This window comes from Melozone crissalis, unplaced genomic scaffold (genome assembly GCF_028551555.1).
Source record: "Melozone crissalis strain CALT ecotype California unplaced genomic scaffold, PUWL_Pcris_2 ptg000079l_1, whole genome shotgun sequence".
NCBI lineage: Eukaryota > Metazoa > Chordata > Aves > Passeriformes > Passerellidae > Melozone > Melozone crissalis.
The window spans coordinates 4,800,283-5,071,811 of record NW_026535856.1 but is presented as its reverse complement, the minus strand read 5'-3'; the positions used below and the strand labels follow the sequence as shown (position 1 = coordinate 5,071,811).

General features: G+C 53.6%; 3 pseudogenes and 8 gene segments (V, D, J or C); 6 read left to right on the top strand and 5 right to left on the bottom strand.

The window, feature by feature from the left end:
• Positions 1-10,982: 10,982 nt before the first annotated feature.
• Positions 10,983-11,348, bottom strand: LOC128946315 (immunoglobulin heavy variable 3-48-like; the record flags this gene model as incomplete). The annotated part of the segment is given in 1 exon segment: positions 10,983-11,348. A coding segment is annotated over 1 exon segment (366 nt), but the record flags the coding sequence as incomplete, so codon positions are not given.
• A 47,050-nt stretch (positions 11,349-58,398) lies between these two features.
• Positions 58,399-58,716, bottom strand: LOC128946369 (immunoglobulin heavy variable 3-48-like; the record flags this gene model as incomplete). The annotated part of the segment is given in 1 exon segment: positions 58,399-58,716. A coding segment is annotated over 1 exon segment (318 nt), but the record flags the coding sequence as incomplete, so codon positions are not given.
• A 42,198-nt stretch (positions 58,717-100,914) lies between these two features.
• On the top strand, positions 100,915-120,680 carry LOC128946314 (Ig heavy chain V region 914-like). The segment is given in 4 exon segments: positions 100,915-101,000; positions 115,291-115,472; positions 116,663-116,842; positions 120,610-120,680. Coding segments are annotated over 4 exon segments (519 nt in total).
• A 13,880-nt stretch (positions 120,681-134,560) lies between these two features.
• Positions 134,561-134,926, bottom strand: LOC128946313 (Ig heavy chain V region 914-like; the record flags this gene model as incomplete). The annotated part of the segment is given in 1 exon segment: positions 134,561-134,926. A coding segment is annotated over 1 exon segment (366 nt), but the record flags the coding sequence as incomplete, so codon positions are not given.
• A 5,800-nt stretch (positions 134,927-140,726) lies between these two features.
• Positions 140,727-141,289, top strand: LOC128946312 (Ig heavy chain V region 6.96-like; the record flags this gene model as incomplete). The annotated part of the segment is given in 2 exon segments: positions 140,727-141,063; positions 141,234-141,289. Coding segments are annotated over 2 exon segments (393 nt in total), but the record flags the coding sequence as incomplete, so codon positions are not given.
• A 3,519-nt stretch (positions 141,290-144,808) lies between these two features.
• LOC128946311 (Ig heavy chain V-III region HPC76-like) lies at positions 144,809-194,445 on the top strand. The segment is given in 3 exon segments: positions 144,809-144,910; positions 193,882-194,229; positions 194,332-194,445. Coding segments are annotated over 3 exon segments (564 nt in total).
• A 10,749-nt stretch (positions 194,446-205,194) lies between these two features.
• LOC128946310 (immunoglobulin heavy variable 3-23-like) lies at positions 205,195-206,604 on the top strand (annotated as a pseudogene).
• A 3,605-nt stretch (positions 206,605-210,209) lies between these two features.
• Positions 210,210-212,826, top strand: LOC128946309 (immunoglobulin heavy variable 3-23-like; the record flags this gene model as incomplete). The annotated part of the segment is given in 2 exon segments: positions 210,210-210,528; positions 212,702-212,826. Coding segments are annotated over 2 exon segments (444 nt in total), but the record flags the coding sequence as incomplete, so codon positions are not given.
• Positions 212,827-215,705: 2,879 nt separating this feature from the next.
• On the bottom strand, positions 215,706-216,613 carry LOC128946308 (immunoglobulin heavy variable 3-64D-like; annotated as a pseudogene).
• Positions 216,614-217,584: 971 nt separating this feature from the next.
• Positions 217,585-222,184, top strand: LOC128946307 (immunoglobulin heavy variable 3-64D-like; annotated as a pseudogene).
• Positions 222,185-234,221: 12,037 nt separating this feature from the next.
• LOC128946306 (Ig heavy chain V region 6.96-like) lies at positions 234,222-235,227 on the bottom strand (the record flags this gene model as incomplete). The annotated part of the segment is given in 3 exon segments: positions 234,222-234,263; positions 234,599-234,650; positions 234,929-235,227. Coding segments are annotated over 3 exon segments (393 nt in total), but the record flags the coding sequence as incomplete, so codon positions are not given.
• Between the last annotated feature and the right edge of the window lie 36,302 nt (positions 235,228-271,529).

Sequence of the window (271,529 nt, the reverse complement as noted above, 5' to 3'; positions counted from 1 at the left end):
CCAGCACTGCCTACGCGCCATCGGTCAAGGGCTGGTTCATGATCTCCCAGGACAATGGGCAGAGCTCGGTGACACTGACCATGAACAACTTCAAGGACGAGGATTCCAGATCCTATTTCTGTGCCAAGGGTTTTGCTGGTTATGCTGCTGATAATGATGCCTGCTGTATTGACCCCATCCCCGTCACTGCATCCCCACCTGTCCCTGTTCCACAGACCCTTCCCCAGCTCCCAGCCCCTGACCCCGCCCGTGACCATTTCTCCATTTCCCTTTCCCCTCTTCGAACCCCAAACCTCAACCCCTGGCCGTTGATCTTCCCCCAAACTCTGCCCCAAAGGTCAGCACTGGGCCCAGGGCTGTGGACACGAATTCAGTCACCGAGTGCGGGGACCAGGGCTGGGAATGAGGGGAGGGTCTGGGGAATGAGGACATTTGAGGACACAGCCATGGTGGTGGTGCCAATCCCACAGGCATCAATATCATCGGCGTCGTCATCAGCACCCCTGGCACAGAAATAAAATCCAGAATCCTCGTCCTTGAGGTTGTCCATGGTCAGCGTCACAAAGCTCTGCCCGCTGTCCCTGGAGATGCTGAACCGGCCCTGCACCAACGGCGCGTACCAGGCGTGGGCACCGCTAGCGTCGATCAGCGCTAGCCATTCCAGCTCCTGCTCGGGCCTCTGGCGGGTCCAGGTGATGGAGTGAGCCCCGAAACTGAACCCGGCCCCTCGGCAGAGGAGGCACATGGACCCCGTGGGTGGCTGGAGGTACCCCCCGCACTCCAGCAGGGTCACGGCCGCCCGGAGCCCATCCCCAAACCTTCCCAGTTATTACCAAACTGCCCTGGTTTGCTCCCAAATTTCTACCAGAGATCTCCTGTATAATAAGTTGCCTCAAATCGTGCAATTCTCCCGTATCCACTTGTTAGTAATTGGAAACCTCCTCCTGATTCTTCTCCACTGATGGTGCAATTAAAAACTCATTAATGACTGCCAAAATCCCCCGGGACCCCACCCCAGCACAACACGGCCAATTCCTTGAATTCCCTCCGGCTCCTGGCCCTGCTGCTCCTGCTGCCCCTCCCAGGTGGGCCCCATCCCTTTTTCCAAAAGCCACACCCCTTTCCCCTTCTGGAGCAATCATATTTCTCATTTTTAATGATCTCCCCTTTGTCCCGCAGGGCTCCGGATGGCTGTGACCCTGCTGGAGTGCGGGGGGGAACCTCCAGCCCCCCGGGGGGTCCCTGACGTTTCTGTGCCGCGGTTCCGGGTTCGATTTCAGGAATGTTGACATGTACTGCATCCGCCAGAGACCAGGGCAAGGACTGGAAGGGCTTGTGGGGATTTGGAGTGGTGGCGGCGCCTTCTACGCGCCATCAGTCAGGGGACGCTTCACGGCGTCCAGGGACAATGGGCAGAGCTCAGTGACGCTGACCATGAACAACCTCAAGGACGAGGGTTCCGGATGCTATTTCTGTGCCATGGGCGCTGGTGGCACTGCTAGTGATAATGACGCCCACGGTTTTGGCCCCATATGCACAATTGTGTCCCCACTTTTCCCCATCTGCCCAATCCCCTTTGCCCAATCCCCAGCCCCTCACCCCATTCCGATCCCCGGGCCCCAACCCTGCCCTGGACCTGCCCCACATTCTCAGCTCCGCGCCCCACACCTCAGCTCGGGGGCCACTCAGGGCCATTTTGGCTCCTGGGCTGGCCCCGGACCCTCTGCCAGGACCGCTGGGCTGAACTCGCCCGACTCTGCCCAAATCTGCGCTGCTGGCCCTGAGCAGCCACCACTGACACAAATCCCCAATTCCAACCCAAATTGGGGCCCTGGGCCTCAAACCCCGACCTTCAGAGCAAAGTTTGGGGCACAGAGAGGAGATTTGGGGTCAGGAGTTGTGGTTTGGGGTCAGCAGGTGCGAATTGGGGCCGAGGCAGAGCAAGGTTGGGATCAATGGTCAAGGGCTGGGTGTGGGCTGGGGGTTTGGCGGAAGGGTCTGGGCAACTGGGACAGGGGGGATGAGGAGATGGGGGTGGGGTCAAAATGTTCAACACCAGAACCATCCAACCAACCCCGATAAGCACCATTGGCACAGAAATAGGATCCAGAATCCTCGTCCTTGAGGTTTTTCATGGTCAGAGTCACCGAGTTCTGCCCATTGTCCCTGGAGATCGTGAACCGGCCCTTCACCGATGGCGCGTAGTAGATGTAGGAACCATTGCTGTAGATGCCCGTGACCCATTCCAAACACTGCCCAGGTCTCTGGCGGACCCAGATAATCCCAAAACTGCGGAAACTCAACAAGGACCCTGGGCAGAGAAGGCGCAGGGACCCCCCGAGGGGCTGGAGGTCCCCCCCGCACTCCAGCAGGGTCATGGCCGCTTGGAGCCCTGTGGGACAGAGGGGAGATGGGGATGAGGCCAAAACTCAACCCTTGAGCCAAATCCTGACTCTTGGCCCCAAACTGGGACCCTTGGAGTTCATCATCCTCCTCCTTCTTCTCCTGCTGGACCTCCCAGGTGGGTCCCACCCACGTCTGGATCTCAACATGTGAACCTTGAGCCACAGCCAACCAGGTTTCCCATCCCCATCTCCCTGTTGTCCCGCAGGGCTCCGGGCGGCCATGACCCTGCTGGAGTGCGGGGGGACCTCCAGCCCCCCGGGGGGTCCCTGCGCCTCTTCTGCTGAGGGTCTGGGTTCAGTTTCAGGAGTTACACCATTCACTGGGTGCGCCAGACACTCGGGCAGGGACTGGAATACATGTCCAGCATAAACCCTAGTGGTGGCAGCAGCTACGCGCCATCGTTCAAGGGCTGGTTCAGGATCTCCAGGGACAACGGGCAGAGCTCGGTGACTCTGACCATGAACAACCTCAAGGACGAGGATTCCGCATCCTATTTCTGTGCCAAACATGCTGATAGTGGTTGTTGCAGTCTTGGTGCTTTTAGTGAAGATGACAGTTGTGGATCCAGTCCCGTCCCCATGTCCCGCTCTGTCCCCAAGCCCAGACTCTCCCTCCCCAAACCTCTGCCTTTGACCCTTTGTTCCAAATCTCCCCCATTTGCACCAACGGTCAGCACTGACCCCAAACCCTCCCCTGCTCCTGCCCCAGAACTCAACCATTGGCCCCAAATCTTCACCCCTGGCCTCCAGTTCAGGCCTCCTCCAATCAGGGCCCGGGGAGCTGGGGGAGATTTGGGTGAAATGGGCAAAACTGCGGGAAAGTCAAAAGTTGGGGCAAAGGTGCTGGACACTGGGGGAGAAGGTCAAGAATTGGGTCAAGGGTTGGGATTTGGGGCAGGATTTGGGGATTTTGGGACATTTGGGGAGCCAGGGATGGGGGTTTGGGGCCACCACCAGCATCGTCACCACGTCCAGAGCTCCCAGAGAGGATTCCAGCCCAGCCCCAATTAGCAGCCCCAGATACTGCGGCCGCTGAGGGAGAAGTGAAGCCCCAGGTGGAGCGAGGGAGGGAGGGAGGGAGGAGCAGACGCCGCGATTTAAGGGCTCCGCAGCCTCCCCCCACTTCCTCCCTGGCAGCTGCCGGGGCCCGGCCGGGGCAGGAAAGGAAACAGAAAATTCCTGGTTTTGGTCATTGTGAACATCTGTGTTTGGCAGAGGGCAGCTCAGCCTCGGGGCGCTGCGGCGGAGCGCCGGCTGCACAAAAAGCTTTGTGTGCAAAGGGCCCTGGAGCGATCCCTGTGCCACACTGGGGCGGAGGGGAAGGGCCAGACTGGGGAGGAATGGGGAAAATTGGGGGGAAACCAAAAATTGCGGCAACAGGGGAGGAGTTTGGAGGAAATGGTGAAGATTTGATAAAAAGGGCAGGAACCAGGGGGAAGGGTCAGAGAATTCTGTGATATCTGGGAACACAGAAGAAAGGACTCGGGACCACAGCCGCCATCAATACCATAAGCAGCACCACCACCACGACAACTACTACTGTAACATTTGGCACAGAAATAGGTGGCGGAATCCTTGTCCTTGAGGTTGTTCATGGTCAGCGTCACCGAGCTCTGCCCGTTGTCCCTGGAGATCCTGAACCGGACCTTGACAGAGGGCGCGTAGTCGGTGTAACCTCCAGTGTAGTAGATCCTTGTGACGTATTGCAACCCCTGCCCGGGTCTCTGGCGGATCCAGAACATGTCAACACTCCCGAAATCAAACCCGGACGCTCGGCAGAGGAGGCGCAGGGACCCCCCGGGGGGCTGGAGGTCCCCTCCGCACTCCAGCAGGGTCATGGCCGCCCAGAGCCCTGCAGGACAAAGGGGAGATGGGGATGAAGGAAAACATCACCCAAATTCTTGCATGCAGATCCTGATGTTTCCCAAAAATTGGGACCCTTGGACCTCACCATCTTCCTCCTGCAACTCCGGCCAGTCATTCCGGGTGGATCCCAAACCCTTTTTCTGGAATGGCAGCGCCAACTTTTACCGCACAGCCAATCCATCCCCTCATCCCCATCTCCCCTTTGTCCCGCAGGGCTCCGGGCGGCCGTGACCCTGCTGGAGTGCGGGGGGGAACTCCAGCCTCCCGGGGGTTCCCTGCACCTCTTCTGCCGAGGTTCCGGGTTCAGTTTCAGCAATTTTGCCATGAACTGGGTGCGCCAGAGCCACGGGCAGGGGCTGGAACTCGTGGCGTACATAAACATTGGTGGAGGCACTTACAACGCGCCATCGGTCAAGGGCCGGTTCACCATCTACCAGGACAACGGGCAGAGCTCGGTGACGTTAACCATGAACAACCTCAAGGTCAACGACTCCGGATCCTTTTTCTGTGCCAGGGCTGCTGATGGTTATGGTGCTGCTGCTAATAGTGACGCTGCCCAGGATGGTCTCAAGTTCTTGCCTTTCATCCCACTCCCATCATTGAGTCCCCAGAGTTCTGCTTTTCGTCCCAAACCTCACCCATTTACCCAGCCCTTGACCCTTTGTCTCCATTTGCCACAATGGTCAGCACTGACCCCAAACCCTGCCCTGCTCCTGCCCCAATACTCAACCATTGGCCCCAAACCTTCACCCCTGGGGTCCAGTTCAGGCCTGCTCCAACCAGGTCTTGGGAGCTGGGGGAGATTTGGGTGGAATGGGGAAAAACTGGGAGAAATTCGGGGGTTGGGGCAGCAGGGGCAGAGTTTGGCGTAAAATGGCCGAGATTTGATGAAAAGGGCTGAGATTTGGTGGAGAGATCAGAGGAATATGGGATATTTGGGAACAAAGTGGAGGGATTTTGGACCAAGACCAGAACCAGCAATAAATGCCACACCAACAGTACCATCACTATAGGCACAACCACCATCAACGCATTTGGCACAGAAATAGGATCCAGAATCCTCGTCCTTGAGGTTGTTCATGGTCAGCGTCACCGAGATCTGCCCGTTGTCCCTGGAGATCCTGAACCGGCCCTTGAACGATGGTGCATAGGCAATGCTGCCACCATTGTCCTTGATCCCTGCCACGAATTCCAGCCTCTTCCCGGGTCTCTGGCGCACCCAGAACATGGAGAATCTCCCGAAATTTAACCCGGACCCTCGGCAGAGGAGGCGCAGTGACCCCCCGGGGGGCTGGAGGTCCCCCCCACACTCCAGCAGGGTCACAGCCACCCGGAGCCCTGCGGGACAAAGGGGAGATGGGGATGAGAAACCTGATTGGTTGTAGGCCTGCAGTGGGTGCGGCCAGCTGGAAAAAGGGATGAGACCCACCTGGGAGGGTGACCAGGAGCAGGAGGAGAAGAAAAAATTATTACAGCCTGGGGCCAATAGCTGGGACTTTGGGGCCAAGGGTTGAGCTTTGGCCATCCCCATCTCTGTCTGGATGGGAGGGAGAAATGCGGCACGCGATATGAGTGATCAGCAAGTCTCAAATCTTTATTGGTAGACACGCATCTTTATATCAGTGTTAATGAGTCTCATGCATATTGCAAAGGCAAGCTCACCATTGGTCGGTTACTCATCAACCAACTGCGCCTCCTTCTGCATTCTTGTGGATATTTTATTGAAACTTCTCTTCGTATTCCTTCCAAAGATGCTCTCCCCTATCCTGCTGTGGCACCAAGGGCACAATGTCCTTGCCTGTCATTGGACATTGGCTGCTGGCTCCTGTACTTGTCCCCTTCAAGCTTAACCAGCGGCATTATGTCGACGTGACCTTAACAGCCAACCAGCTGTCCACAAAGCTCTCCACACTTCTCCCCTTTGTCCCACAGGGCTCTGGGCGGCCGTGACCCTTCTGGAGTGTGGGGGGGACCTCCAGCCCCCCGGGGGGTCCCTGCGCCTCCTCTGCCGAGGGTCTGGGTTCAGTTTTGGCAGTGTTGGGATGCACTGGGTCCGCCAGAGACCAGGGCAGGGGCGGGAATATATTGCGGGGTTCAGCAGCAGTGGTGGCAGCACGGACTCCGCGCCGTCGGTGCAGGGCCGGGTCACGATCTCCAGGGAAAATGGGCAGAGCTCGGTGACTCTGACCATGAACAACCTCAAGGACGAGGATTCCGGATCCTATTTCTGTGCCAGGGCTGCTGATGGTTATGGTGCTGCTGCTAATGGTTACGGTGTCCCTGATGGTGTGAAGCTCCTTCCTTTCTTCTGACTCCCACCATTGAAACCCCAGAGCTGTGATTTTCATACCAAACCTCACCCATTGACCCGGCCCTTGACCCTTTGTCCCCATTTGCCCCAATAACACCACAGACCCCAAACCCTCCCCTGCTCCTGCCCCAAAACACAACCATTGGCCCCGAACCTTCACCCCTGGCCTCCAATTCAGGCCTTGCTCTTCAAGAGTTCCCATTTCTGCCCGTGCCAGCTCAGCCAGGGAGATGGGGGAGATTTGGCTGAAATGCCCAAAACTGGGGGAAAGTCGACAGTTGGTGCAGCTGGTGCAGAGTTTGGGGAAAAATGGTGAAGATTTGAGGAGAAGATCTGTGATTTGGGGAAGGATCTGTGGGGATTGCAGACATTTGGTGACCACCATGGGGGTTGGGACCACTGCCAGGATTGTCACTAAAGGCAGCAACACCACCACCACAACTACTAGTAACTCATTTGGCACAGAAATAGAATCTGGAATTGTCGTCCTTGAGGTTGTTCACGGTCAGCTATTACAGCGACCTGATGAAGGTCTTCAGGGTGAGAGAAGTGGACGAGAATCTTGGTTCATGATCGGATGGCTGGATTTATTGATATATGATATATAATACATTATAACTATACTAAAAGGAATAAAGAGCGAAGTTGCAGAAGCTGCTAAGCTAAGAATAGCATAGGAAAGAAGAAAATAACAAAGTTCTGTGTCCAGCAGAAAGAAAGGACAAACTCTCCCGTGAGTGGTCAGCAAATCGAAACACTCACGGAGGACCAATCACAGATGCTTCTATTACATTCCACACCAGCAGATAATTATTGTTTACATTTTTCTTCTGGGGCCCCGGCATCCCAGAAAGGACAAATCCTAAAAGAAAGGATTTTATGAAAAAATCTCTGTGACAGGTCAGGAATGGGGTCAGGGGTTGGGGTTTGGGGGAAGGCTCTGGGGAATGGGGACAGGGGGGAAGGGGGGCAGGCAATGCCATGTAAAGTTTCAACAGCAGCAGGACCATCAATCCACCCACCATAAGCACATTTCGCACAGAAATAGGATCCGGAATCCTCGTCCTTGAGGTTGTTCATGGTCAGCCTCACTAAGCTCTGCCCGTTGTCCCTGGAGATCGTGATACGGTCATTGAACGCGGGTGGGTACCAGTTGTATCCATCACTGTCTATCGCTGTGACCCACTCCAGCCCCTGCCCGGGTCTCTGGCGAACCCAGCCGAGCCCGAATTTCCCAAAATCGAACCCGGACCCTCGGCAGAGGAGGCGCAGGGATTCCCCGGGGGGCTGGAGGTCCCCCCCGCACTCCAGCAGGGTCACGGCTGCCCGGAGCCCTGCGGGACAAAGGGGAGATGGGGATGGGGATAAAAAGCTACCCAAATATTGATTCTTCCATGCAGATCCTGATTCTGGCCACAAATTGGGACCCTTGGACCTCACCATCCTCCTCCTGCAGCACCTACCAATCCTCCCAGGTGGATCCCACATCCTTCTTCTGGCATGGCCGTGCCCACGTTGGGTCCACAGCCAATCCAGCTCCTCCTCCCCATCTCCCCTTTGTCCTGCAGGGCTCCGGGTGGCCGTGACCCTGCTGAAGTGCGGGGGGCACCTCCAGCCCCCCGGGGGCTCCCTGCACCTCCTCTGCCGAGGGTCCGGGTTCAGTTTCGGCAGCTCTGACATGCTCTGCATCCTCCAGAGACCCGGGCAGGGGCTGGAATGGCTCCCAGGCATCTACAGCAGTGGTTCCAGCACCACCTTCGTGCCGTCCGTCAAGGGCCCGTTCACGATCCCCACGGCCAACAGGCAGAGCTCCGTGACGCTGACCATGAACAACCTCAAGGACAAGGATTTCGGATCCTATTTCTGTGCCAAGGGTGCTGGTGCTGATGCTGGTGCTAATACTGCGTATGCTATTGGCTCCTCCCCCATGGTCGTGCCCCATTCCCCAGACCCTTCCCCCAAACCCCAACCCCTGACCCCATTCCTCACCCTCTGTCCAAGCCCTGCTCCGGCTCTGCCCCAAATGTCCCCTCTGGGCCACACTCAGTGCCCTCGTTTCTCAAATTGCATTCAGTTTTTCAAAATTTGGGGCCAAAGTTAAGGTCAGGAGTCAAAAATTCAAATTTTTGCCTGAAATTCCTTATGTGAGGCTAATGGGCCAGATTTCGGTCGGTGGCTGTGACTTGGTGCCCGCAGGGGAGATTTGGGGTAAAACTGGACAAGTCTGGGGGCAATGGTTGGGATTGAAGGGACGAGGCTGAGCTCAGGGTGAAACCGGTCCTGATTTGGGGCCAAGAGCTGAGATTTGGGGCTAGAGCAGGGCAAGGTTGGGACTAAGGCTCAGGAGTGAGGTCAGGGGTTGGAGGGAAGGGTCTGGGGCACGGGGACAGGAAGAAAATGATTAACAAAAGCAGCAGCACCCCAACCAGCATCAGATGTAAAAGCACATTGGCACAGAAATAGGATCCGGAATCCTCGTCCTTGAGGTTGTTCATGGTCAGCGTCACCGAGCTCTGCCCGTTGTCCCTGGAGATCGTGAACCGGCCCTTGACAGAATCCGCGTACCAGGTGCTGCCACCATCGTACCTTATCCCCGTGACCCATTGCAGCCCCTGCCCGGGTCTCTGACGAACCCAATCCATTTCAAAAGTCCTGAAACTGAACCCGGACCCTCAGCAGAGGAGGCGCAGGGATCCCCCGGTGGGCTGGAGGTGCCCCCCGCACTCCAGCAGGGTCACGGCCGCCTGAAGCCCTGCGGGACAAAGGGGAGATGATTAAAAATGAGAATTATGATTGGCCCAGAAGGGGGAAAGGGGTGTGGCTTGTGTAAAAAAGGGCGGAGCCCACCTGGGAGAGCCAGCAGGAGCAGCAGGACCTGGAGCCAGGGGGAGCTCAAAGCCAAGGCCGGGATGTGCCGGGGTAGGGGTCCCGGGGGGGTTTGGGCGTTGTTAACGTGGTATTACTTTTGAAATCAATGTGGAACCCTGAGGAGAAGGTGTCCAATTAATTAATGACAATATTGAGTTTCATTCCAGATTTTGAGGAACTTCAGGATACCCAAAGCCTCGGGTGGAGATTTGGGACCGAACCAGGGGAGTTATAAGTGAAATTGGTGAGGTTTTGGAGATGGGCTCTGGGAAGCTGTGACCCTGCTGGAGTGCGGGGGGGACCTCCAGCCCCCCGGGGTGTCCCTGCGCCTCCTCTGCCGAGGGTCTGGGTTAAGTTTCGGCAGTTTTGGGATGGGCTGGTATCGACAGGGGCCTGGACAGGGGCTGAAGTACATCGCAAGGATCAGTGACAGTGGAGGTTACACCATCGGTCAAGGGCCGGGTCACGATCTCCAGGGAAAACGGGCAGAGCTCGGTGACACTGACCATGAACAACCTCAAGGACGACGATTCCGCCACCTATGTCTGTGCCAAAGCTCCTGGTGGTGGTGGTGCTGCTCCTGCTGATTATATTGAGGGTGCTCGTGCTGTTCCCATCCCTGTGTCCCCCCCTGTCCCCGTTCCCCAGACCCTTTCCCCAAACCCCCAGCCCACACCCATCCCTTGACCATTGATCCCAACCTTGCTCTGCCTCGGCCCCAGTTCTCACCCACTGACCCAAAACCACAACTCCTGACCCCAAATCTCCTCTTTGTGCCCCAAAACTTGATTCTGAAAGTGGATACTTCTGGTCATGGGTTAAGATTTCAGTCAAGTGTGTGGCCAAGAGTGGAGAATTTGGGGTAGAGTCAGGACAGGGTTGGGAGATGGGGTCAGAAATGGCATCAGGGGCAGAGTTTGCGAGAAGGGTCTGGGGAACTGGTACAGGTGGGGACACAGCCATGGGGATGGGGTCAAAACCATCAACAGCACCTAGAGCATATTTTCCTTCTGGAGCTTTGCCACAGAAATAGCATCCAGAATCCTTGTCCTTGAGGTTGTTCATGGTCAGCGTCACCAAGCTCTGCCCATTGTACCTGGAGATCGCGACCCAGCCCTTGACTGTATCCCCGTAGTAGGTGTCTCCATCGTAGTCAATCCGCACAACCCCTTCCAGCACCTGCCCAGGCCCCTCGCGAACCCAAATAAAACTGGTTTGTCCCAAATCGAACCCGGACCCTCGGCAGAGGAGGCACAGGGACCCCCTGGGGGGCTGGAGGTGCCCCCCGCACTCCGGCAGGGTCACGGCTGCCTGGAGCCCTGCGGGACAAAGGGGAGATGGGGATGTGGCCAAAGCTCAACTCTTGACCTAAATCCTGACTCTTGGCCCCAAACTGGGACCCTTGGAGTTCATCATCCTCCTCTCACAGGCGTCCCACCACTTTTTCAAGTGTGCCATGCCAACGTGGGCCCTCTTGACCAATCAGGTTTCTGTTCCCCATGTCCCCTTAGACAGGGATGATGCCAAAACGCTCAGACAGGGGTGATGCCAAAACCGGCATGGTCAATATAAGCAGCAGCTGCACCAGCATAAGCAGATTTGGCACAGAAATAAACGGCGGAATCCTCGTCCTTGAGGTTGTTCATGGTCAGCGTCACCGAGCTCTGCCCATTGTCCCTGGAGATCCTGAACCGGCCCTTGACCGATGGCGCGTAGTAGGTGTAACCACCAGTGTTGCTGAAGTAGGCAAAGAATTCCAGCCCCTGCCCGGGTCTCTGGCCGATCCATTCCATGTCAAAACTGCCAAAACTGAACCCGGACCCTCGGCAGAGGACGCGCAGGGACCCCCCGGGGGGCTGGAGGTCCCCCCCGCACTCCAGCAGGGTCACGGCCGCCCGGAGCCCTGCGGGACAAAGGTGAGATGGGGATGAGGCCAAAGCTCAACCCTTGACCCAAATCCTGACTCTTGGCCCCAAATTTTGACACCTCTGCCACCACATCCTCATCCTGGCTGCCGTCTTACGTGGGTCCTGCCCCTTTTTTCTGCAAGCCATGCCCCTTTTCTCGTTCTGGACCAATCAGATTTGTCGTTTCCATCATCTGCCCGATGTCCCGCAGGGCTCTGGGCGGCCGTGACCTTGCTGGAGAGCGGGGGGGACCTCCAGCCCCCCGGGGGTTCCCTGCGCCTCCTCTGCCGAGGGTCCGGGTTCAGTTTCAGTGGTTTTAACATGAGCTGGTATCGGCAGAGACCCGGGCAGGGGCTGGAAGCAGTCGCAAGTGTCAGCAACGATGGTGGCCGCACCAGGTACGCGGATTCAGTCAAGGGCCGGGTCACAATCTCCAGGGACAACGGGCAGAGCTCGGTGACGCTGACCATGAACAACCACAAGGATGAGGATTCCGGATACTATTTCTGTGGCAGAAGTGTTGTTGGTAGTGCTGCAGGTATTGGTCACTTTCATGTTTCGGTTGCATTTGGCTGTGTTCCTGTTCCCTGGTCCCCACCTATCTCCATTCTCTGGACCCTTCCCCAAAACCCCAAGCCTGGACCCCATTGCTGTCCCCATGTCCTAATCTTGGAGTGGTTCGGCCTGAAATCCGCTCTCTGCACCTTACCACAAAGTTGACTCAAACCTTAACCCTTGGCTTGAAGTATCCACTTTTATAACAAGGTTTTGGGGCACAAAGAGGAGATTTGGGTCCGGAGTTGTGGTTTGGGGTCAGCGGGTGAGAATTGGGGCCGAGGCAGAGCAAGGTTGGGATCAATGGTCAAGGGCTGGGTGTGGGCTGGGGGTTTGGGTGAAGGGTCTGGGCAACGGAGACAGGGGGGGACACAGAGAGGGGGATGGGGACAGCAAGGCCATCGTCAATAGGATGAGCACTTTCAGCCCAAGCAGCACCAGCACTCTTTGCACAGACATAGGTGGCGGAATCCTCGTCCTTGAGGTTGTTCATGGTCAGCGTCACCGAGCTCTGCCCGTTCTCCCTGGAGATCCTGAACTGGCCCTTGACCGATGGATTTTAGAATGTGGTGCCACCAGTTTTGTAGATGCCTGCAACGTATTCCAAACCCTGCCCAGGTCTCTAGCAGATCCAGTACATTCCATAACTCCCAAAATTTAACCCGGACCCTCGGCACAGCAACGTCAGGGACCACCCGGGGGGCTGGTGGTACCCCCTGCCCTCCAGCAGGGTCACGGCTGCCCGGAGCCTTGCGGGACAGAGGGGAGATGGGGATGAGAGCAAAGCTCAGCATTGACCCAAGTCCTGACTCTGGGCCCCATATTGGGATTCTTGGAGTTCATCATCCTCCTCCCAGGAGTGTTCTACCCCTTTGTCCAGCTGGCCACGCCCACTTAAAAGCCCTACACCAATCAGACTTTCGATTTCAGTCATCTCCCTTTTGTCCCGCCGGGCTCCGGCCGGCTGTGACCCTGCTGGAGTGAGGGGCAGACCTCCAGCCCCCCGGGGGGTCCCTGCGCCTCCTCTGCCAACGGTCCGGGCTCAGTTTTGAACGAACCAGTCTGATGTGGACCCGCCAGAGACCTGGGCAGGGCCTGGAATACATTGCAGGGATTGACTATGATGGATACACCAGATACCCGTCATCGTTCAGCGGCCGAGTAGCATCTCCAGGGACAACGGGCAGAGTTGGTGACGCTGACCATGAACAACCACAAGGATGAGGATTCCAAATCCTATTTCTGCGCCAAAACTCCTGAGGGTTATAATGCTGTTGTTGCTGATCGTAGTGACTCTGTTGGTGCTGGTTATGGAGCATTTAGCCCTGCCCCCTTTGTTGCGTCCCTAATTGTCCACAAACCACAGACCCTCCCCCCAGATACCAGCCCTCGTCCCCGCTCTCGGTGACTGAATTCGTGTCCACAGCCCCGGCCCAGCGCTGACCTTTGGGGCAGAGTTTGGGGGAAGATCAATGGCCAAGGGTTGGGGTTTGGGGCCGGAGAGGGGAAAGGGAAATGGAGAAATGGTCATGGGCTGGGTCAGGGGCTGGGAGCTGGGCAAGGGTCTGGGGAATGGGGACAGGAGGGGGTGCAGTGATGAGGGTGAGACCAGGACTTCGCAGGTCCCCATGAGCAGCAGCACCAGGACCACCAGTATTGTAAGATTTCCCGCAGAAATAGACGGCGGAATCCTCGTCCTTGAGGTTGGTCATGGTCAGCGTCACTGAGCTCTGCCCGTTGTCCCTGGAGATCGTGAACCGGCCCTTGACTGATGGCGCGTACCAGGTGCTGCCACCATTGCTGGTGATACTTGCGAGCCATTCCAGTGCATTCTTTGGTGTCTGTCGATACCAGCCCATCCCAAAACTCCCAAAATCGAACCCGGACCCACGGCAGAGGAGGCGCAGGGACCCCCGGGGGGGCTGGAGGTGCCCCCCGCACGCCAGCAGGGTCACGGCCGCCCAGAGCCCTGCAGGACAAAGGGGAGATGGGGATGAGAAACCTGATTGGCTGAGGACCCAAAGTGGGTGTGGCCAGCTGGAGAAAGGGACGGGACCCACCTGGGAGGGTGACCAGGAGTAGGAGGAGAAAAACAAATTGTCACAACCTGAGGCCGATAGTTGGGACATTAGGGTCAAGGGTTGATCTTTGGCCTCATCCCCATCTCCCCTTTGTCCTGCAGGGCTCCTAGGGGCCGTGACCCTGCTGGAGTGCGGGGGAGATCTCCAGACCCCAGGGGGTCCCTGACGTTGCTGTGCCGAGGGTCCTGGTTAAGTTTCAGCAGTTCTGACCTGCTCTGGGTCTGACAGAGACCCAGGCAGGGGCTGGAGTTGCTCGCGGTGATCAGCACTGCTGCTTACCCCTACTATGCGCCGTGAGTGCAGGGGCGGTTCACGATCTCCAGGGACAACGGGCAGAGCTCGGTGATGCTGACCATGAACAACCTCAAGGATGAGGATTCTGCCATCTATTTCTGTGCGAAGTGTTATTTTGCTGGTTGTAATTACGAAGCTTATGGTATTGGTGCCGGTTTCAGGCCGGCCTTTGTTGTTGGGTCCCCAGATGTCCCCAACCCTCTGACCATTCTCCCAAACCTCACCCATTGACTCAGATCTTAACCCTTTGTCCTCATTTGCACCAATGGTCAGCACTGACCCCAAACCCTCCCCTGCTCCTGCCCCAAATGTCAACCATTGGCCCCAAACATTGACACCTGGCCTCCAGTTCAGGCCTCCTCCAATCAGGGCCCAGGGAGCTTGGGGAGATTTGGGTGAAATGGGCAAAACTGGGGGAAAGTGTAGGGTTGAGGCAGCAGGGGCGGAGTTTGGGGGAAACTCTTTAACACTTGAGGAGAAAAGCTGGGCTCTGGAGGAAGGATCACTGGGAGTGGAGACATCTGGTGACCATCCTAGGGCTGGGGCCGCTGCCGGAATTGTCACTAAAAGCAGCAATACTACCACCATAACTACTACTAGCGCATTTGGTGCAGAAATAAACGGTGGAATCCTCGTCCTTGAGGTTGTTCATGGTCAGCGTCACCGAGCTCTGCCCGGTGTCCCTGGAGATTCTGAACCGGCCCTTGACCGAAGGCGTGTAGTAGGTGCAACCACCAGTGTTGCTGATACTGGCGATGTATTCCAGCGTCTGCCCGGGTCTCTGGCGCATCCAGCCCATCCCAAAACTGCCAAAATAAAACGCAGATGCGCGGCACAGAAACGTCAGGGACCCCCCGGGGGGCTGCAGGTCCCCCCGCACTCCAGCAGGGTCACGGCCGCCCGGAGCCCTGCGGGACAAAGGCCGATGGGGATGGGGCCAAAGCTCAACCCTTGACCCAAATCCTGACTCTGGGCGCCAAACTGGGAACCATGGAGTTCATCATCCTCCACCCATGTGAGTCCTGCTCCATTTTTGAAGCATGCCATGTGAAGTTGGGCACTCTTGACCAATCCGGTTTCCCGTCCCCATCTCCCCTTTGTCCCGCAGGGCTCCGGGTGGGCGTTACCCTGCTGTGGGGGGGACCTCCAGCTCCCCGGGGCATCCCTGCGCCTCCTCTGCCGAGGGTCCGGGTTCAGTTTTGGCAGTTCCACCATGCTCTGCATCCGCCAGAGACCCCGACAGGCGCTGGAGTGGTTTACGGGGATCACCAGTGGTGGCACCACTGCCTATGCGCCGTCTGTCAAGGGCCGGTTCACGATCTCCAGGGACAACAGGCAGAGATCGGTGACGCTGACCATGAACAACCTCAAGTTTGAGGATTCCGGATCGTATTTCTGCGCCAAATCTGTGGAGGATGGTACTGGCTGGGAGACTGTTGCCTATCGTGTTGACCCCATGTCCTTTAGCAGAGTCCGCAGAGATTGCGAGACTTCCATGCAGGATTGAGACGTAACAGCTGGAACTGCTCAGCCATGATGGAACAGCAAAATGATCTCCTGTCTTCTGCCTCTCACACCAGAGCTTCTCTCTCTAACCCCATTGGTGACTTCTCCCTGACCCTCACTGTTGCACATGTTTGGATCCCCCTGTACCCTATAAAAGGGGCTGGTTTAGCCCATCTGACAGGAGAAGAGCTGTCACTTCAACACCTCACAGATCCCTCAATGAACCATGGCTGTGGAACCACCAGGACCTCTCCTGTCCGTCTGGTTCTGCCACAGCCAAAGGCGCCCCAGCGAATGAGCAAAGAGCTGGGATCCTGAGAGCTGAGAATCACGAAAGAGCTGAGATCCTGAGAGAGTTGATAATCACGAAAGAGCTGAAATCACTAAATAGCTGAAATCCTGAGGGAGCTGAGAATCACTAAAGAGCTGAAATCACTGAGCTTGCTGAGAAGGTGGCATCTCTGAGCTGATTGGGTTTTGGGGCACTCTGTCTCCAAGATTTATCGAGATTGGCCTGCAAGGCACGGGGATCAGCCCAAATCAGATATCTGGGTCTTATCAGGGTTGGGACAAGGGGACAGGAACAGGGTCAGGGCTTGGGGTTTGTGGGAAGGGCCAGGGGAATGGGGACAGGAGGGGAGCAAGGGCACGGGGTTGGGGACAAAATGATAAGCATCAGCAAAGGCCCAATTATCACCATAAGTGCGTTTGGCACAGAAATAAACAGCGGAATCCTCGTCCTTGAGGTTGTTCATGGTCAGCGTCACCGAGCTCTGCCCGTTGTCCCTGGAGATCGTTAACCGGCCCTTGACCGATGGCACGTACTCGGTGTAAGCACCATCGTACCTGATCCCCGCGACCCATTCCAGCCCCTGCCCGGGCCTCTGTCGAGCCCATTCCATTTCAAAACTGCCGAAACTTAACCCAGACCCTCGGCAGAGGAGGCGCAGGGAACCCCCGGGGGCCTGGAGGGCCCCCACGCACTCCAGCAGGGTCACGGCCGACCGGAGCCCTGAGGGACAAAGGAGTGATGGGGATGCGAAACCTGATTGGCTGAGGGTCTCAATGTGGATGTGTCAAACTGGAAAATCGGGCGGGACCCACCTTAGAGGGGCAGCCGGAGCAGGACAACTAGGATGGGGTGGTCCAAAGGGTCCAGTTTCAGGCCCAGAGTCAGGGTTTTGGTCAAGGGTTGAGCTTTGACCTCATCCCCATCTCCCCTTTGTCCCACAGGGCTCCGGGCGGCCGTGACCCTGCTGGAGTGCGGGGGGGACCTCCAGCCCCCCGGGGGGTCCCTGCGCCTCCTCTGCCGAGGGTCCGGGTTCAGTTTCGGAAGCTACGACATGTTCTCGGTGCGCCAGAGACCCAGGCAGGGCTTGGAATGGCTCGCGTGGATCAGGAACGATGGTGGCAACTCCGGCTACGCGGATTCAGTGAACGGCAGGGTCACGATCTCCAGGGACAACGGGCAGAGCTCGGTGACGCTGACCATGAACAATCTCAAGGAAGAGGATTCCGGATCCTATTTCTGCGCCAAATGTTACAGCAGTGGTTGTGGTCCTAATATTGCTGCTGGTTATGATGAAGATGCCAGTGGTGGCCCCTCCTCGATGCTGTGCCCACAAACATCCCAAAACCCCACATTCGACCCTCAAATCTTTAGTGTTGGCCACAAATCTTGACCCTTCTCCCCAATCTCCCGAATCATATTCTCACCTCACACATTTCCATGGCGCTTTCAGAATTTGAAATAATTCTCAAAGATTCATCCCCAAAACCCTACACTGTGTGCCCCAGATCTCAGTGGGGTTCACTTCTGACCATTGGCCCCAAACTCAGCTGGCTCTGCCCCAAATCTCGGCTCTTGGCACCAAACCTCAGCTCTTGGCTCCAAGGCTAAACCAAGGTTCTCAAACCTGGGTGGAAATGGTCGAGATTTGGGGAAAACGGGCCGATTTGGGTCTGTGGGGGTCAACACTGGGGTCAAGGGTAGGAGGGAAGGATCTGGGGAACGGGGATGGAGACAGGACCAAAATTAGAACCAGCAGCATGAGTCTCCCAACCCCAACCATCAGAGGCGCTTTTGGCACAGAAATAGGATCCGGAATCCTCGTCCTTGAGGTTGTTCATGGTTAGCGTCACCGAGCTCTGCCCGTTGTCCCTGGAGATCCTGAACTGGCCCTTGACCGATGGCGCGTATCTGGCGGTGGAACCATGACCGTTGATCCCCGCGACGTATTCCAGCCCCAGCCAGGGTCTCTGGCGCATCCAGAACATTGCAGATTTTGTGAAATTGAAGCCAGATGTTTGGCAGATGGGAGGGGAGATGGGGATGAGGGCATGGATTGCTTTTGGACCCAAAGTGGGCCTCGCCATGCCAGAATAAGGGTGTGGGATCCACCTGGGAGGGCCAGCAGGTGCTGCAGGAGGAGGATGGGGAGGTCCAAGGGTCCCAATTTGGGGCCAACATCAGGGTCTGCATGCAAGAATTAAAATTTGGGTTGGTTTTTTTTTCTCCCCTTTGTCCCGCAGGGCTCCGGGCGTCCGTGACCCTGCTGGAGTGCGGGGGGGACCTCCAGCCCCCCAGGGGGTCCCTGACGTTGCTGTGCCTCTCCTCTGGGTTTGATTTTGGCAGTTTTGATATGTGCTGGATGCGCCAGACACCATGGCAGACGCTGGAATAAATTGCCAGTATCAACATCAATGCTGGCAGCACCGACTACGTGCTGTCGGTGCAGGACCGGTTCACGATCTCCAGGGACAACGGGCAGAGCTCGGTGACGCTGACCATGAACAACCTCAAGGACGAGGATTCCGGATCCTATTTCTGTGCCAAACATGCTTAGAGTGGTTACACTTATGGTTCTGCTGCTTTTATTTACAATTCCGGCAGTGGTCCCGCCCTCCACGATGGTCACCAGATGTCTCCATTCCCAGTGATCCTTCCTCCAGAGCCCAACTTTTCTCTTCAAATGCTCAATATTTTCCCCTAAACTTGGCCCCTGCTGCCCCAACTCTCGGCTTTCTCACAATTTTGCCCATTTCATGCAAATATCTCCAGGTTTCCGAGGCCCTGATTGGAGGCGGCCTGACCTGGAGCCCAGGGGGGAAGGTTTGGGGCCAATGGTTGAGTTTTGGGGCAGGAGCAGAGGAGGGTTTGTGGTCAGTGCTGATCATTGGGGCAAAATGGGAACAAAGGGTGAAGATCTGATGTTTGGGGGGCGGGTCTCAGATTGGGGGCAGGGGGGGACACTGAGAGGGGGGTGGATCCACAACTGTCATCTTCACTGTAAGCACCAGGACTACAACAACCACTAGTAGCACGTTTGGCACAGAAATAGGATCCGGAATCCTCGTCCTTGAGGTTGTTCATGGTCAGGGTCACTGAGCTCTGCCCGTTGTCCCTGGAGATCGTGACCCGGCCCTTGACCGATAGCGCATAGCATGTGCTGCCACCAGTGCTGATCCCCGCGAGCCACTCCAGCCCCTGCCTGGGTCTCTGACGGACCCAGCTCATGGGCTGACACCCAAAATCGAACCCAGAGGTGCAGCAGTGCACAGTCAGGGCCGCCCCGGGGGGCTGGAGGTCCCCCTCGCACTCCAGCAGGGTCACGGCCACCCGGAGCCCTGCGGGACAAAGGGGAGATGGGGATAGGGCCAAAGCTCAACATTGACCCAAATCCTGACTCTTGGCCCCAAACTGTGAACCATGGACCATCCCATCCTGGTTGTTTTGCTCCTGCTGCCTCTCCCAGATGGGTCTCACACACTTTTTCTGGCATGGCCATGTTCACTTCGGGTCCGCAGCCAATCAGATTTCCCATCCCCATCTCCCTTTTGTCCCGCAGGGCTCCGGGCAGCCGTGACCCTACTGGAGTGCGGGGGGGACCTCCAGCCCCCCGGGGTTCCGTGCGCCTCCTCTGCCGAGGGTCTGGGTTCAGTTTTGGGAGTGTTGCAATGGGATGGATGCGCCAGAGGCCCGAGAAGGGGCTGGAATACATTGCCAGTATCAGCTACAATGGTCGTAGCACCGGCTACGCGCCATCAGTGCAGGGCCGGTTCACGATCTCCAGGGACAACGGGCAGAGCTCAGTGACGCTGACCATGAACAACCTCAAGGACGAGGATTCCGGATCCTATTTCTGTGCCAAGGGTGCTGCTGGCTGTGCTGGTTATACTGGTGCCTATTGTATTGACCCTGCACCCATTGCTATGTCCCCCCTGTCCCCGTTCCCCAGACCCTTCCCCCAGTCCCCAGCCCCTGACCCCATTCCTGTCCCCGTGTCCCAGCCCTGAACTGGCTCTTTCCCAAATCTCCCCCATTCTCCCCCAAACTCCCAACTCTCGGCCGCACCCCTTCACCCTTGTTGCCAATTTTCGTGCTGAATCCTCAAGATTTAATGCCCGCACCTTGGGTTTGGGGACAGGGTTGCAGATTTTGGGCTGCCCCAGAGGGATTCTCAGGCCGATGGTCACAAGTGTCAAGGGCTGAGGTTTTAGAGTAAGGGTCTGGGTTTGAGGACAGGGGGGAGTCCAAATGGGAGCAGGGCCAAAACCACCATGACCAACATCACCACAATCAATATCCTCACCAGCAGCAGGAGCACAACAATCATCCCAATTTTTGGCAAAGAAATAAAGAGCGGAATCCTCGACCTTGAGGTTGGTCATGGTCGGTGTCATCAGACTCTGCCCGTTGTCCCTGGTGATCATGAACCGGCTCTTGACCGAATCCGCGTACCAGGTGCTGCCACCACTGCGGATGTAGGCAACGAACTCCAGCCCCTGGCCGGGTCTCTGTCAGGCCCATTGTAGGGCAAGACTCCCGATACTGAATCCCGACCCTCGGCAGAGGAGACGCAGGGAACCCCCGGCTGGAAGTCCCCCCCGCACTCCAGCAGGGTCACGGACGCCCGGAGCCCTGCGGGACAAAGGGGAGATGGGGATGAGGGAACGAATCCACCCAAATGTTGATTCTTGCCTGCAGACCCTGATGTTGGCCCCAAATTGGGACCCTGGGACCTCCCCATCCTCCTCCTGCAGCTCCTGCTGGCCCTCCCAGGTGGATCCCAAACCCTTTTTCTGGCATGGCGGTGCCCACTTTGGGTCCATAACCAATGCGTCTCCTCATCCCCATCTACCCTTTGTCCCGCAGGGCTTCAGGTGGCCGTGACCTTGCTGGAGTGCGGGGGGGACCTCCAGCCCCCCGGGGGTTCCCTGCGCCTCCTCTGCCGAGGGTCCGGGTTCGATTTCAGGAGTTACCCATTGAGCTGGGTGCGCCAGAGACCTGGGCAGTGCCTGGAGTGGCTCGCAGGCATCTACAGCGATGGTTCCTACATCTCCTATGCGCCATCGGTCAAGGGTCGGTTCACGATCTCCAGGGACAACGGGCAGAGCTCGGTGATGCTGACCATGAACAACCTCAAGGACGAGGATTCTGCCACCTATTTCTGTGCCAAGGGTTTTGCTGTTTATGCTGGTGATAACGATGCCTGCTGTATTGACCTCTTCCCCATCACTGCGTCCGCCCTGTCCCAGTTCCCCAGACCCTTCCCAAGCTCCCAGCCCCTGACCCAGCCCATGACCATTTCTCCATTTCCCTTTCCCCTCTCCGGCCCCAAACCCCAACCCTTGGCCATTTATCTTCCCCCAAACTCTGCCCCAAAGATCAGCGCTGGGCCCTGGGCTGTGGACACGAATTCAGTCACCGAGAGTGGGGATGAGGCCAGGGATTGGGGAAGGGTCTGCGGTTTGGGGACATTTGGGGATACAAAAATAGGGGTGGAGTTAATAGCATTGGCATCATGGTCATCCCCATCCGCCCCAGCGGCTTTGGCACAGAAATAGGATCCGGAATCCTCGACCTGCAGGTCGATCATGGTCAGGGCTGTGAAGCTCTGCCCGTTGTCCCTGGAGTTCCGGACCCGGCCCTTGACCGACGGCGCGTAGTAGGTGTAACCCCTGGGGCTATGGATCCCTGCGACCCATTCGAGCCCCATCCCGGGGCTCTGGCGGATCCATTGCATGGAGTGACCCCCGAAACTGAACCCGGACCCTTGGCACAGTAACGTCAGGGACCCCCCAGGGGGCTGGAGTTCCCCCCCGCACTCCAGCAGGGTCACGGTAGCCCGGAGCCCTGCAGGACAAAGGGGAAATGGGGATGAGAAACCTGATTGGCTGAGGGCATGACTGGGTGGCAGTGTCAGCTGTAAAAAGGGAAGGGACTCACCTGGCAGGAGGATGATGAACTCCAAGGGTCCCAATCTGGGGCCCAGAGTCAGGATTTGGGTTAAGGGTTGAGCTTCAGCCTCATCCCCATCTCCCCTTTGTCCCGCAGGGCTCTGGGCAGCCGTGACCCTGCTGGAGTGCGGGGGGGAACTCCAGCCCCCCGGGGGGTCCCTGCGCCTTCTCTGCCGAGGGTCCGGGTTCAGTTTCGGCAGTTTTGGGATGGGCTGGTATCGACAGAGACCCGGGCAGGGGCTGGAGCACGTCGCTGGGATCACCAACAATGCTGGTTGGACTGGCTACGCGGATTCGGTCAAGGGCCGGTTCACGATCTCCAGGGACAACGGGCAGAGCTCGGTGACGCTGACCATGAACAACCTCAAGGACGAGGATCCCGCCACCTATTTCTGTCCCAAATGTGCTTGTGCTGGTAGTTGGGCTGCTGCTGGTTATCCTTTTTACCCCCTCCCCATCTCTTTGTCCCCACCTGTCCCCGTTCCCCAGACCCTTCCCCCAATCCCCAGCCCCTGACCCCATTCCTGTCCCCGTGTCCCAGCTCTGAGCTGGCTCTGCCCCAATCTCAGCTCTTGACCCCAAACCTCAGCTCCTGGCTACAAGTCTCAGCCAAGGTCACCAAACCTGGATGCAAATGCTGAAGATTTGGGAAAATGGGCCAGATTTGGGTCGGTGGGGGTCAGGGATGGGGTAATGGGTCGGACGGAAGGACCTGAACAATGGGGACAGGTGGGGACACAGGGATGGGCACGGGTCAATGAATTCAAGGGCACCAGCAGCAATGTTAGTGCTGGACTCCTTGGTGCAGAAACAGGATCTGGGATCCTCGTCCTTGAGCTTGTTCACAGTCAGGGACATGGAGCTCTGCCCGTTGTCCCTGGAGATCGTGACCCGGCCCCGCAGTGACGGCGCGTAGTCGGTGCCACCGTGGCTGTCGATGGCGGCCACCCACTGCAGCCCCTGCCCAGGGCTCTGGCAGATCCAGTGCAGATCAGAACCACTGAAATCGAACCCGGCCCCTCGGCAGAGGAGGCGCAGGGAGCCCCCGGGGGGCTGGAGTTCCCCCCCGCACTCCAGCAGGGTCACGGCCACCCGGAGCCCTACGGGACAAAGGGGAGATGATTAAAAATGAGAAATATGATTGCTCCAGAAGGGGAAAGGGGTGTGGCTGTTGGAAAAATGGGCGGGGCCCACCTGGGAGGGGCAGCAGCAGCTGCACGGCCAGGAGCTCCAGGGAACTCGAGACAGTGGCCATGTTGTGCTGGGGTTGGGGTCCCGGTGGATTTTGGCGGTCATTAATGAGTTTTTAATTGCACCATCAGTGGAGAAGAATCAGGAGGAGGTTTCCAATTACTAACAAGTGGATAGGGGAGAATTGTATGATTTGAGGCAACTTATTATACAGGACATCTCTGGTAGAGATTTGGGAGCAAACCAGGGGAGTTTGGCAATAACCGGGATGGTTTGGGGATGGGCTCCGGGCAGCCGTGACCCTGCTCGAGTGCAGGGGGCACCTCCAGCCCCCTGGGGGGTCCCTGCGCCTCCTCTGCCGAGGGTCCGGGTTCAGTTTTGAGGCTCACTCCATCACCTGGACCCGCCAGAGGCGCGGGCAGGTGCTGGAAAGGCTGGCGCTGATCGACGCTAGAGGTGCCCACGCCTGGTACGTGCCATCAGTGCAGGGCCGGTTCAGGATCTCCAGGGACAACGGGCAGAGCTCGGTGACGCTGACCATGAACAACCTCAAGGATGGGGGTTCCGGTTCCTATTTCTGCGGGAAAGCTGCCTATGATACTTCGGGTGCTGCTGCTGATGGTATTGACCCCATCCCCATGGCTGTGTCCCCACCTGTCCCGGTTCCCCAGACCGTTCTCCCAAACTCTGCCCTGACCCCATTTCTGATCCCATCTCCCAACCCTGTCCTGGCTCTGCCCCAAATTCTCCACTCTCGACCACAAAGTTTACCGAAATCTTAACCCATGACCAGAAGTATCCACTTTCTGAATCAATTTTGGGGCACAAAGAGGAGATTTGGGGTCAGGAGTTGTGGTTTGGTGTCAGCGGGTGAGAATTGGGGCCAAGGCAGAACAAGGCTGGGATCAATGGCCAAAGGCTGGGTGTGGGCTGGGGGTTTGGGGGAAGGGTCTGGGCAACGGGGACGGGGGGGGACACGAGGAGATGGGGACAGCACGAGCACCGTCAATATAATCAGCAGGAGCAGCACCACCACCACCAGGAGACACAGAAATAAACGGCGGAATCATCGTCCTTGAGGTTGTTCATGGTCAGTGTCACTGAACTCTGCCCGTTGTGCCTGGAGATCGTGACCCGGCCCTTGACCGATGGCACATACTCGGTGTAACCTCCACTGTCACTGATCCTTGCGACAAATTCCAGCCCCTGCCCGGGTCTCTGGCGCATCCAGCCCATCCCAAAACTCCCGAAATCGAACCTGGACCCTCGGCACAGCAACGTCAGTGGAGGTCCCCCCCGCACTCCAGCAGGGTCACGGCCGCTTGGAGCCCATCTCCAAATCTTCACCAATTTCACTCATAACTCCCCTCGTTCGGTCCCAAATCTCCAGCAGATTTTTTGGTTATCCTGAGGTTCCTCAAAAGCTGGAATTAAACAATCTCATTAATTAATTGGACACCTTCTCCTCAGGGTTCCACATTGATTTCAAACGCAATACCACGTTAAGAACCCCCAAACCCCCCTGGGACCCCAACTCCAGCAAATCTCGGCCTTGGCCTTGAGCTCCCTCCGGCTCCTGTCCCTGCTGCTACTGCTGCCCCTCCCAGGTGGGCTCCGCCCCTTTTTTCTGGAGCACGCACACCTTTTCCCCATCTAGACCAATCATATTTCTCATTTTTAATCATCTCCCCTTTGTCCCGAAGGGCTCCGGGTGGCCGTGACCCTGCTGGAGTGCGGGGGGGACCTCCAGCCCCCGGGGGGTCCCTGCCCCTCCTCTACCGAGGGTCCGGGTTCAGTTTCAGGAATGTGAACATGTACTGGATCCGCCAGAGACCCGGGCAGGGGCTGGAGTTCGTGGCAGAGATCAGCTACGATCTTTCCAGAACCCACTATGCACCATTGGTCAAGGGCCGGGTCACGATGTCCAGGGACAACGGGCAGAGCTCGGTGACGCTGACCATGAACAACCTCAAAGACGAGGATTCCGGATCCTATTTCTGCACAAAAACTGTCGGTGCTGGTTTGGGTGCTGCTGTTTGACCCCATCCCCATCACTGTATCCCCACCTGTCCCCGTTCCCCAGACCCTTCCCCAGCTCCCAGCCCCTGACCCACCCGTGACCATTTCTCCATTTCCCTTTCCCCTCTCCAGCCCCAAATCCCAACCCTTGGCCATTAACCTTCCCCCAAACTCTGCCCCAAAGGTCAGCGCTGGGCCCGGGGCTGGGGACAGGAATTCAGCCACCAAGAGCGGGGACGAGGGCTGGTATCTGGGGGGAGGGTCTGGGGTTTCAGGAAAATTAGGGATGCAACAAAGGGGGCGGGGCTAAATGCTCCATAACCAGCACCAGCAGCGTCACTACGATCATCAACAACAGCATTATAACTCTCAGGAGTTTTGGCACAGAAATAGGATCCGGAATCCTTGACCTTGAGGTTGTTCATGGTCAGCGTCACCGAGCTCTGCCCGTTGTCCCTGGAGATGCTGACTCAGCCGCTGAATGATGACGAGTATCTGGTGTCTCCATCATAGTCAATCCCTGCAATGTATTCCAGGCCCTGCCCAGGCCGCTGTCGGATCCACATCAGACTGGTTCGTCCGAAACTGAACCCGGACCCTCGGCAGAGGAGGCACAGGGACCCCCCGGGGGGCTGGAGGCGCCCCCCGCACTCCAACAGGGTCACGGCCGCCCGGAGCCCTGTGGGACAAAAGGGAGATGATGGAAATCGAAAGTCTGATTGGTGTAGGGCTTTTAAGTCGGCATGGCCATCTGAACAAAGGGGTAGAACACTCCTGGGAGGATGATGAACTCCAAGGATCCAAATATGGGGCCCAGAGTCAGGATTTGGGTCAATGTTGAGCTTTGCCCTCATCCCAATCTCCCCTCTGTCCCGCAGGGCTCCGGGCGGCCGTGAACCTGCTGGAGTGCGGGGGGGATTTCCAGCCCCCTGGGGGGTCCCTGATGTTGCTGTGCCGAGGGTCCGGGTTCGATTTTGGGAGTTATGGAATGTACTGGATCGACAGAGACCCGGGCAGGGTTTGGAATACGTTGCAGGCATCTACAACACTGGTGGCACCACCTACTACAATCCATTGTTCAAGGGCCGGTTCAGGATGTCCAGGGACAACGGGCAGAGCTCGGTGACACTGACCATGAACAACCTCAAGGACGAGGATTCTGCCACCTATTTCTGTGCCAAGAGTGCTGGTGCTGCTTGGGCTGAAAGTGCTCATCCTATTGACGATGGCCTTGCTGTCCCCATCCCCATCTGTGTGTCCCCCCTGTCCCCGTTTCCCAGACCCTTCCCCCAAACCCCCAGCCCACACCCAGCCCTTGACCATCGATCCCAACTTTGCTCTGCCTCAACCGCAATTCTTACCCGTTGACCCCAAACCACAACTCCTGACCCAAATCTCCACTTTGTGCCCCAAAACCTTGTTATAAAAGTGGATACTTCAAGCCAAGGGTTAAGGTTTGAGTCAACTTTGTGGTAAGGTGCCGAGAGCGGATTTCATGCCCAACTACTCCAAGATTAGGACATGGGGACAGGAATGGGGTCCAGGCTTGGGGTTTTGGTGAAGGGTCCAGAGAATGGAGATAGGTGGGGACCGGGGAACAGGAACATGGCCAAATGCAACCGAAACATGAGAGTGACCAATACCTGCAGCAGCACCCCAACCAGCACTACCAACAACACTTCTGCCACAGAAATAGGATGCGGAATCCTTGTCCTTGAGGTTGTTCATGGTCAGCGTCACCGATCTCTGCCCGTTGTCCCTGGAGATCCTGAACCGGCCCTTGACGGAATCCGCGTACTCGGTGCTGCCACCATCGTTGCTGACACTCGTGAGCCACTCCAGCCCCTTCCTGGTCTCTGGCGATACCTGCTCATGTGGAAACCACCAAAACTGAACCCGGACTCTCGGCACAGCAATGTCAGGGACCCCCCGGCGGGCTGGAGGTCCCCCCCGCACTCCAGCAGGGTCACGGCCACCCGGAGCCCGGCGGGACAAAGGGGAGATGGGCATGAGGCCAAAGCTCAACCCTTGACCCATATCCTGACCCTTGGCCCAAAACTGGGACCCTTGGAGTTCATCACTGTCATCCCAGGAGAGTCCTGCACCTTTGTCCATCTGGCCACGCCTGCTTTGAGTCCCTCGACCAATCAGGTTTCTCATCCCCTTCTCCCCTTTTTCCCGCAGGGCTCCGGGCGGCCGTCACCCTGCTGGAGTGTGGGGGGGACCGCCAGCCCCCCGGGGGGTCCCTGCGCCTCCTCTTCCGCACCTCTGGGTTTGATTTCGAAAAATTTGCAGTGCTGTGTATCCATCAGAGACCCGGGCAGGGGCTGGATATAGTGGCGCGGATCAGCAGACGAAGTGGAAGCATCTTTTACGCGGACTCGGTCAAGGGCCGGTTCACATTGACGAGCGACAACGGGCAGAGCTCGGTGACGCTGACCATGAACAACCTCAAGGACGAGGATTCCGGATCCTATTTCTGTGCCAAAACCAGTACTGATGGTTTTTGTAATGCTGCTGCTCATCTTGATCAAACTGATCTAATCACTGCGTCCCTTTCTGCATCCCCACGCCCCAGACCCTTCCCCCAAACCCCATTCCTGTCCCTCTGTCCCAGCCCTGCTCTGGCTCTGCCCCAAATGTCCCCTCTGAGCCACACTCTGTGCCCTTGTTTCCCAAATGTCCCCGAAATGTCTGGATTTCAGCCCAAAGTTAAGATCAGGGATCAAGAATTCAAATTTTAGCCCAAAATTCCCAATGTGAGTCCAGCCGGGCCAGATTTGGGTCTGTGGCTGACTCGGTGCCCGCAGGGCAGATTTGGGTTGAAACTGGACAAGTCTGGGGGCAGTGGTTGGGTTTGGAGGGACGAGGCTGAGCTCAGGGTAAAACCGGCCCTGATTTGGTTACAGGAGCTGAGATTTGGTGCCAAGAGCTGAGATTTGGGGCCAAGAGCTGAGATTTGGGGCCAGAGCAGGGCAGAGCTGGGACACGGGGACAGGAATGGGGTCAGGGATTTGCGTTTGGGGAAAGAATCTGGATAATGGGGACAAGTGGGGAAAAACCCATGTGGATGGGGACAAAAGGATTTGCAGCAAAAGCCCAAACCGCATATTTGGCACAGAAATAGGATCCAGAGTCCTCGTCCTTGAGGCTGTTCATGGTCAGCGTCACCGAGTTCTGCCCGTTGTCCCTGGAGATCCTGAACCGGCCCTGCACTGAATCTGTGTACCTGGTGCTGGAACCATCACTGTTGATGCTGGCGATGAATTCCAGCCCCTGCCCGGGTCTCTGGCGCACCCAGAACATTGCAAAACCCCCAAACTGAACTCGGACCCTCGGCACAGCAATGTCAGGGAACCCCTGGGGGCTGGAGGTGCCCCCCGCACTCCTGCAGGGTCACTGTCGGATTTTGGTGCTGTCTAGATGGTCTGGGAAAAGCCCAAAGATGGCCTTGGGCCCCCGGGGTTCGAAAGGACGAGAGGAAGCTTCAGATTTGTTCTCGGTCTCGGTGTTTATTAATTGCTTATCTAAAAGATTTTCTCTTGGCCTGACAGAGTTCTGCTCAGCAGTCAGCCATGGGCACACACTGAGAGCCCCTGGGGTGGCCACCTATCTTTATACCCGGAGTTACGTATACAATATTTATCATTTTTCTCCAATACCCTCTACCCTTATTAACCAGTGCACTTTTAGTAAAGACCAATCCCAAAGTGCCAACATCACCACAGAAAATGGAGGCCTAGAGGAAGAAGAAGAAGGAGAAGGGCACGCCCCAATTCCTCCATCTTACCTCTCTAGACCCCCCTGTACAGAAATTTTAAACCCTGTATCTCACACTCCAATTAACTTCTCCCTTCACCATTCACCCCGGTGAAATCCTCCTGTCCTCATACTGATGTCATCTCCCATGTGGGATCAAAGTCCAGCCACCAGACATTTCTGGCAACATTCCAGGACTCCCGAGCCCCCCAGTTCTGAGAGACTGAGATCCCACAGGTCACAGCCACCCGGAGCCCTGCGGGAAAAAGGGGAGATGGGGATGAGGCCAAAGCTCAACCCTTGACCCAAATCCAGACCCTTGGCCCCAAACTGGGACCCTGGGAGTTCATCATCCTCATCCCAGGTGGGTCCTGCCCCATTTTCCAGCAGGCCACACCAGCTTTAAGTCCCTCGACCAATCAGGTTTCCCATGCGCATCTTCCCTTTGTCCCGCAGGGCTCCGGGCCACCGTGACACTGTTGGAGTCGGGGGGGGACCTACAGCCCCCCGGGGGGTCCCTTATGTTGCTGTGCCAAGGGTCCTGGTTCAGTTTCGGAAGTTTTGGGATGGGCTGGTATCAACAGACACCAAGGAATGCACTGGAGTACGTTGCAGAGATCAACACTGGTGGCAGTGCCTGGTACGCGCCGTCGATCAAAGGACGTCTCACGATCTCCAGGGACCACGGGCAGAGCCCGGTGACGCTGACCATGAACAACCTCAAGGACGAGGATTCCGGATCCTATTTCTGTGCCAAATGTTACAGCAGTGGCTGTGGTAATGGCGCTTATGCTTATGGTGTTGATGGTGGTTGTGGTCCCAAGCCCTCTCCTCTCTCTTCCCAAATAACTCAGAATTCTCTGATCCTTCCCCAAAATCCCCACCCCAGTTTCTCAAATCTTGACCACTTTCCCCCAAACTCCACCGTCACTTCCCCAATTCCCAATTTCCCCCCAGTTTTCTCCAATTCTCCCCAATCTCCCCCAGTTCCCCTCCGTCCCAGTGTGGCACGGGGATATCTCCAGGGCCCTTTGAACACAAAGCTTTTTGTGCAGCTGGCGCTCTGCCGCAGCGCCCCGAGGTTTAGCTGCCCTCTGCAAAACACAGATTTTCACAGTGACCAAAACCAGGAACTTTCTGTTTCCTTTCCTGCCCCAGCCGGGCCCTGGCAGCTGCCGGGGAGGAAGTGGGGGGAGGCTGCGGAGCCCCAAAATCGCGGCGTCTTCTCCTCCCTCCCTCCCTCCCTTTGTCCCACCTGGGGCTTCACTTCTCCCTCAGCGGCCTCGGTGTCTGGTGCTGCTCCTTGGGGCTGGGCTGGAATCCTGTCTCTGGAGAAAACCCCCTTTTTTTTACCCAAATTACACATGAAATTGTGGGGAAATTAAATTGTTCAAATTGATCTCGAGTCGAGGGCTCCATGATCAGAGAAGCAGAGGGGTCCAAGGGTGGAGTCACCTGAAACGTTCCATCCGTGGAGGGCAGGGTCAGAATGGCAAAGAAGAGCTCAGGAGCCAAAATGGCCCTGAGTGGGCCCTGAGCTGAGGTGTGGGGCCAGGAGCTGAGAATGTGGGGCAGGGCCAGGGCAGGGTTGGGGCACGGGAACAGGAATGGGGTGAGGGGCTGGGGTTTCAGAAAGGGTCTGGGACAGGTGAGGGCAAGTGGTGACACAGCGATGGGTGCGGGCCCAATAGCATAGGCATCACTATCAGGAGCAGTAGCACCAGAACCCTTGGCACAGAAATGGGATCCGGAATCCTCATCCTTGAGGTTTTTCATGGTCATCGTCACCGAGCTCTGCCCGTTGTCCCTGGAGATCCTGAACCGGCCCTGCGCCAATGGCGCGTAGTCGGTGTAAGCGCCACTGCTGATCTCTGCAAGCCATTCCAGCCCCTGCCCGGGTCTGTGGCGCACCCAGTGCTTGCCAAAACCCCCAAAACAGAACCCGAACCATCGGCAGAGGAGGCGCAGGGACCCCCCGGGGGGCTAGAGGTCCCCCTCGCACTCCAGCACGGTCACGGCTGCCCGGAGCCCTGCGGGAAAAAGGGAAGATGGGGATGAGAAACCTGATTGGTCCAGGGCTTCAAAGTGGGTTTGGCCAGTTGGAAAAGAGTCGGGACCCACATTGGAGAAGGATGAGAAGGCCCAGGGGTCAGAATTTGGGGCCAACAATCAGAATTTCGGTCAAGGGTTGAGATTTGGCCCCATCCCCATCTCCCCTTTGTCCCGCAGGGCTCCGGGTGGCCATGACCCTGCTGGAGTGCGGGGGGCACCTCCAGCCCCCCGGGGGGTCCCTGCGCCTCCTCTGCCGAGGGGCCGGGTTCAGTTTCGGGAGCTACGACATGAACTGGATCCGCCAGAGACCCGGGCAGGTGCTGGATTTGCTCGCGGGGATCAACACTGTGGCAGCGACTACTACGCGCCATTGGTGCAGGGCCGGTTAACGATCTCCAGGGACAACGGGCAGAGCCGGTGGCGCTGACCATGAACAACCTCAAGGACGAGGATTCCAGATCCTATTTCTGTGCCAAACGTGCTTATGCTGGTTATGTGGGTCCTGGTGCTAATTTGGATGGCATCCATGGTGGATCCAAGCCCCAATCTCATTGTCCCCTCCTCTCCCCAGTCCCACGACCCTTCCCCTGGGTCTCAGCCCTTCACCGCATTCTTGACCCTTTGTCCCAGATCTCCCCCAGTTCCATGACACCAACCATGGAGCCAAAACCCTCAAACTGGTTCTGCCCCAAATCCAACTAAGTTTGCACCAAAATCGCCCGATTCTGCCCCAAAACCCCACTCAGCGCTCCCAGCCACACCTGCTGAAACGAATCCTCAACCTTTGTCCAAAAACCGGGACCATGGGCCTCAATCCCCGACATTCAGAGCAAAGGTTTGAGGCAGAAAGAGGAGATTTGGGGTCGGGAGTTGTGGTTTGGAGTCAGCGGGTGAGAATTGGGGCCGAGGCAGAGCAAGGTTGGGATCAATGGTCAAGGGCTGGGTGTGGGCTGGAGGTGTGGGGGAAGGGTCTGGGCAATGGGAACAGGGTGGGGACACGGAGATGGGGATGGGGACAGCAAGGCCATCGTCAATACGATGAGCACTTTCAGCCAACCAGCACCAGCACTCTTGGCATAGAAATAGGTGGCGGAATCCTCGTCCTTGAGGTTGTTCATGGTCAGCGTCACCGAGCTCTGCCCGTTGTCCCTGGAGATCGTGAACCGGCCCTTGACCGATGGATTGTAGTAGGTGGTGCCACCAGGGTTGTAGATCCCTGCGACGTATTCCAAACCCTGCCCGGGTCTCTGGCAGGTCCAGGACATTTCATAACTCCCAAAACTGAACCTGTGACCCTGCTGGAGTGCGGGGGGGACCTCCAGTCCCCCGGGGCCTCCCTGCGCCTCCTCTGCCGAGGGTCCGGGTTCAGTTTTGGGAATTTTGGAATGGATTGGGTTCGCCAGAGATCCAGGCAGGGGCTGGACTGGGTCGCGGTGTTCAGCTACACTGGTGGCAGCACCGGCTACGCGCCATCAGTCAAGGGCTGGTTCAGGATCTCCAGGGACAATGGGCAGAGCTCGGTGACGCTGACCATGAACAACCTCAAGGTCGAGGATTCCGGATCCTTTTTCTGTGCCAAAGCTGTTGGTGCTGCTTGGGCTGCTGCTGCTTATATTGACCTTGCTGGTGGTGGCAGCACCCTTGTCTGAGCCCCTCTTGTCCCCAAATCTCAGACCCTTTACCCAAATCTCAGCACTTGACCCCATTCTTGACCCATTTGCCGTGATCTCCCCCATTTCCACCCATGGTTGACCAAAGACTCCAACCCCCAAACTGATTCTGCCCCAAATCCTCCTGCTATGGCCCCAGAACTTGCCTGATTCTGCCCCAAATCCCCACTTTGGGCTCCCAGCCGCAGCCGCTTACCCAGTCTTCACCCGCTGCCCCCAAATCTCAGCCCTTTAGGAACTTTTGGGGAACGAGGGGGAGATTTGGGGCCGAGAGTTGAGTTTGGGGCCAGACCCAGGGCAGGGTTTGGGGCCAATGGGTAGCGTTGGGGCAAAGGCGGCGGGGCTGGGACAAAGGGTCAGGGGTGGGTCAGGGGGGTTTGGGGGAAGGGTGTGGGGACAGCTGGGGACAGGGATGGGGACAGGAACCCAAACACCAACCCAACCACCGGGAGTGAAACCAATGCCATGGGCAGCATTCCAGCCACCATAGGAATCCTTGGCACAGAAATAGGATCCGGAATCCTCGTCCCTAAGGTTGTTCATGGTCAGCATCACCGAGCTCTGCCCGTTGTCCCTGGAGATCCTGAACCGACCCTTGAGAGAATCTGCGTAGTGGGTGGCTCCAGAAGTGCTGATCTCTGCTACAACTCCAGCCCCTGCCCGGATCTCTGGTGCATCTAGCTCATCCCAAATTGTCTGAAACTGAACCCAGACCCTCGGCAGAGGAGGCGCAGGGACCCCCCGGGGTGCTGGAGGTACCCCCGCACTCCAGCAGGGTCACGCCTGTCTGGAGCCCTGCGGGACAAAGGGAAGATGGGGATGGGAAACCTGATTGGCTGAGGGCTTAAAAGTGGGTGTGTCAAACTGGAAAATGGGGTGGGACGTGGAAAGCTCAGCAGGAGCAGGACAATTAGGATGAGATTGTCCAAGGGTCACAGTTTGGGGCCAAGTGTCAGGACTCAGGTCAAGGGTTGAGCTTTGGCCTCATCCCCATCTCCCCTCTGTCCCGCAGGGCTCCGGGCGGCCGTGACACTGCTGGAGTGCGGGGGGTATCTCCAGCCCCCTGGGGGGTCCTTCCGCCTCCTCTGCCGAGGATCCTAGTGCAGTTTTGACAGTTTTGAAATGGAATGGATCGGCCAGAGACCCGGGCAGGGGCTGGAATTCGTTGCCTACATCAGCAACACTGCTGGTTACACCTACTATGCGCCATCGGTCCAGGGCCGGTTCAGGATCTCCAGGGACAACAGACAGAGCTCGGTGACGCTGACCATGAACAACGTCAAGGATGGGGATTCCCCCGTTTATTTCTGTGCCAAATCTGCTTATGCTGGTGCTGCTGGCGGTGCTACTGCTGCTTATATTGACCATGCCAGTTTTGGCATCACCCCTGTCTGAGCCCCCCCAGACCCCAAACCCACACACTTCCCCCCCAAACCTCAGCCCTTGACCCTTGCTCCCAAAATTTCCCCCATTTGCCCAATTGGTCAGCACTGACCCCAAACCCTTCCCATGTCCTGCCCCAAATCTGAACCATTGGCCCCAAACCTTCACCCCTGGGCTCCAGTTAAGGCCTGCTCCAATCAGGACCTGGGACTGGGTAGAGATTAGGGAGAAATGGGCAAAATTGGAGGAAAGTACAGAGTGTGGGCAACAATGGTAGAGTTTGGGTGAAAATGGTCGAGGTATTAGAAGGGCTGAAACTTGGGGGAAGCATCGCTGGGACTGGGGAAATTTCACGACCCTCATGGTCACTAGCAGAAGTGAAGGCAAAAACAGCAGCAGCATTACCACCAGCATAACCATTGTCACGTTTGGCACAGAAATAGGATCCGGAATCCTCGTCCTTGAGGCTGTTCATGGTCAGCGTCACCGAGCTCTGCCCGTTGTCCCGGGAGATCGTGATCCGGCTCTTGTATGATGGCGCGTAGTCGGTGGTGCCACCATTGTCACTGATCCCTGTGAGCCACTCCAACCTCTGCCTGCATCTCTGGCGGATCCACTGCATGCCGAAACTACCAAAACTGAACCCGGACCCTCGGCAGAGGAGGCGCAGGGACCCCCCGGGGGGCTGGAGGTCCCCCCCGCACTCCAGCAGGGTCACGGCTGCCCGAAGCCCTGCGGGACAAAGGGGAGATGATAGGGATGAGGCCAAAGCTAAACATTGACCCAAATCCTGGCTGTTGGCTTCAAATCGTGACAATCTGCTGTCATCCTGCTGCTTCTGGTGGCCCTTCCTATCGGGTCCCCCCATTTTTACCCGCAGGCCACACCCACTTTTAGGCCATCGACCAGTCAGGTTTCTCATCCGCATCTCCCCTTTATCCCGCAGGGCTCCGGGCGGCCGTGACCCTGCTGGAGTGCGGGGGGGAACTCCAGCCACCCGGGGGGGTCCCTGCACCTCCTCTGCCGAGGGTCCAGGTTCAGTTTCGGCAGTTTTGGGATTGGCTGGTATCGACAGACACCAAAGAATGCACTGGAATGGCTCGCAAGTATCACCAGCAATGGTGGCAGCACCTGGTACGCCCCGTCGGTCAAGGACTGGTTCAGGATCTCCAGGGACAACAGGCAGAGCTCGGTGACGCTGACCATGAACAACCTCAAGGACAAGGATTCCGCCATTTATTTCTTCGGGAAATCTTACAAAACTGGTGCTCCTGTTGCTGTTGCACATGGGGACCTGCAAAGTCCTGGTCTCACCCTCATCACTGCACCCCCAGCTGTCTACGTCCTGCGGACCCTTCCCAGGCTCCCAGCCCCTGACCCAGCCCATGACCATTTCTCATTTTCCCTTTCCCCTCTCCGGCCCCAAACCCCAACCCTTGGCCATTTATCTTCCCCCAAACTCTGCCCCAAAGGTCAGCGCTGGGCCCGGGGCTGGGGACACGAATTCAGTCACCGAGAGCGGGGACGAGGGCTGGGATTTGGGGGGAGGGTCTGCGGTTTGGGGACATTTGGGGACACAACAGTGGGGGTGGAGTCAATAGCATTGGCATCATGGTCATCTCCACCAGCCCCAGCAGCTTTGGCACAAAAATAGGATCCGGAATCCTCATCCTCCAGGTCGAACACGGTCAGGGCTGTGAAGCTCTGCCCGTTGTTCCTGGAGATCCTGACCTGGCTTTTCACCGACGGGGAGCAGTCAGTGAAACACCCAGAGCTGTAGATCCCCGTGAGCCATTGCAGCCCCTGCCCGGGGCTCTGCCAGATCCATTGCATGGAGTGACCCCCGAAACTGAACCCGGACCCTCGGCACAGCAACGTCAGGGAACCCCCGGGGGGCTGGAGGTCCGCCCCGCACTCCAGCAGAGTCACGGCCGCTCGGAGCCCTGCGAGAAAGAGGGGAGATGGAGATGAGAAATCTGATTGGTCGAGAGCCTTAATGTGGGTGTGGCCAGCTGGAAAAAAGTTCAGGACCCACCTGGCAGGAAGATCATAAACTCCAAGGGTCCCAATTTGGAGGCAAGGGTCAGGATTTGGGTCAAGGGTTGAGCTTTGGCCTCATCCCCATCTCCCCTTTGTCCCGCAGGGCTCCAAGGGGCCGTGACCCTGCTGGAGTGCGGGGGGGACCTCCAGCCCCCTGGGGTGTCCCTGCGCCTCCTCTGCCAAGGGTCTGGGTTTAGTTTTGGGAATTATGGCATGTACTAAGTGCACCAGAGAGCCAGGCAGGGGCTGGAATGGGTCGCGGGCATCAACAGCAATGGTGGATGGACCGGCTACACGGATTCTCTCAAGGGCCGGGTCCCGATCTCCAGGGACAACGGGCAGAGCTCGGTGACGCTGACCATGAACAACCTCAAGGACGACGATTCCGCCGTTTATTTCTGTGCCAAAAGTTAAACTAGTGGTTGTGGTAGTGGTGGTGCTGCTTATGGTGTTGATAGTGGTTGTGGTCCCAAGCCCTCTCCTCTCTGTTCCCAAATATCTCAGAATTCTCCGATCCTTCCCCAAAATCTCCACCCCTGTTTCTCAAATCATGACCATTTCCCCCTAAACTCCACCCCTGCTGCCACAGCTTTTAGTTTCCCCCAGTTTTTCCCATTTTTCCCAATCTCCCCAAGTTCCCCTCTGTCTCAGTGTGGAAGGGGATCGCTCAAGGGCCTTTTGCACACAAAGCTTTTTGTGCAGCCGGCGCTCTGCCGCAGCGCCCAGAGGCTGAGCTGCCCTTTGCCAAACACAGATGTTTACCATGACCAAAACCAGGAACTTTCTGTTTCCTTTCCTGCCCCGGCCGGGCCCCGGCAGCTGCCGGGGAGGAAGTGGGGGGAGGCTGCAGAGCCCCAAAATCGCGGCGTCTTCTCCTCCCTCCCTCCCTCCCTCGCTCCCACCTGGGGCTTCACTTCTCCCTCAGCGGCCTCGGTGTCTGGGGCTGCTCCTTGGGGCTGGGCTGGAATCCTCTCTGGGAGCAATGGATGTGGTGACGATGCTGGTGGTGGCCCCAAACGCCCATCCCTGGCTCCCCAAATGTCCCAAAATCCCCAAATCCTTCCCCAAATCCCAACCCTTGACCCCATTCTTGACCTTCTCCCCCAGTGTCCAGCACCTTTGCCCCAACTTTTGACTTTCCCGCAGTTTTGCCCATTTCACCCAAATCTCCCCCAGCTCCCCGGGCACTGATAGGAGGAGACCTGAACTGGAGGCCAGGGGTGAAGGTTTGGGGCCAATGGTTGAGTTTTGGGGGAGGAGCAAGGGAGGATTTGGGGTCAGTGCTGCCCATTGGGGCAAATGGGGGAGATTTGGCACAAAGGGTTAAGGTTGAGGTTCGGGGGAAGTGTCTGGGTTTGGGGACAGGTGGGTCTTGGAGATCCGCGTGGATCCATAACTGGTGTCTTCATCAGAAGCAGCAGCACTCCAATCATTATCATAGCCAGATTTGGCACAGAAATAGGATCCGGAATCCTCGTCCTTGAGGTTGTTCATGGCCAGCGTCACCGAGCTCGGCCGGTTGTCCCTGGAGATACTGAACTGGCCCTTGAACGATGGCGCGTAGAAGGTGTAAGCACCACTGCTCCAGATCCCTGCAACGTATTCCAGCCCCTGCCCAGGTCTCTGGCGGATCCAGTACATGGTAAAACTGCCAATACTGAACCCGGACCCTCGGCAGCGTAGGCGCAGGGACCCACCAGGGGGCTGGAGGTCCTCCCTGGACTCCAGCAGGGTCACGGCCGCCCGGAGCCCTGCGGGACAAAGGGGAGATGGGCATGAGAAACCTCATTGGCTGAGGGACTTAAAGCTGGTGTGGCCAGCTGGAAAAAGAGGCAGGATCCACCTGGGGGGAGGATGATGAACTCCCAGGGTCCGAATTTGGGGCCAAGAGTCAGGATTTGGGTCAAGGGTTGAGCTTTGCCCTCATCCTCATCTTCCCTTTGTCCTGCAGGGGTCCGGGCGGCCGTGACCCTGCAGGAGTGTGGGGGGGACCTCCAGCCCCCCAGGGGGTCCCTGACGTTGCTGTGCCGACGGTCCGGGTTCGATGTTAGCGCCATCACCATGTTCTGGGTCTGCCAGAGACCCGGGCAGGGGCTGGAGTGGGTCGGGAGCATCAGGACGGAGGGCTGGAGCTCCATGTACGTGCCTTCGGTGTAGGGCCGGGTCACGATCTCCAGGGACAACAGGCACAGCTCGGTGATGGTGACCGTGAACAACCTCAAGGACAGGGATTCCACCACCTATTTCTGTGCCAGGGCTGCTGATGGTTATGGTGCAGCTGCTCATGGTGATGATGCCCAGGATGGTCTCAAGCTTCTGCCGTTCATCCGACTCACATCATTGAGTCCCCAGAGCTGTGATTTTCATCCCAAACCTCACCCATTGACCCAGCCCTTGAGCCTTTGTCCCCATTTGCACCAATGGTCAGCACTGACCCCAAACCCTCCCCTGGTTCTGCCACAAAACTCAACGATTGGCCCCAAACCTTCACCCCTGGGCTCCAGTTCAGGCCTCCTCCAATCAGGGCCCGGGAGCTGGGGGAGATTTGAGTGAAATGGGCAAAATTGGGGAAACATCAGGAATTCGGACAGCAATAGTGGAGACTGGGGAATAAGTTAAAAAATGGGGTCAAGGTTTGGGATTCGGGAGAAGGATTTTGTGAAATTTTGGGGACTTGGGCTGCGGGCTTAGGGCGATGCTGAGGATTGTCACCATAAGCAACAGCAGCCCCATTCCAACCAACATCACTGCATCTGGCGCAGAAATAGGATCCGGAATCCTCGTCCTTGAGGTTGATCATGGTCAGCGTCACAGAGCTCTGCCCGTTGTCCCTGGAGATCATGACCCGGCCCCTGAACGACGGTGAGTAGTAGATGGTGCCACCACTGCTGTAGATGCCTGCGACATATTCCAAAACCTGCCTGGGTCTCTGGCAGATCCAGTACATGCCATAATCCCCAAAATTGAACCCGGACCCTCGGCACAGCAACGTCAGGGACCCCCCGGGGGGCTGGAGGTTCCCCCCGCACTCCAGCAGGTTCACGGCCGCCTGGAGCCCTGCGAGAAAAAGGGGATGAGAAACCTCATTGGCTGTGGGGTCAAAGCGGGCGTGGTCTGCTGGAAAATGGGATGTGACTCACCTGAGGAGGATGATGAACTCCAAGGGTCACAGTTTGGGGCCAAGTGTAAGGATTTGGGTCAAGGGTTGAGCTTTGGCCTCATCCCAATCTCCCCTTTGTCCCGCAGGGCTCCAGGCGGCCGTGACCCTGCTGGAGTTCAGGGGGGGCCTCCAGCCCCCCGGGGGGTCCCTTTGTCTCCTTTGCCGAGGGTCCGGGTGCAGTTTCGGCAGTTTTGGAATGAACTGTGTGCGCCACAGACTCGGGCAGGACCTGGAGTGGCTCGCAGGGATCAACACTTGTGGCAGCATCGCCTACGCGCCATCGGTACAGGGCCGGTTCAGGATCTCCAGGGACAACGGGCAGAGCTCTGTGACGCTGACCATGAACAACCTCAAGGACGAGGATTCCGGATCCTATTTCTGTGCCAAATGTTGCAGCAGTGGTTGTGGTAATGCTGCTTCTGCTTATGATGTTGGTGGTGGTTGTGGCATCACGCCCTCTCTACTCTAGTTTCAAATATCACAGAATTCTCTGATCCTTCCCCCAGACCTCAGCCCCTTTTATCAAATCTCCACCATTTTCCCCAAACTCCGCCCCTGCTTCCCCAACTCTGGACTTTCTCCACCAGTTTGTCCCATTTCACCCAAATCTCCCCCAGCTCCCAGGCCCTGATTGGAGGAGACCTGAACTGGAGGCGAGGGGTTAAGTTTTGGGGCCAATGGTTGAGTTTTGGGGAAGGAGCAGGGGAGGGTTTGGGGTCAGTGCTGACCATTGGGGCAAATGGGGACAAAGGATCCCTGCCTGGGTCAGTGGCTGAGGTTTGGGATGAAAATCGGTGCTTTGGGGTTAAAATGATGGGACCAGAGCAAATGCCAGGAGCTTGACGCCGTCACGGGCACCGTCACCATGACTAGCAGCAGCCCAACAAGCAGCACAAAAAGCTTTGGCACAGAAATAGGATCCGGAATCCTCCTCTTTGAGGTTGTTCATGGTCAGCGTCACCGAGCTCTGCCCGTTGTCCCTGGAGATCCTGAACCGGCCCTGCACCGATGGCGCATACCCGGTCCAACTACCATTGTAGCTGATACTCGCAACCCACTCCAGCCCCTGCCCGGGTCTCAGGCGCACCCTGTACATGTCGTAGCTCCTGAAACTGAACCCGGACCCTTGGCAGAGGAGGCGCAGGGACCCCTGGGGGGCTGGAGGTCCCCCCCGCACTCCAGCAGGGTCACGGCCACCCGGAGCCCTGAGGGATAAAGGATAGATGGGGATGAGGCCAAAGCTCAAACCTTCACGCCAAAACCCCAATTATTGGCCCCAGGTTGTGACAATTTTTTCATTCTCCTCCTGCTCCTGGTCACCCTCCCAGCTGGATCCCTTTTTCCAGCTGACCACACCCACTGCAGGCCCAGAGCCAATCAGGTTTCTCATCTCCATCTCCCCTTTGTCCCGCAGGGCTCTGGGCGGCCGTGACCCTGCTGGAGTGCGGGGGGGAACTCCAGCCCCCCGGGGGGTCCCTGACGTTGCTGTGCCGAGGGTCCGGGTTCAGTTTTGGGGATTATGGAATGTTCTGGATCTGCCAGAGACCCGGGCAGGGTTTGGAATATGTCGCCGGCATCTACAACACTGGTGGCAGCACTGAGTATATGCCATCGTTCAAGGGTCGGTTCACAATCTCCAGGGACAACGGGCAGATCTCGGTGACGCTGACCATGAACAACCTCAAGGACGACGATTCCGGATCATATTTCTGTGCCAAGGGTGCTGGTGCTACTGCTGCTGATAATGATGCCTATGGTATTGGCCCCGCATCCAGCGCTGTGTCATCACTTGCTCTCACGTGCCCCTTCCCCGTTCCCCCAATCCCCAGCCCCTGACCCCATTCCTGTCCCCATGCCCCAACCCTGCCCTGACTCTGCCCCACATTCTCAGCCTCTGGCCCCAAACCTCAGCTCGGGGCCCACTCGGGGCCATTTTGTCTCCTGAGCGCTCCTTGGCCATTCTGACCCGGCCCATCACCGATGGAACGTTCCAGGTGACTCCACCTTTTTACCCATCTTCTTCGCTCAGCATGGAACCCTCGACTCGAGATCAATTTGAAGAATTTAATTTCCCCAAAATTTCATGTGTTTTTTGGGTAAAAAAAAAGGAGATTTTCTCCAGAGAGAGGATTCCAGCCCAGCCCCAAGGAGCAGCCCCAGACACCGAGGCCGCTGAGGGAGAAGTGAAGCCCCAGGTGGGAGCGAGGGAGGGAGGGAGGAGAAGACGCCGCGATTTTGGGGCTCCGCAGCCTGCCCCCACTTCCTCCCTGGCAGCTGCCAGGGCCTGGCCGGGGCAGGAAAGGAAACAGAAAGTTCCTGGTTTTGGTCATGGTGAACATATGTGTTTGGCAGAGGGCAGCTCAGCCTCGGGGCACTGCGGCAGAGCGCCGGCTGCACAAAAAGCTTTGTGTGCAAAGGGCCCTGGAGCTATCCCCGTTCCACACTGGGACGGAGGGGAAGGGCCAGACTGGGGAGAAATGGGCAAAATTGGGGGAAAACTGGGAATTGGGGAAGTGATGGTGGAGTTTGGGGGGAAATGGTCAAGATTTGAGGAAGGGAGCCAGGATTTGGAGGAAGGATCTGTGGGATTGGAAACATTTGTTGACCATCATGGTCACTGCCAGGATTGATGGCAAAACCAGCGTCAATGGCATTGCCAGCAAAACCATTGCAAAGTTTGACACAGAAATAAACGGCGGAATCCTCGTCTTGAGGTTGTTCGTGGTCAGCGTCACCGAGCTCTGCCCGTTGTCCCTGGAGATCGTGAACCGGCCCTTGAATGACAGTGCGTATTTGGGAATGGCGCCATCACTGGTGACACTCACCACAAACTCCAGCCCCTGCCCGGGTCTCTGCCGCATCCAGCCCATCCCAAAACTGCCGAAACTGAACCCGGACCCTCGGCAGAGGAGGCGCAGGGACCCCCCAGGGGGGGTGGAGGTCCCCCCCGCACTCCAGCAGGGTCATGGCCGCCCGGAGCCCTGCGGGACAAAGGGGAGATGGGGATGGGAAACCTGATTGGTGAAGAGTGCCCAACTTCACATAGCATGCTTCAAAAATGGGGTAGGACCCACCTGGGAGGAGGATGATAAACGCCAAGGGTCCCAATTTGGGGCCCAGAGTCAGGATTTGGGTCAAGGGTTGAGCTTTGGCCTCATCCCCATCTCCCCTTTGTCCCGCAGGGCTCCGGGCGGCCGTGACCCTGCTGGAGTGCGGGGGGGACCTCCAGCCCCCCGGGGGGTCCCTTTGTCTCCTCTGCCGAGGGTCCGGGTTCAGTTTCGGGAGTTACCCCATGTACTGGGTCCGCCAGAGACCCGGGCAGGGGCTGGAGTGTCTCGCAAGTATCTACAGCAATGGTGGCACCACCTACTACGCACCATCGGTCAAGGGCCGGTTCACGATCTCCAGGGACAACAGGCAGAGCTCAGTGACGCCGACCATGAACAACCTCAAGGACGAGGATTCCGGATCCTATTTCTGTGCCAGGGGTGCTGATGATAATGGTGCTGTTAATGATGCCTATGGAATTGATGCCTCGCCATGGCCATGTCCCCCCCCGTCCCTATTTCCCACACCCTTCCCCCAGTCCCCAGCCCCTGACCCTATTCCTTTCCCCCTGTCCCAGCTCTGAACTGGCTCTCCCCCAATCTCAGCTCTTGGCCCCAAACCTCAGCTCGTGGCTCCAAGTCTCAGCCAAGTTCTCCAAACCTGGGTGAAAATGGTCGAGAGTTGGGGAAAATGGGCCAGACTTGGTCAGTGTCTGTGACTCAGATCCACCACCTAAATTATGGGGCAGAACGGGTCCAGTCTGGGGGCGATGATTGGGATTTCATGGACAAGGGTGAGCTCAGGGTGAAACCGGCCCTGATTTGGGGCCAGGAGCTGAGATCTGGGGCCAGAGCAGGGCAGAGCTGGGACAAAGGGTCAGGAATGTTGTCAGGGGTTGGAGGGAAGGGTCTGGGGAATGGGGACACGGACGAGGCTGAAAGGACAACCAGCAGCAACATTCCAACCACCAGTGCCTGGTTCTTTGACACAGAAATAAACGGCGGAATCCTCGTCTGTGAGGTTGCTCATGATCAGCGTCACCGAGCTCTGCCCGTTGTCCCTGGAGATCCTGACGCAATTCTTGAACGATGGCGCCAGGTTGGTGCTGGAGCCATCGCTCCTGATGCTCCGGACCCACTCCAGCCCCTGCCCGGGTCTCTGTCGGACCCATTGCATGGCAAACCTCCCGAAACTGAACCCGGACCCTCGGCAGAGGAGGCGCAGGGAGCCCCCGGGGGGCTGGAGGTCCCCCCCGCACTCCAGCATGGTCACGGCCGCCCGGAGCCCTGCGGGACAAAGGGGAGATTGGCATGAGAAACCTGATTGGCAGTGAGATCAAAGTGGGTGTGTTAAACTTGAAAATGGGGCGGGACCCACCTGGGAGGAGCAGCAGGAGCAGCAGGAGCAGGATGATGAACTCCAAGGGTCCCAATTTGGGGCCAAGAGTCAGGATTTGGGTCAAGGGTTGAGCTTTGGCCCCATCCCCATCTCCCCTTTGTCCCGCAGCGCTCCGGACGGCTGTGACCCTGCTGGAGTGGGGGGGGGACCTCCAGCCCCCCGGGGGGTGCCTGCACCTCCTCTTCCTGGGGTCCGGGTTCAGTTTCGGCAGTTTCAGTATGTTCTGGGTTCGTCAGAGACCCGGGCAGGGGCTGGAATTCATCACAGCGATCAAGAATGATGGATCTGTTACGGATATGAACGAGGCCAAACTTTCTCCAGAGAAAGAGGTTCTCGTTTATTAAAATAGCTACACGGAACGGAGTGCCCAGGATAAGCCCAGGCATCCACACAGCGAGCCAAAAACGAAACAGTGCGCTCACCCCAAGTGCACTGGGTTCTCCCAAACAACAAGTACCCCAAAAAAACCGAAGAACCCCGACCCAAACGAACTCCCCACGTTTATAGGCCCCCTCGGGTCCAGGATTGGTGCATTTTGGATCCTCATGATGATTGGTCCATTTCCAGGCTTCTCATTGGTCTTTACCGCCATTCATTCTGGACCAATCATTTCTGCAGGGCTTCGAATGATTGGTCAGATGTTTCATCCAATCTCTCTTCGACCTTGCCTTGCCCTATCAGACCCCTGTTTCACCAAACCCTGGACCCTTCTAGCACATTCTAATAAGCCCCTCCCCTTTAACATAATACAAATAATAGAACATAATAATTACAATATAATTGAACTATATCCTATTTTAAATTAAATTTTACCTATAACAACTGCCCCCTCTAAAACTTTGATCGGGCTTTAGCCCACATCAATCTCTTGACAGTTATTCAATTACTCTCTTGACCAGTCTTTTAATCAGTTTGTTAACATGTTTCCTCTTCAGTCATGTATAGTTGTCTCAATGTCTGGTAAATCTGTTTCATAAGCCACATGAATTACTTCTCCTTTAATTGATTTTCTTTCTGATCCATTTTTCTTTCATAGGGCATTCCCCCAACAAGCTCTGTTTAAAAATTCCCCATGTTTTTGAATTGCCAATACACTCTGCCGTCCTCTATACAGGTGGTTAACGATAAAAAGTTGATACAATTGGGGCTCGGATTCGAGTGTGTTCTTAGGACGGCTGTCCGAGACTCTCCTGCATACAGAGGATGATAGCACTTTTCACACGGTTGTATCTCCCCTTATTCATGCTGATAAGTAGGAGGATCAATAGAACTGGGGGTCCGGTACAGGCTAGTCTCCCATTCATGTCTCCTCTCCGTAGAGGATCAGTGACTCTTGTTGGTAAGAGTATATCCTGATCCGGTCTTGCCCCTCCTTTCTCTTCTCTTTCCTTACTAGTGCTGTTCTTACCAGTTACTGTTGCAGGAGTCTACTTCCCCTTTTGTATCAACGTGTTCTTTCTTTTAGAGCCAGATTGCTAGGTGCGTGGGAGAATGCTCTATTGCTTCTCAGATCACAGGATCAGTAATAGGGATCTCTTCCTTTTCTTGATCTTTCTTATCCCCATCTCTTACTTCATTTAACCTGAAGATCTTTTCAGAATCTTCTAGAGCAGCCCTCTTTGCAGTTACGTCTGCTAAGTTGTTCCCTTTTATTTCTCTAGTATCGCCTTTTTGATGTCCCTTTATATGTACCACTGCAATTTCTTTTGGTCTTTTCAAGGCTTCTAACACTGCCTTTATGAGGCCTTCATGAATTAGGGTTTTTCCCTTTGAGTTGACAAATCCTCTCTCTGCCCAGATCTTCCCAAAAGTATGTACTACCCCATAGGCATATTTAGAGTCAGTGAATATGGTACCACTTTGATCAAGCCATTTTAGCCCTTTTAATAATGCATATAGTTCACAGCATTGTGCAGACCAACTATTGGGAAGCTTTCCTTTTTCTATGACTGTCATCGTATGTCCATTTACAATAGCATACCCTGATACTCGCTTACCATCTACCACCCGTGATGAACCATCTATAAACAGCATATCTCCTTCAGGCAAAGGTAGTTCTAATAAATCTTCTCTAACTTTTAGCTGCAAATCTATGGTTTCAAGGCAGTGATGTTCCAATTCTTCTTTTGGTTCTCCATATAAAAATTGTGCAGGATTTTGGATCCTTGTTGTTGTCAATTCTATATTTTCACTTTTGTTTAATATCAATTCATATTTTAAAAGTCTGCTATCTGAAATCCATTGGCAGGCTTTCTTACTTAGTATACTTTTTATATCATGGGGAGTATACACCTTGATCTTGTTCCCTAGTGTTAACTTGTAACCTTCCTCCACAAGAGTCACAGTTCCAGCCACTGCCTGGAGACAAGTGGGCCAGCCTCTAACTACCGGATCCAGCAACTTGGAGAGATAAGCAATGGGTTTTCGCACCCCACACCATTCTTGTACAATAACTCCATAAGCTATTCCTTCTTCTACATTGACGAATAGTTCAAACAGTCTATTTAAATCTGGCAAACTTAGCACTGGAGCATTTGCCAATTTTTCTTTTAGGTCTTCTAACTTTTTCTCATCATTTTCATCCCAACTTATGGGCTCATTTTCAACTAATTTATCATATAGAAACTTAACTAATTTTGTGTGTCCATCTATCTATAATTTACAATACTCAATTAATCCTAGTAATTTTCTCACATCTGTTTTTGTTTTTGGTGCTGGCAATGATAGTATTCCCTGAATTCGGTCAGCATCTAATCTCTTATATCCTTTCCCAATTATATGGCCTAGATACTTTACTTCTGGTTCTACAAATTGTAACTTTCTTTTAGATACTTTTAACTCCTTTCCCCCTAGGAAGTTCAGTAAATTAACAGTTGTTGTTTGTACTTCTTCTTTCTGTTCCCCAGAAATTAATAGATCATCTACATACTGTAGGATTTGAGATCCTTCTTCAGGTATAAACTGTTTCATTAGTTCTTCCAGAGTTTGGCTGAATAGGTTTGGTGACTCTGTGAATCCCTGAGGCAACCCTGTCCATTGTAATTGTTGTTTTCTCCCGGTTTCCTCATCTTCTCATTCAAACGCAAACCATTTTCTACTTTCTTTCTCAAGTGGACAGGACCAAAAAGCATCTTTTAAATCTATAACACTAAACCATGCATGTCTTGATGGTACTTTGCTCAATAAATTATAGGGGTTGGCTACTACTGGATATTGAGTAACAGTTTGCTTATTTACTTCTCGTAAATCTTGGACTAATCGATATGTACCATCGGGTTTCTTTATGAGTAATATTGGGGTGTTATGTGGAGACATGCATGGTTCTAAAATTCCTTCTTTAATTAAGTCTTTAATCACAGGTGTTAATCCTCGTTTCTCTTCTACAGAAATTGGATATTGTTTAACTCTTATTGGGGGAATGTCAGGTTTTATTTTGATTTCTATGGGTGGAATTTCCAACAGTCCATGACCCCCTCCTTCTGCCCACACTCTCGGATCTATCTGTCTCTCATCTTCTTCTTTTAAAACCATCATTTTCACTACCATACGTTTACCTTCAGGGACTACCCCTATTCTTAACTGCAATTGTAAATCTCGGCCTAAGAGGTTAGAGTCTAATTCAGGCATATACAGCAGGTCAGCACAGCCTTCCCTGAAACTTCCTTTTATAGGTACTTCTTCAATAATGGATACTTCAAAAGGGTTATTCTCAGCACCTTTAACTTTACAGGTTTGGTTACTTAATTTGCATCCCTTGGGAGTCTTTGAAATACTTGAACGATCTGCTCCAGTATCCACTAAAAATTCCATTTCCTTGCTCTGAGGGCCTATTTCTAGGTTTACCAGGGGCTCCTTTTGATGTCCAATATCATCCCTCAGAGCGTAGGGCCCCTGACACCCCTAGTCCTCTCCTTCCAGCCTTCTCCCTAAGGTGTCTTGTTCCTGAGAAATAGCCTCATCCATCTTTCTTTTTCTACAGAAATTTCTGGTATGTCCTTTCTTACCACAATAAAAGCACATGACTTCTGCCCAAGGTGGTCTTTTTTCAGGCCAAGGGGACTTATTATTTCTGTCTGGCTCATACCTTCTACTTGGCTGATCTTTAAACCCACTTATTCTTGGACCTGTGTACTCGCTTTTTCTATCATCTGGTGACTCTCTATTCCCAAATCTAGCACTCTCTCTAGCCACTGCTACCATAATTTTTGCTTTTGTCTTGTTCTTCTCCTCATCCCTCCTTAGATATACATTTTGTGCCTCTCTTAATAACTCATTCATTCCTCTTTCATGCCAATCATCTAACTTTTCCAACTTCCTTCGTATATCCACCCAGGCCTTAGTTACAAATTGAATTTTAACTAAAGCTTGTCCTTCTGGACTATCTGGATCCACACTTGAGTACAACCGAAAGTTTCGTTTTAATCTTTCTAACCAGGCGCTTGGTGATTCATCTCGCTCCTGGTGACTATCAAATGCCAATGTTGCATTATTTGTTCTTGGGACTGCCTCTCTTATCCCTCTTACAATTAGTGTCCTATATTGTCTCATGCTTGCTCTTCCCTCTTCCTGGTTTGGATCCCAGTTAGGTGGGTTAACAGGCATTTTATCTTCTCCTCTAGGACCTCCTCTATTTTCTCTTTCCCAAATCCTCATACCTGCAGTACGAATCATTTGTATTTCTTCGGAAGAGAACAGTATATCTAGGATAGAATTTAATTCCTCCCATGTAAAGATGTTAGGCCCTAAAAATTGGTCTAATTGTTGGGAGATGCCTATTGGGTCTTCTAATAAAGTCTTAATTTCTTTCTTAAAATTTCTAACTTCAGAAGCGGTTAATGGGGCATTCACAAAACCAATACCACCTCTGCCCCCCCCCCCCCCCCCCCATAGGCACTTCTCTCAGAGGAAACAACTCTTCAGTTCTCTCACATTCACCTTGAATTTTCTTTGCTTGGAATCTTGTATTATACTGATGGCTTGCTACAAGCTCATCTGGTTCAATTAATTTCTTTTCCTCTATATCTTTACAACAACAGGCCTTTTTCACTCCCTGACCTTTTGTTTGCAAACTTTCCTCCTGCTTGTGACTCTCAGTATGTTGGGGTACAGGGGATAAATAAAAAGGAATGTTTTGTGATGTTCTAGGAATAAGAATAGGGGAAGAGGTACTTTGGGTTATGGGCTGAAATATGGGGGAAAAATAAAAAGGAGCATTTTGGAAAGTTTTGGGAGCCAAGATTGGAGTATGGACACTCTGAGTGGTACTAGAGACCAGTGTCTGGGTACTTGAGGAACTGGAGGGACTCTGCAAAACTGAAGGAGTACTAGAATGGGCAGGTTCTGGTATATTTGGGAAAGGAGATGATACAGAAGAGGGGATGCTGGGAGCAGGACAACTTGAATTAGAAGGTTGAGGTGATTTTAAAACTCCTGTGGGAGTAGATACTGAAATTGCATCCACCTCGTGAGATGGTACTGAGGGGTACAAGATTGGAGGGGGAGGAGGAAGGTGGTCTATAGGAGCAGTTGGTTGAGGAGGTAACGCGAGGTCATCTAAGGGATCAGAAGGGGGAGGTGGAGGAAGATGGTCTAAAGGATCCCACCTCCGTTCTGGTAGCTCAGTTTCTTCTTTTTCTTTTTCTCTGGATATTTTATATAATTTTATTTCCTCTTCCTGTTTGTCCCTTTCTAACCAACATTTAGCATATCTAATCTCTTCATCACAAGGTTCTATTCTGGTATTGACATATCTAATTAATGCTATACATAGCCATCTTTCTTTTGTCCCGTACTAAGGCCAATAAATAGGTCCTTCAGCAATACTCTCTTTAGGCCATATTTCTGTACAGTATCTTATCATTTTTCTCTTATCTAGATCCTTCATTCCCTCATTAGTATCCCAATTTATTAAAAGTTCACCCAAAGGACTACTAGGAGGTATTTTCTTAAAAACATCCTTCCCTTTTCTCTTTCTGCTGGCACTTTTCCCAGCACACTGTCCCATCTTTAACTAGCAATTGGTATCCAAATATAATTTTTTTTTTTTTCAATAAGGGATTTGTATTAGTTACAAATGAGGAAGAGAAAATAAATATTAATTATTGTGAAAAATGTAATAATAATGGTTACTTAAAAAAAATTCCTTATCATAAGAGACAAGACACTTTTAAGAAATATTTGATGCGGGAAATGAAATAAATATGGCGGCTTTAGTGGGAAACAAAACAAAAAGGTGGCCCAAAGAAATATTTAGTGTGGGAAACAAAATAAATATGGTGGTTTAACAAGGATTTTAGAATAATAATGTTAATTCAAATGAACACTTATAACCTAAGAAGAAATATAATGTCTATTATTTTAGTGGGAAAACTAAACAATAGTGATGGCTATTTCAAGAAATAACAACTTACAACCACCTGCTCAACTAAATATAAAATAGATGCAGCAAGCTACTTACTCTACACAAGTGGCCTCTGCACACCACACTCAACCACGTACAAATTGGCTTCAATGAGCCGCTTACTCAAAATGCCACTTCACACCAAACACAAAAATCAAAATGGCCTCTTCTCGGCCTACTGTATAGAAAACTCAAAATGGCCGCTTCTCGGCCTGCCTCACAACAAACTCAAAATGGCCGCTTCTCGGCCCGCCTCACAACAAACCCCAAATGGCCGCTTCTCGGCCCACCTCACAGCAAACTCAAAAATTCCTATGGAATGGTCGAAGGACTTTTGGCCTGCCCTCACCTCCGAACCTCATTCCTTAGGGGCCCCGACTCTTAACATACAAACAAAAAAAAGAAAAAAATTCTCCCTAACATGAGCCGGTTCTAACCTCCCCCTCAGCCCTAGTGACTGAAAGGGCCCTTCCACAGCCGGTGGCCCACCTCCCCCCTGTGGGTCACCGTCCCTGAGAAGTATTTTTCAGCCACCCCTACGACCCCCTTTAGCTGGGATCCTAGCTCAGGGTGAGCCTACTTCCCCTCTATGACCCCCTTTCCACTAGGGTCCTAGTTCGAGGGGACCCTACTCCCCTTGGGTTGGGCACCCTCCCCTTCCCCGGCCTCAGAAAAGGGGCACTTCCCTACACGGTGGCCACTTTATTCAGTGGTCTCCATATAGGAGTATTTTCTCCCACGCCCAAGGTCCTAGTTCCTCAGAGAGTAGACTCTCCCGGTCTATCCCTGAGGAACAGCCCTCTAGGTGGTTTGAGCTAGTGGTCGGAGCTCTACCCCTCACTGGGCAAGTCCGCCCCACTAACCCCCCTCGGGTACCCCTATGACCCCCCAATGGGATCCTAGTTCAGGGTACCGAGTATGTCCCCCTCTATGACCCCCCCCAATGGGATCCTAGTTCGAGGGGTACAACTCGGGCCAGTGGCTCAAACCACCCCTAGGAGCCTCCAATCACTGGAGGAACGGGAGCCTGAGGGGGTAAGGGTGGCTATAGGTGGGTACTCCCCGTCTCCCTTACTCCTGGGGGTCCATAGGGGTACACACACTCCACAACAACACTCACTTCCCTCCGTTACTGGGAGGACTGCACTCACTTCAGGGGTCTGTACTCACAGCCCCCGTCTCATTCACTCACACGCACTTCGCACCCCCTATTGCCTTCAACCCCACTCACGTTGCTCTGAGGCAACATGAGCCCCACTCCCTCTCGGAGGGCTCTCACCTTTTGGGTCGCTGTGTTCCTTGCAGCCTCGGGTATAGGTGCAAACCCTTCTGCAGTCTGATGTAGTCCAGTCTCTGGCAGCCAAAAAGGTGGCTGGACACGTCTCCCAGGTCCTGGGCTACCCCGGACTGTTTCGGGGCGTGGCCTATCCCGGAACGAGCCCCCCAAAAAGATGTTACGGATATGAACGAGGCCAAACTTTCTCCAGAGAAAGAGGTTCTCGTTTATTAAAATAGCTACAAGGAACGGAGTGCCCAGGATAAGCCCAGGCACCCACACAGCGAGCCAAAAACGAAACAGTGCGCTCACCCCAAGTGCACTGGGTTCTCCCAAACAACAAGTACCCCAAAAAAAACGAAGAACCCCGACCCAAACGAACTCCCCACACTTATAGGCCCCCTCAGGTCCAGGATTAGTGCATTTTGGATCCTCATGATGATTGGTCCAGTTCCAGTCTTCTCATTGGTCTTTACCGCCGTTCACTCTGGACCAATCGTTTCTGCAGGGCTTCGAATGATTGGTCAGATGTTTCATCCAATCTCTCTTCGACCGTGCCTTGCCCCATCAGACCCATGTTTCACCAAACCCTGGACCCTTCTAGCAAATTCTAATAAGCCCCTCCCCTTAAGCATAATACAAATAATAGAACATAATAATTACAATATAATTGAACTATATCCTATTTTAAATTAACTTTTACCTATAACAGATCCAGCTACGCCTACGCATAATCAGTGCAGGGTCGGTTCAGGATCTCCAGGGACAACGGGCACAACTCGGTGATGCTGACCATGAACAACCTCAAGGACGAGGATTCCGGTTCCTATTTCTGCGGGAAAGCTGCCTATGATACTTGGGGTGCTGCTGCTGATGGTTTTGACCCCATCCCCATAGCTGTGTCCCCACCTCTCCTGGTTTCCCAGACCCTTCTCCCAAACTCTGCCCCTGACCCCATTTCTGACCCCATCTCCCAACCCTGCCCTGGCTCTGCCCCAAATTCTCCACTCTCCACCACAAAGTTCACTGAAATCTTAACCCATGACCAGAAGTATCCACTTTGAGAATCAAGTTTTGGGGCACAAAGTGGAGATTTGGGGTCAGGAGTTGTGGTTTGGGGTCAGCGGGTGAGAACTGGGGCCGAGGCAGAGCAAGGTTGGGATCAATGGTCAAGGGCTGGGTGTGGGCTGGGGGTTTGGGGGAAGGGTCTGGGCAACGGGGATGGGGGGGACACGGAGATGGGGACATCATGAGCACCGTCAATATAATCAGCAGGAGCAGCACCACCACCACCAGGAGCTTTGACACAGAAATAGGTGGCGGAATCATTGACCTTGAGGCTGTTCGTGGTCAGCGTCACCGAGCTCTGCCCGTTGTCCCTGGAGATCCTGAACCAGCCCTTGACCGATGGCGTGTAGGCGGTGTAACCTCCACTGTCACTGATCCTTGTGATGTACTCCAGCCCATGTCCAGGCCCCCGTTGATACCAGCCCATCCCAAAACTCCCGAAACTGAACCCGGACCCTCGGCAGAGGAGGCGCAGGGACCCCTCAGGGGGCTGGAGGTCCCCCCCGCACTCCAGCAGGGTCACGGTCACCCAGACCGCATCCCCAGACCTTCACCGGTTTCACTCACAACTCCCCTGGTTTGGTCCCAAAACCCCACCAGAGTTTTTCATATCTCAACATGCCTCAAACCCTGCAATTAACCCCAATCCATTCTTTAATTACTTAGACACCTCATCCTGAGCATTCTGCATTGATTACACAGTTAATGCACTGTTAACGACCCCCAAAATCCCCGGGACCCCAACCCGGGCACATCCCGGCCACGGCCTCGAGTTCCCTCCAGCTCCTGTCCCTGCTGCTCCTGCTGGCCCTCTGAGGAGGGCTCCGCCCCTTTTTCCTGGAAGTCACTCCCCTTTTCCCCTTCTGGACCAATCAGGTTTCCCATCCCCATCTCCCCTTTGTCCCGCAGGGCTCTGGATGGGCGTGATCCTGCTGGAGTGCGGGGGGGGACCTCCAGCCCCCCGGAGGGTCCCTGCGCCTACTCTGCCGAGGGTCCGGGTTCAGTTTCAGCAGTGTCACCATGTACTGGGTGCGCCAGAGACCCGGGCAGGCGCTGGAGTTGCTCGCAGGGATCAGCGGCAGTGGTTCCAGCATCTACTACGCGCCGTCGGTCAAGGGTCGGTTCACAACCTCCAGGGACAACGGGCAGAGCTCGGTGACGCTGACCATGAACAACCTCAAGGGCGAGGATTGCGGATCCTATTTCTGTGCCAAGGGTGCTGATAGTGGTTACCAAAATCAGGCTGCTGCTTATCGTGTGGCCCTGTCCATGCCCCCGGTTCCCCTTCCATCCCCGTTCCCCAGACCCTTCCCCCAATCCCCAGCCCCTGACCCCATTCCTGTCCCCGTGTCCCAGCCCTGAACTGGCCCTTCCCCAAATCTCCCCCATTCTCCCCCAAATTCCCAACCCTCGGCCCCACCCCTTCACCCTTGGTGCCAATTTTTGTGCCAAACCCTCCGGATTCAGTGCCCCCAGCACGGGTTTGGGGCCAGGGGTGCAGATTTGGGGCTGCCCCAGAGGGATTTTCAGGCCCGCGGTCACAAGGGAAGGGAGCGGAAATCTGGGGTGAAAGGCTGAGATTTGGGGGATGGTTCTGGGCAAACGACCCCAGGGTGAGGGGAAGGGCGAGATTTGGGGGAAAAGGGCAAAATTGGGGGAAAAGTCCAGAGTTTGGTAAGCAGGGGTGGAGTTTGGGGAAAATGGTGAAGATGTGAGGAGAAGGGCTGCAATTTGGGGGAAGAATCTCTGGGATTGGAGAAATTTGGTGACCATCATGGTCGCTACCAGAAGTGAAGAAAAAAGAGCAGCAGCATTGCCAGCAGCATAACCATTGTCACGTTTGGCACAGAAATAAACAGCAGAATCCTCGTCCTTGAGGTTGGTCATGGTCAGCATCACCGAGCTCTGCCCGTTGTACCTGGAGATCCTGAACCGGCCCTTGACCGATGGCGCGTAGTAGGTTGTGCCACCATTGCTGTAGATGCTCGCGAGCCACTTCAGCCCCTGCCCGGGTCTCTGGCGGACCCAGTACATGGGGTAACTCCAGAAACTGAACCCGGACTCTCGGCAGAGGAGGCGCAGGGACCCCCCGGGGGGCTGGAGGTCCCCCCCGCACTCCAGCAGGGTCACGGCCACCCAGAGCCCTGCGGGACAAAGGGGAGATGGGGGAGCCAGGCCCAGCTGTGCCATTCTCATTCCCAGCACAGAGTCAGACACCATTCCCTCTCTCTCTCTGTCTCTCTCTCTCTCTCCCTCTCTCTCTCTGTCTCTCTCTTTCTGTCAAAGGATTTTTCCTGGAGCAGCACAGAGAGAAGATGAAGAGGAAACAATTCCCATCTCTCCTCGCTGCTCCTGCTGTTTCTGCGCATGTGGAAAGTGTCAGGGGGATTGTTTCCCTCCAGGGATTCATCATTTGGATCCTCCTGCAGATTGTTTTGTTTCCTTGGGCAATGGGCTCCAAGCCGTGACCTGGCTCGGTCACACTGTCACGGGGATTCTTTAGGGTTTTTTCGTGTCTTTTGTACGGAATTCTTTTAGTATCTCTTTAGTAAAGATGTAATATAGCATTAATGAGATATAATATAGTATTAATGAGATATAATATAGTATTAATGAGATGTGATATAGAATTAATGAGATATAATACAGCATTAATGAGATGTAATATAGTATTAATGAGATGTAATATACCATTAACGAGATGTAATATAGTATTAAAGAGATGTAATATGGTATTAATGAGATATAATATAGTATGAATGAGTTATAATATAGAATTAATGAGATATAATATAGTATTAATGAGATATAATATATTATTAATGAGATGTAATATAGTAATAATGAGATAAAATATTGTATTAATGTAATAAAATATAATATAAATATAATATAGTAGAGATTTAATAGAGCAATTGTTCAGCATTCCGCATAATGGAGTCAGATGCCGTTACCCTGCTGGAGTGCGGGGGGCACCTCCAGCCCCCCGGGGGGTCCCTGTGCCTCCTCTGCCGAGGGTCCGGGTTCAGTTTTGGAAGCTACGACATGTACTGGATCCGCCAGAGACCTGGGCAGGGGCTGGAGTGGGTTGCGAGCGTCAGCTACAATGGTGGTTGGGCCGGGTACGCGCCATTGTTCAAGGGTCGGTTCACGATCTCCAGGGACAACCGGCAGAGCTCGGTGTCGCTGACCATGAACAACCTCAAGGATGAGGATTCTGGATCCTATTTCTGTGCCAAACGCACTGGTGCTGGTGCTGCTCCTTATGCTGCTGGTGTTTGACGTTTCGGCCCCATTCCTGTGTCCCCTCCCATCCCCGTTCCCCAAACTCTTCCCCAAACCCCAATCCCTGACCCCATTCCTGTCCCCGTGTCCCGACCCTGCCCTGCTCTGGCCCCAAACCTCAGCTCCTGGCCCCACATCTCAGCTCCTGGCCCCAAATCAGGGCCGGTTTCACCCTGAGCTCAGCCTCGGCCCTCCAATCCCAACCATTGTCCCCAGACTTGTCCAGTATTACCCCAAATCTCCCCTGCAGGTACTGAGTCAAAGCCACTGACCCAAATCTGGCCCATTAACCACACATGAGGAATTTCAGGCCAAAATTTGAATTTTTGACTCCTGACCTTTACTTTGGCCCCGAATTTTGAAAAAATTAAATGCAATTTGAGGAACGAGGGCACTGAGTGTGGCCCAGAGGGGACATTTGGGGCAGAGCCAGAGCAGGGCTGGGACAGAGAGTGAGGAAATGGGGTCAGGGGTTGGGGTATGGGGGAAGGATCTGGGGAACGGGGACAGGTAGGGATGCAGAGATGGGGACGGGGCCAATAGCATAACCAGGATAAACATTTCCAGATGCAGTGGTTTTGGCACAGAAATATGTGGCGGAATCCTCGTCCTTGAGGTTGTTCATGGTCAGCGCCACCGAGCTCTGCCCGTTGTCCCTGGAGATCGTGACCCGGCCCTTGACCGACGGCGCGTAGTCGGTGTAAGCACCATCGTTCCTGATACCCGCGACCCACTCCAGCCCCTGTCCGGGTCTCTGGCGCAACCACTGCATGCCAAAACTGCCGAAACTGAACCCGGCCCCTCGGCAGAGAAGGCGCAGGGACCCCCCGGGGGGCTGGAGGTCCCCCACGCACTCCAGCAGGGTCACGACCACCCGGAGCCCTGCGGGACAAAGGGGAGATGGGGATGAGAAACCTGATTCGCTGTGGGCCTGCAGTGGGTGTGGCCAGCTGGAAAAAGGGATGAGACCCACCTGGGAGGGTGACCAGGAGCAGGAGGAGAAGGACAAATTGTCACAACCTGGGGCCGATAGCTGGGATTTTGGGGTCAAGGGTTGAGCTTTGGCCATCCCCATCTGTGTTGGGATGGGCGGGAGAAACGCGGCATGCGATATGATTGATCAGCAAGTCTCAAATCTTTATTGGTAGGCACGCATCTTTATATCGGTGTTAATGAGGCTCATGCATATTGCAAAGGCAAGCTCACCATTGGTCGGTTACTCATCAGCCAACTGCACCTCGTTCTGCATTCTTGTGGATATTTTATTGAAACTTCTCTTCGTATTTCTGCCAAAGATGTTTTCTCCTATCCTGCTGCTGCACCAAGGGCACAATGACCTTGCCTGTCAATGGACACTGGCTGCTGGCTCCTGTACTTGTAACCTTCAAGCTTGACCAGCGGCATTATGTCAACGTGACCTTTAACAGCCAACCAGCTGTCCACAAAGCTCTCCACATTTCTCCCCTTTGTCCTGCAGGGCTCCGGGCGGCCGTGACCCTGCTGGAGCGCGGGGGGGACCTCCAGCCCCCCGGGGGGATCCTGCACCTCCTCTGCCGAGGGTCCGGGTTCAGTTTCGGCAGTTTGTCCATGCTCTGGAGGTCGGAAGAAGGAGACCCAGACACCAGTTGGTTCATCCAAGTCCAATTTATTGATCGAATTCGGCGGGTTAAATATAGTTCTTAATAAGCTTCATACATATTGCAAAAGTTGAGCTCAGGATTGGTTAGTTACGTATCAACAACTACACCTACTTCTACATTCTTGTGCTTATTCTTCTGTTACATTCTGCAGATATTCAGGACTAATCTCACCTCCCTTTCCTCATGTTGCAGCAAGGCCATCCGGCATTCTTGCCTGTCAGCAGTCACTGAATCAGACACTGCTGATCTCCCTCTTTCTGCTTAACCAGTGGCATTATGTCAGTATGGCCTTTCTCACTAACCAACTCTTAATAAAATCCTCCACATCTGGATCCGCCAGAGACCCGGGCAGGGGCTGGAGTGGCTCGCAGGGATCAGTGACCATGGTGGCACCACCAAATACGCGCCATCGTCAAGGTCCGGTTCAGGATCTCCAGGGACAACGGGCAGAGCTCGGTGACGCTGACCATGAACAACCTCAAGGACGAGGATTCAGCTGTATCTTTCTGTGCCAAACTTGACAATGGTTATGCTGGTGGTAATGCTGCTGCTGTTTTTGCCTTCTCTTCTGGTAGTGACCATGACGGTCGTGAAATTTCTCCAGTCCCTGCGATTCTTCCCGCAAGTTTCAGCCCTTCTAAAAGCTCGACCATTTTCCCCCAAAATCTACCATTGTACCCCACCTCTGTGCTTTGTTCCAATTTGGCCCATTTCTCCCTAATCTCTACCCATTCCCAGGTCCCGATAGGAGGAAGCCTGACCTGGATCCCAGGGGTGAAGGTTTGGGGCCAATGGTTGAGTTTTGGGGCCGGAGCAGGGGAGGGTTTGGGGTCAGTGGTGACCATTGGTGCAAATGGGGACAAAGGGTAAATGGGTGAGGTTTGAGGGGGAAGAGTCTGGGTTTGGGGACTGGGGGGGCTCAGACAGGGGTGATGCCAAAACTGGCATGGTCAATAAAGGCAGCAGCAGCACCACCAGCAGCACCAGCATAAGCAGATTTGGCACAGAAATAGGTGGCGGAATCCTCGTCCTTGAGGTTGTTCATGGTCAGCGTCACCGAGCTCTGCCTGCTGTCCCTGGAGATCCTGAACCGGCCCTTGACCGATGGCGCGTAGTAGGTGTAACCACCAGTGTTGCTGATGTAGGCAATGAATTCCAGCCCCTGCCCGGGTCTCTGTCGAGCCCATTCCATGTCAAAACTCCCAAAACTGAACCCGGACCCTCGGCACAGCAACGTCAAGGACCCCCCGGGGAGCTGGAGGTCCCCCCCGCACTCCAGCAGGGTCATGGCCGCCCGGAGCCCTGCGGAACAAAGGGGAGATGGGGATGAAGGGATGCAAAAGTCAGGTGGAGCTGTCCAATTAATTTATGGATGGATTGCAACTAATTGTAGGGTTTAGGGAACATTTCCATACAGGAAATTTTTGTTGGACATTTGAGGGCAGGCAAAGGGAATTTGGGGTAAAACCAGTGAAGGTTTACGAATGTGGGAGCGGCCGTGACCCTGCTGGAGTGCAGGGGGGGGACCTCCAGCCCCCCAGGGGTTCCCTGCGCCTCCTCTGCCGAGGGTCAGGGTTCGATTTTGGCAGTTTTGGAATGTTCTGGATCCACCAGACACCTGGGCAGGGGCTGCAATGGGTTGCAGGGATTTACAGCACTGGTGCTTACACCGAGTACGCGTCATCGGTCAAGGGCCGGTTCAGGATCTCCAGGTACAAGGGGCAGAGCTCGGTGACGCTGACCATGATCAACCTCAAAGACGAGGATTCTGGATCCCATTTCTGTGCCAAGGCTGTTTGTGCTGGTTGGGGTAATGATGTCTCTGCTCTTGGCCTCAACCCCTTGAATGTGTCCTCTGCTGTCCCCAGTTCCCAGACCCTTCCCCCAAATCTCAGCCCTTCGCCCCATTCTTGACCCTTTCTCCCAGATCTCCCCCATTTCCACCACCACCAACCAGGAAGCAAAAACCCGTGAACTGGTTCTGCCCAAAATCCAACAAAATTGGCAAAAATACTCACTTGATTCTGCCCCAAATCCCCACTTAGCGCTCCCAGCCACAGCCACTGAAACGAGGCCTGAACCTTTGTCCCCAAACGGGACCCTGGGCCTCAAACTCCGGCATTCAGAGCAACGTTCTGGGGCACAAAGAGGAGATTTGGGGTCAGGAGTTGTGGTTTGGGGTCAGCGGGTGAGAATTTTGGGCCGAGGCAGAGCAAGGTTGGGATCAATGTTCAAGGGCTGGGTGTGGGCTGGGGGTGTGGGGGAAGGGTCTGGGAAACGGGGATGGGGGGGGACATGGAGATGGGGACACAGGCATCATCATCACCTTAATTAGCAACAGCACCACCATCACAAGTACCAGCAGATTTTCTGCAAAAATAAACTGCAGAATCGTCGTCCTTGAGGTTGTTCATGGTCAGCGTCACCGAGCTCTGCCCGGTGTCCCTGGAGATCGTGAACCAACCCTTGACCGATGTTGCGTAGTAGGTGTAGGCACTATTGTAGTAGATGCCTGCGACGTATTCCAAAGCCTGCCCGGGTCTCTGGTAGATCCAGTACATTCCATAATCCCCAAAACTGAACCCAGACCCTCGGCAGAGGAGGTGCAGGGACCCCCCGGGGGGCTGGAGGTACCCCCGCACTCCAGCAGGGTCACGGCCGCCCGGAGCCCTACGGGACAAAGGGGAGATGGGGATGAGGCGATGCAAAAGTCAGGCAGATGTGTCCAATAAATTAATGGGTGGATTTGGGCTAATTGCAGGGTTGAAGGCACATTACAATACTGGAAATCTCTGTTGGAGATTTAGGGCCAGACAAAGGGAGTTTGGGGCAAAACCGGTGAAGGTTTTGGGATGGGGGAGCGGTTGTGACCCTGCTGGAGTGCGGGGGGGACCTCCAGCCCCCCGGGGGGTCCCTGTGCCTCCTCTGCCGAGGGTCCGGGATCAATTTTGTGAATGTTGCAATGGGCTGGATGCACCAGAGACCCTGGCAGGGGCTGGAATATATTGCAGATATCAGTAATGGTGGTGGCAGCACCTACTACGCGCCATCAGTCAAGGGCCAATTCACGATCTCCAGGGACAATGGGCAGAGCTCGGTGACGCTGACCATGAACAACCTCAAGGACGAGGAATCCGGATCCTATTTCTGTGCCAAGGGTTCTGCTGGTTTTGCCGGTTTTAATGGTGCTTATTTTACTGACCTTGCACCAATTTCTATGTCCTCCCTTGTCCCCGTTCCCCAGACCATTCCCCAAAACCCCAACCCCTGACCCCATTCCTGTCTCCGTGTCCCCCCCTCTGAATGGGCTCTTCCCCAAATCTCCCCCATTTTCCTCAGAATTCCCAACTCTCGGCCCCACCCCTTCACCCTTGGTGCCGATTTTTGTGCCATATCCTCAGGATTCGGTGCCCCCAGTGCGGGTTTGGGGCCAGGGGTGCAGATTTGGGGCTGCCCCAGAGGGATTTTCAGGCCCGCGGTCACAAGGGAAGGGAGCGGAAATCTGGGGTGAAAGGCCGAGATTTGGGGGATGGTTCTGGTCAAACGGCCCCAGGGTGATGGGAAGGGCGAGATTTGGGAAAAATTGGCAAAACTGGGGGAAAAGTCCAGAGCTGGGTCAGCAGGGGTGGAGATCGGGGAAAATGGTAAAGATTTGAGAAGAAGGGCTGCGATGTGGGGGAAGGATCTCGGGGATTGGAGAAATTTGGTGACCATCATGGTCACCACCAGAAGTGAAGGCAAAAACAGTAGCGGCATTACAAGCAGCATAACCATTGTCACGTTTGGCACAGAAATAAACAGCGGAATCCTCGTCCTTGAGGTTGTTCATGGTCAGCGTCACCGAGCTCTGCCCGTTATCCCTGGAGATCCTGAACTGGCCCTTGACTGAATCTGCGTAGCCGGTGCTGCCACCAGTGTAGCTGATCCCCGCGAGCCACTCCAGCGCCTGCCTGGGTCTCTGGCGAAACCAGTGCATGGCGAAACTGCCAAAACTGAACCCGGACCCTCGGCAGAGAAGGTGCAGGGACCCCCCGGGGGGCTGGAGGTCCCCGCTGCACTCCAGCAGGCTCACGGCCGCCCGGAGCCCTGCGCGACAAAGGGGAGATGGGGATGGAGAAAGCTAAACCCTTGACCAAAATTTTGATTATTGGCCCAAAATTCTGACCCCTGGATCTTCTCATCCTTCTCCAAAGTGGGTCCCAACTCTTTTCCAACTGGCAACTTCCACTTTGAGGTCCTCAAGCAATCAGGTTTCCCATCCCCATCTCCCCTTTGTCCCGCAGGGCTCTGGGCGGCCGTGACCCTGCTGGAGTTCGGGGGGGATCTGCAGCCCCCTGGGGGCTCCCTGCTCCTCCTCTGCTGAGGGTCCGGGTTCAGTTTCGGGAGTTTCACCATGTACTGGGTGCGACAGAAACCCAGGCAGGTGCTGGAATACATTGGAGGGATAAAGAAAGACGGTTCCAGCACCAGCTACACACCATCGGTCAAGGGCCGGGTCATGATCTACAGGGACAATGGGCAGAGCTCGGTGATGCTGACCATGAACAACCTCAAGGACGAGGATTCCGGATCCTATTTCTGCGGGAAATCTGCTTATAACAATTGGGGTACTGGTGCTGATGTTGATGGTTTTGGTCCGGACCCCGTGGCCGTGTCCCGACCAGCTCCCAAATCCAAGAGCCTTCCCCAATACCCAAACACTTTTGCCCATTCCTGACTCTGTCCCAACCCTGGAGTTCTTCTTCCCCAAATTCTCCACTTCTTGCCACACAGTTTACCCATATCTCGACCCTTGGTCTGAAATTTCCCTTTTTAATACAAAGTTTTGGGTACAGAGTGGAGATTTGGGGTCAGGAGTTGTAGCTTGGGGTCAGCGGGTGAGAATTGGGGCTGAGGCAGAGCAAGGTTGGGATCAATGGTCAGGGGCTGGGTGTGGGCTGGGGGTTTGGAGGAAGGGTATGGGCAACGAGGAGTGGGGGGTACATGGGGATGGGGATGGCAGCGTCACTACGACCAGGATTATCAGCATAAACAGCATCAGATTTGGCACAGAAATAGGATCTGGAATCCTCGTCCTTGAGGTTGTTCATGGTCAGCGTCACCGAGCTCTCCCCGTTGTCCCTGGAGATCGTGAACCGGTCCTTGATGGAATCTGCGTACCAGGTTCTGCCACCACTGCTGGTGATGGTTCCGACCCACTCCAGCCCCTGCCCAGGTCTCTGGCAAATCCCGGCCATCCCAAAATTGCCAAAATCGAACCCGGACCCTCGGCACAGCAACGTCAGGGACCCCCCGGGGGGCTGGAGTTCCCCCCCGCACTCCAGCAGGGTCACCGCTGCCCGGAGTCCCACGGGACAAAGGCGCGATGGAGATGGGGGGATGCAAAAGTCAGGCAGAGCTGTCCAAGTAATTAATGGGTGAATTGGGGCTAATTGCACGGTTTAAGGCACTTTACCATTCAGGATACATCTGTTGGATATTTGGGGACAAACAAAGGGAATTTGGGGCAAAACCAGTGAAGGTTTGGGGATAGGGGAGCGGCCGTGACCCTGCTGGAGTGTGGGGGATACCTCCAGCCCCCCGGGGGGGTCCCTGACGTAGCTGTGCCGAGGGTCCAGGTTCAATTTTGGGAGTTTTGGGATGTTCTGGATCCATCAGAGACCCGGGCAGGGGCTGGAGTGGCTCGCCGGGATCTACATCAATGGTGCTTACACCGACTACGCGCCATCGGTCAAGGGCCGGGTCACGATCTCCAGGGACAACGGGCAGAGCTTGGTGACGCTGACCATGAACAACCTCAAGGACGAGGATTCTGGATCCTATTTCTGTGCCAAGGCTGCTGGTGCAAGGTGGGGTAATGTCTCTGCTCTTGGCTTCTTCTCCTTGACTGGATCCCCTCCTGTCCCCAGTCCCCAGACCCTTCCCCAAAATCTCAGTCCTTGACCCGATTCTTGACCCCTTGTCCCAGATCTCCCCCAGTTCCACAACACTAACCACGGAGCCAAGAGCCCCAAACTGGTTCTGCCCAAAACCCAATTAAGTTTGCACCAAAATCACCCGATTCTGCCCCAAAACCCCACTTTGTGCTCCCAGTCACAGCTGCTGACACAAATCCCCAATTCTGACCCAAATCGGGGCCCTGGGACTCAAACCCCGGCCTTCAGAGCAAAGTTTTGGGGCACAAAGAGGAGATTTGGGATCAGGAGTTGTGGTTTGGGGTCAACGGGTGAGAATTGGGGCCGAGGCAGAGCAAGGCTGGGATCAATGGTCAAGGGCTGGGTGTGGGCTGGGGGTTTAGGGGAAGGGTCTGGGGAACGGGGACTGGGGGGGATGAGGAGATGGGCACACAACCATCATCATCACCTTAATTAGAAACAGCACCGCCATCACCAGTACCAGCAGATTTTCCGCAAAAATAGACGGTGGAATCCTCGTCCTTGAGGTTGTTCATGGTCAGCGTCACCGAGCTCTGCCCGTTGTCCCTGGAGATCCTGAACCGGCCCTTGACCGATGGCGCGTAGTCGGTGTAAGCACCATCACTGTAGATACTCGCAACCCACTCCAGCCCCTTCCCGGGTCTCTGGCGGATCCAGTACATGGGGTAACTCCCGAAACTGAACCCGGACCCTCGACAGAGGAGGCGCAGGGACCCCCTGGGGGGCTAGAGGTCCCCCCCGCACTCCAGCAGGGTCACGGCCATTCCCACATGCCCAAACCTTCACTGGTTTTGCCGCAAATTCCCTTTCTCTTGCCCCAAATCTCCAACAGAGATTTCCAGTATTGTAAAGTTCCTTCAGCCCTGCAGTTAGCCCCGATCCACCCATTAATTACTTGGACAGCTCTGCCTGAGTTTTGCATCGCCTCATCCCCATCCCCCCTTTGTCCCGCAGGGCTCCAGGCGGCCGTGACCCTGCTGGAGTGTGGGGGGGACCTCCAGCCCCCTGGGGGTTCCCTGCACCTCCTCTGCCGAGGGTCTGGGTTTGATTTTGGAAAATTTGGGATGGGCTGGATGCACCAGAGACCTGGGCAGGGACTGGAACACATCGGAGGGATCCAAAGCGATGGCAGCACCTACTACGTTCCATCGTTCAGGGGCCGGGTCACTATCTCCAGTGACAACGGGCAGAGCTCGGTGACGCTGACCATGAACAACATCAAGGACGAGGATTCCGGATCCTATTTCTGCGCCAGATGCAGTGATGGTGGTTGGAATGGAGCTGCTGTTTCTTATGGTGACAATCATCAGCATCGCCCCAAGCCCGCAGCCCAAGTTCCCAAATTTTCCCAAAATCCTTCTCCCAATTCCCAACCCTTGACCCAATTCTTGACCTTACTCCCCACTCTCCACTATCGCTGCCCGAATTCCTGTTGTCTCCCCAATTTTGCCCATTTCACCCAAATCTCCCCCAGCTCCCCGGGCCGTGATTGGAGGAGGCCTGAACTGGTGGCCAGGGGTGAAGTTTTGGGGCCAATGGTTGAGTTTTGGGCAGGAGCAGGGGAGGGTTTGGGGTCAGTGCTGACCATTGGGGCAAATGGGGGAGATTTGGGACCAAGGGTCAATGGGTGAGGTTCGGGGCAAGGGTCTGGGATTGGGGACACGGGGGGCTCAGACAGGGGTGGTGCCACCCACGACGCTGTCAATATAAGCAGCAGCCGCACCACCACCAGCACCACTGTCTTTGGTACAGAAATAGGATCCGGAATCCTCGTCTTTGAGGTTGTTCATGGTCAGCGTCACCGAGCTCTGCCCTTTGGCCCTGGAGATCCTGAACCGGCCCTTGCCTGACGGTGCGTAGTAGGTGCTGGAACCAGAAGGGCTGCTGATCCCCGCGACGAATTCCAGCCCCTGCCCGGGTCTCTGGCGCACCCAGTACATGGTGACACTGCCGAAACTGAACCCGGACCCTCGGCAGAGGAGGCGCAGGGACCCCCCGGGGGGCTGGAGGTGTCCCCCGCACTCCAGCAGGGTCACGGCTGCCCGGAGCCCTGCGGGACAAAGGGGAGATGGAAATGAGAGACCTGAGTGTGTCGTAGGAAGGGGACCAGGACACCAGCTGGTTCATCACAGCTCCGGTTTATTGAAGAAAGCATCAAACACTTATACAGCAAATAATAAGCTTATGAATATTCTGTTAGCCAAGCAATCTTTTGGTTAAACTATACCATGAACTCTTCCTCATTCCTTTGGGGTTACATCTCTCTTTTCTCATGTCTCTTTCACTATTTGTTATCCTACTACAGCTAGGCCCAAGGACACACTATCTCACAGGTGCAAGATTTGGAATTAGCCACGGCTTTGTACTTTTCCATTCTCTAGTCTGCTAAATTTCCCAACACCAAACCACAACTCCTGACCCCAAATCTCCTCTTTGTGCCCCATAACTTGGCTCTGAAGGTCGGGGTTTGAGGCCCAGGGTCCCGATTTGGGGACAAAGGTTGAGGATTCGTGTCAGCGGCGGTGGCTGGGAGCACTAAGTGGGGATTTGGGGTAGAATTGGGTGAGTTTTGGGGCCAAAGCAGTTGGGTTTGGGGCACGACCACTTTGGGGGTTTTGGATCCATGGTTGGTGGTGTGGTTAATCGGGGAGATCTGGGACAAAGGGTCAGGAATGGGGTCACGGACTGAGATATGGGGGAAGGGTCTGGGGATTGGGGACAGGAGGGGATCCAGTCAAGGGCAAGAGGCCAAGAGCAGAGACATCATTACCCCACCTTGCACCAGCAGCCTTGGCACAGAAATAGGATCCGGAATCCTCGTCCTTGAGGTTGTTCATGGTCAGCGTCACCGAGCTCTGCCCGTTGTCCCTGGAGATCCTGAACCGGCCCTTGACCGATGGCGCATACTCGGTGTAACCACCACTGCTGATCCCTGCGAGCCACTCCAGCCCCTGCCTGGATCTCTGATGGATCCAGAACATTCCATAAACGTCAAAACTGAACCCGGACCCTCGGCAGAGGAGGCGCAGGGACCCCCCGGGGGGCTGGAGGTCCCCCCCGCACTCCAGCAGGGTCATGGCCTCTTCCTCGTCCCTAAACCTTCACTGATTTTGCCCCAAATTTCCTTTTGTCGGGCCCCAAATATCTAACAGAAATTTCCTGTATGGAAAAGTTCCCTAAACCCTGCAATTAGACCCAATCCATCCATTATAAATTGGACAGCTCTGCTGGACCTTTGCATCGCCCCATCCCCATCTCCCCTTTGTCCTGCAGGGCTCCAGGCGGCCGTGACCCTGCTGGAGTGCGGGGGGCACCTCCAGCCCCCGGGGGGTCCCTGCGCCTCCTCTGCCGAGGGTCCGGGTTCAGTTTCAGCAGTTTTCCCATGCAATGGATCCGCCCGAGACCCGGGCAGGGGCTGGAATACATTGCGGGGATCTGGAGCAGTGGTGCTTACATCTACTACTGTCCATCGGTCAAGGGCCGGTTTAGGATCTCCAGGGACAAAGGGCAGAGGTCGGTGATGCTGACCATGAAACACCTCAAGGATGAGAATTCCGGATCGTATTTCTGTGCCAGGGCTGCTGATGAAAATGGTGCTGTTAATGATGCCTATGGCATTGATGCCTCGCCATGGCCGTGTCCCCCCCTGTCCCCATTCCCCAGACTCTTCCCCAATCCCCAGCCCCTGACCCCATTCCTGTCCCCGTGTCCCAGCTCTGAGCTGGCTCTGCCCCACATTCTCAGCTCTTGGCCCCAATTCTCAGCTCCTGGCTCCAACGCTCAACCAAGGTCTCCAAACCTGGGTGCAAATGGCCGAGATTTGTGGAAAATAGGCCAGATTTGGGTCTGTGGGGGTCACCAATGGGGTCAAGGGTTGGAGGGAAGGATCGGGGGAACGGGGATGGGGGGGACACACAGGGATGGGGATGGGGTCCAACAGAAGCACCAGCAGCATAAGCACCCCAACCAGCAGAAGCATATTTGGCACAGAAATAGGATCCAGACCTGCTGGTGGTGACCCTGCTGGAGTGCGGGGGGCACCACCAGCCCCCCGGGGGGTCCCTGCGCCTCCTCTACCGAGGGTCCGGATTCAGTTTTTGGAATTTTGGGATGCAGTGGGTCCGCCAGAGAGCCGGGGAGGTGACGGAGTGGCTTGGGGGGATTAAGAGTGATGGTTCCAGCACCGGCTACGCACCCTCAGTCAAGGGCTGGGTCACGATCTCCAGGGAAAACTGGCAGAGCACAACAACCTCAAGGATGAGGATTCTGCTACCTATTTCTGTGCCAAATCTGCTAACGTTTGGTTTGATGCTGCTGGTTTTGTTTATGGTTTTGAACGTGCGGCCCCATGGCTGTGTCCCCCTCAGTCCCTGCTCCCCTGACCCTCCCCCCAAATCCCAGCCCTCGTCTCCCCTCTCGGTGACTGAATTCGTGTCCCTAGCCCCGGCCCCAGTGCTGACCTTTGGGGCAGAGTTTGGGGGAAGATCAATAGCCAAGGGTTGGGGTTTGGGGCCGGAGAGGGGAAAGGGAAATGGAGAAATGGTCACGGGCCAGGTCAGGGGCTGTGAGCTGGGCAGGGGTCTGGGAAACGGGGATAGGGGGGGACACGGCCATGGTGAGGCATTAATTCCATAGGCATCATTAACAGCACCATTAACATCAGCACCCCTGGCACAGAAATAGATGGCAGAATCCTCATCCTTGAGGTTGTTCATGGTCAGCATCACCGAGCTCTGCCCATTGTCCCTGGAGATCGTGAACTGGCCATTGACCGATGGACTGTAGTAGGTGTAAGCAGGACTGCTCCAGATCCCCGCAACGTATTCCAGCCCCTGCCCGGGTCTCTGGCAGATCCAGATCACGGGGCAACTCCAGAAATCGAAGCCGGACCCTCGGCAGAGGAGGCGCAGGGACCCCCCGGGGGGCTGGAGGTACCCCCCGCACTCCAGCAGGGTCACGGCCGCCCGGAGCCGTGAGAGATGGGGATGGGGCCAAAGCTCAACCCTTGACCCAAATCCTGACTATTGGCCCCAAATTGGGACCATTGGAGTTCGTCATCCTGCTCACAGGTGTGTCCCACCCCTTTTTCAAGTGTGCTATGCCTACTTGGGCACCCTTGACCAATCAGGTTTCTCATCCCCATCTCCCCTTTGTCCCACGGGTCTCCGGGCGGCCGTGACCCTGCTGGAGTGCGGGGGGACCTCCAGCCCCCCAGGGGGTCCCTGACGTTGCTGTGCCAAGGGTCCGGGTTTGATGTCGGTGGCATCACCATGTTCTGGGTCCGCCAGAGACCCGGGCAGGGGCTGGAATGGGTCACGAGCATCAGGAAGGAGGGCTGGAGCTCCATATACGCGCCGTCGCTGCAGGGCCGGGACACGATCTCCTGGGAAAAGAGGCAGAGCTCGGTGACGCGGACCATGAACAACCTCAAGGACGAGGCTTCCGGATCCTCTTTCTGTGCCAAATCTGCTGCTGCTGCTGCTGTTGGTGGTTATAATGTTGGTGCTATTGGCCGTCTAATGGCACGCGCCTGTCCCTGTTCCCCAGACCCTTCCCACCAAACCCCGACCACACTCCTGCCCTTTGTCTCAACTTTGCCCTGCTCTGAACCCACATCTCAGCTCCGGGCACCAAATCTCAGCTCCTGGCCCCAAATCTCAGCTCCTGGCCCCAAATCAGGGCCGGTTTCACCCTGAGCTCGGACTCGTCCCTTTAATCACAACCATTGCCCCCAGACTTGTCCAGTTTTACCCCAAATCTCCCCTGCAGGCACCGAGTCACAGCCACCAACCCAAATCTGGCCCATTAGCCACGCATCTGGAATTTCAGGCCAAAATTTGAATTTTTGACTCCTGACCTTAACTTTAGCCCCAAATTTTGAAAAATTAAATGTAATTTGAGGAACGAGGGTACTGAGTGTGGCCCAGAGGTGACACTTGGGGCAGAGCCAGAGCAGGGCTGGGACCGAGGGTGAGGAAATGGGGTCAGGGGCTGGGGTATGGGGGATGGGTCTGGGGAACGGGGACAGGTAGGGATGCAGAGATGGGGACGGGGCCAATAGCATAACCAGGATTAACATTTCCAGAAGCAGTGGTTTTTGGCACAGAAATAGGATCCGGAATCCTCGTCCTTGAGGTTGTTCATGGTCAGTGTCACCGAGCTCTGCCCATTGTCCCTGGAGATCGTGAACGGGCCCTTGACCGACGGCGCGTACCAGGTGCCACCTCTGCTGCTGAAACTTCCGACCCACTCCAGCCCCTTTCCAGGTCTCTGTCGAACCCAAACCATTTCAAAACTCCCAAAATTGAACCCGGACCCTCGACACAGCAACGTCAGGGACCCCCCGGGGGGCTGGAGGTCCCCCCAAGACTCCAGCAGGGTCACGGCCACCCGGAGCCCTGTGGGACAAAGGGGAGATGGGGATGGACAAAGCTCAACCCTTGACCCAAATCCTGACTCTTGACCCCAAATCGTTAAAATTTCTTGTCATCCTGCTACTCCTGCTGGACCTTCCTGGTGGGTCCCCCATTTTTCCATCAGGCAACACCCACTTTAAGGTTCTTGACAAATCAGGTTCCTCGTCCCCATCTCCCCTTTGTCCCGCAGGGCTCCGGGCGGCCGTGACCCTGCTGGAGTGCGGGGCGGACCTCCAGCCCCCCGAGGGGTCCCTGCGCCTCCTCTGCCGAGGGTCCGGTTTCAGTTTTGGGAATTTTAGGATGTTCTGGATCCGTCAGAGACCCGGGCAGGGTTTGGAATACGTCGCAGGCATCTACAGCAGTTGTGGCAGCACCAGATGTGCGCCATCGGTCAAGGGCCACTTCACGATCTCCAGGGACAACGGGCAGAGCTTGGTGACGCTGACCATGAACAACCTCAAGGATGAGGATTCCGGATCCTATTTCTGTGCCAAGGATGCTGATACTGATGCTGGTAATCCTTCTGATAGTGACAGTGCAACATCCATCCACGGGTACCCCCTGTCCCCGTTGTCCAGACCCTTCCTCCAAACCCCCAGCCCACACCCAGCCCTTGACCATTGATCCCAACCTTGCTCTGCCTCCGCCCCAATTCTCACCCACTGACACCAAACCACAACTCCTGACCCCAAATCTCATCTTTGTGCCCCAAAACTTGGCTCCAAAGCTGGCGGCCAAGATTTGGGTCAAAATTTCGGTCAACTTTGTTGCCAAGAGCAGAGATTTGGAGCAGCGCCAGTGCAGGGTTGAGACACGGGGTCAGGAATGGGGTCAGTGTCTGAGGTTTGGGAGAAGGGTCTGGGACTGTCGCTCTGGGCGGAACATGGGCATGGGTTCACCACCGCCAGGACCAGAACCCCAATTGCTGTAGGCACCCTTGGCAGAGAAACAGGATCCAGAATCCTCGTCCTTGAGGTTGTTCATGGTCAGCGTCCCCGAGCTCTGCCCGTTGTCCCTGGAGATCGTGAACCGGCCCTTGACCGATGGCGCGTACCAGGTGCTGCCACCATTGTTGATATTTGCAACGTACTCCAGTGCATTCCTTGGTGTCTGTCGATACCAGCCCATCCCAAATTGTCCAAAATCGAACCCGGACCCTCAGCAGAGGAGGCACAGGTAACCCCTGGGGGGCTGGAGGTTCCCCCCACACTCCAGCAGGGTCACGGCCGCTCCCGGAGACCTGCGGGACAAAGGGGAGATGGGGATGGGAAACCTGATTGGCTGCAGACCCAAAGTGAACATGGCCATGCCAGAAAAAGCGTGTGGGACGCAACTTGGAGAGGCAGCAGGAGCAAAACAACCAGGATGGGATGGTCCCTGGTTCACAGTTTAAAACCAAGGGTCAGGATTTGGGTCAAGGGTTGAGCCTTGGCCTCATCCCCATCTCCCCTTTGTCCCGCAGGGCTCCGGGCGGCCGTGACCCTGCTGGAGTGCAGGGGGGACCTCCAGCCCCCCGGGTTGTCCCTGCGCCTCCTCTGCCGAGGGTCTGGGTTCAGTTTTGGGAGTTTTGACATGTGCTGGATCCGCCGGAGACCCGGGCAGGGGCTGGAATGTGTTTGAAGTATCAGCAGTGGTGGTGGCAGCACCTTCTACGTGCCATCAGTGCAGGGCCGGTTCAGGATCTCCAGGGACAACGGGCAGAGCTCGGTGACGCTGACAATGAACAAACTTAAGGACGAGGATTCCGGATCCTATTTCTGTGCCAAAGCTGCCTATAATAATAGGGGTGCTGTTGCTGGTGTGGATGGTGTTCACCTCATCCCCATCCCTGTGTCCCCCCATCCCCATTCCCCAGCCCCTTCCCCAATCCCCAGCCCCTGACCCCATTTCTGTCCCCATGTCCCAGCTCTGAGCTGGTTCTGCTCCAAATCTCAGCTCTTGGCCCCAAACCTCAGCTCTGGGCTCCAAGGCTCAGCCAAGGTCCCCAAACCTTGGTGCAAATGGATGAGATTTGGGGGAAATGGGCCAGATTTGGGTCCATGGGAGTCAACAATGGGGTCAAGGGCTGGAGAGAAGGACCTGGGGAATGGGGAGAGTTGTGGAAGTGGTGATGGGACAGGGTCAAAACCAACAAAACCAGCACCAGAACTGGAACCAGCCTCTCTGGCACAGAAATAGGTGGCGGAATACTCGTCTTTGAGGTTGTTCATGGTCAGCGTCACCGAGCTCTGCCCATTGTCCCTGGAGATCGTGACCCGGCCCTTGAACGCAGACGGGTATCTGGTGTATCCATCGCTGTCAATGCCTGCGACAAATTCCAGCCCCTGCCTGGGTCTCTCGCACACTCAGCTGATCCCAAATTGTCCAAAATCGAACCCAGACCCTCCGCAGAGGAGGCGCAGGGACACCCCCGGGGTGCTGGAGGTCCCCCCTGCACTCCAGCATGGTCACAGCTGCCCGGAGCCCATCCCCAAATCTTTACCAATTTCCCTCATAACTCCACTGGTTTGGTCCGAAATCTCCATTAGATTTTTCTGGAATCCTGAGGTCCCTCAAACCCTACAAGTTAACTCAATATTCTCATTAATTAATTGCACACCTTGACCTGAGTGTTCCACATTGATTTCAAAACTAAAACCAGCATTAACCATCCCCAAACCTGGCACATCACGGCCACGGCCTCGAGCTCCCTCTGGCTCCTGGCCCTGCTGCTCCTGCTGCCCCTCCCAGATGGCCCCACCCCTTTTCCCCTTCTGAATCAATCAGGTTTCTGATCCCCTCCCCCCTTTTTCTCGCAGGGCTCCAGGTGGCCGTGACCCTGCTGGAGTGCGGGGGGGACCTTCAGCTCCCCGGAGGGTCCCTGCGCCTCCTCTGCCGAATGTCTGGGTTTTATTTTGGGAATTTTGCCATGAACTGGGTTCGACAGAGACCCGGGGAGGGGCTAGAATGGGTCGCCTACATCAGCAACTCTGGCGCTTACATCTACTACGCACCATCGGTCAAGGGCCGTTTCAGGATCTCCAGGGACAACGGGCAGAGCTCGGTGCTGCTGACCATGAACAACCTCAAGGACGAGGATTCCGGATCCTATTTCTGTGCCAAAAGTTGGGATGGTTGTTGTGGTCCTGCTGCTGGTAAAGACATTGATTGGGATGTTGTTGGTCATGGTGGTTATTTTCTGAGTCCTTTATTTTGAGCCTCCCAGTCCCCAAACCCGGACCCTCCCCCCGAACCTCAGCCCTTTACCCTTTGTCCCAAATCTCCCCCATTTACCCCAATGGTCAGCACTGACCCCAAACCCTCGCCTTCTCCTGCCCCAAAACTCAACCATTGGACCCAAACCTTCACCTCTGGGCTCCAGTTCAGGCCTCCTCCAATAAGGGCCTGGGAACTGGGGCAGATTTGGGTGAAATGGGCAAAACTCTGGGAAAATTGAATGTTGGGGCAATGATGGTGGACACTGGGGAGTAAGGTCAAGAATGGGGTGAAGGGTTGGGATTTGGGCAAGGATTTGGGGTTTTGGGACATTTGGGGAGCCAGGGATGGGGGTTTGGGGCCACCACCAGCATCGTCGCCATGTGCAGAGCTCTCAGAGAGGATTCCAGCCATGCCCCAAGGAGCAGCACCAGACACCGAGGCCGCTGAGGGAGAAGTGAAGCCCCAGGTGGGAGCGAGGGAGGGAGGGAGGGAGGGAGGAGAAGACGCCGCGATTTTGGGGCTCTGCAGCCTCCCCCCACTTCCTCCCCGGCAGCTGCCGGGGCCCGGCCGGGGCAGGAAAGGAAACAGAAAGTTCCTGGTTTTGGTCATGGTGAACATCTGTGTTTGGCAGAGGGCAGCTCAGCCTCTGGGCGCTGCGGCAGAGCGCCGGCTGCACAAAAAGCTTTGTGTGCAAATGGCCCTGGAGTGATCCCCATTCCACACTGGGACGGAGGGGAAGGGCCAGACTGGAGAGGAATGGGGAAAATTGGGGGAAATTGGGAATTGGGGAAGTGAGAGTGGAGTTTGGGGGAAAATATCTGAGATGTGAGAAAAAGAGCCAGGATTTTGGGGAAGGATCTCTGGGATTGTGAAAATTTTTAGACCATCATGGTCACTATCTGGATTGATTCCAGCATCAATAGCATTGCCAGCACAAGCGTTGCAAGTGTGACACAGATATAGATGGTGGAATCCTCGTCCTTGAGGTTGTTCATGGTCAGCGTCACCGAGCTCTGCCCGTTGTCCCTGGAGATCGTGAACCGACCCTTGAACGATGGCGTGTATCTGGGAGTGGCGCCATCACTGGTGACACTCGCCGCAAACTCCAACCCCTTCCTAGGTCTCTGGCGGATCCAGCCCATCCCAAAATTGCCGAAATGGAACCCGGACCCTCGGCAGAGGAGGCGCAGGGACCCCCCGAGGGGCTGGAGGTCCCCCCCGCACTCCAGCAGGGTCACGGCCGCCCGGAGCCCTGCGGGAAAAAAGGGGAGATGGGGATGGGAAACCTGATTGGTCGAGGGACTTAAAGCTGGTGTGGCCATCTGGAAAACGGAGCAGGACCCACCTGGAAGGAGGATGATGAACTCCAAGGGTCCCAGTTTGGGACCAAGGTTCAGTATTTGGGTCAAGGGTTGATCTTTGGCCTCATCCCCATCTTCCCTTTGTCCCGCAGGGCACCGGGCGGCTGTGACCCTGCTGGAGTGCAGGGGGGACCTCCAGACCCCCGGGGGATCCCTGCGCCTCCTCTGCCGAGGGTCCGGGTTTGATTTCGGCAATTTTGGGATGTTCTGGATCTGTCAGAGACCCGGGCCGGGTTTGGAATACGTCGCAGGCATCTACAGCAGTTGTGGCAGCACCTGTTATGCGCCATCAGTCAAGGGCTGGTTCAGGATCTCCAGGGACAACGGGCAGAGCTCGGTGACGCTGACCATGAACAACCTCAAGGACGAGGATTCCGGATCCTATTTCTGTGCCAAGGATGCTGATGCTGATGCTGGTAATCCTTCTGGTAGTGACAGTGCAATATCCATCCCCGTGTCCCCCCTTTTCCCCGTTGCCCAGACCCTTCCCCCAAACCCCCAGCCCACACCACGCCCTTGACCATTGATCCCAACCTTGCTCTGCCTCGGCCCCAATTCTCACCCGCTGACCCCAAAGCACAACTCCTGACCTCAAATCTCCTCTTTGTGCCCCAAAATTTTGCCCTGAAGGTCGGGGTTTGAGGCCCGGGGCCTAGATTTGGGTCAGAATTGGGGATTTGTGTCAGTGGTGGCTGCTCTGGGCCAGCAGCGCAGATTTGGGCAGAGTTGGGCGAGTTCAGCCCAGGGATCCTGGCAGAGGGGCTGGGGCCAGCCCAGGAGCCAAAATGGCCCCGAGTAGGCCCGGAGCTGAGATTTGGGGCCAGGAGCTGACAATGTAGGGCAGGGCCAGGGCGGGGTTGGGGCACGGGGACAGGAATGGGGTGAGGGGCTGGGATTTGGGGGAAGGGTCACTGTGAGGACAGGTGGTGAACATCATGGTGGTGGGAACACTGACGGTGCTGCTCCTAATAGCAGCAGCACTCTGAGAACCGTAAATACTACTGGCAAGTTTTGTGGAGAAATAAAAGGCGGAATCCTCATCCTTGAGGTTGTTCATGGTCAGCGTCACCGAGCTCTGCCCGTTGTCCCTGGAGATTGTGGCCTGGCCCTTGACTGATGGGGCGTATTCAGTGCTGCCACCATTGCTGCTGATGCTGGCAATGTATTCCAGTGTTCCCCCGGGTCTCTGACGCATCCAGATCATTCCAAAATTCCCGAAATCTAACCCAGATGCGCGGCACAGAAACGTCAGGAATCCCCCGGGGGGCTGGAGGTTCCCCCTGCACTCCAGCAGGGTCACGGCCGCCCCGAGCCCTGCGGGACAAAGGGGAGAAGGGGATGAGGCCAAAGCTCAACCCTTGACCCAAATCCTGATTATTGGCCCCAAACTGGGATCTTTAGAGTTCATCATCCACCCAGGAGGATTCTACCCCATTGTCGAGCAGGCCACACCCACTTGGGGGCCCTTGACCAATAAGAGTTTTGATTTCCATCATCTCCCCTTTGTCTCGCAGGGCTCCAGGTGGCCGTGACCCTGCTGGATTGTGGGGGGGACCTCCAGCCCCCCGGGGGTTCCCTGCGCCTCCTCTGTCGAGGGTCCGGGTTCAGTTTCGGATGAACCAGTCTGATGTGGATCCGCCAGCGGCCTGAGCAGGGCCTGGAATACATTGCAGGGATTGACTATGATGGAGACACCAGATACTCGTCATCGTTCAGCGGCCGAGTCAGCATCTCCAGGGACAATGGGCAGAGCTCGGTGACACTGACCATGAACAACCTCAAGGATGAGGATTCCGGATCCTATTTCTGTGCCAAAACTCCTGAGAGTTATAATACTGTTCTTGCTGATTGTAATGACGCTGCTGGTGCTGGTTATGGAGCATTTAGCCCCGCCCCCTTTTTTGTGTCCCTAATTGTCCCCAAACCCCAGACCCTCCCCTCAGATCCCAGCCCTCGTCCCCGCTCTCGGTGACTGAATTCGTGTCCCCAGCCTCGGGCCCAGCGCTGACCTTTGGGGCAGAGTTTGGGGGAAGATCAATGGCCAAGGGTTGGGGTTTGGGGCCGGAGAGGGGAAAGGGAAATGGAGAAACGGTCAGAGGCTGGGTCAGGGGCTGGGAGCTGGGCAAGGGGCTGGGGAATGGGGACAGGTGGGGATGCAGTGATGGGGATGGGGTCAAACTGCAGCACCCCAACCAGCACCGACTTTTTTTGTGCAGAAATAGGATCCGGAATCCTCGTCCTGGAGGTTGGTCATTGTCAGGGTTATGAAGCTCTGCCAGTTCTCCCTGGAGATCCTGAACTGGCCATTGACCGATGGCGCATAGCCAGTGCTGGAACCGTCTTTGTTGATTCCTGCGACCCATTGCAGCCCCTGCCCGGGTCTCTGGCGGATCCAAACCATTCCAGAATTGCCAAAGTTGAATCCAGAGGCTCGGCACCACAGGAGCAGAGCTCCACCGGGGGCTGGAGATCCGCCCCGCACTCCAGCAGGGTCACGGCCACCCGGAGCCCTGCGGGAGAAAGGGGAGATGGGGACGAGAAACCTGATTGGCTGTGGGCCTGCAGTGGGTATGGCCAGCTGGAAAAAGGGATGAGACCCACCTGGGAGGGTGACCAGGAGCAGGAGGAGAAGAACAAATTGTCACAACCTGCGGCCAACAGCTGGGACTTTGGGGTCAAGGGTTGAGCTTTGGCCATCCCCATCTCTGTTGGGATGGGCGGGAGAAATGCGGCACGCCATATGAGTGATCAGAAAGTCTCAAATCTTTATTGGTAGGCACGCATCGTTATATCGGTGTTAATGAGGCTCATGCATATTGCAAAGGCGGGCTCATCATTGGTCGGTTACTCATCAGCCAACTGCGCCTCCTTCTGCATTCTTGTGTATATTTTATTTAAACTACTCTTCGTATTTCAGCCAAAGAAGTTTTCTCCTATCCTCCTGCTCCACCAAGGGCACAATGTCCTTGCCTGTCATTGGACACTGACTGCTTGCTCCTGTACTTGTCCCCTTCAGGCTTGACCAGTGGCATTATGTCGACGTGACCTTTAACAGCCAACCAGCTGTCCACAAAGCTCTGCACACTTCTCCCCTTTTTCCCGCAGGGCTCCGGGGGGCCGTGACCCTGCTGGAGTTCGGGGGGACCGCCAGCCCCCCGGGGGGTCCCTGCGCCTCCTCTGCTGAGGGTCCGGGTTCGATTTTGGCAGTTTCTGGATAGGCTGGTTTCGACAGAGACCCGGACAGGGGCTGGAATACGTTGGTCAAGTCAACAAGACTGGTTTCAATTTTTACATCGCAAATTCAGTCCATGGTCGGTTCAGGATCTCCAGGGACAATGGGCAGAGCTCGGTGACGCTGACCATGAACAACCTCAAGGACGAGGATTCTGGATCCTATTTCTGTGCCAAAAGTTGGGATGGTTGTTGTGGTCCTGTATTGAAGTGAAGGGGAGAACGACCATCCTGGTAATGCATCGAACTCCAACTTTATTGATCAATCAATCACCTTAAATAACAGTGCTAACGAACGCCATGAATATTCTGTAACCCAGATTCGTGATAGGCTAACAAAGAAACTTCTAACCACTCCCTTTGTTTTAGAATACCTACAATTGTTTGTTAAAAACAGAAACCAAAACAGAAACCAGAAACTAAAACAGAAACCAGTGTTCCCAAAACTTCTACATCTGTTCTCAGGATGGCAGGCCTTCCCAGAGACGGTGTTCTGCTTGTTATGAGAAGATAGCCCGAGAACTCCATTGTTTATAGAATGATGCCTAAGAGAGTCTAATTGTTTATACAAATCAGAAGGCTGAGAGCTGTTAGAAACTGCTTTTACTTTTCCCCTATACTTTTCTCTCAATTGTATGTCTCATGGCCTTTTCTTTAAGTCATTCTTGTAAAACTCTCCAACATTTCCCCTGTTTTTTTCTTTGAGAGAAAAGAGGTTAGTTTGCCAGGTCTTCTCTACCATTCTACCAACCATCTTTTGGATACAACAAGGTAAGATAATGGTGAAGTTTTTCCTCATAGAAACTCTTGTGGAGGAGGCATTACCAGATGTCAAGAGACGTGCAGACCCCGCTCTGCCAGGGCTCAGCTGCACCAAAGGCCTGAGGATAAACAGGACACTCAGTGTCAGAAATGTGATCCTGCGGAGAAGGATCAGAACCAGTGCTCAGAGGTGAAATAATGATAACTTGCTTAAATAACAAGATCCACCCTGCGCTTGGGCTGGTATTCCATTCCAGGCTCTATCTCCGCAAATTAGAAATATTCCTGTGGGTAATTTCTTAGGTGTCATAATAGTAGAGCCTTTACACTGGTTATAAAGCTGTTTAGACACTATTTCCAGACTTAGAGATGAATCCAGAGTAGCCCATGTCTGTTTATGCTGACTCATCCTTTGGAAATTTAGAGTAATCACAGCTGAACTGCAATTATCTAATGCTTGATTGGGATCTCTTCTTATAGGGCCTACAACAGAATGTTGTGTTAAAGGCACCAGTTTTCTACATCTTATTGAGGCTATATATGATGTACTTTGAGCTTTAACCCCTTTTCAAAATACACTGTACCTCCCACTGATAATAAGCCAAGATTTTTGCTCATGAGATTTATAAAGGTCTGAAGCTGAAGCAGTGTTTAGCCCTGTCTCATTCCGTAGTGCCTGCTCCCAATTATGTTCCCAGATGTGCCTATAATTACAGGTGTGGCACCATAAATGAAAAAGTAACAACTGATCACAACCCCCACAACACAGTGCAACCCAAGCAGCACAATTTAGGCTGTGACATTCAAGACAGTCCTCTTTTGCCAGTCCTCGTATATGTAAAGATGATAATGATTCAATAATGTCAATCAGTTCTCTGGTCGTCCGGCAAGGGCGTGTTAAGGCCTTATCAGGCATTGCACAATAGGTGGTAATTGGACTAAGAAAAGAAAGCTGTTAGCTGTTTTCATTCATGCAACCTGGAGAGACGTAAACAAGCCTGAAAATGATCCTTTCTGTCCTTGAAGTTATCACATCCACCTTTTTTCATGAGCTTCCCAGAAATGTTCAAAGTCAGTTTTCAGTTTGTAATCCTTTAGTCATTTGGCTCAAATGGCATCAACTGGGAGATTCTCAGTCCTTTGTTAATTTGGAGTGGTGAAAAGATAGTATGCATTTAAGGCACTTAAAATATTTAACTTAACAGACTTATTTGCAAATCATGTAAAATCACTTAAATCTAATTCAAACTTAACAGAATCTAACTTAACTTACTTAATAATACTTAACAAAATTTAATTTTCTTTAAATCTCACACAACTCAAACCTATATATAATTTAAACTTAGCAGACCTCGAACCCAACCGAAAACAAGCTCAACAATTTTAACCTTAACATTTAATGGCACTTAATTGATAACTTAACTTAAACTACTTAATAGCAAATAAAACCTACTATAGAAATAAAATATAGCATTTGCTATAGCTTACTTACAGGCCTGATTCTAAAATATTAAGCTAAAATAACTTTCTTCACGTGTTTGCTATAGCATTTTTATACCAAAAACACACTCACAACATCTAACTCATACAATCAATCCAACACATCTCAACATTTTTAAACTTTTCAAAACACAGCTTTAAAGTCTAATGTTCCACCGGCCCAGCCATCCGGGCTTCTGATGTTCAAAGTCTCTGGCAATACAGGTGTTTCCAAGACAGCATAACCAGTGCCGAGCCAAATCGGCCGAAATTTGACTCTCGCATTCATTTACGCTGATCTGCTTTACAGTCTGTACTGGGGAGAACAAAAGATCTCTCTAACTTAGGTGAAAAACATCCTGACAGCAACAGTCCTTGGTGTCGCCTGTTTAGTTTCACTAATCTTTTAATTGCAATAGGAATCTTTTCTTTTGTTGACAAGAGTCACGATTATTACGGCTGTTAGATCTTTAACTGTAGCTCCTGCCGGCTACGGGGTGGAGGGAGAAGCGCTCCCGCTCGAAAAAGCACTCTGAAGTCGGAATCCGCTAAGGAGTGTGCAGGACGAAAACTATCAATGCACAGCATGATTGCTCCTCCATCACCTGCTCTCTGATGTCCAGTCACTGTTCCCAAGCAGTAACTGGCCGCCCGTGGACATCTGGCCCCCAGTTCACACATGAGGGCGATGCGGCTCCGGTCGCTCCCCCCGCGGCGCTCTTTGTTCACTTCCGGCGCGGCGCGGCTTGGTTTCTGCGGCGGCGGCTCCGCTCTCGGGGCGGCGCGGCTCGGCTCCTGCGGCGGCGGCTTTTGATCTTCCCGCCGCTGCCTCTGGTGCGCCCGTGCCAAGTTTGGAGTAGCACAGCACTGCAATTCTACCATAAATCACCGAATTCACACATTTCCGTTAATCCGTAAACCATATGGAAAATCCCTTTACCGTAACTATAAGTCCAAAGTCCTGTTGAATCCTTCTGCTAATTCATCTCTGCTTTGCGCTGCGGGTCACTCCCTTCGCGGCGGTTCAGCTTCGCCCGCGGTGGCTCCCTGTGGTGTCGGGTTGAAGGCAGGAAAAGGTACCGATGATGCAGCGATGACTTCTGATGGTGCTTGGCATTCCCGGCGCAAGCGGCCCGTGCCTTCGCAGCATTTCGTGCGGCCCTCTTTATTTGATGTTGCAAACGCAGCGGACGCTTGAAGGGGCGCAAGAGCGGCTAATACCTGACTCTGAGAGGACTTTGCCTGTTCTTGCAAGCCTACTGCTATCTGTTTAAGTGCATCTACCACAAAAGCCTGCTGGCCAGTGGGAATGAGAGCCATCCTTTCTAATGCTTCCTCGATAGTCCAATTTGCACCTAAGGTGTTAAGTATGTTTCTAGTAGCAGAATTACAATTTTGAAGGACACACTGCCTGAGTTGGACCTCGCGCAAATATTCTGGCACGCCTGCTTTCTTAATTGCAGCCGCAGCTCTACCAACAAAAGCATCAAATGCTTCCTCTCTGCCTTGCTTAATTCCTACAGACACTGGTATCTCTCCCGGTTCCTTTACCATATCTATCGCGAGTCTGACTAACCGCATTGCCTTCCGGCACTTTTCTTGACCTATTAAAGCTTGTGCATCAGTAAGAAGAAAAGGTCCCAGCCCCATAAGCTCATTAATAGTGATACCATGCAAGGGATCCCCCGGCTGTCTTTGAACTGCCACACACTCATTAGCTAAAGCTTGCCAGTGGGCGTTAAACAGCAATTGTTGATGTTGAGTAAAAATTAATTTAACTATCCCACGACAATCATTAACAAGAAGGATACTGGTGTCAAAAATATAATCGAGCATTTGCTTAGCTGGTTCACTCTTAAAGCCAAACTGACTAACAGTAGCTCGCAACTGAGATAACAATTCCCAGTCAAGAGCACTAATTGCGGCTTGAATTCCTCCACCAGCCTGAGGGTTAAAGACAACTGGACAAGCCAGTTCCCGAGCCGAACTTATCAGCTCCTGATCTCCCTTTTCAATTGCATCTTTGGCCAGGGCAGCCCACGCATCTCTTTCCCTTGCAATCGCCGCCGCCAAGCCGCTTTCCGACCCAGGGACCGGCTGATTGCTTGTCGGGAACGGAGTACACGTATCTGGCCCCAGCTGCTGAGACGCAGCAGGTACGGGAGAGTCAGAGGTGCTCTGTGTAGCCTGCGGCAAAGCAGACAACAAGGCACCCCGCGGAGCTTGGCTCGTTAGGGGGGGCTGCGAAGCGGGTAATAAAGCAGTCTGCGTAGCCTGGTTTGTAGGCTGGCTCGTAGCCGGGCTTGTAGCCTGGCCCGTTAAGGGGGGCTGCACGGCGGGCAGTGAGGCGGTCTGCGCCTGGCTCATAGTGTGACTCATAGCCTGGCTTTCCGAGAGAGGCGGTGAAGCAGGTAATAAAACTGTCCGCGTCGCGGGGCCAAGAGGAATTCCCACGTTCTTATCAAATTCCCTATCTTGATCGCATTCTTTGTTACGATCGTAAGCGGCAGTAGCCTGGTGAGCAGCCCTTTTTTCAGCTTGAATTTGCAAAAGCTCAGTGTTAACGACCCGCCATAATTTACCCCACTTCTTAGCAGTTTTATCATCATCTAACGTAGCCTGCCACAATAAATCACCAAATCTACGCCACTCCAACAATTCGTGAACTGTGTGAGGATTTATAAAGATCCCCCTTTCTAGGCCATAAACTAAAAGGCCTGGTAACTCTTTCTGTAAATCTATTCCCTTAATTTGCCGTTTTTGCAAAAGGGTAATAAAAAGTTCATATGCGGCTTGCCTTTCCATACCTATGTGCGCACGTTGCAGCTCTTCAAATCAAGGTCGCGGCCGCATGTCTCGGACGAGCCTATCTGTATAGTCGCTCGCAGCGCGGCGCGGGCCGGCGGGTTACCCTCCGCTTTGTCTTCCGCGCTTCTTCGCCGTTCCGGCTGCAGTTTCGATCTTACGGAACCCGAACCTGGCTTCACTTCGCGTGGCGTTCGCTTCCCCGTGGTGTTCGCTATCACGGTCGGAGGTCACCATATATTGAAGTGAAGGGGAGAACGACCATCCTGGTAATGCATCGAACTCCAACTTTATTGATCAATCAATCACCTTAAATAACAGTGCTAACGAACACCATGAATATTCTGTAACCCAGATTCGTGATAGGCTAACAAAGAAACTTCTAACCACTCCCTTTGTTTTAGAATACCTACAATTGTTTGTTAAAAACAGAAACCAAAACAGAAACCAGAAACTAAAACAGAAACCAGTGTTCCCAAAACTTCTACATCTGTTCTCAGGATGGCAGGCCTTCCCAGAGACGGTGTTCTGCTTATTATGGGAAGACAATCTGAGAACTCCATTGTTTATAGAATGATGCCTAAGAGAGTCTAATTGTTTATACAAATCAGAAGGCTGAGAGCTGTTAGAAACTGCTTTTACTTTTCCCCTATACTTTTCTCTCAATTGTATGTCTCATGGCCTTTTCTTTAAGTCATTCTTGAAAAACTCTCCAACAGTCCTGCTGCTGGTAAATACATTGATTGTGATGATGTTGGTCACGGTGGTTTTTTCTGAGTCCTCAATTTTGACTTCCTCTCCCAAAACCAGACTCTTCCCCTGAACCTCAGCCCTTGACCCTTTGTCCCAAATCTTTGTCCCCATTTGCCCCAATGGTCAGCACTGACCCCAAACCCTCCCCTGCTCCTGCCCCAAAACTCAACCATTGGCCCCAAACCTTCACCCCTGGCCTCCACTTCAGGCCTCCCCCAATCAGGGCCCAGGGAGCTGGGGGAGATTTGGGTGAAATGGGCAAAACCGGGGAGACAATCGAGACTAGGGGAAGGATGGGGCAAAGTTTGGGGGAAAATGGTGAAGATTTGACACAAAGGGCTGGGATGCCGGTAAGAGCAGGATTAGAGAAACCATAATCATTATTGCTACGTTTGGCACAGAAATAAACAGTGGAATCCTCGTCCTTGAGGTTGTTCATGGTCAGCGTCACTGAGCTTTGCCCATTGTCCCTGGAGATCGTGAACCGAGCATTGATTGACGGCGCATGGTGGATGATGCTAACACCATTGATACTTGTGAGGTATTCCAGTGTCTTCCCAGATTTCTGGGGAATCCAGAACATTCCATAATTTCCGAAATCGAACCTTGACCCTCGGCAGAGGAGGCGCAGGGACCCCCCGGGGGGCTGGAGGTCCCCCCCGCACTCCAGCAGGGTCACGGCCACCCGGAGCCCTGAGGGAAAAAGGGGAGATGGGGATGAGGCCAAAGCTCAACCCTTGAGCCAAATCCTGACTCTTGGCCCCAAACTGGGACCTTTGGACCACCCCATCCTAGTTGTCCTGCTCCTGCTGCCCCTCTCAGGTGGGTGCCGCCGCATTTTCCAGTTTGACACACCCACTTTGAGGCCCACAGCCAATCAGGTTTCCCATCCCCATCTCCCCTTTGTCCCCGAGGGCTCCGGGCGGCTCTGACCCTGCTGGAGTGCAGGGGAGACCTCCAGCCCCCCGGGGGGTCCCTGACGTTGCTCTGTCTAGGGTCCGGGTTCGATTTTGGGAATTATGGAATGTACTGGATCCGCCAGAGACCCGGGCAGGCACCTGAATTCATTGCTGGGATCAACGCTGATGGTGTCAACACGTCCTACGCACCGTCGGTAAAGGGCCGGGTCAGGATCTCCAGGGACAATGGGCAGAGCGTGGTGACGCTGACCATGAACAGCCTAAAGGACGAGGATTCCGGATCCTATTTCTGTGCCAAGCGTATTTCTGGTGGCAATGCTGACACTGCCAGTGCTTTTGGCCCTGTCCCCATTGCCGTGACCTCAGCTGTCCCCAGACCTCTCCCCTGTGGTCACACATGGCCAGCGTCACCGAGCTCAGCCCGCTGTCCCTGGCCGTGCTGTCCTGGTCCTTGACCGATGGAACATTCCAGGTGACTCCACCCTTGCAAACATCTGCTTCTCTCAGCATGGAGCCCTTGGCTCGAGATCAATTTCTACAATTTCTTCTCCCAAAAATTTCATGTGCTTTTGCTTAAAAAAGGGGGTTTATTCTCCAGAGCTCCCAGAGAGGATTCCAGCCCAGCCCCAAGGAGCAGCCCCAGACACCGAGGCTGCTGAGGAAGAAGTGAAGCCTCAGGTGGGAGCGAGGGAGGGAGGGAGGAGAAGACGCCGTGATTTTGGGGCTCTGTAGCCTCCCCTCACTTCCTCCCCGGCAGCTGCCAGGGCCCAGCCGGGGCCGGGAAGGAAACAGAAATTTCCTGGTTTTGGTCATTGTGAACATGTGTGTTTTGCAGAGGGCAGCTCAGCCTCGGGGCGCTGCGGCAGAGGAGGTGCAAGGGTCCCAATTCGGGGCCAAGGTTCAGGATTTGGGTCAAGGGTTGGGTTTTGGCCTCGTCCCCCTCTCCCCTTTGTCCCGCAGGGCTCCGGGCAGCTGTGACCCTGCTGGGGTGCAGGGGGGACCTCCAGCCCCCCGGGGGGTCCCTGCGCCTCCTCTGCCAAGGGTGTGGGTTCAGTTTTGGAAGCTACGACATGTTCTGGGTGGGCCAGAGATCCGGGCAGGTGCTGGAGTGGGTTGCGAGTATCAGCTACAATGGTGGTTGGACCGGGTGGGCGCCATCGTTCAAGGGTCGGTTCACGATCTCCAGGGACAACCGGCAGAGCTCGGTGACGCTGACCATGAACAACCTCAAGAACGAGGATTCTGGATCCTATTTCTGTGCCAAACGCACTGGTGCTGGTGCTGTTCCTTATGCTGCTGATGTTTGACGTTTCGGCCCCATCCCTGTGTCCCCTCCAGTCCCCGTTCCCCTAACTCTTCCCCAAAACCCCAGCCCCTGACCCAACTCCTGTCCCCGTGTCCCAACCCTGCCCAGCTCTGGCCCCAAATCTCAGCTCTTGGCCCCATATCTCAGCTCACAGCCCCAAATCTCAGCTTTTGGCCCCAAATCTCAGCTCCTGGCCCCAAATCTCAGCTCCTGGCCCCAAATCAGGGCTGGTTTCACCCTGAGCTCAGCCTCGTCCCTCCAATCCCAACCATTGCCCCCAGACTTATCCAGTTTCACCCCAAATCTCCCCTGCGGACGCAAGGTCACAGCCACCTACCCTCATCTACACCATTGGCCTCAGATCGGGAATTTTAAGCCAAATTTGAATTCTTGATCCCTGATCTTAACTTTGGGCCCAAATCCTGACATTTCGGTGATATTCGATGAAAGAGGGCACTGAGTGTGGCCCAGAGGGGACATGTGGGTTAGAGCCAGAGCAGGGCTGGGACAGAGGGTCAGGAATGGGGTCAGGGGTTGGGATTTGGGGAATGGTCTGGGAACGGGGATGCAGACAGGGGTCCAGTGATTGCATCAGTTTGATCAGGAGCAGCAGCAGCTGCACAACAAGTATCACCACTCCTTTTGGCAAAGAAATAGGATCCGGAATCCTCGTCCTTGAGGTTGTTCATGGTCAGCGTCAGAGAGCTCTGCCCATTTTCACTGGTCAATGTGAACCGGCCCTTGACTGAGTCCGCGTAACAGATGCTTCCACTTCTTCTGCTGATCCCCGCCACCCATTCCAGCCCCTGCCCGGGTCTCTGGTGGATCCACAGCATTGAGAATTTTTCAAAATCAAACCCAGAGGTGCGGCAGAGGAGGCGCAGGGATCCCTGGGGGGCTGGAGTTCTCCCCCGCACTCCAGCAGGGTCATGGCCGCCCAGAGCCCTGTGGAACAAAGGGGAGATGATGGAAACGACAAATCTGATTGGTCCAGAACAAGAAAAGGGGCATGGCTTGCAGAAAAAAGGGGCAGGACCCGCGTGAGATGGCAGCCAGGATGAGGATGTGGTGGCAGACGTGTCAAAATTTTGGGTCAAGAGTAAGGATTTGGGTGAAGGGTTGATCTTTGGCCTCATCCCCATCTCCCCTTTCTCCCGCAGGGCTCCGGGCGGCCGTGACCCTGCTGGAGTGCGGGGGGGACCTCCAGCTCCCAGAGGGGTCCCTGCGCCTCCTCTGCCGAGGGTCCGGGTTTGATTTTGGGAGTTTCTCCATGTTCTGGGTTTGCCAGAGCCCCAGGCATGGGCTGGAGTGGCTCGCAGGGATCAGCAGTGATGGTGCAAACACCTTCTATGCGCCATCGTTCAAGGGCCGGTTCACGATCTCCAGGGACAACGGGCAGAGCTCGGTGACGCTGACCATGAACCACCTCAAGGACGAGGATTCCGGATCCTATTTTTGCGCCAAATGTTCCAGCAGTGGCTGTGGTAATGGCGCTTATGCTTATGGTGTTGATGGTGGCTTTGTCCCAGGCCCTTTTTTCTGCGTTCCCAAGTATCACAAAATTATCTGATCCTTCCCCAAAATCCCAGGCTTTCTCCTGAAATCTCAGCCCTTTTCCCCCAAACTTTGCCCCTGCTGCCCAACTCTAGACTTTCCCCCAGTTTTGCCCATTTCCCCAAATCTCCCCCAGCTCCCCGGGCCCTGATTGGAGGAGGCCTGACCTGCAGGCCAGGGGTGAAGGTTTGGGGCCAATGGTTGAGTTTTGGGGCAGCAGGAGGGGAGGGTTTGGGGTCAGTGCTGACCATTGGGGCAAATGGGGGAGATTTGGGACCAAGGGTCAATGGGTGAGGTTTGGCGGAAGGGTCTGGGGACCCGAGGGGGGGGACATGGGGACGGGGGTGGATCCACAACTGGTGTCTCCAGCATATGCAGCTGCATTGCCCCAATTGCCAGCAGCCGCAGATTTGGCACAGAAATAGGATCCGGAATCCTCGTCCTTGAGGTTGTTCATGGTCAGCGTCACCAAGCTCTGCCCATTGTCCCTGGAGATCCTCACCTGGCCCCTGACTGATGGCGCATAGCCGGTGTCAGCACCATCGTTCCTGATCCCCGCGACCCACTCCTGCCCCTGCCCGGGTCTCTGTCGGGCCCATTGCATGGAAAAACTCCCAAAACTGAACCCGGACCCTTGGCAGAGGCGGCGCAGGGACCCCCCGGGGGGCTGGAGGTTCCCCCCCTGCACTCCAGCAGGGTCACGGCCACCCGGAGCCCTGCGGGAGAAAGGGGAGATGGGGATGAGACCAAAGCTCAAACCTTGACCCAAATCCTGACTATTGGCCCCAAACTGGTACCCTTGGAGTTCATCATCCTCATCCCAGGTGAGTCACATCCCATTTTCCAGCAGACCACACCCTCTTTGACTCCACAGCCAATGGGGTTTCTCATCCCCTTTTTCCCGCAGGGCTCCGGGCGGCCGTGACCCTGCTGCAGTCCGGGGGGAACCTCCAGCCCCCCGGGCGGTCCCTGACGTTGCTGTGCCGAGGGTCCGGGTTCAATTTTGGGGATTATGGAATTTACTGGATCCGCCAGAGACCCGGGCAGGGTTTGGATTATGTCGCAGGCATCTACAGCAGTGGTGGCACCATCTACTACTCACCATGGGTCAAGGGTCGGTTCACGATCTCCAGGGACTCCGAGCTGCTGAGCTCGGTGACGCTGACCATGAACAACCTCAAGGACGAGGATTCTGGATCCTATTTCTGTGGAAAGCTTCGTGCTCTGGTTGTGTTCCTAGTGCTGGTTATGTTGACGATGCACGTTAAGGCCTCCAGCTCCTGGTTCTGGCACCACTCCCATCATTGAGTCCCAAGAGTTTCGATTTTCGTCCCAAATGTCACCCATTGACCCAGCCCTTGACCCTTTGTCCCCATTTGCCCCAATGATCAGCACTGACCCCAAACCCTGCCCTGCTCCTGCCCCAAAACTCAAACATTGGCCCCAAACCTCAAACATTGGCCCCAAACCTTTACCCCTGAGCTCCAGGTCTGACCTTGCTTTCCAAGAGTTCCCATTTCTGCCTGTGCCAGCTCAGCCAATCAGGGCCCGAGGAGCTGGGGGCGATTTGAGGACAACGTGGAGATTTGGGGCAAAATTTGGTGCCAACTTACTTTGGTTTGGGGCAGAACCAGTAAGGGCTTTGTGGCTTCGTGGTTGGCGTTGCTGGAAATGGGGGAGATCTGGGGGAAAGGGTAAGGAATGGGGTCAAGGGCTGAGATTTGGGGAAGGGTCTGGGGACTGGGCACAAGAAGGGCTCAGAAATGTTGGTGCCACCACCGGCAGGGTCAATATCAGCAGCAGCATCAGCACCACCACCATAAGCAGATTTGGCACAGAAATAGGACCCGGAATCCTCGTCCTTGAGGTTGTTCATGGTCAGCGTCACCGAGCTCTGCCTGTTGTCCCTGGAGATCGTGAACCGGCCCTTGACCGATGGCGTGTACGCGGTGCTGCCACCACCATTACTGATATCTACAATGTATTCCAGCCCCTGCCAGGGACTCTGGCAGATCCAGAGGGTGTCAGAACTGCCGAAACTGAACCCGGCCCCTCGGCAGAGGAGGCGCAGGGACCCCTCGGGGGGCTGGAGGTCCCCCCCGCAATCCAGCAGGGTCACGGTAACTCCCCCATCCCCAAACCTTCACAGTTTTCTGGCCCCAAACTCCCTTTGTCTGGCCCCAAATCTGAAACAGAGATTTCCAGCATTGTAAAGTGCCTTCAACACTGCAATTAGCCACAATCCACCCACTAATTAATTGGACACCTCCACCTGACTTTTGCATCGCCCCATCCCCATCTCCCCTTTGTCCCGCAGGGCTCCGGGCGGCCGTGACCCTGCTGGAGTGCGGGGGACACCTCCAGCCCCCCAGGGGGTTCCTGTGCCTTCTCTGCTGAGGGTCCGGGTTTGATTTTGGGAAATTTGCCATGGGCTGGATCCGCCAGAGACCCGGGCAGGGGCTGGAATTCATCGCGGCGATCTGGGACAATGGTGGTTTTACTGGGAACGCGGATTCGGTGCAGGGCCGGTTCACGATCTCCAGGGACAGCGGGCAGAGCTCGGTGACGCTGACCATGAACAACCTCAAGGGCGAGGATTCCGGATCCTATTTCTGCGTGAAATCTGGTTTAACTAATGGAGGTTGGGGTAGTGCTGGAGCTTTTGTTGTTTTTGGCCCTGTCCCTGTCCCCATGTCCCCCCTGTCCCCATTCCCCAGATCCTCCCTCCAATCCCCAAGCCCTGACCCCATTCCTGTCCCTGTGTCCCAGCTCTCAACTGGTTCTGCCCCAATCTCAGCTCTTGGCCCCAAATCAGGGCCGGTTTCACGCTGAGCTCATCCTGGCCTCTCAAATCCCAACCATTGCCTAAAGACTGGACCCATTCTTTCCCAAAATATTCCTAGTGGATCTGAGTCACAGCCACAGACCCAAATCTGGCCCATTTTCCCAAATCTCGACCATTTACACCCACGTGTGGGGACCTTGGTTGAGGCTTGGAGCCAAGAGCTGAGGTTTGGGTCCAGGAGCTGAGAATTGGGGCAGAGCCAGTTCAGAGCTGGGACACGGGGACAGGAATGGGGTCAGGGACTGTGGTCTTGCGAAGGGTCTGGGAAACGGGGTCAGGTGGGGACACATGGATGGGGATGGGGTGAACACCATCCACACCTGCAGCTGCACCCTAATTATTATAGGCAACTTTGGCACAGAAATAGGATCCGGAATCCTTGCCCTTGAAGTTGTTCATGGTCAGCGTCAGCGAGCTTGGCCCATTGTCCCTGGAGATCGTGAACCGGCCCTGGATCGATGGTGTGTAGTAGATGGTGCCACCACCACTGCTGATACTTCCAACACATTCCAGCCCCTGCCTGGGTCTCTGGCGGATCCAGAACATGGTAAAACTGCCAAAACTGAACCCGGACCCTCGGCAGAGCAGGCGCAGGGAACCCCCGGGGGGCTGGAGGTCCCCCCCACACTCCAGCAGGGTCACGCTGGCCCGGAGCCCTGCGGGACAAAGGGGAGATGGGGATGAGGCCAAAGCTCAACATTGACCCAAATCCTGACCCTTGGCCACAAAGTGGGACCTGTGGAGTTCATCATCCTCCTCCCAGGTGGGTCCCAATCCTTTATCAAGCTTGACCCTCCCAGTTTTTGGCCCTCGACCAATCAGGTTTCTCATCCCCATCTCCCTATTGTCCCGCAGCACTCTGGGTGGCCGTGACCCTGCTGGAGTGCGGGGGGCGCCTCCAGCCCCCCCGGGGGGTCCCTGACATTGCTGTGCCGAGGGTCCGGGTTCAGTTTCGGTGATTATGGAATGTACTGGGTCCGTCAGAGACCCGGGCAGGGTTTGGAATACATCGCAGGAATCTACAGCAGTGGTGGCAGCACCAGGTACGCGCCATCGGTCAAGGGCCAGTTCAGGATCTCCAGGACAACGGGCAGAGCTCGGTGACGCTGACCATGAACAACCTCAAGGACGAGGATTCAGGATCCTATTTCTGTGCCAGATCTGATGCTGGTTATGCTGATAATCCCAGTCGTAGTGACGGTGCCATCCCCATCTCTGTGTCCCCGCCTGTCCCCATTCCCCAAACCCCCAGCCCACACCCAGCCCTTGACAATTGATCCCAACCTTGCTCTGCCTCAGCCCCAATTCTCACCCGCTGACCCCAAACCACAACTCCTGACCCCAAATCTCCTCTTTGTGCCCCAAAACTTTGCTCTGAAGGTCGGGGTTAGAGGCCCAGGGTCCCAATATGGGTCAGAATTGGGGATTTGCATCAGTGGTGGCTGCTCTGGGGCAGCAGCGCAGATTTGGGCAGAGTTGGGCGAGTTCAGCCCAGGGATCCTGGCAGAGGGTCCGGGTCCAGCCCAGGAGCCAAAATGGCCCGAGTGGGCCCTGAGCTGAGGTTTGGGGCCAGGAGCTGAGAATGTGGGGCAGGGCCAGGGCAGGGTTGGGGCCCGGGGACAGGAATGGGGTCAGGGGCTGGGGTTTGGGGAAGGGTCTGAGGAACGAGGACAGGGGTGGCATAGCGATAAGGGTGGGGTCAAAACCATCAGCAGCACCATTACCCCAACCAGCAGCAGCAGCTTTGGCACAGAAATAGGATCCGGAATCCTCATCCTTGAGGTTGTTCATGGTCAGCGTCACCGAGCTCTGCCCATGTTCCCTGGAGATCGTGAACCGGCCCCTGACTGAATCCATGTAGCTGGTGCGTCCACCAGTGTTGATCCCCACGACCCACTCCAGCCCCTGCCCGGGTCTCTGGCGGACCCAATCCATTTCAAAACTGCCAAAATTGAACCCGGACCCTCGGCAGAGGAGGCGCAGAGACCCCCCGGGGGGCTGGGGGTCCCCCCCGCACTCTAGCAGGGTCACAGCCGCCCGGAGCCCTGCGGGACAAAGGGGAGATGGGGATGAGTAGATGCAAACATCAGGCAGAGCTGTCCAATTAATTAATGGGTGGATGGGGCCTAATCGCAGAGTTGAAGGCACTTTAAAATACTGGAAAAAACTGTTGGAGGTTTGGGGCCAGACAAAGGGAGTTAGGGGCAGAAATGCAGTTAAAGTTTGGGGATGGGGGAGCGACCGTGACACTGGTGGAGTCCTGGGGGCCACCTCCAGCCCCCCGGGGGATCCCTGCGCCTCCTCTGCCGAGGGTCCGGGTTCAATTTTGGACAATTTGGGATGGGCTGGATGCACCAGAGACCCGGGCAGGGGCTGGAACACATTGGAGGGATCCAAAGCGAACGCAGCACCTACTACGTGCCATCGTTCAGGGGCCAGGTCACGATGTCCAGGGACAACAGGCAGAGCTCGGTGACGCTGACCATGAACAACCTCAAGGACAAGGATTCTGGATCCTATTTCTGCGCCAGATGCAGTGATGGTGGTTGGAATGCAGCTGTTGTTGCTTATGGTGACAATCCTCAGCATCGCCCCAAGGCCGCAGCCCGAGTTCCCAATATTTCCCAAATTACTTCTCCCAAATCCCAACCCTTGACCCCATTCTTGACCTCACTCCCCAGTTTCCACTATAGCTGTCCGAATTCCTGATGTTTCCCCAGTTTTGCCCATTTCACCCAAATCTCCCCCAGCTCCCCAGGCCCTGATTGGCTGAGCTGGCACAGGCAGAAATGGGAACTCTAGGAGAGCAAGGCCTGAACTGGAGACCAGGGGTTAAGGTTTGGGGCCAATGGTTGATTTTTGGGGCAGGAGCAGGGGAGGGTTTGGGGTCAGTGCTGACCATTGGGGTAAATGGGGGATATTTGGGACAAAGGGTCAAGGGCTGAGGTTTGGGGGACAATTTGAAGGAAGAGTCTGGGTTTGGGGACAGGTGAGGACACAGAGTTGGGGATGGATCCACCACGGCCATCGTTACTATAAGCAGCAGCACCACCACCATAACCACTACCAGCACGTTTGGCACAGAAATAGGATCTGGAATACTCGTCCTTGAGGTTGTTCATGGCCAGCATCACTGAGCTCTACCCATTGTCCCTGGAGATCCTGACCCGGCCCCTGAATGATGGCGCGTACCCGGTCCAACCAGCATTGTTGCTGATCCCCACGACCCATTCCAGCCCCTGCCGGGGTCTGTGTTGGACCCAGTTCATCCCATAACTGCCAAAACTGAACCTGGCCCCTCGGCAGAGGAGGCAGGGACCCTCCCGGGGGCTGGAGGTCCTCCCCGCACTCCAGCAGGTTCATGGCCGCACGGAGCCCATCCCCAAACTTTCACTCTGGTTGTTTGGTCCCCAGTCTCTACCAGAGATTTTCTGCATCATAACTTCCCTGAAATCTTGCAATTACCCCAAACCCATTCCTGAATCATTTGGAAACCTCCTTCTGATCCTTCTCCATTGATTGCACAACTATAAGCTCATGACCCCAAAACCCGCGAGACCCCAACCCCGGCACATCCCGGCCACGGCCTCGAGCTCCCTCCACCTCCTGGCCCTGCTGCTCCTGCTGCCCCTCCCAGGTGGTCCCACCCCTTTTATCTGGAAAACACGCACCTTTTACCCTTCTGGACCAATCAGATTCCTCATCCCCATCTCCCCTCTGTCCCACAGGGCTCCGGGCGGCCGTGACCCTGCTGGAGTGTGGGGGGGACATCCAGCCCCCCGGGGGGTCCCTGCGCCTCCTCTGCCGAGGGTCCGGGTTCAGTTTCGGGAGCTACGACATGTTCTGGGTGCGCCAGAGACCCGGGCAGGGGCTGGAGTGGCTCGCGTGGATCAGGAACGATGGTGGCAACTCTGGCTACGCGGATTCAGTCAAGGGCCGGGTCACGATCTCCAGGGACAACGGGCAGAGCTCGGTGACGCTGACCATGAACAACCTCAAGGAAAAGGATTCCGGATCCTATTTTTGCGCCAAATGTTACAGCAGTGGTTGTGGTCCTAATATTGATGCTGGTTATGATGACGATGCCAGTGGTGGCCCCTCCTCGATACTGTGCCCACAAACATCCCAAAACCCCACATTCTACCTCCAAATCTTTAGTGTTGGCCGCAAATCTTGACCGTTTTTCCCAATCTCCCCAATCATTGTCTCACCTCACACATTTCCATGGGGCTTTATGAATTTGAAATAATTCTCAAAGGTTCATCCCCAAAACCCTACCCTGTGTGCCCCAGATCTCAGCGGGGTTCACTTGTGACTATTGGCTCCAAACTCAGCTGGCTCTACCCCAAATCTCAGCTATTGGCGCCACACCTCAGCTCTTGGCTCCAAGGCTCAACCAAGGCTCTCAACCCTCAGTGCAAATGGTCAAGATTTGGGAAAAATGGTCCAGATTTGGGTCTGTGGGCATCAACAATGGGGTGAAGGGCAGGAGGGAAGGACCTGGTGAACGGGGATGGAGACAGGACCAAAATTAGAACCAGCAGCATGAGCCTCTCAACCCCAACCATCATAGGCGTTTTTGGCACAGCAATAGGATCCGGAATCCTCGTCCTTGAGGTTGTTCATGGTCAGCGTCACCGAGCTCTGCCCATTGTCCCTGGAGATCCTGACCCGGCCCTTGACCGACGGCACGTATCTGGGGGTGGAATCATCACCGTTGATCGCCGCAACGTACTCCAGCCGCAGCCCGGGTCTCTGGCGCATCCAGAACATTGCAGATTTTTTGAAATTTAAGCCAGAGGCGCGGCACAGAAAGTTCAGGGACCCCCCGGGGGTCTGGAGGTGCCCCCCGCACTCCAGCAGGGTCACGGCCGCCCGGAGCCCTGTGGGACAGAAGCGAGATGGGGATGAGGAACCTGATTGGCTGTGGGCATGAATGGGTGGCAGTGTCAGCTGGAAAAAGAGACGGGACCCACCTCGGAGGAGGATGATGAACGCCAAGGGTCCCAATTTGGGGCCCAGAATCAGGATTTGGGTCAGGAGTTGAGCTTTGGCCTCATCCGCATCTCCCCTTTGTCCCACAGGGCTCAGGGCAGCCGTGACCCTGCTGGAATGCGGGGGGGACCTCCAGCCCCCCGGGGGGTCCCTGCACCTCCTCTGCCGAGGGTCCGGGTAAAGTTTTGGTGGTTATGCCATGCACTGGATCTGCCAGAGACCCGGGCAGGGGCTGGAATGGCACGCGGGAATGAGCAGCGGTGCTGTTTCCTACACCGACTACGCGCCGTCAGTCAAGGGCCGGTTGAGGATATCCAGGGACAACGGGCAGAGCTCGGTGACGCTGACCGTGAACAACCTCAAGGACGAGGATTCCGGATCCTATTTCTGTGCAAATGCGGTGTGTTTGAGTGGTGCGGGTAGCCCTGCTGCTGCTTATATTGACCGTGTCGGTGGTGGCACCACCCCTGTCTGAGCCCCACTGTCCGCAATCCCAGACTGTTCCCCCCTAAACCTCAGCCCTTGTCCCTTTGTCCCAAATCTCCCCCATTTGCCCCAATGGTCAGCACTTACCCCAAACCCTCCCCTGCTCCTGCCCCACATGTCAACCATTGGCCCTAAACCTTCAAGCCTGGGATCCAGGTCAGGCCTTGCTCTCCAAGAATTCCCATTCCTGCCTGTGCCAGCTCAGCCAATCAGGGCCTGTTGAGATGGCAAAGATTTGGGTGAAATGGGCAAAATTGGGGGAAAGTCCAGAGTTGGGGCAGCAGGGGCAGAGTTTTGGGGGGAAATGGCTGAGATTTGAGGAACAGGACTGGGATTTTGGGGAAGGATCACTGGGGAATGCAAACTTTTGGTGACCATCATGGGGGGTGCCATTGCAGGAACTGTTGCCAAAACCATCAGCAGTGTTACCAGCATCACCATCGAAACGTCTGGCACAGAAATAAACAGCGGAATCCTCATCCTTGAGGTTGTTCATGGCTAGCGTCACCGAGCTCTGCCCGTTGTCCCTGGAGATCCTGAACCGGCCCTTGACCGAATCCGCGTAGTCGGTACTGCCACCTTGGCTGATCTGTGCAATGAATTCCAGCCCCTGCCCGGGTCTCTGTCGATTCCAGCCCATCCCAAAACTGCCAAAACTGAACCCGGACCCTCGGCAGAGGAGGCGCAGGGACCCCCCGGGGGGCTGGAGGTTCCCCCCCGCACTCCAGAATGGTCACGGCTGCCTGGAGCGCTGCAGGACAAAGGGGAGATGGGGATGAGGAGCCTGATTGAGCAAGCAGGGGAGAAGCGGCGTGGTTTTTGGAAAAAAGGTGTGGGGCTCACCTGGGAGGGGCAGCAGGATCAGCAGGGCCAGGAGCCGGAGGTAGCTCGTGGGTGTGGCCGGGATGTTCCTGAGTTTGGGTCCCGGGGCAAATTGGGGGTCGTTAACAGTGTATTAACTGTGTAATCAATGCAGAATGCTCAGGATGAGGTGTCTAAGTAATTAAAGAATGGATTGGTGTTAATTGCAGTTTTAAGGCATGTTGAGATATGGAAAACTCTGGTAGGGTTTTTGGACCAAACAAGGGGAGTTATGAGAGAAATTGGTGAAGGTTTGGGGATGGGCTCCGGGCGGCCGTGACCCTGCTGGAGTCCAGGGGGCACCTCCAGCCCCCCGGGGGGTCCCTGCGCCTCCTCTGCCGAGGGTCCGGGTTCAGTTTCGGGAGTTTTGGGATGGGCTGGATGAAGCAGAGACCCGGGCAGGGTCTGGAGTTTGTGGCGAGTATCACCAGTGTTGCTGCCACTCCCAGATACGTGCCGTCGATGCAGGGTCTGTTCAGGATCTCCAGGGACAACGGTCAGAGCTTGCTGACACTGACCATGAGCAACCTCAAGGACGAGGATTCCGCAGTTTATTTCCGCGTTAAACTTTGCAATGGTTATGCTGGCAATGCTTTTGAAGCTGGTTTCGGCATCAATCATGGCAGTGACCATGACGGTCATCAAACGTCTCCCATCCCAGAGATCCTTCCTGCAAATCCCCGCCCTTCTCCTCAAAACTTCACCATTTTCCCCCAAACTCTGCCCCTGCAGACCCAACTCCCCGTTTTCCCCCAATTTTGCCCATTTCTCCCAATTCTGGCCCTTCCCCTCCGTCCCAGTGCGGAACGGGAATCGTTCCAGGGCCCTTTGCACACAAAGCTTTTTGTGCAGCTGGCGCTCTGCCGCAGCGCCCAGAGGCTGAGCTACCCTCTGCCAAACACAGACCTTCACAATGACCAAAACCAGGAACTTTCTGTTTCCTTTCCTGCCCCGGCCGGGCCCCGGCAGCTGCCGGGGAGGAAGTGGGGGGAGGCTGCGGAGCCCCAAAATCGCGGCGTCTTCTCCTCCCTCCCTCCCCCCCACGCTCCCACTTGGGGCTTCACTTCTCCCTCAGCGGCCTTGGTGTCTGGGGCTGCTCCTTGGGGCTGGGCTGGAATCCTCTCTGGGAGCTCTGGACATGGCAACGACGCTGGTGGTGGCCCCAAACCCCCATCCCTGTCTCCCCAAATCTCCCAAAATCCCCAAATCCTGTCCAAAATCCTAACCCTTGACCCCATTCTTGACCTTCTCCCCCAGTGTCCACCACCTTTGCCCCAATTTCCAACTTTCCTCCAGTTTTGCCAATTCCACCCAATTCTCCGCCAGCTCCCTGGACCTGGTTGGAGCAGGCCTGAACTGGAGGCCAGGGGTTAAGATTTGGGGCCCATGGTTGAGTTTTGGGGCAGGAGCAGGGGGGGGTTTGGGGTCAGTGCTGACCATTGGTGCAAATTGGGGAGATTTGGGACTAAGGGTCAATGGGTGAGGTTTGGGGGAAGGGTCTGGGGACCCGAGACGGGGGGGACATGGGGACGGGGGTGGATCCACAACTGGTGTCTTCAGCATATGCAGCAGCATCGCCCCAATTGCCAGCAGCAGCAGATTTGGCACAGAAATAGGATCCGGAATCCTCTTCCTTGAGGTTGTTCATGGTCAGCACCACCGAGTTCTGCCCGTTTTCCCTGGAGATCGTGAACCTGCCCTTGACTGAATCCGCGTAGGCGGTGTCCCCACCATCATTCCTGATCCCCGCGACCCACTGCAGCCCCTTCCCGGGTCTCTGTCGGGCCCATTGCATGGAAAAACTCCCAAAATCGAACCCGGACCCTTGGCAGAGGAGGCGCAGGGACCCCCCTGGGGGCTGGAGGTGCCCCCCGCACTCCAGCAGGGTGACCGGCCACCCGGAGTCCTGCGGGACAAAGGGGAGATGGGGATGAGAAACATGATTGGCTGTGGACATGGAGTGGGTGTGGCCAGTTGGAAAAGAGTCGGGACCCACTTTGTAGAAGGATGAGAAGGTCCAGGGGTCAGAATTTGGGGCCAAGAGTCAGGATTTTCTTCAAGGGTTGAGCTTTGGCCTCATCCCCATCTCCCCTTTGTCCCGCAGAGTTCCGGGTGGCCGTGACCCTGCTGGAGTGCAGGGGGGACCTGCAGCCCCCCAGGGGATCCCTGCGCCTCTTCTGCCGAGGGTCCGGGTTCAGTTTCAGGAGCTACGACATGTACTGCATGCGCCAGAGACCCGGGCAGGGGCTGGAGTAGCTCGCAGGGATCAACACTGGTGGCAGCGCCTGGGACTCGCCATCGGTCAAGGGCCGGGTCATGATGTCCCGGGACAACGGGCAGAGCTCGGTGACGCTGACCATGACCAACCTCAAGGACGAGGATTCCAGATCCTATTTCTGTGGGAAATCTGCTTATAACAATTGGGGTACTGGTGCTGGTGTGGATGGTTTTGGTCCGGACCCCGTGGCCATGTCCCGACTCGCTCCCAAATCCCAGACCCTTCCCTAAAACCCAAACACTTTTGCCCATTCCTGGCTCTGTCCCAACCCTAAAGTGGTTCTTCGCCAAATTCTCCATACCTGGCAAGAAAGTTGACCCAAGTCTTAACCTTGGCCTTAAATCTCCACTTTTAATTCAACGTTTTGGGGCATAAAGAGGAGATTTGGGGTCAGGAGTTGTGGTTTGGGGTCAGCGGGTGAGAATTGGCCTGAGGCAGAGCAAGGTGGAGATCAATGGCCAAGGGCTGGGTGTGGGCTGGGGGTTTGGGGGAAGGGTCTGGGTAATGGGGACAGGGGAGAACACGGGGATGGGGGGCACAGTCAAATCTATAAACAACACCAGCAGGATCATACCAAACATTAACAGATTTGGCACAGAAATAGGTGGCAGAATCCTCGTCCTTGAGGTTGTTCATGGTCAGCGTCACCGAGCTCTGCCCATTGTCCCTGGAGATCCTGAACCGGCCCTTGACTGAGGGTGCGTAGCCGGTGCTGGAACCATCTTTCTTTATCCCCCCGAGCCACTCCAGCCCCTGCCCGGGTCTCTGGTGGACCCACTGCATCCCAAAATTCCCAAAACTGAACCCAGACCCTCGGCAGAGGAGGCGCAGGGACCCCATGGGGGGCTGGAGGTTCCCCCCGCACTCCAGCAGGGTCACGGCCGCCCGGAGCCCTGCGGGACAAAGGGGAGATGGGGATGAGAAACCTGATTGGTCGAAGGCCTCAAAGTGGGTGTGGCCAGTTTGGAAAAGGGTCGGGACCCACCTGGGAGGAGGATGATGAACTCCAAGGGTCCCAATTTAGGGCCAAGAGTCAGGATTTGGTTCAAGGGTTGAGGTTTGGCCTCATCCCCATCTCCCCTTTGTCCCGCAAGGCTCCGGGAGGCCGTGACCCTGCTGGAGTGCGGGGGGGACCTCCAGCCCCCCGGGGGGGTCCCCAACGTTACTGTGCCGAGGGTCCGGGTTTGATTTCGGGAGTTTTAACATGGGCTGGATGCGTCAAAGATCTGGGAAGGGGCTGGAATTCGTGGCAGGGATCAGCAACAACGGTTCCAGCATTGGCTACGCTCCATCGGTGCAGGGCCGGTTCAGGATCTCCAGGGACAACGGGCAGAGCTCGGTGAGGCTGACCATGAACAACCTCAAGGACGACGATTCCGGATCCTATTTCTGCGCCAAGGGTGTTTACAGTTGTTGTGCTGCTTCTGATGCTGATGTTGGTGATGTTGTTCTTGGCCCTGTTCCTGTCCCTGTGCCCCAGATCATTCCCTCCAAACCCTGACTCCACTCCTGAGCCTGCGTCCCAACCCTGCCCTGCTGTGGCCCTAAATCTCACCTCCTAGACCCAAATCTCCGCTCCTGGGCCCTCCGGATCCTGTTTATGCGGGAAATCTCCTGGTACCGAGGGCGCTTATGCTGCCAGTTATATTGAGAGTGCCGACCATGGCCCCATCCCCAACCAGCATTAGGAGCAGCACCGTAACCATCAGCATCCTTGGCACAGAAATAGGATCCGGAATCCTCGTCCTTGAGGTTGTTCATGGTCAGCGTCACCGAGCTCTGCCCGTTGTCCTTGAAGATCCTGAAGCGACCCTTGAACGATGGTGCGTAGTAGGTGGCACCATTGCTCCAGATCGCTGCGATCCACTCCAGCCCCTGCCCGGGTCTCTGGCCCATCCAGCCCATCCTAAAACTGCCGAAACTGAACCCGGACCCTCTGCAGAGGAGGCACAGGGACCCCCCGGGGGGCTGGAGGTCTCCCCGTACTCCAGCAGGGTCACAGCCGCTCTCCGATCCCCAACCCTTCCCCAGTTTTGTCCCAAATTCCCTTTGTCTGGACTCAAATATTCTACAGAGGTTTCCATTTTTGTACAGTACCTTAAACCCTGATTTTAGACCCAATCCACCCATTAATTAATTCGACAGCTCCACCTGGCTTTTGTATCGCCCCATCCCAATCTCCCCTTTGTCCCGCAGGGCTCCGGGCGGCCGTGACCCTGCTGGAGTGCGGGGGGGACCTCCAGCCTCCAGGGGGGTCCCTGATGTTGCTCTGCATTGGCTCTGGGTTCACTCTGGCCAATCACGACATGTTCTGGGTGCGCCAGAGACCCGGGCAGGGGCTGGAGTTGGTCGCCCACATCACCTACAATGGAGGCTACACCATCTACAGTCCGTCAGTGCAGGGTTGGTTCAGGATCTCTAGGGACAACGGGCAGAGCTGATGGCGCGTAGTAGGCACTGCCACTGCTGCTGATACTTGCGACTGGCTCCAGCCCCTGCCCGGGCCTCTGCCGAAACCAGCCCATCCCAAAACTGCCAAAATCAAACCCGGACCCTTGGCAGAGGAGGCGCAGAGCCCCTTCGGGGGGCTGGAGGTCCCCCCCGCACTCCAGCAGGGTCACGGCCGCCCGGAGCCCTGCGGGACAAAGGGGAGATGGGCACCAGGACCAGCTGTGCCATTCTCATTCCCAGCACAGAGTCAGACACCATTCCCTCTTTCTCTCTGTCTCTCTCTCTCTCCCTCTCTCTCTCTGTCTCTCTCTTTCTGTCACAGGATTTTTCCTGGAGCAGCACAGAGAGAAGATGAAGATGAAACAATTCCCATCTCTCCTCTCTGCTTCTGCTGTTTCTGCGCGTGTGGAAAGTGTCGGGGGATTGTTCCCCTCCAGGGATTCGTCATTTGGGTTCTGCTGGAGATTGTTTTGTTTCCTTGGCCAATGGGCTCGAAGCCATGACCTGGATCTGTCAGACTCTCACGGGGATTCTTTAGGATTTTTTCGTGTCTTTTGTACGGAATTCTTTAGTATCTCTTTAGTATAGATGTAATATAGCATTAATGAGATATAATATAGTATTAATGAGATATAATATAGTATTGATGAGATGTTATATAGAATAATGAGATATAATATAGCATTAATGAGATGTAATATAGTATTAATGGGATATAATATAGAATTAATGAGATATAATATAGTATTAATGAGATGTAATATACCATTAACGAGATGCAATATAGTATGAAAGAGATGTAATACAGTATTAACGAGATATAATATAGTATTAATGAGTTATAATATAGAATTAATCAGATAAAATATAATATTAATGAGATATAATATATTATTAATGAGATGTAATATAGTAATAATGAGATATAATATTGTATTAATGTAATAAAATATATTATTAATGTAAGATAGTAGAGATTTAATAGAGCAATTGTTCAGCATTCTGACTTATGGAGTCAGATGCCGTGACCCTGCTGGAGTGCGGGGGGGACCTCCAGCCCCCCGGGGGGTCCCTGCGCCTCCTCTGCCGAGGGTCCGGGTTCAGTTTTGGGAATTTTGGGATGCAGTGGGTCCACCAGACAGCCAGGCAGGTGACGGAGTGGCTCGGGGGGATTAAGAGCGATGGTTCCAGCACCGGCTACGCACCCTCAGTCAAGGGCCCGTTCACGATCTCCAGGGACAATGGGCAGAACTCGGTGACGCTGACCATGAACAACCTCAAGGACGAGGATTCTGGATCCTATTTCTGTGCCAAATCTGTTAATGTGTGGTATGATCCTGCTGGTGTTGTTTATAGATTTGACTGTGCCCCCCATCCCCGTGTCCCCCCCCGTCCCCGTTGCTCAGACCCTTCTCCCAAACCCCCAGCCCACACCCAGCCCTTGACCATTGATCCCAACCTTGCTCTGCCTCCGCCCCAATTCTCACCCGCTGACCCCAAACCACAGCTCCTGAGCCCAAATCTCCTCTTTGTGCCCCAAACTTTGAAATAAAAGTGGAGATTTAAGGCCAAGGTTAAGACTTGGGTCTACTTTCTTGCAAGCTATGGAGAATTTGGGGAAGAACCGCTCTAGGGTTGGGACAGAGTCAGGAATGGGCAAAAGTGTTTGGGTTTCAGGGAAGGGTCTGGGATTTGTGGACCGGTCGGGACACGGCCACAGGGTCCAGACCAAAACCATCCACACCAGCACCAGTACCCCAATTGTTATAGTCAGATTTCCCGCAGAAATAGGATCCAGAATCCTCGTCCTTGAGGTTGTTCATGGTCAGCGTCACCGAGCTCTGCCCATTGTCCCTGGAGATCGTGACCCGGCCCTTGACCGATGGCGAGTCCCAGGCGCTGCCCCCAGTCTTGATCCCTGCGAGCCACTCTAGCCCCTGCCCGGGTCTCTGGTGCATCCAGTTCATGTCGTAGCTCCTGAAACTGAAACCAGACGCTTGGCAGAGGAGGCACAGAGACCCCCAGGGGGGCTGGAGGTGCCCCCTGCACTCCAGCAGGCTCATGGTCGACCGGAGCCCTGCGGAACAAAGGGAAGATGGGGATGAGGCCAAAGCTCCACCCTTGACCCAAATCCTGACTCTTGGCCACAAATTCTGACCCCTGGACCTTCTCATCCTCCTACAAAGTAGGTCCCGACTCTTTTCCAACTGGCCACACCCACTTCATGCCCACAGCCATTCATGTTTCTCATCCCCATCTCCCCTTTGCCCCACAGGGCTCCGGGCGGCCGTGACCCTGCTGGAGTGCGGGGGGGACCCCCAGCCTCCCGGGGATTCCCTGATGTTGCGGTGCCGAGGGTCCAGGTTCAATTTTGGGAGTTTTGCAATGCAATGGGTGCGCCAGAGACCCAGGCAGGGGCTGGAATTCGTCGCCTACATCAGAAACACTGGTGGCACCATCTACTACGCGCCATCAGTCAAGGGCCGGTTCACGATCTCCAGGGACAACGGGCAGAGCTCGGTGACGCTGACCATGAACAACCTCAAGGACGAGGATTCCGGATCCTATTTCTGTGCCAAAACCACTGCTACTGGAAATGTTAATCCTGGTTATGCTATTGGCCCCGTCCCCATCTCTGCATCGCCCCCTGCCCCCGTTCCCCAGACCCTTCCCCAATCTCCAGTCCCTGACCCCATTTCCTCACTCTCTTCCCCAGCCCTGCTCTGGCTCTGCCCCACATGTCCCCTCTGAACCACACGCAGTGCCCTCGTTCCCCAAATGTCACCGAAATGTCTGGATTTGGGCCCAAAGTAAAGATCAGGGATCAAGAATTCAAATTTTAGCCCCAAATTCCTGATGATAGGCCAAGGGGCAGATTTGGGTCGGTGGCTTTGACTCGGTGCCTGCAGGGGAGATTTGGGGTAGAACTGGACAAGTCTGGGGGCAATGGTTGGGTTGGAGGGACGAGGCTGAGCTCAGGGTGAAACCGGCCCTGATTTGGGGCCAGGAGCTGAGATTTAGGGCCAGAGCAGGGACAAAGGAACAGGAGTGGGGTCAGAGGTTGGAGGGAAGGGTCTGGGGAACCGGGACACAGTTGGGGCTGAAACGACAAATATCAGCAACATAACCACTAGAACCAGTAGCATCGCGTTTGGGACAGAAATAGGATCCGGAATCCTCATCCTTGAAGTTGTCCATGGTCAGCGTCACCGAGCTCTGCCCGGTGTCCCTGGAGATCGTGACCCGGCCCTTGACGGAATCCGCGTACCTGGTGCTGCCACCATAACTGTTGATGCTGGCGATGAATTCCAGCCCCTGCCCGGGTCTCTGGCGCATCCAACCCATCCCAAAACTGCCGAAACTGAACCCGGACCCTCGGCAGAGGAGGCGCAGGGACCCCCCGGGGGGCTGGAGGTCCCCCCCGCACTCCAGCAGGGTCACGGCCGCCCGGAGCCCTGCGGGACAAAGGGGAGATGGGGATGGAGCCAAAGCTCAACCCTTGACCCAAATCCTGACTATTGGCCCCAAATGGGGATCTTTAGAGTTCATCATCCTCCCAGGAGGATTCTACCCCTTTGTCCAGCTGGCCACACCCACTTGGAGGCCCTTGACCAATCAGACTTTTGATTTCCATCATCTCCCTTTTGTCCCGCAGGGCTCCAGGTGGCCGTGACCCTGCTGGAGTGCGGGGGGCAACTCCAGCCCCCCATGGGGTCCCTGCGCCTCCTCTGCCGAGGGTCCGGGTTTGATTTTGGGAATTTTGGGATGGGCTGGATGAGGCAGTAGCCTGGGGAAGAACTGGAGTGGGTGGCAGGGATCAGCACCAGTGGCAGCACCATGTGCAGCCCATCAGTGCGGGGCCAATTCACGATCTCCAGGGACAACGGGCAGAACTCGGTGACGCTGACCATGAACAACCTCAAGGACGAGGATTCCGGATCCTATTTCTGTGCCAGATCTGCTGATGGCAGTTGGGGTAGCAGTGCTGGCCATGGTGACAATGACAACAGAGCAGCCCTACCCCCTTGTTGAAGTCTCCACCCGTCCCCAGCCCCTGACCAGTGATCCCAACCTTGCTCTGCCTTGACCCCAGTTCTCATCTACTGACCCCCAATCATACCTCCAGACTTCGAATCTCCTCTGTGTGCCCAAAACTTTATACTGAATGCGGATATTACAGGCCAAGGTTTAAGGTTTGGGTGAACTTTGTAGCCAAAATCAGGGTGAGAATTTTGGCCAGAGCCACTCCAGGATTGGGACACGGGGTCCGGGATTGGGGTTTGGGGATAGGGTGGGGACACAGAGATGAGATCAGGGTCAATATCATCAACACCAAACTCAGTAAGAGTACCCGAACTCCCAGAAGCTTTTTTGGCGCAGAAATAGGATCCGGAATCCTCGTCCTTGAGGTTGTTCATGGTTAGCGTCACGGAGCTCTGCCCGTTGTCCCTGGAGATCGTGACCCGGTCCTTGAACGATGGCGCGTAGAAGGTGCTGGAACCACCCTTATTGACCGCTCCAACCCATTCCAGCCCCTGCCCAGGTCTCTGGTGCGCCCAGCTCATGTCGAAACTCCCAAAACTGAACCTGGACGCTCGGCAGAGGAGGCGCAGGGACCCCCCGGGGGGCTGGAGGTCCCCCCCGCACTCCAGCAGGGTCACGGCTGCCCGGAGCCCTGCGGGACAAAGGGGAGATGGGGATGAGAAACCTGATTTGTTGAGGGACTCAAAGCTGGGGTGGCCAGCTGGAAAAAGGGGCAGGACCCACCTGGGTGCAAGATGATGATCTCCAAGTGTCCCAATTTCGGGGCCAAGAGTCAGAATTTGGGTCAAGGGTTGATCTTTGGCCTCATTCCGATCTCTCCTTTGTCCCGCAGGGCTCCGGGCGGCCGTGACCCTGCTGGAGTGCGGGGGGGAACCTCCAGCCTCCCGGAGGGTCCCTGTGCCTCCTCTGCCGAGGGTCCAGGTCCAGTTTCAGCAGTTTTGCCATGAACTGGGTCCGAGAGAGACCCGGGCAGGCACTGGAGGGGGTTGCGGGGATCTACAACACTGGTGCTTACACCGTCTACGCGCCATCGGTCAAGGGCCGGGTCACGATCTTCAGGGACAACGGGCAGAGCTCGTTCATGAACAACCTCAAGGACGAGGATTCCGCCACCTATTTCTGTGCCAAGGATGCTTATGATGCTGCTGGCAATGCTTCTGAAGATATTGAAGAGGGCAGTGGAAAATCCATCCCCATCTCACTGTCCCCTCCTGTCCCCAAAGCCCCAGACTCTTTCTCCAAATCTCAGCCCTTGACCCCATTCTTGACCGTTTGTCCAAAGTCTTCCCCATTTTCACCCATGGTGACCACAGACCCCAAACCCCGACTGGTTCTGCACCAAACCCAACTGAGTTGGTGCCAAGATTAAGCCACTTTCACCCCAAATCTTGACCCTTTGGAGATCTTTTGGGGAACGAGGGGGAGATTTGGGGCCGCGAGTTGAGTTTGGGGCCAGACCCAGGGGAGTGTTTAGGGCCAAAGGAGAGCGTTGGGGCAAAGGGGGCGGGGCTGGGACAAAGGGTCAGGGGTGGGTCAGGGGGGTTTTGGGAAGGGTCTGGGGACAGCTGGGGACAGGGACGGGGCCAGGACCCCAAACACCCACCCAACCACCCATAAAAACAGTAAGAGCAGTGCTAACACCAGAAGATTTGGTACAGAAATAGGTGGCGGAATCCTCGTCCTTGAGGTTGTCCTTCGTCCTTCCAAGGACGAAGATTCCCCATCCTATTTCTGTGCCAGGGCTTTTTGTGCTGGTTGTTGGGCTGTTACTAATCATGGTGACAATGCTTTTGATAGCGTCAAACTTCTCGGTTTTGCTCCTGTCCTATATTGGATCTCCAAATTTTAGATTTTCGTCCCAAACCTCACCTCTTGTCTCAGATCTTGACCCTTTGTCCCCATTTGCAAGAATGGTCAGCACTGACCCCAAACCCTCGCCTGTTTCTGCCCCAAAACTCAACCATTGGCCCCAAACCCCCCTGACCCACCCCTGACCCATTGTCCCAGCCCCGCCCCCTTTACCCCAATGCTGCCCATTGGCCCCAAACCCTGCCCTGGCTCTGGCCCCAAACTCAACTCTCGGCCCCGAATCTCCCACTTGTGCCCAAAAAGTTCCCAAAGGGCCGAGATTTGGGGACAGCGGGTGAGGTTTGGATCAGCGGCTGTGGCTGGGAGCCCAAAGTGGGGATTTGGGGCAGAATTGGGCGAGTTTTGGGGCCAAAGCAGGAGGGTTTGGGGCAGAACCAGTGAGGGTTTGGGGTCTTTGGTCACCATTGGTGGAAATGGGGGAGATCTGGGCAAATGAGTCAAGAATGAGGTCAAGGGCTGAGATTTGGGTAAAGGTTCTGAGATTTGGGGACAAGAGGGTCTCAGACGAGGGCGCTGCCTCCACCGGCACGGTCAATAAAGGCAGCAGCAGCCCAAGCAGCACCAGCATCTTTGGAACAGAAATAGGATCCGGAATCCTGGTCCTTGAGGTTGTTCATGGTCAGCGTCACCGAGCTCTGCCCGTTGTCCCTGGAGATCGTGAACCGACCTTTAACCGACGGGGCGTACAAGGTGCCGGAACCATCGCTCCTGATGTAGGTGACGTATTCAAGGCCCTGCCCGGGTCTCTGGCGGATCCATTGCATGGCAAAACTGCCGAAACTGAACCCGGACCCTTGGCAGAGGAGGCGCAGGGACCCCCCGGGAGCTGGAGGTCCCCCCCGCACTCCAGCAGAGTCACGGCCTCCCAGAGCCCTGCGGGACAAAGGGGAGATGGGGATGAGGCCAAAGCTCAACCCTTGACCCAAATCCTGACTCTTGGCCCCGAAATTGGGACCCATGGAGTTCATCATCCCCCTCCCAGGTGTGTCCTGCCCCTTTTCCCAGCTGGCCACATGCAGTATGAGACATTCAACCAATCAGGTTTCCCATCCCCATTTCCCCTTTGTCCCGCAGGGCTCCGGGCGGCCGTGACCCTGCTGGAGTGCGGGGGGGACCTCCAGCCCCCCGGGGGGTCCCTGCGCCTCCTCTGCCGAGGGTCTGGGTTCAGTTTTGGCAGTTTTGGGATGGGCTGGTATCGACAGACACCCGGGCAGGGCCTGGAACACATCGGAGGGATCCAAAGCGATGGCAGCACCTACTATGTGCCATCGTTCAGGGGCCAGGTCACGATCTCCAGGGACAACGGGCAGAGCTCGGTGACGCTGACCATGAACAACCTCAAGGACGAGGATTCCGGATCCTATTGCTGTGCCAAAAACGCGTATGATATTGGGGTTGGGAGGCTCATGCTGCTGGTTCTAATTTTTGTCCCGTCCCCATCCCTGTGTCCCTACCTGTCCCCATTTCCCTGGTCCTTCCCTCCAGCCCTTGACCCCATTGTTGCCCCCCACAGACACAAATCTGGCCCATTTTTCCCCAGTCTCGATCATTTGCACCCAGATTTGGGGACCTTGGTTGAGCCTTGGAGCCAAGAGTTGAGTTTTGGGTCCAGGAGCTGAGATTTGGGGCAGAACCAGCTGAGTTTGCGGCCCATGGTCACAAGTGAACCCCGCTGAGATCTGGGGCACAAAGGGCAGAGTTTTAGGCATGAACAGTTGAGTTTTGGGTCAAATGTCTAAAGCTGCAAGAGAAATGTTGGAGGTGAGGCAATGATGGTGGAGATTGGGGGAAAAATGTCAAGGTTTGGAGACAAGGGCAAAGATTTTATGGTAGAAAGCAGGAATTTTGGGATGTCTGTGAGACCAGTGTCAGGTGATGGGGCCATCACCGGCATTCTAAATATAATTAGCACCAGCACCACCAGTACCAGGAGATTTGGCACAGAAATAGGGGGCGGAATCCTCGTCCTTGAGGTTGTTCATGGTCAGCGTCACCGAGCTCTGCCTGTTGTCCCTGGAGATCCTGAACCGACCATTGACCGATGGCGCGTACCAGGTGCTGCCACCACCATTACTGATATCTGCAACGTACTCTAGCCCCTGCCCGGGCCTCTGTGAATACCAGCCAATGGAAAAACTGCCAAAACTGAATCCAGACCCTCGGCAGAGGAGGTGCAGGGACCCCCTGGGGGGCTGGAGGTCCCCCCCGCACTCCAGCAGGGTCACGGCCACCCGGAGCCCTGCGGGAGAAAGGGGAGATGGGGATGAGGCCAAAGCTCAACCCTTGACCCAAATCCTGACTCTTGGCCCCAAACTGTGACCCTTGGAGTTCATCATCCTCATCCCAGGTGAGTCACATCCCATTTTCCAGCAGACCACACCCGCTTTGATCCCACAGTCAATGAGGTTTCTCATCCCCTTTTTCCCGCTGGGCTCCGGGCGGCCGTGACCCTGCTGGAGTGCGGGGGGAACCTCCAGCCCCCCGGGGGGTCCCTGACGTTGCTGTGCCGAGGGTCCGGGTTCAATTTTGGGGATTATGGAATGTACTGGATCCGCCAGAGACCCGGGCAGGGTTTGGAATATGTTGCAGGGATCTACAGCAGTGGTGGCACCACCTACTACAATCCATCGGTCAAGGGCTGGTTCAGGATCTCCAGGAACAACGGGCAGAGCTCGGTGACGCTGACCATGAACAACCTCAAGGACGAGGATTCCGGATCCTATTTAGTGGGAAAGCTTCGTGCTCTGGTTGTGTTCCTAGTGCTGGTTATGTTGACAATGCACGTTATGGCCTCCATTTCCTGGTTCTGGCCCCACTCCTATCATTGAGTCCCAAGAGTTGTGATTTTCGTCCCAAATGTCACCCATTGACCCGGTCCGTTACCTTTTTTCCCCATTTGTACTAATGGTCAGCACTGAACCCAAACCCTGCCCTGCTCCTGCCCCAAAACTCAACCATTGGCCCCAAACCTTCACCCCTGAGCTCCATGTCTGACCTTGCTTTCCAAGATTTCCCATTTCTGCCTGTGCCAGCTCAGCCAATAAGGGCCTGAGGAGCTGGGGGCGATTTGAGGACAAGGTGGAGATTTGGGGCGAATTTTGTTGCCAACTTACTTTGGCTTGGGGCAGAACCAGTAAGGGCTTTGTGGCTTCGTGGTTGGCGTTGCTGGAAATGGGGGAGATCTGGGGGAAAGGGTCAGGAATGGGGTCAAGGGCTGAGATTTGTGGAAGAGTCTGGGGACTGGGGACAGGAAGGGCTCAGAAACGCTTGTGCCACCACCGGCAGGGTCAATATAAGGAGCAGCATCAGCACCACCAACATAAGCAGCTTTGGCACAGAAATAGGATCCGGAAGCCTCGTCCTTGAGGTTGTTCATGGTCAGCGTCACCGAGCTCTGCCCGTTGTCCCTGGAGATCATTACCCAGCCCTTGACCGACGGCCCTGTGCGCGGTGCTGCCACCACCATTAGTGATATCTGCAATGTATTCCAGCCCCTGCCCAGGATTCTGACGAAGGCAATCCATTTCAAAAGTCCTGAAACTGAACCCGGACGCTCGCCAGAGCAGGCGCAGGGACCCCCCGGGGGGCTGGAGGTCCCCCCCGCACTCCAGCAGGGTCACGGCCACTCCCCCATCCCCAAACCTTCACGGTGTTTTTGCCCCAAACTCCCTTTGTCTGGCCCCAAATCTGAAACAGAGATTTCCAGTATTGTAAAGTGCCTTCAACACTGCAATGAGCCACAATCCACCCATTAATTAATTGGACACCTCCACCTGACTTTTGCATCGCCCCATCCCCATATCCCCTTTGTCCCGCAGGGCTCCGCCGGGCAGCCGTGACCCTGCTGGAGTGTGGGGGGGAACTCCAGACCCCCGGGGGGTCCCTGCGCCTTCTCTGCTGAGGGTCCGGGTTTGATTTTGGGAAATTTGCCATGGGCTGGATGCGCCAGAGACCTGGGCAGGGGCTGGAATTCATTGCGGCGATCTGGGACAATGGTGGTTGGACTGGGTAGGCGGATTCGGTGCAGGGCCGGTTCACGATCTCCAGGGACAACGGGCAGAGCTCGGTGACACTGACCATGAACAACCTCAAGGACGAGGATTCCGGATTCTATTTCTGCATGAAATCTGGTTTAAATAATGGAGGTTGGGGTGGTGCTGGAGCTGTTGTCGTTTTTGGCCCTGTCACTGTCCCCATGTCCCCCCTGTCCCCATTCCCCAGTTTCTCCCTCCAATCCACAGCCCTGACACCATTCCTGTCCCCGTGTCCCAGCCCCGTGACCCTGCTGGAGTGCGGGGGGGACCTTCAGCCCCCCGGGGGGTCCCTGACATTGCTGTGCCGAGGGTCCGGGTTCAGTTTTGGGAGTTATGGAATGTACTGGATCCGCCAGAGACCTGGGCAGGGCTTGGAATACGTCGCAGGCATCTACAACACTGGTGGCACCACCTACTACAATCCATCGATCAAGGGCCGATTGAGGATCTTCAGGGACAACGGGCAGAGCTCAGTGACGCTGACCCTGAACAACCTCAAGGACGAGGATTCCGCCACCTATTTCTCTGCCAAGAGTGCTGGTGCTGGTTGGGCTGAAAGTGCTCATCGTATTGATGATGGCCTTGCTGTCCCCATCCCCATCCCCATCCCCGTGTCCCCCCCCTGTCCCCGTTGCCCAGATCCTTCCCCCAAACCCCCAGCCCACACCCAGCCCTTGACCATTGATCCCAACCTTGCTCTGCCTCCGCCCCAGTTCTCACCCGCTGACCCCAAACCACAACTCCTGACCCCAAATCTCCTCTTTCTGCCCCAAAACCTTGTTATAAAAGTGGATACTTCAAGCCAAGGGTTAAATTTTGGGTCAAATTTGTGGCAATGTGCAGAGAGCGGATTTCGGGCCAGTCCACTCCAAGACCTGGACATGGGGACAGGAATGGGGTCCAGGCTTGGAGTTTTGGGGGAGGGTCCAGAGAATGGAGATAGGTGGGGACCGGGGAACAGGAACACGGCCAAATGCAACCGAAACATGAGAGTGACCAATACCTGCAGCAGCATTCCAACCAGCAGTACCAACAACACTTCTGCCACAGAAATAGGATCTGTAATCCTCGTCCTTGAGGTTGTTCATGGTCAGCGTCACCGAGCTCTGCCCGTTGTCCCTGGAGATCGTGAACCGGCCCTTGACTGAATCCGCGTACCTGGTGCTGCCACCATCGTTGCTGATACTCGTGAGCCACTCCAGCCCCTGCCGGGGTCTCTGGCGATACCAGCTCATGTGGAAACTGCCGAAACTGAACCCGGACCCTCGGCACAGCAACGTCAGGGACCCCCCGGGGGGCTGGAGGTCCCTCCCGCACTCCAGCAAGGTCACAGCCGCCGGGAGCCCTGCGGGACAAAGGGGAGATGGGGATGAGAAACCTGATTGGTTCAGCGCCGAAAAGCGGGTGTGGCAAACTGGAAAAAGGGATGAAACGCACCTGGGAAGAGGATGATGACCTCCAAGGGTCTCAATTTGGGGCCACGAGTCAGGATTTGGGTCAAGGGTTGAGCTTTGGCCTCATCCCCATCTCCCCTCTGTCCCACAGGGCTCCGGGCGGCCGTGACCCTGCTGGAGTGCGAGGGGGACATCCAGCCCCCCGGGGGGTCCCTGCGCCACCTCTGCCGAGGGTCCAGGTTCCCTTTTGGCAGTTTCTCCATGTTCTGGCTGCGTCAGAGACCCGGGCAGGGGCTGGCATACATTGGAGGGATCGACCCTAGTAGTGGCACGCACTACGAGCCTCAGTGCAGGGCCGGTTCACGATCTCCAGGGACAATGGGCAGAGCTCGGTGACGCTGACCACGAACAACCTCAAGGTCGAGCATTCCGGATCCTATTTCTGTGCCAAATGTGCAAATAATGGTTGTTGTAGACCAGGTGCTTATAGTGAAGACGCCACTTGTGGATCCAGTCCCGTCCCCCTGTTCCCCCCTGTCCCCAATCTCAGATGATTCCCCCAAACCTCAGCCCATGACCCTTTGTCCCAAATCTCCCCCATTTGCCCCAATGGTCAGCACTGACCCCAAACCCTTCCCTGCTCCTGCCCCAAATCTCAACCATTGGCCCCAAACCTTCACCCCTGGCCTCCAGTTCAGGCTACCTCCAATCAGGGCCCAGGGAGCTGGGGGAGATTTGGGTGAAATGGACAAAACTGGGATAAGGTCAAAAGTTTTGGCAGAGTTGGTGGACACTGAGGGAGAAGGTCAAGAATGGGGTCAAGGGTTGGGATTTGGGCAAGGATTTGGGTATTTTGGGACATTTGGGGAAACAGGGATCGGGTTTTGGGGCCACCACCAGCATCCTCGCCATGTCCAGAGCTCCCAGAGAGGATTCCAGCCCAGCCCCAAGGAGCAGCACCAGACACCGAGGCCACTGAGGGAGAAGTGAAGCCCCACATGGGAGCGAGGGAGGGAGGGAGGGAGGGAGGGACGAGAAGACGCTGCGATTTTGGGGCTCCGCAGCCTCCCCCCACTTCCTCCCTGGCAGCTGCCGGCGCCCAGCCCGGGCGGGAAAGGAAACAGAAAGTTCCTGGTTTTGGTCATTGTGAAGGTCTGTGTTTTGCAGAGGGCAGCTAAACCTTTGGGCGCTGCGGCAGAGGAGGCCCAAGGGTCCCAATTCGGGGCCAAGGTTCAGGATTTGGGTCAAGGGTTGAGCTTTGCCCCATCCCCATCTCCCCTTCGTCCCGCAGGGCTCTGGGTGGCCATGTCCCTGCTGGAGTGCAGGGGGGCACCTCCAGCCCCCCGGGGGGTCCCTGTGCCTCCTCTGCCGAGGGTCCGGGTTAAGTTTTGGAAGCTACGACATGAACTGGATCCGCCAGAGACCCGGGCAGGGGCTGGAGTGGGTTGCGAGCGTCAGCTACAATGGTGGTTGGACCGGGTACGCGCCATTGTTCAAGGGTCGGTTCACGATCTCCAGGGACAACCGGCAGAGCTCGGTGACGCTGATCATGAACAACCTCAAGGATGAGGATTCTGGATCCTATTTCTGTGCCAAACGCACTGGTGCTGGTGCTGCTCCTTATGCTGCTGGTGTTTGACGTTTCGGCCCCATCCCTGTGTCCCCTCCCATCCCCGTTCCCCAGACTCTTCCCCAAACCCCAATCCCTGACCCCATTCCTGTCCCCGTGTCCCGACCCTGCCCTGCTCTGGCCCCAAACCTCAGCTCCTGGCCCCATGTCTCAGCTCCTGGCCCCACATCTCAGCTCCTGGCCCCAAATCACTGCCGGTTTCACCCTGAGCTCAGCCTCGGCCCTCCAATCCCAACCATTGCCCCCAGACTTGTCCAGTATTACCCCAAATCTCCCCTGCAGGCACCGAGCCACAGCCACTGACCCAAATCTGGCCCATTAGCCACACATCGGGAATTTCAGGCCAAAATTTGAATTTTTGACTCCTGACCTTAACTTTGGCCCCGAATTTTGAAAAATTAAATGTAATTTGAGGAACGAGGGCACTGAGTGTGGCCCAGAGGGGACATTTGGGGCAGAGCCAGAGCAGGGCTGGGACAGAGAGTGAGGAAATGGGGTCAGGGGTTGGGATATGGGGGAAGGATCTGGGGAACGGGGACAGGTAGGGATGCAGAGATGGGGACGGGGCCAATAGCATAACCAGGATAAACATTTCCAGATGCAGTGGTTTTGCCACAGAAATATGTGGCGGAATCCTCGTCCTTGAGGTTGTTCATGGTCAGCACCACCGAGCTCTGTCCGTTGTCCCTGGAGATCATGAACCGGCCCTTGACCGACGGTGCGTACGAGGTCCCACCTCTGCCGCTGATACTTCCGACCCACTCCAGCCCCTTTCCAGGTCTCTGTCGCACCCAATCCATTTCAAACTCCCGAAACAGAACCCAGACCTTCGGCACAGCAACGTCAGGGACCCCCCGGGGTCTGGAGGTCCCCCCTGCACTCCAGCAGGGTCACGGCCACCCGGAGCCCTGCGGGACAAAGGGGAGATAGGGATGAGGAACCTGATTGGCTGTGGGCATAAAGTGGGTGTGGCCAACTGGAGAAAGGGAGCTTGACCGACTTGGGAGGGCCAACAGGGCCAGGAGCTGGAGGGAGCTCGAGGCCGTGGCCAGGATGTGCCGGGTAGGGGGTCCCAGAGGGTTTTGGGGGTCGTTACCATGATGTTATTTCGGCAATTAATGCACCGGTTTCAGGACGAGCTGTCCAAGTAATTAATGAGTGGACTGGGGTTAATTGTAGGGTTTGCGGCAAACTCGATTATGGAAAATTGTGGCGTAGATTTGGGAGCAAACCAGGGGAGTCTGGTGAAAACCGGTGAAGGTTTGGAGATGGGGCAGCAGCCGTGACCCTGCTGGATTGCGGGGGGGAACTGCAGCCCCCCGGGGGTTCCCTGCGCCTCCTCTGCCAAGGGTCTGGATTCGATTTTGGTAAATTTGCAATGCTCTGGATCCGCCAGAGCCCCGGGCAGGGGCTGCAGTGGGTGGCCGCCATCGACAGCCACGGTGGCACCTACTACGCGCCGTCATTGCGGGGCCGGGTCGCGATCCCCAGGGACAACGGGCAGAGCTCCATGTCCCTGACCATGAACAACCTCAAGGACGAGGATTCCGGATCCTATTTCTGTGCCAAAGAGTCCAGCACTAACATTGCTGCTGGTGCCCTTGAATCTATTGACCCGTGCCCATCCCCAGGTCCCCACCTGTCCCGGTTCCCCAGGTCCTACCGTCCGACCCTTGACCCCATCCCTGACCCCCACCGACCCAAATCTGGCCCATTTTCCTAAATCTCGAGCACTTGCACCCAGGTTTGGGGACCTTGGCTGAGACTTGTAGCCAGGAGCTGAGGTTTGGGGTCAAGAGCTGAGAATGGGGAAGAGCCAGCTCAGAGCTGGGACACGGGGACAGGACTGGGGTCACGGGCTGGGGATTTGGGGAAGGGTCTGGGGAACAGGGACAGGGAGGGACAAAGAGATGGGGATGGGGTCAAAAGGATAACCAGCAGCAGCCCAACTACCAGCACCAGCACATTTGGCACAGAAATAGGTGGCGGAATCCTCGTCCTTGAGGTTGTTCATGGTCAGCGTCACCGAGCTCTGCCCGTTGTCCCTGGAGATCGTGAACCGGCCCTTGACCGAATCCGTGTAGCCAGTCCAACCAGCATTGTTGGTGATCCCAGCGACGTACTCCAGACCCTGCCCGGGTCTCTGTCAATACCAGCCCATCCCAAAACTGCCGAAACTGAACACAGACCCTCAGCAGAGGAGGCGCAGGGACCCCCCGGGGGGCTGGAGGTCCCCCCCGCACTCCAGCAGGGTCACGGATGCCCGGAGCCCTGCGGGAAAATGGGGAGATGATGGAAATAAGAAACCTGATTTGTCAAGGGCCCCTAAGTTGGTGTGGCCAGCTGGACAAAGGGGTGGAATCCACCAATGAGGAGGATGATGAACTCCAAGGGTCCCAGTTTGGGGCCAAGAGTCAGGATTTGGGTCAAGGGTTGAGCCTTGGCCTCATCCCCATCTCCCCTTTGTCCCGCAGGGCTCCGGGCGGCCGTGACCCTGCTGGAGTGCAGGGGGACCTCCAGCCCCCCGGGGGGTCCCTGACATTGCTGTGCCGAAGGTCCGGGTTCAGTTTTGGGAGTTATGGAATGTACTGGATCCGTCAGAGACCTGGGCAAGGCTTGGAATACGTCGCAGGCATATACAACACTGGTGGCACCACCTACTACAATCCATCAGTCAAGGGCCGGTTCACGATCTCCAGGGACAACGGGCAGAGCTCGGTGACGCTGACCATGAACAACCTCAAGGACGAGGATTCCGCCACCTATTTCTGTGCCAAGAGTGCTGGTGCTGGTTGGGCTGAAAGTGATCATGGTATTGACGATGGCCTTGCTGTCCCCATCTCCATCCCCGTGTCCCCCCCCTGTCCCCGTTGCCCAGATCCTTCACCCAAACCCCCAGCCCACACCCAGCCCTTCACCATTGATCCCAACCTTGCTCTGCCTCCGCCCCAGTTCTCACCCGCTGACCCCAAACCACAACTCCTGACCACAAATCTCCTCCTTCTGCTCCAAAACCTTGTTATAAAAGTGGATACTTCAAGCCAAGGGTTAAGTTTTGGTCAAATTTGTGGCAATGCGCAGGGAGCAGATTTCGGGCCGAACCACTCCAAGACTGGGACATGGGGACAGGAATGGGGTCCAGGCTTGGAGTTTTGGGGGAGGGTCCAGAGAATGGAGATAGGTGGGGACCAGGGAATAGGAACAGGGCCAAATGCAACCGAAACGTGAGAGTGACCAATACCTGCAGCAGCGTTCCAACCAGCACTACCAACAACACTTCTGCCGCAGAAATAGGATCCGGAATCCTCATCCTTGAGGGTTTTCATGGTCAGCGTCACCGAGCTCTGCCCGTTGTCCCTGGAGATCGTGAACCGGCCCTTGACTGAATCCGCGTACCTGGTGCTGCCACCATCGTTCCTGATACTCGTGAGCCACTCCAACCCCTGCCGGGGTCTCTGGCGATACCAGCTCATGTGGAAACCACTGAAACTGAACCCGGACCCTCGGCAAAGCAATGTCAGGGACCCCCCCAGGGGGCTGGAGGTCCCCCCCGCACTCCAGCAAGGTCACGGCCGCCCGGAGCCCCGCGGGACAAAGGGGAGATGGGGATGAGAAACCTGATTAATTCAGCGCCGAAAAGCGGGTGTGGCAAACTGGAAAAAGGGATGAAACGCACCTGGGAAGAGGATGATGAACTCCAAGGGTCCCAGTTTGGGGCCACGAGTCAGGATTTTAGTCAAGGGTTGAGCTTTGGCCTCATCCCCATCTCCCCTTTGTCCCGCAGGGCTCCGGGCGGCCGTGACCCTTCTGGAGTGTGGGGGGGACATCCAGCCCCCCGGGGGGTCCCTGCGCCTTCTCTGCCGAGGGTCCGGGTTCAGTTTCGGCAGTGTCTCCATGCACTGGGTGCGCCAGAGACCCGGGCAGGGTCTGGAGTGGCTCGCAGAGATCTACAGCAGTGGCAGCACCTACTATGCGGATTCAGTCAAGGGCCGGTTCACGATCTCCGGGGACAACGGGCAGAGCTCCGTGACGCTGACCGTGAACGACCTCAAGGACGAGGATTCTGGATCCTATTTCTGTGCCAAAAATATTGATAATAATTTTTGCAGTGCTGGTGCTCCTCTTGATCCATCTGATCCCATCATCGGGTCCCCATCCGTCCCCATTTCCCAGACTCTTCCTCCATTCCTGTCCCCCTGTCCCAGCTCTGAACTGGCTCTGCCCCAATCTCAGCTCTTGCCACCAAATCGCAGCTCTTGGCTCCCATGCTCAATGAAGGTCCCCAAACCTGGGTGCACATGGTCGAGATTTGGGGAAAATGGGCCTGATTTTGTTCCGTGGCTGTGACTCAGTTCCACCACTGCAATTTTGGGACAGAACGGGTCCAGTTGGGAAAAAATCATTGGGATTGGATGGACGAGGGTGAGCTCAGGGTGAAACCGGCCCTGATTTGGAGCCAGAGCTGAGATCAGGGCCAGAGCAGGGCATGCTTGGGACAAAGGGTCAGGAATGTGGTCAGAGGTTGGAGGGAAGCGTCTGGGGCAAGGGGACAAGGACGAAACTGAAAGGACAACCAGCAGCAGCATTCCAACCACCAGTGCGTGGTTCTTTGGCACAGAAATAGGTGGCAGAATCCTCGTCATTGAGGTTGTTCATGGTCAGCGTCACCGAGCTCTGCCCGTTGTCCCTGGAGAACCTGACGCGATCCTTGAACGATGGCGCGAGGTTGGTGCCGGAACCATCGCTCCTGATGCTCCGGACCCACTCCAGCCCCTGCCCGGGTCTCTGTCGGACACATTGCAGGGCAACACTTCCGAAACTGAACCTGGACCCTCGACAGAGGAGGCGCAGGGACCCCCGGGGGGCTGGAGGTCCCCCCCGCACTGCAGTAGGTTCATGGCCATTCCCACATGCCCAAACCTTCACTGGTTTTTTCCCCAAATTCCCTTTGTCTTGCCCCAAATCTCCCACAGATATTTCCAGTATTGTAAAGTTTCTTCAGCCCTGCAGTTAGCCCCGATCCACCCATTAATTACTTGGACAGCTCTGCCTGAGTTTTGCATCTCCTCATCCCCATCTCCCCTTTGTCCCGCAGGGCTCCGGGCGGCCGTGACCCTGCTGGAGTGCTTGGGGCACCTCCAGCCCCCCAGGGGGTTCCCTGCGCCTCCTCTGCCGCGGGTCCGGGTTCAGTTTTGGCAGTTTTGAGATGCAGTGGTTGCGCCAGAGACCTGGGCAGGGGCTGGAGTGGCTCGCGGGTATCAGGAACGATGGTGCTTACAACGACTAAGCGCCGTCGGTAAAGGGACGGTTCACGATCTCCAGGGACAACGGGTAGAGCTTGGTGACGCTGACCATGAACAACCTCAAGGATGAGGATTCCGGATCCTATTTCTGTGCCAAATGTCAAAGCACTGGCTGTGGTAATGGTGCTTATGCTTATGGTGTTGATGGTGGTTGTGGTCCCAAGCCCTTTTTTCTGTGTTCCCAAGTATCACAGAATTCTCTGATCCTTCCCCAAAATCCTGGCTCTTTTTCTCACATCTCAGATATTTTCCCCCAAACTCCACCGTCACTTCCCCAATTCCCAAATTTCCCCCAATTTTCCCCATTTCTCCCCAGTCTGGCCCTTCCCCTCTGTCCCAGTGCGGAACGGGGATCACTCCAGGGCCCTTTGCACACAAAGCTTTTTGTGCAGCCGGCGCTCTGCCGCAGCGCCCCGAGGCTGAGCTGCCCTCTGCCAAACAGAGATGTTCACCATGACCAAAACCAGAAACTTTCTGTTTCCTTTCCCGCCCCGGCCGGGCCCCGGCAGCTGCCGGGGAGGAAGTGGGGGGAGGCTGCGGAGCCCCAAAATCGCGGCGTCTTCTCCTCCCTCCCACCGTCGCTTGCTCCCACCTGGGGCTTTACTGCTCCCTCAGCGGCCTCGGTGTCTGGGGCTGCTCCTTGGGGCTGGGCTGGAATCCTCTCTGGAAGCTCTGGACATGGTGACAATGCTGGTGGTGGCACCAAGCCCCCATCCCTGTTTCCCCAAATGTTCCAAAATCCCCAAATCCTTCCCAAAATCCCAACCCTTGACCCCATTCTTGACCTTCCTCCGCAGTCTCCACCATCTTTGCCCCAACTTTCGACTTTCCCCCAATTTTGCCCATTTCACCCAAATCTCCCCCAGTTCCCATGCCCTGATTGGAGGAGGCCTGAACTGGTGGCCAGGGGTGAAGGTTTGGGGCCAATGGTTGAGTTTTGGGGCAGGAGCAGGGCAGGGTTTGGGGTCAGTGCTGACCATTGTGTCAAATTGGGGAGATTTGGGACAAAGGGTCAAGGGCTGAGGTTTGGGGGGAGGATCTGGGTTTGGGGACAGGGGGGGAACTCTAAGATGGGGACTCAGAAATAAACACTGTGACAACATCACCACAACCAATATCGTCACCAGCAGCAGGAACACAACAATCATCCCAATTTTTGGCACAGAAATAAACAGCAGAATCCGCGACCTTGAGTTTGGCCATGGTCAGCGTCATCAGACTCTGCCCGTTGTCCCTGGCGATCATGAACCGGCCCTTGACCGAATCCGTGTACCAGGTGCTGCCACCGCTGCGGATGTAGGCGACGAATTCCAGCCCCTGCCCGGGTCTCTGACGGACCCATTGTAGGGCAAAACTCCTGAAACTGAACCCAGACCGTCAGCAAAGCAACGTCAGGGACCCCCCGGGGAGCTGGAGGTCCCCCCCGCACTTCAGTAGGGTCACGGCCGCCCGGAGCCCATCCCCAAATCTTCACCAATTTCACTCATATCTTCACTGGTTTGGTCCCAAGTCTCCACCAGATTTTTCGGGTATCCTGAGGTCCCTCAAACCCGGCAAGTGAACTTAATATTCTCATTAATAGTTCGACACCTTTTCCTGAGTTTTCCACATTGATTTCAAAAGTAATAGCTTATTAACAACCCCCAAACCCCCTGGGACCCCAACCCACAAAGCCCCTGGGGACAACCCGGCCTTGGCCTCGAGCTCCCTCTGGCTCCTGTGTGGGGAGTGCAGGGGGGACCTCCAGCCCCCCGGGGGGTCCCTGCGCCTCCTCTGCCGAGGGTCCGGGTTCGATTTTGGGAATTTTGCCATGGCCTGGATCCGTCAGAAACCCGGGCTGGGGCTGGAACCAGTCGCAAGTATCAGCAAAGGTGGCAGCACCTACTACGCGCCATCGGTCAAGGGCCGGTTCAGGATCTCCAGGGACAACGGGCAGAGCTCGGTGACGCTGACCATGAACAACCTCAAGGACGAGGATTCCGGATCCTATTTCTGTGCCAAATTGTTATGGTTTAGGCCCGGCAAAGCCAGGGCCCCCATAAATATACCTTTTACCTGATATCTGCTGTGAGATGTGGCCAGGAAATAAGCAAAGCAGGCTCCAACTTAAACATAAAGAGAAGTTTATTAACTAAACTACACACACAATTACTAAACTACACACACACAGGGGAAAAAAACAAGGAGAATGAGAACTACACAGAAACACTTCCTTATCCTCCTCCCACCAAATTCCCAAACACATTTACATTTCCCAAAAATTATCCACACTCGGTCTGGCACCACCCTTTGGAAAAAAATCAAATCTTCAGCTCATAAGGGATAGACGGAGTCCTTCCTTGTGCCACGGACTTCTTGTCACAATCAGCAATTCGCCCGGTATCTTGCTATCTCGTGACATCTCCTTTCCATGCCGAGGTGCTCTCACCACCTGGCATGGGATGGGGCAGGGGCCTGCCTTCAGGGCCTTTTAAGAATGCCTCGTCTCGTTCCAAGCAGAGTACAGTCACAATCCTGGGACCTCTGTCCCCCCCCCATGTCTTCTATACCCCCTGGGGCCGAGGGGTCTCAAAACCAAACTCTCTTGACGCCGAGCCTCCGCTTCCCCCTGCAATACAGCCTCTGCCTCACCAGGAAACAGTCCATGGAAATACAACAAAAAAGAGTCCAGCAAAAACTGCCACTCCATCTTCCTCCATTCCGTCAACATCTCTCTTCTCCCTTTGCCAGACCCTCCTTACTGGCCTGATTTTCTTCCTTCATCTTCCACTCCTGTCCCTTTCCCAGGAAAGGCAATGTTCTGCGAAGCCTTCATTCCCCAAAGGGTTAAAAGTTCTCCCAGGCGGCCGGACTGCCCGCTGCCCAACCCCCCCCCTTTCTCCTCCCAGCCGTGCTGCCTGCCGGCACATGATATCAAGTTTCAAGATATACAGTTCGAGCACGGGGTGCATTCTCTGGGGGGGGAAATAAACTGGTCGCTCAAGGGTCTGCCACCCTTCCTCCGAACCCGGGCCTACCGTAGATGGGCCACGTGGCTTTCCCCTCCCCCAGCCCAGCCAGAAACTGGGCCGGGGGAGAGACTTCTTCACGCCGGAAATCTCAAGAGAGCTCCGAAGGCCAAGAGCCCTGCTTTTAACCCCTTGGGTTCGTAGTCTCAAGAGGCGGATCCAAATGTCCCACTGGTCAAACTAAGTGCCCATCTTAAATTCCAATTACCCATTGGTAATCACAGCAAAACAACATATCCCAGATGTCCCATTTCCGGTCAAACTACGACACAAATCTTCTGGTGTTATCACTGCTCTTACTGCTATTATTGTTGTTTGGTTTACTGTTTGCGGTTCTCACCCTGTCCCTGTCCCCAGCTGTCCCCAGACCCTTCCCCAAACCCCCCTGTCCCACCCCTGATGCTTTGTCCAAGCCCTGCCCCCTTTGCCCCAACGCTGCCCATTGGCCCAAAACCTTGCCCTGGGTCTGGCCCATAACTCAACTCTCGGCCCCAAATCTCCCCCTCGTGCCCCAAAAGCACCCAAAGGGTCGAGATTTGGGGGCAGCGGGTGAGGTTTGGGCCAGCGGCTGAGGCTGGGAGCCCAAAGTGGGGATTTGGGGCAGAATCGGGCAAGTTTTGGTGCCAAAGCAGGAGGGTTTGGGGTAGAACTAGTTTGAGGGTTTTGGGCCTTTGGTCACCATTAGTGGAAATGGGGGAGATCTGGGCAAAGGGTCAAGCATGATGTCAAGGGCTGAGATATGGGTAAAGGTTCTGAGATTTGGGGACAAGAGGGGCTCAGACGAGGGCGCTGCCACCACCGGCACGATCAATATACGTAGCAGCAGAAGCCCAACCAGCATCAGCAGCTTTGGCACAGAAATAGGATCCGGAATCCTCGTCCTTGAGGTTGTTCGTGGTCAGCGTCGCCGAGCTCTGCCCATTGTCACTGGAGATCGTGAACCAGACCTTGATCGATGGTGCGTACCAGGTGCCAGAACCATCGCTCCTGATACATGCAATGAATTCCAGCGCCTGCCCGGGTCTCTGGCGGATCCATTGCATGGCAAAACTGCCGAAACTGAACCCGGACCCTCGGCAGAGGAGGCGCAGGGACCCCCCGGGAGCTGGAGGTCCCCCCCGCACTCCAGCAGGGTCACGGCCTCCCGGAGCCCTGCGGGACAAAGGGGAGATGGGGATGAGGCCAAAGCTCAACCCTTGACCCAAATCCTGACTCTTGGCCCCAAACTGGGACCCTTGGAGTTCAGCATCCTCCTCCACAGTAGCTTCCGCCCCTTAATCTAGCAGGCCATGCCCACTTTAAAGCTCTCAACCAATCAGGTTTCTCATCCCCATCTCCCCTTTGTCCCGCAGGGCTCCGGGCGGCCGTGACCCTGCTGGAGTGCGGAGGGGACCTCCAGCCTCCTGGGGGGTCCCTGCGCCTCCTCTGCCAAGGGTCCGGGTTTGATTTTGGGGGTTTTGGCCTGCACTGGGTGCGCCAGAGACCCGGGCAGTGGCTGGAACGGCTTGCAGGGATCAGCAGCAATGCTGCTTACACTGACAACACAGTGTCGGTCAAGGGCCGGGTCACGATCTCCAGGGACACTGGGCAGAGCTCGGTGACGCTGACCATGAACAACCTTAAGGACGAGGATTCCGCCATCTTTTTCTGTGCCAAGGGTGCTGGTACTACTGCTGCTGATAATGATGCCTATGTTATTGTCCCCGTCCCCATCGCTGTGTCACCACTTGCCCTCATCTGTCCCAGACTCTTCCCCAAACCCCAACCCTTGACCCCATTCCTGTCCCCGTGCCCCAACCCTGCCCTGGCTCTGCCCCACATTCTCAACTCCTGGCCCCACACCGCAGCTCGGGGCCCACTCGGGGCCATTTTGGCTCCTGAGCTCTCATTGGCTATTCTGACCCTGCTCTTCACCGATGGAACGTTCCAGGTGACTCCACCCTTGGACCCAACTGCTTCTCTCAGCATGGAGCCCTTGGCTCGAGATCAATTTCAACTATTTCATCTCCACAAAATTTCATGTGTTTTCGGTTAAAAAAATGGGTTTTTTCTCCAGAGCTCGCAGAGAGGATTCTAGCCCAGCCCCAAGGAGCAGGACCAGACACCGAGGCCGCTGAGGGAGAAGTGAAGCCCCAGGTGGGAGCGAGGGAGGGAAGGGGGGGAGGGAGGGAGGGAGGCGAAGATGACCCGATTTTGGGGCTCCGCAGCCTCCCCCCACTTCCTCCCCGGCAACTGCTGGGGCCCAGCCGGGGCAGGAAAGGAAACAGAAAGTTCCTGGTTTTGGTCATTGTGAACATCTGTGTTTGGCAGGGGGCAGTTCAGCCTCGGGGCCCTGCAGCAGAGCGCCGGCTGCACAAAAAGCTTTGTGTGCAAAGGGCCCCGGAGCGATCCCCGTTCCGCACTGGAACGGAGGGGAAGGGCTTGATTGGGGTGAAATGGGCAAAATTGGGGGAAATTTGGGAACTGGGGAAGTGATGGTGGAGTTTGGAGGAAATGGTGAAGATTTGATAAAAAGAGCCAGGATTTTGGGGCAGGATCTCTGGGATTGGGGACATTTGGTGACCATCAAGGTCACTACCAGAAGCGACATCATAACCAGCATCAATAGCATTGCCAGTGTAACCATTGCAAAATTTGACACAGAAATAAACAGCGGAATCCTCGTCCTTCAGGTTGTTCATGGTCAGCGTCACCGAGCTCTGCCCGTTGTCCCTGGAGATCGTGACCCGGCCCTTGAATGACGGCGCGTATGTGGGAGTGGCGCCATCACTGGTGACACTTGCCACAAACTCCAAACACTGCCTGGGTTTCTGGCGCATCCAGCCCATCCCAAATTTCCCAAAATCAAGCCCAGAGCCTCGGCAGAGGAGGCGCAGGGACCCCCCGGAGGCCTGGAGGTGCCCCCCCGCACTGCAGCAGGGTCACGGCCGCCCGGAGCCCTGCGGGACAAAGGGGAGATGGGGTTGAGGGATCGAATCCACCCAAATGTTGATTCTTGCTTGCAGATTCTGATGTTGTCCAAAATTTTGGACCCTTGGACCTCCCCACCCTCCTCCTGCAACTCCTGCCAGTCATCCCAGGTGGATCCCACACCCTTCTTCTGGAATGGCAGTGCCCACTTTTACCGCACAGCCAATCTATGCCCTCATCCCCATCTCCCCTTTGTCCCGCAGGGCTCCAGGTGGCCGTGACCCTGCTGGAGTGCGGGGGGGACCTCCAGCCCCCCGGGGGGTCCCTGACGTTGCTGTGGCAAGGGTCCGGATTCAGTTCCGGCAGTTTTGGCATGCAGTGGATCTGCCAGAGACCCAGGCAGGGCTTGGAGTGGCTCGCAGGAATCAGTGACAATGGTGGCACCACCAACTATGCGCCATTGGTTGTAGAAGTCCATCCGAAAACCCTTCATTTTTTGCCTCACAATTGTCATGAGAACTACCGAAGGGTTAAAACTGCTGAGCCAGTTGGGAAAGAAAGTCTCCTGCTTATCTAGTGTGCTCACAAGTGATGTTTGCAGAACACGCCATGCTGTACTCGAAGGGGGCATGCTGCCCTTTTCTGGACAATTGAACTGGACTTTCTTCAAAACCCCTTATCTGGCTGGACTGAGCTTTGGGGTGGCTCCCCCCCCCGCTCCATGAGAAGACCCCTCTTGCCTGTCTTCAACCACCGTGACGGACCAACAGAGATGGGAATCCCCTCATCAAGGAACCAAGAACCCCTCTGGCACCCTATTGGCACCCCCATGGCACCCCCATGGCAACCTCCTTCCAGAGACTGGGACTGTATCCCCTCCCAACTCAGGGAGGGGGAAAAACCTAACGTACCTGTGAGCATTCGGCCATGAAAACAATGGACTTCTCCCCTCCATAGAAACCTAATTTCAGCTACCCTTCCCCCAACCAAGAACAGTATATATATTGGGGTTCGGTCAGACTGTCCTTTGAGTACTCCCCAAGACGTGTACCAGCGAGTTTCGGCGGCGGGACCCCGAAGACCTCACGTTTTGGTAGCTATACCCCATTCCCTGACCTTCTTTCCTTCCTTTTTTCCTTGTCTTACCCTTCTCTTCCCCAGATCCCTTAACCAAACGCATATTTAGCTGTGGTAATAATCAATAAAATGGCACCTTGTTGATTTGTTACGGCAGAACCCCTGTGCCTTTGTTGGTTATTTTTGCACCCAAAAATCATTCGTCACCCGTTCATTTCGGGCGGACCTTCACAGGGAGATTTGGCTGAAATGCCCAAAACTGGGGGAAAGTCGACAGTTGGTGCGGCTGGTGCAGACTTTGGGGGAAAATGGTGAAGATTTGAGGAGAAGATCTGTGATTTGGGGAAGGATCTGTGGGGATGGCAGACATTTGGTGACCACCATGGGGGGTGGGACCACTGCCAGAATTGTCACTAAAGGCAGCAACACCACCGCCAAAACTACTAGTAACTCATTTGGCACAGAAATCAGATCCGGAATCGTCGCCCTTGAGGTTGTTCACGGTCAGCTATTACAGTGACCTGATGAAGGTCTTCAGGGTGAGAGAAGTGGACGAGAATCTTGGTTCATGATCGGATGGCTGGATTTATTGATATATGATATATAATACATTATAACTATACTAAAAGCAATAAAGAGAGAAGTTGCAGAAGCTGCTAAGCTAAGAATAGCATAGGAAAGAAGAAAATAACAAAGTTCTGTGTCCTGCAGAAAGCAAGGACAAACTCTCCCATGAGTGGTCAGCAAATCAAAACACTCACAGAAGACCAATCACAGATGCTCCTATTACATTCCACACCACGAGATAATTATTGTTTACGTTTTTCTTCTGGGGCCCCAGCATCCCAGAAAGGACAAATCCTAAATGAAAGGATTTTATGAAAAAATCTCTGTGACAGGTCAGGAATGGGGTCAGGGGTTGCGGTTTGGGGGAAGGCTCTGGGGAATGGGGAGAGGGGGGGAAAGGCGGCAGGCAATGCCATCTAAAGGTTCAACAGCAGCAGGACCATCAATCCAACCACCATAAGCACATTTGGCACAGAAATAGGATCCGGAATCCTCGTCCTTGAGGTTGTTCATGGTCAGCGTCACTAAGCTCTGCCCATTGTCCCTGGAGATCGTGATCCGGCCTTTGAACGCGGGTGGGTACCAGTTGTATCCATCACTGTCTATCGCTGTGACCCACTCCAGCCCCTGCCTGGGTCTCTGGCGAACCCAGCCGAGCCCGAATTTCCCAAAACTGAACCCGGACCCTTGGCAGAGGAGGCGCAGGGAACCCCCAGGGGGCTGGAGGTCCCCCCGCACTCCAGCAGGGTCACGGCCGCCCGGAGCCCTGCGGGACAAAGGGGAGATGGGGATGGGGATAAAAAGCAACCCAAATATTGATTCTTGCATGCAGATCCTGATGCTGGCCACAAACTGGGACCCTTGGACCTCACCATCCTCCTCCTGCAGCACCTACCAATCCTCCCAGGTGGATCCCACACGCTTCTTCTGGCATGGCGGTGCCCACTTTGGGTCCACAGCCAATCCAGCTTTTCCTCCCCATCTCCCCTTTGTCCCGCAGGGCTCCGGGCGGCCGTGACCATGCTGGACTGCGGGGGGCACCTCCAGCCCCCCGGGGGGTCCCTGCGCCTCCTCTGTCGAGGGTCCGTGTTCAGTTTCGGCAGCTCTGACATGCTCTGCATCTGCCAGAGACCCGGGCAGGGGCTGGAATGGCTCGCAGGCATCTACAGCAGTGGTTCCAGCACCGCCTAAGCGCCATCGGTGCAGGGCCGGTTCAGGATCTCCAGGGACAACGGGCAGAGCTCGGTGACGCTGACCATGAACAACCTCAGGGACGAGGATTCCGCCACCTTTTTCTGTGCCAAGGGTGCTGGTGCTGGTGCTGGTGCTAATACTGCGTATGCTATTGGCTCCTCCCCAATGGTCGTGCCCCATTCCCCAGACCCTTCCCCCAAACCCCAACCCCTGACCCCATTCCTGACCCTCTGTCCCAGCCCTGCTCTGACTCTGCCCCAAATGTCCCCTCTGGGCCACACTCAGTGCCCTCGTTTCTCAAATTGCATTCAGTTTCTCAAAATTTGGGGCCAAAGTTAAGGTCAGGAGTCTAAAATTCAAATTTTGGCCCGAAATTCCTTATGTGAGGCTAATGGGCCAGATTTGGGTCAGTGGCTGTTACTTGGGGCCTGCAGGGGAGATTTGGGGTAAAATTGGACAAGTCTGGGGGCAGTGGTTGGTATTGGAGGGACGAGGCTGAGCTCAGGGTGAAACCGGCCGTGATTTGGGGCCAAGAGCTGAGATTTGGGGCTAGACCAGGGCAAGGTTGGGACAAAGGCTCAGGAGTGAGGTCAGGGGTTGGAGGGAAGGGTCTGGGGCATGGGGACAGGAAGAAAATGATAAACAAAAGCAGCAGCACCCCAACCAGTACCAGAAGTAAAAGCACATTTGGCACAGAAATAGGATCCGGAATCCTCGTCCTTGAGGTTGTTCATGGTCAGCGTCACCGAGCTCTGCCCGTTGTCCCTGGAGATCGTGAACCGGCCCTTGACAGAATCCATGTACCAGGTGCTGCCCCCATCATACCTTATCCCCGCGACCCATTCCAGCCCCTGCCTGGGTCTCTGACGAACACAATCCATTTCAAAACTCCTGAAGCTGAACCCGGACTCTCAGCAGAGGAGGCGCAGGGAACCCCCGGGGGGCTGGAGATCCCCCCCGCACTCCAGCAGGGTCACGGCCGCCCGGAGCCCTGCGGGACAAAGGGGAGATGATAAAAAATGAGAATTATGATTGGTCCAGAAGGGGGAAAGGGGCGTGGCTTGTGTAAAAAGGGGCAGAGCCCACCTGGGAGGGCCAGCAGGAGCAGCAGGACCTGGAGCCAGGGGGAGCTCGAAGCCAAGTCCGGGATGTGCCGGGGTTGGGGTCCCGGGGGGATTTGGGCGTTGTTAACGTGGTATTACTTTTGAAATCAATTTGGAACCCTGAGGAGAAGGTTTCCAATTAATTAAGGAGAATATTCAGTTTAATTCCAGGTTTTGAGGAACTTCAGGATACCCAAGACCTCTGGTGGAGATATGGGACCGAACCAGGGGAGTTATGAGTGAAATTGGTGAGGTTTTGGAGATGGGCTCCGGGCGGCCGTGACCCTGCTGGAGTGCGGGGGGGACCTCCAGCCCCCCGAGGGGTCCCTGTGCCTCCTCTGCCAAGGGTCTGGGTTCAGTTTCGGCAGTTTTGGGATGGGCTGGTATCGACAGGGGCCTGGACAAGGGCTGGAGTACGTCGCAAGGATCAGTGACAGTGGAGGTTACACCGAGTATGCGCCATCGGTCAAGGGCCGGGTCACGATCTCCAGGGACAACGGGCAGAGCTTGGTGACGCTGACCATGAACAACCTCAAGTTCGAGGATTCCGCCACTTATTTCTGTGTCAAAGCTCCTGGTGGTGGTGGTGCTGCTCTTGCTGATTATATTGATGGTGCTCGTGCTCTTCCCATCTCGGTGTCCCCCCCTGTCCCCGTTCCCCAGACCCTTCCCCCAAACCCCCAGCCCACACCCAGCCCTTGACCATTCATCCCAACCTTGCTCTGCTTCGGCCCCAATTCTCACCCGCTGACCCCAAACCACAACTCCTGACCCCAAATCTCCTCTTTGTGTCCCAAAACTTCATTCTGAAAGTGGATACTTCTGGTCATGGGTTAAGATTTCAGTCAAGTTTGTGGCCGAGAGTGGAGAATTTGGGGCAGAGCCAGGACAGGGTTGGGAGATAGGGTCAGAAATGGGGTCAGCGGCAGAGTTTGGGAGAAGGGTCTGGGGAACCTGGACAGGTGGGGACACAGCCATGGGAAAGGGGTCAAAACCATCAACAGCAGCGAGAGCATATTTCCCTTCTGGAGTTTTGCCAAAGAAATAGGATCCAGAATCCTCGTCCTTGAGGTTGTTCATGGTCAGCGTCACCGGGCTCTGCCCGTTGTCCCTGGAGATCGCGACCCAGCCCTTGACTGTATCCCCACAGTAGGTGTCCCCTTCGTAGTCAATCCGCGCAACCCCTTCCAGCGCCTGCCCAGGCCTCTGGTGAACCCAAATAAAACTGGTTTGTCCAAAATCAAACCCCGACCCTCGGCCGAGGAGGCACAGGGACCCCCCGGGGGGCTGGAGGTCCCCCCTGCACTCCAGCAGGGTCAAAGCTGCCCCGAGCCCTGCAGGACAAAGGGGAGATGGGGATGAGGCCAAAGCTCAACCCTTGACCCAAATCCTGACTCTTGGCCCCAAACTGGGACCCTTGGAGTTCATCATCCTCCTCTCACAGGCGTCCCACCACTTTTTCATGTGTGCCATGCCAACTTGGGTGCTCTTGACCAATCAGGTTTCTGTTCCCCATCTCCCCTTTGACAGGGATGATGCCAAAACGCTCAGACAGGGGTGATGCCAAAACCGGCATGGTCAATATAAGCAGCAGCTGCACCAGCATAAGCAGATTTGGCACAGAAATAAAGGGTGGAATCCTCGTCCTTGAGGTTGTTCATGGTCAGCGTCACCGAGCTCTGCCTGTTGTCCCTGGAGATCCTGAACCGGCCCTGCACCGATGGCGCGTAGTAGGTGTAACCACCAGTGTTGCTGAAGTAGGCAACGAATTCCAGCTGGTGCCCGGGTCTCTGGCCGATCCATTCCATGTCACAACTCCCAAAACTGAACCCGGACCCTCGGCAGAGGAGGCGCAGGGACTCCCCGGGGGGCTGGAGGTGCCTCCCGCACTCCAGCAGGGTCACGGGCGCCCGGAGCCCTGCGGGACAAAGGGGAGATGGGGATGAGGCCAAAGCTCAACCCTTGACCCAAATCCTGACTCTTGGCCCCAAATTTTGACACTTCTGGCACCACATCCTCATCCTGGCTGCCGTCTCACGTGGGTCCTGCTCCTTTTTTCTGCAAGCCATGTCCCTTTTCTCGTTCTGGACCAATCAGATTTGTCATTTCCATCATCTCCCGGTTGTCCTGCAGGGCTCTGGGCGGCCGTGACCCTGCTGGAGTGCGGGGGGGACCTCCAGCCCCCCGGGGGGTCCCTGCGCCTCCTCTGCCGAGGGTCCGGGTTCAGTTTCCGTGGTTTCCACATGAGCTGGTATCGCCAGAGACCCGGGCAGGGGCTGGAAGCAGTCGCAAGTATCAGCAAGTATGGTGGCAGTGCCAGTTTCTCGGATTCCGTCAAGGGCCGGTTCAGGATCTCCAGGGACAACGGGCAGAACTCGGTGACGCTGACCATTAACAACCTCAAGGACGAGGATTCCGGATACTATTTCTGTGGCAGAAGTGTTGTTGGTAGTGCTGGTTGGAATGCTGCAGCAGGTATTGGTCATTCTCATGTTTCGGTTGCATTTGGCTGTGTTCCTGTTCCCCGGTCCCCACCTATCTCCGTTCTCTGGACCCTTCCCCAAAACCCCAAGCCTGGACACCATTCCTGTCCCCATATCCTAATCTTGGAGTGGTTCGGCCTGAAATCCGCTCTCTGCACCTTACCAAAAAGTTGACTCAAACCTTAACCCTTGGCTTGAAGTATCCACTTTTATAACAAGGTTTTGGGGCACAAAGAGGAGATTTGGGTCAGGAGTTGTGGTTTGGGGTCAGCGGATAAGAATTGGGGCCGAGTCAGAGCAAGGTTGGGATCAATGGTCAAGGGCTGGGTGTGGGCTGGGGGTTTGGGGGAAGGCTCTGGGCAACGGAGACAGGGCGGACACAGAGATGGGGATGGGGACAGCAAGGCCATCGTCAACACGATGAGCACTTTCAGCCCAACCACCACGAGCACTCTTGGCACAGAAATAGGTGGCGGAATCCTCGTCCTTGAGGTTGTTCATGGTCAGCGTCACCGAGCTCTGCCCGTTGTCCCTGGAGATCCTGAACAGGCCCTTGACCGATGGATTGTAGAAGGTGGTGCCACCAGTGTTGCAGATGCATGCAACGTATTCCAAACCCTGCCAGGGTTTCTGGCGGATCCAGTACATTCCATAATCCCCAAAATTGAACCCGGACCCTCGGCACAGCAACGTCAGGGAACCCCCTGGGGGCTGGAGGTCCCTCCCGCACTCCAGCAGGTTCACGGCCGCCCGGAGCCCTGCGGGACAAATGGGAGATGGGGATGAGGACAAAGCTCAGCATTGACCCAAATCCTGACTCTGGGCCCCAAAGTGGGATTCTTGGAGTTCATCATCCACCTCCCAGCAGTGTTCTACCCCTTTGTCCAGCTGGCCACGCCCACTTAAAAGCCCTACACCAATCAGACTTTCGATTTCAGTCATCTCCCCTTTGTCCCACAGGGCTCCGGGCGGCCGTGACCCTGCTGCAGTTTGGGCAGACATCCAGCCTCCCGGGGGTTCCCTGCACCTCCTCTGCCGAGGGTCCGGGTTCAGTTTTGGACGAACAAGTCAGATGTGGATCCGACAGCAGCCTGGGCAGGGCCTGGAATACATTGCAGGGATTGACTATGATGGATACACCAGATACCCATTATCGTTCAGCGGCCGAGTCAGCATCTCCAGGGACAACGGGCAGAGCTCGGTGACGCTGACCATGAACCACAAGGACGAGGATTCCGGATCCTATTTCTGTGCCAAAACTCCTGAGGGTTATAATGCTGTTGTTGCTGATCTTAGTGATGCTGTTGGTGCTGGTTATGGAGCATTTAGCCCCCCCACTTTGTTGCGTCCCTAATTGTCCCCATACCCCAGACCCTCCCCCCAGATCCCAGCCCTCGTCCCCGCTCTCGGTGACTGAATTCGTGTCCCCAGCCCCGGCCCAGTGCTGACCTTTGGGGCAGAGTTTGGGGGAAGATCAACGGCCAAGGGTTGGGGTTTGGGGCCGGAGAGGGGAAAGGGAAATGGAGAAATGGTCATGGGCTGGGTGAGGGGCTGGGAGCTGGGGAAGGGTCTGGGGAATGGGGACAGGAGGGGATGCAGTGATGAGGATGAGACCAGGACTTCGCAGGTCCCCATGAGCAGCAGCACCAGGACCACCAGTATTGTAAGATTTCCCGCAGAAGTAGACGGCGGAATCCTCGTCCTTGAGGTTGTTCATGGTCAGCGTCACTGAGCTCTGCCCGTTGTCCCTGGAGATCATGAACCGGCCCTTGACCTAAGGCGCGTACCAGGTGCTGCCACCATTGCTGGTAATACTTGCGAGGCATTCCACTGCATACTTTGGCGTCTGTGGATACCAGCCCATCCCAAAACTCCCAAAATCGAACCCTTACCCTCGGCAGAGGAGGCGCAGGTACGCCCCGGGGGGCTGGAGGTCCCCCCCTGCACTCCAGCAGGGTCACGGCCACCCGGAGCCCTGCAGGACAAAGGGGAGATGGGGATGAGAAACCTGATTGGCTGAGGACCCAAAGTGGGTGTGGCCAGCTGGAGAAAGGGACGGGACCCATCTGGGAGGGTGAACAGGAGCAGGAGGAGAAAAACAAATTGTCACAACCTGGGGCGGATAGTTGGGACATTGGGGTCAAGGGCTTGATCTTTGGCCTCATCCCCATCTCCCCTTTGTCCTGCAGGGCTCCAGGTGGCCGTGACCCTGCTGGAGTGCGGGGGGGACCTCCAGCCCCCCGGGGGGTCCCTGACGTTGCTGTGCCGAGGGTCCGGGTTCAGTTTCGGCAGTTCTTACCTGCTCTGAGTCTGTCAGAGACCCAGGCAGGGGCTGGAGTGGCTCGCGGGGATCAGCAGTGCTGCTTATCCCTACTATGCGCCATGCGTGCAGGACCAGTTCACGATCTCCAGGGACAAGGGGCAGAGCTCGGTGACGCTGACCATGAACAACCTCAAGGATGAGGATTCTGCCATCTATTTCTGCGTGAAGTGTTATTTTGCTGGTTGTAATTACCAAGCTTATGGTATTGGTGCTGGTTTCAGGCCGGCCTTTGTTGTTGGGTTCCCAGATGTCCCCAACCCTCTGACCATTCTCCCAAACCTCACCCATTGACTCAGATCTTCACCCTTTGTCCCCATTTGCACCAATGGTCAGCACTGACCCCAAACCCTCCCCTGCTCCTGCCCCAAAACTCAACCATTGTCCCCAAACCTTCACCCCTGGCGTCCAGTTCAAGCCTCCTCCAATCAGGGCCCAGGGAGCTGGGGGAGATTTGGGTGTAAGGGGCAAAACTGGGGGAAAGTGTAGGGTTGAGGCAGCAGGGGCGGAGTTTGGGGGAAACTCTTTAACAACTGAGGAGAAAAGCTGGGCTCTGGAGGAAGGATCACTGGGAGTGGAGACATCTGGCGACCATCCTAGGGCTGGGGCCACTGCCGGAATTGTCACTAAAAGCAGCAACATGAGCACCATAACTACTAGTAGCACATTTGGTGCAGAAATAAACGGCGGAATCCTCGTCCTTGAGGTTGTTCATGGTCAGCGTCACCGAGCTCTGCCCGTTGTCCCTGGAGATCCTGAACCGGCCCTTGACCGACGGCGTGTAGTAGGTGCAACCACCAGTGTTGCTGATACTGGCGATGTATTCCAGCGTCTGCCCGGGTCTCTGGTGCATCCAGCCCATCCCAAAACTGCCAAAATCAAACCCAGATGCGCGGCACAGAAACGTCAGGGACCCCCCAGGGGGCTGCAGGTCCCCCCGCACTCCAGCAGGGTCACGGCCGCCCGGAGCCCTGCGGGACAAAGGGGAGATGGGGATGGGGCCAAAGCTCAACCCTTGACCCAAATCCTGACTCTGGGCCCCAAACTGGGAACCATGGAGTTCATCATCCTCCACCCATGTGAGTCCTGCTCCATTTTTGAAGCATGCCATGCGAAGTTGGGCACTCTTGACCAAGCAGGTTTCCCGTCCCCATCTCTCCTTTGTCCCGCAGGGCTCCGGGTGGCCGTGACCTGCTGGAGTGTGGGGGGGACCTCCAGCCCCCAGGGGCATCCCTGCGCCTCCTCTGCCGAGGGTCCGGGTTCAGTTTTGGCAGTTCCACCATGCTCTGGATCCGCCAGAGACCCCGACAGGCGCTGGAGTGGCTTACGGGGATCACCAGTGGTGGCACCACTGCCTATGCGCCGTCTGTCAAGGGCCGGTTCACGATCTCCAGGGACAACAGGCAGAGATCTGTGACACTGACCATGAACAACCTCAAGTTTGAGGATTCCGGTTCGTATTTCTGCGCCAAATCTGTTGAGGATGGTACTGGCTGGGAGACTGTTGCCTATCGTGTTGACCCCATGTCCTTTAGCAGAGTCCGCAGAGATTGCGAGACTTCCATGCAGGATTGAGACGTAACAGCTGGAACTGCTCAGCCATGATGGAACAGCAAAATGATCTCCTGTCTTCTGCCTCTCACACCAGAGCTTCTCTCTCTAACCCCATTGGTGACTTCTCCCTGACCCTCACTGTTGCACATGTTTGGATCCCCCTGTACCCTATAAAAGGGGCTGGTTTAGCCCATCTGACAGGAGAAGAGCTGTCACTTCAACACCTCACAGATCCCTCAATGAACCATGGCTGTGGAACCACCAGGACCTCTCCTGTCCGTCTGGTTCTGCCACAGCCAAAGGCGCCCCAGCGAATGAGCAAAGAGCTGGGATCCTGAGAGCTGAGAATCACGAAAGAGCTGAGATCCTGAGAGAGTTGATAATCACGAAAGAGCTGAAATCACTAAATAGCTGAAATCCTGAGGGAGCTGAGAATCACTAAAGAGCTGAAATCACTGAGCTTGCTGAGAAGGTGGCATCTCTGAGCTGATTGGGTTTTGGGGCACTCTGTCTCCAAGATTTATCGAGATTGGCCTGCAAGGCACGGGGATCAGCCCAAATCAGATATCTGGGTCTTATCAGGGTTGGGACAAGGGGACAGGAACAGGGTCAGGGCTTGGGGTTTGTGGGAAGGGCCAGGGGAATGGGGACAGGATGGGAGCAAGGGCACGGGGTCGGGGACAAAATGATAAGCATCAGCAAAGGCCCAATTATCACCATAAGTGCGTTTGGCACAGAAATAAACAGCGGAATCCTCGTCCTTGAGGTTGTTCATGGTCAGCGTCACCGAGCTCTGCCCGTTGTCCCTGGAGATCGTTAACCGGCCCTTGACCGATGGCACGTACTCGGTGTAAGCACCATCGTACCTGATCCCCGCGACCCATTCCAGCCCCTGCCCGGGCCTCTGTCGAGCCCATTCCATTTCAAAACTGCCGAAACTTAACCCAGACCCTCGGCAGAGGAGGCGCAGGGAACCCCCGTGGGCCTGGAGGGCCCCCACGCACTCCAGCAGGGTCACGGCCGACCGGAGCCCTGAGGGACAAAGGAGTGATGGGGATGCGAAACCTGATTGGCTGAGGGTCTCAATGTGGATGTGTCAAACTGGAAAATCGGGCGGGAACCTCCTTAGAGGGGCAGCCGGAGCAGGACAACTAGGATGGGGTGGTCCAAAGGGTCCAGTTTCGGGCCCAGAGTCAGGGTTTTGGTCAAGGGTTTAGCTTTGACCTCATCCCCATCTCCCCTTTGTCCCACAGGGCTCCGGGCGGCCGTGACCCTGCTGGAGTGCGGGGGGGACCTCCAGCCCCCCGGGGGGTCCCTGCGCCTCCTCTGCCGAGGGTCCGGGTTCAGTTTCGGAAGCTACGACATGTTCTCGGTGCGCCAGAGACCCAGGCAGGGCTTGGAATGGCTCGCGTGGATCAGGAACGATGGTGGCAACTCCGGCTACGCGGATTCAGTGAACGGCAGGGTCACGATCTCCAGGGACAACGGGCAGAGCTCGGTGACGCTGACCATGAACAATCTCAAGGAAGAGGATTCCGGATCCTATTTCTGCGCCAAATGTTACAGCATTTTTTGTGGTCCTTATATTGATGCTGGTTATGATGAAGATGCCAGTGGTGGCCCCTCCTCGATGCTGTGACCACAAACATCCCAAAACCCCACATTCGACCCTCAAATCTTTAGTGTTGGCCACAAATCTTGACCCTTCTCCCCAATCTCCCGAATCATATTCTCACCTCACACATTTCCATGGCGCTTTCAGAATTTGAAATAATTCTCAAAGATTCATCCCCAAAACCCTACACTGTGTGCCCCAGATCTCAGTGGGGTTCACTTCTGACCATTGGCCCCAAACTCAGCTGGCTCTGCCCCAAATCTCGGCTCTTGGCACCAAACCTCAGCTCTTGGCTCCAAGGCTAAACCAAGGTTCTCAAACCTGGGTGGAAATGGTCGAGATTTGGGGAAAACGGGCCGATTTGGGTCTGTGGGGGTCAACACTGGGGTCAAGGGTAGGAGGGAAGGATCTGGGGAACGGGGATGGAGACAGGACCAAAATTAGAACCAGCAGCATGAGTCTCCCAACCCCAACCATCAGAGGCGCTTTTGGCACAGAAATAGGATCCGGAATCCTCGTCCTTGAGGTTGTTCATGGTTAGCGTCACCGAGCTCTGCCCGTTGTCCCTGGAGATCCTGAACTGGCCCTTGACCGATGGCGCGTATCTGGCGGTGGAACCATGACCGTTGATCCCCGCGACGTATTCCAGCCCCAGCCAGGGTCTCTGGCGCATCCAGAACATTGCAGATTTTGTGAAATTGAAGCCAGATGTTTGGCAGATGGGAGGGGAGATGGGGATGAGGGCATGGATTGCTTTTGGACCCAAAGTGGGCCTCGCCATGCCAGAATAAGGGTGTGGGATCCACCTGGGAGGGCCAGCAGGTGCTGCAGGAGGAGGATGGGGAGGTCCAAGGGTCCCAATTTGGGGCCAACATCAGGGTCTGCATGCAAGAATTAAAATTTGGGTTGGTTTTTTTTTCTCCCCTTTGTCCCGCAGGGCTCCGGGCGTCCGTGACCCTGCTGGAGTGCGGGGGGGACCTCCAGCCCCCCAGGGGGTCCCTGACGTTGCTGTGCCTCTCCTCTGGGTTTGATTTTGGCAGTTTTGATATGTGCTGGATGCGCCAGACACCATGGCAGACGCTGGAATAAATTGCCAGTATCAACATCAATGCTGGCAGCACCGACTACGTGCTGTCGGTGCAGGACCGGTTCACGATCTCCAGGGACAACGGGCAGAGCTCGGTGACGCTGACCATGAACAACCTCAAGGACGAGGATTCCGGATCCTATTTCTGTGCCAAACATCCTTAGAGTGGTTACACTTATGGTTCTGCTGCTTTTATTGACAATTCCGGCAGTGGTCCCGCCCTCCACGATGGTCACCAGATGTCTCCATTCCCAGTGATCCTTCCTCCAGAGCCCAACTTTTCTCTTCAAATACTCAATATTTTCCCCTAAACTTGGCCCCTGCTGCCCCAACTCTCGGCTTTCTCACAATTTTGCCCATTTCATGCAAATATCTCCAGGTTTCCGAGGCCCTGATTGGAGGAGGCCTGACCTGGAGCCCAGGGGGGAAGGTTTGGGGCCAATGGTTGAGTTTTGGGGCAGGAGCAGAGGAGGGTTTGGGGTCAGTGCTGATCATTGGGGCAAAATGGGAACAAAGGGTGAAGATCTGATGTTTGGGGGGCGGGTCTCAGATTGGGGGCAGGGGGGGACACTGAGAGGGGGGTGGATCCACAACTGTCATCTTCACTGTAAGCACCAGGACTACAACAACCACTAGTAGCACGTTTGGCACAGAAATAGGATCCGGAATCCTCGTCCTTGAGGTTGTTCATGGTCACTGAGCTCTGCCCGTTGTCCCTGGAGATCGTGACCCGGCCCTTGACCGATAGCGCATAGCATGTGCTGCCACAAGTGCTGATCCCCGCGAGCCACTCCAGCCCCTGCCTGGGTCTCTGACGGACCCAGCTCCTGGGCTGACACCCAAAATCGAACCCAGAGGTGCAGCAGTGCACAGTCAGGGCCGCCCCGGGGGGCTGGAGGTCCCCCTCGCACTCCAGCAGGGTCACGGCCACCCGGAGCCCTGCGGGACAAAGGGGAGATGGGGATAGGGCCAAAGCTCAACATTGACCCAAATCCTGACTCTTGGCCCCAAACTGTGAACCATGGACCATCCCATCCTGGTTGTTTTGCTCCTGCTGCCTCTCCCAGATGGGTCTCACACACTTTTTCTGGCATGGCCATGTTCACTTCGGGTCCGCAGCCAATCAGATTTCCCATCCCCATCTCCCTTTTGTCCCGCAGGGCTCCGGGCAGCCGTGACCCTACTGGAGTGCGGGGGGGACCTCCAGCCCCCCGGGGTTCCGTGCGCCTCCTCTGCCGAGGGTCTGGGTTCAGTTTTGGGAGTGTTGCAATGGGATGGATGCGCCAGAGGCCCGAGAAGGGGCTGGAATACATTGCCAGTATCAGCTACAATGGTCGTAGCACCGGCTACGCGCCATCAGTGCAGGGCCGGTTCACGATCTCCAGGGACAACGGGCAGAGCTCAGTGACGCTGACCATGAACAACCTCAAGGACGAGGATTCCGGATCCTATTTCTGTGCCAAGGGTGCTGCTGGCTGTGCTGGTTATACTGGTGCCTATTGTATTGACCCTGCACCCATTGCTATGTCCCCCCTGTCCCCGTTCCCCAGACCCTTCCCCCAGTCCCCAGCCCCTGACCCCATTCCTGTCCCCGTGTCCCAGCCCTGAACTGGCTCTTTCCCAAATCTCCCCCATTCTCCCCCAAACTCCCAACTCTCGGCCCCACCCCTTCACCCTTGTTGCCAATTTTTGTGCTGAATCCTCAAGATTTAATGCCCGCACCTTGGGTTTGGGGACAGGGTTGCAGATTTTGGGCTGCCCCAGAGGGATTCTCAGGCCGATGGTCACAAGTGTCAAGGGCTGAGGTTTTGGAGTAAGGGTCTGGGTTTGAGGACAGGGGGGAGTCCAAATGGGAGCAGGGCCAAAACCACCATGACCAACATCACCACAATCAATATCCTCACCAGCAGCAGGAGCACAACAATCATCCCAATTTTTGGCACAGAAATAAAGAGCGGAATCCTCGACCTTGAGGTTGGTCATGGTCGGCGTCATCAGACTCTGCCCGTTGTCCCTGGCGATCATGAACCGGCCCTTGACCGAATCCGCGTACCAGGTGCTGCCACCACTGCGGATGTAGGCGACGAACTCCAGCCCCTGCCCGGGTCTCTGTCAGGCCCATTGTAGGGCAAGACTCCCGAAACTGAATCCCGAACCTCGGCAGAGGAGGCGCAGGGAACCCCCGGGGGGCTGGAGGTCCCCCCCGCACTCCAGCAGAGTCACGGACGCCTGGAGCCCTGCGGGACAAAGGGGAGATGGGGATGAGGGAACGAATCCACCCAAATGTTTATTCTTGCCTGCAGACCCTGATGTTGGCCCCAAATTGGGACCCTGGGACCTCCCCATCCTCCTCCTGCAGCTCCTGCTGGCCCTCCCAGGTGGATCCCACACCCTTTTCTGGCATGGCGGTGCCCACTTTGGGTCCATAACCAATGCGTCTCCTCATCCCCATCTCCCCTTTGTCCCGCAGGGCTTCAGGTGGCCATGACCCTGCTGGAGTGCGGGGGGGACCTCCAGCCCCCCAGGGGTTCCCTGCGCCTCCTCTGCCGAGGGTCCGGGTTCGATTTCAGGAGTTACCCATTGAGCTGGGTGCGCCAGAGACCCGGGCAGTGGCTGGAGTGGCTCGCAGGGATCTACAGCGATGGTTCCTACATCTCCTACGCGCCATCGGTCAAGGGTCGGTTCACGATCTCCAGGGACAACGGGCAGAGGTCGGTGATGCTGACCATGAAGAACCTCAAGGACGAGGACTCTGCCACCTATTTCTGTGCCAAGGGTTTTGCTGGTTATGCTGGTGATATCGATCCCTGCTGTACTGACCTCTTCCCCATCACTGCGTCCGCCCTGTCCCAGTTCCCCAGACCCTTCCCCAGCTCCCAGCCCCTGACCCAGCCCATGACCATTTCTCCATTTCCCTTTCCCCTCTCCGGCCCCAAACCCCAACCCTCTGCCGTTGATCTTCCCCCAAACTCTGCGCCAAAGATCAGCGCTGGGCCCTGGGCTGTGGACACAAATTCAGTCACCGAGAGTGGGGATGAGGCCAGGGATTAGGGAAGGGTCTGCAGTTTGGGGACATTTGGGGATACAAAAATAGGGGTGGAGTTAATAGCATTGGCATCATGGTCATCCCCATCCGCCCCAGCGGCTTTGGCACAGAAATAGGATCAGGAATCCTCGTCCTGCAGGTCGATCATGGTCAGGGCTGTGAAGCTCTGCCCGTCGTCCCTGGAGGTCCTGACCCGGCCCTTGACCGACGGCGCGTAGTAGGTGTAACCCCTGGGGCTGTGGATCCCTGCGCCCCATTCCAGCCCCTTCCCGGGGCTCTGGCGGATCCATTGCATGGAGTGACCCCCAAAACTGAACCCGGACCCTTGGCACAGCAACGTCAGGGACCCCTCGGGGGGCTGGAGTTCCCCCCCGCACTCCAGCAGGGTCACGGCAGCCCAGAGCCCTGCGGGACAAAGGGGAGATGGGGATGAGAAACCTGATTGGCTGAGGGCATGACTGGGTGGCAGTGTCAGATGTAAAAAGGGAAGGGACTCACCTGGGAGGAGGATGATGAACTCCAAGGGTCACAATCTGGGGCCCAGAGTCAGGATTTGGGTTAAGGGTTGAGCTTCGGCCTCATCCCCATCTCCCCTTTGTCCCGCAGGGCTCCGGGCAGCCGTGACCTTGCTGGAGTGCAGGGGGGAACCTCCAGCCCCCCGGGGGGTCCCTGCGCCTTCTCTGCCGAGGGTCCGGGTTCAGTTTCGGCAGTTTTGGGATGGGCTGGTATCGACAGAGACCCGGGCAGGGGCTGGAGCACGTCGCTGGGATCACCAACAATGCTGGTTGGACTGGCTACGCGGATTCGGTCAAGGGCCGGTTCACGATCTCCAGGGACAACGGGCAGAGCTCGGTGACGCTGACCATGAACAACCTCAAGGACGAGGATTCCGCCACCTATTTCTGTGCCAAATGTGCTTGTGCTGGTAGTTGGGCTGCTGCTGGTTATCCTTTTGACCCCCTCCCCATCTCTTTGCCCCCACCTGTCCCCGTTCCCCAGACCCTTCCCCCAAACCCCAGCCCCTGACCCCAGTCCTGTCCCCATGTCCCAGCTCTGAGCTGGCTCTGCCCCAATCTCAGCTCTTGACCCCAAACCTCAGCTCCTTGCTACAAGTCTCAGCCAAGGTCACCAAACCTGGGTGCAAATGCTGAAGATTTGGGAAAATGGGCCAGATTTGGGTCGGTGGGGGTCAGGGATGGGGTCATGGGTCGGACGGAAGGACCTGAACAATGGTGACAGGTGGGGACACATGGATGGGCACGGGTCAATGAATTCAAGGGCACCAGCAGCAATGTTAGTGCTGGACTCCTTGGTGCAGAAACAGGATCTGGGATCCTCGTCCTTGAGGTTGTTCACAGTCAGGGACATGGAGCTCTGCCCGTTGTCCCTGGAGATCGCGACCCGGCCCCGCAGTGACGGCGGGTAGTCGGTGCCACCGTGGCTGTCGATGGCGGCCACCCACGGCAGCCCCTGCCCGGGGCTCTGGCGGATCCAGTGCAGATCAGAACCACTGAAATCGAACCCGGCCCCTCGGCAGAGGAGGCGCAGGGAGCCCCCGGGGGGCTGGAGTTCCCCCCCGCACTCCAGCAGGGTCACGGCCGCCCGGAGCCCTGCGGGACAAAGGGGAGATGATTAAAAATGAGAAATATGATTGCTCCAGAAGGGGAAAGGGGTGTGGCTTTTGGAAAAATGGGCGGGGCCCACCTGGGAGGGGCAGCAGCAGCTGCACGGCCAGGAGCTCCAGGGAACTCGAGGCAGTGGCCATGTTGTGCTGGGGTTGGGGTCCCGGTGGATTTTGGCGGTCATTAATGAGTTTTTAATTGCACCATCAGTGGAGAAAAATCAGGAGGAGGTTTCCAATTACTAACAAGTGGATAGGGGAGAATTGTATGATTTGTGGCAACTTATAATACAGGACATCTCTGGTAGAGATTTGGGAGCAAACCAGGGGAGTTTGGCAATAACCGGGATGGTTTGGGGATGGGCTCCGGGTGGCCGTGACCCTGCTGGAGTGCAGGGGGCACCTCCAGCCCCCTGGGGGGTCCCTGTGCCTCCTCTGCCGAGGGTCCGGGTTCAGTTTCGGGGCTCACTCCATCACCTGGACCCGCCAGAGGCGTGGGCAGGTGCTGGAAAGGCTGGCGCTGATCGACGCTAGCGGTGCCCACGCCTGGTATGCGCCATCAGTGCAGGGCCGGTTCAGGATCTCCAGGTACAACGGGCAGAGCTCGGTGATGCTGACCATGAACAACCTCTAGGACGGGGGTTCCGGATCCTATTTCTGCGGGAAAGCTGCCTATGATACTTGGGGTGCTGCTGCTGATTGTTTTGATCCCATCGCCGTGGATGTGTCCCCCCCTCTCCCGGTTCCCCACACCCTTCTCCCAAACTCTGCCCTGAACCCATTTCTGACCCCATCTCCCAACCCTGTCCTGGCTCTGCCCCAAATTCTCCACTCTCGACCACAAAGTTGACCGAAATCTTAACCCATGACCAGAAGTATCCAATTTCAGAATCAAGTTTTGGGGCACAAAGAGGAGATTTGGGGTCAGGAGTTGTGGTTTGGGGTCAGTGGGTGAGAATTGGGGAGGAGGCAGAGCATAGTTGGGATCAATGGCCAAAGGCTGGGTGAAGGCGGGGTGTTTAGGGGAAGGGTCTGGGCAACGGGGACAGGGGGGGACACGAGGAGATGAGGACAGCACGAGCACCGTCAATATAATCAGCAGTAGCAGAAACACCACCACCAGGAGGTTTGACACAGAAATAAACGGCGGAATCGTCGTCCTTGAGGTTGTTCATGGTCAGCGTCACCGAGCTCTGCCCGTTGTCCCTGGAGATTGTCACCCGGCCCTTGACGGATGGCGCGTACTCGGTGTAACCTCCACTGTCACTGATCTTTGCGACAAATTCCAGCCCCTGCCCGGGTCTCTGGCGCATCCAGCCCATCCCAAAACTCCCGAAATCGAACCCGGACCCTCGTCACAGCAACGTCAGTGGAGGTCCCCCCCGCACTCCAGCAGGGTCACGGCCGCCCGGAGTCCATCTCCAAATCTTCACCAATATCACTCATAACTCCCCTGGTTCGGTCCCAAATCTCCACCAGATTTTTTGGTTATCCTGAGGTTCCTCAAAAGCTGGAATTAAACAATCTCATTAATTTATTGGACACCTTCTCCTCAGGGTTCCACATTGATTTCAAACGCAATACCACATTAAGAACCCCCAAACCCCCCTGGGACCCATCCCCAGCGCATCCCGGCCTTGGCCTTGAGCTCCCTCCGGCTCCAGTCCCTGCTGCTCCTGCTGCCCCTCCCAGGTGGGCTCCGCCCCTTTTTTCTGGAGCACCTTTTCCCCATCTAGACCAATCATATTTCTCATTTTTAATCATCTCCCCTTTGTCCTGCAGGGCTCTGGGCGGCCGTGACCCTGCTGGAGTGCGGGGGGGACCTCCAGCCCCGAGAGGTCTCTGCGCCTCCTCTGCCGAGGGTCCGCGTTCAGTTTCGGGAATGTGAACATGTACTGGATCCGCCAGAGACCCGGGCAGGGGCCGGAGTTCGTGGCAGAGATCAGCTACGATCTTTCCAGAAAACACTATGAACCATTGGGCAAGGGCCAGGTCACGATCTCCAGGGACAATGGGCAGAGCTTGCTGACGCTGACCATGAACAACCTCAAGGACGAGGATTCCGGATCCTATTTCTGCACAAAAGCTGTCAGTGCTGGTTTGGGTGATGCTGTTTGACCCCATCCCCATCGCTGCATCCCCACCTGTCCCCGTTCCCCAGACCCTTCCCCAGCTCCGAGCCCCTGACCCCGCCCGTGAGCATTTCTCAATTTCCCTTTCCCCTCTCCGGCCCCAAACCCCAACCCTTGGCCGTTGATCATCCCCCAAACTCAGCCCCAAAGGTCAGCGCTGGGCCCGGGGCTGGGGACACGAATTCAGTCACCGAGAGCAGGGACGAGGGCTGGGATTTGGGGGGAGGGTCTGGGGTATGGGAACAATTAGGGACGCAACAAAGGGGACGGGGAAAAATGCTCCATAACCAGCACCAGCAGCGTCACTACGATCAGCAACAACAGCATTACCACTCTCAGGAGTTTTGGAACAGAAATAGGATCCGGAATCCTCGTCCTTGAGGTTGTTCATGGTCAGCGTCACCGAGCTCTGCCCGTTGTCCCTGGAGATGCTGACTCGGCCCCTGAACGATGGCGAGTATCTGGTGTCTCCATCATAGTCAATCCCTGCAATGTATTCCAGGCCCTGCCCAGGCTGCTATCGGATCCACATCAGACTGGTTCGTCGAAAACTGAACTCGGACCCTCTGCGGAGGAGGCGCAGGGACCCCCCGGGGGGCTGGAGGTCCCCCCCGCACTCCAGCAGGGTCACGGCCGCCCGGAGCCCTGCGGGACAAAAGGGTGATGATGGAAATTGAAAGTCTGATTGGTCTAGGGCTTTTAAGTGGGCGTGGCCTTCTGGACAAAGGGGTAGAACACTGCTGGGAGGATGATGAACTCCAAGGATCCCAATTTGGGGCCCAGAGTCAGGATATGGGTCAATGTTGAGCTTTGGCCTCATCCCCATCTCCCCTTTGTCCCGAAGGGCTCCAGGCGGCCGTGACCCTGCTGGAGTGCGGGGGCGACCTCCAGCCCCCCGGGGGGTCCCTGACGTTGCTGTGCCGAGGGTCCGGTTCGATTTTGGGAGTTATGGAATGTTCTGGATCCGCCAGAGACCCGGGCAGGGTTTGGAATACGTCGCAGGCATCTACAACACTGGTGGCACCACCTACTACAATCCATCGTTCAAGGGCTGGTTCAGGATCTCCAGGGACTACGGGCAGAGCTCGGTGACGCTGACCATGAACAACCTCAAGGACGAGGATTCCGGATCCTTTTTCTGTGCCAAGAGTGTTGGTGCTGGTTGGGCTGAGAGTGCCCATCGTATTGGCGATGTCCCTGCTGTCCCCATCCCCATCTCTGTGTCCCCCCTGTCTCCGTTCCGCAGACCCTTCCCCCGAACCCCCAGCCCACATCCAGCCCTTGACCATCGATCCCAACCTTGCTCTGCCTCGACCCCAGTTCTTACCCGCTAACCCCAAACCACAACTCCTGACCCCAAATCTCCAATTTGTGCCCCAAAACCTTGTTATGAAAGTGGATATTTCAAGACAAGGGTTAAGGTTTGAGTCAACTTTGTGGTAATGTGCAGAGAGTGGATTTCAGGGCGAACCACTGCAAGATTGGGACATGGGGATAGGAATAGGGTCAGGGCTTGGGGTTTTAGGGAAGGGTCCAGAGAATGGAGATAGGTGGGGACCGGGGAACAGGAACATGGCCAAATGTCACTGAATCATGAGAGTGACCAACACCTGCAGCAGCACCACAACCAGCAGTACCAACAACACTTCTGCCACAGAAATAGGATTCGGAATCCTCGTCCTTGAGGTTGTTCATGGTCAGCGTCACCGAGCTCTGCCCGTTGTCCCTGGAGATCGTGAACCGTCCCTTGAACGATGGCGCGTGCCCGGTCCAACCATCATTGTATCTGATACTCGCGAGCCACTCCAGCCCCTGCCCGGGTCTCTGGCGCACCCAGAACCTGTCGTAGCTTCCAAAACTGAACCCGGACCCTCGGCAGAGGAGGCGCAGAGACCCCCCGGGGGGCTGGAGGTCCCCCTTGCACTCCAGCAGGGTCACGGCCGCCCGGAGCCCTGCGGGACAAAGGGGAGATGGGGATGAGGCCAAAGCTCAACCCTTGACCCAAATCCTGAGCTTTGGCCCCAAATTGGGACCCTGGGACCTCCTCTGCCGCAGTGCCCAGAGGCTGAGCTACCCTCTGCAAAACACAGATGTTCACAGTGACCAAAACCAGGAACTTTCTGTTTCCTTTCCTGCCCCAGCTGGGCCCCGGCAGCTGCCGGGGAGGAAGTGGGGGGAGGCTGCGGAGCCCCAAAATCACGGCGTCTGATCCTCCCTCCCTCCCTCGATCCCACCTGGGGCTTCACTTCTCCCTCAGCGGCCGCGGTGTCTGGGGCTGCTCCTTGGGGCTGGGCTGGAATCATCTCTGGGAGCTCTGGACATGGTGACGATGCAGGTGGTGGCCCCAAACCCCCATCCCTGTCTCCCCAAATGTCCCAAAACCCCCAAATCGTGCCCCAAATCCCAACCCTTGACCCCATTCTTGACCTTCTCCCCCAGTGTCCACCATCATTGCCCCAACATTCGACTTTATCCAAATTTTTCCCATTTCACCCAAATCTCCTCCAGCTCCCCGGGCCCTGATTGGAGGAGGCCTGAACTGGAGGCCAGGGGTGAAGATTTGGGGCCAATGGTTGAGTTTTGGGGCAGGAGCAGGGGAGGGTTTGGCGTCAGTGCTGACCATTGGGGCAAATGGGGGAGATTTGGGACAAAGGGTCATGGGCTGAGGTTTGGGGGAAGGGTCTGGTTTTGGGAGAGGAGGGAACTCAAAATTGAGGACTCAGTAAAAACCACCGTGACCAACATCATCACAATCAATGTCTTTACCAGCAGCAGGACCACAACAACCATCCTAACTTTTGGCACAGAAACAGGATCCGGAATCCTCATCCATGAGGTTGTTCATGGTCAGCATCATGGAGCTCTGCCCGTTGTCCCTGGAGATCCTGAACTGACCCTAGACTGACGGTGCGTAGTAGATGGCGCCACCAGTGTTGCTGATGTAGGCGACGAATTCCAGCCCCTGTCCGGGTCTCTGTCGGACCCATTGTAGGGCAAAACTACCAAAACTGAACCCGGACCCTCTGCACAGCAACGTCAGGGACCCCCCGGGGGGCTGGAGGTCCCCCCCGGACTCCAGCAGGGTCACGGCCGCTCCCCCATCCCCAAACATTCACTGTGTTTTTGCCCCAAACTCCCTTTGTCTGGCCTCCAATCTGAAACAGAGATTTCCAGTATTGTAAAGTGCCTTCAACACTGCAATTAGCCAAAATCCACCCATTGATTATTTGGACACCTCCACCTGACTTTTGCATCGCCCCATGCCCATCTCCCCTTTGTCCCGCAGGGCTCTGCCGGGCAGCCGTGACCCTGCTGGAGTGTGGGGGGGACCTCCAGCCCCCCGGGGGGTCCCTGCTTCTCATCTGCCGAGGGTCCGGCTTCAGTTTTGGCAGCAATGACATGTGTTGGGTCCGCCAGAGACCTGGGCAGGGGCTGGAGTGGCTCGCAGGGATCTGGGGCAATGGTGGAGACACCGGCTACGCGCCATCGTTCAAGGGCCGGTTCAGGATCTCCAGGGACAACGGGCAGAGCTCGGTGACGCTGGCCATGAACAACCTCGAGGACGACGATTCTGGATCCTATTTCTGCGCCAGGGGTGCTGATGGTTTTGGTGCTGCTTGGGGGGCTGCAAATATTGTTTATGGTTTTCTCCCTTTCTCTGTGCCCCAACCCTTCCCTCCACTCCTGACCCTTTGTCCTAACCCTGCCCTGCTCTGGCCCCAAATGTCATCTCCTGGCCTCAAATCAGGGCCGGTTTCACCCTGAGCTCTGTCTCGGCCCTCAAATCCCAACCATTGCCCCAGACTGGACCCGTTCTGGCCCAGAGTTTCAGTGGTGGATCTGAATCACAGACACATACCAAATCTGGCCCATTTTCCCCAAATCTCGACCATTTGCACTCAGGTTTGCGGACCTTGGTTGAGCGTTGGAGCCAAGAGCTGCGATTTGGGGCAGAACCAACTCAGAGCTGGGACATGGAGACAGGAATGGGGTCAGGGGCTGGGGATTGGTGAAGGGTCTGGGGAACGGGGAAAAGGCCAGAAGGATAAATGGGAGCAGCACCCCAATTAATAGCACCCGCAAATTTGGCACAGAAATAGGATCCGGAATCCTCATCCTTGAGGTTGTTCATGGTCAGCGTCACCGAGCTCTGCCTGTTGTCCCTGGAGATCATGAACCGACCCTTGACTGATGGGGCAAAGTTGCTGCCTCCATCCTTGTTGATCCCTGCGACGTATTCCAAGCTCTGCCCGGGTCTCTGGCGGATCCAGAGCAGGTCAGAGCTGCCAAAACTGAACCCGGACCCTCGGCAGAGGAGGGGCAGGGACCCCCCGGGGGGCTGGAGGTCCCCCCCGCACTCCAGCAGTGTCACGGCCGCCCGGAGCCCTGCGGGACAAAGGGGAGAAGGGGATGAGGCCGAAGCTCAGTTCTTGACACCAAAATCCCAACTATTGGCCCCAGGTTGTGACAATTAGTCCTTCTCCTCCTGCTCCTGGTCACCCTCCCAGGTGGGTCTCATCCCTTTTTCCAGCTGGCCACACCCACTGCAGGCCCAAAGACAATCAGGTTTCTCATCCCCATGTGGAGGATTTTATTAAGAGTTGGTTAGCTGAGAAAGGCCATTCTGACTTAATGCCGCTGGTTAAGCTCGAAAGGGAGGACAGCAGTCTCTGATTCAGTGACTGCTGACAGGCAAGAATGCCGGATGACCTTGCTGCAACATGAGGAAAGGGAGGTGAGATTAGTCCTGAATATCTGCAGAATGTAACAAAAGAATAAGCACAAGAATGTAGAAGTAGGTGTAGTTGCTGATATGTAACTAACCAATCCTGAGCTCAACTTTTGCAATATGTATGAAGCTTTTTAAGAACTGTATTTAACCCGCCGTATTCAATCAATAAATTGGACTTGGATGAACCAACTGGTGTCTGGGTCTCCTTCCTCTGACAAATGGTGGAGAATGCGGGCAAGCACTCTGAACATTCCATCTCTTGGATTATAAATTCGCCACGGTCGAGGAAGTTGGGTGAGAGTCCTTGCAGCCAGGACGGTGCCGGATTTTAAAAGCACCCTTGAGGATCACAACGGTGACTCAAGTCTCTACATGTTGCAGGAGCCTGGAGAGCTGAAACAGCGCGCACTGATATATAGGTATAGATAGGCAAGTGACATACGATCCCTTCTCCTCATATTTAGAAAGACGAGGAGTAAAAGGGATAGATTTAAAAAAGGAATTACCAGGGTTATTACCCTATGGTCATTCTAAAGGAATTTTTGCTAATTCATATACAGTTCATGAGATAGCAGAGTGGAAAAAGTTTGGGGATATCCTGTGGGATACAGTGTTAGATGATGATAAGTCAGCAAAGAAATTTGGCAAGTTATGGCGGGTGGTGTATAATATGTTACTTCAGCAGGTCTCTGAGAGAAAGGCAGCAGAAAGGGCAACAGAAGCTTATAAGAAGAATATAGGGTATGGTCGTGAGGATGATCCCTTAGCACCTTCTGTAACTCAGATACTTATGCCTAAGGGTCCCCAGCAAAATGGTGTGGAGAATTTTCCCTTAGACACAGTGGAACCATCTGCACCCTTCCTGTCAGAGGGGGAGGGCGAGTTGGATGGTGGAGGTAAGAGCAAGCCAGCTTTGCCTCCGCCGCCAGCTTAAGGCGAGTTGGATGGTGGAGGTATGAGCAAGCCAGCTTTGCCTCCGCCGCTAGCTTCAGGCGGGTCGGATGGTGAGGGTGGGAGCAAGCCAGCTTCGCCTCCGCCGCCACCTTTGCCTCCGCCGCTTCCCCCGAGCGGGCCGGCTCCGGCGGGGGGGTCGCTTCCCCCGTGCGAGTCATCTCCGGTTTCACTGTCAGCTCCAGCAGCGGGGGGGCCGCTTCCCCTGCGTGAGTCAGCTCCTGCTCCACCGCCTTCCCCGTGCGAGAGCTCGGTCTCGGTACCGAAGTGCCAGCAGCATAGAACCCTTAAAGGGCCAGATCCCATCCCAGGGGCACACAGTGACCTATGGGGGGAGATGACTAAACAGAGAAGGGAAGCTTGGGCTGCTGTGGCAAAAGAAGTAATGCAAATGGGGGATGGTGAGGCGGTGGAAGTAGCTTCTAATCTTGCATGTCCGGTCACATACACACCACAGTATGATGCAAAGGGGAACCTTACGCATAATATAGCGGAATATAATCCCTTAGATTGGAAGATGTTAGCTCAATTACGTTCTATGGTTAGTTAGTTTGGAGTAAAAAGTGAACCTCTTAGGCAAATGCAAGAGTGTTAGCTACTTTAGGGGCAAATTGGACTATTGAGGAAGCTTTAGAGCGAATGGCATTAATGCTAACAGCTTCACAGGCATTTATAGCAGAAACTTTAAAGGAATTAGGATTAGGGTTACAAAAGCAAGCAGAGTCTACTCAAAATCAGGTGTTAGCTGCTCAGAATCAGGTGTTAGCTGCTCTTGCTCCTCTCCGAAGTGGCTCACTGGCGGACACGCAGAGCTTGAGACCATTCATCAAGTGTTACCGATGCGGCAATGAGGGACATACGCGCCCAGACACAAGTAGCCGCCGTGACATCGGAGACACCAGCTGCTGACGCAACATCGCTGTCACCTCCTGTCTGCAACCAGCAACAGCAGAGAGCCTCGATTTGGATTTATCAGCAGCAGTAGACGTCACACTAATGACAAACCGGCCTGAGAGGATACAAACTGGAGTAAAGGGTCCTCTTATATTAAATGGATAAAGATGTGGAGCATTGTTATTAGGACGTTCTTCAATAACTATGCTGGGATTATTTGTATTGCCTGGTGTTATCAATGAGGATTATACAGGGGAAATACAAATTATGGTTTACACCCTTTATCCTCCTATTAAAATAACAAAAGGACAACGCATTGCACAATTAATACCACTATCACAAATGACATCTGGTATACCATCATTTACTGGACAAACGCGGGATGAAAAGGGTTTTGGCTCTACTGGTGTTACACTTTTAACTGTGGATTTACAAAATAGACCAAAACAAAAGGTGGAAATTACCCATGGGCATCAAAGCATAACCCTTTATGGATTATTGGATACAGGAGCTATTACAGCTTTTACAGATGCAGGAAAGAAATCAAGGCGTGCTGCTGTCACCTGGCAAGGAAAAGGACAATGGAAGTATCAACTCCTTACAGCTGACCCTGCAGATAGCTTACAAACTTTGGAATTGTTAGCAGTAGTATGGGCAGTGTCTAACTTACAGGAGCCTTTAAATGTGGTCACAGATTCTATGTATGTCACAGGAGTAGTCAGACAAATAGAGGAAGCAGCAATTAAAGAAGTGAATAATAAACGATTGTATGAGTTATTGGTACAATTAAGGAAAGCTTTACGAGAGAGAAGTGCAGCGTATTCTGTGATTCATATTGGGAGTCATAAATGGTCTGAAGGTTTAGGAGAAGGGAATGAACGTGCAGATAAATTGGTTACCTTACCCATTGATAACTCTTGTCCTATTGATAAGCATACATTGGTGTGGTAGACAGGGAAAGGCGCTGCGGAAGATCTCGCAATGTCACGGAAAGCCAGGACCCTCTGATCCCCTTAGATAAGACCATCTGCTTCCCGTAGATAAGAAACTAACATAGGAAGGTAGCCTCCCTTAACCAAATTCCAGTAACTTTCCATCCCCTACCCAGTAACAGTCCACCTCTTACTAACCATAGATGGTAAAGACAGACCCATGCTGACGTAGAGACCCCTTAGACTATAAAAACCCAAGAGATGAGATAATAAACGCCTTTTGACCGTCCATCACATTGATGTCTGCGTGTGTCATTGGCCCGAGTGGCCCTGGTGAGTGGGCCACCGTGCTGTTCGTCTGAACCAGGTCGCCTGCCTTGCTCCAGAAGGCAACAAACTGGTGCTGAACCTGGGACTGCTGCAGCCCGTGGGGTTCGGGAGTTCTCCTGGCCAGAGATCAGCGGCTGCTGGCAGCAGGTCTGACCACAGCGGGAGGGACGCCTCCGGACCAGCGTGGACCATGGAAGCCATTGCAAAGGTCGTAACAGAGATGCATGCACAATGGGGTATAGAATGTAAACTTAGGGATTTATCTCTCGCATTGCCAAGACTGATTAAGCTTGGGGCTATTGAAAGCCCCGTGGACGTCCTACATTCGGACGTGTGGGATAATTGTACAAAAGCCCTGGCGGAGGACACCATGTCCTCGGGCTCAGGGAATGCCCTAAAATCGTGGGGCAGGGTTGTCCAGGCTCTTCAAAAGGCTCGACAAGAGCAAGAAACCTGGATAGCCGCGCGAACTTGTTTATTAGCCGTGCCGCAGTTGGGGGTGGGCGCGGCGACACAAACCGCGGAGGGGCCTGACCCGGGCGGGCGCGCGGAGGCGCCAATGCCAGACCTCCCTCAGCGAGCGGATTCACCATCGGAGGGGGGGGAACACCCGCGGACGTTCTGGCGGGGGCTCGCGGAGGAGGCACGGAACGCGGCCGAATCGGCAGACCCCGTAGGGACCGATAAAAACGCCCCCCCACCATATGCGTTTGAAAATGGCACCGAACCGCGTGGTCCGGGCAGAAAGGAGGAGGCGGGGGGCGGAAGCGCGGTCAGCCCGCTTAACAACGCATGCGCGGGCGAGCGGGGGGATGGGGCAGCCCCCACGGAGACGCGTAAGACCAATCAGAGCCCTCAGTTCAAATTAGGTCCTTATAGGGCAAGGACCTCCCCCAGCAGGAGGCGGGGGGACCCCAGGGAGAGGGAACGGCCCGACCCCTGCAGGAGGGGGCGGGGTCAGAGTCCGGGGGAAAGGCAGAGCAGCCCGGAAGCGTCTCCTTATTCAACTTCCAGCTCGGACTCGGGCTCGAGCTCCGAGCCCGAGATAATATCGAAGGATTCCGATCTGGATTACGGCTTTAACAGAGAGAGAGAAGCGGCATGTAAGGTCACTAGCCACAGCGCTCCCGCTTGGGTGAAGGGGTTACCAGAGAAAAACCAAACCCCACTTACAAACTGGCAGAAAATAAAAATGGCTTGCGCGGAATGGGCTCCGTCTGCCACTTTAGTGTTCCCGGTCCGTGTGGGGGGGGCAGGCGGAAACCAAAGGACTTATTCACCAGTCAATCCAAAAGATGTGCAGGCAATTGTTAAAGCGATTGCGGATAAGGGAATTAATTCTGCCGTGGTTTGCACACTTATTGACGCCTTTTTGGTGGGGACGATATGCTTCCCTTTGATATTAAGCAGACATGTAGAATGATATTCGATGGTGCAGGGATGATCGTTTTCAAACAAGAATGGGAGGATAATTGCATGAAACAGCTAGCCTTGGTAACAGGGGCAGACCATCCACTGCACGGCTCCAGCATACAGAGGCTTATGGGCACAGACCCCACTATGATCTCCCCCCCGCAACAGGCTGAGGGCCTGCGAGCCCATGAGGTCATGACAATGACCCGAGCTGCCCGAGAAGCCATCCGTGATGCTTCTAAAGTGGTAGCCAAACCCTCTCCATGGTCTTCCATAAAACAGGGTGAGAGTGAGAGCTTCACTCAATTCGTGGACAAGCTCCAGGCTGCATTAGATTCCTCTGCGTTACCCTCAGAGGCAAAGGGTCCCGTGCTGGCAGAGTGCTTACGCCAGCAATGCAACTCAGCCACTAAGGACATTTTAAGATCACTGCCACAGGGGTCTAATATAGCTGCCATGATCAGACACGTTGCAAAGGAGGAACACCTAGCTCCCATCCAAGCAGCAGTTCAAACTGCAATAACCAGCGTGATGGCGTGCCTTAAGTGTGGCCAGGCAGGCCACTTGGCAGTAAACAGCCCCCAGCCAAGGCGCCTATCAGCAGCTGCTCCACCACGCCAAGCGGGAGGCAGAGGACCGTGCTGGGGGTGTGGAAGGAAGGGGCACTTAGCTAAGGAATGCAGATCCAGACCTCAGGGAAACGGGAGAGGGAGGGGGTGGCCGGGCCGTGTTCAGCCCCCTCCCACCTGGAATATGCAGCGGCCCAGCTTCAGCAACCCCCAGTTGGGCAGGGGACCCTCATACCCTATGCCCCCACAGGGAGCAGTCAACTTTGCGTCCCCCCCAGCAATACAATGGCAGAGTTGTGCAGCACCCTCAATACCTTCGCACCCCCCACCGCCACAACCCGCGCCAGAGTCACAGGACCAGCAGGGGACGCCCCAGAGCAGGATCCCTGGGTGGCCTTGGTCATGAAAATAGGGAAGGAACCCTCGATGGTGTGGGGGACATGCCGCCTTTACGGCAGCCAAGATCCTCACATCATAGGGCTTCAGTTTTGGGCAGACATGGGATCAGACTGCACGATTATTCCCCAAACGCATTGGCCCGGACATTGGCAATTCAAAGAAGTCCCCCCAGTGAACGGAGTGGGGGGGCAGTCCCGGGCATGGAAAAGCACCCAGCTGGTGGCTATAACACTTCACACGAAAAAGGGACCAGAACAGACAGTAGCAATCTACCCCTATTGTCGGAGAATGACTTAAAGAAAAGGCCATGAGACATACAATTGAGAGAAAAGTAAGAGGGAAAAGTAAAAGCAGTTTCTAACAGTTCTCAGCCTTCTGATTTGTATAAACAATTAGACTCTCTCAGGCATCATTCTATAAACAATGGAGTTCTCGGGCTATCTTCTCATAACAAGCAGAACACCGTCTCTGGGAAGGCCTGCCATCCTGAGAACAGATGTAGAAGTTTTGGGAACACTGGTTTCTGTTTTGGTTTCTGGTTTCTGTTTTGGTTTCTGTTTTTAATAAACAATTGTAGGTATTCTAAAACAAGAGGAGTGGTTAGAAGTTTCTCTGTTAGCCTATCATGAAATTGGATTACAGAATATTCATGGCGTTCGTTAGCACTGTTATTTAAGGTAATGGATTGACCAATAAAGTTGGAGTTCAATGCATTACCAGGATGGTCGATTCTCCCTTCACTTCAATATATGGTGACCTCCGACCGTGATAGCGAACACCACGGGGAAGCGAACGCCACGCAAAGTGAAGCCAGGTTCGGGTTCCGAAAGATCGAAACTGCAGCCGGAATGGCAAAAAAGCGCAGAAGACAAAGCGGAGGGCAACCCGCCGACCCGCGCCGTGCTGCGAGCGACTATACAGATAGGCTCGTCCGATACATGCGGCCGCGACCTTGATTTGAAGAGCTGCAACGTGCGCACATAGGTATGGAAAGGCAAGCCGCATATGAACTTTTTATTACCCTTTTGCAAAAAAGGCAAATTAAGGGAATAGATTTACAGAAAGAATTACCGGGTCTTTTAGCTTATGGCCTAGAAAGGGGGATCTTTATAAATCCTCACACAGTTCACGAATTGTCTGAGTGGCGTAGATTTGGTGATTTATTGTGGCAGGCTACGTTAGATGATGATAAAACTGCTAAGAAGTGGGGTAAATTATGGCGGGTCGTTAACACCGAGCTTTTGCAAATTCAAGCTGAAAAAAGGGCTGCTCATCACGCCACTGCTGTTCACGATCGTAACAAACACTACGATCAAGATAGGGAATTTGATAAGAACGCGGGAACTCCTCTTGGCCCCACGACGCGGACAGTTTTATTACCTGCTTCACCACCTCCCTCGGAAAGTCAGGCTATGAGTCACACTATGAGCCAGGCGCAGACCGCCTCACTGCCCGCCGCGCAGCCCCCCTTAACGAGCCAGGCTACAAGCCCGGCTACGAGCCAGCCTACAAACCAGGCTACGCAGACTGCTTTATTACCCGCTTCGCAGCCCCTCCTAACGAGCCAAGCTCCGCAGGGTGCCTTGTTGTCTGCTTTGCCGCAGGCTACACAGAGCACTTTTGACTCTCCCGTACCTGCTGCGTCTCAGCAGCTGGGGCCCAATACGTGTACTCCATTCCCGACAAGCAATCAGCCGGTCCCTGGGTCGGAAAGCGGCTTGGCGGCGGCGATTGCAAGGGAAAGACGGGACGCGTGGGCTGCCCTGGCCAAAGATGCAATTGACAAGGGAGATCAAGAGCTGATAAGTTCGGCTCGGGAACTGGCTTGTCCGGTTGTCTTTAACCCTCAGGCTGGTGGAGGAATTCAAGCCACAATTAGCGCTCTTGACTGGAAGCTGTTATCTCAATTGCGAGCTACTGTTAGTCAGTTTGGATTTAAAAGCGAACCAGCTAAGCAAATGCTCGATTATATTTTTGACACCAGTATCCTTCTTGTTAATGATTGTCGTGGGATAGTTAAATTAATTTTTACTCAACATCAACAATTGCTGTTTAACGCCCACTGGCAAGCTTTAGCTAATGAATGTGTGGCAGTTCTAAGGCAGCCGGGGGACCCCTTGCATGGTATCACTATAAATGAGCTTATGGGTCTGGGACCTTTCCATCGTACTGATGCACAAGCTTTAATAGGTCCGGAAAAGTGCCGGGAGGCAATGCGGTTAGTCAGACTCGCGATAGATATGGTAAAGGAACCAGGAGGGATACCAGTGTATATGGGAATTAAGCAAGGCAAAGATGAGACATTTGGCGCTTTTGTTGATAGAGCTGCGGCTGCAATTGAGAGAGCCGGAGTAGCAGAATTTATGCGTGAGGCTCTCCTTAAACAGTGTTGTATTCAAAATTGTAACTCTGCTACTAGAAACATACTTAACACTCTAGGTGCAAATTGGACTATCGAGGAAGCATTAGAGAGGATGGCTCTTATTCCTACCGGGCAGCAGGCTTTTGTGGTAGATGCACTCAAACAGATAGGAATAGGTTTGCAAGAACAGGCAAAGTCCTCTCAGAGTCAAGTGTTAGCCGCTCTTGCGTCTCTTCAAGTGTCAGCTGCGTTTGCACCATCGAATAAAGAGGGCTGCACGAAATGCTGCCGATGCCAAGGCACAGGCCGCTTGCGCCGGGAATGCCAAGCACCATCAGAAGTCATCGCTGCATCATCGGTACTCTTTCCTGCCTCTAACCCTCCGCAGCAGGGAGCCTCTAACCCTCCGCAACAGGGAGCCTTCAACCCGACACCACAGGGAGTCACCGCGGGCGAAGCCGAACCGCCGTGAAGGGAGTGACCCGCAGCGCAAAGCAGAGATGAATTAGCAGAAGGATTCAACAGGACTTTGGACTTATAGTTACGGTAAAGGGATTTTCCATATGGTATATGGATTAACGGAAATGTGTAAATTCGGTGATTTATGGTAGAATTGCAGTGCTGTGCTACTCCGAACTCAGCACGGGCGCGTCGGAGGCAGCGGCGGGAAGATCAAAAGCCGCCGCCGCAGGAGCCGAGCCGCACCGCCCCCGAGAGCGGAGCCACTGCGCGGGAGCAGCCGCGCCGCTGCCGCAGAAACCAAGCCGCGCCGCGCCGGAAGTGATCAAAGAGCGCCGCGGGGGGAGCGACCGGAGCCGCATCGCCCTCATGTGTGAACTGGGGGCCAGATGTCCATGGGCGGCCAGTTGCTGCTTGGGAACAGTAACTGGACATCAGAGAGCAGGTGATGGAGGAGCAATCATGCTGTGCATTGATAATTTTCGTCCTGCTGTTTAGATCGACCAACATCTTTTCTGGGCTCTGATGAGCGTCCAGCGCCATCCATTTTCAGGGCTAGTTGATTCGGCAAGTGAGTTGTCACACACTCCTTAGCGGATTCCGACTTCAGAGTGCTTTTTCGAGCGGGAGCGTTTCTCCCTCCGCCCCGTAGCCGGCAGGAGCTACAGTTTGAGATCTAACAGCCGTAATAATCGTGACTTTTGTCAACAAAAGAAAAGATTCCTATTGCAATTAAAAGACCAGTGAAACTAAACAAGCGACACCAAGGACTATTGCTGTCAGGATCTTTTTCACCTAAGTTAGAGAGATCTTTTGTTCTCCCCAGCACAGACTGTAAAGCAGAAATCAGTGTAAATGAATGCAGGAGTCAACATTCAGCCGATTTGGCTCGGCATTGGTCATGCTGTCTTGGAAACATCTGTATTACCAGAGACTTTGAACATCAGAAGCCCGGATGGCTGGGCCGGTGGAACATTAGACTTTAAAGCTGTGTTTTGAAAAGTTTAAAAATGTTGATATGTGTTGGATTGATTGTATGAGTGAGATGTTGTGAGTGTGTTTTTGGTATAAATGCTGCAGCAAAGATGTGAGAAAGGTTGTTTTGGTTGAGTGTTTGGGAGTCAGGCCTGTGGGTGAGTGACAATAAATGCCATATATTATTTCTATAGCAAGTTTTATCTGTTATTAAGTAGTTTAAGTTAAGTTATCAATTAAGTGCCATTAGATGTTAAGGTTAAGTTTGTTGAGCTTGTTTTCGGTTGGGTTCGAGGTCTTCTAAGTTTAAATTATATATAGGTTTGAGTTGTGTGAGATTTAAAGAAAATTAAATTTTTGTTAAGTATTATTAAGTAAGTTAAGTTAGATTCTGTTAAGTTTGAATTAGATTTAAGTGATTTTACATGATTTGCAAATAAGTCTGTTAAGTTAAATATTTTAAGTGCCTTAAATGCATATTATCTTTTCACCACTCCAAATTAACAAAGGACTGAGAATCTCCCAGTTGATGCCATTTGAGCCAAATGACTAAAGGATTACAGACTGAAAACTGACCTTGAACATTTCTGAGAAACCCATATAAGGACAGAAAGGAGCATTTTCAGACTTTTTCACCTTCTCTCCAGGTTGCATGAATGAAAACAGTTAACAGCTTTCTTTTCTTAGTCCAATTACCACCTGTCGTGCAATGCCTGATAAGGCCATAACACGCCGTTGCCGGACGACCAGAGAACTGATTGACATTATTGAATCATTATCATCTTTTCATATAAGAGGACCGGCAAAAGAGAACTGTTTTGAATGTCACAGTCCAAATTGTGTTGCTTGGGTTGCACTGTGTTGTGGGGATTGTGAAAAGATTTTTGGGTGATCTGTTGTTACTTTTTCATTTATGGTGCCACACCTGTAATTATAGGCATATCTGGGAACATAATTGGGAGCAGGCACTACGGAATGAGACATGACTAAACACTGCTTCAGCTTCAGACCTTTATAAATCTCATGAGCAAAAATCTTGGTTTATCATCAGTGGGAGGTACAGTGTATTTTGAAAAGGGGTTAAAGCTCAAAGTACATCATATATAGCCTCAATAGGATGTAGAAAACTGGTGCCTTTAACACAACATTCTGTTGTAGGCCCTATAAGAAGAGATCCCAATCAAGCATTAGATAATTGCAGTTCAGCTTTGATTACTCTAATTTCCAAAGGATGAGTCAGCATAAACAGACATGGGCTACTCTGGATTCATCTCTAAACCTGGAAATAGTGTCTAAACAGCTTTATAACCAGTGTAAAGTCTCTACTATTATGACACCTAGGAAATTACCCACAGGGATATTTTTAATTTGCGGAGATAGAGCCTGGAATGGAATACCAGCCCAAGCGCAGGGTGGATCTTGTTATTTAAGCAAGTTATCATTATTCCACCTCTGAGCACTGGTTCTGATCCTTCTCCACAGGATCACATTTCTGACTCTGAGTGTCCTGTTTGTCCTCAGGCCTTTGGTGCAGCTGAGCCCTGGCAGAGTGGGGTCTGCACTTTTGGAGTTTGTTACGAGGCCCACATGAAGCTGCTCTGAAGTTTAAAGTGTTGCCAAGCGTAGTGGATGAGTTCCCTTCTCTTTTCTTTGCCCCTGATAGTGAACAGGAGGTAATGTCTCCTCCACAAGAGTTTCTGTGAGGAAAAACTTCACCATTATCTTACCTTGTTGCATTCAAAAAATAGTCAGTAAGATAATAGAAAAAAACCTACAAACTAACCTCCTTTCTTAAAAAAGAAAAAACAGGGGAAATGTTGGAGAATGACTTAAAGAAAAGGCCATGAGACATACAATTGAGAGAAAAGTAAGAGGGAAAAGTAAAAGCAGTTTCTAACAGTTCTCAGCCTTCTGATTTGTATAAACAATTAGACTCTCTCAGGCATCATTCTATAAACAATGGAGTTCTCGGGCTATCTTCTCATAACAAGCAGAACACCGTCTCTGGGAAGGCCTGCCATCCTGAGAACAGATGTAGAAGTTTTGGGAACACTGGTTTCTGTTTTGGTTTCTGGTTTCTGTTTTGGTTTCTGTTTTTAATAAACAATTGTAGGTATTCTAAAAAAAGAGGAGTGGTTAGAAGTTTCTCTGTTAGCCTATCATGAAATTGGATTACAGAATATTCATGGCGTTCGTTAGCACTGTTATTTAAGGTGATGGATTGATCAATAAAGTTGGAGTTCAATGCATTACCAGGATGGTCGATTCTCCCTTCACTTCAATACCCTATATTTTGCAGAATTCTCCACCCCTCTTAGGAAGGGATGTTCTCTCCTTGCTAGGATTTCGGATCACAAATTTATCCTGAGGGCCACTGCTGTACACCCTCCGCTGCCAATCAAATTGACTTGGAAATCATCAGACCCTGTATGGGTTGAGCAGTGGCCCCTGACAGAGCCTCAAATGGCAGCCTTGCTGGAACTGGTCGATCGAGAACTGCAAAAGGGTCACATAGAACCCTCCACCAGCCCTTGGAACACCCCGGTATTCGTGGTCTCCAAAAGGTCTGGACAAGGCTATCGTCTCGTCCACGACCTGAGAGAAGTGAAGAAGACTATCAGACCCATGGGTCCAGTCCAGACACTGCTTCCCGCGAACTCAGCCATCCCCACAGGACAGCCATGTGCAGTACTGGACATCAAGGACTGCTTCTTTTCAATACCCCTGCACCCTGAGGACAGAGAACGATTCCCCTTTTCCGTGGCATTTCAGAACGGCGAGAGGCCCAACCTTCGCTTCCAATGGAGAGTACTTCCGCAAGGCCTGGTCGACAGCCCGACTATATGCCAAATCACCGTGGACAAAGCACTGACGCCAGTCCGACACTCCTACCCCACTGCAACCATCATCCAGTACATGGACGACATCCTGGTCGCAGCACCATCGACAAGCCAAGTGGATCACCTGGTGAACACAGTCACGGAAACCCTTCAAGCCAACGGCTTCGAGATCGCGAGCGCAAAGATCAAGAGAGGACCCTGCGTGACCTTCCTGGGAGTAGGCATCACGAGCACCCACGTGACACCCCCCGAGATGAAGATCAACCGAGACATCGAGACGTTCCACGATGTGCAACGCCTGGTGGGATCGCTGCAGTGGCTTCGCAACATTGTCCTGATTCCTCCCGAGGTCATGGACCCTCTGTACGACCTCCTGAAAGGAAAGCACCCCTGGGATCCCAAGGAGCTGACACCGCAAGCAACAAGCTCCCTCGACTTCATCGAAAACCAAATGGCCACTGGCACGCTTGCCAGGTGGAACCCAGCCATGCCACTGGACCTGTACGTCCACTTTATACCGAAGGGGGGAGTGGAAGCACTGGCCCAAGGACTTGCAGAAAAGGCCCGACCGATCCAATGAGTGGTCCTCGGAAGACCTGCTCATGCATTTTCCCCAGGAATCGAGTGCATCGCCAACCTCATCATGAAAGGCAGGAGACTCGCCTTGAAACACCTAGGGACAGAGCCGACAAGCATCCACCTTCCATTTCGCAAGCAGCCGACCACAGAGTCAGCCACAACATCGGAGTACCTGGCCCTTGCTCTCTCCGGCTTCGGAGGAGAAATCTCCTACTCCTCCAAGCCACCCTGGACTAAGCTGCTGACCACAGTCGACATGGACATGCCACCGAAGGTCAAGGACAGACCGCAGCCGGGACCAACGGCCTTCACAGACACATCCTCCATGACTTCAACCGCAGCAGCAGTGTGGCAGGCAGGAGAGCAATGGCACTGCGTCAAAGCGAGGGACCCCACACTGTCAGTGCAACAACTGGAAGCAGCAGCAGTGGTTTTGGCGTGCGGACTCTTCCAAGACGAACACCTCAACATCGTAACGGACTTCATATTCGTGGCAAGGCTCAGCCTAGCCATGGCAGGACCAGGAGTGTCAACATCAGCAGCAGCCCTAATGCTGGAAGAAGCACTCTCCTCGCGACAGGGCACCGTGTCAGTCATCCACATCAACAGCCATGACCCAGTCAAAGGTTACTTCCAGATCGGCAACGACAAAGCGGACGCCGCAGCGAAAGGTGTTTGGACCTTGCAAAGAGCCCGTCAACTGCACGAGTCGCTCCACATCGGAGTCAAAGCACTGGCGAAGAGATGCGGAATCTCGACGGCGGACGCCAAACATGTGGTAGCCACCTGCCCTCATTGCCAGAAGCCACCCCTTTGGTCCTACGGAGTCAACCCGAGAGGTCTCAAGCCCTCAGAAATCTGGCAGTCGGACTTCACCCGGTGCGAAATATTGAGGCCCCGAGCATGGCTTGCAGTGACAGTAGACACTTATAGCGGAACGATCGTAGCTACACAGCACCCCAAAACCAACTCCAAAGCCACAATTCAGCACTGGCTGACAGCCATGGCTTGGCTAGGTATCCCCAAGCAGATTAAAACGGACAACGGCTCCAACTTCAAATCCAAACAAGTACAGGAATTCGCCTCGAAATGGAGTATCACGCTAGTGCATGGCATCCCACATAACAGTACCGGACAGGCCATAGTAGAGAGAGCAAACCAGACCCTGAAAACCAAGAGAGAAGTGTTGGCAAAAGCAGAGGGCTTTGCCAATGCCATTCCCCCAGGAGATCAGGCACGCATGCTGGCAACCGCCTTGCTGGCACTGAATCAATTCCCTAGGGGAGATGAAACAAACAGTCCCGTTCAAAAACACTGAGTCACTCGAACGTTAGAAGAGGGCCCGCAGGTGGAAATAAGAAACGAGCTAGGCGAGTGGGAACGGGGTTGGAGGCTGATGCTCATGGGGCGAGGGTACGCAGCAGTCAAAAAGGATGGCAAAATCAGGTGGTGTCCACTTAAGTCGATTAAACCGGACCTTCAGGGCGAGCAGAATGAGACTGACGAGAATTGCGAGTATTTGTTTACAGGACCTGCTCGTGGGACGCCCTTGTGACGCGTACTTCCCGGTTCTGGACGAAGGCGACAGACCACCAAGCCGCCAAGCTGCACCCGAGAGACCCGCACAGGTGAGACCCAAGCACCAAGGGCGTTTCTGTGAGATTTTGCGGTTGGGGCTTGTTGCCAGGGGGCAAGCCGGGGGGCTTGTTGCCAGGGGGCAAGCCAGCCCAGACCACTACCCCCATCAGCCCTTCAGGTGGGTCATGTGACACCTTAGTAGGGGCAAAGCGCTCAGAAAAATCACCACACCGAACACCCCATCCTTCGTGCTCCGCATCACCGACCGGTTTCCAGGACAGCCAAAGGTACACCCTTATTCCCCACACGTCACACACTCGTACCTATCTTACTGGTGCCCAGCTTCAAACCCTGGGAAAAGCTACTGCAATCACCCAGGGTGGGGATACTGTGGGCACTGGGGCTGCGAAACCATAGTCACAGATGCCAGGCCATCGGGGCCTGGGTGGGATCCAGGAGAGCCAGACAAATTCTTACAGTTTGCCTGGGCACCCATCGGTTGCAAAATTCCCCTCTTCTTTCACGGGAACTTCCATCGAAACCAACATGTCCCTAGATTTCGGGCATGCACTGAGTACAACATGACGGTCTTGCAGCCAGATCACCCTAGCTGGGCCACAGGCAGAACGTGGACAGTGGTCCTTCAAGGGTCAAAAGAGAGGGCGAACGTGCAAATTATCAGGCTCCAACCATCAGCACCCTGAGCAGTCGGACCCAACAAAGCGATTAAAAGCGTGCCGAAAGGGAGAAACATAACCCACCCCAAAACCTTACCCACAGGGGTCAGCAAAGTCCCGACCGGTCAAGCGGAAACCTTTCAGATGAGCCACTTAACCGAGTCAGACTCAGACCCAATCCTTCGCATGTTAGAAGCTACCTTTGTATCCCTGAACGAATCCAACCCTAACCTAACCGAATCCTGCTGGCTTTGTTACGATGTCAAACCTCCCTTTTTCGAAGGAGTCACCTTAAACACTCCCTTCAGGTATTCCTCAGCCGACGCCCTCACCAGTGCAGATGGGACACCCCTCGCAAGGGAATCACCCTGAGTCAAGTCACAGGCCGAGGCAGATGCTTTGGCAATGCAACCCTAGCTAAGCGGGGAGGCAACATCTGCACCAAAATCGTCAAGCCTAACAGGAAAAACAATAAATGGGCAGTCCCAGCCGCATCTGGGATGTGGGTTTGCCAGCGATCCGGAGTGAGTCCTTGTGTGTTCCTTCCCAAATTCAATGACTCTAACGACTTCTGTGTCCAAGTTCTGATTGTTCCTAGGATCCTGTACCACTCAGACGAAGAAATGTACCATCTTCTTGAGGGACCCAGCCAGATCCACAAAAGAGAAATATTGACAGGTATAACTATCGCAATGCTGCTGGGCCTGGGAGCAGCCGGAACGGCCACAGGAGTCTCAGCCCTAGCGACCCAGCACCAAGGACTGTCCCAGCTGCAAGCAACGATTGACGAGGACCTGCAAAGGATCGAGAAATCCATCTCCTTTCTAGAGAAGTCGGTCTCCTCACTCTCGGAAATGGTCTTGCAGAACAGGCGAGGCCTGGACCTCCTGTTCATGCAGCAAGGGGGCCTGTGTGCCGCCTTGAAGGAGGAGTGCTGTTTCTACGCAGACCACACGGGAGTCGTGAGAGACTCCATGGCAGAACTCCGGAACCGACTGGCTCAGAGACAGAAAGACAGGGAGGCCCAACAGGGCTGGTACGAGTCCTGGTTCAATCAATCACCTTGGCTAACCACTCTGATTTCTGTCCTGATAGGTCCATTGGCGATGCTGTTTCTAACAGTCACCTTCGGACCATGCCTGCTGAACAAGCTGGTCTCGTTCGTTCAGACCCGCCTGGAATGGACCAACATCCTGTTCTTAGGCCGACGACAATTGCTGTGAATTCAACCGGAGAATTCAACCAGAGAATTCAACCAGGGAACATTGTCAGTCACAAGATCCTCCGAACTTGTCTGACAAAAGCTTACTCAGGACTCCCAAGACCCTTTTCCCTTGTCAAGTTACAACCTTATACCTTATTTAAGTACCTATGTGCATGACTACCTCATTCATTTGTGAAAAGGGGGGGGGAGATGTGGTAGACAGGGAAAGGCGCTGCGGAAGATCTCGCGATGTCACGGAAAGCCAGGACCCTCTGATCCCCTTAGATAAGAATATCTGCTTCCCGTAGATAAGAAACTAACATAGGAAGGTAGCCTCCCTTAACCAAATTCCAGTAACTTTCCATCCCCTACCCAGTAACAGTCCACCTCTTACTAACCATAGATGGTAAAGACAGACCCATGCTGACGTAGAGACCCCTTAGACTATAAAAACCCAAGAGATGAGATAATAAACGCCTTTTGACCATCCATCACATTGATGTCTGCGTGTGTCATTGGCCCGAGTGGCCCTGGTGAGTGGGCCACCGTGCTGTTCGTCTGAACCAGGTCGCCTGCCTTGCTCCAGAAGGCAACACATTGGCCAGAGAAGCACATAGTAGATATCATCAAAATGCAAAGGGATTAGCAAAGCACTTTGAGCTGAGTTTGTCAGAAGCTAAGGCTATTGTTAGAGCATGTCCAACATGTAGTTATCATAATGGTTGAATAGGTTTAGGCATTGGAGTTAAACCTCGAGGTTTGGAAATAAATGAGAAATGGCAAATGGATGTTACACATATAGCTAGATTTGGTAAAGTGTGTGCATGTCACTATAGATACATATAGTCATTACATATGGGCTACGGCTTAGGCCGGGGAAAAAGCTACACATGTTATCAGGCACCTGTTAAGTTGCTTTGCTGTCATGGGAGTCCCAAAGAGTATCAAAATGGATAATGGTCAAGCTTATGTAAGTGCTAGGGTCCAGAAATTTTTGAATCAGTGGTCTGTTAAGCATGTGACAGGTATTCCACACTCTCCTACTGGACAGGCAATAGTGGAAAGAGCAAATGGCACCCTTAAGCAGTATATTGAGAAGCATCAAGATATAAAGGACCCACAATCATGTTTAGCTAAGGTTCTGTATGTGATCAATCATTTATGTATTTTTGGGGAAGACGATATCCCTCCTGCAATTAAACATCATCTGAGGTCAGGTCAGGAAATTAAAACCCGACTACAGGATTATGGGAAAAACCTGCAAAAGTAATATACTGGGCTCGGGGATATCTCTGTGTTTCCTCACCTACAGGGCCTTTGTGGGTGCCTGCTAAGTGGACTAAACCTGTTTTTGATGCAGCCTCTGGTGGACTGCCTCACGGAAGAGGACAGGGAGTGACTGGGGAAGAAACTGCTTCTAGTCCTACGACCACTACTGTTACAGCTAAAGGGACACTCGAAAGCGGTGGACAGAGCACTGACACGTCACTATCGGACGGCCTAGGAGCTGATTGGTTTTATTGACTCATTATCAACTTTTCGTTTAACAAATCCAGCAAAGGAACATTGCCTTGACTGTTATGATCCACATTGTGCTGCCTGGATAGCCCTACGTTGTGGGGGTTGTGATAGAACTTTTTGGATAGAACAATCATTATTATGGGATTTATGGTGTCACACTTGTGAGCACGAGCACACGTGGGGTAAAAGCTGGCAAGATGAATTAAGGAGACAAACAGGGCAAAATGCATATGTAGCTTTAAATCTTTATGAGTCTCCTGAACAGAAAATTCTTGCTTATTATCAATGGGAAGTACAATGTGTTGTAAATAGAATTGAGGTTCAAAGTAAATCACGTATAGTCTCTGCAAGGTGTAGAAAATTAGTACCTTTAACGCAACGTTCTATTGTGGGACCCTTCAGAGGGAATCCTGAAAGAGCACTAGACTGCTGCATTGAAAAGTTGCAAAAAATTAAGTTTGCAAGTAACAGGACCAGTGAAGTTAGGAGCAGCAAAACTGAAAACAGATAAGAAAAAGAAGGTAAGATAGGGAATGACCTCATCTAAATAAGGCTATTAGTGATTGCTAATTAGCTTCCTATGATTAGGGCAATTTCACATCTATGGGACCCTGCCTTGTGGGATGCTGTAGCTCCATGGGACCCTGCTTCGTGGCATGCTATAGGTGTTGAAGAACAAGAACAGTAATTACGAGATAAGATACATTTTGTATTAAAGAAGGAGCTTGAATTGGTAGCCATATATAGTAAGAAAGCTGAAGAGGCTTTGCAATCACCACCATTGAACTGGTTGGATTGGATCACACAGACAAATTTTAATACTGATCCTTTCCTATATACACTTCCTTGTTATGTTTGCAAAAAGGATAATGATAAGTGCTCTGCTAGGGTAGCTTTGCATTGTGCTGATTGCAATAAGGTTTATTGGTATTCACAGAGGACAGTAGGAATTTTATTGTGTCACCCTTGTTTTGGGAAGTGGATTCGTTATTCCTCCTGGTATAGAGCTCTTGAGCAAAGTACTGGTCTACCAGGAAGGTCAGGATTACCACTTTATGAGAGTACAGAACAAGTGGCCATAGCATATATAAGGTGGAAATTACAGAAAGTACTTAGGGAGCTTGAAATTACTACATCCTCACGCATCATAGCAGCTCGCTGTAAAGCTGATTTGCCTTTAAACTTACCTCACGCTATACCTGTAAGCAAGGATGCTGATTTGGAATTAGATCAGTGCATTCAAAAACTAACTTATGTCTACATTAACCGTTCTAACAAGTCAGATAAAAGACAGAATAGAAAGGGAGAAAAATGAAGTTTGTTCTTATTGTACTGCTTAATGCTGTAGCGAGTGAAGCAATAGGGATAACACATTTCAGTCAGCCAAGAGAAAATCTATGGGTAACACTTGCTAATCAAATTAATCAATCATCGCTTTGTCTTAGTCTTGGAGGAGTCACTAACCCATTTCGAACATGCCTGGTGGGACTTCCGGTGTGGTCTCCTGGAGAATTTTGTGGTTTGATAAATAATCGAAACTTATGTATGTCTAACATGTCAAACATCACATTGCCAGCACAGCAAGGGTATACTGCAGGTCAGAGTGATGGCTATCGCCAATGCTTACTAATCCAATCACTTAACAACTCTTTGCATTCTCCTCCTGAGGAATTGGATCTTTTTGGAAGTGCAAATGCCAGTATGCCTAACACTACAGCTGGAGGATGGTTTAGTTTCAAACCCTTAGATGCCCAGAATTTAAATAAACCTAAAGAAACATGGGCCACCTTAGATTCATCCCCGAATTTGAGTGAATTCTCTCCACAGTATTACAGTCAATGTAACAGTACAAAAATCACGGCACCAATGAAATTACCTACAGGAATATTTCTAATTTATGGAGACAGGGCGTGGAATGGTGTACCAGCTAAGCCACAGGGTGGACCCTGTTATTTGGGAAAATTGTCCTTGTTTCACCCTAATGTATCCTTGCTAATGCAGCTCAGTCAAACATCAAACAGGAATAAGTGTAGTATCCATGACTTGGACTGCAGCCAGATTGGAGATCCAAAGTTTTGGGGTACATTCAGGCAAGTAGTAGTTTCAACTGTCTTGCCAGGAGGATCTGCCAATAAGGCTATGAATTTAGCAAAGCAATTAGGGTGCTGGGCAAGAGATGAGCTAAACAAGACATCCCAAATTCTAGACATATTAACTGCAGATGTGCAGAGTGTTAACCATGCTGTTTTGCAAAATAGAGCTGCTGTAGATTTTTTGCTCTTGGCACAAGGGCATGGATGTGAAGAGTTTGAGGGAATGGGTTGCATGAATCTGTCTGATCATTCGGTGTCCATTCACACTAAGATAAAAGAATTGCAACAAGGACTTCACAATCTCAAGGAAGAAGAAGGTTTAGGAATTGACGAATGGCTTAAAAACTTAGGACTTGGGCCATGGCTGAGGAACCTTGTGATCTATGCTATAGGACTACTGGGTGTAGTTATACTGTTTTTGCTTATTTTGCCTTGAGTCTTTAATTGCATTCAAAACATGGTCAGTCATATGATAGCAAAAATGCAGACTAGTCTTCTTGCTCAAGAAGAAAACGGGGGAAATGTGGAGGATTTTATTAAGAGTTGGTTAGCTGAGAAAGGCCATACTGACTTAATGCCGCTGGTTAAGCTCGAAAGGGAGGACAGCAGTCTCTGATTCAGTGACTGCTGACAGGCAAGAATGCCGGATGACCTTGCTGCAACATGAGGAAAGGGAGGTGAGATTAGTCCTGAATATCTGCAGAATGTAACAAAAGAATAAGCACAAGAATGTAGAAGTAGGCGTAGTTGCTGATATGTAACTAACCAATCCTGAGCTCAACTTTTGCAATATGTATGAAGCTTATTAAGAACTGTATTTAACCCGCCGTATTCGATCAATAAATTGGACTTGGATGAACCAATTGGTGTCTGGGTCTCCTTCCTCCGACAAAGGTCACAGGAACAGGAGAGGAGAAACAGTCCAGGAAGGAATTTGGACTGTTTAGCTAAACTAGCTAATAAGCAGAAGAAGAAGCGAGAGCAGAAGCGAGAGCAGAAAAGCAAGCAAGCAAAAGCAGCAAGCTGAAAGCAAGGAGTGAAAAACAGCCCCAAGTACTGCTCGTGACTGTGTCCCTGATAAGGGAAACCCAAACAAAACTTCCACTCTTCAGAGCCGCTCTTAAAGGCACAGAACAGATGGATGGGGATACGAGCATCATAACGTCACCCCAGGACACCTGTGAAAGTCCGCCATGTAAATCCCCATGTCCCCAAGAGTAGGGCCAATGAGGAGCAGCAGAACAATGAGCAGATGGACCAAGCTGCAAAGATAGGGGTGTCCAACATGGACTGAAGAAGCTCCTCCATATAACCAAGTTTTCCCAGAGGAAACACGCTACGCTCTTTTCACTGACGGTTCCTGTGGTATCGTAGGGATGAACCGGAAGTGGAAAGCAGCCGTGTGGAGCCCCGCAGGACAGGTTGCACAAGCTGCCAAAGGAGAAGGTGGATCGAGTCAACTGGCTGAACTCAAAGCTGTTCAGCTGGCCCTGGACATTGCTGAGAGAGAGAAGTGGCCAAAGCACTACCTCTACACTGATTTATGGATGGTGGCCAATGCTCTGTGGGAATGGCTGGAGAGGTGGAAAGAGGCTAGCTGGCAACGTAGAGGGAAACCAATTTGGGCTGCTGATGAGTGGAAAGACATTGCTACCAGGGTAGGGAGGCCACCTGTTGTCCTGGTTTAGGGCAAATTTGTTAAAGAATCTGCAAAGGAGGGCCCCTCCAGAAAGCAAAACCCACACGGCTCCTGCCCCCAACCAGTTCGGGAAAAAATTCCTCGGAGAGAGGTGGAAAGAACATGTTTATTTACCAGGCACAGCACCCCCCAGCACACAAAATGAACAATACCCGATGACACCGCTCTGAGAAAGATGACAAAATCAGAAAGTCTCTCTCGGGGGTGGTCGCTCTGTTCTCAGTCCCTCCGGCGCTGGGGCGGCTGCTGCAGCCGAACCTTCGGTGTTCCCGGGTCCCAGTCCGGAGCAGATTCGATGTGGAGAGTTTAGTTCAAGAATGGCTTAAAGAAAAAGGCCATGAGAGATACGATTGAGAGAAAAGTGAAAGGGAAAAGTAAAGCAGTTCCTAACGCAGTTCTCAGCCTTCTGATTTCTATAAAAAATTCGACTCTCTTTATAAACAATAAAGTTCTCAGGCGGTCTTCCCATAACAAGCAGAACACCGTCTCTGGGAAAAGCCGGCACCCTGGGAACCGATATGGAAGTTTTGGGTACTCTTCATATCACAGTGGGAACGTTGGTTCTGTTTTTAATAAACAATTGTAGGTATTCTAAAACAAAAGGAGTGGTTAGAGTTTTCTCTGTTAGCCTATCATGATCTTGGATTACAGAATATGCATGAATTTCGTTAACACTGTTATTTAAGGCGATTGATTGATCAATAAATCGGAGTTCTATGCATCAATCGGATGGTCCTTCTCCCTTCACTTCAATAGTTCGAGATGGTCACAGGAACAGGAGAGGAGAAACAGTCCGGGAAGGGATTTGGACTGTTTAGCTGAACTAGCTAATAAGCAGAAGCAAAAGCGAGAGCAGAAAAGGGAGCGAGCAAAGCAGCAAGCTGAAAGCAAGAAGTGAAAAACAGCCCCAAGTACTGCTCGTCTCTGTGTCCCTGATAAGAGAAACCCAAACAAAACTTCCACTCTTCAGAGCCGCTCTTGAAGGCACAGAACAGATGGGTGGGGACACGAGCATCATAATGTGGGATTTCAGCGCCTCAGGACTGAGGTGCAGAGTGACCGAGACCACCCTTGGGGGGCTCGGGGGTCCTGGAATGTCACCAGAAGCGTCTGGTGGCTGGACTTTGATCCTGCATGGGAGACGACGCCTGTGTGAGGACGGGAGGATCTCACCGGGGTAAATGGTGAAGGGATGAGTTAATTAGAGTGTAAAACACAGGGTTTAGGATTTCTGTGCAGGGGGGGTCTGGAGAAGTAAAATGGAGGAATTGGGGCGTGTCCTGTCCTTCTTCTTCTTCTTCTTCTTCTTGGCCTCCATCTTCTGTGGTGGTGGTGGCACTTTGGGATTGGTTATTACTAAAAGTGCACCGGTCAATAAGGGTGAAAGGTATTGGAAAGAATAGGTAAATATTGTATACGTAATTTTGAGTGTAAAGATAAGTGACCGCCCCGGGGGCTGGCAGTGTGCACCCGTATGAGGATGGGAGGATTTCACGGGGATAAATGGTGAAGGGATAAGTTAATTAGAGTAGTGTGCACCTGTATGAGGATGGGAGGATTTCACGGGGATAAATGGTGAAGGGATAAGTTAATTAGAGTAGTGTGCACCTGTATGAGGATGGGAGGATTTGAGTATTTTTGAGTATAAAGATAAGTGACCGCCCCGGGGGCTCGCAGTGTGCACGTGGCTGGCTTGCTGTGCGGACCTCTGTCGGGCAGAGAGAAAAATCTTTTAGATAAACAACCAATAAACACTGAAGTCCGAGAAAGACCTGAAGGCTCTTCTCGTCCTTTGGAGTGTGGGCTGCCCAAGGCCATCCCCGAGCCTTTCCAGGCCATAAAACAGCCGAGAGAAGGGACACATAACGTCACCCCAGGACACCTGTGAAGGTCTGCCATGCAGATGCCCATGTGCCCAAGAGTAGGGCCAATGAGGAGCACCAGAACAATGAGCAGGTAGACCAGGCCGCAAAGATAGGGGTGTCCAACATGGACTGAAGAAGCTCCTCCATATAACCAAGTTTTCCCAGAGGAAACACGCTACGCTCTTTTCACTGACGGTTCCTGTGGTATCGTAGGGATGAACCGGAAGTGGAAAGCAGCCGTGTGGAGCCCCGCAGGACAGGTTGCACCAGCTGCCGAAGGAGAAGGTGGATCGAGCCAACTGGCTGAACTCAAAGTTGTTCAACTGGCCCTGGACATTGCTGAGAGAGAGAAGTGGCCAAAGCTCTGCCTCTACACTGATTCATGGATGGTAGCCAATGCTCTGTGGGGATGGCTGGAGAGGTGGAAAGAGGCCAACTGGCAACGTAGAGGGAAACCAATTTGGGCTGCTGAGGAGTGGAAAGACATTGCTACCAGGGTAGGGAGGCCACCTGTGAAAGTCCTCCATGTGGATGCTCATATCCCCAAGAGCAGGGCCAATGAGGGGCACCAGAACAATGAGCAGGTAGACCAAGCTGCAAAGATAGGTGTGTCCAAAATAGACCTAGATTGGGAACATAAGGGACAGTTATTCCTAGCTCGATGGGCCCATGATGCCTCAGGCCACCAGGGCAGAGATGCCACCTATAAGTGGGCACAAGACCGAGGGATGGGTCTATCCATGAACAGCATTTCTCAGGTTATCCATGACTGTGAGACGTGTGCTGCCATCAAGCAGGCCGAGCGAGTGAAGCCCCTGTGGTACGGTGGGCGGTGGTCCAAGTACAAGTATGGGGAGGCCTGGCAGATTGACTCCATCACACTGCCCCAGACACGCCAGGGTATTGGAATACGAATCCCAATATTACCAGTTAGTGCCTGGGCCAGTCTGTCCCTTGCTGCTGGGCCAAAGGCAGCAGCCGTGGTGTAAATCACCCCAGAGATACCTTGGCTGCTGGAGGTTGCAGCTGGGCACTGAACAAGTCCAGGCTTGTCAGGAACTCCGTTTACCTCAGGAGGAAGAGCTTCAGGCGATGGTGAAGAGAAAAAGGAGATGGATTCTGCTGGAGGGTTTGATGTCCAGAGGTTTATTCCATGGTTACAGAGGTCTGAACGGGGGCAACTGCTCCAACAGAATCACGACTGCATGGACTGATTACCTTTGTAAGCTCAGGGACAGGGGGAGGGGAGGGAACAGGTGAGCCACCCAACCAGGTGAGAGGGGCGGGGTCTCAGGGGGGGGATGACACCTAGACAGGCCAATGACCCCCAGGCCTGAGGGGCATCCTTTGAACTTGACCAACCACACGACGCCTTGCTGGAATGTTAAGCCTGATTGACAGGACTCACTCAGCAAGGGGGCGAGGGGGAAGGGAGAGAGGTACAGGCACACCTGGGAGGTGACTTGGAAGTCTAAAATGGGACATTACAGCACACCGCAACACCAGGGCAAGCGCTACGTGCTGACCATGGTGGAAGCCGCCACCGGATGGTTGGAAACCCACCCTGTGTCTCATGCTGCAGCCCGATTGGTAAATGACACAATACTCGGACAAGTTTTGTGGGTGCTTTATTAAGGGCCCGGGGAACTGGGGGACTCACGTCCCAAAGCCCGAGCCCCCGATTTCACGTATGGGTGCTTCCATCTTATACATGCGATTCACAACAGGGTCTCCAAGAAACAGTTCCCCTTGTGTAGCCACAGTCCCCTTGCGATACATTCCTTAGTTCACAAACAAAATCATAAATCTTCCGCTTATCTTATTCTAAGAGCATTGTACGCTGCCCCCAGACAGGTTAGCATTCTTACTTTCCTGCACCAGTTTAAATATTTACTAAATTCCTAAGATTTCCTGCACTAGTTTAAATATTTATTAAATTCCTAAGATTTCCTGCACTAGTTTATTTATGAAATTCCTAAGATTTCCTGCACTAGTTTAAATATTTATTAAATCCCTAAGATTTCCTGCACTAGTTTAAATATTTATTAAATTCCTAAGACTACCTGCACTAGTTTAATTATTTATTAAATTCCTAAGATTTCCTGCACTAGTCTAAATATTTATTAAATCCCTAAGATTTCCTGCACTAGTTAACATATTTATTAAATTCCTAAGATTTCCTGCTAGGTCACACACAAAACCCAACACACACACTATCAACGGCTACAAAACTGCTTTTAACGAACCGATTCACACACAACTCATAACTAAACTATAACTACGCATTTTGCTAAATTTCATTTTCTTTTCCAACAATGCCACAGCCCGGAACACCATCCCGGGCCTGGAAAAGCGAGTTCCGTGGAGACATGGCGCCCCTGAGAGGATCGAGTCGGACAACGGGATTCATTTCAAGAACAGCCTTACCAACACCTGGGCTAGGGAACATGGCATTGAGTGGGTGCACCATATCCCCTACCACGCACCAGCTGCAGGGAAAGTGGAGAGGTGCAATGGATTACTAAAAGCTTTGGGTGGGGGATCTTTCAAGAATTGGGAGCAGCATTTGGCAAAGGCCGCCTGGTTAGTCAACACCCGAGGTTCCACCAACCGAGCAGGTCCTGCCCAGTCTGAGCCCCTGGATGGAATAGAAGGAGACAAAGTCCCAGTTGTCCCTTCCTCGGCTGTTTTATGGCCTGGAAAGGCTCAGAGATGGCCTTGGGCAGCCCACGCTCCAAAGGACGAGAAGAGGCTTCAGGTCTTTCTCGGACTTCAGTGTTTATTGGTTTTTTATCTAAAAGATTTTTCTCTCTGCCCGACAGAGGTCCGCACAGCAAGCCAGCCACGTGCACACTGCGAGCCCCCGGGGCGGTCACTTATCTTTATACTCAAAATTACTCAAATCCTCCCCTCCTCATACAGGTGCACACTACTCTAATTAACTTATCCCTTCACCATTTATCCCCGTGAAATCCTCCCATCCTCATACAGGTGCACACTACTCTAATTAACTTATCCCTTCACCATTTATCCCCGTGAAATCCTCCCATCCTCATACAGGTGCACACTACTCTAATTAACTTATCCCTTCACCATTTATCCCCGTGAAATCCTCCCCTCCTCATACAGGTGCACACTACTCTAATTAACTTATCCCTTCACCATTTATCCCCGTGAAATCCTCCCATCCTCATACGGGTGCACACTACTCTAATTAACTTATCCCTTCACCATTTATCCCCGTGAAATCCTCCCATCCTCATACAGGTGCACACTACTCTAATTAACTTATCCCTTCACCATTTATCCCCGTGAAATCCTCCCATCCTCATACGGGTGCACACCGCGAGCCCCCGGGGCGGTCACTTATCTTTATACTCAAAATTACGTATACAATATTTACCTATTCTTTCCAATACCTTTCACCCTTATTGACCGGTGCACTTTTAGTAATAACCAATCCCCAAGTGCCACCGCCACCACAGAAGATGGAACCCAAGAAGAAGAAGAAGAAGAAGGACAGGACACGCCCCAATTCCTCCATCTTACTTCTCCAGACCCCCCCCTGTACAGAAATCCTAAACCCTGTGTTTTACACTCTAATTAACTCATCCCTTCACCATTTACCCCGGTGAAATCCTCCCGTCCTCACACAGGCGTCGTCTCCCGTGCAGGATCAAAGTCCAGCCACCAGACGCTTCTGGCGACATTCCAGGACCCCCGAGCCCCCCCAAGGGTGGTCTCGGTCACTCTGCACCTCAGTCCTGAGGCGCTGAGATCCCACACCGGTGGTTCATGTCAGAGGTTTGTTAGGGAAGACAGTTTGGATTAATCCTGCCTCAAATACAGACAAACCCATTGGTGGGGTTGTTTTTGCTCCGCAAACCGGTTGCACGTGGTGGGTAATGCAAAAAGATGGAAGGACACGGTGTTGTTGTTCAGGGAGATCTGATTGTGGGGTGAGAATGATTTGCAAATGTCACCGTTCCTTGGGTGTTGCTGCCGTTGTCTGTACATCAAAGGACACAGACATGAGATAGAGGGAAATGTGTAAGGGGGATTTGAGGGGGATTCCGGGCATTTTGGGGGGAAATTCGCGGGGTTTGGGGGGATTTGGGGATTTTGGGGGGGATTTTAGCGAATTTTGGCGGGGGATTTGGGATTTTTTGAGGGGAATTTTGGGGGGGATTTTGGGGAAATTTGGGGGAATTTGGTGATTTTGGGGGGGATTTTAGCGACTTTTGAGGGGGGAATTGGGATTTTTCGGGGGGGATTTTGGGGGGGTTTTGGGGAAATTTGGGGGAATTTGGTGATTTTGGGGGGGATTTCAGCGAATTTTGGGGGGGGAATTGGGATTTTTCGGGGGGAATTTTGGGGGGATTTTGGGGGGAAATTTGGGGGAATTTGGTGATTTTGGGGGGGATTTTAGCGAATTTTGGGGGGGAATTGGGATTTTTCGGGGGGAATTTTAGGGGGATTTTTGGGGAAATTTGGGGGAATTTGGTGATTTTGGGGGGGATTTTAGCGAATTTTGGGGGGGATTTGGGATTTTTCAGGGGGAATTTTGGGGGGATTTTGGGGGGAAATTTGGGGGAATTTGGTGATTTTGGGGGGGATTTTAGCGAATTTTGGGGGGGAATTGGGATTTTTCGGGGGGAATTTTTTTGGGGGATTTTGGGGAAATTTGGGGGAATTTGGTGATTTTGGGGGGATTTTAGCGAATTTGGGGGGGGATTTGGGATTTTTTGAGGGGGATTTTGGGGGGAAATTTGGGGGAATTTGGTGATTTTGGGGGGGATTTTAGCGAATTTTGGGGGAATTGGGATTTTTCGGGGGGATTTTGGGGAAATTTGGGGGAATTTGGTGATTTTGGGGGGGATTTTAGCGAATTTTGGGGGGGGGGGATTTGGGATTTTTTGAGGGGGATTTTGGGGGGAAATTTGGGGGAATTTGGTGATTTTGGGGGGGATTTTAGCGAATTTTGGGGGGGATTTGGGATTTTTCCCAATTTTTTGAGGGGGGGGGAATTTGGGGGGAAATTTGGGATATTGGGGGGGTTTTGAATTTTGGGGGCATTTGGGAGGGGGTTTTGGGGGGCGTTTGGGGTTTTTTTGGAGCGTTTTGGGATTTATGGGGGAGATTTGGAGATTTTTAGGGGGTCCCAGGAGGGTTTTTGGGTGTCTTGAGGGGGAATTTCGGGGGATTTCGGGCAGATTTGGGGTCCCGAGCAGTTTTTGGGTGATTTTGGGGGATTGTTTTGGGGGGGGCCCAGAAGATTTTGGGGAGATTTGGGGATTTTGAGGGGGTCCCAGGAGGATGTTGGGTGGATTTTGTGGGTTCTGAGTGGGATTCTGGGGGGTCCTGAAAGGGATTTGGGGATTTTGGGGTCATGGAAGGGATTTTGGGGCGGTTTTGGGGTCTCTGAGGGAATTTTTGGGGGCATTTTGGGGCGATTTGGGGTCTCTGAGGGGATTTTGGGGCAAATTTGGGTGTTCTGAGTGGATTTTGGGGTCTTGAAAGGAATTATTTTGTCATTTGAGGTTTCTGGGGGGATTTTGGAGTCCAGGAAGTGATTCGGGGATTTTTTTTGGGTGGTCCCTGAGGGGATTTTGGGGCGATTTGGGGGCTCTGAAGGGATTTTAGGGGATTTTGGATTTCTGAGGGGATTTTGGAGCTCTGAGAGCATTTTTGGTGAATTTTGGGGTTTCTGAAGAGATTTTAAGGGGAATTTGGGACTCTGAGGGCATTTTTGGGCTCCTGGAAGAGATTTTGGGGCGATTTTGTGAGTTCTGAGGGGATTTTAAGGGTCCTAAAAGGGATTTTGGGGCGATTTTCGGGGGGTTTGGGGGCGCCCTCAGTGAATTCGCGGCCATGTCTCGGGGATCCCTGCCTCTGATTGGTTCCCCGGGGCGCCTCCGGACCAATGAGAAGCCGTCGCTGGGCAGATTTTCCCCCCCAAGGGCGCTCTTCCCGCGCACGGCGCTGATTGGTCTCCGCCCTTTTCTCTCGACCAATCAGCTGCCGCTGGTGAGGAGGAGGCGGGAAACTGCGGATTTGGGTTTATTTTAATTAATTTTTAAATTATAATTAATTGATTTGGGATTTTATCGCTATTTTGATTCCTTTTTTTGGCGTTTGGTTTGTTTAGTTTAATTGGAATCAACTGCAGTTTTATTTCGTTTAATTGGGGTTTGTTTATTGTAATTAAATTAATTTCAAGTAATATAAACTTATTTTTAATTAAGACAAATTTTAATTTTTCTAACTATTTATTTCAATTAATATCAATTTATAATTTTTCCAATAAAATATTATTTCAATTAATGAAAGCCTATTAATATGTTTTATTCGTTTAAAAAAATAAAAATTTATTAATTTTATGAATAAATTCTTAGAAATTTTCTCAATCAATAAAAACCTATAAATTTATTTTATTGTTTCAAATTAATATAAATTTATAAATGTTTGAATTAAACATTTACTTCAATTACTAAAGCCAATTAATTTATTGCATTAATTTCCATTAATATAAGTTGATCCATTTTTTAAATAAAAACTATAAAATTTGAAATTAATAAAGATATACCAATTTATTCTATTTATTCCGATTATCATAAATTAATAAATTCTACCAATACAAGTTTGTATTTTTATTTATTAAAAATCTAAACATTGTTATAAATTAATTTGTCTCAATATCAATTTTCTAATAGTTCAATTTCCTATAAATTTATTTTGAATTTTTTATAATAATAAATCACTGATAAGATTAAAATTTATTTAAAAAATAAAATCGAATTAAATTAAATTAAATTAAATTAAATTAAATTCCTATTCTTGTATTTTATCGAATTTTGGGATTTAATTCCTGGATTTTCATCCCTTCCTTGAATAAATTTTATTTTATCAAATTGATTTCAATTAATCTCCTTTATTTGTTTTTAATTCCTCTGCTTTAATTGATTTTTATTTCTCTTTTCCCCCCATTTCCTCCCTAATTTGCATCAATTTCCTGCCTCTGTTTTTGCCATTTTCTATTTTTATAAATTTATTTTCATTCCCTTTTTTCAATTCCTAATCTCGCCCTTTCTTTCGGATTGAATACAATTTTTTATTTTAAAAATACAAATTATTAATTCCACTTATTCTGTTTATTTCCTATTAGATTTCTTTTTTTTCATTTTTATTTCATTGTTTTTTTCTGATTACTTTGTTTTCTCCCATTTATTTTTAATCGTATTTAATTTTATTTTATTTTATTTTATTTTAAGATATTATTTTATTTTATTTTACTTTACTCTATTTTATTTTATTTTATTTTATTTTATTAATATTTTATTTTATTTTAATGTATAATTTTATTTTATTTTACTTTATTTTATCTTATTTTACTTTATTTTATTTTATTTTATTTTATTTTATTTTAATTTATTATTTTATTTTATTTTAATTTATTCTATTTTATTTTATTTTATTTTATTTATTTTATTTTATTTTTATTTAATTTATTATTTTATTTTATTTTACTTTATTCTATTTTATTTTTTTCATAATTTATTATATTATATTTTTTTATTTCATTATTTTATTTTATTTTACATTATTTTATTTTATTCTATTCTATCCTATTCTATTTTTTTTATTTATTTTAATTTCATTTAAATTTAATTCTAGATTCAATTTTGGTTCATTTAAAATTCAAAATTTTTAAAATTTAAATTAATGATTTCATTTTAATTTTAATTCAAATTCATTTTAATTTCAATATTTTAAAAATCCATTCGCATAAACGCGTATAAAGAATACGCTGTAATGAATAAAAACAAATATAAATAAAATAAATTTTTTGTGAATAATGAAAATAATAAAAATAAATCTTAATAAATTCAATTAAATCAAAATGCGAATAATGATAAACGAATAGCTTGTAATAAAATAAAGGAAAATAAAATAAAAACCACATCAATTACATTGAATTATTTTATTTTATTTCACTGAATTTTCTATTTAATTTTGATTTTTTTTTCAATTTTCCATTGATTTGATTACAATTCTTTTATTCCCTTTAATTCCATTTTCTTTCATTGATCCCCAAAGGGAAAAAACGAAAAGAACGAAGAAAACCCAGAAGAAAATGGAATTCTTTTATTTTGGATTGAAATAATATTAATTAATAGCCATTAATAAACGGTCATTGACTTTAATTGATGTTAATAAATGTTAGCGAGGAAGGAACCTGGCCAAATATTAGAATAAGAAATAAAAATAATAGAAATAAAACCAATTAAAAAGAAAAAATTTACTGTGTTATTATTATTATTATTATATTTACTATTATTATATTTATTACTATATTTATTATTATAATTTTATTATTATTATTATTATTATTGTTGTTGTTGTTGTTGTTGTTGTTGTATTTTATTATTATTGTTACTACTATTATTATTATATTTTATTAAATTATTATTATTATTATTATTATTATTATTATTATTATTATTACCAAAATAAAAATATAAATTAAAAATATTGCCATTCATAAACCTCATATAAACAAAGTTAACAAATTAATGATGGAAGTAATTAATTAAAAATAGAATTTAAAAAAATAAAAATAAAATAAAATAAAATAAATATTTTATTTTTTTAGTATTATATTATTATTAATATAATTATTATTATTTTTTATTATTACTATTATTACTATTATTATTAAAATTATTATTGTTGTTGTTTTTATTATTATTACTGTTATTATTATAAAAATAAAAATATAAATGAAAAATATTGTCATTAATAAACCTCAAATAAACAAAGTTTATAAATTAATGATGGAAGTAATTAATTAAAATTGAATTAAAAAAAAAATTGACTTTAAATTCAAATTCATTTCAATTAAAAATAATTTAATTTACTGAAACTTTGCTAAATAAAAAGGAAATAAAACAAAATAAGACCTCAAATCAATTAAATTAAACTAAAATAAACTCAATAAAAATAAAATAAAATAAAAAAATAAAATAAAATAAATTTCTTTTAAATTGAAATTCATTTAAATTTAAAATAATTTAATTTGCTTCAACTTCGTTAAATAAAAAGGAAATAAAACAAAATAAAACTTCAAATCAATTAAATTAAACAAAAATAAGCTCAATAAAGATAAAATAAACTAAAATAAGATATAAAATGAAATAAATTTAATTTAAATTCATTTAAATTTAAAACAATTTAATTTACCGAAACTTTGTAAAATAAGAAGGAAATAAAACAAAAGAAGACCTCAAATAAATTAAATTATACTAAAATAAACTCAATAAAAATAAAATAAAATTAAATAAGAAATAAAATAAAATAAATTTGCTTTAAATTGAAATTCATTTAAATTTATAATAATTTAATTTACTTCAACTTTGTTAAACAAAAAGGAAATAAAACAAAATAAAACTTCAAATCAATTAAATTAAACGAAAATAAACTCAATTAAAATAAAATAAAATAGAAATAATCTAAATTAAACTAAAATTAATTAAATTAAGTTAAATTAAATAAAATCGTAATTAAATTAAAAAATTCACCTGGAAACCAATAATAACAGAAAATCACAAAAATCGGAATTAAAAGTTCCAAAATTGGCAAGAATTAAAATTCAATAAAAATAAAAATTAAAAGGAAAATTAAAATTAAAATTAAACTTTAAATGAAATTAAATAAAAATAAACTTACCGACAAAATTTACTATATGACTTAATTAAAAATGGAAATAAAAATATAAATTTTTAAATAAAATTAAAGTTATCAATAAACATATCATTTTAAATTAAAGTGAAATAAATCAAAATCGAAAGTCAATTAAAAATAAAAAAGAAATAAAAATAAAATAAAAGTAAAATAAAATTAAACAAGATAAAATAAATATATAAATTAAAAAGGAACTTAAAGGTAAAATTGAGGCTGAAATTCCATTTTGAAATTAAGATAAAATTGAAAACACAATAAAAAAATAAAATGAAAATGATGTGAATAGGAAAAAGGAAATTAACTTCAAATAAATTTAGAAATAAAATTTTAATGGAAAATGCAATAAGAAATTAAAATCAAGAGAAAAAATAAAATTAAAATTGATATTAAAAATATGAAAAAAATTCAAAGTGAATTATAGTAAAAAATAAAATTCCAAATAAAATAATCATTAAAATAAAATTATTATTTTATTTTATTTTATTGAAATTTAAATTAAATTGAAATTTAATTGGAAAAGAAAAGGAAAATTAAAAGAAAAATAAATTTAATATGAAATTAAAAAATGAAATTATACTTGCAATTGTAATTAAAATTTAAATAAGTTCAAATGAGTTTAAAATGAAAATATAAAATAAAAATTACAAATAGAAATAAAATTATATTGAAATTAAAGTTTAAACTAGATTTAAAAATAAAATCACTATAAAATTATGTTAGAAAATAGAAATAAAATAAAAATAAAATGATATCAAACTTAAATGAGAATAAAAAAAGAAAAAGAAAATAAAAGAAAAATCAAATAAAAGAAAAAAAAAATTAAATGAAACCAAAATAGGAATAAAAAAGAAAAATAAAATAAAATAATGAATTAAATGAAATAAAATGAAATAAAATGAAATAAAATAAAAAAGTAAAATAAAAAAATAAATTAAAAAAATTAAATATAATAAAGTAAAATAAAATAAAGTAAAATAAAGTAAAAAAATGATAAATTAAAATAAAATAAAATAATAAAATAAAACAAAACAAAATAAAATGAAATGAAATAAAATAAAATAAAATAATAAAATAAATTAAACTAAAAGAGGAATAAAAAAAAGTAAAATAAAATAAAACAAAAATAAAAAAAATAAAATAAAATAATAAAATAAAATAAGATAAAATAAAATAAAATAAAAAAAATAAAATACAATAAAAAATAAAATAAAAAATTAAAATAAAATAATAAAAAAATCCAAAATAAAGTAAAGTAAAATAAAATAAAATAAAATAAAATAAAATAAAATAAAAATTAAATTAAGCTAAAAGAGGAATAAAAAGAAAAAAATAAAATCAGATAAAATAAAATAAAATAATAAAATAAAATAAAATAAAATGAAATACAATGAAGTAAAATAAAATAAAATAAAATAATAAAATAAATCAAAATAAAATAAAATCAAGTAAAATAAAATCAAATAATAAATGAAAATAAAATAAAATAATATATTAAAAAAATTAAAACAAAATAAATTATTATAAAATAAAATAATAAAATAAAATTAAATAAAAAAACCGAAATAAAATACAATAAAATAATAATAAAAAAAATAATAAAATAAAATAAAATAAAATAAAATAAAAATTCTTCACCCCAAATCCTCACTCTTCACCCCAAATCCTCATTCTTGGCCCCAAATCTCAGCTCTGATCCCCAAATCTTGGTTCTTCACCCCAAATCTCAGCCTTACACCCCAAATCTCAACTCCCACTCCAAATCTTCGTTCTTGGCCCCAAATCCCCACTCCTGGCCCCAAATCTCCATTCTTGGCCCCAAATCTGCAGTCGTAGCCCCAAATCTCAGCCTGTGGCCCCAAATCTTCATTCCTGGCCCCAAATCTTTGTTCTTAGCCCCAAATCTTCGTTCTTGGTCCCAGATTTTTGTTCTGGGCCCCAAATCTCCACTTCTGACCCCAAATCTCCACTCCCGGCCCCAAATCTCCACTCCCGGCCCCAAATCTCCATTCTTGGCCCCAAATCTTCATTCTGGGCCCCAAATCTTCGTTCTGGGCCCCAAATCTGAACCTTTTGCCCCAATCTCAGCTCCTGGCCCCAAACCTCAGCTCTTGGCTCCAAGGCTGAACCAATGTCCCCAAACCTGGGTGCAAATGGTCGAGATTTGGGGAAAATGGGATGGATTTGGGTCCGTGGGGGTCAACAATGGGGTCAAGGGTTTGAGGGAAGGACCTGGGGAACAGGGATGGGGACAAGACCAAAATTAGAACCAGCAGGATGAGCCTCCCAACCCCAACCATCATAGGCGTTTTTGGCACAGAAATAGGATCCGAAATCCTCGTGTTTGAGATTGTTCATGGTTAGCGTCACCGAGCTCTGCCCGTTGTCCCTGGAGATCCTGACCCGTCCCTTGACCGATGGCGCGTATCTGGGGGTGGAACCATGACCGTTGATCCCCGCGACGTATTCCAGCCCCTGCCCGGGTCTCTGGCGGATCCAGAACATTGCAGATTTTGTGAAATTGAAGCCAGATGTTTGGCACAGCAATGTCAGGGACCCCCCAGGGGGCTGGAGGTCCCCCCCCAGACTCCAGCAGGGTCACGGCCGCCTGGAGCCCTGCGGGACAGAGGGGAGATGGGGATGAGGCCCCGGATCCAGGTGTGGGTCCGGCTGGGGGTTACCAGATCCAAAACGGGTCCTCGAGCCCCCTGGGAAAGCCAGCAGGATCGGGAGGAGGAGAAAGTGCCACAATCTGGGGCCAACACCAGGATCTGCATGCAAGAATCAACATTTGGATGGATTTTTTCCCTCATCCCCATCTCCCCTTTGTCCCGCAGGGCTCCGGGTGGCCGTGACCCTGCTGGAGTGCAGGGGGGGACCTCCAGCCCCCCGGAGGGTCCCTGCGCCTCCTCTGCCGAGGGTCCGGGTTCGATTTTGGCAGTTCTGACTTTGAATGGATCCGCCAGAGACCTGGGCAGGGACTGGAATACGTCGCCTATATCAACACTGGCAGCACCACCTGGTACGTGTTGTCGGTGCAGGGCCGGTTCAGGATCTCCAGGGACAACGGGCAGAGCTCGGTGACGCTGACCATGAACAACCTCAAGGACGAGGATTCCGCCGTTTATTTCTGCGGGAAATCTGCCTATAGTAGTTGGGTTGCTGCTGTCTATGACTTTGACCATGGCCCAATCCCTGTGTCCCCATCTGTTCCCGTTTTCCAGACCTTTCCCCCACACCCCAGCCCCTGACCCCACTCCTGACCCTTTGGCCCAACCCTGCCCTGCTTTAGCCCCAAATCTCAGCTCTTGGCCCCAAACCTCAGCTATTGGGTCCGAGTCTCAACCAAGGTCCCCAAATCTGGGTGCAAATGGTCGAGATTTGGTGAAAATGGGCTTGATTTGGGTCTGTGGCTGTGACTCAGTTTCACCGCTGCAATTTTGGGCCAGAATGGGTCCAGTTGGGAAAAAATCTTTGGGATTTGTGGGACAAGGCTGACCTCAGGGTGAAACCGGCCGTGATTTGGGGCCAAGAGCTGAGATTTGGGGCAAGAGCAGGGCAAGGTTGGGACAAAGGCTCAGGAGTGGGGACAGGGGTTGGAGGGAAGGTTCTGGGGCATGGGGACAGGAAGAAAATGATAAACAAAAGCAGCAGCACCCCAACCAGCACCAGAAGTAAAAGAACATTTGGCACAGAAATAGGATCCAGAATCCTCGTCCTTGAGGTTGTTCATGGTCAGTGTCACCGAGCTCTGCCCGTTGTCCCTGGAGATCGTGAACCGGCCCTTGACTGAATCCGCTGCCACCATCGTACCTGATCCCCGCGACCCATTCCAGCCCCTGCCCAGGACTCTGACGAACCCAGCCCATCCCAAAACTGCCGAAACTGAACCCAGACCCCCGGCAGAGGAGGCGCAGGGACCCCCCGGGGGGCTGGAGGTCCCCCCCACACTCCAGCAGGGTCACGGCCGCCCGGAGCCCTGCGGGAGAAAGGGGAGAGGATGGAAATCAAAACTCTGATTGGTCAAGGGCCCCCAAGTGGGTGTGGCCAGCTGGACAAAGGAGTAGAATCCTCCTGGGGGGAGAATGATGAAGGCCAAGGGTCCCAATTTGGGGCCAAGGGTCAGGATTGGGGTCAAGGGTTGAGCTTTGGCAACATCCCAATCTCCCCTTTGTCCCGCAGGGCTCCGGGCGGCCGTGACGCTGCTGGAGTGCGGGGGGGACCTCCAGCCCCCTGGGGGGTCCCTGACGTTGCTGTGCCGCGCATCTGGGTTCAATTTTGGGGATTATGGAATGTACTGGATCTGCCAGAGACCTGGGCAGGGTTTGGAATACGTCGCAGGGATCTACAGCGATGGTGGCGGCACATACTATGCACCATCGGCCAAGGGCCGGGTCACGATCTCCAGGGACAACGGGTAGAGCTCGGTGATGCTGACCATGAACAACCTCAAGGACGAGGATTCCGTCTATTTTTGCGGAAAATCTGCTGATACTGGTGCTGGTAGTGCTGTTGCTAATAGGGGAGATGATGATGGTTGTGTCCCCATCCCCATGTCCCCCCCCATCCCCGTTCCCTAGACCCTTCCCCCAAACCCCCAGCCCCCACCCAGCCCTTGACCATCGATCCCAACCTTGCTCTGCCTCGGCCCTAATTCTCACCCGCTGACCCCAAACCACAACTCCCGACCCCAAATCTCCACTTTATGCCCCAAAACCTTGTTATAAAAGTCGATACTTCAAGCCAAGGGTTAAGATTTTAGTCCACTTTGTGGTAATGTGCAGAGAGCGGACCGGGGAACAGGAACACAGCCAAATGCAACCTAAATATGAGAGTGACCAATGCCTGCAGCAGCGTTCCAACCAGCACTACCAACAACACTTCTGCCACAGAAATAGGATCCCGAATCCTCGTCCTTGAGGTTTTCCATGGTCAGCATCACCGAGCTCTGCCCGTTGTCCCTGGAGATCGTGAACCGACCCTTGACCGATGGCGCGTAGTAGGCGCTGCCACTGCTGTGGATACTCGCAACCCAGTCCAGCACCTGCCCGGGTTTCTGGCGGACCCAGCTCATTCCAAAACTCCCGAAACTGAACCCAGACCCTCGGCAGAGGAGGCGCAGGGAACCCCCGGAGGGCTGGAGGTCCCCCCCTCACTCCAGCAGGGTCACGGCCACCCGGAGCCCTGCGGGACAAAGGGGAGATGGGCACGGGGCCTGGCTGTGCCATTCTCGTTCCCTGCTCAGAGTCAGAGACCATCCTCTCTCTCCCTCTCTCTCTGTCTGTCTCTCTCTCCCTCTCTAACTATTTTTCCTGGAGCAGCTCAGGAAGAAGAAGAAGATGAAACAATTCCCATCTCTCCTCGCTGCTCCTGCTGTTTCTGCAGGTGTGGAATGTGTCAGGGGGATTGTTCCCCGCCAGGGATTCATCATTTGGGTTCTGCTGCAGATTGTTTTGTTTCCTTGGCCAATGGGCTCCAGGCCGTGACCTGGCTCTGTCAGTCACTCGCGGGGTTTCTTCAGGATATTTTAGGGTCTTTTGTACGGAATTTTTTGTATCTCTTTAGTATAAATGCAATATAGTATTAATGAGATATAATATAGAATTAATGAGATATTATATAGCATTAATGAGATGTAATATAGTATTAATGAGATATAATATAGAATTAATGAGATATAGTATTGTATTTTTGGGATATAATATCGAATTAATGAGATATAATATAGTATTGATGAGATATAATATAATATTAATGAGATGTAATATAGTAATAATGAGATAAAATATTGTTTTAATGTAATAAAATATAATATTAATGTAATATAGTAGAGATTTAATAGAGCAATAGTTCAGCATTCTGAATCATGGAGTCAGATGCTGTGACCCTGCAGAGTGCGGGGGGGACCTCCAGCCCCCCGGGGGGTCCCTGTGCCTCCTCTGCCGAGGGTCCGGGTTCAGTTTTGGGGATTATGGAATGTTCTGGATGCGCCAGAGACCCGGGCAGGGTTTGGAATACATCGCAGGGATCAACAGCAATGGTGGCAGCACCTGGTACGCGCCATCAGTCCAGGGCCGGTTCACGATCTCCAGGGACAATGGGCAGAGCTCGGTGATGCTGACCATGAACAACATCAAGGGCGAGGATTCCAGATCCTATTTCTGTGCCAGGGATGCTGATGCTGGTAATCCTTCTGGTAGTGACAGTGCCACGTCCATCCCCATGTTCCCCCATCCACGTTGACCAGACCCTTCCCCCAAACCCCCAGCCCACACCCAGCCCTTGACCAATTATCCCAAGCTTGCTCTGCCTCGTCCCCAGTTCTCACCCGCTGACCCCAAACCACAACTCCTCACCCCAAATCTCCTCTTTGTTCCCCAAAACTTTGCTCTGAAGGTCGGGGTTTGAGGCCAAGGGTCCCGATTTGCGGACAAAGGATCACAACTCATGTGAGTGGCTGTGGCTGGGAGCACAAAGTGGGGACTTCGGGAAGAATTGGGCGAGTATTTTTGCCAACTTTGTTGGATTTGAGGCAGAACACGTTTGAGGGTTTTTGCTTCATGGTTGGTGGTGTTGGAAATGGGGGTAATCTGGGACAAAGGGTCAAGAATGGGGTGAAGGGCTGAGATTTGGGGGAAGGGTCTGGGAACTGGGGACAGGAGGGGACCCAGTCAAGGGGTTGAGGCCAAGAGCAGAGACATCATTACCCCAACTGGCACCAGCAACCTTGGCGCAGAAATAGGATCCGGAATCCTGGTTCTTGAGGTTGTTCATGGTCAGCGTCACCGAGCTCTGCCCGTTGTCCCTGGAGATCCTGAACCAGCCCTTGACCGACAGCGCGTACTCGGTGTAACCACCAGTGCTGTAGATCCCTGCGACCCATTGCAGCCCCTTCCCGTGTCTCTGGCGGATCCAGAACATTCCAAAACTCCCAAAGTCGAAACCGGACCCTTGGAAGAGGAGGCGCAGGGACCCCCCGGGGGGCTGGAGGTCCCCCCTGCACTCCAGCAGGGTCACGGCCGCTCCCGCATTCTTAAACCTTCACTGGTTTTCTCCCAAATTCCTTTGTCTGGCCTCAAATGTCCAACAGAAATTTCCTGTATGGAAAAGTTCTCTAAACCCTGCAATTAGAGCAAATCCATCCATTAATTAATTGGACAGCTCTGCTGAACCTTTGCATCGCCCCATCCCCATCTCCCCTTTGTCCCGCAGGGCTCCGGACGGCCGTGGCCCTGCTGGAGTGCGGGGGGGACCTACAGCCCCCAGGGGGGTCCCTGCGCCTCCTCTGCCGGGGGTCCGAGTTCAGTTTCGGGAGTTTCTCCATGCTCTGGATGCGTCAGAAACCCGGGCAGGGGCTGGAATACGTTGCAGCGATCTGGAGCAGTGGTTCCTACACCGCGTATGCGCCATCGGTGCAGGGCCGGTTCACGATCTCCAGGGACAACGGGCAGAGCTCGGTGACGTTGACCATGAACAACCTCAAGGACGAGGATTCCGGATCCTATTTCTGCTCCAAATCTGGCTATGATAATGATTGGAGTGCTGCTGCTTCTGATGAAGACACCAGTTGTGGATCCACACCAACCTCCAAGTCCCACCTGTCCCCAGACCCAGACTCTTCCCCCGCAAACCTCAGTCCTTGACCCTTCGTCTCAAATCTCCCCTATTTGCCCCAATGGTCAGCACTGACCCCAAACCATGCCCCGCTCCTGCCCCAAAACTCAACCATTGACCCCAAACCTTCACACCTGGCCTCCAGTTCAGGCCTGCTCCAATCAGGGCCCAGGGAACTGGTGGTGATTTGGGTGAATTGGGAAAAACTGGGAGAAATTCAGGAGTTGGGGCAAAAGGGGCGGAGTTTGGAAGCAACTGGTGAAGATTTCAGAAACAGAGCTGGGAGTCGGGGCAGGATTTCTGGAATTTGTGGGCACTTGGGACTGCAATGGGGCTGGGGCCACGGCAGGACTTGTCAATATGAGCGGGACCAGCACAACCATAACCATTACTGCTACGTTTGGCACAGAAATAAACTGTGGAATCCTCGTCCTTGAGGTTGCTCATGGTCAGCATCACCGACCTCTGCCCGTTGCCCCTGGAGATCCTGAACCAGCCCTGCACCGATGGCGCGTAGGCGGTGTAACCACCACTGCTGTCGATACTGGCGATGTATTCCCGGGTCTTCCCAGATTTCTGTCGGATCCAGAACATTCCAAAACTGCAAAAATCAAACCCAGAGGCGTGGCACAGCAACGTCAGGGACCCCCGGGGGGCTGGAGGTCCCCCCCGCACTCCAGCACGGTCACGGCCGCCCGGAGCCCTGCGGGACAAAGGGGAGATGGGGATGGGAAACCTGATTGGTCGAAGGCCTCAAAGTGGGTGTGGCCAGTTTGGAAAAGGGTCGGGACCCAGCTGGGAGGAGGATGATGAACTCCAAGGGTCCCAATTTGGGGCCCAGAGTCAGGATTTGGTTCAAGGTTTGAGCTTTGGCCCATCCCCATCTCCCCTTTTTCCCGCAGGGCTCCAGGCGGCCGTGACCCTGCTGGAGTGTGGAGGGGACCTCCAGCCCCCCGGGGGGTCCCTGCACCTCCTCTGCCGAGGGTCCGGGTTCGATTTCGGCAGTTTTGGGATGGGCTGGGTCCGCCAGAGACCCGGGCAGGAGCTGGAGGTCGTAGCACAGATCAGCACTGCTGGCACCACCCACTATGGAGATTCAGTCCAGGGCCGGTTCAGGATCTCCAGGGAAACCGGGCAGAGCTTGGTGATGCTGGCCATGAACAGCCTCAAGGACAAGGATTCCGGATCCTATTTCTGTGCCAAGGATTCCTATGGTGGCTGGAATGCCGCCCATGCCATTGGTTTCACTCCCGGTGGTTGGGTGGGTGTTTGCGGTTTCAGCCCCGTCCCTGTCCCCAGCTGTCCCCAGACCCTTCCCCAAACCCCCCTGACCCACCCCAGACCCTTTGTCCCAACCCCGCCCCCTTTGCCCCCAACGTTGCCCATTGGCCCCAAACCCTCCCCTGGGTCTGGCCCCAAACTCAATTCTTGGCCCCAAATCTCACCCTCATGCCCAAAAAGTGCCCAAGAGGTCGAGATTTGGGGACAGCGGGTGAGGTTTGGGCCAGCGGCTGCGTCTGGGAGCCCAGAGTGGGGATTTGGGGCAGAATCGGGTGAGTTTTGGGGCCAAAGCAGGCAGGTTTGTGGCAGAACCAGTTGGGGGTTTGGGGTCTTTGGTCGCCATTGGGGCAAAGGGGGCAGATCTGGGAAAAAGGGGGAAGACCTGGGACTTGGGTGTGGGGGAAGGGTCTTCGTCTTTGGGGACAGGTGGGGACACTGAGATGGGAATGGATCCACCAATGGTGCATTTACCAATAGCAGGAGGGCCCCAATTATCAGCATAAGCACGTTTGGCACAGAAATAGGATCCGGAATCCTCGTCCTTGAGGTTGTTCGTGGTCAGCGTCACCGAGCTCTCCCGGTTGTCCCTGGAGATCCTGAACTGGCCCTGGACTGAATCCGTGTACCCGGTGCTGGATCGTTCCTCATCCCCGCGACCCATTCCAGCCCCTGCCTGGGTCTCTATCAGAACCAGTGCATGGCAAAACTGCCAAAACTGTACCCGAACCCTCGGCAGAGGAGGCGCAGGGACCCCCCGAGGGGCTGGAGGTCCCCCCCGCACTCCAGCAGGGTCACGGCCGCCCGGAGCCCTGCGGGACAAAGGGGAGATGGGGATGGCCTAAGCTCAACTCTTGACGCCAAAATCCCAATAATTGGCCCCAGGTTGTGACAATTTGTTCTTCTCCTCCTGCTCCTGGTCACCCTCCCAGGTGGGTCTCATCCCTTTTTCCAGCTGGCCACACCCACTGAAGGCCCAGAGCCAATCAGGTTTCTCATCCCCATCTCCCCTTTGTGCCACAGGGCTCCGGGAGGCCGTGACCCTGCTGGAGTGCGGGGGGGGACCTCCAACCCCCCCGGGGGGTCCCTGATGTTGCTGTGCCGAAGGTCCGGGTTTGATTTCGGGAATTTCAACATGGGCTGGATGCGTCAAAGACTAGGGAAGGGGCTGAAATTCATGGCAGGGATCAGCAACAACAGTGGCAACATTGGCTATGCGCCATCGGTCAAGGGTCGTTTCAGGATCTCCAGGGACAACGGGCAGAGCTCGGTGACGCTGACCATGAACAACCTCAAGGACGAGGATTCCGGATCCTATTTCTGCACCAAGGGTGCTTACAGTTGTTGTGCTCCTTCTGATGCTGATGTTGGTGGTGGTGTCCTTACCCCTGTTCCTGTCCCTGTGCCCCCGATCATTCCCTCCAACCCCAGACTCCACTCCTGACCTGCGTCCCAACCCTGCCCTGCTCTGGCCCCAAATCTCACCTCTTGGTCCCTCCGGATCCTGTTTCTGTGGGAAATGTCCTGGTACTGGTGGCGCTTATGCTGCTTGTTATACTGAGATTGCCGACCATGGCCCCATCCCCAACCAGCATTAGGAGCAGCACCGTAACCATCAGCATCCTTGGCACAGAGATAGAATCCGGAGTCCTGGTCCTTTAGGTTTTTCATGGTCAGCGTCACCGAGCTCTGCCCGTTGTCCCTGGAGATCGTGAACGGGCCCTTGACCGACGCCGCGTAGTAGATGGCACCATTGCTCCAGATCGCTGCGATCAACTCCAGCCCCTGCCCGGGTCTCTGTCGCACACATTCCATGGAAAAACTCCCAAAATCGAACCTGGACCCTCGGCAGAGGAGGTGCAGGGACCCCCCGGGGGGCTGGAGGTCCCCCCCGCACTCCAGCAGGGTCACGGCCACTCCCCAATCCCCAACCCTTCCCCAGTTTTGCCCCAAATTCCCTTTGGACTAAAATATTCTACAGAGGTTTCCATTATTGTAAAGTTCCTTAAACCCTGCAATTAGCCCCAATCCACACATTAATTAATTCGACAGCTCCACCTGGCTTTTGCATCGCCCCATCCCCATCTCCCCTTTGTCCCGCAGGGCTCCGGGCGGCCGTGACCCTGCTGGAGTGCGGGGGGCACCTCCAGCCCCCTGGGGGGTCCCTGACGTTGCTCTGCATCGGCTCTGGGTTCACTCTGGCCAATCACGACGTGTTCTGGGTGCGCCAGAGACCCGGGCAGGGGCTGGAGTTTGTCGCCCACATCACCTACAATGGAGGCTACACCATCTACAGTCCGTCGGTGCAGGGTCGGTTCAGGATCTCCAGGGACAACGGGCAGAGCTCGGTGACGCTGACCATGAACAACCTCAAGGACGAGGATTCCGGATCCTATTTCTGTGCCAGACGTCATAAATATTGGGGTGCTGATTATGTTTTTATTGATGATGCTCTCAGCGATCCGATGCCCTTGATGGTCACCAGATGTCTCCAATCGCCACAGATTCTTCCCCAAAATCCCAGCCCTTCTCCTCAAATCTTGGCTATATTCCCCCAATCTCTGCCCCTGTTGCCGCAGCCCTGGAGTTTCCCCAATTTTGCCCATTTCACTCAAATCTCCCCCAGCTCCCTGAACTCTGATTGGCTGATCGAGCACAGTCAGAAATGGGAACTCTTGGAGAGCAAGGCCTGAACTGGGGGACGTGTTTGAATGTTTGGTGCCAATGGTTGATTTTTGGGGCAGGAGCAGGGCAGGGTTTGGGGTCAGAGCTGACCATTGGTGCAAATGGGGGAGATTTGGGACAAAGGGTCAAGGGCTGAGGTTTGGGGGAAGGGTCTAGGTCTGGGGACAAGAGGGGCTCTGATGGGGTGGTGCCACCACCGGAATGGCCAATATAAGGAGCAGCATAAGAGCTTCCTGTATTGTAAGATTTGGCACAGAAATAGGTGGAAGAATCATCGTCCTTGAGGTTGTTCATGGTCAGCGTCACCGAAGATTGCCCGTTGTCCCTGGAGATCGTGACCCGGCCCTTGACCGATGGCGCGTAGTAGGCGCTGCCACCTGATACTGGCGACTGCTTCCAGCCCCTGTCTGGGTCTCTGGCGATGCCAGCCCATCCCAAAACTGCCAAAATTGAACCCAGACCCTCGGCAGAGGAGGCGCAGGGACGCCCCAGGGGGCTGGAGGTCCCCCCCGCACTCCAGGAGGGTCACGGCCGCCCGGAGCCCTGAGGGACAAAGGGGAGATGGGGATGAGGACAAAGCTCAACCCTTGAAACAAATCCTTACTCTTGGCCCCAGATTCTGACCCTTGGAGTTCATCATCCTCCTCTCACGTGCGTCCCACCACTTTTTCAAGCGTGCCATGCCAACTTGGGCACTCTTCACCAATCAGGTTCCTCATCCCCTTCTCCCCTTTGTCCCGCAGGGCTCTGGGCGGCCGTGACCCTGCTGGAGTGTGGGGGGCACCTGCAGCCCCAGGGGGGTCCCTGCGTCTCCTCTGCCGAGGGTCCGGTTTCAGTTTCGGGGATTATGGAATGCACTGGGTCCGCCAGAGACCCAGGCAGGGGCTGGAATACGTGGCAGGCATCTAGTACAATAGTGCCAACACTTACTATGCGCCATCGGTCAGGGGCCGGTTCAGGATCTCCAGGGACACCGGGCAGAACTCGGTGACGCTGACCATGAACAACGTCAAGGATGAGGATTCTGCCGTTTATTTCTGCTCCAAGTGTGCTGCTAATAATTACCCTGAACATGCTGCTCGTAGTGAGGATGCCCAAGGTTTTCCCACCCACATCCCCTTATCCCCCACCCGTCCCGGTTGCCCAGACCCTTCCCCCAAACCCCCAGCCCACACCCAGCCCTTGACCATTGATCCCAACCTTGCTCTGCCTCGGCCCCAATTCTCACCCGCTGACCCCAAACCTCAACTCCTGACCCCAAATCTCCTCTTTGTGCCCTAAAACTTTGCTCTGCAGGTCAGGGTTTTAGGCCCAGGGTCCCGATTTTGGTCAGAATTTGGGATTTGTGTCAGTGGTGGCTGCTCAGGGCCAGCAGCGCAGATTTGGGCAGAGCTGGGCGAATTCAGCCCAGGGATCCTGGCAGAAGGGCCGGGGCCAGTCCAAGAGCAAAAATGGCCCTGAGTGGGCCCCGAGCTAATGTGTGGGGCCAGGAGCTGAGAATGTGGGGCAGGGCCAGGGGAGGGTTGGGGCCCGAGGACAGGAATGGGGTCAGGGGCTGGGGATTGGGGGAAGGGTCACTGTGGAGACAGTTGGTGACCATCATGGTGGTGGGAACACTGACGGCATTGCTCCCAATAGCAGCAGCACTCTCAGAACCGTAACTACTACTGGCACGTTTTGTGCAGAAATAAACGGCGGAATCCTCGGCCTTGAGGTTGTTCATGGTCAGCGTCACCGAGCTCTGCCTGTTGTCCCTGGAGATCCTGGACCGGCCCTTGACAGATTGTGCGTAGAAGGTGCCGCCACCTGCTGTATTCCAGTGTCCGCCTGGATCTCTGACGGATCCAGATCATTCCAAAATTCCCGAAATCAAACCCAGATGCGCGGCACAGAAACGTCAGGGACCCCCCTGGGAGGCTGGAGTTCCCCCCCGCACTCCAGAAGGGTCACGGCCGCCCAGAGCCCTGCGGGACAAAGGGGAGATGGGGATGAGGCCAAAGCTCAACCATTGACCCAAATCCTGACTCTGGGCCCCAAACTGGGACCCATGGAGTTCATCATCCTCCTCCCAGGTGGGTCCTGCCGCTTTTTCTAGCTGGCCTTGCCTAGTTTCCGGCCCTCGGCCAAACAGGTTCCTGATCCCCATCTCCCCTTTGTCCCCCAGGGCTCTGAGCTGCCGTGACCCTGTTGGATTGCGGGTGGGACCTCCAGCCCCCCGGGGGGTCTCTGCGTGTCCTGTGCTGAGGGTCCGGGTTTAGTTTTGGGAGCTACGACATGCTCTGGGTGCGGCAGAGACCTGGACAGGGGCTGGATTGGCTCGCGAGTATCAGCTACAATGGTGGTTGAACCGGGTACACGCCATCGGTGCAGGGCCGGTTCATGATCTCCAGGGACAACGGGCAGAGCTCGGTGAGGCTGACCATGAACAACCTCAAGGACGATGATTCCGGATTCTGTTTCTGCGCCAAATCTGCTGGTGATAATTGCAATCCTGGTGCTAATTATGAAGAGGCCTGAGGTGGATCCACCCCCATCTCAGTGTCCCCTCCTGTCCTCAACCCCCAGGTCCTTCTCCCAAATCTCCGCTCTTGACCGTTTGTCCAATGTCTCCCCCATTTCCACTCATGGTGAACAAAGACCCCAAACCCTGACTGGTTCTGCCCCAAACCCAACTCTGTTGGTGCAAAAATTTGCCCAATTTCACCCCAAATCTCGACCCTTTGGGATCTTTCGGGGGTCGAGGATGAGATTTTGGGCCAAGACTTGAGTTTGGGGCCAGACCCAGGGCAGGGTTTTGCGCCAATTGGGCAGCGTTGGTGCAACGGGGGCGCGGCTTGGACAAAGGGTCAGGGTGAAGGTTTGGAGGCAATGGTTGAGTCTTGGGGCAGAAACAGGCGAGAGTTTGGTTTCAGTGCTGACCATTGATGCAAATGGGGACAAAGTGTCAACATCTGAGACAACAGGTCAGGTTTGGGATGAAAATAGAAAATTTAGAGATCCAATGATAGGAAAGGAGCAAAAACGAGAAGTTTCACGCTATCAACAGCATTGTCACCATGATTAGCAACAGCCCAACAACCAGCACAAAAAGCCCTGGCACAGAAATAGGATCCGGAATCCTCGTCCTTGAGGTTGTTCATGGTCAGCGTCACCGAGCTCTGCCCGTTGACCCTGGAGATCGTGAACCAGCCCTTGACCAACGGCATGTAGGCGGTCCTGGAACCTGCAGGGCTGCTGATCACCGCGGGCCACTACAGCCCCTGCCCGGGTCTCTGTCGGGCCCATTGCATGGAAAAACTCCCAAAACTGAACCCGGACCCTCTGCAGAGGAGGCGCAGGGACCCCCCGGGGGGCTGGAGGTCCCCCCCGCACTCCAGCAGGGTCACGGCCGCCCAGAGCCCTGCGGGACGGAGGGGAGATGGGGATGAGGCGACGCAAACATCAGGCAGAGCTGTCCAATTAATTAATGGGTGGATTGGGGCTAATTGCAGGGTTTAAGGAACTTTTCAATACAGGAAACCTCTGCTGGACATTTGAGGCAAGAAAAAAGGATTCTGGGGCAAAACCAATGAAGGTTTGGGGATGGGGGAGCGGCCGTGACCCTGCTGGAGTGCGGGGAGCACCTCCAGCCTCCCGGGGGGTCCCTGCCCCTCCTCTGCCGAGAGTCCGGGTTCAGTTTTTGGAATTTTGAGATGGGCTGGTATCGGCAGAGATCCGGGCAGGGGCTGGAGTGGCTCACGAGTATCCACAGCAGTGGCAGCACCGACTACGCACCATCAGTGCAGGGTCGGCTCAGGATCTCCCAGGACAACGGGCAGAGCTCGGTGACACTGACCATGAACAACCTCAAGGATGAGGATTCCGGATCCTATTTCTGTGCCAAGGACACCGATGGTCACGGTGCTTATGCTGATGCTGGTTGGGGAAAATGGAACAGCAAAGCCTTATCAATGTGATTGCCTGGCAAAAGATTTTGAGAATATGGAAACCATCAGCGAGATTGAAAGGAAAGCAAGCTTTGAGATCCCTCAGTGACTGAACAACTGGAAAACAACGGCGTGGCCGGCTGAAGGTGATCCCTTTTTGATGGAACAACACCCTCTGCCTGCAGACAGCTCCAAGGGTCAGAGCAGACCCAGCAGCGTGGCAGAAGGGACCAAAGAGGAGTTTTTAGGGTTTAAATATACTACAAAGTGTAGTTTTTAGGGTTTAAAGTTACTCCAAAGAGGCGTTTTTAGGATTTAAAATTACTCCAAAGAGTAGTTTGTAGGGTTTCCAAAGAGCAGGTTTTAGGCTTGGCAGAAGGGTCCCAAAGACCAATTTTTAGGGTTTAAAATGTAATAGAGTATGGTAATGAAACGATTCTTATAGGCTGTGTGTAAATGCTGTAGGGTTTGTATATTGGACCAGATTGGTTAGTGAGAATTAGAATATTTCACAGAAAAGAAGATTTATTGTGTTGTGGTGGGAACCTCACTCTCTTACCCTTTTATTCTCTTACAGTTTTATGTTCTTACCCTTTTACACTCTTACCATTTTATTCACTGACTCTTTCGCTCTCTTAGCCTTTTTATTCTCTCACCCTTTTATTCATTTACCTTTTTTACTCTCTTACTCTCTGACCCTCTCATCCTCTCTCCCCTCACTTCTCTCAGCCCTGCTCCAGCCATGCCTGGCAGCTCCCAGCAGGGCCCTGCAGTTCGTCCTTTGCAATAAACCCCAAATGCCACAACCTGGCTGCAGAGATCTCTCGTGTCCGTCCGTCTGTCCCGACTGTCCTGCTCCCGGATGCTCCTGCAGTGCTGGATGGGGATCTGGCCATGCACGGCACATCAATAGCACCAGCTCCATAACCACCACCACCACCAGCAGCTGCTTTGGCACAGAAATAGGATCCGGAATCCTCGTCCTTGAGGTTGTTCATGGTCAGCGTCACCAAGCTCTGCCCGTTGTCCCTGGAGATTGTGAACCGGCCCTTGACCGACGGCGCGTAGCCAATATTGGCAGCACTTTTGCTGATCCCTGCAACGAATTCCAGCCCCTGCCCGGGTCTCTGGTGGACCCAGCTCATTCCAAAACTGCCGAAACTGAACCCGGCCCCTCGGCAGAGGAGGCGCAGGGACACTCCCGGGGGCTGGAGGTCCCCCCCCTGCACTCCAGCAGGATCACGGCCGCCCGGAGCCCTGCGGGACAAAGGGGAGATGGGGATGAGAAGCTGGATTGGTTATGGACCCAAAGTGGGCGTCGCCATGCCAGAAGAAGTTTGTGGGATCCACCTGGGATGACTGGCAGGAGTTGCAGGAGGAGGATGGGTCAGTCCACGGGTCCCAATTTGGGGCAACCATCAGGATCTGCATGCAGGAATCAACATTTGGGTGGATTCGTTCCCTCATCCCCATCTCCCCTTTGTCCCGCAGGGCTCCGGGCGGCCTTGACCCTGCTGAAATGCGGGGGGGACCTCCAGCCCCCCAGGGGGGTCCCTGCGCCTCCTCTACCGAGGGTCCGGGTTCAGTGTCGGGAGTTTCTCCATGTTCTGGGTGCGGCAAAAATCCAGGCAGGGGCTGGAATTTGTTGCAGGGCTCAAGGACAACGGTGGCACCATCTACTACGCGCCATCGGTCAAGGGTCGGTTCACGATCTCCCGGGACAACGGGCAGAGCTCGATGACGCTGACCATGAACAACCTCAAGGACGAGGATTCCGGATCCTATTTCTGCGCCAAATGTGTTGATGGTGGCTGTGCCAATAGTGATGGTACTGTTGGTGTGGCATTTATTGCTGATTCTGGTCTTGGTCCCAAATCCCTCCACTTTGTTCCCAAATATCCCGTAGTCCTCTGATCTCCTCACCATCAGCGCTTTTCATCAAATCTCAGCCATTTTACCTCAAAGTCTGCCCCTGTTGCCCCAACTTCCGAATTTCTCCCTGTTTTCCCCATTTCACCCAAATCCCCCCCAGCTCCCCGGGCCCTGATTTAAGGAGGCCTGAACTGCAGCCCAGGGGTGAAGGTTTGGGGCCAATGGTTGAGTTTTGGGGCAGGAGAAGGGGAGGGTTTGGAGTCAGTGCTGACCATTGGGGCAAATGGGGGAGATTTGGGACAAAGGGTCAAGGCCTGAGGTTTGGGTGGAGGATCTCAGGACTGGGGACAGGGGGGAAACTCAAAGACGGGGACTCAAGAAAAACCACCATGGCCAACATCACCACAGACAATATCGTCACCAGCAGCAGCAGCACAAAAATCATCCCCATCCTTGGCACAGAAATAAGCGGTGGAATCCACGACCTTGAGGTTGGTCATGGTCAGCGTCATCAGACTCTGCCCATTGTCCCTGGTGATCATGAACCGGCGCTTGACTGATGGCGTGTACCAGGTTCTGCCACCACTGCAGATGTAGGCGATGACCTCCAGCCCCTGCCTGGGTCTCTGACGGACCCAGCTCATGGCAACACCCCCGAAATTGAACCCAGAGCCTCGGCAGAGGAGGCGCAGGGACCCCCCGGGGGGCTGGAGATCCCCCCCGCGCTCCAGCAGGGTCACGGCCGCCCGGAGCCCTGCGGGAAAATGGGGAGATGGGGATGAGGCCAAACCTCAACCCTTGAACCCACATCCTGACTCTGGGCCACAAACTGGGACCCATGGAGTTCATCATCCTCCTCCCAGGTGGGTCCTGTCCCTTTTTTCCCTATGGCCACGCCCAGTTTGAGGTCCTCAACCAATCAGGTTTCTCATTTCCATCATCTCCCCTTTGTCCCGCAGGGCTCCGGGCGGCCGTGACCCTGCTGGAGTTCGGGGGGGGACATCCAGCCCCCCGGGGGGTCCCTGCGCCTCCTCTGCCGAGGGTCCGGGTTCGATTTTGGCAGTTTTGGGATGGGCTGGGTGTGCCAGAGACCCGGGGAGGGGCTGGAGGACATTGCAGATATCAGTAATGGTGGCAGCACCTGGTATGCACCATCAGTCAAGGGCCGGTTTAGCATCTCCAGGGACAACGGGCAGAGCTCGGTGATGCTGACCGTGAACAACCTCAAAGTCGAAGATTCCACCATCTATTTCTGTGGGAAATCTGCTGGTACTGGTGCTCCTGTTGCTGTTGCTCATGGGGACCTGCGAAGTCCTGGTCTCAACCTCATCACTGCACCCCCACCTGTCCCCGTTCGCCAGACCCTTCCCCAGCTCCCAGCCCCTGACCCCGCCCGTGACCATTTCTCTATTTTCTTTTTCTCTCTCAGGCCCCAACCCCCAACCCTTGGCCATTGATCTTCCCCTAAACTCTGCCGCAAAGGTCAGCGCTGGGCCCGGGGCTGGGGACACAAATTCAGTCACCGAGAGCGGAGACGAGGGCTGGGATTTGGGGGAGGGTCTGTGGAATGGGGACATTTGCGGACACAGCCATGGTGGTGGTGCCAATCCCACAGGCCTCAATATCATCGGCGTCATCATCAGCACCCCTGGCACAGAAATAGGATCCGGAATCCTCATCCTTGAGGTTGTTCATGGTCAGCGTCACCAAGCTCTGCCCGTTTTCCCTGGAGATCCTGAACCGGCCCTGCACCGACGGCGCGTTCCAGGCGTGGGCACCGCTAACGTCGATCAGCGCCAGCCATTCCAGCTCCTGCCCGGGCCTCTGGCGGGTCCAGGTGATGGAGTGAGCCCCGAAACTGAACCCGGCCCCTCGGCAGAGGAGGCGCAGGGACCCCCCGGGGGGCTGGAGGTTTCCCCCGCACTCCAGCAGGGTCACGGCAGCCCGGAGCCCATCCCGAAACCATCCCGGTTATTGCCAAACTCCCCTGGTTTGCTCCCAAATCTCTACCAGAGATCTCCTGTATAATAAGTTGCCTCAAATCGTGCAATTCTCCCCTATCCACTTGTTAGTAATTGGAAAACTCCTCCTGATTCTTCTCCACTGATGGTGCAATTAAAAACTCATTAATGACCGCCAAAATCCCCCGGGACCCCATCCCAGCACAACACGGTCAATTCTTTGAGTTCCCTCCGGCTCCTGGCCCTGCTGCTCCTGCTGCCCCTCCCAGGTGGGCCCCACCCCTTTTTCCAAAAGCCACACCCCTTGCCCCCTTCTGGAGCAATCATATTTCTCATTTTTAATGATCTCCCCTTTGTCCCGCAGGGCTCCGTGCGGCCGTGACCCTGCTGGAGTGCGGGAGGGTCCTTCAGCCCCCCGGGGGGTCCCTGCGCCTCCTCTGCTGAGGGTCCGGGTTCAGTTTTGGACAGTTTGGAATGGGATGGATGCGCCAGAGACCCGGGCAGGGACTGGAATGGGTCGCGGGGATCAGCAGCCCTTCTGGTTCCAGCACCTTCTATGCGCCATCAGTGCAGGGCCGGTTCACATTCTCCAGGGACAACGGGCAGAACTCGGTGACGCTGACCATGAACAACCTCAAGGACGAGGATTCCGGATCCTATTTCTGTGCCAAAAGTGCTTACAGTGGTTATAGTTATGGTGCTGCTGCTTTTATTGACAATTCCAGCAGTGGTCCCGCCCTCCACGATGGTCACCAGATGTCTCCATTCCCATTTACCCTTCCTCCAGAGCCCAGCTTTTCTCTTCAAATCCTCAATATTTTCCCCCAAACTTGGCCCCTGCTGCCCCAACTCTCGACTTTCCCCCAATTGTTCCCATTTCACCCAAATCTCCCCCAGCTCCCCGGGCCCTGATTGGAGGAGGCCTGACCTGGAGGCCGGGGGTGAAGGTTTGGGACCAATGGTTGAGTTTTGGGGCAAGAGCAGGGGAGGGTTTGGGGTCAGTGCTGACCATTGGGGCAAATGGGGGAGATTTGGGACAAAGGGTCAAGGGCTGGGTCAATGGATGAGGTTCGGGGGAATGATCTGAGATTGGGGACAGGGGGGGCTCAGACAGGGGCGGTGCCACCAGCGACATGGTCAAAATAAGCAGCACCAGCACCACCACCAGCACCACTGTCTTTGGCACAGAAATAGGTGGTGGAATCCTCGTCCTTGAGGTTGTTCATGGTCAGTGTCACCGAGCTCTGCCCGTTGTCCCTGGAGATCCTGAACCGGCCTTGCACCGATGGCGCGTAGCTGGTGCTGGAACCAGAAGGGCTGCTGATCCCCACGACCCTTTCCAGCCCCTGCCCGAGTCTCTGGCAGATCCATTGCATGGGAAAACTGCTGAAACTGAACCCGGACCCTCTGCAGAGGAGGCACAGGGACCACCCGGGGGGCTGGAGGTCCCCCCCGCACTCCAGCAGGGTCACGGCCGCCCGGAGCCCTGCGCGACAAAGGGGAGATGGGGATGGGGCCAAAGCTCAACATTGACCCAAATCCTGATTCTTTGCCCCAAATTCTGACCCCTGGACCTTCTCATCCTTCTCCAAAGTAGGTCCCGACTCTTTTCCAACTGGCCAAACCCACTTTGAGGTCCTCAGCCGATCAGGTTCCTGATCCCCATCTGCCCTTTGTCCCGCACGGCTCCGGGTGGCCGTGACCCTGCTGGAGTGCGGGGGGGACCTCCAGATCCCCGGGGGGTCCCTGCACCTCCTCTGCCGAGGGTCCGGGTTCAATTTTGGACAATTTGGGATGGGCTGGTTCCGCCAGAGACCCGGGCAGGGGCTGGAACACATCGGAGGGTTCTAAAGCGATGGCAGCACCTACTACACGCCATCGGTCAAAGGCCGGGTCACGGCCTCCAGGGACAATGGGCAGAGCTTGGTAACGCTGACCATGAACAACCTCAAGGACCAGGATTCCGGATCCTATTTCTGTTCCAGATACAGTGATGGTGGTTGGAATGGGGCTGCTGTTGCTTATGGTGACAATCCTCAGCATCGCCCCAAGCCCGCAGCCCGTGTTCCCAAAATTTCCCAAAATCCTTCTCCCAAATCCCAACCCTTGACCCCATTCTTGACCTTACTCCCCAGTCTCCACTATTGCTGCCGGAATTCCTGATGTTTTCCAAATTTTGCCCATTTCTCCCAAATATACCCCAGCTCCCTGGGCCCTTATTGGAGGAGGCCTGAACTGGAGCCCAGGGGTGAATATTTGGGGCCAATGGTTGAGATTTGGGGCAGGAACAGGGGAGGGTTTGGGGTCAGTGCTGACCATTGGTGCAAATGGGGGAGATTTGGGACAAAGGGTCAAGGGCTGAGGTTTGAGGACAATTTGAAGGAAGGGTCTGGGTTTGGGGACAGGTGAGGACACAGAGATGGGGATGGATCCACCACAGCCATCGTCATTATAAGCAGCAGCACCATCACCATAACCCCTACCAGCATGTTTGGCACAGAAATAGGATCCGGAATCCTCGTCCTTGAGGTTGTTCATGGTCAGTGTCACCGAGCTCTGCCCGTTGTCCCCGGAGATCCTGAACCGTCCTTTGACCGACGGCACATAGCCGGTGCTGCCACCACTGCTGCTGATACTGGCGATGTATTCCAGCGTCTGCCCAGGTCTCTGGCAGATCCAGAACATTCAATAACTCCCAAAACTGAACCCAGAGTGCGGCACAGCAATGTCAGGGACCCCCTGGGGTGCTGGAGTTCCCCCCCGCAATCCAGCACGGTCACGGCCGCCCGGAGCCCTGCGGGACAAAGGGGAGATGGGGATGAAAAGCCTGATTGGTCGAGGGGCTAAAAGTGGGCGTGGTCAGCTGGAAAAAGAGGTTAGACCCAGCTGGGAGGAGCATGATGAACTCCAAGGGTCCCAATTTTGGGCCCAGAGTCAGGATTTGGGTCAATGTTGAGCTTTGGCCTCATCCCCATCTCCCCTTTCTCCCGCAGGGCTCCGGGCCGCCGTGACCCTGCTGGAGTGCGGGGGGAACCTCCAGCCCCCCGGGGGGTCCCTGCGCCTCCTCTGCCGAGGGTCCGGGTTCAGTTTTGGGAGTTATGGAATGTTCTGGATCCCCCAGAAACCCGGGCAGGGTTTGGAATACGTCGCAGGCATCTACAACACTGGTGGCAGCACCTACTACAATCCGTCGGTCAAGGGCCGGTTCACGATCTCCAGGGACAATGGGCAGAGTTCGGTGACGCTGACCATGAACAACCTCAAGGACGAGGATTCCGCCACCTATTTCTGTGCCAAGAGTTCCGGTGCTGGTTGGGCTGAAAGTGCTCATCGTATTGACGATGGCCTTGCTGTCCCCATCCCCATCCCCGTGTCCCCCCCGTCCCCGTTGCCCAGACCCTTCCACCAAACCCCCAGCCCACACCCAGCCCTTGACCATTGATCCCAACCTTGCTCTGCCCGGGCCCAGTTCTCACCCGCTGACCCCAAAGCACAACTCCAGACCCCAAATCTGCTCTTTGTGCCCCAAAACCTTGTTATAAAAGTGGATACTTCAAGCCAAGGGTTAAATTTTGAGTCAAATTTGTGGCAATGTGCAGAGAGCAGATTTCAGGCCGAACCACTCCAAGACTGGGACATGGGGACAGGAATGGGGTCCAGGCTTGGGGTTTTGGGGGAGGGTCCAGAGAATGGAGATAGGTGGGGACCGGGGAAAAGGAACACAGCCAAATGCAACCGAAACATGAGAGTGACCAATACCTGCAGCAGCACCCCAACCAGCAGTACCAACAACACTTCTGCCACAGAAATAGGATCCGGAATCCTCGTCCTTGAGGTTGTTCATGGTCAGCGTCACCAAGCTCTGCCCGTTGTCCCTGGACATCCTGAACCGACCCTTGAGCAATGGCGCATAGTAGGCGCTGCCACTGCTGTGGATACTCGCGACCCATTCCAGCCCCTGCCCGGGTCTCTGGCGGACCCAGCTCATTCCAAAACTCCCAAAACTGAACCCGGACCCTCGGCAGAGGAGGCGCAGGGACCCCCTGGGGGGCTGGAGGTTCCACCCGGACCCCAGCAGGGTCACGGCTGCCCTGAGCCCTGCGGGACAGAAGGGAGATTGGCACGGGTCCCGGCTGTGCCATTCTCGTTTCCTACACAGAGTCAGAAACCATCCTCTCTTTCCCTCTCTCTCCCTCTCTCTCTCTGTCTCTCTCTTTCTCACACATTTTTTTTCCTGGAGCAGCACAAAGAGAAGATGAAGATGAAACAATTCCCATCTCTCCTCGCTGCTCTTGCTGTTTCTGCAGGTGTGGAATGTGTCAGGGGGATTATTCCCCTCCAGGGATTTACCAGTTGGGTTCTGCTGCAGATTGTTTTGTTTCCTTGGCCAATGGGCTCCAAGCCGTGACCTGGCTCTGTCAGTCACTCGCGGGGTTTCTTCAGGACATTTTAGGGTCTTTTGTACGGAATTCTTTTAGTATCTCTTTAGTATAGGTGTAATATAGCATTAATGAGATATAATAGAGAATTAAAGAGATATAATATAGCATTAATGAGATATGATAGAGCAATAATTAGATATAATATAGCATTAATGAGATATAATATAATAAAAATGAGATGTTATATAGAATTAATGAGACATAATATAGTATTAATGAGATGTAATACAGTATTAATGAGATATAGTATAGTATTAATGAGATATAATATAGAATTAATGTGATATAATATAGTATTAGGAGATATAATATACTATTAATGAGATGTAATATAGTAATATTGAGATATAAAGTAGTATTAATGTAATAAAATATAATATTAGTGTAATGTAGTAGAGATTTAATAGAGCAATAGTTCAGCATTCTGAATCATGGAGTCAGATGCTGTGACCCTGCTGGAGTGCGAGGGGGACCTCCAGCTCCCCGGGATGTCCCTGTGCATCCTCTGCCGAGGGTCTGGGTTCAGTTTCAGGAGTTTCTCCATGCTCTGGCTGGGTCAGAAACCCGGGCAGGTGCGGGAATATGTTGCAGTGATCTGGAGCAGTAGTTCCTACACGGCGTACGCGCCATCGGTGCAGAGCCGGTTCAGGATCTCCAGGGACAATGGGAAGAGCTCGGTGACGCTGACCATGAACAACCTCAAGGACGAGGATTCCGGATCCTATTTCTGCTCCAAATCTGACTATGATAATGATTGGAGTGCTGCTGCTTCTGATGAAGACAGCAGTTGTGGATCCACACCAACCTTCAAGTCCCACCTGTCCCCAGACCCAGACTCTTCCCCCACAAACCTCAGCCCTTGACCCTTTGTCCCAAATCTCCCCCATTTGCACCAATGGTCAGCACTGACCCCAAACTCTCCCCTCCTCCTGCCCCAACACTCAACCATTGGCCCCAAACCTTCACCCCTGGCCTCCAGATCAGGCCTCCTCCAATCAGGGCCCAGGAACTGGGAGAGATTTGGGTGAAATGGGAAAAACTGGGATAAAGTCGAAAGCTGGGGCAATGATGGTGGACACTGGGGGAGAAGGTCAAGAATGGGTCAAGGGTTGGAATTTGGGCAAGGATTTTAGGGATTTTGTGACATTTGGGGAGCCAGGGATGGGGGTTTGGGGCCACCACCAGCATTGTCACCATGTCCATAGCTCCCAGAGAGGATTCCAGCCCAGCCCCAAGGAGCAGCCCCAGACACCAAGGCCGCTGAGGGAGATGTGAAGCCCCAGGTGGGAGCGAGGGAGGGAGGGAGGGAGGAGAAGACGCCGCAATTTTGGGGCTCCGCAGCCTCCCCCCACTTCCTCCCTGGCAGCTGCCGGGGCCCGGCCGGGGCAGGAAAGGAAACAGAAAGTTCCTGGTTTTGGTCATTGTGAACATCTGTGTTTGGCAGAGGGCAGCTCAGCCTCGGGGCGCTGCGGCAGAGCGCCGGCTGCAAAAAAGCTTTGTGTGCAAAGGGCCCTGGAGTGATCCCCGTTCCGCACTGGGACAAAGGGGAAGGGCAAGACTGGGGAGAAATGGGGAAAATTGGGGGAATTTGGGAATTGGGGAAGTGGTGGTGGCATTTGAGGGAAATGGTCAAGATTTGAGAAATAGGTGAGGGGATTTTGGGGAAGGATCAGAGAATTTTGAGATATTTGGGGAGAGAGAGGAGAGGGCTTGGGACCACAACCACCATCAACACCATAAGCATAAGCACCATTACCACAACTACTGCTGTAACATCTGGCACAGAAATAGGTGGCAGAATCCTCGTCCTTGAGGTTGTTCATGGTCAGCATCACCAAGCTCTGCCCATTGTCCCTGGAGATCGTGAACCGGCCCTTGACCAATGGCACGTAGTAGGTGCTGGAACCAGTTTTGTAGATTCCAGCGAGCCATTCCAGCCCCTGCCCGGGTCTCTGTCGGATCCAGTATATGTCAAAATTGCTGAAATCTAACCCGGACCCTCGGCAGAGGAGGCGCAGGGACCCCACGGAGGGCTGGAGGTCCCCCCTGCACTCCAGCAGGGTCACGGCCGCTCAGAGCCCTGCGGGACAAAGGGGAGATGGGGATGAGGCCAAAGCTCAACCCTTGACCCAAATCCTGACTCTGGGCCCTAAACTGGGACACTTGGAGTTCATCATCCTCCTCCCAGCTGGGTCCTGCCCCTTCTTCCAGCTGGCCACACCTGCTTTTAGGCCCTTGACCAATCAGGTTTCTCATCCCCATCTCCCCTTTGTCCCGCAGGGCTCCGGGCGGCCGTGACCCTGCTGGAGTTCGGGGTGGAGCTCCAGTCCCCCGGGGGGTCCCTGTGCCTCCTCTGCCGAGGGTCCGGGTTCGATTTTGGCAGTTTTAGGATGGGCTGGCATCAACAGAGACCCGGGCAGACGGTGGAATACATCGCCAGTATCAGCAGCAGTGGTGTCAGCACCTACTACGCAGATCCGGTCAAGGGCCGGTTAAGGATCTCCAGGGACAACGGGCAGAGCTCGGTGACGCTGACCATGAACAACCTCAAGGACGAGGATTCCGCCAACTATTTCTGTGTCAAAGCTTCTGGTGGTGGTGGTGCTCCTGCTGATTATATTGACGGTGCTCGTGCTGTCCCCATCTCCTCGTGTCCCGCTGTACCCATTGCCCAGACCCTTCCCCCAAACCTCCAGCCTGCACCCAGCCCTTGACCATTGATCCCAACCTTGCCCTGCCTCGGCCCCAGTTCTCACCCGCTGACCCCAAACCACAACTCCTGACCCCAAATCTCCTCTTTGTGCCCCAAAACTTGATTCTGAAAGTGGATACTGCTGGTCATGGGTTAAGATTTCAGTCAACTTTGTGGACGAGAGTTGAGAATCTGGGGCAGAGCCAGGGCAGGGTTGGGAGATGGGGTCAGAAATGGCATCAGGGGCAGAGTTTGGGAGAAGGGTCTGGGGAACCGGGAGAGGTGGGACAGAGCCATTGGGATGGGGTCAATACCATCAGCAGCAGCACCCCAAGTACCATAGGCAGCTTTCCCGCAGAAATAGGAACCAGAATCCTCGTCCTTGAGGTTGTTCATGGTCAGCATCACCGAGCTCTGCCCGTTGTCCCTGGAGATCCTGAACTGGCCCTTGGCCAACGGCGCTTAGATGGTGCTGGAACCATCTCTCCTGATCCACGCGATGAATTCCAGCCCCTCCCTGGGTCTCTGGCACATGCAGAATATGGAGAAACTCCCGAAACAGAACCCAGCCCCTCGGCAGAGGAGGCGCAGGGACCCCCGGGGGGCTGGAGGTTCCCCCCACACTCCAGCAAGGTCACGGCCGCCCAGAGCCCTGCGGGACAAAGGAGAGATCGGGATGAGGAGATGAATTGGCTGTGGACCCAAAGTGGGCACCGCCAATTCAGAAGAAGGGTGTGGGATCCACCTGGGATGACTGGCAGGAGTTGCAGGAGGAGGATGGTGAACTTCAAGGGTCCCAGTTTGTAGCCAAGAGTCAGGATTTGGGTCAAGGTTTGAGCTTTGGCCTCATCCCCATCTCCCCTTTGTCCCGCAGGGCTCCGGGCGGCCGTGACCCTGCTGGAGTGCGGGGGGGACCTCCAGCCCCCCGGGGGTTCCCTGCGCCTCCTCTGCCGAGGGTCCGGGTTCAGTTTTGGCAGTTTTGGGATGGGCTGGGTGCGCCAGAGACCCGGGCAGGGGCTGGAATACGTCGCTGGGATCACCAACACTGGTGGTTGGACCGAGTACACGAATTCGTTCAAGGGCCGGTTCAGGATCTCCAGGGACAACGGGCGGAGCTCGGTGATGCTGACCGTGAACAACCTCAAGGACGAGGATTCCGCCACCTATTTCTGTGCCAAATCTGGTCGTACTAATGGCGGTTGGGCTGTTGCTGCTGATCCTTCTGACGCGTCCTCATCCCTGTGTACCCCCCTGCCCCCATTCCGCAGCCCCTTCTCCCAGTCCCCAGCCCCTGGCCCCATTCCTGTCCCCTTGCCCCAACCCTCCCCTGGCTCTGCCCCAAATTTTCAGCTCCTGGCCCCACACCTCAGCCTGGGGCCCATACGGGGCCATTTTGGCTCCTGGGCGGGCCCCGGCCCTTCTGCCAGGATCCCTGGGCTGAACTCGCCCAACTCTGCCCAAATCTGCACTGCTGGCCCAGAGCAGCCACCACTGACACAAATCCCCAATTCTGACCCAAATTGGGACCCTGGACCTCAAACCCCGACATTCAGAGCAAAGTTTTGGGGCAGAAACAGGAGATTTGGGGTCAGGAGTTGTGGTTTGGGGTCATCGGGTGAGAATTGGGTCCGAGGCAGAGCAAGGTTGGGATCAATAGTGAAGGGCTGGGTGTGGGCTGGGGGTTTGGGGCAGGGGGACAGGATGGGACAAAGAGATGGGGATGGCACCGTCACTACGACCGGGATTATCAGCATAACCAGCATCAGATCTGGCACAGAAATAGGATCCGGAATCCTCATCCTTGAGATTGTTCATGGTCAGCGTCACCGAGCTCTGCCCGTTGTCCCTGGAGATCCTGAACCAGCCCTTGACCGATGGCGCGTACCAGGTGCTGCCATCACTGCTGTAGATCCCTGCGATGTATTCCAAACCCTGCCCGGGTCTCTGCCGGACCCAGTACATTCCATAATCACCGAAACTGAACCCGGACCCGCGGCACAGCAACGTCAGGGACCCCCCGGGGGGCTGGAGGTCCCCCGCGCACTCCCGCAGGGTCACGGCGACCCGGAGCCCTGCGGGACAAAGGGGAGATGCGGATGAGAAACCTGATTGGTCGAGGGCCAAAAACTGTGAGGGTCAAGCTTGATAAAGGATTGGGACCCACCTGGGAGGAGGATGATGAACTCCACGGGTCCCAATTTGTGGCCAAGGGTCAGGATTTGGGTCAAGGTTTGAGCTTTGGACTCATCCCCATCTCCCGTTTGTCCCGCAGGGCTCCGGGCGACTGTGACCCTTCTGGAGTGTGGGAGGGTCCTCCAGCCCCCCGGGGAGTCCCTGAGCCTGCTTTGCCGAGGGTCCGGGTTCAGTTTTGGCAGTTTTACCATGTTCTGCATCCGCCAGAGACCCGGGCAGGGGCTGGAATGGGTTGGAAGTATCAGCAGTGGTGGTGGCACCATCTACTACGCACCATCGGTGCAGGGCCGGTTCACAATCTCCAGGGACAACGGGCCGAGCTCGGTGACGCTGACCATGAACAACCTCAAGGTGGAGGATTCCGGATCCTATTTCTGTGCCAGGGCTGCTTGTGGTTATGGTGCTGCTGCTAATGGTGGCAATGCCCCTGATGGTCTCAAGATCCTGCCTTTCATCCCACTCCCATCATTGAGTCTCCAGAGTTCTGCTTTTCATCCCAAACCTCACCCACTGACCCAGCCCTTTACCCTTTGTCCCCATTTGCCCCAATGGTCAGCACTGACCCCAAACCCTCCCCTGCTCCTGCCCCAAAACTCAACCATTGGCCCCAAACCTTCACCCCTGGCTCCAGTTCAGGCCTCCTCCAAAGAGGGCCTGGGAGCTGGGGGAGATTTAGGTGAAATGGGAAAAATTGGGAGAAATCCGGAAGTTGGGGCAACAGGGGCAGACTTTAGGGTAAAATGACTGAGATTTGATGGAAAGGGCTGATTGTGAGGAGATCAGAGGACTATGGGATATTTGGGAACAAAGTGGAGGGATTTGGGAACAAGACCAGAACCAGCAATAAATGCAAGACCAACAGTACCATGACTATTTGCACAACCACCATCAACGCATTTGGCACAGAAATAGGATCCGGAATCCTCGTCCTTGAGGTTGGTCATGGTCAGCATCACCGAGCTCTGCCCGTTGTCCCTGGAGATCGTGAACCGGCCGTTGACCGATGGCGCGTAGGCGATGCTGCAACTGTTGTCCTTGATCCCTGCGACGAATTCCAGCCCCTGCCTGGATCTCTGTCGCACCCAGAACATGCAGAAACTCCCAAAACTGAACCCGGATCCTCGGCACAGCAACGTCAGGGAGCCCCCGGGGGGCTGGAGGTCCCCCCCGCACTCCAGCACGGTCACAGCCGCCTGCAGCCCTGTGGGACAAAGGGGAGATGGGGATGATGAGACCCATTGGTTGTGCAGTCAAAGTGGGCGCTGCCATTCCAGAAGAAGGGTGTGGGATCCACCTGGGATGACTGGCAAGAGTTGCAGGAGGAGGATGGGGCGGTCCAAGGGTCCCAATTTGGGGTCAACATCAGGATCCGCATGCAGGAATCAACATTTGGGTGGATTCCTTCACTCACCCCCATCTCCCCTTTGTCCCGCAGGGCTCCGGGCAGCCATGACCCTGCTGGAGTGCGGGGAGGACCTCCAGCCCCCCGGGGGGTCCCTGCGCCTCCTCTGCCGAGGGTCCGGGTTCTATTTCATCAGTTTTGGGATGGCCTGGATCCGCCAGAGACCGGGACAGGGTTTGGAGTTTGTGGCGAGTGTCACCAGTGATGGCGGCACTCCCAGATACGCGCCGTCATTCAAGGGCCGGTTCACGATCTCCAGGGACAACGGGCAGAGCTCGGTGACGCTGACCATGAAAAACCTCAAGGACGAGGATTCCACCGTTTATTTCTGTATCAAACTTTGCAATGGTTACGCTGGCAATGCTATTGACGCCGGTTTCGGCATCAATCCTGGCAGTGACCATGATGGTCATCAAGTTTTCCAATCCCAGAGATACGTCGTCCAAATCCCAGCCCTTCTCCTCAAATCTTCACCATTTTCCCCCAAAGTCTGCCCCTGCAGACCAAACTCTCCATTTCCCCACAATTTTCCCCATTCCACCCCAATCTCGCCCAGTTGCCTCCGTCCGAGTGTGGAGTAGGGATCGCTCCATGGCCCTTTGCACACAAAGCTTTTTGTGCCGCTGGAACTCTGCCGCAGAGCCCACAGGCTGAGCTGCCCTCTGCCAAACACAGATGTTCACAATGACCAAAACCAGGAACTTTCTGTTTCCTTTCCTGCCCCGGCCGGGCCCCGGCAGCTGCCGGGCAGGAAGAGGGGGGAGGCTGCAGAGCCCCAAAATCGCGGCGTCTGCTCCTCCCTCCCTCCCACCCACGCTCCCACCTGGGGCTTCACTTCTCCCTCAGCGGCCGCGGAGTCTGGAGCTGCTCCTTGGGGCTGGGCTGGAATCCTCTCTGCGAGCTATGGAGAAAAAACCCTTTTATTTTTCCCGAAACTCATGAAAGTTAGAGGAGATGAAATTGTTGAAATTGATCTCGAACCATGGGCACCATGCTGAGAGAAGCAGAGGGGTGCAAGGGTGGAGTCACCTGGAACGTTCCATCGGTCAAGGGCAGGGTCAGAATGGCCAAGGAGAGCTCAGGAGCCAAAATGGCCCCGAGTGGGCCCCGAGCTGAGGTGTGGGGCCAGGAGCTGAGAATGCGGGGCAGAGCCAGGGCAGGGTTGGGGCACGGGGACAGGAATGGGGTCAGGGCCTGGGGATTGGGGAAGGGTCTGGGGAACGGGGACAAGGGGGGAAAGGATGAAGGGGACGGGGTCAAAAGCATCAGCACGAGCAACATTTCCAGTAACAGTGGTTTTGGCACAGAAATAGGTGGCGGAATCCTCGTGCTTGAGGCTGTTCATGGTCAGCGTCACCGAGCTCTGCCCGTTGTCCGTGGAGATCGTGACCCGGCCCTTGACCGATGGTGCGTAGTAGGTGCTGCCACCACTGTTGATGCTTCCAACCCACTCCAGTCCCTGTCCAGGTCTCTGTCGAACCCAATCCATTTCGAAACTGTCAAAACTGAACCCGGACCCTCGGCATAGGAGGAACAGGGAACCCCCGGGGGGCTGGAGGTCTCCCCCGCACTCCAGCAGGGTCACGGCCACCCGAGGCCTTGTGGGACAAAGGGGAGATGGGGATGAGGCCAAAGCTCAACCCTTGACCCAAATCCTGACTCTGGGCCCCAAATTGGGACCTTTGGAGTTCATCATCCTCCTCCCAAGGGGGTCCTGCCCCTTTTTACAGCTGGCCTTGCCCACTTTGAGGCCCTCGACTAATCAGGTTCCTCATCCCCATCTCCCCTTTGTCTCGCAGGGCTCCGGGCGGCCGTGACCCTGCTGGAGTGCGGGGGGGAACTCCAGCCCCCCGGGGGTTCCCTGCGCCTCCTCTGCCGAGGGTCCGGGTTTGATTTTGGAAGCGACATGTTCTGGGTGAGCCAGAGACCTGGGCAGGGGCTGGAGTGGCTCGCGAGTATCAGCTACAATGGTGTTTTGACCGGGTACGTGGATTCGGTCAAGGGCCTTTTCAGGATCTCCAGGGACAACGGGCAGAGCTCGGTGACGCTGACCATGAACAACTTCACGGTCGAGGTTTCCGGATCCTATTTCTATGCCAAGTGTGTTGATGATCGTGCTGGTTGGGAGAATGTAGCCTGTCGTTCTGACCTCATCCCCATGGCTGTTTCCCCCATGTCCCCGTTCCCCAGACCCTTCCCCAATCCCCAGCCCCTGACCCCATTCCTGTCCCCGTGTCCCAGCTCTGAACTGGCTCTGCCCCAATCTCAGCTCTTGACCCCAAACCTCGGCTCTTGGCTCCACGTCCCAACCAAATTCCCCAAAACTGACGAGGACTGGCCAGATCCTGGCCCACCGTGTCAATCTGCCTTTGCTTTGTGTGATTGGCCACACACCTCTCGCGCTGAGCGGCGCCATCGAGTTCTGTGTGTACTGCCGGGGCCGTGAGCCACCGGCACCTCCCCATGGCCACAGCCCGGTGAGGAGAGCGATGGTGGGAAACACAACGGCTCCCGAAGGGTCCCCACAGCGCCGTCCCGGTGGGGATTGGGACAGAGACTCCCGGGCGGGGATAAATCCCTCTGGGGCAGCCCCAAATCCGCACGCCTGGCACCAAACCCGCGCTGGGGGCACCGAATCCGGAGGGTTTGGCACAAAAATTGGCACCAAGGGTGAAGGGGTGATGCCGAGAGTTGGGAATCTGGGGGAAAATGGCGGAGATTTGGGACAGAGCCAGTTCAGGGCTGAGACACGGGGCAGGAATTGGGTCAGGGGCAGGGGACTAGGGGAAGGGTCTGGGCTTTGGAGATGTGGCTAAAACGATACCACCAGCATAGGCATTATTATCAGCAGACTTCCCGCAGAAATAGACGGCGGAATCCTCGTCCTTGAGGTTGTTCGTGGTCAGCGTCACCGAGCTCTGCCCATTGTCCCTGGAGATCGTGAACCGGCCCTTGACTGAATCCGCGTAGGCAGTTCTGCCACCATTGCTGCTGATACTCGCGATGTATTCCAGCGTCTGCCCGGGTCCCTGCCGCACCCAGTACATCCCAAATTGTCCAAAACTGAACCCGGACCCTCGGCAGAGGAGGCGCAGGGACCCCCCGGGGGCTGGAGGTCTGCCCCGCACTCCAGCAGGGTCACGGCTGCCCGGAGCCCTGCGGGACAAAGGGGAGATGGGGATGAGGCCAAAGCTCAACCCTTGACCCAAATCCTTACCCTTGGCCCAAAATTGGGACCCTTGGAGTTTATGATCCTCCTGCCAGGTGGGTCCTGTACCTTTTTCCAGCTGGCCACACCCACATTAAGGCTCTCGACCAATAAGATTTCTCATCCCCATCTCCCCTTTGTCCCGCAGGGCTCCGGGAGGCCGTGACCCTGCCAGAGTGCGGGGGGGACCTCCAGCCCCCCGGGGGGTCCCTGCGCCTCCTCTGCCGACGGTCCGGGTTCAGTTTCGGGGGTCACTCCATGCAATGGATCCGCCAGAGCACCGGGCAGGGGCTGGAATGGCTCGCGGGGATCCACAGCTCTGGGGGTTACACCCACTACGCCCCGTGGGTCAAGGGCCGGGTCAGGATCTCCAGGGACAACGGGCAGATCTTCACAGCACTGACCATGATCGACCTGCAGCACGAGGATTCCGGATCCTGTTTCTGTGCCAAAGCCGCTGGGGCTGATGGAGATGACCATGATGCCAGTGCTATTGACTCCACCCCCATCGTTGTGTCCCCAAATGTCCCCGAATCGCAGACCCTTCCCCCAAATCCCAGCCCTCGTACCCGCTCTCGGTGACTGAATTCGTGTCCCCAGCCACAGGCCTAGCGGTGACCTTTGGGCCGAGTTTGGGGAAAGATCATATGCCAAGGGTTGGGGTTTGGAGCCGGAGAGGGGAAAGGGACATGGAGAAATGGTCACGGGCTGGGTCAGGGGGTGGGAGCTGGGCAAGGGTCTGGGGAACGGGGACAGCTGGGGGTGCAGTGATGATGGTGAGACCAGGATTTCGCAGGTCCCCATCAGCAACAGCAACAGGAGCACCAGTATCAGCAGATTTCCCACAGAAATAGATGGCGGAATCCTCATCCTTGAGGTTGTTCATGGTCAGCGTCACCGAGCTCTGCCCGTTGTCCCTGGAGATCGTGAACCGGCCGTTGACTGACGGCGCATAGCCGGTGCTGCCACCAGTGTTGATCTCTGTGACGTACTCCAGTGAATTCCTTGGTGTCTGCCCATCCCAAAACTGCCGAAACTGACCCCGGACCCTCGGCAGAGGAGGCGCAGGGACCCCCCGGGGGGCTGGAGGTCCCCCCCCGCACTCCAGCAGGGTCACGGCCACCCAGGGCCTTGTGGGACAAAGGGGAGATGGGGATGAGGCCAAAGCTCAACACTTGACCCAAGTCCTCAATCTTGGCCACAAATCAGGACTCTTGGAGTTTATCATCCTCCACCCATGTGAGTCCTGCCCCATTTTTGAAGCATGCCGCGCGAAGTCGGGAACTCTTCACCAATCAGGTTTCTCATCCCCATCTCCCCTTTGTCCCGCAGGGCTCCCGGTGGCCGTGACCCTGCTGGAGTGCGGGGGGGACCTCCAGCCCCCCGGGGGTTCCCTGCGCCTCCTCTGCCGAGGGTCCGGGTTCAGTTTCGGGAGTTTCTCCATATTCTGCATGTGCCAGAGACCCGGGCAGGCTTTGGAATACGTCACAAGCATCTACTATATTGGTGCCAACACCTACTACGCGCCATCGGTCAAGGGCCTGGTCAGGATCCCCAGGGACAACAGGCAGAGCTCGGTGACGCTGAGCATGAACAACCTCAAGGACGACGATTCCGCTGTTTATTTCTGTGCCAAATATTACACCAGTGGTTGTGGTGGTGGTGCTGCTGCTCATGGTGTTGGTGGTTCTGGTCCTAAGCCCTCTCCTCTCTCTTCCCAAATATCTCAGAATTCTCTGATCCTTCCCCAAAATCCCGGCTCTTTTTCTCACATCTCAGATATTTTCCCCCAAACTCCACTGTCACTTCCCCAATTCCCAGTTTCCCCCCAATTATGCCCATTTCTCCCCAGTCTGGCCCTTCCCCTCCGTCCCAGTGTGGAACGGGGATCGCTCCAGGGCCCTTTGCACACAAAGCTTTTTGTGCAGCCGGCGCTCTGCAGCAGCGCCCCGAGGCTGAGCTGCCCTCTGCCAAACACAGATGTTCACAATGACCAAAACCAGGAACTTTCTGTTTCCTTTCCTGCCCCGGCCGGGCCCTGGCAGCTGCCGGGGAGGAAGTGGGGGAGGCTGCGGAACCCCAAAATCGCGGCGTCTGCTCCTCCCTCCCTCCCTCCCTCCCTCGCTCCCACCTGGGGCTTCACTTCTCCCTCAGCGGCCTCGGTGTCTGGGGCTGCTCCTTGGGGCTGGGCTGGAATCCTCTCTGGGAGCTCTGGACATGGTGACGATGCTGGTGGTGGCCCCAAACCCCCATCCCTGGCTCCCAAAATGTCCCAAAATCCCCAAATCCTGCCCAAAATCCCAACCCTTGACCCCATTCTTTACCTTCTCCCCCAGTGTCCACCATCTTTGCCCCAATTTCCGACTTTCACCCAGTTTTGCCCATTTCACCCTAATCTCCCCCAGCTCCCCGGGCCCTGATTGGAGGAGGCCTGAACTGGAGCCCACGGGTGCAGGTTTGGGGCCAATGTTTGAGATTTGGGGCAGGAGGATGGGAGGGTTTGGGGTCAGTGCTGACCATTGGGGCAAATGGGGGAGATTTGGGACAAAGGGTCAAGGGCTGAGGTTTGGGGGGAGGGCCTGGGTTTGGGGACTGGGAGGCTCAAAAAAAAGGACTCAGAAACAAATAGCACCATGACCAACATCATCCCAATCAATGTCTTTGCCGGCGGCGGGACCACAACAGCCAGCCCAACTTTTGGCACAGAAATAGGTGGCGGAATCCTCGTCCTTGAGGTTGTTCATGGTCAGCGTTACTGAGCTCTGCCCGTTGTCTCTGGAGATCGTGACCCGGCCCTTGACCGATGGCGAGTAGTAGATGTAAGCACCAGTGTTGCTGATGTAGGCGACCCATTCCAGCCCCTGCCCGGGTCTCTGTCGAACCCAGTTCATGGCAAAATTCCCAAAATCAAACCCAGACCCTCAGCAGAGGAGGCGCAGGGACCCCCCGGGGGGCCAGATGTCCCCTCTGCACTCCAGCAGGGTCACGGCCACCCGGAGCCCTGCGGGACAAAGGGGAGATGGGGATGGGGCCATGTAAAAGTCAGGCAGAGCTGTCCAATTAAATAATGGGTGGATTGGGGCTAATTTCAGGGTTGAAGGGACTTTACAGTACTGAAATTCTCTGTTGGAGATTTGGGGCCAGACAAAGGGAATTTGGGGCAAAACCAGTGACGGTTTGGGGATGGGCTCCAGGCGGCCGTGACCCTGCTGGAGTGCAGGGGGGACCTCCAGCCCCCCGGGGGCTCCCTGCGGCGCCTCTGCTGAGGGTCCAGGTTGGATTTTGGGAGTTTCTCCATGTTCTGGATGCGCCAGAGATCCGGGCAGGGTTTGGAATACGTCGCAGGCATCTACTACAATGGTGCCAACACCTACTACGCGGATTCGGTCAAGGGCCGGTTCACGATCTCCAGGGACAATGGGCAGAGCTCGATGACGCTGTCCATGAACAACCTCAAGTACGAGGATTCCGCCGTTTATTTCTGCGCCAAACGTAGCAGTAATGGTTATTGTTCTGCTGGTCCTGCTCGTATTGACAATTCCTGCCGTGGCCCCAGCCCCATTGCAGTCCCAAGTGCCCACAATCCCCAGAGATCTTTCCCCGACTCCCAGCTCTGTTCATCAAATCTTCACCAGTTCCTTCCAAACTCCGCCCCTGCTGCCCCAGCTATCGTCTTTCCCCCAGTTTTGCCCATTTCACCCAAATCTCCCCCAGTTCCCATGCCCTGATTGGAGGAGGCCTGAACTGGAGGCCAGGGGTGAAGGTTTGGGGCCAATGGTTGAGTTTTGGGGCAGGAACAGGGGAGGGTTTGGGGTCAGTGCTGACCATTGGTGCAGATGGGGGAGATTTGGGACAAAGGGTCAAGGGCTGAGGTTTGGGGGAGGAAGCTGGGTTTGGGGAAGGGGGAGGCCTTGGAGATGGGAACAGGGTCAAAACCATCAGCAGCAGAAGCAGCAGCATCCCAAATATTATCAGCAGCCTTGGCACAGAAATGGGGATGAAGGAAAAAATCCACCCAAATGTTGATTCTTGCATGCAGATCCTGATGTGTACCAAAAATTGGGACCCTTGGACCTCCCCATCTTCGTCCTGCAACTCCTGCCAGTCATCCCAGGTGGATCCCACACCCTTCTTCTGGCATGGCGATGCCCACTTTGGATCCATAACCAATCCAGCTCCTCCTCCCCATCTCCCCTTTTTTCCACAGGGCTCTGGGCAGCCGTGACCCTGCTGGAGTGCGGGGGGTCCTCCAGCCACCCGGGGGGTCCCTGACGTTGCTCTGCCAAACATCTGGCTTCAATTTCACAAAATCTGCAATGTTCTGGATCTGCCAGAGACCCGGGCTGGGGCTGGAATTCGTCGCGGGGATCAACGGTGCTGGTTCCACCCCCAGATACACGCCGTCGGTCAAGGGCCGGTTCACGATCTCCAGGGACAACGGGCAGAGCTCGGTGACGCTGACCATGAACAACCTCAAGGACGAGGATTCCGGATCCTATTGCTGTGCCAAAATCGCCCATGATGGTTGGGGTTTGGAGGCTCATCCTGCTGGATCTAATTTTGGTCCCGTCCCCATCCCTGTTCCCCAGGTCCTTCCCTCCTGCCCTTGACCCCATTGCTGAACTCCACGGACCCAAATCTGGCCCGTTTTTCCCCAAATCTCGACCATTTGCACCCAGGTTTGGGGACCTTGGTTCAGCCTTGGAGCCAAGAGCTGAGGTTTGGCGCCAGGAGCTGAGATTTGGGGCAAAAGGTTGAGATTTGGGGCCAAGAACCAAGATTTGGGGTTGAGATTGAAGATTTGGGGCCAGGAGTTTAGATTTGGGGTCTAAGGTTAAGATTTGGGGCCAAGAATGAAGATTTGGACCAAGAACGAAGATTTGGGGCTAAGAACAAGGATTTGGGGCCAAGAATGAAGATTTGGGGCCAAGAATGAGGATTTGGGGCCAGAAGTGAAGATTTGCGGCCGAGATTGAAGACTTGGGGCCAAGAGGCAAGATTTGGGGCCCAGAACGAAGATTTGGGGCCAAGAATGGAGATTTGGGGCCGGGAGTGGAGATTTGGGGTCAGAAGTGGAGATTTGGGGCAGAGAACAAAAATTTGGGACCAAGAACGAAGATTTGGGGCTAAGAACAAGGATTTGGGGCCAAGAACGAAGATTTGGGGCTAAGAACAAAGATTTGGGGCCAAGAATGAAGATTTGGGGCCAAAGGCTGAGATTTGGGGCTACGAGTGAAGGTTTGGGTCCAGGAGCTGAGATTTGGCACCAGGAGTGGGGATTTGGGGCCAAGAACGAAGATTTGGGGCCAAGAACGAAGATTTGGGGCCAGGAGTTGAGATTTGGGGTCTAAGGTTTAGATTTGGGGCCAAGAAAGAAGATTTGGGGCTAAGAGCTGAGATTTGGGGCCCAGAACGAAGATTTGGGACCAAGAGCTGAGATTTAGGGTGAAGAACGAGGATTTGGCGTGAAGAATGAGGATTTGGGGTGAAGAACAAGGCTTTGGGGTGAAGAATGAGGATTTGGGGTGCAGACTGAGGATTTGGGGTGAAGAACGAGGATTTGGGGGGAAGAACGAGGCTTTGAGGTGAAGAGTGAGGATTTGGGGTGCAGAGTGAGGATTTGGGGTGAAGAACGAGGCTTTGGGGTGAAGAACGAGGATTTGGGGTGAAGAACGAGGATTTGGGGTGAAGAGTAAGGATTTGGGGTGAAGAACGAGAATTTGTGGCGAAGAGTGAGGATTTGGGGTGAAGAGTGAGGATTTGGGGTGAAGAGCTGAGATTTGGGGTGAAGAGTGAGGATTTGGGGTGAAGAGTGAGGATTTGGGGTGAAGAACGAGGATTTGGGGTGAAGAACGAAGATTTGGGGTGAAGAACGAGGATTTGGGGTACAGACTGAGGATTTGGGGCCCCCAGCAGGTGCAGCAGCTGCAGCTGCAGCCGAGCCCCGAAAGTGAAACCGGCGCCAATTTGGGGCCAATTTGGGGCCAATTGGGGCCAACTGGGGCCAATTTGGGCCTTTTGGGGCTTTTCGGGGCCTTTGCAGATCCCTGAGGGTGGCGCCGGGGCCGGAACAGAGAGAAAAACCCGGGGAGGCCTCGGAGCCAGAGCCGGGAGAGCTCAGGGCTGTTTGGGGCATTTTAATTCAATTTTATTTAATTTTATTTAATTTAATTTTATTGTATTTTATTTTTTTAAATTTTATTTTATTTTATTATTTTATTTTATTATTTTATTTTATTTCGTTTTATTTTTCTTTTTATTCTTCTTTTAGTTTAATTTAATTATTTTATTTTATTTTATTTTATTATTTTATTTCATTTTTCTTTTTTTATTCCTAATTTAGTTTCATTTAATTTTATTTTTATTTTATTTTCTTTTTCTTTTTCTTTTCTTTTTCTTTTTTTTATTCTCATTTAAGTTTGATTTAATTTTATTTTTATTTTATTTCTCTTTTCTAACTTAATTTTTTAGTTTTTTCATTTTGAAATTTAGTTTAAACTTTAATTTCAATATAATATTATTTCTATTTGTAATTTTTATTTTGGATTTTCATTTTAAACTAATTTGAACTGATTTAAATTTTAATTACAATTGAAAGTATAATTTAATTTTTTAATTTCATATTAAGTTTATTTTTCTTTTAATTTTCTTTTTCTTTTTCAATTAAATTTTGATTTTATTTTAATGATTATTTTATTTTGAATTTTATTTTTTACTATAATTAACTTTGAATTTATTTTATATTTTTAATATAAATTTTAATTTTCTTTTTTCTCTTAATATTAATTTTTTATTCTATTTTCAATTATAATTTTATTTTTAAATATATTTTAAGTTAATTTTCTTTTTCCTATTAGCATTATTTTCATTTTATTTTTTTATTGTGTTTTCAATTTTTCTTAATTTCTAAATGTAATTTCAGCCTGAATTTTACCTTTAAGTTCCTTTTTTATTTATATGTTTACTTTTATCTTGTTTAATTTTATTTTAACTTTAACTTAAACTTTAATTTTATTTTCATTTCTTTTTTATTTTTAATTTATTTTTTATTTTGATTTATTTCACTTTAATTTAAAATTATATGTTTATTGATAACTTTAATTTTATTTTAAAATTTATATGTTTATTTTCAGCTTGAATTCAATTATATCGTAAATTTTATTGGTAAGTATATTTTTATTTAATTTCTTGTAAAGTTTAATTTTAATTTTACTTTTAATTTTTATTTTTATTGAATTTTAATTCTTGCCAATTTTGGAACTTTTAATTCCGATTTTTGTGATTTTCTGTTATTATTGGTTTCCAGGTGAATTTTTTAATGTAATTACGATTTTAAATTAATTTAGTTTAATTTAACTTAATTTAATTAATTTTAGTTTAATTTAGATTATTTCTACTTTATTTTATTTTATTTTATTTTTATTGAGGTTATTTTAGTTTAATTTAATTTATTTGAAGTTTCATTTTGTTTTATTTCTTTTTTATTTAACAAAGTGTAAGTAAATAAAATTATTTTAAATTTTAATGAATTTAAATTGAAAGTAAATTTATTTTATTTTATTTTACGTTATTTTATTTTATTATTATTGAGTTCATTTTCGTTTAATTTAATCTATTTGAAGTTTTATTTTGTTTTATTTCCTTTTTATTTAACAAAGTTTCAGTAAATTAAATTATTTTAAATTTAAATGAATTTAAATTTTAAGTACATTTATTTTTTTATTTTATTTTTTATTTTATTTTATTTTATTTTATTTTATTTTATTTTTATTGAGTTTATTTTAGTTTAATTTAATTGCTTTGGAGTTTTATTTTGTTTTATTTCATTTTTATTTAACGAAGTTTCAGTAAATTAAATTATTTTAAATTTAAATGAATTTAAATTTAAAGTAATTTTTTTTTAATTTTTATTGAGTTTATTTTAGTTTAATTTAATTGATTTGGAGTTTTATTTTGTTTTATTTCATTTCTATTTAACAAAGTTTCAGTAAATTAAATTATTTTCAATTTAAATGAATTTAAATTGAAAGTAAATTTATTTTATTTTATTTTATATTTTATTTTATTTTTTTAATTCTATTTTTAATTAATTACTTCTATCATTAATTTGTTAACTTTGTTTATTGGAGGTTTATTAATGAAAATATTAATATTAATAGTATAATACTAAAACAATAGAATATTTTTTATTTTATTTTTATTTTTAAATTAATATTTTTAATTAATTACTTTCATCATTTATTTGTTAACTTTGTTTATTTGAGGTTTATGAATGACAATATTTTTGATTTATATATTTTTGATAATAATACTAAAACAATAAAATATTTTATTTTATTTTATTTTATTTTATTTTATTTTATTTTATTTTTATTGCTTTTATTTTTATTGTTTTTATTTATTATTTTAATATTTTGCCAGGTTCCTTCCTTGCTAATATTTATTAATATCCATTAAAGTCAATGACCTTTTATTAATCGCTATTAATTAATATTATTTCAATAAAAAATCAAGAATTCCATTTTCTTCTGGGTTTTCTTCGTTATTTTCGTTTTTTACCTTTGGGGATCAATGAAAGAAAATGGAATTAAAGGGAATAAAAGAATTGTAATCAAATAAATGGAAAATAGAAAAAAATTCAAAATTAAATAGAAAATTCAGTGAAATAAAATAAAATAATTCAATAAAATTAATGTTGTTTTTATTTTATTTTACTTTATATAATTAAAATCTATTCGTTTATCATGATTTGCATTTTGATTCAATGGAATTTATTAGGATTTATTTTTATTATTTTTATTAATCACAAAAAATTTATTTTATTTTTATTTGTTTTTATTCATTACGGCGTATTCTTTATTCTTATTTCTATGAATGGATTTTGAAAATATTAAAATTAAAATGAATTTGAATGAAAATTAAAATTAAATCATTAATTTAAATTTAAAAATTTTGAATTTCAAAGAAACGAAAATTGAATCTAGAATTAAATTGAAATGAAATTAAAATAAATAAAATAGAATAAAATAGAATAAAATAGAATAAAATAAAAATTAAAATAAACTAAAAGAGGAATAAAAATAAAAATAAAAAAAAATAAAATAAAATAAAATAAAACAACAAAATAAAATGAAATAAAATAAAATAGAATAAAAAATTAAAATAAAATAAAATAATAAAAATAAAATAAAATAGAATAAAGTAAAATAAAATAGATTAAAATAAAATACGATTAAAAATAAATGGGAGCAAATAAAGTAATCAGAAAAAATCAATGAAATAAAAATGAAATAAAAGAAATATTATAGGAAATAAGTGGAATTAATAATTTATATTTTTAAAATAAAAAATTGAATTAAATCTTAAAGAAAGGGCAAGATTAAGAATTGAAAAAAGGGAATGAAAATAAATTTATAAAAATAGAAAACGGCAAAAACAGAGGCAGGAAATTGATGCAAATTAGGGAGGAAACGGGGGGAAAAGAGAAATAAAAATCAATTAAAGCAGAGGAATGAAAAACAAATAAAGGAGATTCATTGAAATAAATTGAATAAAATAAAATAAAATTAATTCAAGGAACGGATGAAAATCCAGGAATTCAATCCCAAAATTTGATAAAATACAAGAAGAGGAATTTAATTTAATTTAATTTAATTTAAGTTAATTAAATTTTATTTTTTAATTAAATTTTAATCTTATCAATGATTTATTAATATAAAACATGAAAAGTAAATTTATAGGAAATTGAATTATTAGAAAATGGATATTGATAGAAATTAATTTATAACAGTTTTTAGGTTTTTAATAAATAAAAATACAAATTTATATTGGTAGAATTTATTAATTTATGATAATCGGAATAAATAGAAAAAATTTTTATATCTTTATTAATTTAAAATTTTATAGTTTTTATTTATAAAATGTATCAACTTATATTAATGGAAATTAATGCAATAAATTAATTGGCTTTAGTATTTGAAGTAAATTTTTAATTCAAATATTTATAACTTTATATTAATTTGAAACAATATAATACATTTATAGGTTTTTATTGATTGAGAAAATTTATAATTGTTTATTCATAAAATTAATAAACTGTTATTTTTTTAAACGAATAAAACCTATTAATAGGCTTTCATTAATTGAAATAATACTTTGATTGGAAAAATTATAAATTGATATTATTGAAATAAATAATTAGAAAAATTAAAATTTGTCTTAATTGAAAATGAGTTTATATTACTTGAAATTAATGTAATTACACTAAACAAACCCCAGTTAAACGAAATAAAACTGCAATTTATTCCAATTAAACTAAACAAACCAAACGCCAAAAAAAGGAATCAAAATAGCGATAAAATCCCAAATCAATTAATTATAATTTAAAAATTAATTAAAATAAACCCAAATCCGCAGTTTATCACCTCCTCCTCACCAGCGGCCGCTGATTGGTCGAGAGAAAAGGGCGGCGACCAATCAGCACCGTGCGCGGGAAGAGCGCCCTTGGGGGGGAAAATCTGCCCAGCGACGGCTTCTCATTGGTCCGGAGGCGCCCCGGGGAACCAATCAGAGGCAGGGATCCCCGAGAAACGGCCGCCAAACCCCCCGAAAATCGCCCCAAAATCCCTTTTAGGACCCTTAAAATCCCCTCAGAACTCACAAAATCGCCCCAAAATCTCTTCCAGGAGCCCAAAAATGCCCTCAGAGTCCCAAATTCCCCTTAAAAATCACTTCAGAAACCCCAAAATTCGCCCAAAATGCTCTCAGAGCTTCAAAATCCCCTCAGAAATCCGAAATCCCCTAAAATCCCTTCAGAGCCCCCAAATCGCCCCAAAATCCCCTCAGAGACCACCCAAAAAAATTCCCCAAATCACTTCCAGGACTCCAAAATCCCCCCAGAAACCTCAAATAACAAAAAATTCCTTTCAAGACCCCAAAAATCCCACTCAGAACACCCAAGTTTGCCCCAAAATCTCCTCAGAGACCCCAAATCGCCCCAAAATGCCCCCAAAAATTCCCTCAGAGACCCCAAAACCGCCCCAAAATCCCTTCCATGACCCCAAAATCCCAAAATCCCTTTCAGGACCCCCCAGAATCCCACTCAGAAACCACAAAATCCACCCAAAATCCTCCTGGGACCCCCTCAAAATCCCCAAATCTCCCCAAAATCTTCTGGGCCCCCCCCAAAACAATCCCCCAAAATCACCAAACAACTGCTCGGGACCCCAAATCTGCCCCAAATCCCCCGAAATTCCCCCTCAAGGCACCCCCAAACCCTCCTGGGACCCCCTAAAAATCCCAAAATCCCCCCCATAAATGCCAAAACGCTCCAGAAAAACCCCAAACGCCCCCCAAAACCCCCTCCCAAATGCCCCCAAAATTCAAAAATCCCCCCAATATCCCAAATTTCCCCCCTAAAAAATTGGGAAAAATCCCAAATCCCCCCCAAAATTCGCTAAAATCCCCCCCAAAATCACCAAATTCCCCCAAATTTCCCCAAAATCCCCCCCAAAATTCCCCCGGAAAAATCCCAAATCCCTCCCCAAAATTCGCTAAAATCCCCCCCAAAATCACCAAATTCCCCCAAATTTCCCCAAAATTCCCCCCGAAAAATCCCAATTCCCCCCCCAAAATTCGCTAAAATCCCCCGCAAAATCACCAAATTCCCCCAAATTTCCCCCCAAAATCCCCCACAAAAAATCCCAATTCCCCCCCCAAAATTTGCTAAAATCTCCCCCAAAATCACCAAATTCCCCCAAATTTCCCCCCAAAATCCCCCCCCGAAAAATCCCAAATCCCCCCCCAAAATCCCCCCCAAAATCACCAAATTCCCCCAAATTTCCCCAAAATCCCCCCCAGAATTCCCCCCGAACAATCCCAAATCCCCCCCCGAAATTCGCTAAAATCCCCCCCAAAATCACCAAATTCCCCCAAAACCTCCCCCTGCAATTCTCCAAAATGCCCCAAATCCCCCAAACCCCGCAAATTTCCCCCAAAATGCCCGAAACCCCCCTCAAATCCCCCTTACACATTTCCCTCTATCTCATGTGTGTATGGTTTAATGTACAGATAGTGGCAGCAACACCCAACGAACGGTGATATTTGCAAATCATTCTCACCCCACAATTGTGGGGTTTGTGTTTTTCCATCTTTTTGCATTATCCCCCACGTGCAACCCGGTTTGCTGAGAAAAACAACCCCACGAATGGGTTTGTCCGTATTCGAGGCGGGATTAATCCACACAGTCTTCCCTAACAAACCTCTTATTTGTACCACTGGTGTGGGATTTCAGCGCCTCAGGACTGAGGTGCAGAGTGACCGAGACCACCCTTGGGGGGTCCTGGAATTTTGCCAGAAGCGTCTGGTGGCTGGACTTTGATCCTGCACGGGAGACGACACCTGTGTGAGGACGGGAGGATTTCACCGGGGTAAATGGTGAAGGGATGAGTTAATTAGAGTGTAAAATACAGGGTTTAGGATTTCTGTACAGGGGGGGTCTGGAGAAGTAAGATGGAGGAATTGGGGCGTGTCCCGTCCTTCTTCTTCTTCTTCTTCTTCTTCTTGGCCTCCATCTTCTGTGATGGTGGTGGCACTTTGGGATTGGTTATTACTAAAAGTAATGAAAAAATTGGTTATTACTGGTCAATAAGGGTGAAAGGTATTGGAAAGAATAGGTAAATATTGTTTACGTAATTTTGAGTATAAAGATAAGTGACCGCCCTGGGGGCTGGCAGTGTGCACCTGTATGAGGATGGGAGGATTTCACCGGGGTAAATGGTGAAGGGATAAGTTAATTAGAGTAGTGTGCACCTGTATGAGGATGGGCGGATTTGAGTAATTTTGAGTATAAAGATAAGCGACCGTCCCGGGGGCTCGCAGTGTGCCCGTGGCTGGCTTGCTATGCGGACTTCTGTCGGGCAGAGAGAACATCTTTTAGATAAACAACCAATAAACACCGAAGCCCGAGAAAGACCTGAAGCCTCTTCTCGTCCTTTTGAAGCACGGGCTGCCCAAGGCCATCCTCGAGCCTTTCCAGGCCATAAGACAGCCGAGAAAAGAGACACACCACGTCCAACCCGGTCCCTGAGCAAAAACAACCCCACGAATGGGTTTGTCTGTACTCGAGGCGGAATCGATCCACACAGTCTTCCTTAACAAACCTTTGCTATGTTCCACTGGTGTGGGATTTCAGCACCTCAGGACTGAGGTGCAGAGTGACCGAGACAACCCTTGGGGGTCTCGGGGGTCCTGGAATATTGCCAGAAGCAAAAGAATTGTCTGGTGACAGGACTTTGATCCTGCACGGGAGACGACACCTGTATGAGGACGGGAGGATTTCACGGGGATAAATGGTGAAGGGATGGGTTAATTAGAGTGTAAAACACAAGGTTTAGGATTTCTGTACAGGGAGGGTCTGGAGAAGTAAGATGGAGGAATTGGGGCGTGTCCTGTCCTCCTTCTTCTTCTTCTTCTTCTTCTTCTTGGCCTCCATCTTCTGTGGTGGCGGTGGAATTTTTGGATTGGTTATTACTAAAAGTAATAAAATAATTGGTTATTACTGGTCAATAAGGGTGAAAGGTATTGGAAAGAATAGGTAAATATTGTATACGTAATTTTGAGTATAAAGATAAGTGACCGCCCCGGGGGCTGGCAGTGTGCACCTGTATGAGGATGGGAGGATTTCACGGGGATAAATGGTGAAGGGATAAATTTATTAGAGTAGTGTGCACCTGTATGAGGATGGGAGGATTTGAGTAATTTTGAGTATAAAGATAAGGGACCGCCCCGGGGGCTCGCAGTGTGCCCGTGGCCGGCTTGCTGTGCGGACCTCTGTCGGGCAGAGAGAAAATCTTTTAGATAAACAACCAATAAATACCGAAGCCCGAGAAAGACCTGAAGCCTCTTCTCGTCCTTTGAAGCGCGGGCTGCCCAAGGCCATCTCCGAGCCTTTCCAGGCCATAAAACAGCTGAGAAAAGAGACACACCACATCCAACCTGGTCCCTCAGCAAGGACAACCCCACGAATGGGTTTGTCTGTACTTGAGGCACAATCGATCCACGCGGTCTTCCCTAACAAACCTCTGATACGAACCACTGGTGTGGTATTTAAGCACCTCAGGACTGAGGTGCAGAGTGACGGAGACCACCCTTGGGGGGGCTCGGGGGTCCTGGAATGTTGCCAGAAGTGTCTGGTGGCTGGACTTTGATCCTGCACGGGAGACGACACCTGTGTGAGGACGGGAGGATCTCACCGGAGTAAATGGTGAAGGGATGAGTTAATTAGAGAGTAAAACACAGGGTTTAGGATTTCTGTACAGGGGGGGGTCTGGAGAAGTAAGATGTGGGAATTGGGGCGTGTCCCGTCCTTCTTCTTCTTCTTCTTCTTGGCCTCCATCTTCTGTGGTGATGGTGGCACTTTGGGATTAGTTATTACTAAAAGTGCACTGGTTAATAAGGGTAGAAGGTATTGGGGAAAAATGATAAATATTGTATACGTAACTTCGAGTATAAAGATAGGTGACCGCCCCAGGGGCTCTCAGTGTGTGCTCATGGCTAACTGCTGAGCAGACCTCTGTCGGGCCAAGAGAAAATCTTTTAGATAAAAAATTAATAAACACCAAGACTGAGAGAAGGTCTGAAGTCCCTTCTCGTCCTTTGAAGCGCAGGCTGTCCAAGGCCACCCCGGGCCTTTCCAGGCCTTCTAAACAGCCGAGAATCTGACAGATGATGAACTCCAAGGGTCCCAGTTTTGGGCCGATAGTCAGGACTTGGGTCAAGGATTGAGCTCTGGCCTCATCCCCATCTCCCCTTTGTCCCGCAGGGCTCCGGGCGGCCGTGACCCTGCTGGAGTGTGGGGGGGACCTCCAGCCCCCCGGGGGGTCCCTGACGTTGCTCAGCCGAGGGTCCGGGTTCAGTTTCGGGGATTATGGAATGTGCTGCATCTGCCAGAGACCCGGGCAGGCTTTGGAATACGTCGCAGGCATCTACCACAATAGCGCCAACACCTACTACGTGCCATCAGTCAAGGGCCGGGTCACGATCTCCAGGGACAACGGGCAGAGCTCGGTGACGCTGACCATGAACAACCTCAAGGATGAGGATTCCGCCGTTTATTTCTGCGCCAAGTGTGCTGCTAATAATTACCCTGAATATGCTGCTCGTAGTGACGATGCCCATGGTGTCCCCATCCCCATCTCCTCATCCCCCCCCGTCCCTGTTCCGCAGACCCTTCCCCCAAAACCCCAGCCCACACCCAGCCCTTGACCATTGATCCCAACCTTGCTCTGCCTCGGCCCCAGTTCTCACCCGCTGACCCCAAACCACAACTCCTGACACCAAATCTCCTCTTTGTGCCCCAAAACTTTGCCCTGAAGGTCAAGGTTTTAGGCCCAGGGTCCCGATTTTAGGACAAAGGTTGAGGATTCGGTCAGTGGCTACTGCTGAAGGGAGTACAAAGAGGGGATTTGGGGCAGAATCAGTTTGGGGGTTTTGGCACCGTGGTTGGTGGTGGTGGAAATGGGGAGATCTGGGACAAAGGGTCAAGAATGGGGTCAAGGGCTGAGATTTGGGTAAAGGTTCAGAGATTTGGGGACAAGAGGGGCTCAGGCAAGGGCGCTGCCACCACCGGCATGGTCAATGTAAGCAGCAACAGCAGCCCAAGCAGCACCAGCAGCTTTGGCACAGAAACAGGATCCGGAATCCTCGTCCTGGAGGTTGTTCATGGTCAGCGTCACCGAACTCTGCCCGTTGTCCCTGGAGATCGTAAACCGGCCATGCACCGACAGCGCGTAGATGGCGCTGGAACCATTGCTCCTAATCCACGCGACCCATTCCAGCCCCTGCCCGGGTCTCTGGCGGATCCAGAGCATGTCAGAGCTGCCAAAACTGAACCCGGACCCTCGGCAGAGGAGGCGCAGGGAACCCCCGGGGGGCTGGAGGTGCCCCCCGCACTCCAGCAGGGTCACGGCCGCCTGGAGCCGTGCGGGAGAAAGGGCAGATGTGGATGAGGGAAAAAATCCACCCAAATGTTGATTCCTGCATGTAGATTCTGATGTTGGCCTCAAATTGCGGCACTTTCTCCTCCTCCCGATCCTGCTGGCCCTCCCAGATGGGTCCAGGTCCCTTTTTGGATCTGGTCACCCCCAGCACAGCCCACGCCCAGGTCCGGCTCCTCATCCCCATCTCGCCTTTGTCCCGCAGGGCTCCGGGGGGCCGTGACCCTGCTGGACTGCGTGGGGGACCTCCAGACACCTGAGGGGTCCATGCACCTCCTCTGCCGAGCGCCCGGGATCGATTTTGGGATTATTGTGATGGCCTGAATCTGCCAGAGACCCGGGCAGGCGCTGGAGTTCATTGCAGATATCAGCACCACTGGCAGCACGAGCTACGCGCATTCGGTCAAGGGCCGGTTCAGGATCTCCAAGGATAATGGGCAGAGGTCGCTGACGCTGACCATGAACAACCTCAAGGACGAGGATTCCGGATCCTATTTCTGTGCCAAATATGCTTATACTCTTGATGGTACTTATGGTTTTGCTTCTATTGACGTGCAGCCTTTGCCCCACCCCCCGATCAGCATTGTTGGACCATCAGGGCGCAGGACGGTCGGGACAGACAGATGGACACGAGAGATCTCTGCAGCCAGGTCATGGCATTTTGGGTTTATTGCGAAGGATTAACTGCAGGGCCCTGCTGGGAGCTGCCAGGCACAGCTGGAGCAGGGCTGAGAGAAGAGAGGGGAGAGAAGATGAGACGGGAAGAGAGTAAGAGAGTAAAAAAGGTAAATGAGTAAAAGGGTGAGAGAATAGAAAGGGTAAGAGAGTGAAAGAGTCAGTGAATAAAATGGTAAGTGTAAAAGTGTAAGAACATAAAACTGTAAGAGAATAAAAGGGTAAGAGAGTGAGGTTCCCACCACAATACAATAAATCTTCTTCTCTATAGAATATTCTAATTCTCACTAACCAATCTGGTCCAATATACAAACCCTACAGCATTTACATACAGCCTATAAGAATAGTTTCATTACCATACTCTATTACAATTTAAACCCTAAAAACTCCTCTTTGGGCCCCTTCTGCCAAGCCTAAGACCTGCTCTTTGGAAACCCTACAAACTCCTTTTTGGAGTAATTTTAAACCCCAAAAACCCCTCTTTAGCCCGTTCTGCCAAGCTGTAGAGTTGCTCTGACCCTTGGGCCTGTCTGCAGGCAGAGGGTGTTGTTCCATCAAAATGGGATCACTTTCAGGTAGCCACACCGTTGTTTTCCAGTTGTTCAGTCACTGAGGGATCTCAAAGCTTGCTTTCATTTCAATCTCGCTGATGGTTTCCATAGTCTCAAAATCTTTTGCCAGGCAATCCTTTTGATAAGGCTTTGCTGTTCCATCTTCCCCAACCAGCATCAGCATAAGCACCGTGACCGTCGGTGTCCTCGGCACAGAAATAGGATCCGGAATCCTCGTCCTTGAGGTTGTTCATGGACAGCGTCACTGAGCTCTGCCCGTTGTCCCTGGAGATCGTGAACCGGCCCTTGACTGAATCCGCGTACCTGGTGATGCCACCACTGCTAGTGATGGTTCCGACCCACTCCAGCCCCTGCCCGGGTCGCTGGCGGATCCAGGCCATCCCAAAACTGCCGAAACTGAACCCGGACCATCGGCACAGCAACGTCAGAACCCCCCGGGGGGCTGGAGGTCCCCCCCGCACTCCAGCAGAGTCACGGCCGCCCGGAGCCCTGCGGGACAAAGGGGAGATGGGGATGGCGCAATGCAAAAGTCAGGCAGAGCTGTCCAAGTAATTAATGGGTGAATTGAAGCTAATTACAGGGTTTAAGGCACTTTACCATTCAGGATACCTCTGTTGGATGTTTGGGGACAAAAAAAGGGAATTTGGGGCAAAACCGGTGAAGGTTTGGGGATGGGGGAGCAGCCGTGACCCTTCCAGAGTCCGGGGGGGAACTCCAGCCCCCAGGGGGGTCCCTGCGCCTCCTCTGCTAAGGGTCCGGGTTCAGTTTTGGGGATTATGGAATGTTCTGGATCCGCCAGAGACCCGGGCAGGGGCTGGAGTGGCTAACGGGGATCAGCAGTGGCGGTTACACCGAGTACGTGGGTTCAGTGCAGGGCAGGTGCACGATCTCCAGGGACAATGGGCAGAGCTCAGTGATGCTGACCATGAACAACCTCAAGGACGAGGATTCCGGATCCTATTTCTGCGGCAAGGCTGCTGGTGCCAGTTGGGGTAATGACGTCTCTGCTCTTGGCCTCTTCCCCTTGACTGGGTCCCCTCCTGCCCCCAGGTCCCAGACCCTTCCCGCAAATCTCAGCCCTTGACCGCATTCTTGACCCTTTGCCCGAGATCTCCCCCAGTCCCAACACCACCAAACACGGAGCCGAAACCCGCGAACTAGTACTGCCCCAGACCCAAATAAGTTGGCCCCAAAAATCGCCCGAATCTGCCCCAAATCCCCACTTTGTGCTCCCTGCACCAGTAGCCGCTGACCGAATCCTCAAACTTTGTCCCCAAATTGGGACCCTGGGCCTCAAACTCAGAACTGCAGAGCAAATTTTTGGGGCACAAAGTGGAGATTTGGGGTCAGGAGTTGTGGTTTGGGGTCAGCGGGTGAGAATTGGGGCCGAGGCAGAGCAAGGTTGGGATCAATGGTCAAGGGCTGGGTGTGGGCTGGGGGTCTGGGGGAAGGGTCTGGGGAACAGGGAAAGGGGGGATAAGGGGATAGGGGTGGGAAAACCTTGGGCATCGACACTACGAGCAGCATGTTCAGGGTAATTATTAGCAGCACACTTGGCGCAGAAATAAATGGCGGAATCCTCGTCCTTGAGGTTGTTCATGGTCAGCATCACCGAGCTCTGCCCGTTGTCCCTGGAGATCCTGAACCGACCCTTGACCGATGGCGCGTAGTAGGTGTTGGCACTATTGTAGTAGATGCCTGCGACGTATTCCAAAGCCTGCCCGGGCCTCTGGCGGATCCAGTACATTCCATAATCCCCAAAACTGAATCCGGACCCTCGGCAGAGGAGGCGCAGGGATCCCCCGGGTGGCTGGAGGTCCCCCCCGCACTCCAGCAGGGTCACGGCCGCCCGGAGCCCTGCGGGAGAAAGGGGAGATGGGGATGAGGAACGTATTTGGTGAAGAGTGCCCAAGGTGGCATGGCACGCTTGAAAAAGTGGTGGGATGCACGTGAGAGGAGGATGATGAACTCCAAGGGTTAGAATTTTGGGCCAATAGTCAGGATTTTGGTCAAGGTTTGAGCTTTGTCCTCATCCCCATCTCCCCTTTGTCCCGCAGGGCTCCGGGCGGCCGTGACTCTGCTGGAGTGCGGGGGGGACCTCCAGCTCCCCGGGGGGTCCCTGTTCCTCCTCTGCCGAGGGTCCGGGTTCGATTTTGGCAGTTTTGTCATGTACTGGATCGTCCAGAGACCCGGGCAGGGGCTGGAATGGGTTGGAAGTATCAGCAGTGTTGGTGGCAGCACCACCTACGCGCCATCCGTCAAGGGCCGGTTGAGGATGTCCAGGGAAAACGGGCAGAGCTCGGTGACGCTGACCATGAACAACCTCAAGGACGAGGATTCCGGATCCTATTTCTGTGCCAAAGCTGCCTATAATAATTGGGGTGCTGCTGCTGGTGTGGATGGTGTTCACCTCATCCCCATCCCTGTGTCCCCACCTGTCCCCATTCCCCAGACCCTTCCCCAATCCCCAGCCCCTGACCCCATTCCTGTCCCCCTGTCCCAGCTCTGAGCTGGCTCTGCTCCAAATCTCTGCTCTTGGCCCCAAACCTCAGCTCTTGGCTCCAACGCTCAACCAGGATCCCCAAACCTGGGTGCAAACGGTCGAGATTTGGGGAAAATGGGCCAGATTTGGTCTGTGTCTGTGACTCAGATCCACCACTGAAGTTCTGGGCCAGAACAGGTCCAGTGTAGGGCAATGTGGGATTTAAAGGCCGAGACTGAGCTCAGGGTGAAACCGGCCCTGATTTGGGGCCAGGAGCTGAGATTTGGGGCCAGAGCAGGGCAAGGTTGGGACAAAGGGTCAGGAGTGGAGGGAAGTGTTGCGGCACGGGGACAGGGAGAAAACCATAAACAATATTTGCAGCACCCCAAGCAGCACCATAACCATCAGCACCCCTGGCGCAGAAATACGATCCGGAATCCTCGTCCTTGAGGTTGTTCATGGTCAGCGTCACCGAGCTCTGCCCGTTGTCCCTGGAGATCGTGACAGAGCCCTTGAATGACAGCGCGTATCTGGGAGTGGCGCCATCACTGGTGACAATCGATACAAACTCCAGCCCCTTCCCGGGTCTCTGGCGGACCCAGCCCATTTCAAAACTGCCGAAAACGAACCCGGACCCTCGGCAGAGGAGGCGCAGGGACCACCCGGGGGGCTGGAGGTCCCCACCGGACTCCAGCAGGCTCATGGCCGCCCGGAGCCCTGTGGGACCAAGGGGAGATGGGGATGAGGCCAAAGCTCAACCCTTGACCCAAATCCTGAATCTTGGCCCAAAATTGGGACTCTTGGAGTTTATCACCCTCCCCCCAGGAGGATTCTACTCCTTTGTCTGGCTGGCCACACCCACTTGGGGGCCCTTGACCAATCAGAGTTTTGATTTCCATCATCTCCCCTTTGTCCCGCAGGACTCCGGGCGGCCGTGACCCTGCTGGAGTGCGGGGGGGACCTCCAGCCCCCTGGGGGTCCCTGACGTTGCTCTGCATCGGCTCTGGGTTCACTCTGGCCAATCACGACATGCTCTGGGTGCGCCAGAGACCCCGGCAGGGGCTGGAGTTTCTTCCCCACATCACCGACAATGGAGGCTACACCATCTACAATCCATCGGTCAAGGGCCAGTTCACGATCTCCAGGGACAACGGGAAGAGCTCGGTGATGCTGACCATAAACAATCTCAAGGACGAGGATTCTGGATCCTATTTCTGTGCCAGACGTCACAAGTATTGGGGAGCTGGTTATGCTTTTATTGATGACGACACCAGTGGCACCACCCCCATGGTGGGCAGCAAATGTCCCCAATCTCCTGATATTCTTCTCCCAAATCCCAGCCCTACTCCTCAAATCTTGACTGTTTTCCGCCAAACTCCACCCATTCTGCCTCAAGTGTCGACCTTCCCCATAATTTGGCCCATTTAAACTAAATCTACCCCAGCTCCCAGGGCCCTAATTGGCTGAGCTGGTGTTATGGTTTAGGCCTGGCAAAGCCAAGGCCCCCATAAATATACCTTTTACCTGATATCTGCTGTGAGATGTGGCCAGGAAATAAGCAAAGCAGGCTCCAACTTAAACATAAAGAGAAGTTTATTAACTAAACTACACACACAATTACTAAACTACACACACAATTACTAACCTACACACACACGGGGAAAAAAAAAACAAGGAGAATGAAAACTACACAGAAACACTTCCTTATCCTCCTCCCACCAAATTCCCAAACACATTTACATTTCCCAAAAAATTATCCACACTCGGTCTGGCACCACCCTTTGGAAAAAAAAATCAAATCTTCAGCTCATAAGGGATAGACGGAGTCCTTCCTTGTGCCACGGACTTCTTGTCACAATCAGCAATCCGCCCGGTATCTTGCTATCTCGTGACATCTCCTTTCCATGCCGAGGTGCTCTCACCACCTGGCATGGGATGGGGCAGGGGCCTGCCTTCAGGGCCTTTTAAGAATGCCTCGTCTCGTTCCAAGCAGAGTACAGTCACAATCCTGGGACCTCTGTCCCCCCCATGTCTTCTATACCCCCTGGGGCCGAGGGGTCTCAAAACCAAACTCTCTTGACGCCGAGCCTCCGCTTCCCCCTGCAATACAGCCTCTGCCTCACCAGGAAACAGTCCATGGAAATACAACAAAAAAGAGTCCAGCAAAAACTGCCACTCCATCTTCCTCCATTCCTTCAACATCTCTCTTCTCCCTTTGCCAGACCCTCCTTACTGGCCTAATTTTCTTCCTTCATCTTCCACTCCTGTCCCTTTCCCAGGAAAGGCAATGTTCTGCGAAGCCTTCATTCCCCAAAGGGTTAAAAGTTCTCCCAGGCGGCCGGACTGCCCGCTGCCCCCCCCTTTCTCCTCCCAGCCGTGCTGCCTGCCGGCACATGATATCAAGTTTCAAGATATACAGTTCGAGCACGGGCTGCATTCTCTGGGGGGGGGGGGGGAATAAACTGGTCGCTCAAGGGTCTGCCACCCTTCCTCCGAACCCGGGCCTACCGTAGATGGCCCACGTGGCTTTCCCCTCCCCCAGCCCAGCCAGCAACTGGGCCGGGGGAGAGACTTCTTCACGCCGGAAATCCCAAGAGAGCTCCGAAGGCCAAGAGCCCTGCTTTTAACCCCTTGAGTTCGTAGTCTCAAGAGGCGGATCCAAATGTCCCACTGGTCAAACTAAGTGCCCATCTTAAATTCCAATTACCCATTGGTAATCACAGCAAAACAAAATATCCCAGATGTCCCATTTCCGGTCAAACCACGACAGCTGGCACAGGCAGAAATGGAAACTCAGAGAGTAAGGCCTGACCTGGAGCTCAGGGGTGAAGGTTTGGGGCCAGTGGTTGAGTTTTGGGGCAGGAGCAGGTGAGGGTTCGGGGTCAGTGCTGACCATTGGGGCAAATGGGGGAGATTTGGGACAAAGGGTCAAGGACTGGTTCAATGCATGAGGTTTGGGATGAAAATCAGAATTATGAGTATAAAATGATGGGAGTGAGATGTAAGGCAGGACCTTGAGACCATCAGGGCCATCGTCACCATTAGCAGCAGCACCATAACCATCAGCAGCCCTGGCACAGAAATAGGATCTGGAATCCTCGTCCTTGAGGTTGTTCATGGTCAGCGTCACCGAGCTGTGCCCTTTGTCCCAGGAGATCGTGAACCGGCCCTTTACCAATGGCGCGTACTCGGTGTAAGCACCATTGCTGTAGATCCCGGCGAGCCACTCCAGCCCCTGCCCGGATCTCTGGCGGATCCAGAACATTCCAAAACTCCCAAAATTGAACCCGGACCCTCGGCACAGCAACGTCAGGGACCCCCCGGGGGGCTGGAGGTCCCCCCCGCACTCCAGCAGGGTCACGGCCGCCCGGAGCCCTGCGGGAAAAAGGGGAGATGGGTATGCGGCCAAAGCTCAACTCTTGACCCAAATCCTGACTCTTGGCCCCAAACTGGGACCCTTGGAGTTCATCATCCTCTTCCCAGGTGAGTCACATCCCATTTTCCAGCAGACCACACCCGCTTTGACTGCACAGCCATTTAGGTTTCTCATCCCCTTTGTCCGGCAGGAGTCCGGGCGGCCGTGACCCTTCTGAGTGCGGGGGGGGACCTCCAGCCCCCCGGAGGGTCCCTGACGGTGCTGTGCCGAGGGTCCGGGTTCAGTTTTGGGAGTTATGGAATGTACAGGATCTGCCAGAGACCCGGGATGGGGCTGGAATTCGTCGCAGGGATGTACAGCAGTGGTGGCACCACTGGCTACTCGCCATCGGTCAAGGGCCGATTCAGGATCTCCAGAGACAACGGGCAGAGCTCGGTGACACTGACCATGAACAACCTCAAGGATGAGGATTCTGCCGTCTATTTTTGCGGAAAATCTGCTGATACTGGTGCTGGTGGTGTTGTTGCTAATAAGAGTGATGATGATGGTTGTGTCACCATCTCCGTGTCCCCCCCTGTCCCCGTTGCCCAGACCCTTCCCCCAGACTCCCAGCCCACACCCAGCCCTTGACCATCGATCCCAATCTTGCTCTGCCTCATCCCCAAGTCTCACCCGCTGACCCCAAACTACAACTCCTGACTCCAAATCTCCACTTTGTGCCCCAAAACCTTGTTATAAAATGGATACTTCAAGCCAAGGGTAAAGGTTTTAGTCCACTTTGTGGTAATGTGCAGAGAGCGGATTTTGGGCAGAACCACTCCAAGACTGGGACATGGGGACAGGAATGGGGTCCAGGCTTGGGTGGGGGACCGGGGAAAAGGAACACAGCCAAATGCAACCTAAACATGAGAGTGACCAATACCTTCAGCAGCACCCCAACCAGCAGTACCAACAACACTTCTGCCACAGAAATAGGATCCGGAATCCTCGTCCTTGAGGTTGTTCATGGTCAGCCTCACCGAGCTCTGCCCGTTGTCCCTGGAGATCGTGAACCGGCCCTTGACCAATGGCGCGTAGTAGGCGCTGCCACTGCTGTGGATACTCGCGACCCACTCCAGCCCCTGCCAGGGTCTCTGGCGGACCCAGCTCATTCCAAAACTCCCAAAACTGAACCCGGAGCCTCGGCAGAGGAGGCGCAGGGACCCCCCAGGGGGCTGGAGGCCCCCCCGGACCCCAGCAGGGTCACAGCCTCCCGGAGCCCTGCGGGACAAAGGGGAGATAGGCACGGGGCCTGGCTGTGCCATTCTCGTTCCCTGCACAGAGTCAGACACCATCCTCTCTCTCCCTCTCTCTCCCTCTCTCTCTCTCTGTCTCCCTCTCCCTTTCTCACACATTTTTTTTCCCCGAGCAGCACAGAGAGAAGAAGAAGATGAAACAATTCCCATCTCTCCTCGCTGCTCCTGATGTTTCTGTGCGTGTGGAATGTGCCAGGGGGATTGTTCCCCTCCAGGGATTCATCATTTGGGTTCTGCTGCAGATTGTTTTGTTTCCTTGGCCAATGGGCTCCAGGCTGTGACCTGACTCTGTCATACACTCGTGGGGTTTCTTCAGGATATTTTGGGGTCTTTTGTACGGAATTTTTTAGTATCTCTTTAGTATAAATGCAATATAGTATTAATGAGATAATATATAGAATTAATGAGATATTATATAGCATTAATGAGATGTAATATAGTATTAATGAGATAAATATAGAATTAATGAGATATTATATAGCATTAATGAGATGAAATATAGTATTATTGGGATATAATATAGAAATAATGAGATATAATATAGTATTGATGAGATATAATATATTATTAATGAGATGTAATATAGAAATAATGAGATAAAATATTGTATTAATGTAATAAAATATAATATTAATGTAATATAGTAGAGATTTAATAGAGCAATTGCTCAGCATTCTGCATAATGGAGTCAGATGCCGTGACCCCTCTGGAGTGCGGGGGGCACCTCCAGTCCCCCGGGCGGTCCCTGCGCCTCCTCTGCCGAGGGTCCGGGTTCAGTTTTGGGATTTAGGGATGCAGTGGGTCCGCCAGAGAGCCAGGCAGGTGACGGAGTGGCTCGGGGGATTAAGAGCGATGGTTCCAGCACTGGCTATGCACCCTCAGTCAAGGGCCGGTTCAGGATCTCCAGGGACAACGGGTAGAGCTCAGTGACGCTGACCATGAACAACCTCAAGGACGAGGATTCTGCCACCTATTTCTGTGCCAATCTGTTAATGTTTGGTATGATCCTGCTGGTGTTGTTTATAGATTTGACTGTGCCCTCCATCCCCGTGTCCCCCCCTGTCCCCATTCCCCAGACTCTTCCCCCAAACCCCCAGCCCACACCCAGCACTTGACCATTGATCCCAACGTTGCTCTGCCTCAGACCTAATTCTCCCCCGCTGACCCCAAACCACAACTCCTGACCCAAAATCTCCTCTTTGTGCCCCAAACTTTGAATTAAAAGTGGAGATTTAAGGCCAAGGTTAAGACTTGGGTCAACTTTCTTGCAAGGTATGGAGAATTTGGGGAAGAACTGCTCTAGGGTTGGGACAGAGATAGGAATGGGCAAAAGGGTTTGGGTTTTAGGGAAGGGTCTTGGATTTGGGAGCCGGTCGGGACACGGCCACAGGGTCCGGACCAAAACCATCCACACCAGCACCAGTACCCCAATTGGTATAGGCAGATTTCCCGCAGAAATATGATCCGGAATCCTCGTCTTTGAGGTTGTTCATGGTCAGCCTCACCGAGCTCTGCCCGTTGTCCCTGGAGATCCTGAACCGGCCCTTGACCGAATCCGCGTAGAAGGCGCTGCCACCAGTGTTGATCCCTGCGAGCCACTCCACTCCCTGCCCGTGTCTCTGGCGTACCCAATTCATGTCGTAGCTCCCGAAACTGAACACAGACCCTCGGCAGAGGAGGCGCAGGGAACCCCCGGGGGGCTGGAGGTCCCCCCTGCACTCCAGCAGGTTCACGGCCGCCCGGAGCCCTGGGGGACAAAGGGAAACGACAAGTCTGATTGGTCCAGAATGAGAAAAGGGGCATGGCTTGCAGAAAAAAGGGGCAGGACCCGCGTGAGACGGCAGCCAGGATGAGGATGTGGTGGCAGAAGTGTCAAAATTTTGGGCCAAGAGTCAGGATTTGGGTCAAGGGTTGAGCTTTGGCCTCATCCCCATCTCCCCTTTGTCCTGCAGGGCTCCGGGCGGCCGTAACCCATCTGGAGTGCGGGGGGGACCTCCAGTCCCCCCGGGGGGTCCCTGCACCTCCTCTGCCGAGGGTCCGGGTTCGATCTCGGGAGTGTTGACATGTTCTGGATCCGCCAGAGACCCGGGCAGGGGTTGCAATACGTCGCAAGGATCTACTACACTGGAGGTTACACCGACTACGCGCCGTCGGTCAAGGGTGGGTTCACGATCTCCAGGGACAAGGGGCAGACCTCGGTGACGCTGACCATGAACAACCTCAAGGGCGAGGATTCCGGATCCTATTTCTGCGCCAAATGTTACACTAGCAGTTGTGATGGTGGTGGTGCGGCTTATGGTGTTGATGGTGGTTGTGGTCCCGAGCCCTTTCTTCTGTGTTCCCAGGTATCACAGAATTCTCTGATCCTTCCCCCTGGTTCCAGCCTTTTTTATCTAATCTTGACCATTTTCTCCAAACTCCTCCCCTGTTGCCGCAATTTTTGGCTTCCCCCCAATTTTCCCCAATTCTCCCCAATCTCCCCCATTTCTCCCCAATCTCCCCCAGTTCCCCTCCATCCCAGTGTGGCACGGGGATCGCTCCAGGGCCCTTTGCACACAAAGCTTTTTGTGCAGCCAGCGCTCTGCCGCAGCGCCCCGAGGCTGAGCTGCCCTCTGCCAAACACAGATGTTCACAATGACCAAAACCAGGAACTTTCTGTTTCCTTTCCTGCCCTGGCCGGGCCCCGGCAGCTGCCAGGCAGGAAGTTTGGGGAGGCTGCAGAGCCCCAAAATCGCGGCGTCTTCTCCTCCCTCCCTTTGTCCCTCGCTCCCACCTGGGGCTTCACTTTTCCCTCAGCGGCCTCGGTGTCAGGGGCTGCTCCTTGGGGCTGGGCTGGAATCCTCTCTGACAGCTATGGAGAATAAACCGCCTTTTTTAACCAAAAACACCTGAAAGTTAGGGGAGATGAAATTTTTGAAATTGATCTCGAGTCGAGGGCTCCATGCTGAGAGAAGCAGATGGGTGCAAGGGTGGAGTCACCTGGAAGGTTCCATGTTTCAAGGGTCAGGTCAGCACGGCCAGGGACAGCGGGCTGAGCTTGGTGACGCTGGCCATGTGTGACCACAGGGGAAAGGTCTGGGGACAGCTGAGGACACGGCGATGGGGACAGGGCCAAAAGCACCGGCAATATCAGCCTTGCCACCAGAAATATGCTTGGCACAGAAATAGGGTCCGGAATCCTCGTCCTTGAGGTTGTTCATGGTCAGCGTCACCTAGTTCTCCCCGTTGTCCCGGGAGATCGTGAACCGGCCCTTGACCAATGGCACGTAGTAGGCGCTCACACCATCAGGATTGATCCCAGCAACCAATTCTGGCACCTGCCCGGGTCTCTGGTGGATCCAGAACATTCCAAAATTCCCAAAATTGAACCCAGAGGCGCGGCACAGCCACCTCAGGGACCCCCTGGAGGGCTGGAGGTCCCCCCGCACTGCAGCAGTGTCACGGCTGCCCGGAGCCCTGCGGGACAAAGGGGAGATGCGGATGAGAAACCTGATTGGCTGCAGAGCCAAAGTGAACATGGCCATGCCAGCAAAAGCATGTGTGAGCCAACTTGGAGAGGCAGCAGGAGGAAAAAAAACAGGATGGGATGGTCCATGGTTCACAGTCTGAGGCCAAGGGTCAGGATTTGGGTCACGGGTTGAGCTTTGGCCTCATCCCTATCTCCCCTTTGTCCCGCAGGGCTCCGGGCCGCCGTGACCCTGCTGGAGGGCGGTCGGACATCCAGTCCCCCGGGGGTTCCCTGACGTTGCTGTGCCGAGGGTCCGGGTTCAATTTTGGGGGTCAGTCCATGAGCCGGGTCCGTCAGAGACCTGGGCAGGGGCTGGAATGGGTCGCGGGCATCTACAGCGATGGTTCCTACACCGGCTACGCGCTATCGGTGCAGGGCTGGTTCCCGATCTCCAGGGACAACGGGCAGAGCTCGGTGACGCTTACCATGAGCAACCTTAATGACGAGGATTCTGCCACCTATTTCTGTTCCAAATGTTTTGATGATCATGCTGGTTGGGAGAATGTTGCCTGTCGTTTTGACCCCATCCCCATGGCTGTTTCCCCCATGTCCCCGTTCCCCAGACCCTTCCCCCAGTCCCCAGCCCCTGACCCCATTCCTGTGCCCGTGTCCCAGCTCTGAGCTGGTTCTGCCCCAATCTCAGCTCTTGGCCCCAAACCTTGGCTCTTGGCTCCACGTCCCAACCAAATTCCCCAAAACTGACGAGGATGTCCCAGATCCGGCCCCACCGTGTCAATCTGCCTTTGCTTTGTGTGATTGGCCACAAACCTCTTGCGGTGAGCTGTGCCATTGAGTTCTGTGTGTGCTGCCGGGGCCGTGAGCCGCCGGCACCTCCCCATGGCCACAGCCCGGTAAGGAGAGCGATAGTGGGAAACCAAACGGCTCCAGAGGGGTCCCCATAGCCCCGTCCCGGTGGGGATTGGGACAGAGACCCCCGGGCAGGGATGGGCCCAGGGCTGAGGTTTGGGGGAAATGTTGGGGGTTTGGGGACAGGTAGGGACACTCAGATGGGGGGCGTGGATCCACCACTGGGGTCTTCACCATAAGCAGCAGGGCCCCAATCACTAGCATAACCAGATTTGGCACAGAAATAGGATCCGGAATCCTCGTCCTTGAGGTTGTTCATGGTCAGCGTCACCGAGCTCTGCCCGTTGTCCCTGGAGATCCTGAACCGGCCCTTGACCGACGGCGCATAGAAGGTAAAACCACCAGTGTTATCGATCCCTGCGAGCCATTCCAGCCCCTGCCCGGGCCTCTGTCGAGCCCAGATCATGGCATAACCACCAAAACTGAACCCGGCCCCTCGGCAGAGGAGGCGCAGGGACCCCTCTGGGGGCTGGAGGTCCCCCCCCGCACTCCAGCAGGGTCACGGCCGCTCCCCCATCCCCAAACCTTCACTGGTTTTGCCCCCAATTCCCTTTGTTTTATCCCAAATCTCCAACAGAGGTTTCCTGTATGGTAAAGTGCCTTCAACCCAGCAAACAGCCCCAATCCACCCATTAATTAATTGGGCACCTCTGCCGCTCATGTTGCTGGTTCTAATTTTGGTCCTGTCTCCATCCCCGTTCCCCAGGTCCTTCACTCCTACCCTTGACCCCATTGTTGACCCCCACAGACCCAAATCTGGCCCGTTTTCCCCAAATCTCCACCATTTGCACCCAGGTTTGAGAACCTTGCTTGAGCCTTGAAGCCAAGAGCTGAGGTTTGGTGCCAAGAGCTGCGATTTGGCGCAGAACCAGCTGAGTTTGGGGCCAATGGTCACAAGTGAACCCCGCTGACATCTGGGGCACACAGGGCAGTATTTTGGGGATGAACCTTTGAGAATTATTTCAAATTCTGAAAGCCCCATGGAAATGTGTGAGGCGAGACAATGATTGGGGAGATTGGGGAAAATGGTCAAGATTTGTGGCCAACACGAAAGATTTGGGGGTAGAATGTGGGGTTTCGGGATGTTTGTGGGCACAGTATCGAGGAGGGGGCCACCACTGGCATCGTCATCATAACCAGCATCAATATTAGGACCACAAGCACTGCTGTAACATTTGGCACAGAAATAGGATCCGGAATCCTCATCCTTGAGGTTGTTCATGGTCAGCGTCACCGAGCTCTGCCCGTTGTCCCTGGAGATCATGAACTGCCCCTGGACCAAATCTTTGTACATGGTGTTGGAACCGTCGCTGTTGATGCTGGCGATGAATTCCAGCCCCTGCCCGGGTCTCTGGCAGATCCAGCCCATTGCAAAATTCTCAAAACTAAACCCGGACCCTCGGCAGAGGAGGCGCAGTAACCCCCCGGGGGGCTGGACGTGCCCCCCGCACTCTAGCAGGGTTACGGTCGCCCGGAGCCCTGCGGGACAAAGGGGAGATGGGGATGAGGCCAAAGATCAACCCTTGACCCAAATCCTGACTCTGGGCCCCAAATTGGGACCCTGGGAGTTCATCATCCTCCTCCCTGGTGTGTTGCAATCCTTTATCAATCTTTCCCCTCCCAGTTATTGGCCCTGAACCAATCAGGTTCCTCATCCCCATCTCCCATTTGTCCCGCAGGGCTCCGGGCGGCCGTGACCCTGCTGGAGTGTGGGGGGACCTCCAGCCCCCCGGGTGGTCCCTGCGCCTCCTCTGCCGAGGGTCCGGGTTCGATTTCGGGAGCAATGGAATGTTCTGGATGCATAAGAGACCCGGGCAGGCGCTGGAGTGACTCGTGGGGATCAGCAGGGACGGTTCCAGCGCCAGCTACGGGGCATCATTCAAGGAGCGCGTGAGGATCTCCAGGGACAACGGGCAGAGCTCGGTGACGCTGACCATGTACAACCTCAAGGACGAGGATTCCGGATCCTATTTCTGCACCAAATCTGCTGATAATTATTCAGGGAATAATGCTTATAATGTTGACCCCATCCACATGGCTCTGTCCCCTCCCTCCCTGTTCCCCAGACCCTTCCTCCAGCCCCGAGGCGCTGACCCCATTCCTGTCCCCCTGTCCCAGCTCTGAGCTGGCTCTGCCCCAATCTCAGCTCCTGGCCCCAAACCTCAGCTCTGGGCTCCAAGGCTCAACCAAGGTCCCCAAACCTGGGTGCAAATGGTCGAGATTTGGGGAAAATGGGAAAGATTTGGTCCGTGGCTAGGACACAGTTCCACCACTGAAATTTTGGTGCAGAATGGGTCCAGTCTGGGGGCGATGATTGGGATTTCATGGACGAGGCCGAGGTCAGGGTGAAACCGGCCCTGATTTGGGGCCAGAGCTGAGATCTTGGGCCAGAGCACGGCAGGCTTCAGACAAAGGGTCAGGAATGGGGTCAGGGGTTGGAGGGAAGGGTCTGGGGAATGGGGACGGGGACGGAGCTGAAAGGACAACCAGCAGCAACATTCCAACCACCAGTGCCAGGTTCTTTGGCACAGAAATAGGTGGCAGAATCCTCGCCCTTGAGGTTATTCATGGTCAGCGTCACCGAGCTCTGCCCGTTGTCCCTGGAGATCCTGATGCGATCCTTGAACGATGGCGCGAGGTTGGTGCCGGAACCATCGCTCCTGATGCTCCCGACCCATTCCAGCCCCTGCCCGGGTCTCTGGCGGACCCATTGCATGGCAACACTGCCGAAACTGAACACAGACCCTCGGCAGAGGAGGCGCAGGGACCCCCCCTGGGGGCTGGAGGTCCCCCCCGCACTCCAGCAGGGTCACGGCCGCCCAGAGCCCTGCGGGACAAACGGGAGATGGGGATGAGGAACCTGATTGGTCGAGGACCTCAAAGCAGGCGTGGCCAGCTAGAAAAAGGTGTGGGACCCACCTCGGAGGGCCAGCAGGGGCAGGAGCACACACCTGCTCCTCCAAACCGGTTCAGGAGGGATTCTTCAGAAATGAGTAGTAAGCACCTGTTTATTTCGCAGGTACAGCATCCCCCAGCACAGAAAATAAACAACACCAGATGACGCCACTCCTTCATTGCTCTGAAAAAGATGACAAATTCAGAAAGTCTCCCTCAGGTGTGGTCGCTCTGTTATCAGTCCCTCCGGTGCTGGGGCAGCTGCTGCAGCCACAAGGTGCAAACTCTCGGTGTTTCCCAGGTCCTAGTCCAGGGCAGGTCCAAAAAAGGGAAAGGAGAAACAGTTCAGGGAAAATTTTGATTGCCAGGTTGAACTAACTAAAGAGCAGGAGCAAAAAGCAAGAGCAAAATATGCCCTGCGTACTGCCCCGTCTCTGTGTGCGACCGACTGCTGGGGGAGTTAAAAGTTGACAACAAAATAAAAGAAAACAAAAACAAAACAAATCAAAACAAAATATTCTCTCTTAGAGCCATTCTTGAAGTCACAGACCATAATATCCAGCATAAAAAGAAAAATTACTCGGGATGCAAGCAACCTAATGACACCCTAGGACAACAAGGAGTCAACAACTGGACCAAAGGCCAAGCTTTGGGGTAAAACTCGAGAGTTTGGGGACAAAATGATGAGTGCGGATCAAATACCAGAGCTCCAGGCCATGGCCAGCACCCTCACTATAAGCACCAGTAGGCCAACAACCGGTACAAGAAGATTTCATGCAGAAATAGGATCCGGAATCCTCGTCCTTGAGGTTGCTCATGGTCAGCGTCACCGAGCTCTGCCCGTTGTCCCTGGAGATCGTGACCCGGCCCTTGAACGACGGCGCGTAGTAGGTGCTGCCACGGCTGTGATACTGGCAATGTATTCCAGCCCCTGCCCGGGCCTCTGGCGCATCCAGCCCATCCCAAAATTCCCAAAACTGAACCCGGAGCCTCAGTAGAGGAGGCGCAGGGACCCCCCGGGGGGCTGGAGGTCCCCCCCGCACCCCAGCAGGGTCACGGCCGCCCGGAGCCCTGCGGGACAAAGGGGAGATGGGGATGAGGGAACAAATCCACCCAAATGTTGATTCCTGCATGCAGATCCGTATGTTGACCCCATATTGTGGCACTTTCTCTTCCTCCCGATCCTGCTGCCCCTCCCAGGTTGGTTGAGGCCCCTTTTTGGATCTGGGCACCCCCAGCCCAGCCCACGCCCGGATCCGGGGCCTCATCCCGATCTCCCCTTTGTCCGGCAGGGCTCTGGGCGGCCGTGACCCTGCTGGAGTGTGGGGGGGACCTCCAGCCCCCCGGGGGGTCCCTGCGCCTCCTCTGCTGAGGGTCCGGGTTCAATTTTGGGGAGTTTGGAATGATCTGGATCCGACAGAAATCTGGGAAGATGCTGGAATACATTGCGAGTATCAGCAGTGGTGCTTACAGCGACTACGCGCCGTCGGTCAAGGTCCGGGTCATGATCTCCAGGGACAACAGGCAGAGCTCGGTGACGCTGACCATGAACAACCTCAAGGACGAGGATTCCGGATCCTATTTCTGTGCCAAACATGGTACTGGTAGTAGTTACGGTTATGATAGTGCTGCTCTTAGTGACAGTTCCGGCAATGGTCCCACCCGCCATGATGGTCACCAAATGTCTCCGATACCCGCAGATCCTTTCCCAACATCCAGACCTTCTCCTCAGATGTTCACCACTTACCCCCAAACTCTGGCATTACTGCCCCAATTTCCGACTTTCTCCCAGTTTTGCCCATTTCACCCAAATCTCCCTCAGCTCCCCGGGCCCTGATTGGAGGACGCCTGAACTGGAGGCCAGGGGTGAAGGTTTGGGGCCAATGGTTGAGTTTTGGGGCAGGAGCAGGGGAGGGTTTGGGGTCAGTGCTGACCATTGGTGCCAATAGGGGAGATTTGGGACAAAGGGTCAAGAGTGAGGTTTGAGGGGCAACGGTCTGGGATTGGGGACGGGGGGGACATGGAGACGGGGATGGATCCACCACGGCCATCGTCACTATAAGCAGCAGCACCATCATAATCACTAGTAGCACGTTTGGCACAGAAATAGGTGGCGGAATCGTCGTCCTAGAGGTTGTTCATGGTCAGCGTAACTGAGCTCTGCCCATTGTCCCTGGAGATCGTGACCCGGCCCTTGACCGACGGCCCGTCATCGGTGCTGCCACCATTGCGTTTGATACTGGCGATGTATTCCAGTGTCTGCCCGGGTCTCTGGCGCATCCAGAACATTCCATAACTCCCGAAATTGAACCCAGAGGCGCGGCAGAGCAACGTCAAGGACCACCCTAGGGGCTGGAGGTCCCCCCCGCACTCCAACAGGGTCACGGCCGCCCGGAGCCCTGCCGGACAAAGGGGAGATGGGGATGGGAAACCTGATTGGTCGAGGGCCTTAAAGTGGGCATGGCCAGCTGGAAAAAGGGGCGGGACCCACCTGGAAGGAGAATGATGAACTCCAAGGGTCCCAATATGAGGCCAAGGATCAGGATTTGGGTCAATGTTGAGCTTTGGCCTCATGCCCATCTCCCCTTTGTCCCGCAGGGCTCCGGGCGGCCGTGACCCTGCTGGAGTGCAGGGGGGACCTCCAGCCCCCTGGAGGGTCCCCGATGTTGCTGTGGCGAGGGTCCGGGTTTGATTTTGGGAGTTTTGGAATGATCTGGATCCGACAGAAATCTGGGAAGATGCTGGAATACATTGCGAGTATCAGCAGTGGTGCTTACAGCGACTACGCGCCATCGGTCAAGGGCCAGGTCACGATTTCCAGGGACAACGGGCAGAACTCGGTGACGCTGACCATGAACAACCTCAAGGACGAGGATTCCGGATCCTATTTCTGTGCCAAACATGGTACTGGTAGTAGTTACAGTTATGATAGTGCTGCTCTTAGTGACAGTTCCGGCAATGGTCCCACCTGCCATGATGGTCACCAAATGTCTCCGATCCCTGCAGATCCTTTCCCAATATCCCAGACCTTCTCCTCAGATGTTCACCACTTACCCCCAAACTCTGGCATTACTGCCCCAATTTCCGACTTTCTCCCAGTTTTGTCCATTTCAACCAAATCTCCCCCAGCTCCCCGCGCCCTGATTGGAGGACGCCTGAACTGGAGGCCAGGGTTGAAGGTTTGTGGCCCATGGTTGAGTTTTGGGGCAGGAGCAGGGGAGGGTTTGGGGTCAGTGCTGACCATTGGTGCCAATAGGGGAGATTTGGGACAAAGGGTCAATGGATGAGGTTTGGGGCAAGGGTCTGGGATTGGGGACAGGGGGGGAAATGGACACGGGGGTGCATCCACAACTGGTGTTTTCAACATAGGCAGCAGCATTGCCCCAATTGCCAGCAGCAGCAGATTTGGCACAGAAATAGGATCCGGAATCCTCGTCCTTGAGGTTGTTCATGGTCAGCGTCACCGAGCTCTGCCCGTTTGTCCCTGGAGATCGTGAACCGGCCCTTGAACGATGGCGCATAGCCGGTGTAAGCGCCATTGTTCGTGATCCCCGCGACCCACTCCAGCCCCTGCCCGCGTCTCTGGCGCATCCATTGCATGGAAAAACTGCCGAAACTGAACCCGGACCCTCGTCAGAAATGGCGCAGGGACCCCCCGGGGGGCTGGGGGTGCCCCCCCACACTCCAGCATGGTCACGGCCGCCCGGAGCCCTGCAGGACAAAGGGGAGATGGGGATGAGGGAACGAATCCACCCAAATGTTTATTCTTGCATGCAGACCCTGATTTTGCCAAAAAATTGGGACCCTTGGACCTCACCATCTTCCTCCTGCAACTCCTGCCAGTCATCCCAGTTGGATCCCACACTCTTTTTCTGGAATGGAAGCACCCACTTTGACCGCACAGCCAATCCATCCCCTCATCCTCATCTCCCCTTTGTCCCGCAGGGCTCCGGGCGGCCGTGACCCTGCTGGAGTGCAGGGGGGACCTCCAGATCCCAGGGGGGTCCCTGCCCCTCCTCTGCCGAGGGTCCGGGTTCGATTTTGGGAGTTTTTCCATGCAATGGATCCACCAGAGACCTGGGCAGGGGCTGGAGTGGCTCACAGGGATCAGCGGCAGTGGTTCCAGCACCTTCTACACGCCGTCGGTCAAGGGCCGGTTCACGATCTCCAGGGACAACGGGCAGAGCTCGGTGACGCTGACCATGAACAACCTCAAGGGCGAGGATTCCGGATCCTATTTCTGTGCCAACCGTGACAATGATTATGCTGGTGGTGATGCTGCTGCTGTTTTTGCCTTCACTTCTGGTGGCTACCATGATGGTCGTGAAATTTCTCCAATCCCAGTGATGCGTCCACCAAGTTTCAGCCCTTCTAAAACCTCAACCATTTTCCCCCAAACTCTGCCATTGTTGCCCCAACTCTGTGCTTTCCTCCAATTTCGCCCATTTCTCCCTAATCTCTACCAAGTCCCGGGCCCTGATTGGAGCAGGCCTGAACTGGAGGCCAGGAGTTAAGGTTTGGGGCCAATGGTTGAGTGCTGGGGCAGGAGCAGGGCAGGGTTTGGGGTCAGTGCTGACCATTGGCGCAAATGGGGGAGATTTGGCACAAGGGGTCAAGGGCTGAGGTTTGGGGGGAAGGGTCTGGGTTTGGGGACAGGGGGCTCCGACAGGGGTGATGCCAAAACTGGCATGGTCAATATGAGTAGCAGCAGCAGGCACACCAGCATTAGCAGATTTCCCACAGAAATAATATCCGGAATCCTGGTCCTTGAGGTTGTTCATGGTCAGCGTCACCGAGCTCTGCCCGTTGTCCCTGGAGATCGTGAACCGGCACTGGACTGATGGCGTATAGCCGGTGTACCCTCCATTGTTGTTGACACTCGCGACCAACTCCAGCCCCTGCCCGGGTCTCTGGCGCATCCAGCCCATCCCAAATTGTCCAAAATCGAACCCGGACCCTCGGCAGAAAAGGCGCAGGGACCCCCCGGGGGTCTGGAGGTCCCCCCCGCACTCCCACAGGGTCACGGCCACCCGGAGCCCTGCGGGACAAAGGGGAGATGGGGGTGAGGGAAAACCCCAGCCCTTGAGCCAAATCCTGACTCTTGGCCCCAAATTGGGACCTTTGGACCTCCCCATCCACCAGCTCCTCCTCCTGCTGGCCTTCCCAGGTGGGTCCCGCCCACCTCCACATCTGGTACGCCCAGTTTATTTTGGAAACTTGGATTGATTGGCATCTGACCCCATGACTCAGAATGCTGCACAATTGCTGCATTCAATCTATACTTTATTACATTAATTTTATATCTACTTAATACTATATCTCATTAATAATATATTATATTTCATTTGTGCTATATTACCACTCCACTAAAGAGATATTAAAAGAATTCAGTACAAAAGACACTAAAATACCCTATAGAAAACCTGTGAGCAATTAAATTGAAAAAGAATAAGAATCAATCAGCAGAAGCCAACTGGTAAATGCCTGGAGGGGAACGATCCCCCCGACACATTCCACATGTGCAGAAACAGCAGGAGCAGCGATGAGAGATGGGAATTGTTTCATCTTCTTCTTCTCCCTGTGCTGCTCCAGGAAAAATAATGAGAGAGAGAGACAGAGAGAGAGGGAGAGAGAGAGAGAGAGGGAGAGAGAGAGAGAGAGGGAGAGAGGGAGAGAGGGAGAGAGGGAGAGAGAGGGAGAGAGACAATGGCGTCTGACTCTTTGCAGGGAACGAGAATGGCACAGCCAGGCCCCGTGCACATATCCTCTTTGTCCCGCAGGGCTCCGGGCGGCCGTGACCATGCTGGAGTGCAGGGGGGACCTCCTGCCCCCCGGGGCTTCCCTGCGCCTCCTCTGCCTAGGGTCCGGGTTTGATGTTGGGAGTGTTGACATGTTCTGGATCTGCCAGAGACCCAGGCAGGCGCTGGAATACGTGGCAAGGATCTACTACACTGGTGGCAGCACCTACTATGCGCCGTCGGTGAAGGGTCGGTTCACGATCTCCAGGGACAACGGGCAGAGCTCGGTGACGCTGACCATGAACAACCTCAAGGACGACGATTCCGCCACCTATTTCTGTGCCAAATGTTACAGCAGTGGTTGTGGTAATGCTACTGCTGGTTATGGTGTTGATGTTGGTTGTGGTCCCAAGCCCCTTCTTCTGTGTTCCCAGGTATAACAGATTTCTCTGATCCTTCCCCCTGGTTCCAGCCCTTTTTATCTAATCTTCACCATTTTCTCCAAACTCCTCCCCTGTTGCCCCAATATTTGGTTTTCCCCCAATTTTCCCCAATTCTCCCCAATCTCCCCCAGTTCCCCTCTGTCCCAGTGCAGAACGGCGATCGCTCCAGGGCCCTTTGCACACAGAGCTTTTTGTGCAGCCGGCGCTCTGCCGCAGCGCCCCGAGCCTGAGCTGCCCTCTGCATAACACAGATGTTCACCATGAACAAAACCAGGAACTTTCTGTTTCCTTTCCTGCCCCGGCTGGGCCCCGGCAGCTGCCGGGGAGGAAGTGGGGGGAGGCTGCGGAGCCCCAAAATGGCGGCGTCTTCTCCTCCCTCACTCCCTCCCTTGCTCCCAGCTGGGGCTTCACTGCTCCCTCAGCAGCCGTGGTGTATGGGGCTGCTCCTTGGGCTGGGCTGGAATCCTCTCTGGGAGCTATGGACACGGTGACGATGTTTTTCGTGGTTCCAAACCCCTCGCTCCCCAAATGTCCCAAAATCCCCAAATCCTGCCCCAAATCCCAACCCTTGACCCCATTCTTGACCTTCTCCCCGAATGTCCACCATATTTGCCCCAACTCTGGACTTTCACCCAGTTTTGCCCATTTCACTCAAATCTCCCCCAGTTGCTGGACCCTGATTGGAGGAGGCCTGAACTGGAGGCCAGGGTGAAGGTTTGGGGCCAAAGGTTGAGTTTTGGGGCAGGAGCAGGGGAGGGTTTGGGCTCAGTGCAAATGGGGGAGATTGGTGCAAATGGGGGAGATTTGGGACAAAGGGTCAAGGCCTGAGGTTTTGGGGGAGGGTTTGGGATTGGGGACAGGGGGGGTTCAGACAGGGGTGGTGCCACCACCGGCATGGTCAATATAAGCAGCAGCAGTATTATCACCAGTACCACTCTCTTTGGCACAGAAATAGATGGCAGAATCCTCGTCCTTGAGGTTGTTCATGGTCAGCGTCACCGAGCTCTGCCCGTTTTCCCTGGAGTTCCTGAACAGACCCTGCAGAGACGGCGCGTAGTAGGTGGCACCATTGCTCCAGATCGCTGCGACCCGCTCCAGCCCCTGCCCGGGTCTCTGGAGCATCCAGCCCATCCCAAAATTCCCAAAACTGAACCCGGAGGCTCAGTAGAGGAGGCGCAGGGACCACCCGGGGGGCTGGAGGTCCCCCCCGCACTCCAGCAGGGTCACGGCGTCTGACTCCATGAGTCAGAATGCTGAACAATTGCAAATAAATCTCTACCATATTACACTAATATTATATTTTATTACATTAATACTATATTATATCTCAATATTACTATATTACATCTTATTAATAATATATTATATCTCTTTAATACTGTATTATATCACAATAATTCTATATTATATCTCATTAATACTAAACTATATCTCATTAATACTGTATTACATCTCATTAATGCTATATCTCTTGAATTCTCTATTATATCTCATTTATGCGATATTACACCTATACTAAGGAGATACTAAAAGAATTCTGTACAAAAGACCCCAAAATATCCTGAAGAAACCCCTCGAGTGTCTGACAGAGCCAGGTCACGGCCTGGAGCCCTTTGGGCAAGGAAGCAAAACAATCCTCAGCAGCAGCCAGCGGGTGAATCCCTGGAGGGGAACGATCCCCCCGACACATTCCACATGTGCAGAAACAGCAGGAGCAGCGATGAGAGATGGGAATTGTTTCATCTTCTTCTTCTCCCTGTGCTGCTCCAGGAAAAATAATGAGAGAGAGAGACAGAGAGAGAGGGAGAGAGAGAGAGAGAGGGAGAGAGAGAGAGAGAGGGAGAGAGGGAGAGAGAGGGAGAGAGACAATGGTGTCTGACTCTTTGCAGGGAACGAGAATGGCACAGCCAGGACCCGTGCCCATCTCCCCTTTGTCCCGCAGGGCTCCGGGCGGCCGTGACCCTGCTGGAGTGCAGGGGGGACCTCCAGATCCCAGGGGGGTCCCTGCCCCTCCTCTGCCAAGGGTCCGGGTTTGATTTCGGGAGAGTTGAAATGTTCTGGATCCGCCAGAGACCCAGGCAGGGGTTGCAATACATCGCAAGGATCTACTACACTGGAGGTTACACCGACTATGCGCCCTTGGTCAAGGGCCGGTTCAGGATCTCCAGGGACAACGGGCAGAGCTCGGTGACGCTGACCATGAACAACTTCAAGGACGACGATTCCGCCACCTATTTTTGTGCCAAATAGTACAGTAGTAGTTTTGGTGGTGGTGGTGCTGGTTATGGTGTTGATGGTGGTTGTGGTCCCAAGCCCTCTCCTCTCTCTTCCCAAATATCTCAGAATTCTCCTATGCATCCCTAAAATCCCCACCCCTGTTTCTCAAATCTTGACCATTTCCCCCTAAACTCCACCCCTGCTGCCCCAGCTTTTGGTTTCCCCCAATTTTGCCCATTTCTCCCCCGTCTGACCCTTCCCCTCCGTCCCAGTGTGGCACGGGGATCGCTCCAGGGCCCTTTGCACACAAAGCTTTTTGTGCAGCCGGCGCTCTGCCGCAGCGCCCCGAGGCTGAGCTGCCCTCTGCCAAACACAGATGTTCACAATGACCAAAACCAGGAACTTTCTGTTTCCTTTCCTGCCCCGGCCGGGCCCCAGCAGCTGCCGGGGAGGAAGTGGGGGGAGGCTGCGGAGCCCCAAAATCGCGGCGTCTGATCCTCCCTCTGTCCCACCTTTGCTCCCACCTGGGGCTTCACTTCTCCCTCAGCGGCTGCGGTGTCTGGGGCTGCTCCTTGGGGCTGGGCTTGAATCCTCTCTGGGAGCTCTGGACATGGTGACGATGCTGGTGGTGGCCCCAAACCCCCATCCCTGGCTCCCCAAATGTCCCAAAATCCCCAAATCGTGCCCCAAATCCCACGCCTTGACCTCATTCTTGACCTTCTCCCCCGGTGTCAACCATCTCTGCCTCAACTCTGGACTTTCCCCCAGTTTTGCCCATTTAACCCAAATCTCCCCCAGCTCCCAGGCCCTGATTGGAGGAGGCCTGAACTGGAGGCCAGGGGTGAAGTTTTTGGGGCCAATGGTTGAGATTTGGTGCAGGAGCAGGGGAGGTTCTGGCGTCAGTGCTGACCATTGGGGCAAATGGGGGAGATTTGGGACAAAGGGTCAAGGGCTGAGATTCGGAGGGAGAGTCTGGGTTTGGGGACTGGGAGGCTCTAAAAAAAGGACTCAGAAAAAAACCACCATGACCAACATCATCCCAATCAATGTCTTTACCAGCAGCAGGAACACAACAACCAGCCCAACTTTTGGCACAGAAATAGGTGGCGGAATCCTCGTCCTTGAGGTTGTTCATGGTCAGCGTTACTGAGCTCTGCCCGTTGTCCCTCTAGATCCTGAACCGGCCCTTGACCAATGGCGCCTAGTAGATGTAAGCACCAGTGTTGCTGATGTAGGCGACCCATTCCAGCCCCTGCCCGGATCTCTGTCGAACCCAGTTCATGGCAAAATTCCCAAAATCAAACCCGGCCCATTGGCAGAGGAGGCGCAGGGACCCCCCGGGGGGCTGGAGGTTCCCCCCCGCACTCCAGCAGGGTCACGGCCGCCCGGAGCCCTGCGGGACAATGGGGAGATGGGGATCATAAACCTGATTGGTTCGGAAGGGGAAAAGGGTAGGACCACCTGGGAGGGGCAGCAGGAGCAGCAGGGCCAGGAGCCGGAGGGAGCTCGAGGCCGTGGCCGTGATGTGCCGGGGTTGGGGATGGGTAATGCTGGTTTTAATTTTTAAATCAATGTGGAACACTCAGGTCAAGGTGTGCAATTAATTAATGAGAATATTGAGTTAACTTGTAGGGTTTGAGGGACCTCAGGATTCCAGAAAAATCTGATGGAGAATTGGGACCAAACCAGTGGAGTTATGAGGGAAATTGGTAAAGATTTGGGGTTGGGCCCCGGGCAGCCGTGACCCTGCTGGAGTGCAGGGGGGACCTCCAGCCACCCGGGGGGTCCCTGCGCCTCTTCTGCCGAGGGTCCGGGTTCAGTTTTGGACAATTTGGGATCAGCTGGGTGAGCCAGAGACCCGGGAAGGGGCTGGAGTGGGTCGCAGGCATTGACAGCAATGGATACACCAGATACCTGTCTGTGTTCAAGGGCCAGTTCACGACCTCCAGGGACAACGGGCAGAGCTCGGTGACACTGACCATGAACAACCTCAAGGACGAGGATTCTGGATCCTATTTCTGTGCCAAATGTGCTTCTGCTTGTTGGGGTGCTTATGTTCCTGGTGCTGCTGTTGGACCCCATCCCCATCCCTGTGTGCCCCCCCATCCCTGTTGCCCCGATCCTTCCCTCCAACCCTTGACCCCATTGGTGACCCCCACAGACCCAAATCTGGCCCATTTTCCCCAAATCTCAGCCATTTGCCCCCAGGTTTGGAGACCTAGGCAGAGACTTGGAGCCCAGAGCTGAGGTTTGGGGCCAAGAGCTGAGAATGTGGGGCAGAGCCAGCTCAGAGCTGGGACACGGGGACAGGAATGGAGTCAGGGGCTGGGGATTGGGGAAGGGTCTGGGGAATGGGGACAGGGAGGGACACAGCCATGGCGAGGCAGCAATTCCATAGGCATCATTAACAGCACCATTATCATCAGTACCCCTGGCACAGAAATAGGATCCGGAGTCCTCGTCCTTGAGGTTGTTCATGGTCAGCATCACCGAGCTCTGCCCGTTGACCCTGGAGATCGTGAATCGGGCCTTGACCGATGGACTGTAGTAGGTGTAAGCACCACTGCTCCAGATCCCCGCAACGTATTCCAGCACCTGCCTGGGTCTCTGGCGGATCCATTGCATGGGAAAACTCCCAAAACTGAACCTGGACCCTCTGCAGAGGAGGCGCAGGGACCCCCCCGGGGGGCTGTAGGTCCCCCCCGCACTCCAGCAGGGTCACGGCCACCTGGATCCCTGGTGGACAAAGGGGAGATGGGGATGAGGCCGGAGCTCAACCCTTGACCCAAATCCTAACCCTGGGCCCCAAACTGGGACCCTTGGAGTTCATCAACCTCCTCCTCCTGGGCCTGCTGGTCCTCCCAGGTGGGTCCCATTCCATTTCCCAACTGGCCAAACCCACTTTGAGTCCCACAGCAAATCAGGTTTCCCATCCCCATCTCCCCTTTGTCCCGCAGGGCTCCGGGCGGCCGTGACCCTGCTGGAGTGCGGGGGGGACCTCCAGCCCCCCGGGGGGTCCCTGCGCCTCCTCTGCCAAGGGTCTGGGTTCAATTTTGGAAGCTACGACATGTTCTGGATCCGGCAGAGACCCGGGCAGGGGCTGGAGTTCATTGCAGGAATCTGGAACACTGGTGGTAGCACCTGGTACGCGCCGTTGGTCAAGGGCCGGTTCACGATCTCCAGGGACAACGGACAGAGCTCGGTGACGCTGACCATGAACAACCTCAAGGACGAGGATTCCGGATCCTATTACTGCGCCAAATGTTACACCAATGGTTGTGGTCCTTCTTATATTTATGCTGCTTTTATTGACATTGTCAGTGGTGGACCCACCCCAGCCGTTGAAAACCCACAAACATCCAAAAATTCCGACATTCTACCCTCAAATCTTTACTCCTGGCACTGAATCCTGAACATTTTCCCCCAACTCCCCCATCATTGCCTCACCTCTCACATTTCCATGGGGCTTTCATCATTTGGCCCAAATCTCAAAGGTTCATCCCCAAAACTCTGCCCTTTGTGCCCCAGATGTCAGCGGGGTTCACTTGTGACCATTGGCCCCAAACTCAGCTGGCTATGCCCCAAATCTCAGCTCCTGGACCCAAACCGCAGCTCTTGGCTCCAAGTCCCAAACAATGTCCCAAAACCTGGGTGCAAATGGTCGAGATTTGGGAAAAACTGCCCAGATTTGGGTCCGTGGGGGGTCACCAATGGGGTCAAGGGCTGGAGGGAAGGACCTGGGGAACAAGGATGGGGACAGGCCTAAAATTGAACCAGCAGCATGAGCCTCCCAACCCCAACCATCATAGGCGTTTTTGGCAGAGAAATAGGATCCGGAATCCTCGTCCTTGAGGTTGTTCATGGTCAGCGTCACCGAGCTCTGCCCATTGTCCCTGGAGATCATGACCCAGCCCTTGACCGATGGCGCGTATCTGGGGGTGGAACCATCACCGTTGGTCCCCGCAACGTATTCCAGGCCCAGCCCAGGTCTCTGGTGGATCCAGAACATTGCAGATTTTGCGAAATTGAAGCCAGAGGCGTGGCACACCAGCGTCAGGGACTCCCCTTGGGGGCTGGAGGTCCCCCCCGCACTCCAGCAGGGTCACGGCCTCCCTGAGGCCTGCGGGACAAAGGGGAGATGGGGATGGGGAGATACAAAAGTCAGGCTGAGGATCCAAATTAATTATTTGGTGGATTGGGGCTGTTTGCTGGGTTGAAGGCACTTTACCATACAGGAAAACCCTGATGGAGATTTGGGGAGAAACAAAGGGAATTGGGGGCAAAACCAGTGAAGGTTTGGGGATGGGGGAGCTGCCGTGACCCTGCTGGAGTGCGGGGGGGACCTCCAGCCCCCCGGGGGGTCCCTGCGCCTCCTCTGCCGAGGGGCCGGGTCCAGTTTTGGGGGTTATGCCATGATCTGGGCTCGAGAGGGGCCTGGGCTGGGGCTGGAATGGCTCACAGGGATTGATAACACTGGTGGGTTCACCTTCTACGCGCCGTCGGTCAAGGGCCGGTTAAGGATCTCCAGGGACAACAGGCAGAGCTCGGTGACGCTGACCATGAACAACCTCAAGGACGACGATTCCGGATCCTATTTCTGTGCCAAATATGCAGGCGCTGGTTGGGCTGTTGCTGCAAATCCTTTTGTCCCCAACCGCATTGCTGTTTCCCCACTTGTCCCCATTTTCCAGATTCTTTCCCCAAACCCCAGCCCCTGACGCCATTCCTGTCCCCGTGTCCCAGCTCTGAACTGGCTCTGCCCCAAATCTCAGCTCCTGGCCCCAAATCTCAGCTCTTGGTCCCAAATCTCAGCTCCCAGCCCCAAATCAGGGCCGGTTTCCCCCTGAGCTCAGCCTCGTCCCTCCAATCCCAACCATTGCCCCCAGACTTGTCCAGTTTTACCCCAAATCTCCCCTGCTAAAACCGAGTCACAGCCACGGACCCAAATCTGGCCATGGCCTCACATCTGGAATTTTGGGCAAAATTTGAATTCTTGACGCCTCAGCTCAGCCTTGGGCCCACATCCAGACATTTCAGTGACATTTGGAGATCGAGGGCACTGAGTGTGGCCCAGAGGGGACATTTGGGGCAGAGCAAGAGCAGGGCTGGGACAGAGGGTCAGCAAGGGGGTTTGGGGGAAAGGTCTGGGGCACGGGGATGCTGACAGGGGTCCAGTGATTAGATCAGTTGGATCAAGAGCAGCCGCAGCTCCACAACAAGTATCACCACTACTTTTGGCACAGAAATAGGATCCGGAGTCCTCGTCCTTGAGGTTGTTCACGGTCAGTGTCACCGAGCTCTGCCCGTTGTCCCTGGAGATCGTAAACCGGCCCTTGACCGACGGCGCGTACTCGGTGTAGCCACCAGTGTTGCTGATATCTGCAATGTATTCCAGCCCCTGCCCGGGGCTCTGGTTCACCCAGAACATTTTATAGCTCCAGAAAGTGAACCCGGACCCTGGGCAGAGGAGGTGCAGGGACCCCCCGGGGGGCTGGAGGTCCCCCCCCCACCCCAGCTGAGTCACGGCCGCCCGGAGCCCTGTGGGACAAAGGGGAGATGGGGATGGGAAACCTGATTGGTCCAAAGCCCCAAACTGGGGGTGGTTGGCTGGAAAAAGGGGCCGGACCCACCTGGGAGTCCAAGCTGGAGCAGCAAGATGAAGCGGATGGGGAGAGCCAAGGGTCAAATTCTGGGTCAAAGAATCAGGATTTTGGGGTCAGTGGTTGAGCTTTGTCCATCCCCATCTCCCGTTTGTCTCGCAGGGCTCTGGGCGGCCGTGACCCTGCTGGAGTGCGCGGGGGACCTCCAGCCCCCCGGGGGTCCCTGACATTGCTGTGCCGAGGGTCCGGGTTCAGATTCGGTGATTATGGAATGTACTGGATCCGCCAGAGACCCGGGCAGGGTTTGGAATACATCACAGCGATCCACTACAATGGCGTCACCATCTATGCGCCATCATTCAAGGGCCGGTTCAGGATTTCCAGGGACAACGGGCACAGCTCGGTGACACTGACCATGAACAACCTCGGCCCTTAACCGACGGCGCGTAGTCGGTGTTGATACCATCAGCATTGATCCCAGCAACGAATTCCAGCCCCTGCCCGGGTCTCTGGTGGATCCAGAACATTCCAAAACTCCCGAAACTGAACCCAGACCCTCGGCAGAGGAGGCGCAGGGACTCCCCGGGGAGCTGGAGGTCGCCCCCGCACTCCAGCAGGGTCACGGACGCCCGGAGCCCTGCAGGACAAAGCGGAGATGGGGATGAGGCCAAAGCTCAACCCTTGACCCAAATTCTGACTCTTGGCCCAAAACTGGGACCTTTGTCATTCTCTTCCTTATCCTGGTCACCCTCCAGAATGAATCCCATACTTTTTTCCAACTGGCCAGGATGACTGGGGGACTCTCGACAAATCAGGTTTCTCATCCCCATCTCCCCTTTGTCCCGCAGGGCTCCGGGCGGCCGTGACCCTTCTGGAGTGTGGGGGGGACCTCCAGCCCCCCTGGGGGTCCTTGACGTTGCTCTGCCGAGGGTCCGGGTTCAGTTTCGGGAGTTTTGCCCTACAATGCGTCCGTCAGAGACCCGGGCAGGGGCTGGAATTCGTCCCCTACATCCGCAGCGGTGGTAGCACCTGGTACGCGGATTCGGTGAAGGGCCAGTTCATGATCGCCAGGGACAACGGGCAGCGTCTGATGACGCTGACCATGATCAACCTCAAGGTCGGGGATTCCGCCAATTATTTCTGTGCCAAAAATTGTAATGATTGTTGTGCTCCTGCTGCTGGTGACTATATTGACTGTGGTGATATTGGTCATGGTGGTTTAGGCCCTGCTCCCATTTTTGAGTCCCCCCTGTCCTCAAACCCAGACCCTCCCCCCAAACCTCAGCCCTTGACCCCTTGTCCCCATTTGCCCCAATGGTCAGCACTGACCCCAAACCCTCCCCTGCTCCTGCCCCAAAACTCAACCATTGGCCCCAAACCTTCATCCCTGGCCTCCAGTTGAGGCCTCCTCCAATCAGGGCACGGGAACTGGGGGAGATTTGGGTGAAATGGGCAAAATATGGGGAAAGTCGAAAGTTGGGGCAAAGATGGTGGAGACTGTGGAGGAAGGTCTAGAAGGGGGTCAAGGTTTGGGATTTGGGGCAGGATTTGGGGATTTTGGGACAGTTTCGGGAGCCAGGGATGGGGTTTTGGGGCCACCACCAGCATCATCACCATGTCCAGAGCTCCCAGAGAGGATTCCAGCCCAGCCCCAAGGAGCAGCACCAGACACCGCGGCCGCTGAGGGAGAAGTGAAGCCCCAGGTGGGAGCATGGGGGGGACGGAGGGAGGAGCAGACGCCGCAATTTTGGGGCTCCGCAGCCTCCCCCCACTTCCTCCCCGGCAGCTGCCGGGGCCCGGCTGGGGCAGGAAAGGAAACAGAAAGTTCCTGGTTTTGGTCACCGTGAACATCTGTGTTTGGCAGAGGGCAGCTCAGCCTCGGGGCGCTGCGGCAGAGCGCCAGCTGCACAAAAAGTTTTGTGTGCAAAGGGCCCTGGAGCGATCCCCGTTCCACACTGGGACGGAGGGGAAGGGTCAGATGGGGGAGAAATGGGCAAAATTGGGGGGAAACTGTGAATTGGGGAAGTGATGGTGGAGTTTGGGGAAATGGTCAAGATTTGAGAAAGAGGGGTGGGGATTTTGGGGAAGGATCAGAGAATTCTGAGATATTTGGGAAGAGAGAGGAGAGGTCTCGGGACCACAACCACCATCAACACCATAACCAGCACCACCACCACCAAACTACTACTCTAACATTTGGCACAGAAATAGGTGGCGGAATCCTCGTCCTTGAAGTTGTTCATGGTCAGCGTCACCGAGCTCTGCCCATTGCCCCTGGAGATCCTGAACCGGCCCTTGACCGACGGCGCGTAGTCGGTGTAACCTCCACTGTAGTAGATCCTTGAGACATATTGCAACCCCTGCCCAGGTCTCTGGCGGATTCAGAACATGTCGTAGCTTCCGAAACTTAACTTGGACCCTCGGCAGAGGAGGCACAGGGACGCCCGGGTCGCTGGAGGTCCCCCCCGCACTCCAGCAGAGTCACAGCCGCCCGGAGCCCCGCAGGGCAAAGGGGAGAAGGGGATGAAGGAAAACATCCACCCAAATGTTGATTCTTGCATGCAGACCCTGATGTTGCCCAAAAATTGGGACCCTTGGACCTCACCATCTTCCTCCTGCAACTCCTGCCAGTCATCCCGGGTGGATCCCACACCCTTTTTCCGGAATGGCAGTGCCAACTTTGACCGCACAGCCAATCCATCCCCTCATCCCCATCTCCCCTTTGTCCCGCAGGGCTCCGGGCGGCCGTGACCCTGCTGGAGTGCGGGGGGGACCTCCAGCCACCCGGGGGTTCCCTGCCCCTCCTCTGCTGAGGGTCTGGGTTCAGTTTTGGCAATTTTGCCATTAACTGGGTGCGCCAGAGACACGGGCAGGGGCTGGAATTCGTGGCGTACATAAACATTTGTGGAACCACTTACCACGCGCCATCGGTCAATGGACAGTTCACGATCTCCCAGGACAGCGGGCACAGCTCGGTGATGCTGACCATGAACAACCTCAAGGTCGGGGATTCCGGATCCTATTTCTGTGCCAGGGCTGCTGATGGTTATGGTGCTGCTGCTAATGCTGACAATGGCCCTGATGGTCTCAAGCTCCTGCCTTTCATCCCACTCCCATCATTGAGTCTCCAGAGTTCTGCTTTTCATCCCAAACCTCACCATTGACCCAGCCCTTGACCCTTTGTCTCCATTTGCCCCAATGGTCAACACTGACCCCAAACCCTCCCCTGTTCCTGCCCCAAAACTCAACCATTGGCCCCAAAACTTCACCCCTGGGCTCCAGTTTAGGTCTGCTCCAACCAGGTCTTGGGAGCTGGGGGAGATTTGGGTGGAATGGGAAAAACTGGGAGAAATTCGGGAGTTGGGGCAGCAGGGGCGGAGTTTGGGGTAAAATGGCCGAGATTTGATGAAAAGGGCTGAGATTTGGTGGAGAGATCAGAGGACTGTGGGATATTTGGAAACAAAGTATAGGGATTTTGGACCAAGATCAGAACCAGCAATAAATGCCACAACAACAGTACCCTCACTATTGGCACAACCACCATCAACACATCTGGCACAGAAATAGGATCCGGAATCCTCGTCCTTGAGGTTGGTCATGGTCAGCGTCACCGAGCTCTGCCCGTTGTCCCTGGAGATCCTGAACCGGCCCTTGAACGATGGCGCGTAGGCGATGCTGCCACCATTGTCCTTGATCCCTGCCATGAATTCCAGCCCCTGCCCAGGGGCAGGTCTCTGGCACACCCAGAACATGGAGAAACTCCCAAAATTAAACTCAGACCCTCAGCAGAGGAGGCGCAGGGACCCTCCGGGGGGCTGGAGGTGCCCCCCGCACTCCAGCAGGGTCACGGCCACCCGGAGCCCCGCGGGACAAAGGGGAGATGGGCACCAGGACCAGCTGTGCCATTCTCATTCCCAGCACGAAGTCCGACACCATTCCCTCTCTCTCTCTGTCTCTCTCTCCCTCTCCCTCTCTCTCTGTCTCTCTCTTTCTGTCACAGGATTTTTCCTGGAGCAGCACAGAGAGAAGATGAAGATGAAACAATTCCCATCTCTCCTCACTGCTCCTGCTGTTTCTGCATGTGTGGAAAGTGTCAGGGGTATTGTTCCCCTCCAGGGATTCATCATTTGGGTTCTGCTGCAGATTGTTTTGTTTCCTTGGCCAATGGGCTCCAGGCCGTGACCTGGCTCTGTCAGACTCTCACGGGGATTCTTTAGGATTTTTTCGTGTCTTTTGTACGGAATTCTTTTAGTATCTCTTTAGTATAGATGTAATATAGCATTAATGAGATATAATATAGAATTAATGAAATATAATATAGTATTAATGTGATATAATATAGAATTAATGAGATGTAATATAGCATTAATGAGATGTAATATAGTATTAATGGGATATAATATAGAATTAATGAGATATAATAGAGTATTAATGAGATGTAATATACCATTAACGTGATGTAATATAGTATTAAAGAGATGTAATATAGTTTTAATGAGATATAATATAGTATTAATGAGTTATAATATAGAATTATTGAGATATAGTATTAATGAGATATAATATATTATTAATGAGATGTAATAAAGTAATAATGAGATATAATATTGTATTAATGCAATAAAATACAATATTAATGTAATATAGTAGAGATTTAATAGAGCAATTGTTCAGCATTCTGCATAATGGAGTCAGATGCCGTGACCCTGCTGGAGTGCGGGGGGCACCTCCAGTTCCCCGGGGGGTCCCTGCGCCTCCTCTGCCGAGGGTCCGGGTTCAGTTTTGGGAATTTTGGGATGCAGTGGGTCCGCCAGAGAGCCGGGCAGGTGACGGAGTGGCTCGGGGGATCAAGAGCGATGGTTCAAGCACCGGCTATGCACCCTCAGTCAAGGGCCGGTTCAGGATGTCCAGGGACAACGGGCAGAGCTCGGTGACGCTGACCATGAACAACCTCAAGGACGAGGATTCTGCCACCTATTTTTGTGCCAAATCTGTTAATGTTTGGTATGATCCTGCTGGTGTTGTTTATAGATTTGAATGTGCCCCCCATCCCCGTGTCCCCCCCTGTCCCCGTTGCCCAGACCCTTCCCCCAAACCCCCAGCCCACACCCAGCCCTTGACCATTGATCCCAACCTTGCTCTGCCTCAGCCCCAATTCTCACCCGCTGACCCCAAACCACAACTCCTGACCACAAATCTCCTCTTTGTGCACCAAACTTCGAATTAAAAGTGGAGATTTAAGGCCAAGGTTAAGACTTGGGTCAACTTTCTTGCCAGGTATGGAGAATTTGGGGAAGAACCACTCTGGGGTTGGGACAGAGTCAGGAATGGGCAAAAGGGTTTGGGTTTTAGGGAAGGGTCTTGGATTTGGGAGGCGGTCGGGACATGGCCACAGGGTCCGGACAAAAACCATCCACACCAGCACCAGTACCCCAATTGTTATAAGCAGATTTCCCGCGGAAATAGGATCCGGAATCCTCGTCCTTTAGGTTGTTCATGGTCAGCGTCACCGAGCTCTGCCCGTTGTCCCTGGAGATCCTCACCCAGCCCCTGACTGATGGCGCATAGCCGGTGTCAGCACCATCGTTCCAGATCCCCGCGACCCACTCCAGCCCCTGCCTGCATCTCTGTCGGGCCCATTGCATGGAAAAACTCCCAAAACTGAACCCGGCCCCTTGGCAGAGGAGGCGCAGGGATCCCCCGGGGGGCTGGAGGTCCCCCCCGCACTCCAGCAGGGTCACGGCCGCCCGGAGCCCTGCGGGACAGAGGGGAGATGGGGATGAGGAGATGCGAAAGTCAGGCTGAGGTGTCCAATTAATTAATGGGTGGATGGGGGTAATTGCAGGGTTTAAGGAACTTTTCAATACAGGAAACCTCTGCTAGACATTTGAGGCAAGAAAAAAGTATTCTGGGGCAAAACCAGTGACGGTTTGGGGATGGGGGAGCGGCCGTGACCCTGCTGGAGTGCAGGGGGCACCTCCAGCTCCCCGGGGGGTCCCTTCGCCTCCTCTGCCGAGGGTCTGGGTTCAGTTTCGGGAGTTCCTCCATGTTCTGGATATGCCAGAGACCAGGGCAGGGGCTGGAATACATCACGGGGATCAAGAAAAACGGTGGTGGCATTGGCTACTCAGATTCGGTCAAGGGCCGGGTCACGATCTTCAGGGACAACGGGCAGAGCTCGGTGACGCTGACCATGAACAACCTCAAGAACGAGGATTCCGGATCGTATTTCTGTGCCAAGCGTATTTCTGGTGGCAATGCTGATATTGCCAGTGCTTTTGGCCCTGTCCCCATCCCCGTGTCCTCAGCTGTCCCCAGACCTTTCCCCTGTGGTCACACATGGCCAGCGTCACCGAGCTCAGCCCGCTTTCTCTGGCCGTGCTGACCCGGCCCTTGACCGATGGAACGTTCCAGATGACTCCACCCTTGCACCCATCTGCTTCTCTCAGCATGGAGCCCTTGGCTCGCGATCAATTTCAAGAGTTTCATCTCTACAAAATTTCATGTGGTTTTGGGAAAAAAAAAAAAGGGTTTTTCTTAGGAGGTCCCAGAGAGAGTATTCCAGCGCAGCCCCAAGGAGCAGCCCCAGACACCGAGGCCGCTGAGGGAGAAGTGAAGCCCCAGGTGGGAGCATGGGGGGGAGGGAGGGAGGAGAAGACGCGGCGATTTTGGGGCTCCACAGCCTCCCCCCACTTCCTCCGTGGAAGCTGCCGGGGCCGGGCCGGGGCAGGAAAGGAAACAGAATGTTCCTGGTTTTGTTCATGGTGAACATCTGTGTTTGGCAGAGGGCAGCTCAGCCTCAGGGCGCTGCGGCAGAGCGTCGGCTGCACAAAAAGCTTTGTGTGCAAAGGGCACTGGACCGATCCCCGTTCCGCACTGGGACAGAGGGGAAGGGCCAGAGTGGGGAGAAATGGGGAAAATTGGGGGAAATTGGGAATTAGGGAAGTGACAGTGGAGTTTGGGGGAAAATATCTGAGATGTGAGAAAAAGAGCCAGGATTTTGGGGGAGGATCTCTGGGATTGGGAAAATATTTTGACCATCATGGTCACTATGTGGATTGATTCCAGCATCAATAGCATTGCCAGCATAACCACTGCAAAGTTTGACACAGAAATAAACGGCGGAATCCTGGTCCTTGAGGTTGTTCATGGTCAGCGTCACCGAGCTCTGTTGGTTGTCCCTGGAGATCGTGAACCGGCCCTTGACCGATGGTGCGTAGTCGGTGCTGCCACCACTGTTGATGCTTCCAACCAACTCCAGCCCCTGTCCCAGTCTCTGTCGAACCCAATCCATTTCAAAACTGCCAAAACTGAATCCGGACCCTCAGCAGAGGGGGCGCAGGGATCCCCCGGGGGGCTGGAGGTCCCCCCCGCACTCCAGCAGGGTCACGGCCGCCCAGAGCCCTGCGGGAGAAAGCGGAGATGGGGATGAGAAACCTGATTTGCTGTGGGCCCTAAGTGGGTGTGGCCAGCTGGAAAAAGGGATGAGACCCAGCTGGGAGGGGGACCAGGAGCAGGAGGAGAAGAACAAATTGTCACAACCTGGGGCCAATATTTGGGACTTTGGGGTCAAGGTTTGAGCTTTGGCCTCATCCCCTTCTCCCCTTTGTCCCGGAGGGCTCCGGCCGGCCATGACCCTGCTGGAGTGCGGGGGGTACCTCCAGCCCCCCGGGGGGTCCCTGCGCCTCCTCTGCCGAGGGGTCGGGTTCAGTTTCAGCAGTTTTGCCATGTTCTGGATCCGCCAGAGACCCAGGAAGGGGCTGGAATTCGTCGCTTACATCAGGAGCGATGGTTCCGGCACCAGGTACGCACCGTCGGTCAAGGGCCGGTTCAGGATCTCCAGGGACAACGGGTAGAGCTCGGTGATGCTGACCATGAACAACCTCAAGGAGGAGGATTCCAGATCCTATTTCTGCGCCAAAGCTGCTGGTGCTGCTTGGGCTGCTGCTGCTCCTTACATTGACCGTGTTGGTGGTGGCAGCGCCCTTGTCTGAGCCCCTCTTTTCCCCAAATCTCAGAACCTTTACGCAAATCTCAACCTTTGACCTCCTTCTAACCCCTTGGCCCAGGTTTCCCCATTTCTCCCAATGGTTGCCAAAGACCCCAAACCCCCACACTGGTTCTGCCCTAAACCCTCCTTCTTTGGCCCCAAAACTCGCCCGATTCTGCCCCAAATCCCCACTCTGGGCTCCCAGCTGCAGCCGCTGGCCCTAACCTCACCCGCTGTCCCCAAATCTCGGCCCTTTGGGCACTTTTGGGGCATGAGGGGGAGATTTGGGGCCGAGAGTTGAGTTTGGGGCCAGACCCAGGGCAGGGTTTGGGGCCAATGTGCAGTGTGTGGGCAAAGGGGGCAAGGCTGGGACAAAGGATCAGGGGTGGGTAAGGGGGGTTTGGGGAAGGGTCTGGGGACAGCTGGGGACAGGGATGGAGCCAGGACCCCAAACACAAACCCAACCACCGGGAGTGAAACCAATGGCATGGGCGGCATTCCAGCCACCATAGGAATCCTTGGCACAGAAATAGGTGGCGGAATCCTCGTCCTTGAGGTTGTTCATGGTCAGCGTCACCAAGCTCTGCCCGTTGTCCCTGGAGATCCTGAACCTACCCTTGACAGAATCTGCGTAGTGGGTGGCGCCAGCAGTGATGATCTGTGCTACAAACTCCAGCCCCTGCCCGGGTCTCTGGTGCATCCAGCCCATTCCAAATTGCCCGAAACTGAACCCGGCCCCTCGGCAGAGGAGGCGCAGGGACGCCCCGGGGGGCTGGAGGTCCCCCCGCACTCCAGCAGGGTCACGGCCGCCCAGAGCCCTGCGGGACAAAGGGGAGATGGGGATGGGAAACCTGATTGGCTGAGGGCTTAAAAGTGGGTGTGTCAAACTGGAAAATGGGGCAGGACCTGGGAAGCTCAGCAGGAGCAGGACAACTAGGATGAGATTTTCCAAGGGACACAGTTTGGGGCCAAGAGTCAGGACTTAGGTCAAGGGTTGAGTTTTGGCCTCATCCCCATCTCCCCTTTGTCCCGCAGGGCTCCGGGCGGCTGTGACCCTGCTGGAGTGCGGGGGGGACCTCCAGCCCCCTGGGGGGTCCCTGCGCCTCCTCTGCCAAGGGTCTGGATTCAGTTTTGGGAGTTTTGACATGGAATGGATTGGCCAGAGACCCGGGCAGGGGCTGGAATTCGTTGCCTACATCAGCAACACTGGTGGTTACACCTACTACGCGCCATCGGTCCAGGGCCGGTTCAGGATCTCCAGGGACAACGGGCAGAGCTCGGTGATGCTGACCATGAACAACCTCAAGGACGAGGATTCCGCCGTTTATTTCTGTACCAAATCTGATTATGCTGGTGCTGCTGGTGGTGCTTGTGGAAGATTTTATTGAGTTGGTTAGCTGAGAAAGGCCATACTGACTTAATGCCGCTGGTTAAGCTTGAAAGGGAGGTCAGCAGTCTCTGATTCAGTGACTGCTGACAGGCAAGAATACCGGATGGCCTTGCTGCAACATGAGGAAAGGGAGGTGAGATTAGTCCTGAATATCTGCGGAATGTAACAGAAGAATAAGCACAAGAATGTAGAAGTAGGTGTAGTTGCTGATATGTAACTAACCAATCCTGAGCTCAACTTTTGCAATATGTATGAAGCTTATTAAGAACTATATTTAACCCGCCGTATTCGATCAATAAATTGGACTTGGATGAACCAATTGGTGTCTGGGTCCCCTTCCTTCGACAAATGGT